General features: G+C 41.1%; 5 protein-coding genes, 1 long non-coding RNA gene, 1 other non-coding gene and 2 pseudogenes across 25 annotated transcripts; 6 read left to right on the forward strand and 3 right to left on the reverse strand.

Annotated features, from left to right (window-relative positions):
• The first annotated feature begins 500 nt into the window (after positions 1-500).
• On the forward strand, positions 501-50,724 carry ATAD5 (ATPase family AAA domain containing 5). 4 transcript variants are annotated; one of them, XM_077852115.1, is made up of 24 exons: positions 503-955; positions 3,355-3,463; positions 4,061-5,952; positions 6,594-6,702; positions 10,021-10,185; positions 12,342-12,468; positions 13,097-13,178; positions 19,385-19,614; positions 21,464-21,621; positions 22,227-22,386; positions 22,818-23,132; positions 26,023-26,119; positions 27,838-27,917; positions 28,072-28,214; positions 28,315-28,465; positions 33,369-33,542; positions 33,824-33,957; positions 35,443-35,536; positions 37,073-37,137; positions 42,328-42,508; positions 44,772-44,950; positions 45,814-46,670; positions 47,283-47,441; positions 47,545-50,724. In XM_077852115.1, exons 2-24 carry the CDS (start codon positions 3,458-3,460, stop codon positions 47,621-47,623), a joined length of 5,637 nt encoding a protein of 1,878 aa, XP_077708241.1. In that variant the 5' UTR covers positions 503-955; positions 3,355-3,457; the 3' UTR covers positions 47,624-50,724. The 4 variants fall into 4 exon arrangements, with proteins under 4 accessions (XP_077708239.1, XP_077708238.1, XP_077708241.1 ...); XM_077852113.1 differs by lacking the exon at positions 3,355-3,463 and having other exon boundaries at positions 501-955; positions 47,286-47,441; XM_077852112.1 differs by lacking the exon at positions 3,355-3,463 and having other exon boundaries at positions 502-955.
• TEFM (transcription elongation factor, mitochondrial) lies at positions 50,520-57,880 on the reverse strand. 2 transcript variants are annotated; one of them, XM_077852116.1, is made up of 4 exons: positions 57,722-57,880; positions 56,151-56,614; positions 52,477-52,626; positions 50,520-51,158 (listed from the first exon to the last, which is right to left on the reverse strand). In XM_077852116.1, exons 1-4 carry the CDS (start codon positions 57,750-57,752, stop codon positions 50,721-50,723), a joined length of 1,083 nt encoding a protein of 360 aa, XP_077708242.1. In that variant the 5' UTR covers positions 57,753-57,880; the 3' UTR covers positions 50,520-50,720. The 2 variants fall into 2 exon arrangements, with proteins under 2 accessions (XP_077708242.1, XP_077708243.1); XM_077852117.1 differs by lacking the exon at positions 52,477-52,626.
• On the reverse strand, positions 54,191-54,354 carry LOC144287301 (U1 spliceosomal RNA). Its single transcript, XR_013355135.1, has one exon. It is a non-coding gene; the product is annotated as a U1 spliceosomal RNA (small nuclear RNA).
• A 13,360-nt stretch (positions 57,881-71,240) lies between the features above and the next one.
• Positions 71,241-76,213, reverse strand: LOC144286086 (uncharacterized). The gene is made up of 3 exons (XR_013354182.1): positions 75,797-76,213; positions 75,586-75,668; positions 71,241-72,843 (listed from the first exon to the last, which is right to left on the reverse strand). It is a non-coding gene; the product is annotated as an uncharacterized LOC144286086 (long non-coding RNA).
• Positions 73,226-108,509, forward strand: ADAP2 (ArfGAP with dual PH domains 2). Of its 6 annotated transcripts, none has more exons than XM_077852121.1 (11): positions 73,229-73,434; positions 74,306-74,436; positions 76,090-76,181; positions 79,472-79,551; positions 80,497-80,609; positions 87,483-87,629; positions 92,480-92,563; positions 95,505-95,567; positions 97,071-97,148; positions 97,829-98,057; positions 108,273-108,509. In XM_077852121.1, exons 1-11 carry the CDS (start codon positions 73,341-73,343, stop codon positions 108,335-108,337), a joined length of 1,176 nt encoding a protein of 391 aa, XP_077708247.1. In that variant the 5' UTR covers positions 73,229-73,340; the 3' UTR covers positions 108,338-108,509. The 6 variants fall into 6 exon arrangements, with proteins under 6 accessions (XP_077708250.1, XP_077708249.1, XP_077708247.1 ...); XM_077852120.1 differs by lacking the exon at positions 108,273-108,509 and adding an exon at positions 98,921-104,282; XM_077852122.1 differs by lacking the exon at positions 108,273-108,509 and adding an exon at positions 98,972-104,282 and having other exon boundaries at positions 73,232-73,434.
• Positions 108,510-109,155: 646 nt separating this feature from the next.
• RNF135 (ring finger protein 135) lies at positions 109,156-122,941 on the forward strand. The gene is made up of 5 exons (XM_077852118.1): positions 109,156-109,955; positions 116,685-116,834; positions 119,349-119,511; positions 121,254-121,343; positions 121,892-122,941. The coding sequence occupies exons 1-5, from the start codon at positions 109,680-109,682 to the stop codon at positions 122,419-122,421; spliced, it is 1,209 nt and encodes a 402-aa protein (XP_077708244.1). The 5' UTR covers positions 109,156-109,679; the 3' UTR covers positions 122,422-122,941.
• On the forward strand, positions 114,985-115,114 carry LOC144287260 (U4 spliceosomal RNA; annotated as a pseudogene).
• Positions 122,942-127,815: 4,874 nt separating the features above from the next.
• LOC144286087 (mitochondrial glutathione transporter SLC25A39 pseudogene) lies at positions 127,816-132,844 on the forward strand (annotated as a pseudogene).
• Positions 132,845-138,558: 5,714 nt separating this feature from the next.
• Positions 138,559-202,221, forward strand: RHOT1 (ras homolog family member T1). Of its 10 annotated transcripts, none has more exons than XM_077852126.1 (22): positions 138,559-138,794; positions 156,838-156,896; positions 158,642-158,723; positions 161,392-161,435; positions 161,939-161,992; positions 162,150-162,202; positions 167,178-167,286; positions 167,582-167,683; positions 174,419-174,517; positions 175,035-175,143; positions 175,899-176,019; positions 178,414-178,498; positions 178,896-179,041; positions 179,992-180,092; positions 182,191-182,321; positions 183,217-183,300; positions 185,082-185,201; positions 187,190-187,392; positions 188,442-188,537; positions 190,198-190,320; positions 199,497-199,640; positions 201,113-202,221. In XM_077852126.1, exons 1-22 carry the CDS (start codon positions 138,719-138,721, stop codon positions 201,228-201,230), a joined length of 2,259 nt encoding a protein of 752 aa, XP_077708252.1. In that variant the 5' UTR covers positions 138,559-138,718; the 3' UTR covers positions 201,231-202,221. The 10 variants fall into 10 exon arrangements, 6 of the variants coding, with proteins under 6 accessions (XP_077708252.1, XP_077708254.1, XP_077708253.1 ...); XR_013354184.1 differs by lacking the exon at positions 199,497-199,640 and adding an exon at positions 191,747-191,860 and having other exon boundaries at positions 138,560-138,794; XR_013354183.1 differs by having other exon boundaries at positions 138,560-138,794; positions 199,567-199,640.
• The last annotated feature ends 33,643 nt before the right edge of the window (positions 202,222-235,864 follow it).

Consider the following 235,864-nt stretch of genomic DNA (forward strand, 5'->3'; position numbering starts at 1 on the left):
GCGACAGATGGAGAACACTCCCAACTAGCTGAGACCCCTGTTGGGCTCCTAACTGCCTGCGGGGGACGAAGTCCAAGAGAAGAAATGCCTCTTTAGCTCAACTAAGGGTTCAAAATCACAATCTCGGATCCCAAATGGGAGCATCTCGAGGTGGGGGACGCTTGCCTAAATAACATCCCGTCTGGGAGGAATGTAATGCATTATTTCCTTTTTCTGTATTTTTCGAATTTCCGTTTTTAAAAAGAGAAAAAGAGGCTAGCCCGGGGCGTCAAAAGTCTAGCGTTTTAACTCTGCCACCAACGGACTTGAGTGCAATCACGTCTTCACCCCCGACGCCGGGCGCGAGCAGTTCGAAGCTCCGACGGACCTGCTAGCGTTCGAAGTCCCGCTGGGAGACGGATCGCGCCCGCCGCAGCTTCGCCCCAGAAGCGTTTTGGCCCTCTCCGGGCGCCGTCCGCGCAGCCTCCAGAAGCAAGCCTAAGCTCCGCCCCCTGCGCTCCGGACGGCGCGAAAACCCAATTGACAAGAACTCCGTCCGGAGCCCGCGGGTCCGCTCCGCGTTCGGCCTGCTCTGCCGGCCGGGGTCGAAGTCCCGGGCGCTCAGCCTGGGGCCCCCCCGCGTCGAGGCGCCCCCGCGCCGGCCGGCCGCGCCCCGGGCTCCTCGCAGCCCGCGCTTTCTTGCCGCCGTTTCCCGCGTCCGACTCGGCGGAGCTGGTGAGCTGGGCCCGGCCTCCGCGACCGCTCCGGCCGGGTGGGCGCGGGGCAGAGGGAGACGGCCCCCGCGGCCCGGCTGCTCCCTGTGCGGGAGCCGGCCGCCTCCATGGCCCCCGGGCTGAGGGGGCCCGGCCGCGCAGCGCCCTAGGAGCCGGCGTTCCGGGAAGCTGGGAGCATGGTGGGGGTCCTGGCCATGGCGGCGGCAGCTGCTCCCCCTCCGGTGAAGGACTACGAGATTGAGGTGAGCTAGCGCGTCTCTGGCCGGAGGAGGCGGGTGGACGGTGATCCCGACCCCGGGTCCCGGAGGGGAGACGAGGGAGCTGGCTGTGACCTTGCGTGCCGCGACTGCTCGAGCCTGTCGCTTCCCGAGTCGCGAAGGGGCCGACAGCCGTGGAGACCGTGAGACGAGTGCGGGCCCGCGGAGTCAGGGCTTCGAAGGACACCGCGCGACCCCGTTCCCAGGTCCTAAAAAGTGTTGGCGGAACCTGGCGTTTTGGCCTTGTGAGAGGTCTCAGAGGCCCCCGGGATCAAGTCTGGGCTCATCGTAAGGAATCAGAACTTTAGCTTGAAGTTCAACTCGTCTGTCTGTTCTCATGGCCCTCGAGCCTAAGCTGCTGCGGTTAGGAGACCCAGCAGGGAACGCTGCTGTTCTTACGTATTCGCCGAGTTTCAGTGAAAGGCACTGAGCAGTCGGTGTGAGGATACTCCAAAGCCGTGAAGTGCTGGAGTAGCAGCAGCTCAAGGTGATGGCTGCTGTAGTTTTACACCTTTTCGTCTCAAGCTAGCATTCTAACTGAAAGACGCATACGGGTGCCCTTGAAAGGAGCCAAGATGTACGCTCATTTATTTAACTGGGACTCTTTTTTTTTTTTTTTTAATCATTGAATAACTTTTGTCAACTTGCCAATTGTTAGGCTGATACTTGTTTGCGAAATCAAGGCAGTTGCTCAGCTTTCCTGGGTGTGAAGAAGGACTTGATGGTACTTGAATTAGACAGTTCTTGATTTTTGTATGGTCAGTTTTTATCAAGCTTTCCTTACAGTTTCTCCTTTTGGTGCCCTGCTTGTCTTATTTCATAATAATGATGCTTACCTTTTAGTATTGCAAGGGTCGGAGTCTTGTACACATTATTTTGCTTAATATCAACCCTGTCATGAGTTCTCATTATCTGTATGATCCATATGAATGGATGAGGGAAGAAGGTTAAAAAATATTAAAAGTGGGGCACCTGGGTGGCTCAGTCAGTGAAGCATCTGCCTTTGGCCCAGGTCATGATCCCGGGGCCCTGGGATTGAGCCCCAAGTTGGGCTCTCTGCTCAGTGGAGAGTCTGCTTCTTCTTCTCCCTCTGTACCCCCATGCTCTCTCTCTCTCATATAAAAATTTTTTTAAAGTAATTAAAAGTAAGTTAAGTTAGAAAAATTAGAAAGTTAAAGAGGTTGCCTGGGTGACTCAGTTGTCCAAGTGTCTGACTCTTTATTTTAAAGATTTTATTTATTCATCAGGAACACACACACACACACACACCACACACACACACACACACAGAGACAGAGAGAGAGAGAGAGAGAGAGAGAGAGAGGGGCAGAGGGAGAAGCAGGTTCCACGCAGGAATCCTGATGTGGGACTCGATCCCGGGACTCCAGGATCAAGCCTTAAGCCAAAGGCAGGCACTAAGCCACTGAGTCACCCAGGGATCCCTTAAGTGTCTGATTCTTGAACTCAGCTGAGGTCTTGATCTCAGGGTTGTAAGTATAAGCCCTGTGTTGGGCTCCACACTATGGAGTCTACTTTAAAAACTTAAAAAAGTTGAGACGCCTGGGTGGCTCAGCGATTGAGTGTCTGCCTTCAGCCCAGGGAGTGATCCTGGAGTCCCGGGATCGAGTCCCACATTGGGCTCCCTGCATGGAGCTGCTTCTCTCTCTGCCTATGTCTCTGCCTCTCTCTCTCTCTGCGTGTCTCTCGTGAATAAATTTTAAAAAATCTTTTTTTAAAGATTTTTTATTTATTTATGATAGTCACGCAGAGAGAGAGAGAGAGAGAGAGAGGCAGAGACATAGGCAGAGGGAGAAGCAGGCTCCATGCACCGGGAGTCAACGTGGGATTCGATCCCGGGTCTCCAGGATTGCGCCCTGGGTCAAAGGCAGGCGCCAAACCGCTGCGCCACCCAGGGATCTCAAATTTTTAAAAATCTTAAGAAAAAAAAAAAAAAACTTAAAAAAGTCAAAAGTAAATGCTTAAGGTACCATGCTAGTAGACGTCAGAGCCAGCACTTAAATTGTATCTGCCTGACTCCAGAGCCTATGGTATCATGCCTTTGATACCATCTCAGGGTAATAATAATACTAATAGCTCATTAGCATTTTATTCTAATGCATTTACTATTTCATTTCAACATATAACATTTTAATCTCTAATTTATTTTGCCTCCTATTTATCCAGCTGGTTAGAAATTTGTCCCCCACCACCACAAAAAAAAAAGAAATTTGTCCCAATACCATTTATTAACTACTTACTTGCTCACTAACTTATTTGCTCCTGCTCTCATATACCAAGTTCTTAAATATATACTTATTTCTTTTTCTGGTTTTCTAACTCATTCCATTATGTTGGCTACCTTATGCTTTTTCTTTTTTTTAAAGTAATTTCTACACTCAGTGTGGGCCTCAAATTCATAACCCTAAGATCAAGAGTCGCACGCTCTCCTGACTGAGCTGGCCAGGTGCCTCCAGTATTTTGTTTTAAATGATGGTAGGTTTTTTTTTTTAATTTTTAAAAGATTTTATTTTCTTATTTATTCGAGAGAGAGAGAGAAAGAGAGAGAGAGTCAGAGACACAGGCAGAGGGAGAAGCAGGCTCCATGCAGGCAGCCCAATGTGGGACTCGATCCCGGGACTCCAGGATCACACCCTGGGCCGAAGGTGGCGCTAAACCGCTGAGCCACCGCTGAGCCACCCGGGCTGCCCGATTTCACATATTTTTATGCAGTGTATTTGTTACAAATGTTGTGGGGTGGGTGTTACGTGGGTATTACTACTCAAAGGTTGTAAACAGAGACCAACAGAAATGAACACCTTTGTGCATTTGTGTAGTAGCCTTGAAACTTTTTATTGAAGCATATATAAAGTAAAATACATGAGTTATAAGTGTATGACTTGATGTGATATTGAGATTTGAATGTAGGTTTAATTTTAAAGCTCTTTTTTCCTAATATATCAGGTTCATTACCTAAGGGAGCCTTCCTTTTTTAAATCAATTTAGGTAAAATATTAGATCCATGTTTACAATTTATGTTTTGTGTTACTTTGCTTGAAATAAGCGCTTTTTTTTTTCCTCTTAAACTGATAGGCATGCAAAAAACGAAGGAAAGATGATGAGAGATCTTCCTGCAAAACAATTACAAAATATTTATCACCAGTTGGGAAGACTGGAGAGAGTGTTTTCTCTCCACCAAAATCCAGCAATATTCTGGATTATTTTAGAAAGACTTCTCCCACAAATGAAAAGACACAATCAGCAAAAGAGTGCAAGAAAAAGTCCTCAGCACCATTGTCTGCTGACAGTGGCAAAGACTGTAAAACACCTTTGGAAATGTTTTCAAACATAGAATTTAAGAAGAGAGGAAAGAGAGTTAATTTATCTCATCAACTAAATAATATTAAAACTGAAAATGAATCTCCGGTTAAAATTAGTAGTGATGATAGCAAAGAAGATTCTAGTCTAAATAATGATTTTGTAGAAAGTAGTACTTCTGCTTTACTCTACAAGAAACTTGCACAAAGTATTCAAGATATCAAAAAGCAGTCAAGTACTATGACCTCCATAAAAAGCTCTAAGAAAGTGAATCCTAAACAAGGGATCACAAAAAATGATTGCAAAAAAATGAGAAAAAGGAAGCACAGAGATATAATAGATCTATCTGAAAGCTTACCATTGGCAGAGGAACTAAATCTTCAAAAAGATGGTAAAGATGGGAAACAGATCATGCCTTCCCTAACTAATGAGATCAAGAGTACTGCAAATGATGCAGACTCTAGAGGTGATATAACTAAAACAGCCCACTTAAATGATAATACAATTACTGTCTCATATGAGGAATTTCTAAAAAGTCACAAGGAAAACACAGTAGAACACATACCAGACTCTACAGTGTCAATTTGTATTCCTTCTGAAACTGTTGAAGAGATGGTCAAAAGTGGTTGTATAAGTGACCCAGAAACCTGTGAAATTTCCCAACATGTACGCTATAAGACAGTTACTGTTCTTGCACAGGTTCATCCTGTTCCCCCCAGAAAGACAAGGAAAATACCCTCAATTTTCTTGAAACAAAAGCAGTTGGAAATGGAAAATAGTCTGTCCGATCCTGAGAGTGAGCAGACTGTTCAGAAAAGAAAATCTAATGTTGTTATACAGGAAGAAGAATTAGAATTGGCGGTGTTGGAAACTGGAAATTCTGAAGCTGTGAAACCAAAATGCACTCTAGAGGAAAGACAGCAGTTTATGAAAGCATTTAGACAGCCAGCATCAGATGTTCTTAAAAATGGAGTCAGAAAGTCTTCTGATAAGCAGAAAGAGCTCAATGAAAAATCTGTAAATGAGGAAGGAAGAGACAATAATTCTAAAAAAATCATGGAAAATCCTAATATTCAAGTGGTTTCAAATTCACAGTCACATACTGATAAAGGAAGTTTTCCTAAGGAGAAAAGTAAAAAGCTGAAGAAAAGGGGTAAGAAAATGTTGGATACTGGTACTATTCCAGGTGAAAATAGACAGGGAAATACTCAGAAGAAAGCAACAACTTTTTCCTTAAAAGATAAACAGAATCAAAATAGGCTTAGAATGAGTTTAAGACAAAAGAAAACAGAAATTTTCAAAAACAGTATATTATTGAACTGTGAAAGTCTTACTTACAAAGATTTAGCAAATGATGACCATCTAAAGATTTCCTCTCTGTGTAACAAGAAGTCTTCAAGAAAAATCAGCATACCAGTTAAGGATATGGTTATACATTCTAAAGTTGAAGCTGAAGACAGTTTGGTAAATGTTTCCACACCCAAGTCAACCAGAAGATCTGTAAGAACCAGCAGTACACCTACAGCAATAGTCATTAGTGGTACTGATTCTGAAGATGGTAGTCCAGCAAAGACCTCCACTCCAAAAGCAGCCAACTTGCCAGAAAAGCATAGCTTATATACAGCAGAATTAATAACAGTACCATCTGACTCAGAGAGCCCTATTAGGTAAAGTTTTGTTTTTGTTCTGAAGTTCTCAGTATCTGCATACATTATTAGCTGGGAAGGAAAATACGTAAAGCATTGGAGAGTATTATTTTTTCTAGAACACAGCAGATTTATAAGAAACAAAACAGTTTAAAAAATGCTGTTTATTTTCCACATTTAATTTAAAGTCAAGCATGATTTCAGAAGAAATCTAGATGTATTTTACATGATTTCAAACTATTACAACAGTTACTAATTCCCTAGGGAAATATTTTTCAAAAAGGAATTTTGTGCATCTAACAAACTTAAGATTAAAAATAAGTCAGAGTTTTATTTCTTGGGTAAACTGAGCCGTGTACTATGAGGTATATACTTTCATGCTGGTTTTGGCCAGTGGAAGAATGATCTTAGGAGGTAATTTTCTGTAAAGTTTATGATTTCTAAAAGGAAACATTTTATATTTTAGCTTTGAGTTTAGCTTTGAGTTTGGCTTACTTTTCATTAGTACTCCTTATTAGAAACTAATAAGGAGTATTTTTGTTTTTAAGAAATGTTTTTAAGAAATGTCCAGAAATTTGAGCCCTAGTTGGTTCTTTTCTGTATTTAATTGAAATTCTGACACATAATCATGAGAATGTTTCCGAAAATCTTTTTTCCCCCAGAATGAAATTCACCAGAATTAGTACTCCCAAAAAATCTAAGAGAAAATCTAAGAAAAGATGCGAGAAATCTGAAGCAACTGATGGAGATTTTACTTCTCAGACTAGAAAGGTAATTGAAATATTAGAGGGTCCTGTAAGTGGTATTCTGTTTCCTAAAACGACTACTAGTAGAAGTAATATGCTCAAAGAAGAGTCACACATTTTATAGGTTGGTTATGTTGACTACAGCTGCATATTATTATTCACTATTTTTCTATTCCTTTGGCTAGTTTTTTAAGCAGTCAGCATATCTTATTGTGAGATGAAAACGGTTGATAAGGACAGTATAATTAGAAAAAGTTTTCTTGGAATGCCAAATGTCTAACCCTTAGCTTAGCTCAGGTCATGATCTCAGTATTATGATACTGAACCTTGAGTCAGGCTCTGAGTCCTGAGCCTGCTTGTCTCTCTCTTCCTGCCCCTCCCTGCACTTGTGCACTCTTTCACCCCCTCTCATTCTGTTTCTCTAAAATAAATAAGTAAAATCTTTAAAAAGTTTTCTTGGTAGAAATTACATCTAATAATTTTCCTTAAGACTGCTTATAGGTTGTGATTGAGTTTTTGTTTATTTCTATAGATCAAAGGCCAAAAAGTAGAGTCTGTAACTCTGGTACAGGTCTAAAAACCCTGGTACTGTTGACATTTTGGCTGGATAATTCTTTGTTACAGGGGACTGCTTGTGTATTGTAGGATGTTTAGCAATAATCCAGGCCTCTACCCATGAGATGCCAGTAGTTCTCCAGCTACCCTGGTTATGACAACCACACAATGTCACCACACATTACAAATATCCCCGAGAAGGAAACAAATCCACCCCCTGCCCCATTGAAAACCATTTCCCTAAAGGAAAAGGTAGGATATTTAAGAATAATTTAGCTGCTTTTACAGACTAATCTGCTTATTTCTACCATGAGAGAATTGGATTCTCTTTAGGGTAAGTAGGTACAGGTATGTGTGTGTTGAAAAGCTCCCAAGGTGATTGTGACATAATCCTTAGGTGAATACCACTGCTACAGAAGATTGGTGTCTCTTTTGTTGTTATTTAACAGCTATCATGTTTTTTGACTGCTTATCAAATTCCAGGCACTAGGCTTAGTACTCATCATTAATCTCATAAAGTAAATATTTAACCCTTTTTTGAAGTACAGTGGAGCCAAAAGAAGTGAGAACATTTTTAAGAGTAGTTGAAATGGTATACAGTGCAATCCAAGCTGGGTGGATGGAGTAGAGACTGACAAACAGGGAGAAGATAGTAAGTGCTATCAAGAGACAAGTTTCTGATGTAGTCAGGAGTAACCAAGTAAGGCTGGGAGAATGAATGGCTAGGTCAGAAATTAGGATGTTGGAAATGACTATTTTTGAGGTGATAGGATTATGGTTGGTTTTAATTTTCTTTATTTTTCTGTTTTCTGTTTATTTTTTTTAAGATTTTTATGTATTTATTCATGAGAGACACAGAGGCAGAGATACAGGCAGAGGGGAGAAGCAGGCTTCCCACAGGGAGCCTGATGTGGGACTCGATCCCAAGACCCTGGGATCACCACCTGAGCCGAAGGCAGACACTCAACCACTGAGCCACCCAGGTGCCCCTGTTTTCTGTTTTTTTTAATAAACATGAACTTTTAAAAACTTTTATCAGAAAAAAATAACTGGGACACCTGGGTGGCTCAGTCAGTTAAGCATCCAACTCTTGGTTTCTGCTCAGGTCATGATCTCAGGGTTGAGAGATTAAGCCCCAGGTGGGGCTCTGTGCTAAGTGAGAAGTCAGCTGGAAATTCTCTCTCCCTCTCCTTCCCCCCCCCCCACCTCAAATAAATAAATAAATAAAGCCTTTTTTAAAAAAGAAAAAAATAACTTAAAAAAGACTTTAAGCAGGATTACTTGCCAAATGCTTATGTGTGTTTTTTTCCTTCCACACATTCATTAAAACATCTTTTTGTGTAACAGTTTGTTTCAGTAGTTGAGTTGTTAATTTAAATTTAGGAAAATTATTTTGAATATGAATTTATAAGGTTTCATCAGGCTGCCAAAAATTTTGGTAGCAGAACAACAGAAATCTATTGCTCTACTGTACAGAAGTAAATCTTTGTTTTCCTAACCTTACATGTATTTTGAATATCCATCCCTGCGCTTTTCTGTGGTTTTTTAAAAACTTCTTAAGGTTTTAAAAAACAGCAAGCACTTGTATAAAATTAAAGGTGAAAATGTTTCATTTCCTACTCTGGGAGTAACCCACTTCTTTTTTTTTTTTTTTTTAAGATTTTATTTATGTATTTGAGAGAGAGAGAGAGAGTGAGCGGGGGGGGGGGGGGGGGGAAGAGGGACAAGCACAAACTCCAAGCTGATTGCAGAGCCTGACTCAGGACTCGATCTCAGGACCCTGAGATCATGATCTGAGCTGAAATCAAGAGTCCAATGCTTAACCTGCTGAGCCACCCAGGTGCCCCTGGATGTTTTTAACCTAAACAAAAAAGCCTGTAGAACTCAGAATATGGAAAGCACATTGTCCGGAAGATAATATTTAAATGCACAAAGTCACTTAGTACATCAGTGACAAAGTCAGTCGTAAAGGCTAGACTTTATTCTTGTCTAGTGTTGTTTTCCGTGCTCAATACCTTTTCAGCCTTTCTCCAATGGATTCACCTTAAAGGCGACTAAAAGAAAGATGTCATGAAGATGATGGGAAAATAACCAACAATTCTAATCCATACAGACATCTAATAACAGACATCTCTCTGGGTGTTTTCCACAAATGTAATTATATTTATCTGAATAAATTTCTAGTTAGAAATTAAGTCAAACTAAGTATAACTGGACACATTGTAATTTAACTTCCTTGCTAAGATTTGAGTAACTTTGTCTTTTATTTAATATGATTTGTGATTGTAGTTTTATATATATATATATATATATATATATATATATATATTTTAAATGGATTTTATTTTTTAGAACAATTTTAGGTTCACAGCAAAACTGAATGGAAGATACCAAGATTTCCCATATATCTCCTGTATCCACACTGCATAGCCTCCCACATTATTAATACCAGAATAATACATTTGTTACAATTGATAAACCTGCATTAGCAGATCATTGTTACCCAGAGTCTGTAGTTTACATTAGGGTTCACTCTTAGTGTTATATATTCTCTGGGATTAGATGTATCATGACGTGTATCCACCATTATAGTATCATATATATAGTATGATATCACTCCCTTAAAAATCCTCTATGCTTTGTCTGTTCATCCCTTTCTCCTCACTTTACTCCTGGCAACCACCGATCTTTTTTACTCTCCAAAGTTTTGCCTTTTAAAAAAATTTTTTATTGTTAAATCTAAAATATTTGCCACTGACCTAAACTAATATTTCAAATTTTTGTTTAGGTAAGCAGTGCTTCAAAAAATCTATCAAAAGCAAAACAATTGGTTGAAAAAGCAAAAGCTTTACACATTAGTAGGTCAAAAGCTACTGAAGAAATAGTGACACCCTTGAGACGTTCATCTAGACATCAGACACTTCCTGAAAGGACAGAATTGTCAGAAACAGAAGTAAGTATTAAAAATATTAATTGGTATGAATTCTGTTCTATTCTGCTTGGAGTGGGAGAAGGAAGTCATTATAAAGTTATAGGGTAGATTTGTAAGAAACCCTTGAGGTGGTAGAAAGAATATCATTTTCAGTTCTGTTTTAGAAGCTTTTGGCTCTTTGCCTGCAGAATACAGTCTGAATGCTTATCAAGTCATTCAAGATCCTTTATAGGCTGAATTAGCTCTTCCCTTTCCTCAAAACAACCCCCTTCCTCATATAAACAGTATTTGCTCTAGTCACACTAAATTATTCATTCCTCCCCAAATGGTGTAATTTTTTACTTTTTTCCATTTTGTAGTCTCAGCTTGAAATGCACATTCCAAATATTCTTTTCTACATAAAGCATTGCTACTCAAACATTAAGTCCTACTAAATGCTAACACCTCTTTTTTAAAAATCCAGCTTTATTATAGAGATATAAATCACATACCATACAATCCACTATTTAAAGTGTATAATTCATTGGCTTTTAATATATTTAGAGTAGTACATCCATTACCACAATTTTAGAACATTTTATTACCTCAAAAAGAGCCCTCATTCCTCTTAGCCGTCACTTTCCAATCTCTCTTCCCCCAGCTGTAGCCAATCAATCTACTTCCTATCTCTTTTTTTTTTTTTTTTTTTGTTAGATGCTTGGGACGCCTAGGTGGCTCCCTTTATTTTTTATTTTCTTTTAATTATTATTATTATTATTATTTTTTAAAGATTTTATTTATTTATTCATGATAGTCACACAGAGGGAGACAGAGAGGCAGAGACACAGGCAGAGGGAGAAGCAGGCTCCATGCACCGGGAGCCCGACGTGGGATTCGATCCCGGGTCTCCAGGATCATGCCCCGGGCCAAAGGCAGGCGCCAAACCGCTGTGCCACCCAGGGATCCCTTAATTATTTTTTTAACTTGTATTTATATATGATAGTCACACACACACACACACACACGCAGAGAGAGAGAGAGAGAGGCAGAGACATAGGCAGAGGGAGAAGCAGGCTCCATGCACTGGGAGCCCGACGTGGGATTCAATCCCGGGTCTCCAGGATCGCGCCCTGGGCCAAAGGCAGGCGCTAAACTGCTGCGCCACCCAGGGATCCCTCCACTTCCTATCTCTAGAGATTTGCCTACTCTGAACATTTCATATAAATGGTAACATACATACCATATATGGTCCTTTGTGTTTGGTTTCTTTCACTCATAATGTTCTCAAGGTTCATCCATGTTGTAGCATCAATGTTTCTTATTTATTTATTTATTTATTTATTTATTTATTTATTTATTTATATTGCCAAATAATACCCCATTGTATGGATATATTACATTTTATTTACTGATTCATCAGTTCATGGAGATTTGGGTTGCTTCCACTTTTTGGCTATTAATAATGACTCCTCTTGAAAGCTTTGCTGATGCCTACAAGACAGGTAGTTTCCTCCCCTATATATACTTCTATGTTTTTTTTGTATTTTGGTTAGTATTGCTCTCACCATACTGTTGCTTTTTTTTATTTTTTATTTTTTTATTTATGATAGTCACACAGAGAGAGGCAGAGACACAGGCAGAGGGAGAAGCAGGCTCCATGCACCGGGAGCCTGACGTGGGATTCGATCCCAGGTCTCCAGGATCGCGCTCTGGGCCAAAGGCAGGCGCCAAACCGCTGCGCCACCCAGGGATCCCTGGTTGCTTTTTTTAAAAAGAAGACCCATGATCATAATAAATCTACTCTTCAGTATGTGAATCTATGTGATGTCACTTGGGTTGATGTCACTTATATGTTCCCCGTATCAGTCAGGTAATGTCTGATGGAGAGGTATTTGCAGCTGCTGCTAATGTCATTGTCTTACCTATGGCTACTAGCACCATAATCCTTTTGAAATTTTTTTTTTTTTTTTTATGATAGTCACACAGAGAGAGAGAGAGGCAGAGACATAGGCAGAGGGAGAAGCAGGCTCCACGCACTGGGAGCCCGATGTGGGATTCGGTCCCGGGTCTCCAGGATTGCGCCCTGGGCCAAAGGCAGGCGCTAAACCGCTGCACCACCCAGGGATCCCCTCCTTTTGAAATTTTAAAACATCAAGTATATGACGTATTTTTAAAATGGTTTTCTTATTCTGTCCTAGGATTCTTTAATAATAATCGATTCAGATCATACTTCTTTAAAGCAACCTGAGAAAAATCAGAAGAAGCTTCAGTGTCTGAATGATGTGCTAGGAAAAAAACTAAACAAGATTCCTAAAAATGTACCTGGTAATCAAACTTGATAATGCTTATGATGAACATTAGAATGTTTCAGAGGGATTATATTGCTCTGAATGCTGTCATTTTAATTTAATTCCTTGTCTTATATGGTATAAACTTTATTAAGTATTTTTATTTAATAAGTAAAATTATAGTGTAGTGTAGAGTTTTATAAAGGTGATTTTGTACATTTAGGTTCTTGAATTTCTATTTAGCCTCATTAAGTTAGAGGTTCCTATATCTGACAGACCATCAAAATCATCAGAATAAATTAAAAAGTCCTTAAATCTTTAGGTCCTTCCCTAGGCATATTGACTGAGAATCTCTTTAGGTGGGTGTGGGAATCTGTAGTTAAAAAAAGATTTCCAGGAAATTCTGATAATGATATTGGGAGACCAGATCATTATATAGAAATTTTTAAAATTTAAAAGGTATTTTTTTAAGTTAAAAAAAGTAGAGTTATTTTTTTTATATAGAAATTTTTAAAATTAAAAAGTTTTTTAAGTTAAAAGTAAAGGGTTATTTATTTATTTATTTATTTTTTAAGTTTAAGAAAGTAGAGCTATAATTTGAAAGTAGCTGGAGGTAAGTAGAGATGATAAACATTGGCACTAACCTAAGTATTTATTTTTCTAAGGGAAAATGAAAGTTGCTCCGTTATTTCTTACCAGAAAGACTCAGAAAACAGCTGATCCTGTTATTGGTTTTGATGAAAACAGGTCAGTCCAATACAAATTTTTAAATGCTGAAATATCTTGCGGAATGTTTTCTGTATTTTTGCTTTACTTTGATGAGAAAGCGTGTACGTTCATTTTTATTTTTATTTATTTTTTCAAAAGATTTTTATTTATTCACGAGAGACACAGAGAGAGTGGCAGAGACATAGGCAGAGGGAGAAGCAGGTTCACCACAGGGAGCCCAATGTGGGACTCGATCCCGGACCTTGGGATCAGGCCCTGAGCCAAAGGTATACACAGTCAACCGCTGAGCCACCCAAGCATCTCTAACAAGTTCATTTTTAAAGGTGACAATATTGACAGTGCTGCAGCTACAACTTGAAGATCTAACATTTTGTGGCCATCTCTAGATGAAACACTGGGAAAATAAACCAAAAGCATCAGAGAGCTGATTATGAACTTATTCAATAAATATTTAAATACCTGGTACAGGGGTGCCTGGCTGGCTCAGTGGAAAGAGTGTGAAACTCTTGATGTCGAGGTCATGAGTTTGAGCCCCACACTAGGAATAGAGATTATATTTTTAAAAAAATAAAATCTTTAAATACATGCTATGTATGAAGCACTGTATTTGGTACAGGAATATTATGGAGAACAAAACAAGACACATTCTCTGTCCTCATGAGGTTTATACTCTGGAAGAAAGATAATCTATGATTAAACATCAGTTGGACCAACAAATGAAAAATTGCAGTTGTGCTAAGAAGGAGAGGTATCAAGTTCTTTTACGTTTCTATTAAGTGGATTTGGTCTGGTCAAGCAAGGAAGGCTTTGCTAAAGAAATGTCACCTGAACTGAAGTATTAGCAGGAGTTCATCAGGAGGAACAGTGTTTTAGCCAGAGGGAACAGTCTGCAGAGTCCCTGTAGCTGGAGAAAGCATGGAAAATAGTAAAGGTTGAAAGAATGCCAGTGTGGATTGAGCACAGAGAGCAGAAGTGAGAGGAATGTGGGATTAAGCTGGAGAGGTGGGTGCCAGTCCATGTAGCACCTTTAGACCATGTGAAAGAATTGTGTCATTATACCAAGGGCAATAAGAATTAGGTAATAGGAAGTGTCCATACTTAAACACAAGTATGAACATAACCATTTTGAATTTTGGAAAGTTTATTCTGACTACTGGATCAGTTTGCTGGATTAAAATCCATAATGATTAATTATATCTGGAGGTTAGGGGTAGGAGAAAGGAAGGTGTAAAGATGATAAGTTCTAGTATCCTGATGCAAGTGGATGGCATGATGAAAGAAGACCAGGTTTGGGACATCATGGTTCAGGTTATTTTTTCCTCTTTCACTTTTATTGAGGTATAATTACATATTATTAAATGCACAAATCTTTTTTGTATTTAAGTACAATTGACATACAATATCCTGTTAGTTTGAGATGTACATGATAGTGATTCAATATTTTTATACATTACAAAAAGATCCCCATAAGTCTAGTTACCATTTGTCATTGTATAGAAAGTTACTACCGTTGATTGATTATGCTCCCTATGCTGTACATTTCATCCCACAACTCAACTATTTTATGACTAGAAGTTTGTACCTGTTAATTCTCTTCCTCTATTTTATCTGCCTCCACCCCTTCCCTATTCTGGTAGCCAACACTTTGTTTCCTGTGTCATGAGTCCATTTCTGTTTTATTTGTTTGTTTTGTTAAATGCATAATCCTTAAACATAACAGTTTTGATAAGTACTTTAAATCAAGATTTAACATATTTCTTTTACTCCTGAAAGGTTATTCTTTTTCTATTATTGTCCCTACCACAACAAAAAGTTACCACTATTCTGATTTCATCACAGTTGATTAGTTTGATTTCTGTTACCATGGATTTGTTTTGCCAGTATCTAATTGCTTTTGCTCAGTACACATGCTTTTTAAAAATCAGCTTTATTCAGGTATAATGTACAATCATATGTACACAATGTCAAGTAAATAGTTCGAGTTTTTTTTTTTTTTGAAATTTTTATTTATTTATTCATGAGAGACACACACAGAGAGAGAGAGAGAGAGAGAGAGAGAGGCAGAGACACAGGCAGAGGGAGAAGCAGGCTCCATGCAGGTAGCCTGACGTAGGACTCGATCCAAGGTCTCCAAGATCACACCCTGGGCTGAAGGCAGCACTAAACAGCTGAGCCACCCGAGCTGCCCATAGTTTGAGTTTTAACAAATGTACACATCTGTGTAATCATCATAACAATAGAGAACATTTTCTTCACACTCAAAAAAGTTCCTTTATGCCCCTTTGCAGTTAATCCCTGCCCCCTGGTCCCAATCCCATGCAATTTCTGGTCTGTTTTCTGTTGATATAGATTGTTTTGCCTTTTCTAGAATTTCATAGAAATAAAATCATACAGGGTACACTTTTGTCTCTGGCTTCTTTCAGTCAATGTAATGTATCAGTAGCCTATTCTTTTTTATTGCTGAATAGTATTCCTTATATGAATAAGGATACACAGTTTGTTTATCCATTCTTTTATTGATGGCCATTTGGGTTGTTTCCAATATTTGGCGATTATTAATTAGGCTGCTGTGAACATTCCATACACATGTGTAGACAGTGTTCTCATTTCTCTTGAGTAAATACCTAGAAATGGAATTGTTCTGTCACTGGGTAGGTATACGTTTAACAGTATACAAATCTGCCAAACTTTTCCCAAGTGGTGGTTCTATTTTCCACTCCCACTGGCAATATAGGAGAGTTCCAGTTGCTAACACTTGGCATTATCAGACTTTTTAAATTTTAGCCATTTTAATAGGTTTCCAGTGATATATTACTATTTTTTATTCTTTTATGTATTATTTTTAATCAATTATTTTTTTAATTTTTAAAAATTATTTATTCATGAGAGACACAGAGAGAAAGGCAGAGACATAGGCAGAGGAGAAGCAGGCTTCCCCCAGGGAGTGTGATGTGGGACTTGATCCCAGGACCCCACAATCACGCCCTGAGCCAAAGGCAGATGCTCAACCACTGAGCCACCCAGGCATCCCAATTAGTTACATTTTAAACCTTGTTGAGGTATAATTTACAAATAGTCACCTGTATTTAAAGTGTATAACTTACTTGGTGACCTTTGTCAGTTGTGTGAAAGCACCATCACTGCCATACAGATACTGGTTTATATCCATTGTCCTCTAGAAGACTCCTTATGCCCTTCTGCAGTTCTTCTAGTCCCAGCTCAGACAAGTGCCAATCTTTTTCTATATGTTAATTTGCATTTTCTAGAAATCTTTACTAATGAAATCATATATACTTTTTTTTACCTGGCCTCTTTAAGTGTCCTGATTTTGAGATTTATTCATGTTATCAAACACAGTTGACTCCTGAACAACATGGCTTGAATTATGTAGGCCCGCTTACATGGATGTTTTACATTACGGTGCTGTAAAAATCTATTTTCCTTATGATTTTCTTAATATTTTTGTCTCTAGCTTTATTGTAAAGAATATAGCATATAATACAAACAACATAGACTATATGTTAATCACCTGTTAGTGTTAGTCACTAAGGCTTCCAGTCCACAATAAGCTTTTATTAGTAGGTAAGATTTTGGGGAGTCAAACATTACACATGCATTTTTGACTACACATGGGGTCAGCATTCATAACTCCCATATTGTTCAAGAGCCAATCAGTAGTTCATTATTATAATATTTTTGCTGAATAGTATTCCATTGTTTGGTACACCACTTTTTGTCTGTCTCCTCACCTGTTGGTGGACATTTGGGTTTCCAGTTTTAAGCTATTGTGAATAAAGATGTCGAAAACATTTGTGTAGAAGTCTGCTGGGATTTTGCTGATGATTGTATTAAATTGTGAGAGAATTGATTTAACAGTATTAAGTCTTCTGATCTAAGAACATGGTATATATTTCTATTTGAGTTTTTAATTTCTTTCATCAGTGTTCTGTGGTTCAGTGTAGGGGTTTTATACATGTGTTAAATTTATCTCTAGTTATTTCATGTATTTATTATTATTGTAAATGGTACTGTTTTCCAATTGCTGATTTCTAGTATATAGAAATAAAATTGATTTTTTTTTTTAATCTGTAGATCCCACAGTTACCATTTCACCTAATGCTATTATCTTAGATGCATTTGCTTTAGCCAGTAGAATTGTTTGAAGGAAGAAATTTGCTGGTTTTGGACTACTTAAATTTCTTAAAATTAATATGTTCCTTAATTGGTGCACTATGAAAGAATTTTAAAAATAATTGATGTTGAAATAACTTTAAGAAAAGTTACTAGAATACTATAAAGAACTCCATATCCCTTTACCAGGATTTTCCATTTCTGCAACTGTTTTTATTGAAGTGTGCAGACCATATGTGTTGTAGGATGACTCTCAACTCACCACTCAAAGATAGATAGCCTCTGTTAACATTTTGGTGGATGTCCTTCAAATCATTTTTCTTTATGTATTTATTTTTATGGAATTTCTTAAAACTGATAGTCCCTCATTATGAGACTCAAGTTCTACATTTCTGTCAGAATTACCACAGAAAACAGTTTCCACTTGGATTAACCACACTGTGATCATTGTCAGATGGTGATGAGCTGTTGCTCATTGTCCTTGGTCGTTCTTTTTCTATTTGTTGGCTGCTATGAGAAAGTGCTTTTACATCTCTCATTTACATATTTATTCATGGTTTCCTATTTTTTTCATGGAGTTTTAATCCATCAATTTTTATTTTGATATTTAGGTTATTTCTAATTAGCTAGTAGGAAGTTTTCAGCATGGTTTCTGTGTCCCTTTGACACATCCCTGTCATTTATTTGGCATTCCTTACTTTGTGGAACAGGAAGATATTCCAGGTTCATCTTTGATATGCCCTGCCCCAGCTCTGTGTATAGCCTTTTTTCCACAGAGCCTTGTTTCTTTTTATTGTAGGATGGTATTTAGAAGTCAAGATCTAAGTGCTTATTTTACTCATTGCTCCTGAGGTATCAGAGCTTCTGGGCTTCTTAGCAGATAAAGCTAGGAAATATGCACACACACAAATATATGCATACACATATACACACACATCCAAACTATTTATAATTGCATATAATACATATTGTATCACATATATATAACGTGTATATTTTACAGCACTACCTTGTACCCTTCTCCTGAAAGTTTACCTTCTGCTATAGGCAGGTACTCTTTTTTTTTTAATATTTTAAGTACTTTACACCCAACATGGGGCTCAAGCTTACAACCCTGAGATCAAGAGTTGCATGCTGAGCCAGCCAGGTACCCTGGGCACATACTCATTTAGCTACCACTTCACCCATCTTTTCCTCCATCCCTCCAACTAACACTAAAAAAAAGTATACCTCCACTTTTCTTTTTTTTTTTTTTTTAATTTTATTTATTTATGATAGTCACAGAGAGAGAGAGAGAGAGAGAGAGAGAGAGAGGCAGAGGGAGAAGCAGGCTCCATGCACCGGGAGCCCGATGTGGGATTCGATCCCGGGTCTCCAGGATCACGCCCTGAGCCAAAGGCAGGCGCCAAACCGCTGCACCACCCAGGGATCCCTACCTCCACTTTTCTAAGATTAATTCCTCCACACTGGCTTTGGATCTCATCTTTCCCTCATTTCTCTCAAAAAGTAAAGAAATGGAAGTTCTTGTTGCCTCTTTTTAATTACTGATCCAAATTTCTGTTTGTAGAGAATATGACAGTTCTCATTCTGTATGTAACAAGCTAGGAAGGGCAGATAAGCTGTGATACCAGTCTCCCCACTCCACTATTCCAGCATCCCATCCTCCTCTACCTCCTCATTTCCCTCCCAGGGAAGTCAAGACTCTTACATTTAGCAAGATGGAGATAACCCAGGTAAAACCCAGGTGTCAGTAATAAAGGCCCTAATGTTCTCGCTTATTATTTGGGAAACATTACCTTAGAAATTCCTAAATTAACTTTTTGAAATATAACACATTGTTTTCAGATTATAATATAAAGGCTTGCTTCTTAAAAAAGAAGACAGAAGACACAGGGAAAAAACTCACCATTCAAAGATAGCTTCTGTTAACATTTTGGTGGATGTCCTTCAAATCATTTTTCTCTATGTATTTTTACGTAATTTCTTAAAACTGATAGACTTTTTATGATAAGCAAAAATGAATTTGACCAGCTAACATCTCAAGTAGTTGATTTTTATCAATTAAAAAGTGTTCTATGGTTTATTTTTTTAAGTGTTTATAACCTTAGGTTTCCTTTTTCACTTCGTTTTCTTAAAAGTCAAGATACATGTGAAAAGTCTCAGGATTGCGATGTGCAGTTTAAAGCAAAGCGTGACTTTCTAATGAGTGGTTTGCCAGAATTGCTGAAACGACAGATTGCAAAGAAAGCTGCTGCATTAGATGTGTACAATGCATTGAGTACCAGTTTCCAGAGAGTTGTCCACGTACAACAAAAAGATGATGGTGAGTTTGTTATAATGAAATATTTTTAAATGATAGAAGGAATGTGAAACTGTAAGTTGACTTAAAATGAGGCAAAGGTTTAAAGATATTTCTTAAAGGGATTTTTAGTGGGAACTTGAAGAATGTGTTTCATTCTCTCTTCCTCAATCTTGGACTCACTTTACTGAGGATGGGGAGCTTGGGGCAGGAGAACCAGCAGCATCCTCAGCCCTCAACCCTCACTCCATGTGCTAATAGAGAGTAGGCACGTGGGTGGGTCCTTCAGTGCTTTTGTTCTGAGAGGCACTGTGTTCTAAAAAAGGCAGTGCTCTTCACACGTAGCCTATGTATAACAGGTCATCTTTAAGACTTTCTCAGAGGAGCTCCAGCTCTGTCCTTTCCAATGGGCTACTGAATGTTCAAGGGAAATCTGGTTGCCTCCTTTCCAGAACAGCTTTTTCTCTCTCATCCCATATAAATATCTGCTAGAATAGGTAACAAACAAGTAGCAGCGTTACGTGCTCCATCTCACCCTTTCCTCACACACACCATGCACATGGGTGAGTTGTTTGCACAAGCCACTTGCACAATTGTCTTAGCTTGATCAGAAGTGGATTCTATTTGGATTCAAATGCTATAGTAACCACAGTCTTATTTTACTTATATAGTTTTTAATTACCAAAAGTGTACAAAGCTTTATATCATCCTCGTCATTGTTCCTGCCTGTAGGTTTTTTTGTCAGTACAAAAGCAATTGTATTCTTCTCAGCTGGCTTTGTGGTTTGGTTTAATGCACTCCCTCTACTCAATGAAATATCTACATTCTTTTTCTTTCTCTTTTCCTTTTGTGTTTCTGACCTTAATAGTTTTTGAGTTTTGTTCAGCCTCCCATTTAGATTTGATTTTATTATTTTATTTTATTGAATTTTTTGAGAGGGAAAGAAGAGCACGAGCAGGGAGAGACAGAGAGGGACAGCACACTCCCCTGCTGACCAGGGAGCCCAACACAAGGCTGTATCCCAGGACCCTGAGATCATGACCTGAGCCTAAGTCAGATGCTCAACTGACAGCCACCCAGGTGCCCCTCAGCCTCCCATTTATACAGGGAAATTCCCAACCAGACTTCTTTCCCTTTCTTCCCTGGCTCTGCCATTCGCCATTCAGTTGATGAAACTTGTCTTGTTACTTTCACCAGTTAATTTTATACAGCATTTGTATTACTATATTCAACTATAGAAATTAATTACACTCTTCTTCCCTGGTATTGATAAACACATTTTCACCAGAGCGCTGCTGTCAAACTTAGCATATATATTTGTAAATGAGATGAGGGAAGCCCAGAGAGAATCTCTCTCTTAGAACCTTAAGAGTTATTACATACTGATTTGCTAGTATCTGGCATATGTGTGCATAAGTAGTTTAATCTCCATATCCACTCTAGGAGGTTTTGATTATTATAGTTGTCACCTCTGCTTTACAGATGAAAAAGCTAAGGTTTAGGATCTTGCTCATGCTCACCTAGCTAGCAAGTGGCACAGTTTGGATTTGAACCCAGGTCTGACTTCAGAGTTTAAACTTTAGAGCAGGATGCTAACTGCCCCTGAAATCTTTACCCTGAATAGCAAGGTTGATTAAAAAAGAAAAGAAAGTTTGCTATTACTTGGTTATTTTAAACAATTGGAACAGAAGATTCACTAATTTTTTATTAATTGTATTTATTGGAAGTGAGGATGGGTTCCCTGTGTAGTCATTTGAGTTTTGGTATCTTTGTGTTAACTGTGTAGTTGTCAGGTCTTTGCATGTTTGCATATTTGGCATTGAATGTATATGAAGGAAAGTAATTAAGATACTTATTTTCTGTTTTTCTTTAGGATGCCACTTGTGGCATTTGAAACCACCTACTTGCCCTCTCTTAACCAAACTTAAAGAACTGAATACTAGAGTAATAGATCTCTCAAAATGTGTTCTTGCTCTTGGTGAATTTTCAACATTGAATTCAAATTCCAAAATTACTAATTCTACGGTTGTGGTAAGTATAGAGAGCTCATCCTTTGTAGGGTGTTTCCTTCACATCTCTCAGAGGGGAAAAAAAAAATGGATATCGACTATTGTCATCTAAAGTTCATTTTTTTTCCCCTAGAGTCCAATTTAAAAAAATAAATCCCAGTTGAGGTAGACATCTCTTTTAAATATTCCTACAGCTTTGGAAACATTTTAAGAATTAATGGTAGCCAATTTCAAAAGAATATTAGGTTATATATAGCACATTTAGGTATTGTATATGTCAGCATTCTAATCTGATAAATGTATAACTTACAGTTAGTTGAAAAAGGAAACAATAAAAATATGAATGAAATCCTTCAAAAGCTATGCAAATGCAGCTTTGCTGTCAATGTTGTATTTAGTCACTAAAAGTACTCCTACATTAATACTGACTTATTAGAAAGTGGTTGGTGACTAATATTAATAGATCATGTAGGGGTCACCTGGCTGGCTCAGTCAGTGGAGCAGACAACTCTTGGTCTCAGGGTTGTGAGTTTGAGCCCCATATTGGGCATAGAGATTACTTTAAAAAAAAAAATCTTAAAACAGTTAATGTAGGTCTGTCGTTGAGCATTTTATTCTTTATTGCAGTTTGTGGACAGAAGGAAAGATATGACTGAAGAAATAAGAAATCTTTTGCTAGAGGAAATTAGGTGGTCAAATCCTGAGTTTTCTTTGAGGACATATTTTTCTTTGCTTCTAAAAAAACGAAGTGAGCACCAAGTACTTTCTGAATGTCATCGTAAACAAGGTTAGTGACAGTTATCATTTACGTTAACATTTTGCTTTTGAAAACATTAAGACTTGGTCATTGACTCTTGGAAGTCCAGAGAGAATATTGCTGATGATCAGCTGTTCAACTGGAATAAAGCATCTTGGTGAGTGCAGTGTTGGCCCCTACCATGCAAACCCAAAGACAGATTTTATTAGGTTAAAACATTAATAGTTCATTTAAGGAAAGCCTTAGGTGAGATCATTTGAATTTACATACTTTGTGTAAAAGGCAGTCTATAGAACAAGATGTCCTGATTGCATTCATTGTGCCACATTTGATCCTTACCTCTTTATCTTGGAGTAATAAAATTATTGGATATTTTGAAGTGATATATATAGATGACTGGATATTAAAATTGGTTTTTGGTTGAATAGTAAGCACATGCACTTCTGTAATTTCTGAAATAGAAAGTCCACAACTAGAGCCTGATGTCAATCAAAAGGAAACCAAAAGGAAACGAGTGGAAACAGACATTCATAAGTCAAAAAGAAAGAAACCAAATGAGTCTTCACCAAGTCCAAAAAAGATAAATGAGAAACCAGAAGAACTTGACAAGAGAAACAACTCCAATAGGATAAAGCAAGGCCTTTCTAAAACATCCAGGAAGAAACAAACTACTTTGAGTATAGCGTGTAAAGTAGAAACAGAAGCAGTTGAAGATCCTGATGTTCTGATAATAGATGATGGCAAAGAGTCTCCCTCAGAAAGATCTCCTATTCCTGGTAAATCAGACCTTCTTTCTCTGCTCCTACAACACTTTTGTTTATTTAACCCTTCATTTTCTCTTTTTAATACATGTTCATTGCAACATTCAAGCTATATATGTATATAAAACAAAAAGTGGAAGCCTTATTAATTACACACTGACACAGTGACACATTTAATAGATTGGTGTTTGGTCTTTGATTTTTCTGTGCTTTTGTAAATATGTGTTTTTTTAAAAACCTGGAATTGTACTATACAATTTTTATGTATTTATCATTATTATTTTTTAATGCTATACAATTTATAGCTATTTCACGTGTCTCTGACATGTTCCCGTTTGGGTTATCTAGCTTTTTCAAAAATTTTTTTTTTTTTTAATTTTTATTTATTTATGATAGTCACAGAGAGAGAGAGAGAGAGAGGCAGAGACACAGGCAGAGGGAGAAGCAGGCTCCATGCACCGGGAGCCCGATGTGGGATTCAATCCCGGGTCTCCAGGATCGCGCCCTGGGCCAAAGGCAGGCGCCAAACCGCTGCGCCACCCAGGGATCCCATCAAAATATTTTTTTAAATTAATTAAGTCATCCAGTTATATAGCTTTAAAGTGTGTTTTGATATTTATACAGCAAATTTCCTATCATTTTTTAAAACTATGTTTATGTAGCTGTACTGCTGAAAGACCTACAGATTCTCCTACCCCCACAAATCCCCTTAGGTTTTGATTTTGCATTAGTGTATAGATTAATTTGGAATGAATTGGCATCTTTACAACATTCCGTCTTCTCAAATGGGAGTAGCACATCTCCATTTACCCAAGTTGACTTAGTAGGTCGTTTTAATTTTTTTTTTCCAGGAGTCAAAGGAAATTGCACTAAAATTATACTGCCTTTGCTTTTTTTTTTTTTTTTTTTTTTAAGATTTTATTTATTTATTCATAGAGATGCAGAGAGAGAGAGAGGCAGAGACACAGGCAGAGGGAGAAGCAGGCTCCCTACAGAGAGCCTGACATGGGACTTGATCCAGGGTCTCCAGGATCATGCCCTGGGCTGCAGGCGGTGCTAAACCGCTGCGCCACCAGAGCTGCCCTGCCTTTCTTTGCTCTTTAGATTATTTCTTACAGTATACATTATTTTTCATGTTTCATTTTTAGTGATTATAAAGTTTTAAATATGTGCTAATATTTATCTTTTTAATATTAAAATTTTTTTAAGATTTTATTTATTTATTCATGAGAGACTCAGAGAGAGAGAGGCAGAAACACAGGCAGAGGGAGAAGGAGGCTCCATGCAGGGACCCCGACGTGGGATTCGATCCCGGGTCTCTAGGATCACACCCTGGGCCGAAGGCAGGCGCTAAACCGCTGAGCCACCCAGGGATCCCCTAAAAAAATTTTTTTAAGGAATCTCTACCCTCAACATGGGGCTTGAACTCATGATCCCAAGATCAAGAGTCACATGCTCTACCCACAGAGCCAGCCAAGCGCTTCTAAATGTGTACTTTTTTTTTCTTTTTTAAGATTTATTTATTTATTAATGAGAGACACAGAGAGAGAGAGAGCATGGCAGAGACACAGGCAGAGGAAGAAGCAGACTCCATGCAGGGAGCCCGACATGGGACTGGATCCAGGGTCTCCAGGATCATACCCTGGGCTGAAGGCGGTGCTAAACCGCAGCCACCGGGCTGCCCTACTTTTTTTTTTTTTTTTTTTTTTTAAGATTTTATTTATTTATTCATGAGTGACACAGAGAGAGAGAGAGAGGGGTAGAGATACAGGCAAAGGGAGAAGCAGGCTCCATGCAGGGAGCCTGACGTGGGACTTGATCCCAGGTATCCAGGATCACGCCCTGGGCTGAAGGCAGTGCTAAACCACTGAGCCACCTGGGCTGCCCTAAATATATACTTTACTGTCATGAGACTTTATGGTGGTTAGCTTTCTATTATTATTTTTTTTAATGATATATTTATTTGAAAGTGTGCACGGAAGGGGAGGATGGAGGTTCGGCAGAGGGCAAAGGGAGAGGAGCTGACTCTGCTGGGTGCAGAGCCAGACATCTTACAATCCTGAGATCAAGACCTGAGCCAAAATCAAAGAGTTGGCTGCTTAACTAACTGGAGCCACCTAGGTGCCCCTCCCCCCCCTTTTTAAGTAGGCTCCGTGTCCATCATGTAACCCATTGTGGGGCCCAGTGTGGGGCTTGAACTCACAACCCTGAAATCAAGACCTGACCTGAGATCAAGACTTGGACACTTACCTGACTGAGTCACCCACTTGGCCCAGTGGTGGTTAGCTTCTACGGGGGAAGGTTTTTTTTTTTTTCAGAGATTTTATTTATTTATTCATAGAGATGCAGAGAGAGAGAGAGAGAGAGAGGCAGAGACACAGGCAGAGGGAGAAGCAGGCTCCATGCAGAGAGCCTGACGTGGAACCCGATCCAGGGTCTCCAGGTCTTTAGCCCTGGGCCGCAGGCGGCGCTAAACCGCTGGGCCACCGGGGCTGCCCGGGGGAAGGGTTTTGATAACGAAGAATTTCAAATATGGGGTACCTGGGTGGCCCAGGCACTTAAGTGTCTGACTTCCCCTCAGGTCATGCTCTCAGGGTTCTGAGATCAAGCCCTGCGTTGGGCTCTATAGTCAGTGGCAAGTCTGCTTCTCTCTCTGTCCCTCCACCTACTCATGTTCTCTTTCCCTCTCCCTCTCCCTCTCTCTCTCCCTCAAATAAAAATATTAAAAATTAAAAAAAAAAACTTTTTTTTTTAATTTTAAAAAAAGAACTTTGCCCCTTTTGGCATTTTGTAGATATAAATACTTGTATAAATATGTATTATTTACATGAAACGATACTGTAAATGTCTAAGAATATATACTTATGTCAAGGAGCAATATTTTAATGCATATTTTTTGCTTTAGATTCTGAAACTGAAGACATGCTTTGGACAGAAAAGTATCAACCTCAGAACTCCAGTGAACTCATAGGCAATGAACTGGCTATAAAAAAGTTACATAGGTTGGTAAAACTTGTAAAAGAATTGAGAAATTGTTTATGAATCTAGTTTTACTACTTTATTTATACTAAAATCTAGAAATTATAAAGTAATACATTATATGATAAAATCTTTAAAAAAAAGATAATTAGGAAAAATGTGAAAAGTAAATATTCCTTTTTTCTTCCATTTCTACTCTCCAGAGGTCAACCATTAAAGATTTTTTGTAAAACCTTCCAGAAAAAAAATTTATGCATTTATTGGCTCCTTTCTTCCTAACAAATAGGATCATATTACTATTAATTCAGGTCCATAATCTTTTTTTTTAAGATTTTATTTATTTATTCAGAGAGAGAGGCAGAGACACAGGCAGAGGGAGAAGCAGGCTCCATGCAGGGAGCCCGATGAGGGACCCGATCCTGGGACTCCAGGATCACGCCTTGGGCCAAAGGCAGGCGCTAAACCGCTGAGCCACCCAGGGATCCCTCAGGTCCATAATCTTTTGTTTATGATTCCCATATCCAAGAAGTTCTGAAAACCGAAAGTTACTAATTTTATCATATATTATGAGTTTTAGGAATCTTACTTAATAGGAGTTCATGTATTTTTTATTTATTATTATTTTTTAAATCTTTCCAGGGATTTTTTTTTTTTTTTTTAAATTTATGATAGTCACACAGAGAGAGAGAGAGAGAGAGGCAGAGACACAGGCAGAGGGAGAAGCAGGCTCCATACACCGGGAGCCCGACGTGGGACTCGATCCTGGGTCTCTAGGATCGTGCCCTGGGCCAAAGGCAGGCGCCAAACCGCTGTGCCACCCAGGGATCCCCCAGGGATTTTTTTTTAAAGATTTTATTTATTTATTCATGATAGAGAGAGAGAGAGGCAGAGACACAGGCAGAGGGAGGAGCAGGCTCCATGCAGGGAGTCTGACGTGGGACTCGATCCTGGGACTCCAGGATTACGCCCTGGGCGGAAGGCAGGTGCTTAAACCACTGAGCCACCCAGGCTGCCCAGGAGTTCATATATTTTTTAAAATAGAAATATTAAGTAATTGTAGATGTAACGCTACAGACCCCATTAGAGGTATTGTGGTATATATGGTATATGTGCCAAATTACTTTTCTAATACCTGAAAATTTTTGAATTCTAAAACTCACTTGTCCAAATGATTTCATATAAGAAATAGGGGCCCATAATAATAGTTAACACTTTAGCTCAGTACTGTTCTAAATATTTTCATTGTTCTTAGCTCATTTAGTCCTTAAAACTGTACCATGAGGGTAGATACTATTGTCCTTATCTCATAGATGAGGAATGGGCCTACGGGGTTGAATTATTTGTCCAGAGTCACACAGCTCGAAAGTGCTGGAGCTGAAACTCAGACTTGGGCAGTCTAGAACTTAATCTTTCTACTTATGCTTAGTACCATGTATTAGGCATCTTTCATGTCATCACATGGTCTCCTCAGTTCTTTACGGTTGTTCTGTACTGGTTTCTTAGGTAACTCTACTGTATGTATCTTTTTTTCCTACTGAGATACTTAGGTTTTTCCCTTTGGAAGCTAGTATAAACAATGTTGCAGTGAATAACTTTGCACATAGAGTCTTGTGTATTTTGGTAAAATTACTTCATTTAAAAATATTCATGCCCATGTAAAGATATTTTACTATATATAGTTGGTTCAAAGAGATCTCTATTCTGTGAATTATTTTTATTAACATACATTTTCTCATGGCAGCTGGTTGAAAGACTGGAAGAAAAGAGCTGAATTGGAAGAAAGACAAAATTTGAAGGGAAAAAAAGATGAGAAACAGGAAGGTATTTTGAGTCATTTGATTATCTAGTTTTTATAAATTAATTTTCCAGCATTTATTGGCAAGAAGTTTGTAAGGTGTGATCATTGCATTTTGTGAGATAGAATTGCTGCCCAAGCAATTATCAATTCATAATTTGCATTTGAATAATTTTTCAGATCTGTTGGATAGCATAGATTTTAAAGGCAGTTCAGATGACGAAGAAGAGACTCGCCTTTGCAATACTGTTCTTATAACAGGGCCAACAGGAGTGGGGAAAACTGCTGCAGTGTATGCTTGTGCTCAGGAGCTTGGATTCAAGGTTAGTAAGAGCTACACTGGGAGAATGTTAATGTAGTAGTTACACTTGGATTAAAGGAAAACCAACCATTCTGCCTTGCTTTCGTATATTCTTCTTTTAGATATTTGAAGTCAATGCATCTTCTCAGCGCAGTGGTAGACAAATTCTATCTCAACTGAAGGAAGCTACTCAGTCCCATCAAGTGGACAAGCAAGGTGTAAACTCTCAAAAACCTTGTTTTTTTAATAGTTACAACCTAGGCAAGTCACCAAGTAAGTAAATTATTTTCCTTAGGTCATAACCTTTGAAAAAATAAAATCTACAAAAAGAATTTTAGTAATCAGCATTTTGCCATTCGTTTTTTTATATTTTCCTACACACACACACACGCACATACCTTTAAAATTATTATTTTTTCCTGGACAATTTTTTTTTTAAGATTTTATTTATTTATTCATGAGAAACACACACAGAGGGATCCCTGGGTGGCGCAGCGGTTTGGTGCCTGCCTTTGGCCCAGGGCGCGATCCTGGAGACCCGGGATCGAATCCCACGTCGGGCTCCCGGTGCATGGAGCCTGCTTCTCCTTCTGCCTATGTCTCTGCCTCTCTCTCTCTCTCTCTCTGTGTGACTATCATAAATAAATAAAAATTTAAAAAAAAAAAAAAAAAAAAAAAAGAAACACACACAGAGAGAGGCAGAGACACAGGGAGAAGGAGAAGCAGGCTCCATGCAGGGAGCCTGACGTGGGACTCAATCCCGAGACTCCAGGATCACACCCTGGGCCTAAGGCAGGCACTAAACCACTGAGCCACCCAAGGATCCTTTGATAAGGACTTTAAAAGAAAAAAAATTTTTTAAATATTTTATTTATTTATTCATGAGAGACACAGAGAGAGGCAGACACATAGGCAAAGGGGGAGAAGCAGGCTCCATGCAGGAGCCTAGTGCAGAACTCGATCCCAAAACTCCAGGGTCACGTCCTGAGCCAAAGACAGATGCTCAACCACTGAGCTACCCAGGCGGCCCTTAATAAGGACTTTATTTATTTATTATTATTATTATTTTAAGATTTTATTTATTTATTCATGAGAGACACAGAGAGAGACAGAGGCAGAGACACAGGTGGAGGGAAAAGCAGGCTCCATGCAGGGAGCCCCACGTGGGACTCGATTCCGGATCTCCAGGATCACACCCCCGGCTGACGGCAGCGCTAAATTGTCGGGCAACCAAGGGCTGCCCAATAAGGACTTTCTAAAAAGTAGTATAACCACAGTATCATAATTAGACCTTGAAATTAACTTTATACCTTAATTTGGTCTAATACATACTCTTATTTTAGCTTTCTGTTTCAAATGATTTGTGCAAACATGGTTTACATCTTTTTTTTTTTTTTTTAAGATTTTATTTATTCATGAAAGACCAGAAAGAGAGGAGAGACACAGGCAAAAGGGAGAAGCAGGCTCATCACAGGGAGCCTAATATCTCCAGACCTGGGATCACGCCCTGAGTGAAAGGCAGACGCTCAACTGCTGAGCCACACAGGCGTCCCCTACATCTTACATTTGATTGATGTCTTTTAAATTTCTTTCAGTCTCCCTAATAATTACCTCATCCTGGTGCGCCTGAGTGGTTTGGTTGAGTTCTGCCTTTGGTTCAGGTCATGATTCCGGGGTCCTGGGATCGAGCACACATCAGGCTCCCTGGTCAGCAGGGAGCCTGATTCTTCTTCTCCCTCTGCTGCTCCCCCTCCTTGTGCTCTCTCCCTCTCAAGTAAATAAATAAAATCTGGGATCCCTGGGTGGCACAGCGGTTTGGCGCCTGCCTTTGGCCCAGGGCCCGATCCTGGAGACCCGGGATCGAATCCCACGTCGGGCTCCCGGTACATGGAGCCTGCTTCTCCCTTTGCCTATGTCTCTGCCTCTCTCTCTCTCTCTCTGTGACTATCATAAATAAATAAAAATTTTAAAAAATTTTTTTAAATAAATAAAATCTTTAAAAATAATAATAATAATTACCTCATCCTTTATCATTTATTTGTTGAAGAACATAAGTCATTTTTCATAAAATTACTCATGTTTTTGATTTGGCTTATTGTATCTTCATGGTATCAGTTAATATATTCCTCTTCCCTTTTTTCTTATAAGCTGGAAGTTAGATCTGTGGGTTTGGTTAGATTCAGGTTCTGTTTCAGGGCCGGCATACATGCTTAGGCAATGCTGTATACTTCCTATGACATCAGAGCCAAAGATACAATTGTGGTATTAACATGGATTGGTGAGTTCAGTTTTCAGGTTGATCCACCCACTATAAAGTTCTGCCATCACTCTCTTAACTAAAAGTATTTTGTAGTCATCAATAATCTTTATCTCGCTTGATTATTTAATTAATTGATTAACTTGATTATTTAATTAAACTTGATTATTGATTATCTAACTTGATTATTAATTAAAATAATTAATCCTTAATTTTTAAATTAAGGATTTTTAAGATGAGTGATTTTATAATTCACTTAGCCTTTCTGAATTTATTAGTTATACATCTAAGAAGCACTTCTCTCATCCGTTTAGACACTGATACACAGTTTGTACAGGAAAGGCACAGGAAATGCTTCATTCTTCCCTTTTATTTATCAATTCTTAGCGTATTGGTGTCCTAATAATCTCTGAAGTTGTCCAATGACGTTTGGGGTAGTTTGTTTGTTTATTTTAGTATTATGATGAACTCATGGATTTGTATATATTTAATGTGTTTTAGTCCTTTGTATTCATTATTCTGGTTGCTTTTAAGATTTTCTCTTTGTCACTAGTTATAAGAGACTATGATTTTGATGTGCATGGGTATTTTCTTCATGTAGTTGGGTTTTACTGAGCTTCTTGTATGAATGAGTTTATATTTTCATCAAATTTGGAAGACTTGAGGGGGACCCTCTGCAAATTTCTGAAACACTCTGTGTAACTCTCTTCTCTTCACTCTTCTGCCCTATGACTTTCTACCCTGACATCTCCAGACTCCTGTTGAGTCTCCTCAGTTCAGGAAACCTCTGGACTGGCTTCCCCTTCTTTACAATGTGGCCTAGATACTGTCTCACAAGGCAGGAATCTAGGCAATTCCTGGGGTTCACCTTGTATATCACTGTCCTTTTTTGCATGATGTCCAAAGTCTTGAAAAGCATTGTTTCATCTATTACGTTTGGGGTTTTTTTGTGTTAATTCAGATATATGGGTAAATCCAATGTATGTCTTTGTCAGAAACAACCTTTTAGGGGCACCTGAGTGGCTCAGTGGTTGAGTGTGCCTTTGGCTCAGGTTGTGATCCCGGGGTCCTGGGATCAAGTCCCGCATCGGGTTCCAGAACCCTCAGGGAGCCTTCTTCTCCCTCTGCCTATGTCTCTGCCTCTCTGTGTCTCTCATGAATAAATAGATAAAATCTTTAAAAAAAAAAAAAAAAAGGGGGATCCCTGGGTGGCGCAGCGGTTTGGCGCTTGCCCTTGGCCCAGGGCGCAATCCTGGAGACCTGGGATTGAATCCCACATCGGGCTCCCGGTGCATGGAGCCTGCTTCTACCTCTGCCTGTGTCTCTGCCTCTCTCTCTCTGTGTGTATAACTATCATAACTAACTAACTAAATAAATAAATAAATAAATAAATAAGGCAGCAGAAACCTTTTTTCTTTTTGTGCTCATATAATCTGCTCTTTGACTAGTGGTAATGCAACTTAATTGGCTTGTATCCTTTTGATGTAGCCCCAGTAATCTTGATATTTATTTTTTTCTGGCTTATTAAGATGTCTTAGACCTAGAAGTAGTACTCTCTCCATGGAGCTGATTGCTTTTGTGGAAAATCCTTGAAAAAGAATATATCAATAAAATTTAGCCAAGCACTTACTAAGTATCTGTAAGTAAAAATTGGCATGTATTTTCTAATAACAGTTTGGAGTGATGCCAGTCCATGATCAAGCAATCCTTGTACTATGTCAAAATTAGAAAAATAAGGAAAAAATGGTAATTTTTTAGTAAATTGAAATCTATTCCATATAAAGGAATATTTTTTATTTTAAGATTATGTGCCTGTTACCTTGTGTTGAAATGCCCTATTTTTATAACATATATGTTATTTTTATAACATATAACATGATAGTGACATCTAGGATAATTTTTCAAACTCAAAATTTTCTTTTTTAAATTTAAATTGTAGGTAGTTAATATACAGTCAATATTGGTTTTTGGAATAAAATTCAGTGATTTATAACATGTAGCACCCAACACTTACCACAAAAATACCTTCCTTAATCCCCATCAGGCATCTAGTCATTCCCTACGCACATCACTCCATCAACTCTCAGTTTGTTCTTTATCCTTAAGAGTCTCTTACGGCTTGTTTCCCTCTCCTTTTTTTCTTTTTCCCCTTCCCATATAGTTCATCTGTTTTCTTAAATTCCACATATGAGTGAGATCATATGGAATTTATCTTTGTTTTTTTCACTTAAGCATAATATACTCTAGCTCTATCCATGTCATTGCACATAGTAAACTCAAAATTTTCAGTAAGTTTTCAAGCACCTATAATATGCAAAGGATATGAGAAGATCTGTGGAAGTGGGGTATATTAAAAAATAATTTGAATGTGTGAGGACTCAATCAGAGCACTTAGAGGGGAGAAAAGGACATGCTCCAGAATAAATGCTTGGCACCATAGGACTTCTAGAGGGTCGAGATCAGTCATTTATTTTTAAACTTTGTATCTATCCTCCACAGTATCACTAGAAAAACATATTGTTTTCTTTGCAGTATCCATTTACTACAGGGCTAAAGTGAAGTTGGATAACAATGTTCTGTAATGTGCTTAGAATGTACCATTATCACTTTTCCTCTAGCCTCTTCTGAACTCCAGCAGATGTAAAGAAAGTGAATGGAGGGATTATGAACATTCTTTGCCTCAAGGATATACATTTCTTTAGAAAAGAGTGTCTTCCAAATGACTGGTTTTACCTTCTCTGATGATAGAATAACTGTAATAATATAGTACTATTGGTACATAGTATTTGAATGTAAGAATGAAAGAAAATATATCAATTTTTAAGTGGTAAGAGGAGAAATATAGACTGTGGATAATTCAATCTTACCATCCGGTTAACTTTTAGAATACTTATCATTAGTTAAATTTGTTTTTGGCAGAAAAATTAAACTCCCCTAAGAAAGTTGTTACATCACCAAGGAAACTTCCTCCACCGTCACCACAAACTAGTGTACCTAAGCGAACACTTCCACCTAAAACTTTGGCAAATTATTTTAAAGTGTCTTCCAAGCCAAAAAATAATGAAGAAATAGTACTTCTGGAAAATAATAAAGGTAAGACATTAAATGGACATAATATATATGACATTTTTTAATACTAATGACCCTGATATATAAAAATATCATATTTCCTGAGTTCCTATTGCTATTTATTAAACCTCAGCTAGATTGACGGTCCTACATATAGGAGTTTTGATTTTTTGCTCAATTATTTTTTCTTCACCCCTTGTTTCACTTTTGATAGGGGGGTTTCTATTTGAGTTTATTCTGCAGAAACATCCAGTGTTCTATTAAAACTTGATTATATCTAAAATACTAATATTTTATTTATGCAGGAATAAAAACTTCTTGTGAACAAAAACCAGTTATTCAGACTAAATCTACAAACACAATTAAATCAAATGTCAAAGAATTTGGAGCTGAGGAACCCAGCAGGAAAAATGCAACATCTCTCATTCTTTTTGAGGAGGTAGGCTTATGGGCATATGTTCATGATATCTCATAGTAAGAACTTAACTGTAGAAGAGATGAATACCCACCATTTGCTTCAATATCGACGGAACCAGAGGGTATTATGCGGAGTGAAAGAAGTCATTCGGAGAAGGACAATCATCATATGGTTTCACTTATACGTGGAATATAAGAAATAGTGAAAGGGATTATAAGGGAAAGGAAGGGAACTGAGTGGGAAAAATTAGAGAGGGAGACAAACCGTGAGATAGTCCTAACTTTGAGAAACAAAGGGTTGTGAAAGGGGAGGTGTGTGGGGGGTTAGGGTAATTGGGTGATGGGCAATGAGGAGGGCAATTGATGGGATGAGCACTGGTGTTATAGGTTGGGAAATTGAATTTAAATTAAAAAAATGTAAAAAAAAATTTTTTAAGTTATTCTAAAAGGTTACTGTATGTGTTTCTATAAAGTATTATAAAACCACCAAGAAAGTCAGGAATACTTGTATCCTTGTATCCTTGTATTGTTTTGAATTTTTTTTTTTTTTAAGATTTGTATATTTAAAGAGAGTACGCGGGATCCCTGGGTGGCGGAACGGTTTAGCGCCTGCCTTTGGCCCAGGGCGCGATCCTGGAGACCCGGGATCGAATCCCACATCGGGCTCCCGGTGCATGGAGCCTGCTTCTCCCTCTGCCTGTGTCTCTGCCTCTCTCTCTCTCTCTCTGTGACTATCATAAATAAATAAAAATTTAAAAAAATTAAAAAAAAAAAAAAAAGAGAGTACGCATGTGTGCATGAGTCGGGAGAGGGGCAGAGGGAGAGAGAAAATCTTAAGCAGACTTCATGCTGAGTGTGGTGCCTGACGTGGGCTCGATCTCAGGACCTTGAGATCATGATGAGCTAAATCAAGAGTTGGATGCTTAACTAACTGAGCCACCTGGGCACCCCATTGTATCTCTTTGAATTTAAAGTGAATGAAACTGTCAACTGTAGAAGAATTTTTCAGAAAGATGATTAATGCAGTTCAGGATTATTCATTATTGTTCAGTGATTATAGAAATTATTCTGACTCATACTTGTCCAGTTACAGGTAACTAGATTTTTTTGGTTTAATATTTGATAACTTTTTACTTTTATTTTATTTTTTAATTATTTATTTATTTATTAGAGTCACACAGAGAGAGAGAGAGAGGCAGAGACCTAGGCAGAGGGAGAAGCAGGCTCCATGCACCGGGAGCCCGACGTGGGATTCAATCCCAGGTCTCCAGGATCGCGCCCTGGGCCAAAGGCAGGCGCTAAACCGCTGCGCCACCCAGGCATCCCAGCTTTTTACTTTTAATAGTGTAAAACATTTTATGCTTTCAGTGTGGACTGAATTCATACTGTTCATAAATTCATAAATTTTATTTCTAACAGACATATAGTATATCTAGTATGTATACGTAACCTATCCAGTAAATGTTTTGTTACTCAATACAATATTATTCTCACAAATGGCTCTTAGGTTGATGTCATTTTTGAAGAAGATGCTGGGTTTCTGAATGCAATCAAAACATTCATGGCAACAACTAAAAGACCTGTAATCCTTACTACTAGTGGTAGGTAACAATGATTTTACAACTAATTACATTTGGTTAAAATATTTTGAGAAAGCATCTCATTTTAGTTAGAAATGTTCCTTTATAGTAAATTAAGTCATTTTTTTCTAAAATCTGGAGGCTCCTGGATCATTTTTTAAATGAAGAATTATTCAAATTTGCTATCAATTCACAGCCTTGAGTAATTATAAAATTCATATATTACCCTGCAAATTGCGGTGGTTTGGAAATTGGATACTACTTTGAATCATTGTGTTGAGTATTAGATATTGCAACAGCCTAGAATGCAGGTAAAGAGATTTATGGACTAGCCAGTAAATGGATTTTGATAGGGGCGATAATAGATCCTTCTTTTTGCCTCTTCCTGATACTTATAATTAGATCACTAAATGTCACTTGCTGGTCAGAATTGTTTATGAAGTCCAACTTTTCTGTAGTATCTTAATATCGAATTTAATCATTCCTTATCTCCTGAGAACACTTCCATGTGGATTATTGCATATTTTAGTTAAAGTAAGCCACCAGCCTAATGGAATTAGTCCACCTTCCTTTTTTTTTTCCACCTTCCTTTTTATTTGTTTGTTTGTTTGTTTATTTTTAAAGATTTATTTATTTATTTATTCATTCATTCATTCATTCATGAGAGAGAGGCAGAGACACAGACAGAGGGAGAAGCAGACCCTATGCAGGGAGCCCGATGTGAAACTCAATCCCTGGACCGGGATCATGTCCTGAGCCAAAGGCAGATGCTCTACCACTGAGCCACCCAGGTGTCCCACACTTCCCTTTTTTAAAAAAAGATTTTATTTTTAAATAATCTCTATACCACCCAATATAGGACTTAAACCCACAGCCCTGAGATCGAGAGTCACATGCTCCACTGATTGAGCCAGCTAGGTGCCCCTGGAATTGGTCCAACTTCCTAATAATTTGCATTCAGTGTTCAATTTTAAAACACAGTTGTTTTGGTTTTTTTCATTATAAACACTGAATTATAACATTGTTTTCTAATTATTTTTCATTGCACATATTCAGCAGCATATCTCTGCTATGGATTTCTATAGGAAAATGTGTTTAGATTCCACTTACAAATTAATGGTTCATTTGACCGTTAGTGATTGTACTCTAAAAATAGTGATAAAAATCATATTACTCAAAGGTTACATGAGATTTTTTTTTTAAGATTATTTATTTATTTATTCATGAGAGACAAAGAGAGAGGGGCAGAGACACAGGCAGAAGCAGGCTTCATGCAGGGAGCCCGATGTGGGACTCGATCCTAGGACTCCAGGATCACGCCCTGGGCTAAAGGCAGGTGCTACACCACTGAGCCACCCAGGTGTCCCGGTTACATGAGAATTTAATTAAAAGATCAAAAAATTACTTTAGGTCAAGAAAAACTCAGTTCCTTAATGATTTTTAATTTACATGATATTTTCATTTCCGATAAAATAGAGAATATTTTCATAGAAAAAGTAACTGGAAAAATTAATTTAATAGTCTTAATAGTTTTTAAAAATGTTTTTTTTCCTATAGATCCAACATTTAGTTTAATGTTTGATGGCTGCTTTGAAGAAATTAATTTCAGTACTCCTTCGCTTGTAAGTTTTAATTTTGATCATATGTCACAATTCTATAAAAGGTGATTTATTATGATAATGGCAGTGTATCTTCAGTATACTGTTGAGTAGGAATTGAGAGTGAACATCTCTGCCTGTTTCTGAATTTGGGGCTAAAGTAGACATTCTTTTACCATTAAGTGTGATCTCAGCTATATATTTTCATAAATGCACTTCATCAGTTACCTGTGTTTTTATTGTGAATGGTAGTTAAATTTTGTCACATACTTTCTATTTTTTGAGGCAATCATATGTTTATCTTTTTTAATTCTATTAATATGGTGAACGATGTTGGTTGATTTTTGAATGTCAGATCAGTCTTGTATATGATCATGATGTGTGTTACATCTTTTCTAAAGTTCTGGATTTGTTCATATATTATGGGCTTTCATGTCTACATTTATGAAGGATGATGGTGGATGGTTTCTAGGCCATTTGAAATAGATTAGGACATATATTTTAGTAGCTACTTTTTTTTTTTTTTTTAAGATTTTATTAACTTATTCATGTGAGACACACGGGCGGGGGCGGGGGGCAGAGACACAGGCAGAGGAACAAGCAGTCTCCATGCAGGGAGCCCGATGTGGGACTCGATCCCGGGTCTCCAGGATCAAGCCCTGGGCTAAAGGCAGCGCTAAATCACTGAGCCACCCGGGCTGCTCTAGTAGTTTCTTTAGAAATAGTATGCATTCTTAGTTTTCATAGTATGTGATATATATATATTTTTTTAAGATTTTATTTATTCATTTGAGCACGAGCGGTGGTGAGGACAGAGAGGCAGAGGGAGAAGGAGCAGCAGACCCCTCACTGAGCAGGGAGCCCAACGCAGGGCTCAATCCCAGGATCCTGAGATCGTGACCCGAGCCAAAGGCAGATACCCAACTGGCTAAGCCACCCAGGCACCCTAGTTTTTCAGTGTATTTAGTGTTAGTATTATACTAATTTATGGAGAATCTAACAACCTTGCAAAGATAGAAGTCCATTTACCATCCCTCTATCTTATATGTTTTCAAATGTTTTACGTTTACTTATTATAAACTTCCAATATAATGCTCAGCTTTTTTGCTTTAGCCAGCTGTGTATATTTGAAAGAAATTAGGAGGAGAATAAAGCATTGACTTTTATTTTTTAATTTTTATTTATTTATGATAGTCACACAGAGAGAGAGAGAGAGAGAGAGGCAGAGACATAGGCAGAGGGAGAAGCAGGCTCCATGTACCGGGAGCCTGACGTGGGATTCGATCCCGGGTCTCCAGGATCGCGCCCTGGGCCAAAGGCAGGCGCTAAACCGCTGCGCCACCCAGGGATCCCTAAAGCGTTGACTTTTATGTTCTCCTATATACTTGTAATTTCTAATATACTTCATTCCTTCCTGAAGATCTTTTTCTTTGATTTTTCTCTTCAGCCTATAGAATTTCATTAACAATTTTTATAGAGCTAGTCTGCCGGCAATGGATTATATTAGGTTTCATTTACTTGAAAATGTCTTTATTTTTACTTCATTCTCAAAGAATATTTTCCCTTGGTATAGAAATCTGGGTTCTCAGTTTTTCCCATCAGTACTTTTTTTTTTTTTAAGTAGGCTCCACACCCAATATGGGCCTTGAACTCACCACCCAGAAATTAAGAGTCACATACTCTACCAACTGAGCCAGCCAGGTCCCCCTGCATCAGTACCTTAAAGATATCATAGCATTGTCTTTTGGTCACTGCTATTTCTTTCTTTTTTTAATTAATTAATTAATTAATTTTATTGGTCACTGCTATTTCTGATTATAAGTCACTTTTTCCTTTTTGCCTCCTATGTAATATGTCATTTTTTTCTGGATGCCTTCAAGATATTCCTTTTTTTTTTTTTAAGTTTTTTTTAATGTATTTTTTTATTGGAGTTTGATTTGCCAATATATAGTGTAACACCCAGTGCTCATCCCATCAAGTGCTCCCCTCAGTACCTGTCACCCAGTCACCCCATCCCCCCACCTACCTCTCCTTCAATTACCCCTTGTTTGTTTCCCAGAGTTTGGAGTCTTTGAGATACTCTTTTTTTTATTTTCAACAATTTGCCTATGATGTGCCTAGGAGTTATTTTTCTTCATATCTATCATGCTTATGGTTCTTGGATATCTACAATCCATAAATATATGTCATTCCTCCAATGAAGGACTTTTTTCTTTTAATATTTTATTTATTTATTTGACAGAAAAACAGAGCACAGCAGGGGGAGGGCAGAGCGAGAGGGAGAAACAGGCTCCCAGCCGAGGAGGGTGCCTCATGCGGAGCTTGATCTCAGGGTCCTGGGATCATGACCTGAGAGGAAGGCAGATGCTTAACCAACTGAATCACCCAGGCGCCCCCTAAGGGACATACTTGAACTTATTTTTCAAATTTATTTCATGCCCATTTTCCTTTTCCTTCTTGGGAATTTAATTACAGGTATGTTAAACATTTTACATTGTCCACATGCCACTACAGTATGCTGTTCTCCTCCCCCTCCAACTTTTTTTTGTTTGTACTTTTGATCCTTTATATTGATTTGTCTTTAAATTTACTGACACTTTTTTTTTTTCTGTCATCTCCATTCTTCTGTGAGGCCCATCCAGTGAAATTTTTATTCTGATATTATGGTTTTTAGTTTTATAATTTGTTTGCTTTTTTTTATGGCTTCTATTTTTCTTCTGGGATTTCTTATGTTTGTTGATTATGAGCAGGTTTTCTTTAAGCATAGAATTTTGCTAGCTGTTTTAAAATTCTAATTCCAGCATCTTTATCATCTTGTGATTAAGTCTACTGATTGTCTTGCCTCTGAGGAATTACTGTTTCTTTGTGTAGTAGTTTTAGATTTTTATCTTGTACTTTGCAAGTGATATGTTGTAGATACTCTGGATTCTGTTATGTTCCTCTAAACAAATATTCTCCTGTAGTAGGTAGCAGCTAAAGTTTCTGTTCAGGTCTTTTATTTTTATTTTATTTTTATTTATTTTATTTTTTTTGTTCAGGTCTTTTAGTTTTAGCTGGGCTGCTTTGAGACCGGCCCACACATGTGAAGTTCAGGCATCAACCAGGGATTTGCATTCTTCTTTAGAATTTCTGTTTCACTACTTTCACAGACCTTCCCTCTCACTTTCCAGCTACTGCCATCATCCCAAACTCTGTCCTCTGATTCAAGCCAGTAACACTGTGAGTTTCTGTCTGAGTTTTAGCCACCACTGCTGCATTCTTTCCTCAGTCAGAAATCAATATAAAGGAGGGATTTCACCCAGGGCCTTTTTTTTTTTTTTTTTTTTGGTCCAAGTATTGATTTCCCTTCAGTAATCTTCTGCATTTAGTTACTCTCTTGTGCCTTCAAATAATGTGTTTTTTAATATTTATTTGTGTCTTTTTAAATTTATTATTTATTTATGATAGTCACACACAGAGAGAGAGAGAGGCAGAGACATAGGCAGAAGGAGAAGCAGGCTCCATGCACCGGGAGCCCGACATGGGATTCGATCCTGGGTCTCCAGGATCGTGTCCTGGGCCAAAGGCAGGCGCCAAACCGCTGCGCCACCCAGGGATCCCTATTTGTGTTTTTTTTTAAGAATTATTTATTTATTCATAGAGACAGAGAGAGAGAGAGAGGCAGAGGGAGAAGCAGGCATCATACAGAGAGCCTCACGTGGGACTCTATCCGGGTCTCCAGGATCATGCCCTGGGCTGCAGGTGGCGCTAAACCGCTGCGCCACCGGGGCTGCCCTTAATATTTATTTGTAGTTGATTATAGAGTTTATTGTTATTACTGATGGCAAGGTTTGTCTGAGAGTAGGTACTTCATTATTGAAAGCAGAATTCCTAGTTTGTGGGAAGCAGAAGTTCCAGAAGTGTGCAAGAGTAGTGTATGTGTATAGAATAAAGTCTCAGATTTAATAGGGGAAATCTTTTTGTTAATTCTCTTATTTATTTTAAGGTAAAATGCTAGTGGTCTTGTAAAGTCTGCAGAATGTAAATATAATTTTGTTTTTAGCTTCTCAAGGTAAAAAGCTTTCCATAAACAGGGGGAAGAGAATAGTATGTATTTTGTTTTATTATTATTATTTTTAAAGATTTTATTTATTTATTCATGAGAGACATAGAGAGAGAGAGGCAGAGACACAGGCAGAGGGAGAAGCAAGCTCCATGCAGGGAGCCTGACGTGGGACTCGATCCCGGGTCTCCAGGATCAGGCCCTGGGCCGAAGGCGGCGCTAAACCGCTGAGGCACCTGGGCTGCCCTATTTTGTTGTTTTACAAATAATATTATAGCAATATTGATGGATCACTAAATAAAATGAAAATTTTTATGTGGTCCATATTGTTTTTTAGATTTTATTTATTTATTTGTTTGTTTATTTATTTATTTGAGAGAGAGAGCATAAATGGTAGGGAAGGGCAGAGGGAGAGGGAGAAGCAGACTCTCCACTGAGAGCCTCCAATGCAGGGCTCAATCCCAGGACTCTGAGATCATGACCTAAGCCGAAGGCAGACATTTAACCAACTAAGCCACCCAGGCATCCCTTGGTCCATTTATTCTTAGGAAATCACATGGGGGAACACCTGGGCTCAGTGGTTGAGCATCTGCCTTCAGCTCAAGGCGTGATCTCAGAGTCCTGGGATCAAGTCCCACATCGGGCTCCCTGTATGGAGCCTGTTCTCTCTCTGCCTGTGTCTCTCCCTCTCTGTCTCTGTGTCTCTCAAGAATAAATACATAAAATCTTAAAAAAGAAAAAAATCACATGAGGTTTGGGTTTTGGTTTGGGGGGGGGGTTGGTTTTTTGTTTTTTTCATTTTAAAATTTATATAAGTATTTTTCAGTATTATTATAGTATTCATATTTATAGTTTTAATTGCTGTAAAATATTCCATCAAGTTGTATCATTTCTCAAACTTTAATAAAATTGCCTCCAGCATTTATGGAAAATCTATAAAATTTCCTTCCTGTTTTAGACCAAATACAGTTCCTAAAATAAGTATACATAAAACATTTTTAATTTGGACATATATTCCTTTATATTTTTCTAGATTAGTTTCATTCTCAAGAGCTAAAATAATGTGAATTTTAGTTAAATTTGTCTACTTTTAGATGTCTATTACTGATGTATTTCTGTTTAACTCTGCAATTCACCAATTTTCTTTTTCTTTCTGTTTCTCTTTTTCTCAGCGTAATGTGGCCAGCTACCTACAAATGATCTGCTTGGCTGAGAACTTTAGAACTGATGTGAAAGACTTTGTAACATTGTTAACTGCAAATACTTGTGATATCAGAAAAAGTATCCTTTACTTACAATTCTGGATTAGAAGTGGAGGTGGATTTTTAGAAGAAAGGCCATTATCCTTTTGTCGTAAGTTGATCTAAGAAAAATTTCTACAGTGAGGCCCTATGTTAAAGTACATGCTATACCAAATTATCTGAGATTTTTAAAAATTTTGAGCATCCATGTATCACGTTAATCTTGAAAATAAACATGTATGTCAACTTTGTTTATAAAAATTTTATAAACATTAAAAGTGGGTTAAATAGAGTTAAACTACATGGAACAAATTTTTATACATTTATAAGCATAGTTTCTTTCCCTTTTTTCCAAAGATTGATTGATAGATTTGATTGAATGATTGATTTTAGAAAGAGAGAGAGAACACGGGGTAGGTAAAGGGAGAGTCTCAAGCCAACTCTGTGCTGAGTGTGGAATCCAACCCAGGGCTCAATCTCAAGACCCTGAGATCATGAACTGAACTAAGTCAATAGTCAGACACTTAACCAACTGAGCCACTCAGGCGCCCCATAATCATAGTTTTTTATAAGCAAGTAGGATGATATTATTTAGCAATTAGCTTCCTTTTTTTACTCCTTAGAAAACATATTGGTGAATTTTCCATATATATAAGTTATTTTTATATGACTGTGAGTTCTCGGTTTCTTCCCTAGTCTATAATTCTGTTTTTCATAAGAACTTTATAATTTCAGAAATGTTTTATTTCTTATCAATCTTCAGTCATTGTTACCTAATTGAAGTCACAGACATTTATTGAGGACTTTCTCCATGCCAGGTCCTGTGTTTACATGAATAAGACATGGTTCCTTCCCTGAAGAAGTTCATAGTTTGTGGTTTTCATGCTCCATAGTCTGTTCTGTAGATACAGATCCTGCTCTGTGAAGTACACAAATATTTAAATAAAACCAAGGTGAAGTTCTGTAATATTAATCCCCTGTCAAGTTTTTTTTCTTTGATCAGTTCAAAATTTTAATGTATTAAAAAATTTTTTAATGTATTATTCTTTTTCATAATAGCAATTGTATATATTTAATTCAGTGTGAGCCTGTATCTTTAACTATTTCTTAGAAGTAAATATGATAAATAAGACAAGGAAAATATGCTCTTATAAAAAAACAAACTAGTAACTATTGCCATGCTATTGGATATAAAGTGTTATGTCAGGAATTTTAAAAGATGAAATCTTAGTATAGCATTATTTTTTTTCTTGAAGATTTTATATGCATTTTATTTGTCTTTCTTAAACACAGATACATACTCATTGGAAATTCAAACAGTGCAGAAATATATAAAGTAAAAAGTAGGGATCCCTGGGTGGCGCAGCGGTTTGGCGCCTGCCTTTGGCCCAGGGCACGATCCTGGAGACCCGGGATCGAATCCCATGTCGGGCTCCCTCTCTCTGCCTCTCTCTCTCTGTGTGACTATCATAAATAAATAAAAAGTAAAAAAAAAAAAAAAAAGTAAAAGATCTTCCCTACTTCTTAAAGTTAGTCACCATGAAAGCTTTATCTATGCATGTACAAATATTGCTGCCTACTTATTTAGCAAAGTTAACTAATACTATATATACGGTTAAACAATTTGCTGTTTTTTACTTGATAATTAGTTAGTACGTACAATTCTAGCCCTCTCTTTCACAGTTGCATCCTATTCCATAGTAGGGAATGGATATAACATAATTTAATTAACCATTATTTATTAAAGGAAATCGAAGTTATCTTCAGTTTGTTATTAAAATATGCAGTGAATATCTATACACCTCCTTGAGCTTATCTGTCAGTACTTCCGTTGGAGAGAACTCTAGAAGTATAGTTGCTGGCCCAAAGGCTAGAATACATTTTACATTCCAATAGGTATTGTCAGGTTGCCCTCCCAAATATAATTGTCCTGATTTATGTTCCCATGAATAGTTTATGATGGCTTTTTAATGTATACTTCTGAGAGAACTAGGTTACCAGTTGCTTTACTTTTGCCAGTTTAAAAGGTGAGAAGCAAATATCTTATTTTAATTTGCATTTCCATGATCAGTAGTGAAATTGCACATCTTTTTATGAGTTCATTAATTATTTGTATTTTTTCTGTGACTTGTCTGTTCATAGTCCTTGCACTTTTTTCTTTTGGATTGTTTTTAAGGCCACCACCACCACCCCTATTAACCTCCGTATGCTAGAAATGTTTGTATTATATTCTTTATGAATTAAATACATATGTGAAGAACAAAATGGGACTGTAAGTCCAAAAGGTGCCAAAAGATCTTAGATTTTAAATAATTGTTTGCTACAATTTATTAAAAATATAGATAGCTTAAGATTTTCTTTTATTAATTTTGTAGGAAATAGCAGAAACGCTCAACTTGTTTGCTCTGAGGATGGCCCTGATTCCAAAAATAAACCTAAAAGTACTAAGAGGAGTCCTACAGACCTTCCCAAATGTGACACCGGCTGTGTTGAGACCTTGTTTGGCCTTAAGAACATTTTTTCCTCATCTGAAGATTTATTTTCATTTCTAAAGGTATTTTCAATATCTAATGTGGGATATCAAATTTATATTCCTTTTCATCTTCATAACACTCATTCCCATCTTTTGAATCTTAAGGTTAATTTAAATTTACATATAATTTTTATAGGCTTTAGATTTCGGATTTTAACATACTATACCACTTTGATAAGTGTTGCATAGACAGATCTCTAAATACATATTATAGGATTTTTTTTCTAAGATTTTATTTATTCATGAGAGACATAGGCAGAGGGAGGAGAAGCAGGCTTCCATGCAGGAGCCCAGTGTGGGACTCAATCCAATAATTCCAGAGGCAAAGGCAGACGCTCAACTGCTGAGCCACACAGGCATCCCAATATTATAGGATTTAGACTAGAATTTAGAAAGATTTCAGATTAAAAAGACAGTTTCAGAAAGGTAGTTCTTAAATAAATGAGCTTCTGTTGAATTGGGGTATAAACTATTAGAAAATTTAATTCTGGGGCAGCCCAGGTGGCTCAGCGGTTTAGCACCAACTTCAGCCCAGGGTGTGATTCTGGAGTCCCAGGATCGAGTCCCACATCGGGCTCCTTGCAGGGAGCCTGCTTCTCACTCTGCCTATGACTCTCCCTCGCTCTCTGTCTCTGTGTTTCTCATGAATGAATAAATAAATATTAAAAAAAAAAGAAAATTTAATTCTTCAAATTTTAATAGTCTAAATTTAGTTTTTAGACTCAGAACTATTTTGATGAATTAAGGGAGCATACGTCAATAAAATTATGAGAGGGTAGCAACTCATTACTTTTAAGATAGAATAAGGATGCCACTATATTCATATAGGTAGGAAAACATTCAGACTATGTTCTAACACTTCTTCACTCAAAATTGTTTTTCAGCACAAAATCAGAACAAAGGAAGAATGTCATCAGTTCATCCAGCTTCTTACAGAATTCCGAATGCAGAATGTAGATTTCTTACATAGTAATCTTGAGTTCATTCTACCACTACCTGTTAATATCATTCCAGAAACAGAAAACTTCTATGGTTCATCAGTAAGTGTGGACAGCAGTACAGCAACAAAACATATGAAATGTCTTGCTAGGAAACATTCTGAAGGAGAGAAGCCATTGAAAAAGCCACAAAAAAAGAAACAAAAGAAAAAGATGGAAATTCTAGATGATAGCGACTTGTTTGACACCGAATTGGATTTCTCTAATGAATTTCTTAGCCGTTCTCCTGCATCTTCCTCAAATTCAGAAGACAGCAAAGCCAGAGACAAAGAAAGCAATCCAGATGCAAAGAAACTGAACAAATGTTTAGAGTCTAACACGGAATCTATTCCTTGTCCTAAAACACCAGCAGAAAAAAAATGTTCTGCCCTTGTTTCTCACTGTTTAAATTCTCTCACTGAGTTCATGGATAACATGTCCTTCTTAGATGCTCTTTCAGTTGATGTAAGAGAACAAAAGGAATTTGGTAAAAATGACTTTAGTTGGACAAATGTTAAAAGCGGACTTTGTGATGAATTTAGTCTCGAGACTAGTGATGGATGGACTTCTCAGAGCTCTGGAGAATTAAAGGCAGCTATAGAAGCACTCAGCTTTACTAAATGTTCATCTACTATTTCAAAAGCACTGGAAACCTCCTTGAATTCTTGCAAGAAATCAGGAAGAGATCCAACTAAAGAGCTTACTCTCTCCATTTCACAAAAGCGCAACAATGTATACTTTAGTCAGTCAGCAGCTAATTTAGAGTAAGTCATCCTTTAACTTTTGTTTTTTCAATAACAGATGATAAAGAGGAAATTATTCATTTCTTTTTACTAATTTTGAAATGCTGGGCTTTATTGATCCCAGGTTAAACATTTAATATTGGGGCGCCTGGGTGGCTCAGTGGTTGAGTGTATGCCTTTGGCTCAGGGCGTGATCCCAGGATTCCGGGATCAAGTCCCACATTAGGCTCCTATGGAGCCTGCTTCATCCTCTGCCTGTGTCTCCGCCTCTCTCTGTGTCTTGTGAATAAATAAATAAAATCTAAAAGAAACAAACACTTAATAATGTAGCTTCTAATAAGACAGGGAGACCAGCCTGATGGTTAGGAAGAAAAACGAGATATTAGAAGACTCTTGAATAACAGGGAATGGGGTTTGGATATGCTTGGGGCAGATGGTGGGTAGCCATTAAAGATTCTTTTGGTATGGGAGTGACTGTGTTGAAAATGATATAGGAAAAAAAAAATACGGGAAGTTAACCTGGAATCTGGTTAATCTAGTCTTAAGAAAGACTAGAAACTGGTTGTATTTGGGATTGCTGCATTTTTCTTGGGCATTAAAAATAAAAAGTAATGCATTACTTTTAATTTACAGCAGTGCCTGGAAGAGGATAGCAGTCATTAAAAGTGTATTTTCTAGCAGATCTCTTCTAAACCTGGGTAACAGACAAGCTAGTATAACTGAGTACTTGCCAACTCTTCGGAACATTTGTAGGACTGAGAAGCTAAAAGAACAAGGAAAAAATAAAAGAAGGTAAAGGCGCTATATAAATAACATTATATATAGCTATTTGAAGATTAATAAATATTCTCATCTGATTCTTAAAAATTGCATTTTTCCTTGTAATTTTTGACAGGTTCCTGCACTATCTTGAAGGGATTCATCTTAACATTTCGAAAGAGACTGTGAACACTCTGGCAGCTGGCTTCCCTTAACATCTACATTACCAATGCCTTGTACAGATTATTATGTGTTCCTCAAGATACATTTTTATATTGATCTTCATGGAAGAATTTATTTCTCTTAATGTACATTTAAAAAAGGACTATTTGTATATTATTAGTGTGCAAATATTTAAAGTGAAAAAATTTGAGTCACAAATTGTATTTATGATTGTGGTGATTTTTTTTTTTTTTTTTCTGAAACTTTTTGTATTGGTTTAGTGTTGTATTTTTGTGTGAGTGAGCTGTTCTGGAAGGTAGAATTCACTAAATATTTCTAAAGGTGTTGCACTGTTAATCTGTAATTTTTCTTTCCTGTTAATTTTAACCCACCTCTCTCCAGCCTGTCAGTACTCTGTCAAGTTGTATATATGAATCATCTAGGAGATAATCTAGTTTACACAATACAAAATTATGTAATACATAAAAACTTCCTAGGGAAGAAATTATGCATCATTTTTCAAAAAGTACCATCTTCCCAATAAGTTTATTTTTAGTGTATTCCTCCAGCATATTTTACCATTGAATCATTGAATATTGACAAAGTGAAAACAAGATTATGAATTGTCATTTTCATAAATCCTTTTTTAGCAACCATACATGTGATATCTTGTATATTTTGCCAACTCACATCATTTGCTTGTACATTTTTTGTATTTTTATATCAGTATTTTATTTCATAAAGATATTAATGGTGTTAATATATCTATTTTGGACAAACTGCTTATTCATTAAAATTGTAACAAAGGATTTTACTATATGAACTTTCTACATCATAGCCATTTCCACTTCAGGTTGGTTTTGGAGAAAGTGTGTTATTTTAATTACAAGATCTTTAAATCCCACATTTTACTTCAAATCATTTTTGCTATTGCATAATCAGGTATATCTGAAAATAGTTTCCTATTTTAAGTGTTTATATTTATTAGCCTAGAATTCAGTTACATTATCTGGTGAATTATATATTTACCTCAAAGGTAAGGATCCTAATTTTGTACAGATGGAAAATACTGATGTGTATACCTGTTTACAAATGTGTATGAAAGATATGTTTTACCTCTTATTTGTTCAGTCTACTTTTTCATTGATAGTATGTTGATTTAATTAAAGGTTACAGGTTTTGCTCTTGTACAAAAGAAGAGATCTGAAGTTTTGTGGGTTTTTAAGTACATGAATTTTTTTCTGTTGCATACTAGCATTCACTATTTGTAGAGGACTTACCTGTTAATTTGGTCTTACTAGAAAATTCTGGTAATTCTCAGTAACTGAGAAACAAAGTAAAAATCAAGAAATAATGGGAATATTTTTAATAGGGACACATAAGATTTTCTTTTAGGTTTGGGGGGGGAATTATGAATTTTTTTTTAAGATGTATATATTTATTTTAGAGGGAGAGAGAGCACAAGTAGGAGGAACAGGGAGAGGGAGAAAGAATTTCAAACAGACTCCACCCTTGTGGGATGCATGGGTGGCTCAGTTGGTTGGGTGTCTTATCTTTGGCTCAGGTCACGATCCCAGGGTTCTGGAATCGAGCCCCACATCAGGCTCCCTGGTCAGTAGGGAGCCTGCTCCTCCTTCTCCTTCTGCTGCTCCCCCTGCTTGTGCTCAATGTGCTCTGTCAAATAAATGTATAAAAACTTAAAAAAAAAAAAAAAAAAAAAGGCTCTACCCTGAGCAGAGTGTGGAGCCCAACATGGGGCTTGATCTCAGCATCCTGAGATCACAACCTGAGCTAAAACCAAGAATCCAACAGTTAACCAACTATACTACCCAGGCACCTTGAAAATTATGAATACTTAAAGGTGGTAAATTCCTTTAAGACTTAGATCCACTTTTGAGTTAAAGTAACTAAATTGATAGCTTTTTCAGTACTTAGCATCTTATCCTGTAAATGTCTAAAATGAACACATTTTCACTAAGCTATTTCCAGAAATATGTGGGAGGTAGAATGCCACATATCTGGCATGAACAACTGGATGGTTGGTGAAGCTATTTACCAAAGTACAGAATAATGACAAAGGAGAGGATTTGAAGGAAAAAAGGATTATTTGAGACATATAACTTGGGATACCTACAGCAGATCCAAGGTGATATTTGTATACAACCATATGTAAATGTAGAGATTTACAAGTGAATGACAAGTCCAGACTGTATCCCAGATTCCCTAGCGAGTTGGGAGATGCTAGAAGAGAGGACTTCTACTTATTTTACATGATTATTTGAATGTTCTTCTAACAAGCATTTTTCACTTTATAGATTAAAGGAGAAATGTGATGCTTTGACATTAGAGACTTGGGTTTAAGACTGGTAAGATATGAGGGCCTGAACTAATTCAAATGTAGTGGGAAATGTGAGTGAGGAAAAAAAATGCTACTCTTCTCAGATGGTTTATCTAGGAGTGCCTGAATGGTGTAGTCAGTTAAGCCCCTGACTCTTGGTTTTGACTCAGATTGTGATTTCAGAGTCCTAGGGTCAAGCCCCAAGTCAGGATCCATGCCTAACATGGAGTCTGGTTGGGATTCTCTCCCCTAATCTTTAAAAAAAAAAAAAAAAGTTGGTCTGTCCAAGTAAAATATTTCGAAGTGAAAAAAAAATGAACCTATTAGACAAAGCTTGTTTGTTCTGGGCCTGATAGAATTGATGAAAATCACCTTTTGGAAGTAGTACATAGAACCATATACTACTTAAGAATTAACAGAATTTCATAAATTGTGTTCCTGATTATATTTAGTGTTATTCCCATGATGAATTCCACCCAGAAAAGTCATTATTCCCTCCTTTAATGATGCGAATCCTTTAGTATAAGATGGAATTAGGTTTTCAGGGGGAATAACTTTCTTGTTTGGTCTGTTTAGGAGACCTCTTACTTTTAACACATAAACCCAAAAGGTTCAGAATCTCTTAAGGTATTTATTGACTTGGCTTATTCTGTGAACAATTCAACAGCCGGAAGTCTGACTTTAAACATCCAAATACAAACATGTTTTCTTCTCCATAAACATGGATGTTAAAAACAGTTGGCTTTATGGCTTTAGAGCTAATAAATATAAATTAATATAACATCAGAGTTCTTTATATTAACCTCAGCATTTTAAGGTTCGGTGTCAAAAACTGCTAATTCATAGAAGGCAACGGCTTGTAATAGGGAATCATATAACTCTTCTGCTCTCTTTTGCTCAGTAGATGAAAACATCTGTCTGTAGCGTACAATCTTCTCCTTAGGGAAGACGACCCGAGGGTCTTCCTTCAGAACAGACTCTGTGAGGAGCTGCTTCACCAGCTCTTTTCCACTAGTCCGTGTGTCCCCAATCATCAGTTCAAAGTGCTTCCCCACTCCATTTCGATTCATGCTCAGCACCCGATGCTGGCCATCCTGGGCAAACGTTTTGTTTAATAAGGCATACAGCATGGCTTCCATGATATGAAAATGTAACAGTAGGGGAAACCGAGATGTGTTCTGAATTGAAAGCCCTATTTTTTCCAGAACGTAGAAGTCAGCTGTAGGTATCTTTGAAATGACTGAAGAAATCTTTAAAAAAAAAAAAAAGAAATAAGTGAATAGAAATAATTAAGTTTTGTTGTTTGGGTTCCTTCTCCCATTTCTATTTTTAAAATACATAATGTACATTATACTATTACTGTTTTTGAAAACTGAAAAATAATTTTATGGAGAAGTCAGGACAGCCATGTTCTGCTCATGGTTCTATCTGGAATAAACTGAGCTAAGGCAAATCACTTAGTCCTCCCAAGTACTAGTTTCTTCATCTGTAAAATGGACTTCAAAATTTCTAAAATCTACTGACTTTAAGATTAGACAATTTAAAATGTTTATTAACCTTTTAAAAATATGTAGAGTAGAGCATAGGGTTAGAATAACTAGCCTCCATCAGAGGTGCCTGGGTAGCTCAGTGGGTTGAATGTTTGACTTGATCTCAGCTTGGGTCTTAACCTCAGGGTTGTGAGTTCAAGCCCTATGTTGGGTTCCACACTGGGTGTGGACCCTACTTAAGAAAAAAAATACCTAGCCTACAATCCTGTCAGATGCCCTGATTGATTATACCAGTTTTCATATATGTAATCAGGATGGTAATTACTGCCCATCTCACAAGGTTTTGAAGACTCCAATAAGACAATTAGTGAGCATTCTGAAAAATTAGCTTTGGGGCAGCTACGTGGTTCACTCAGCTAAGCGTCTTAACTCTTGATTTCAGCTCAGGTCACGATCTCAGGGTCCTGGAATTGAGCCCCACATTTGCTCTAGGATTCTCTCCCTACCCCCAACCTTGCTCTGTCTCTCTAAAGTAAATATATATTTTTTTTAAATGAAAAATAAGGGGTGCCTGGGTGGCTCAGTTGGTTGAGCATTTGCCTTCGGCTCAGGTCATGATCTCAGGGTCCTGGGATCAAGCTCCACATCGGGCTGGGCTCCCTACTCAGCAGGGGAGTCTGCTTCTCCCTCTCCCTCTGCCCTTCCTCCTGCACGCACATTCTCTCTCTCAAATGAATAAACAAAATATTTTTAAAAATTTAAAATAAGCTTTATAAATACAGTGATGAAGTCCTGTAATATTTAGGATAATGTACTTCACCACCAATTTTCTCAGTATCTGCCTTTGATATATTAAGGTATTTCATGAACTAAATGAAGAAGATTCAAATTTTAAAAATCATAGGTGACAGAAAACATGACAGGAATGGGTAATTTAAAAAAAGAAAAAAAGAATGGGTAATAATAACCCAAAGGAAATCTATCTGTAGTATTACATTAGATTCCCTTTAGGACTAGAAGGTTAAACCACACAAGGAGATATCCAGCAGGCAGAAATCTAGAGGGGCAGCTGCTTTACCTTTTGTAAATAGACAGATGATAAGTATGTTCCTTTCATCAATTGGCAACAGTCATTCTGCTGCCAGTCCAGCACTGCCAATTTACGATCCAGGTGAGCCCAAGCAATTCTTCGAGTTCCAAAAACAATGGATACTATACTAGTAACTGCCTAAAACAAAAAGGCTGGTTTAATTAAAAGTATAAACATTTTAAGAGATACAAAATTTAAACTATAAACTAATAATGCTCAATTAGGTTTTTTTTGTTTTGTTTTATTTTGTTTTAAGATTTTACTTATTTATTCATGAGAGACAGAGAGAGAGAGGCAGAGGGAGAAACAGGCTCCATGCAGGGAGCCCGACATGGGACTCGATCCTCGGTCTCCAGGATCACACCCTGGGCTGAAGGCGGCACTACACCGCTAAGCCACCGGGGCTGCCCAATGCTCAATTAGTTTATGTGATAGAAATATACTGGGGCACCTGGATGGATCAGTTGGTTCAGCATCTGACTCCTAATTTCATACTCAGGTCATGAGATCGAGCCCCTCATCAGGCTCCACATTCAGCAAGGAATATGCTGAAGACTTTTTCTCCCTCTGCCCCCCCACTCTCTTCCTAAAATAAATAAATCTTTAAAACAAAGAAAAATACTTCCAGTTTATGAACTGAATTGTTAAAGAAATGCAAGAATAACTATTATTAAAAGATAGCCAGTAGCTGTCGGTTTATAGACAAACTTTACCTAACCCAAAGCAGGCATTCAAATATTCAAATGTTCCTGGGGACTGTGCTAGATGCCAGGAAACAAGGAACATACGCATACATTATAAGAAATGCCACCACACAACAGTTAGGCTGTAGAGAGGAGACATGGTCCGGGAAGACTTCCTGAAGACTAGGAGGATGAGTAAATAGTAAACAGAAGTTATTTCACCACATGTCCACACAGATAGGCTATGTGACACCTCACACACTCAGACCCAGGCCCTGGAAATGTGCAGACGGGAAGGCAGATTTTTGCAAAAGTACCTTGCTTTATCCTGAGAGCTCCAGGAAGCCACCAAAGCATGCAACATTCAGGCACAGCATTTACATCAGAACCATCACAGACTGCTGTGTGGAAGATGGGCCATAGAAGGCTAGACTAGAGGTAGGTATCTGTAAGGTGCCTGTTATATGACAAAGCATTAAGAACAGAAGACAGTGGCCATGACAAGAAAGACCAGAGATGATGGGGGTAAATTGATATTTGGGATGGGGGAGCTTAAACCTACTTTTATTGCAGCGAATAAATGGCACCGTTAAGATGATAGGAAGCAGATCAACCTGGGTAGGTAGGGGAAGAGGAGTTTTTTGTTTTTTTTTTAAGAGGAGTTGGTTTTTAACGTACTGTATTCAGGTTGCCAGTAGGCTCAGTAGGGCTTCTAAGGGGAAATGTGTAATAGATCATTGGAAGCATGGATTTAACTCCGCCAAGTCTGGGCTGGAGTACAACGGCATCACTTCACCCGCACATAGTTCATTTAGTTATAGGGATAAATAAGTGTGTTCCACAGAAACAAAGGCAGAGAAGCGGGACCACTGTGTAATTCCATACCTATCTCCCTTTCACTGCTAAGGAATGAATATCCACTAAAGGCAGAATAGTCTGGATGCCCAGACATCTACAAAATATAGACCTTCTTTTGGTTCTTTAGCTCAATAATCCTCAAGCTTTATTTTTTTTTTTTTTAGGGGAAAGCGCGAACGCAGTCCCCCACTACCACAAATTATGCAGTCGAGTTTCCCACATTTGGGGAAATCGCAGGGGTCAGCACATCCGGAGTGCAATGGATAAGCCTCGCCCTGGGAAAACCACCTTCGTGATCATGGTATCTCCCCTGCCAGGTAAGTATCCTCAAGCTTTAGTGTACATAAGAATTACTGAACCAGGGCACCTGGTGGCTCAGTGGTTGAGCGTCTGCCTTCGGCTCAGGGCATGATCCCAGATTCCCACATGGTTCGAGTCCCACATCAGACTCCTTGCATGGAGCCTGCTTCTCCTCTTCTCTCTGCCTCTCTTTCTGTGTCTCTCGTGAATAAATAAATAAAAAGTCTTTAAAAAAAAAAAAAAAGGGTCCCACATCGGGCTCCCTGCATGGAGCCTGCTTCTCCCCCTGCCTGTGTCTCTGCCTCTGTGTCTCTCATGAATAAATAAATAAAATCTAAAAAAAAAAAAAAAAAAGTATTACTGAACCAGGTTGCACACAGCGCGTCACGGGCAACAGATTTTTTTTTTCAAGGACTACTGCATGAGGGACGCCTGGGTGGCTCAGCAGTTAAGTGCCTGCTTTAGGGTCAGGGCGTGATCCTGGAGTCCCGGGATCGGATCCCTCATCGGGCTCCCTGCATAGAGCCTACTTCTCCCTCTGCCTATGTCTCTGCCTCTCTCTGTCTCTCTCATGAATAAATTAACATCTTAAAAAAAAAAAAAAGACTACTGCATGACTTTCTCCATACAAAATGACTTTTTTGAGAAAAAAAAACTTTATTTGGAAGTCAGTACAATTTTTTGTATTAGATACAAAATGACTTTAGAACCTATCCAAGTAAGACTGCAATTCCACTATAATGAGTATAAATAGTATTTGTAGTCAAAACTCTGAAGGGAAATCCAAATCCTGAAAAATTTGGTTCAAATATGTTCTAGATCAACTGGAGGAGTTCTATCAGTGGCCCATGAATGGACTTCATGAAACCTACAAGTCCTCTGAAAGTATATGCAATATTCTACGTAAATGTGTTTTTTGTTTTCTGAAAAGAGGGTCCCTAGCTTTTATCAGGTTTTCAGAAAGTATCCATAAACTAAGACTGGTCCAGAAAAAATGTGCTTACTCTCAGTATGGGATGAGAGAATGTTTTATCACATATTGCTACACAGGACCTACGCTTCTCCTCCAAGATTTAATGTTTGACATGCCACATGATTCTAAGATTTGTTTTTTAAGAAACACTGAAAAGGATCTGCTTATAGAATGCTTTTTAAAAGGAGGAGGGAGGGACAGAAAATAAGTCAAGCTGAAAAGACCAGTATAATGTTCTGAAGTCATTCCCTGGCCATAACCCTCTTTGCATCTTAATTTCTCATTACTCTCGATATAACCCTCAGATGCAATCAGTTCCTCAATTCCTCTTAAATAAACCTCGCACAAACCTATTTCTCTACACATATTCTTTCTTCCTAGAATGCCGGCCTCCTCCAACAAGCCTCATTCTCTCTGAGATTCAGGTTTTGTTCTATCAGTCAACTTTGCCCACCAGGCACAGCCCGTGGTTTTCGGTTCTCCTCACTGCCCACTTACTCTCTCTACATCTCATTCTTCTGTACTGATCACATACCAAACTAAACTATAAGCTGTCCCACTGCCCAGAATAGTGCTTTACAAAGTAGGTTCTCAACCCATATGCCGTAGTGTAACAGACCTTAAGAAAACGATATACCAGAACGCCTGGGTGGCTCAGTGGTTGAGCATCTGCCTTCAGCTCAGGGCATAATCCTGGGGTTCCAGGATCCAGTCCTATATTGGGCTCCCCGTCAGAAGCCTGTTTCTCCCTCTGCTTATGTCTCTGCTTCTCTCTCCCTGTCTCTCATTAATGAATGAATGAATAAACAAATCCCTTAAAAAAAAAAAAGAAAAGAAAAATGATATACCTTAAGCCTCTCTCTTTCTATTTCTGGTTTGATGAGCTTTCTCAAGAGCCGGTTGTCCTGGAACTTTCTTTTTTTCCCTTCAGTCTCTGGACAAAGAATGGAGTTACAAACTTGAATAGCAGTTTTATACTGGAATAGGGGCACATTCATTAAACTCTCCAAATGCTGAAACGGCCCAAACTTCTCTCTGTGCTCGATAATATTGACGGATTTCCTTCCACGAAGCAATCTGAAAGCTTCGAGTTCTTTATTAGATGCTGTATTCAACACATGCAAGATGGAAGCCTGCTGCTCTGAAGAGAAGAGCTTGTCAAGTTCATTTCCAGAATCTTTTGTATCTTCATCACAAAAAGCAGCATTGGGAATGATCTTCTTAGGTGCAGTGCATTTCTTCCGACAGTAGGAATTAGGTATCACTTGGAACAAGGATGACCCTAACGGAACTGGAAAACATCGCCACCTTCCTAAAAGGGAAATTTAGCCAAATGTTAAGTTGGAATAACCTACTTCTTTTTGGTATTACTTGTGGCCTGACCAGAGCCTTTTCAAAGGGACAGAGACTCTCCTGTAATTTTATTTATTTATTTTTCTCCTGTAATTTTAGAACTATATACTACACTCAGAAGAGAGTTCTTGATTTCCCTGGATAAGCTCTTAAGTTTTACTACCTAGAAATCTTATTTTATACCCATCAAGAAGCATATATTTTTTTAAAACAATGACTTGGAACACCTGGGTGGCTCAGTGGATGAGCATCTGCTCAGGGTGTGATCCTGGGGTCCAGGGATCGAGTCCCACACCGGCCGCCCCGCATGGAGCCTGCTTCTCCCTCTGCCTGTGTCTCTGCCTCTCTGTGTCTCTTGTGAATAAATAAAAATATTAAAAAACAAAAACAATGACCTCAACTACTTAACCTGTTTGACATTAACTTTAGAAGGATCTTTTTGTAATTAATATCTCTTAGTATTTATTTCCACATCCATTTTCACTAGTTCCTTTCTCATGCGTTGGGACCAAATAAAATTAAATTGTATACGTTTATGAGAAATGTCTCAGCTGAGTGGCAGATGCAAGGGGCGGTTCTTATTTTCACCCGCACACTTTTCAAGATTTCTACTCGGACTGCTACCGCCAGCAGAAAAACACACCATAAAAGAAACCATCCTGGGGCAGCCCGGGTGGCCCAGCGGTTTAGCACCGCCTGCAGCCCAGGGCGTGACCCTGGAGACCCGGGATCGAGTCCCACGTGGGGCTCCCTGCATGGAGCCTGTTTTTCCCTCTGCCTGTGTCTCTGCCTCTCTCTGTCTCTCATGAATAAATAAATAAAATATTTAAGAAAGAAAGAAAAAAAGAAAGAATCCTGTAAAGTGGGGGTGGACACGGTCCCGCCCCCGGAGGTCGCCCCTGAGCCCCCGCCCCCCGTCCGCCCCCCGCTGGGGAAGGGGCCGCTCCAGAACCCCTCGCCGGGAAGCAGGGTCGGTCCGAGGCGCCGTCAGCTCAGCGAGGACACCCCGGGGCCTGCGGGAGGATCCACTCCAGGCCGAGCGGCCAAGGACAGGCGGGAACCCTACCTCCCGCCACGAGGAGACTACAGACGCTCATCCTCCCGCATCAAGCACTGCGTTCCCACGCTCCAGTCTTCCTCCACCGACTTCCGGCGCATGTCTGTGCTTCGCCCGGAAGTGCCCGGGCTCGCGGCAGAAAGGTTCCGGCCCGAGCGGCGTTCCGAGGCGGGCGGGGCGGGCGGGGCGGAAGCCGCTTTCCCGCTGCGAGGCTCCGGGGGCTGGGGTGGGGGTGGGGGAGCCCAGCCCCTGGGGGGTCCGCACCGTCCTTCCACAGCGTTCCAGAAACGTTCTCGGCCCGGCTGGCCGAATCTCTGGGAGGCAAACGCCTAGGCCCGTTTTAGTCCGTAGTTGGCAAGGTCCCTCCTCCAGGGAGCCTCCCTGGGTTTATTCCACGCGCGCGGCCCTGCCGTGGCAGCCCTGCCTGGGGAGCAGGGGGCGGAGTGTGGTGGGAGCGCGGGCCGCTGCACCAGTGACCCCCTCACTACGCGGAGAGGCAGGGGGTCAGGAAGGGCGGCCGAGGAGCCCGCGCCTCTGCCCCCGAGCCTTGCAAGTCGGAGCCGCCGTCCGCTCAGAATGGATGGGGTCGGGGTCGGGGGTGGGGGTGAGGGGTGGGGGGAATGAGTTGTTGTCAAATGAATGTTGAATAGGGTCAGACCAGAGGTGTGTTTCTGGAAAATGGGCCACCTGTACAAGTGTGAAGCCGGATTGGAGGTGAGCAGGGAAGCCAGGAGGAGGCAGGGCACTGGTGTATCTCCCCGAGGGACAGGCAACCATGAGGAATTGAACCTGGAAGGGGTACGGAGAGCGAAAAGGAAAAGATTCTTTCTGGAAGGTGGGGAGACAGACTTTAGCTAGTTACGTGAAAAGCAAGGACGTCAGGAGGCAGGTGGCCTTTGAAGGGAAAGGTGGTGGGTTTGTGCCTTTCTGAGGCGCCAGTGTCTTTGTGGATATTGTCCAGGAGGCAGTGGAGCTGTAGGGACTCCTAAGTATTCATAAGAATTACTCCTAGGAATTCTAGGAATCTTACCAAGTCCTGGAGAACTTAGGGCTATAAGAAGAAATAAACTGGGGTGCCTCAGTGGCTCAGTAGGTTAAGAATCCCCCTTCAGTTCAGGTCATGATCCTGGGGTCCTGGAATAGAGCCCAGTGTTGGGCTCCCTGCTCAGTGGGAAGCCTGCTTCTCCCTCTTCCATTCCCCCTGCTTGTGCTCTCTCTCTCAAATAAATAAAATCTTTAAAAATAATAATAATAAAATAAAATATCTTGCCTTAAAAAATGCTTTGACTATTATTTATTCGAGAGAAAGAGAGAGAAGCAGGCTCCATGCAGGGAGCCCGACGTGGGACTCCATCCCAGGTCTCTAGGATCAGGCCCTGGGCTTGAAGGCAGCGCTAAACCTCTGAGCCACCCAGGCTGCCCTTCTTCTGACTCTTGATTCCAACTCAGGTCATGATCTCAGGGTAGTGAGATCGAGCCCCAAGTCAGAACCTGTGCTCAGTGGGGATCTGCTTGAGATTCTCTCCCTCTGCTCCTCTCTCTCTTTCTCTCTTTCAAAAAAATAAAATAAATAAAATCTTAAAAGAAAAAAAAAAGATATGTTGAAGTCCTAGCCCTCAGTACCTAAGAATGGGACCTTATCTGGATACAGGGTCATTACAGATGTAATTAGGTAAAATGAGGTCATCCTGGAGTAGGGTCAAGTGACTAATTCAATATGACTGGTGCCCTTAAAAGAAGAGGGCCATACGAGAGCCATATGAGAACGGAGGCAGAAGTGGGAGTGATGTATCTATGAGCCAAAGAAGGCAAGGATCACCAGCAGGTCATCACAAACTAGGAGGAAAGTGTGCAACCGATTCACCTTTAGAAGGAACCAGCCCTGTTTACACTGTGATGCCATGCTTCTGTTCTCCAGAACTGTGAAAGGATAAATTTGTGTTGCTTTAATTGCCCAGTTCAGAGTAATGTGTTACAGGAGCTCTAGGATACTAACACAGGGGGCCATAAGGAGCCATGGTGGTTGATGCTTTCAGAGACGATGACATTCACTGGCGAGATCAAACAAATCACTCCCTAACTGCACCACCTGAGACAGTTTCTCATCCTCTCTGAACCTTGGCTTCCTCATTTGTGAAATAAAGAAAATGGCACTTGCCTCACACAAGCTGCTGAGAGGATTTCTGGTTAGAAACTGGATGCAGAGAGCCCAGCACACAATAAGGGTTCAGTAAATGTTAGTTCCCCCTTGAAAGCATTGCCACTTCCTGGGAGCTAATTATTAATGCCCTTCAGAGGAAACTCCCTCATTCCTCAGAGCATTCATTCAATATACGTTGACCTGGAGCTGGAAGTGGTAGGGAAAGAAGCAGCTCTGGTAGGTGCACGATTTACTGTAAACCAGACTCTGTTCAAAATGAAAGTTCTAACTTTCCGCAGAAACCAGCTCCTTCTCACTTCCCTGTCTGCATTGCAGAAATCCCTGGCTCCTCCCCCTCCCTTCATCATTATGTCTAGCTTGTTATCTGGTTTCTACGTGCGTTTTTTTTTTTTTTTCGATTTAATCTATTCATTTAAGAAAGAGGGAGAATGGGCAGAGGGGGAGGAAGAAGTAGACTCCCCAGTGAGCAGGGAGCCTGACATAGGGCTGATCCCAGGATCCTGAAATCATGACCCGGGCTGAAGGCAGATGCTTAACCAGTTGTGCCCCCATGTACCCCCTGGTTTCTGTTTTTAAAACTTTTTTGGCCATGACACAGGACACATAGATGTATGGTATGAAGCAAAAGCTTTATTAAAAAAACACTTGCATTATTCCGTATAATGCACCTTGATATTTTCTATTTTATTTCATTGAAAAAAAAACACTGATCCATTTTTAAGCCTGCAGGACATCAGGTGGAGATGTGTAGTAGACTGTTAGATATGTAAGTCTGCAGCTAAGGAAGAGGACTGTGTTGGGATATAGATTTAGAGGCTGTCAGCGTAGAGAGATGGCACTGTATCCACGAGAGTGCATGGGATGAGCCAGGGAGAGGGTAGTGTGAGAAACTGAGTCAAGGGAAAATGCTGGAAGCACCGGTACTGGGGGTGAGTATTCAGATTCCCACAAGGACTAAGAGGCAATGTTTAAAAAGATTTAAAAGGAAATAGGACAAAGTCAAGTTAAAGAGGCTAAAAACATACAGGATTTTGAGGAGGTAATATTTTTTTTTGAAAGCTGGGTTAGTTGGAACCACTAAGTCAATATTAATTGCATGACTCAGTACTGCATGGTAATGTGTAAATTTATAAAAACACAAATTCTATCAATGTGACCTGCAAAATGTCCTCTTTTACCTCTCCCTTGCTATGGCTACCCTAATGAGGGTCTCACTGTCTCTCATCTGGGCTCTTGCAATATCCTCCCCCCACCCCATCAATTTTCTGGCTGCCTATCAACCTAATCCCTTCCCTGTCCTTCAGACACACCCTACCTGTCCTGGCCAACAGCCCCAGGGCTGACCAAATCTCCCAATTCCTGCCCTGAGGCGGGGCCTCACCTAAATCTTCCAGCTCTTTCTCTGCTCGCCACCAGGCACATGCTGTGGCACCCAACACCCGCAGCATGGCCGCTCCTTTTGGAATCCCTGATTTTAGGTGGGAGGCAGTGTCTTCAGGGAAGGCGAACTGGTTATGGTAATCCCGTTTCCCTTTGCTAAAGATTAAGATTAAGAGTGGGTGTGGTTCAGTTTGGGAGCCTATCAGGGATAGATTTTATATCCTGATAAAGAGTGGGAGGAGCAGTGGCCCCCTTCCCTTTCTTCCTGAAGATCCAATGGGAGGCTGAGCTGAGAAGAGCAGGACAGGCAGTGCTGACAAAAACCTTGATGACATTGATCAGCTGCTGGATCATCCCTAAAACCATCCATCTGCAGACTTTTGGTTCAGTAAGGGAAAAACTGCCCTAATTGTTTCCAGCCACTTGGAGATCAGTGCTTTGTTACTTGAAGCTGATAACTTTCTGCTTCACACACCCAGTCAGGAGACAAAAGGGATAACTCAAAGACACACATCTCATGTTGTCTCACCTTTGTGCCTGCCAGTCCCTTTTGCTGAGATTCCCACCCCCTCTACAAAAAATGGTCTGAATTCTCACCTCACAAGTGCCAAGAAGGGTGCCCCCTGCCCTGCGAAGCTTCCCTGTGTGCCAAGCCAGAGCATTGTCCCTTTTGCCAACCACTGGACTTTTCTCTATCAGAATACAACCTGTGGGCTTTTTGTTTTGTTTCATTTCTGACCACACATCTTTGTCCCCTTCTTTGACTCTAGTCGGTTTCCCAAGGGGATCTGGACACTACCAACCAGAATATTTCAAAAATCCATTCCTCATGTCTCAGCATCCCTCCTGGAGACAGAGGAGCTCACTGGTTGTGCTCAGATTCTGGACTCAGTCAACCCCATGTTTTAATTCTGTGTTCCAATCCTAGCAGATCTAGCATGAACTAGGACAAGAGATGTCACCTCTCCAAGATCCTTCAAGAGTTCATGAGGAATGAAGGCCATAATTATATCTCCTGTAAAACCCAGTACATTGGCTGGCACGTATGAGGGTTCATTAATTCAGTGTTGGTTAAAAAAAAAATTAATGAATGTCACATACATAATATGTAAAAAGTTCATTTTGTTTTGGGGAAAAAAAACATAAAAAATTAATGCTCCATATAGCAATGGCCACAATTGCCAAACTATGGAAAGAACCCAAATGTCCATCAACAGATAAATGGATAAAGATGTGATACACACACACACACACACACACACACACACACAAATATTACTCAGCCAGGAAAAAGAATGAAATCTTGCCATTTGCAACAACATGGATGGAGCTAGAGGATATTATGTTAAGCAAAATAAGTCAGTCAGAGAAAGATAGTTATCATATGATTTCACTCATATGTGTAATCTAAGAAACAAAACAGATGAAAACAGGGGAAGTGGAGGAAAAATAAAATAAGAGGAAAACAGAAAGGGAGGCAAACCATAAGAGATTCTTAATTGTAGGAAACAAACTGAGGCTTGTTGGAGGGGAGGGAGGTTGTGGGGATGGGGTAACTGGGAAATGGGCAATAAGAAGGGCACATTAGGTGATGAGCACTGGGTATTATATGCAAGTGGTAAATCACTGAATTCTACTTCTGAAACTAATAATACAGTATATGTTAATTGAATTAAATTAAAGAATTTTTTTAAATTAGCGCTTAATAATTTCATGAGCTCAGTATAGGCAAACATTTCTGGAATAGGACATAAAAAGCATTAACCAGGGGCACCTGGGTGGCTCAGTCAGTTAAGTGTCTGCTTTCAGCTCTGGTCATGATCTCAGGGTCCTGGGATGAAGCTTATGCCAAGTTTCCTGCTCAGTGAGGAGCCTGCTTCTCCCTCTCCTCCCTGCTTGTCCTCTCTTGCTATCTCTGTCTCTCTCTCTCAAATAAATAAATAAAATCTTAAAAAACAAAACAAAACAAAAGTAAAAAATAAATTTAAAAACACAAAACATTAACCATAAAGGAAAAAAATAAATTGGACTTTGTTAAAGTTAAAAATATCTGTTCATTAAAAGATGCCAGGGAGAGGCTCCTGGGTAGCTCAGTAGGTTAAGCATCTGCCTTTGGCTCAAGTCGTGATCCCAGGGTCCTCGGGTTGAAGCCCCAAGTCCAGCTCCCTGCTCCACGGGGAGCCTGCTTCTGCAGCTCCATCTGCCGTTCCTCTGCTTGTGCTCTCTTTCTCTCTCTCTGTCAAATAAATAAATAAAATCTTAAAAAAAAAAAAAAAAAGACACCAGGGAAAAGGCAAGTCACAGAGTGAAAGCAGATATTTACAATACATATGACTAACAAAGAACTGGTATCCGGAATATATTTTAAAATTCCTACGGGGTGGCTGGGTGGCTCAGTTTGTTAAGTGGCCCACTCGATTTCATCTCAGGTCATGATCCCAGAGCCCTGAGATTGAGCCCCACATTGTGCTCTGTGCCCAGTGGGAAGTCTGCTTCTCCCTTTGTCTCTCCCCTTGCTTGCTCACTTTCTCTCTCTCTCAAATAAGTAAATTTTTAAATTCCTGCAAAATGAGAAAAAGGCAGGCAAACCACTGAAAAAATGGGCAGAAGACTTGAATAAGTACTTACCTAAAGAGGATGTTTAAATGACCAATTAGCAGAAAAAAGGTGTTCTTTTATTACTCATCAGGGAAATGAAAATTAAAACCCATGTTATGATACCACTACACATCCATGAGAATGGCTAAAGTGAAGAAGACAGATAATACTGATAGATCAGGGCAGCCCGGGTGGCTCAGCAGTTTAGCGCCGCCTTCAGCTCAGGGCATGATCCTGGAGACCTGGGATCAAGTCCCGCCTCAGGCTCCCTGTGTGGAGCCTGCCTCTCCCTCTACCTGTGTCTCTGCCTCTCTCTCTGTGTCTCTCATGAATAAATAAATAAAATCTTAAAAAAAATACTGATAGACCAGTAAGACCTGAGTGTTGGCAAGGGTGTGGACCTCTCTCAAACTTGCTGATGGAGCTGTGGATTGGTGGAATTACTTTGGAAAATCACTTGGCAGTATCTACAGAAGCTGAACATATGTATCTCTGATGAGCCAGTCATCCCACCCCTAGGTGTGTATTCAACAGAATACAGACATATGTGCACTAAAAGACATCGCATAGGTTGAGCTATAATATATTGCCAGTATCTGACAGTTGTTGATTTACAAAAATTGCAGTTTTCTATGGTTGAACCTAATACTGGAATGTGCTTTTTGTAGAAGCCCAAACCTGGGATACCTCAAGGGTCAAAAGATTATGTGTCTATTGAATACACTTCAACTATACCCAGCAACATGGAGGAATCTCACAAACATAATTTTTTTTTTTTAGGATTTTATTTATTTATTCATGAGAGACACAAACATAATGTTGAGTGAAAGAAGCCACACGGTTTATATAAAGTGCAAAAACAGGCAAAAGAATATATGGTGATAAAAATCAGACTACCTTTAGGGGCTAGTCACTGAAGGGGAATGGGAGCCTTTTGAAATCCTGATTTAGATGTTTTTTGTTTTTGTTCTTGTTTTTGTTTGTTTGTTTTAGCCCTGAGTACTGGTTAAACATATGCATGCACTTACTAAAAACTCATCAAATAATGCATTTATTATTTGTGCTTTTCTGTATATTTGTTACACTTCAATGAAAGTTTACTTAAAAAGTGTAATTCTCTAGCAGCCCTGGTGGCTCAGCGGTTTAGTGCCGCCTTCAGCCCAGGGCCTGACCCTGGAGACCTGGGATCGAGTTCCACGTCGGGCTCCCTGTGTGGAGCCTGCTTCTCCCTCTGCCTGTATCTCTGCCTCTCTTTGTATCTCTCATGAATAAATAAATAAAATCTTTTAAAAAAAATTTAATTCTCGGAGTGCCTGGGTGGCTCAGTCAATTAAGTGTCCAAGCCTTGATCTCAGCTCAGGTCTTGATCTCAGGGTGGTGAGTCCAAGCCCTGCATTGGGTTCTACTCTGGGTGTGGAGCCTACTTAAAAAACAAAAACAAAAATAGCAACAACAACAAAAAAACCCACAAAGTCTAATTCTCCAAGTCATTTGAAATAAGCATGCATCATATAAAGTTTATTTATTTAGTGATATGATCTACTTTATTTAGTCTTCAAAGTTGTTCCCCTCCTCAGACATAGCCAGGATTCCCATGAAAAGGCTGTTGATTCTTAGATAACTCTAGGCAAAGAGTACACAATATATCTCTTTGCTCCCCTTCCCCAGTGATATTTTATAGAGGAAAGATAATTGACCTTCCTAATCTTACTTTGGCAAAAGTTTTAGATTTCTTTTCTGCTTTTATGTTACACCGTCTTACTGTCTTTTATTTTTTTTTAATTTTTATTTATTTATGATAGTCACAGAGAGAGAGAGAGAGAGAGGCAGAGACACAGGCAGAGGGAGAAGCAGGCTCCATGCACCGGGAGCCCGACGTGGGATTCGATCCTGGGTCTCCAGGATCACGCCCCGGGGCCAAAGGCAGGCGCTAAACTGCTGCGCCACCCAGGGATCCCCCCTTACTGTCTTTTAAAAAAGTATTACACACATGGGTGCCTGGGTCACTTAGTCAATTAACTGTCTGGTCAGGTCATGATCCCAGGGTCTTAGAATCTAGCAGGGAGCCTGCTTCTCCCTCTCATTCTCCCTCTGTGTTCTCCCTCCCTCTCTTTCAAAAAAGTAAATAAAATCTTTAAAAATTAAAAAAAATTAAAAGTATCACACACAATTAAAATAATAAGGCAAATGATCAAAATAAAAAAAAAAAACAGCATTCACAATTTGAAATCCAGAATCGGAATACTTGGGCTCATGTTCCAACACTGCCTCATATATATATGTGTATTTCAGTTTACTCCTGTAAGAACAGTTTCTCTTTTGCAAAATAAAGTTCATGTACCACTCTCACAAGGTTGTTATGAAAATGAAATTATATAAATCATTGGGAAAATATAAAATGTTATACATTGGAAGCTATTTTTTTCACAATAGAAGATATTATTAATTGGACCATTGATTATATAGATTGAGATGAAAGATGTGATTGTCTAAGAAACCATCTCAAGAAGTACCTAGATGCTTTCCAAAGTAATCCTTGGGGACCCTGGCTGGCTCAGTCAGAAGAGCATGTGACTCCTGATCTTGGGATTGTGAGTTCAAGCCCCATGTTTGGTGTAGAGATCTCTTAAAAAAATAAACTCTTTTTTAAAAAATTGTATTTATTTGTTCATGAGAGACACACAGAGAGAGGCGGAGACATAGGAGAGGGAGAAGCAGGTTCCTTGCGGGGAGACCGATGCAGGACTCGATCCCAGGACCCTGGGATCACTACCTGAACCAAAGGCAGATGCTCAACCACTGAGTCACCCAGGTACCCTAAAAAATAACCTTAAAAAACTGCCTATGTGATTAATTTAGGTATAACTAAAGGTAATTGAAGTTTTAGATTTTCGAGCCCAATTTTAAAACTCTAGTTCAACAGAGTAGCACCTCAACGTTCAAATCACATTTCCAACAGATGTCACCCTAATCCCTTCAATTATAGTTGTGAGTAAAGCTCTGTGACTAACTTCTCACTCAGTGCTCCAGGTCACATTATAAAATGTAAACAATTATTGTGTGTTAATTCAGGACTTATTTTCTGGCTCTTTAGAGTTCACAACTGAGGATGCCTGGGTAGCTCAGTTGGTTAAGTGTATGCCTTGGGCTCATGTCACGTTTCTGGAGTCCTGGGGATGAGGCCCCATCCCTAACCAATGGGGAGCCTGCTTCTCCCTCTCCCTCTGCTTCTCCCCATCCCCTGTCCTTCTCATGCTCTCTGTCTCAAATAAATAAATAAAATCTTAAAAAAGGGATCCCTGGGTGGCGCAGCGGTTTGGCGCCTGCCTTTGGCCCAGGGCGCGATCCTGGAGACCAGGGATCGAATCCCACATCTGGCTCCCGGTGCATGGAGCCTGCTTCTCCCTCTGCCTGTGTCTCTGCTTCTCTCTCTCTCTCTCTGTGACTATCATAAATAAATTAAAAAAAAAATTAAATTTAAAAAAAAAATAAAATAAAATCTTAAAAAAAAAAAGCGGATTTCACAACTGGATGTTTCAACTTATTGTTGTATTTTATTCAGAATGCAAACCCACATGCTTGATTGCCTATAATAATAGGGCTCTCAACTTCACCCAATTCAACCAACATTTTTTAGGGTGTGTCTGGCAAAATTCACATAACATAAAATTCACCATTTTAACCATTTTTTCCCCTCGTAATCAAGACCTGAGCTGAGATTGAGTCAGACGCTTAACCCACTGAGCCACCCAGGCACCCCTCATTTTAACCATTTAAAGTGTACAATTCAGTGGTATTTAATACATTCACAGTGCTGTGCAGCCATCACCACTATCTAGCTCCAGAACATTTCCAACACCCTAAAAGGAAACCTTGTACATTTAGCAGTCACTCTCCTGCCTCCCTCCCCCAGTCCCTGGCAACCAGGAATCTGCTTCCTGTCTCTATGGATTCTCCTGTCCTGGACATTTCACATACATAGATCAACCAACATTTTTTGGGCCTGGTACTTGCTAGGCACCAAGAATATAAGATGAATAGGACAATCTGCTGTTAACAAGATCACTGACAACTGGGACAAGATAGATTTTAAAAAATCATAGTACAGTGTGATGATTATTATAACAGAAATATGAACATTGTGAGAAAATAGATGGAGACAGGGCAAACTGTAAGAGGTAAGATTTGAATTTGGGCAGAAGGGCAGGAGTTTGCTAGAACAGTGGGGGCTGGGTAAAAGAGGATGGGGTAGGGATCCCTGGGTGGCGCAGCAGTTTGGCGCCTGCCTTTGGCCCAGGGCACGATCCTGGAGACCGGGGATCGAATCCCACATCGGGCTCCCGGTGCATGGAGCCTGCTTCTCCCTCTGCCTCTCTCTCTCTCTCTCTCTCTCTCTGTGGCTATCATAAATAAATAAAAATTTAAAAAAATTAAAAAAAAAAGAGGATGGGGTAGAGGAGGAGGGGGCTGCAGTAATAGAGGGAAGCAGCTTGAGCAAGGCACAAGATCATAGAGTTGGGCAGCTGTGTGCTCAGAGGAGGTAGACAAAGCACATCGCAAGCATGTTGTCACCCCAGGGCCTTTGTACTTGCTGGCCCCTTTTCCTGGGACACGCTTTTCTTAGGTGCTAACTTAGCTCAAACCCTTCCTTCAGATCTTTGCTCCAGTATCACTTACTCAGAGAGGGTTTCCTTGACCTTCCTATCAAAATAGGATCTTCCATCCTTCCCTATCCTTACTTATTGTTATTTTACAGCATTTATCACCCTGATAACATATTGTATATAGGTATATTTGTTTCTCTGTTCATGTTCTGTCTCTCCCACTTGAAGGTAAGCTGAACAAAGGCAGGAACTTTTGCTTGTTTATAGCTATATATTCCCAGTGCCCATAACAGTGCCTGGCACATAGTGTATGCCCCACAAATATTTAATGAGTGAAGGAGCAAACACTTTAGTAGCATTGCAGTGGGGAGTCCTTCTGGGCTCTTAGCTGCTTCCTATAGAAGATAAAGTAATATTGAATATACAAAGAAATAGGTTAACTTGGTCAGATTCTTTGGCTTGGTTGCTTGATTTTCTGCTGTTTCATATGCCTGCCTGTAATTTCTTTCAAAGGGAAAACATGTTCATGATCCCAAGACCTCTCACTTTACTGTTTATTATTTTTTACCCACATTCATTTCTTTATTTTGCAAATATTTTTCGAATCTCCACTACACAGCAGGCAGGTACTGGGATACAGCAGAGGATACAACTGACCTGACCCTGCCCTTATGAAGCTTAGGTGAGTAAGGGAGACCAGGAAATCAATGAGCAATTACAGGAGATTCGGGTGCTTGAAAATACTAGCGTTAAAGAGGGGAGAGGTTTTGGGCACAAAGATACTCATTACAGCTAAACAGCCAGATGAAAATTTAGGAAAAGTTTAATAAGGTCTTAAGGTCTGCTGGTAAAAAAAAAAAAAAAAAAAAAAAAAAAGGGACTGCTGGTAGAGCCGCGCCTGGGTGGCTTAGTTGGTTAGGTGGTTGGTTCTTGATGTCTTGATTTTGGCTTAGGTCATGATCTCAGGATTCTAGGATCGAGCCCCATGTCAGGCTGCGCACTTTTGGTGGAGGATTCTTTCTCTCTCTTTCTCCTCTGCCCCTGCCTCTCCTTGCACATGTGCACTCTCTCTCTCAGAAATAAATAAAATAAATCTTTTTTAAAAAGACTGGTGGTAGAACAATTAAAAGATAATATTAGGTTGACCTGCATGACATTACTATTTTTGTAAGTCAGCTTCATACTATCAACCTAATATATTGATAAAAGGGGCCCAAAGCTCCAGATTATGTATCATCCAGTATACATCATATCAGTTGTGTAACCTGGGACAAATGTACTTAAATTCTCTTCCAGGGCCTCAGTTGCTTCATCTGTAAAATGGGCATAAAACTAGTTCTATGTAAGGATTGTATTTAAGATTAAATGGAATAATGCTTGACATACAACAATCCCTGAATATATGGTGGTCATAATTGTGGTATTTCTTCCTTCTTTATTGCATTTTCCAAATTTCTTGTAATTATAGTTTAAAAAAAAAAATCTAGGGATGCCTGGATGGCTCAGCAGTTGAGCTCAGGGTGTGATCCTGGAGTTCCAGGATCGAGTCCCACATCAGGCTCCCTATGAGGACCCTGCTTCTCCCTCTGCCTATGTCTCTACCTCTCTCTGTGTGTCTCTCATGAATAAATAAATAAAATCTTTTTAAAAATCTAGTAAACATAATTATTTAAAATTTCAAAGGACTCGTGATCTATTCCCCAAGGATCTTGAGCCAAGTCCAGGGCTGGGAATGTGGTTGAAAGCTTTCTTCCAGCCCCATGGTGGCTGGGCTCGGTTCAACAGACAGTGACCCTGAGAGCAGGGCTGGATGTTTGTGCTCTGAGGGATCCTGGGAGCTTTATTTACAGAGGACTCTCTGTCTAGGGCCTGAATTGCCCCCTCACCCCTGCAGCTGTTGCACTGATGGAGCCCATGAGAAGCCTGTCTCGGCCCACCCTGCCCCTCATAGCCTGGACCCTGATCCTGGTCACCATAGCCTTTGACCCAGTGCTTCTGCCTTAGGAACAGCCTCTGGTTCCTGAACACAGATCTGAACTGAATGCTGATTGTGTCCATTACCTATAAGTGGGCTATAGAGTTTCTGTTAGCGGCAATGAAAAGTTGTGCAAACGGGGCAGCTGGGCAGCTCAGGGGGTTAGGCCTCTACCTTCAGATCAGGTCAGGATTCCAGAGTCCCAGGATTGAGCCCCACATTGGCCTCCGGGCTTGGGGGTGTCTGCTTCTCCCTCTGTCCCTCCCCCTGCTCTTGCTCTCTGTCTCTCTGTCTCTCTCTCATAAATAAATAAAATCTTTTAAAAAGAAAAGAAAAAGTTGTGGAAACAGGTAGTGGTGATAGTGGCACAACATCATGCATGTAATTAATGCCACTGAATTGTACACTTAAAAATGGTTAAAAGTGCCAATTTCACATTACAGAGATTTTACCATAGTTTTTTTAAGAAGTGGGAAAAAAAAAACCCAGGAATGGGAGAGGATGAAAGAGAGGGCAGGCTTGTCCTATGGGATTTAGTGGCCACCAGGAGACCTGGATTTAGACCCTTGTTCTGCCCATTTGGCTCTTTGAACTTAGTGTAACTTAACTCCTCTGAGGATAACATGCTGCCCTCACAGAGCAGTCATGACACTCAAATGTGATCAAATGTTGTGAAACTCTCTGTAAAATAATCAATAATTTTTAATTAGCATTGTCACCCTCTCATTCCCCAGAGAAAGAAAGAAACTCATTACAAACAAAATACAATAGTATCTTTTATTTCTTAAATATTTATTTAGTCTCTGAGAATGCCTGAAATTCCACCTTGAGGCTTGGAATTCAGTAAATGGAAACCTCCAGAAATAAAACAGGAGGAGGACAAACTAAAGGAATCTCTCCATCTCTGGCTCCTCACCATGAAGGAGATCTAGTTTTGCTGGGGTTGGCTTTTGTGGGATCTCACAAAATGGTGAGACTCCTTGTGTCAGAGGAGAGCGGGACAAAAGTACATGAACTAGGAAGGCTGAGGGTTTCGCCCAGGCATTGGGCAGCAGCGAAATGATGTCCTTGCCCTGTCCCCTCATTGCCCCCTACGTCCTCCCTTCTTGCCTTCCTATCTTAAGTTGCCTTTCCCATCTGTCTCCTGGGAGATTTATTTCTGTCTCCTTTTTCATCTAAAACAGCGGAAATGAATCATCTTTCAGCCTATTTGGTAAACAAGCCCCATGCCCTCTGACCCCTCTGGGGCTCTCTCTGGTTCCTCTAGAGCTGCCTCTGGGCTAGGTCTCACCCCCCACAGTTGAGACTCTCCTGACTGATTATTTTTGGGAATGTCCCCCTCCTCCCAGGCCCAGAGGCTTAACCTCCTCCACCCTGTGGAAGATGGGAAATGACACACAGCATTCCAAATGATGATCCCACGAGCTGACCAGACGGGCAGGGAAAGGAAGGCAGCCCTGTGTTCTGAGGACTTTGTGTGCCATGCACGTCCTGGCACATCTCAACAACCCCATTAAATGGATCGTCCCTAATTCTCATTTTACAGGCGAGGAATATAAGGCTCAGAGAAGTGAAAGAATTTGCCCAAGGCCACGTAGCTAGTAAGTGGTGGAGTCAAGATTCAAAATCTGTATTCTTGGACTCATTCCATTATATCATGCTGCCCTATGTATTCACATGTACCTATGCATGCATGTTGAGTTGGGATACTGGTAGGTCAGCTTGAACTTCAACTGTAATCATCGGGATGGAAATCTAACATCCTTGTGCATAAAGCTATATGCATATGACAGATGGGTGTTTACCTACAGAGGGGAAGGCAAGTGTGTGCCATCTGTGCCTTACCAGACACCCGGAGATCCCAGAGAAAGGGGTCAAGGAGGGACAAGGATGGTGGGGGGAGACCCTAGATTCAAGACTATCAAAGCCCTGGCCACACCTGACAGTGATGGAACTTAACAGATAAAAGTGCCTGGTGAAGTCCACATTGGTGAAACGACACTTCCCCGTGAACAGTCATGCAACTGTTTATTGGACTTCTAAAAATGGGCAGGTGCTGGGTTTCTAGGGTTGTGTGGGATACAGAAATAAAGCTACTGATGTGAACTATTCAGCGTGGCCCTGTGTGTGCTGGAGGTGGGAGAGGAGTTAACATAAATATATAAATAACTGTGATGCAATGTAGATAGAAAGTGCTCGGGGCCGAAGGGAGGGACGGATCCCATAACAGGGTTCCAGCAGGACCAGAAGCCGGAGAGATTGCTCGAGGCTGGGTATCAAGGAGCGTTTCCTCGGAGTTAGCACTGGAATCTCTCTAAGTAGATGCAAGCGATACATCAGTAGAATGCTTTCACGGGTTAGAGCGTGTCTAATCTTCCAAGGAGCCCAGAGACACAGACATGTCCTTCTTCGCCTGTTACAGAGGTGGAAACCGAGGCTAGAGAAGCTGACTGGGTGGCCCGCAGTCCCGCAGCTGGCAGGTGCCTGGCAGGGGTCTGCTCCGGGCCCGGCGCTCGGCTCCCTCCCGGTGTGGCCGGCCTGGCCCGCCTGAGCCCGAGCGGAGAGGCTGGAGCCGCGGCACAGGGGCCGAGGGGGCGGGGCGGGAAGGCCGAGGGGGCGGGGCGGGAGGCCGAGGGGCGGGGCGGGAGGCCGAGGGGGCGGGGCGAGAAGGCCGAGGGGGCGGGGCGGGAGGCCGAGGGGGCGGGGCGGGAAGGCCGAGGGGGCGGGGCGTGAGGCCGAGGGGGCGGGGCGGGAGGCCCGAGGCCCGAGGGGCGGGGCTGGCAGCGGCGCGGGCGCGCGGGAGGCCGCGGAGCTGCTTCCCTCTCCACCTGCCGTGCGAGCTCCGCGCCATGGGCCGCTGCAGGCTGGGGGGCGGCGGAGCCGAGCCCCGCTGAGCCCGCCGGGCCGGCCATGGGCGACCGCGAGCGCAACAAGAAGCGGCTGCTGGAACTGCTGCAGGCGGCGGGCACCGGCAACGCGCACTGCGCCGACTGCGGAGCGGCGGGTAAGGGTGCGGCGTCCGGGAGCAGGACCCTCTGCCGGCCAACCCCCTCTCCTTCTAGACTCGGTCCCGTCCCGGGTGGCCGCTGGCTCCGGGCATGACCCCTCTGACACCTTCGCACCCGGGCCCCAGCCCACCCATACCACGAATCTCCGCCCCGCGCGCTCGGCTGCCGCGCCCCCCGCACCCAGGCCCGCTGACCTCCGCACTCTGGACCCCGACAGGGGCCCCGGACCCGGGTGCCCTGGCCATCGCGTTCACCTTCCCCGCCGGACACCCCACGCACTCGGTCCTCGGTCTCTGACATCTTTGCTCCGGACCCAGCCACCTCTCACGCCCATGTACCCAAACATCCCGCACACCCAGGGGTCCCGGACCCCGGGCGTCTGAAGGTCCAGTGGCCCCTTTCCTGCCCCCGGCGCCCCGGGGTCCTCCCAGGTTCCCGCTCCGCAGCGCGCGGACCCTGCCGCCGCCGCCGCCGCCGCCGCCCAGGGGCCCTACGGCCGACTTCTCCACCTGCCGCTCCCCGGCCGGCCGCCCCAGTGTCGGCCCCTTCCTCCGCACTCTCCTCTCGGTTCCCCGGAGTCCTGTCACTTCGCTTCGCCCTCGCCGCAGCCTCTCGGCCCCATCCCTAGACTCCTTCCAGGATCATCCCGGTGGGCTGACCATGCTGGTATCTTAGTTCACCCAAGGTGGGGGGGCCGAGAGGAAAGGGTTCCTAGCGTGGGCAGCGCTGGGCATGGCCCAGGAATCCTAAGGCCAAGCCCTGCTTCTCCCAGCACCACCACCACCACCCCCGCCCCGCAGCCAGCCCAGCCCTGGTCCCGGTGCCTAGCTCTCCATCCAACTACCCTTGCGCCCTCTCGCCCCGCAGATCCCGACTGGGCCTCCTACAAGCTGGGTATTTTCATCTGTCTCAACTGCTCCGGCGTCCACCGCAACTTCCCAGACATCAGCAAAGTTAAATCCGTGAGACTTGACTTCTGGGACGACAGTACTGTGGAGGTAGGAAGGGAGCGGGGGGGGGGGGGGTGGCGGAGGGAGGCACTGGTAGCCTTGGAACAGCAGAGCGGGGGGGTGGGGGGTGGGGTGGGGTGGGGGTGGAGTTGGGGGGTGGGATGGAGGTGGGGGGTGGAGGCGGTGGGCAGGCCCTAGGGTACCGGTGTGGGGGGGATGGAGCATTCTCCAGGGGAAGAAACAGTGAAACGGTTCCAGAGAGAAGCAGTAACTAGCAAGAGAAAGCACTGCCTTTTAGACCCCCTGCTTAGCCAGAGACGGTGAGTGCAAGGCCCTGAGCCGGTTATTTCCCTGTTTAAATGTCTGTGTTCTAAGGATACCAGTACCCCTTGACAGGGCTGCTCTAAGGATTAAATGTAAGCTCCTGCTTCCGGGTCTATAGTCCCGGTTCCAGCCCACCCCCTAGCCAGGAAGGGCACAGTTTTTCTTTCCTGACCTATAGAGATGGAGGACACTTTCAGCTTGGATGGTAATACCATTTTGGCCACAAAACCTTCAGAGAGCAAGCTGTTCTAAATTGTGCTGGTTGGCTGAGGATTTCGAGGACTATTGGAGAAGTAGACCCGTGTTTACTGAGTGCCCACTCTGTGCCTGGCACTGTGCTAGATGCTTATTTGTTGGACGCATTACTGTAAGCCTACTGTGTGCTGGGTATTAGGAAAGCACAATGAATAAGATACAGTCTCTGCCCATGTGGAGCTTACATTCTAGTGCAGGAGAAAGACAAGAAACCAGTAAACCAGCACATAGACCTGAAGATTGTAACCTTCCTTGTAACCCTCCTGTTATTATACTTTTTTCATTTTTGCAGTTCTAATCCCTGAACCTCAGGGGGTTAAGTAGTGCCCAAGGGTCACTGAGTAAGTGGCACAGCTGGAATGTCAAACCTGCTCTGTTGGGATCCAGAGCCCATTCAAATCCTGTGTCACAGTCTGGAGTCCCTGGGGATTGGGGGAGAATGGGGTTCACTCTGCTCAAAGGATGTATATTAAAAACCTGATGTTTCTTCCCACATGTGCCCTCACCCCAGATATGCCACCCGTTACTGAGTGCCAGCTGTTGGCCAAGGCCAACTTTGGCATATCTGCCTCTGGGTGTGTCAGGTGTCCCAGGGCCCCAGTGATCATCCTGACCTACCTACTCCATGGGGCCAGCTCCAACTTCTTCTGTCCTCCAGCTATGTCTATCTCCTGCACGTAGCTGCTGGTGGTCCTGGCCATCTGTGGAGAGAGAGGGTGGGAGAAAGAACATGAGCTTTGGAGTTAGGTCTGAGTTCAAGTCCCAGCTCCTCACTTGCTAGCTGTCACCTTGGGTAAGTCACCTAACCTCTCTGAGCCCATTTCCTTACCTCTAATATGGGGATGATAGTATTAAAATGGTCTAGGGAATCGAATGAATCCACTAGGGTAAAAACCATAGAGTGCTCTGCCCATGTGAGCCACGGTTGTAGTGCCTCATTGTTCCAGGCTGTGGCTTCCCAGCAGCATGTATGACCAAGCCCAATAGGATGCATCAAACTCCAGGAGCATTTCCTGACTCAGCCTAGGAGCCAATGGGAAGAGTGGCCTTCTGGGTAGACAGTGGTTTCATTTCACATTTTTTCAAGTTCTAATATTACCCCAAGTTGCTCTTGTCTTACAGTTTATGAGCCACAATGGGAACCTCCGTGTGAAGGCCAAGTATGAAGCCAGAGTCCCTGCTTTCTACTATGTCCCCCAAGCCAATGACTGCCTGTGAGTGGGTGATTTCTTGGTCTCACTTCCCTGATCCCTGCTCCATCTCTAGTACCTTTGTGTGTGGTGGTCTTTTCCATGGACCTGGTGGATCCAGGAAAACATTTGGTACTATTGTGGAGAACACAGAGACCTGGCCTCATTCCCTCTCTACCTTTATTGGTTGGTTTATCACTTCCCCTCTCTGTGACTCAGTTTCCACAGCTGTGAAATGGGGCATTTTCTCTATGATGGGCCCTTTGTCTCTGATGTTCTCATAGCCTACTCATAGTGGCTAATTTGATAGAGAAGAGGAACACTGTTTTTTGGGGGGGAGGGGGTTTGGTAGAATGGGTGTGTTTCGGCTACTTCCTACAGAATGTCTTGAACTCAGCATAGCTCCAAAGCAGCTATCTGGCCTCAGATGCCTACATAATCACCATAAAAATAATAGTAACCAGGGATCCCTGGGTGGTGCAGCGGTTTGGCGCCTGCCTTTGGCCCAGGGCGCAATCCTGGAGACCCAGGATCGAATCCCACATCGGGCTCCCGGTCCATGGAGCCTGCTTCTCCCTCTGCCTGTGTCTCTGCCTCTCTCTCTCTCTCTGTGTGTGACTATCACAAATAAATAAAAATTAAAAAAAAATAATAGTAACCACTAATATTTATTGAACTTTACCTATACACCAGGCTCTGTGCTAAATGCTTGTGTGCGGTAATTTGTTTAATTCTCTCAACGATTCTGAGATAGCACTGCCATGGTCTCTATAGTATAGTGACATACCTGAGGTTCATAGAGACAGAACTGGGACTGACTAGCCCATCTGACACCAGGGCCTGGTGTTGGGTACCAGGGCACTGGGGAAATCTAATATAAGGAGGGAAGCTGGGAAGCAGCAGGAGGTTTCATGTCCCCTGGATATGAGGGGTCAGTGTGACCCTGGTACCTAGTGACCCCAACTTTCTTAGGACTGTCTGAGCCTTAACCTTCCTCCTGGGGACTCAGCCTCACGGCCAGGGCTGTTAGATAGCATTCTGCCTCCACCCATACAAATGGGAAGAAGGTACCCTCTGGGCAGACACAGCCTCATAGCGGGTATGGCTTGCAGGAAGCAGGCTGCATTTCAGCCACCATTGTCTGCTAGCCTCAGCAGGAAGCTTTTGGACAGTGCACAAACTATACAACTCTACCTAGTACCCTGCCATTTCCCAGTAGTTAAACAACTGAGAGGCTACTGATACAGCATGGAGTAGCAGGGGAGCTGCAGCTTTCTACTCAGAAGACTCCAGTATTGTTTCCTGACTCTACCACTATTTACCTGTGAGAAGGTGGACAAGTTACCAAACTTCTCTGAATCGTGGCATCCTCATCTCTGGAAATGTAGGTAATGATGCCTATATCATGGCATGGTGGTAGAGATTAAATGAGATACTTTATGTAAAATGTCTTACAGGCCACCCAACAGGCTAGTTTTAAATCCATTTCTCAGTGTCACCTTCAGAATGCTGCCTGGTTCGTGGCCCAGGCGGAGGGATGTGCCAGGCTTAACTCGAGAGGGTCTGGCTCACCTTGCCTCACTGCTGCTACTCAGTGGTTGGCTGCAAGGAGAAAGGAATAGGAATTTGGTGAATATCTACTATGTGTTAGGCTTTCTGCCAGCACTACAGCCACTACTTGTCATGATTCCAACCACAGCCCTTATCCCCTTTTAGTGGAACACCAATGGTCTTCTCCCTATAATTCTGGAAGTCCTCTAAATTCCCCACCTCCAGGACCAGGACTGGGGCCTCAGTCTCCACTCCCTCTCCCAGCTCTGATCCTGTGGCTCAGGGTTTCACAGAAGGCTTGGTGACTCTCCGCAGTGAGCTGGGAGTGAGGGCTGTGAGAGTGAGAATTGCCTTAGGTAGGACTCCTGATTGTAAGTAACAGAAAACCAGTTTAAACCAGCTTAGGCAGGAGTGGGATTTTATTGATTCTGGGGATCAAACCGTAGGAGGGACAGAGATAGAGCCACCCTCAGGAAGGACAAGCCAGGGACTCAAATGCTATTTGGCCTCTCTCACTCTCTGTCTGGTTCTCATTCCTGCCCCTTTCTGTCGGCCAGGCTTCTTTCATACAGCTGGGAGCAAGGCTACTTCCAGGTCCCTGGCTCCAGATCACCAGCTCCAGCTCCCAGCTTGATGGTGAGAGGGCTTCCAATCCTTTGCCCTCTCAGCTTTACTCCTTTTACTCCACACAGCCTGGGGCAGAGCTCTGATTAGCGAGTTCAGGCCCAGTGCCCACTTCTGGGTCTTTCCCTGTGGGTCTGAAGTAAGGTCACGGAAATTTTGGAGCATTTACCTGGAAAAGGCAAGAGGGAACCAAACAATTGAAATAAGTTTTCTGGGCAGCCCCAGTGGCCCAGCGGTTTAGCGCCACTTGCAGCCCGGTTGTGATCCTGGAGACCCGGGATCTAGTCCCACATCAGACTCCCTACATGGAGCCTGCTTCTCCCTCTGCCTGTGTCTCTCTCTCTCTCTCTCTCTCTGTGTGTGTGTGTGTGTGTCTATGAGTAAATAAATAAAATGTTTTAAAAAAAAGAAAGAAGTTTTCTACACGGGGTCACGGATGACAATATTTGCTTCGTCTAACATTAAACTCCTACTATATGCTGATCGTGGTACTAGGCGCTTTTGTATATATTTAAACTCCACAACAACCCTGAGGGGAAGGTAGGTATAGTATTATTGAACTATTCCCCCAAGGTCAGAGGAGTTAAGGAACTTGTGTTGGTCACACAGTGGATAAATAGTAGAAGAGGACCAGGTCTCAGGTGGTTGGACCCCAAGATCATGGCTCTGTCCAGTGTAGCATGCCCAGAATTTATGGGCAAGCCACAGGAAGAGGCTCATGGACTCCCTTAGCTTCAACTTATGATCATGCAGTGGGAGGGGGACTGTAGATAGTCCAGAGGAGCTGGTTGACTTAGAGGGCTGGGCTGGGGTTGGAGTAGCCCAGTGTTTTTTATATAGCCCCTTGGGGGGAATATTTTCCCCAAGGACACCCTGGCAATATCTGAAGACATTTTGGGGTGTCATAACTAGGGAGGGGGTACTACTGGCATCTAGAGGATAGAGGCCAGAGATGCTGCTAAACATTCTTCAGAACACAGGATTCTTCCCCTCACCACAACAAAGAATTAGCCCCAGATGTAAGGTACTGAGGCTGAGCAGCCCTGGGTGGTCTGAGCAGGCAGCTGCTGTGATGTGCCACTCTGTGTGAAGAGGATGCATCAGACAGCAGTTGACCAAAGGTTCTTTCTTTTTTTTAGAGTGTTAAAGGAACAGTGGATTCGAGCTAAGTATGAAAGACAGGAATTTATGGCCGATGGGAAAACCATGTCATCCCCAGGTAAAGTTATTTCCATCATCTTGTGAAGTCTGTGTTCTAATGAATTCTAGACAATGAAGTGCCTGGCTACTGGAACAGGGCCCAGTTCAGACAGTATCTGCTGACCTCGCTCTGGCCACAGAGGCCAAGATGTGGGTTCCTCTGTGTCTGAAACAGCAACACGTCAGCTGGTAGAGTTTTATGGTCTGAGTGGTCAAAAAGCATTTTTATCTCAGGTCCCTGCAGGGCCACACATGCATGTAGAGTCTTAGTATAGAATTGCAGAAAGACTCACCCGCCAGGCAGAACCTTTAGAAAAGAGGCACCCCTGCTCTTGTAAGTATGGCTCCTGGTGTGCATAAGACTTGGCAAGGTGCATGGGGAGGATTTCAGCCTCCCTTCACACCTTTGTGTGGGGCACAAGCTCATTGCTGGCCCTTGACCTGGGGTCGTTTCTGCCCAGCTGCTCTGAGTCCAAGCTGACATTGACCCAGAGAACAAAGCATACAAAACCACCATGAGGACCAGCGGCAGCCAGAGCTCAGCGTTCTGAGCTACCCGTAGCTCACAGTATTCTTCAGCTAGCAGGTACCTAGAGGTCACTCATTAGGTCCACCCTCTGGAGAGTTTCATTAGGCTAATGTTGACATGATGTTGGGCAGACCATATGGGCATCTTTCAGAATCATCCAGTTTCTCAGGACTTAGCCTCCTTAAGAGTTTACTCTATCTTATGAAACAGCCAAAGAAGGAAGTTAGGGAGGGCCCAACTGAAATCATAAGACATTGCAAATTTGGCCCCAGACAAAGTCCGAACGTGCTGCAGCTGACATGGCAAAGTTATATTTTAGATATTTTAGCCCTGGGCGGAGCGTGCATTCTACCCTCAAGACCCTATGAGGTTTGAGAACTGCTTGTTCATATTAAGGATGTGAGTGTTCCCTCTGTCTCGTCCTTGGTGGCTAAGGTAACCGAGAAGGGTTCCTGTGGAAGCGAGGGAGGGACAATGCTCAGTTCCTGAGGAGGAAGTTTGTCCTGCTGGCAAGAGAAGGCCTCCTGAAGTACTATACGAAAGAAGAGGTAAGAGCCCCAACCAGCAAGGGGTCCCTCCCTGAGCACTGGCTCTCACCCAACTCAGGTCACATTTGAATCAGTGGTGCTGTGTCTTCTGGATAATCTTGGCCACTGAGCGTTCAGCACTGCATTGTTACTTTTCCATGGCTATGTGATCAGTCCAGTCCACAGAAAACACACCTTCTCTTCACCTAGAATCAGCTTGGATGTGTCCACAATAAAGTCTTGGATGACTCCTTGGGTTTACCGCATTTATGAATGCACTCAAGAAATTTATTCAGCACCTGCTGTATACTAGATATTCCCATAGGCACTGGAGCTACAGCAATAAATAAAACGAAGCTCCCATTCTCATGGGGCTTTCATTCTAGAGGAAGGAGACAGATGGTAACCAAAATGTACATCAAAATATGATATATGAGGTAGTAGTAAGTTCTGTGAAGAGAAATAAAAGTGGGTGAAGAGTGAGAGGATGATGGGGCTGATATCATTCAGGGCTTAGGGAAGGCCCCTCTGATGACATTGGAGCAGAGAAATGAATAAAAGTGAGCAAGTCAGGGTCACCTGCGCAGCTCAGTCGGTTAAGTGCATCTGGCTCTAGGTTTCTGCTCAGGTCATGATCTCGGGGTCATGAGATTGAGCCCCGTGTCAGGGTCCGTGCTCAGGGTGGGAGTCTGCTTGGGTTTTTCTCTCTCTCTCCCTCTGCCCCTCTCCACTTTCTCTCTTTTTTTATTATTTTTAAAATATTTTATTTATTTATTCATGAGAGACACAGAGAGAGGAAGATATATAGAGAGAAGCATCTCCCTGTGGGGAGTCCGATGTGGGACTCAATCTCAGGACCTCAGGATCACGACCTGAGCCAAAGGCAGCCACTCAACCATTGAGCCACCCAGGTGCCCTCTCTCTGTTTCTCAAATAAATAAATAAAATCTTAAAAAAAAAAAAAAGTGAGCAAGTTATGTGCGTATGTGAGGGCAGAGTAGAAGCAGTAGAGGGAACATGATGTGCATAAACCCTGAACATGGTCTTGGCACACCTGTGTGCCAGTTAGAAAATGACCCCTCTGAGATGGTGTAGCCCTGGGGCCCAGGTCAGATAAGCGGAAGCCTAGATTGCAGTTCTTGTCTCAGCCAGGGACTTTTTGTTAGTGCACAAACTATTTGCCCATAAGCCACAGCCCTGGCCTGAACTGGTTGGTGGGTCAAGGAAGCCAAAGTGACCTGTACAGAGGGAGCAAAGAAAAGGATGGAAGGAGATGAACTCACATGGGTAAGGACTTTGTAGGGCCTAAGAAGACTCAAGATTGTTGTTTTTTTTTTTAACAGTTTTATCAAGATATAAATTCACAGAGGTGCCTGGGTGGCTTAAGTGTGGGACTTGTGACCTCAGCTCAGGTCTTGATCTCAGGGTCATGGGACCAAGCCCTGTGTCCAGCCCATATTGCATCACATCAGGCTCCTCACACAATGGAAAGCCTGCTCCAGATTCTCTCCCCCTCTCTCCCTCTGTTCCTCTCCCACGTTTGCACTTTCTCTCTTTCTCTAAAATAAATAAATAAAAATTTTAAAAAAGATATAAATTCACATACCATACAATTCACCCATTTAAAGCATACAACTAATGGCTTTTAATATATTCACAGAATTGTGCAACTGTCAACACAATTTTAGAACATTTTCATAACCCCCAAAAGAAATCTCACACCCATTAGCCCTATCTTGGTGTACCCTATGGTGGGTACACCATAACCCCCAGCCCCAGGAGACCAATGATCTACTTTCTGTCTCTGTATTTATAGACACCTCAAGTATATATATGGACTATGTGGTGTTTAGTAACAGAACTCTTTCATTTCGCATGTGTGTTCAAGGTTCATTTATGTAGCATGTATTGTACTTATTTTTATTGCCAAGTATTGGTCCATTGTGTGGATATTTCATCTTTTCACTAGCTGATAGACATTTGAGTTATTTCCACTTTCTGGTAAGTATGAATAATGCTCCTATGAACATTGGTGCACAAGTTTTCATGTGGACATGTTTCCATTCTTCTTGGGGATATAGCTAGGAGTGGAATTGCTGGGTCGGGTGGTAACTGTCTTTACTCTGTCACACTTTTCCAAAGTCCCTGCACCATTTTATGTCTCCATCAGCAATGAGTGAAGGTTCCAATTGCTTCACATCTTCACCAACACTTGCTGTCATCTGTCTTTTTTTTTTAAGATTTTTATTTACTTTATTTGAGAGAGAGAGCGAGCATGAATGAGGAGAGGGGCAGAGGGAGAAGCAGACTTCCCACTGACCCCCCCCCCCCGCCCCGCCAACACAGGGGTCAATCCTAGGATCCCGGGATCATGACCTGAGCTGAAGGCAGATGCTCAACCGCTGAGCCACTCAGGCACCTCGTCATCTATCTTTTTGATTATAACCATTTAGGGGGATATGAGTTAATATCTGGTTGTGATTCTGGTTTGCATTTCCTTGATGGGTATTGATATTGAGCATTTTTTCATGTGCTTATTGGCCATTTATTTATCTTCTTTAGAAAAATGTCTGTTCAGATCCATTTCTAATGTTTTAATTAGTTTAGTTGGCTTTTTATTACTGAGTTTTTATAGTTCTTTATGTATTGTAGGTATAAGGCCATATTGGATACATGATTTACAAAAAAATGTAGGCTTTTTGGATTTTACTCTGAGGTGAGAAGCCACAGGACAGTATTGAGCAGAAAAATAATACAATTTGATTTAAGCTCTTTACATTTTGGGAATATAAGTCTTGTGATGGATGAACATTTCATGGGGACAGTTTCTTCTGTACTCTTATTCCTACTTGCATCAGGGACCATTATGATATGGCTCTTTTATTTATTTTAAAAAGATTTTACTTTTAAGTAATCTGTACACCCAACATGGGGCTCAAACCCACAAATCCAAGATCATGAGTCATGCTTTAGCAAAGCCCCGGTGGCTCAGCGGTTTAGTGCCGCCTTTGGCCCAGGGTGTGATCCTGGAGACCCAGGATCGGGTCCTGCGTCGGGCTCCCTGCATGGAGCCTGCTTCTCCCTCTGCCTGTGTGTGTCTCTCTCTCATTCTCTCTCTCTCACATGAATAAATAAATAAAATATTTTAAAAAAGAGTCATTCTTTACTGACTGAACTGGCCAAGTGTCCAATTTAAATTTTTTTTAATTTTTTTATTTTATTATTTATGATAGTCACAGAGAGAGAGAGAGAGAGAGAGAGAGGCAGAGACATAGGCAGAGGGAGAAGCAGGCTCCATGCACCAGGAACCCGATGTGGGATTCGATCCTGGGTCTCCAGGATCGTGCCCTGGGCCAAAGGCAGGCGCCAAACCGCTGCGCCACCCAGGATCCCTAAATTTTTTTTAAAGACGCACTCTGGCTGCTTCTGGGGTCAGGGTGGGGCAGAGAGGGAACAAGAGTGGAAGGAGAGAAAGCAGTTAGGAAGCCATTGCAATAATGTGAGGAATCAGGGTGCCTGAGTGGCTCAGTCAGTAGATCATATGACTCTTGATCTCAGTGTTGTGAGTTTGAACCCCACATTGGGCATAGAGTTACTTCAAAGAAATAAAAATAGTTAATTAAAAAAATAATCAATTGAGGAATAATGGTGGATTAGATGAAATGGTGGTGAAAGAGATAGTTAGAGGTGATCAGATTTTGGAAGTGGAACCCACAAGATTTACTGACAGATTGGCCATGGGATATGAGAGTAAGAAGCATCAAGGCTAGTTCCCAGCTTTTTGCCCTATGTAACTAGAAGGACAGATTTGCCATTTACTGAAAAGGCAAAAACTTAGCCCTCTGAAGGGATCAAGAGCCCTTTTTGGTTTGAGATGCTTATTAGTCATCTAGGTGGAGACACTGAGAAGGAAGTTGGATATATGAGCTTGGAGGTCTGGGGAGAGTTTGGAGGTGGAGTCCTCAGCATTGCAATGGGTTTAACGATGGGACTGGCTGGAATCGCCTGGGCAGGGAATGTGGGTAAATGAGAAAAGATTTTTTTGTTTTGTTTTGTTTGTATCCCACATGTGTTTATTGGTATAGTTTCCCACTCCTCTTTTTTCAGGGTGCTTTTAGTGATGCTTCTGTCAGAGGGAGCATCCTTCTATAAGCCTTGCCCTTCCTCCTGTAGACTGGCAAAGGACTGTGGTGCAGCCAACACACAAAACTACCTTTCGTGCATGGTTGGGATGGTGGTGATTTTTTTGTAGCATCCTGGGCACTTCTCGGCCACGAAGTAGGGGTTGGGACTCTGCACCAGGTGCTGCTTCTTGTGCTTCCTCTTCTGAGGATGGTTGGATGAGGTCCTTCACAAGGAGCATGTTCTTGTGGGGAGGTGGTCACCCAAAAAGGAGCGAAAGCAGAAATCCTAGGACTGTGTACTTTAGTTGCTTCTTGCTGAATGAGAAACCATCATAAAGCTTAGTGGCTTAAAACATCAGTTTATTATTTCTCTCAATCTTGAGGGTCAGGAATTTGGGCAGGCCTTGGCTGTTGCAATGTACTCCATGGGGCATCAGTCAGGTCATTCACCCTGCTGCATTGAGCTGGTGGTTGGGCTGGGCGAGAAGGCCCAGGAAGCTTTCATGTATATGTCTGGTGCCTTGGTTACTCCAGGTAGTCGCTGTTTGTCCACGTGGTTGTTCCTTATTCAGGAGTCTGCGTTGAGCTTCTTTGCAGTGTGGCAGTTGGCCTCCCCTAAGTAAAGGGGTAGGCTACTCAGCCTCTTAAACCCGAGGCCAGGAACTAACTTCTGTTGATCAAAGCAACTCAAGCAGCCAGCGCTGATTCAAGAGGAGGGCATATAGATGACCCTCTCCTCCCTTTGTGGGGTACAATGGTGTGTGTATACCGGGAGGGCCAGAATCAGTGAGGGCCATCTTTGGAGATTATTTACCACACTGAGTTCCAAGACATTGCAGTATTTAGAAGGCAGAAAAATGAGAAGTCTCCAGCAGAGAATGTGAAGGAGTAGCCAAAAAATCAGAAAAGGACAAGCTTTGAGCACATCAGCTATCACCTGACTCCATTTCCTATATGTAGACCTTTTTTTTTTTTTTTTTTTTTTTAATTTCCCCTGTTGGGCAATCTCCCTGACAGTCAGGAAAATGCAAATTAAAGCCATGTGAGATATACTACATACTCACCAGAATAACTGAAATTAAAAAGACTGACAATTCCATGTAAAGGGTGTGGAGAAACTGAAACTCTCATACGTTGCTGGTGGAATTGTAAAATGACACAACTACTTGGGAAAACCATTTTGCAGTTTTTAATAATGGTAGATATACACTTAACCATATAACCCAGCCATTCCACGCCTAGGTATTTACTGAAGAGGAACAAAGACAAATGTCCACAAAAATATTTGTATGCAAGTGTTCATATATGCTTTTTTAAAATTATTTATTTATTTATGATAGTCACACAGAGAGAGAGAGAGGCAGAGACACAGGCAGAGGGAGAAGCAGGCTCCATGCACCGGGAGCCCGATGTGGGATTCGATCCCGGGTCTCCAGGATCAGGCCCTGGGCCAAAGGCAGGCGCCAAACCGCTGAGCCACCCAGGGATCCCCCAAGCTGTACTTTTAAAATGAGTTTCATTTATTATTTATAAATTATACCTCAACAGGGATGCCTGGGTGGCTCAGCGGTTTGGCGCCTGCCTTTGGCCCAGGGCGCAATCCTGGAATCCCGGGATCCAGTCCCACGTTGGGCTCCCGGCATGGAGCCTGCTTCTCCCTCTGCCTGTGTCTCTGCCTCTCTCTCTCTCTCTCTCATGAATAAATAAAATCTTTAAAAAAAATTATACCTCAACAAAGTTGATTGAATGAAAATTAATAATGATATCCAATTTCATACCCATCATATTGGCAAAAAATTTAAATCTGCCAGTCAGATGTTGGTGAGGACATAGGGGAAGCGGAACTCCTCTATGATTGTGTTATTCACTTATGTTGTTTAGTATTTAGAATTGAAGTAAATATTGGTACAACCGATGTGGAGAGCCATAGAGCAGAATAATTTGCTGGCCCTCTATAGTTCTTTTTTAACCTAGGCCCCATGCCCACTGTGGGGCTTGAACTCATGACCCTAAGATTAAGAATCGCATGTTCTACCAACTGAGCCAGCCAGGCGTGCCCCAAGGAACTGAAGTTTTATTTTTATTTAATTTTAGTTTTAATTTAAAGAGCCACATGTGGTTAATGGCTGCCACAGGTCTAGAAGGTTTGTGCCATTTTTCTCTGTTATCAATTACAAAGAAAACACTCTTTTCCCTTCCTTGCTGAGTATTGGTTAGTGCTTAACCTGTGTTCCAGACCCCTGCCAACAGAAAAGAGTGCGGGAGGGAGCTCCCCAAGGGCCCCATACCTGCTTTTACCTGTTTTATTTTATTTGTTTGGCTTCCATAGATAATATACTTCAGAAAAAGTCCTGTGGCTTAAAGTTGGTTTTTTTTTTTTTTTGAAGATTTTTCTATTTTCATTCACTCATGAGAGGCACAAAGAGAGAGGCAGAGACATAGGCAGAGGGAGAAGCAGGCTCTCTGTGGGGAGCCTGATGCAGGACTTCATCCCAGGACCTCAGGATCTCACCCTGAGCCGAAGGCAGATGCTCAACCACTGAGCTACCCAGGTGCCCCTGTGGCTTAAAGTTTTGAAAAGTTCTCAGTTAAGGCCTTTCTAGGCCCCATCCCAGCTCCAAGAAGCCAATCCGCAGGAGAGCAGAATATCTGTGCATCTCGATATTACAACAGGGACGTATAAAAGCCCTGAAGAGTTAGCAGTTGGTTATTGGTTTGTATTAAGGCCTTGGTGAAGGTGGCGAGAAGTCACCTGCCTCCTCTCTTTCAGGGTAAAGGCCCCAAAGCTGTCATCAGCATCAAGGACTTGAATGCTACCTTCGAAACAGAGAAGATAGGGAACCCCCATGGTCTGCAGATCACCTACAGGAGAGAGGGCCACATCAGAAACCTCTTCGTGTACCATGAGAGTGGGAAGGTGAGATGACCAGCATGGCCACCCTGGCCCCCAGCCCGCACTCCGAGATTCTGCAGGCCTGGCTTGCTAGCTCCCTGGTTCAGCTGCTGCTTGGGATTTGCTGCTGCTGTTTGCCTCATCTCTCATCATTTTCCAATCTGAGAGAGCCATACAACATAGCAGCAGGGAGTGAGAGCAGGGAGAGAAACCTGGCAGGCACCATGGATGTGTCTGGATAGTGAGCAGCCACTAAGGGGACTCCAGTTAGCAGGAAGGGCCGTGCCCAGGGGTGACAAACCCAGGTAGGGCAGAGATTCTGAACATGGGAGCAGGGGAGAAGGGAAGATCCTGCAGCCCTGAACTCCAGGGCCTTGCTTCTCACATGTGGTCTTGTACCCACAGTATTAGGATCACCTGGGAGCTTGCTAGGAACAGTCTCAGTCAGACCCACCTGAACCTACTGAATTAGAGACTCCATTTTCACAGGATCTCCAGGTGACCATTAAGCACATTAAAGTTTAAGAAATTGGCTCTGCCAGAGAAGAGCAAGCCAATAGTATATGTCCAGGAGAATAAGCTTGGTCAGAATGTGTGGAATCTCATGACTGGACAAGGGGCATGGATGCCATGTGGAGGTGCAGAGAGGTAGAGGTGAGGGCAGACATTTAGTGAGTGCCTATTGATTCTGTGCCAGGCATTGTTCTTGGCAATCACCACACATCTTTTTTTTTTTTTTTTTTTTTTTTTTAAGATTTTATTTATTTGGGGGAGAGAGAGAGAACAAGTTGGGAAGAGGCAGAGGGAGAGGGACAAGCAGACTCCATGCTGAATGCAGAGCCCGATGTGGAGCTCAAACCCACAACCCTGGGATTATGACCTGAGCTGAAATCAGTAGTTAGATGCTTCATGGATTGAGCCACCCAGGAGCCCCATTCTATATCATTTCTTATTCCTCAAAACAGTCCAGGAGATGTTTTAACCCTATGTTACTGAGCCTTGGGCACATTACATAACTTGTTCAGGGTCACCCAGACTACGGTTCCTGAGTCCTACACCTATTTACCACCCCATGTGCCTCTGCTGGAGGGACAATCCTTGGCAGCAGGAGCCAGGAACCTGAGGCAGGGACTAGATCTTCCCAAGGGGTGCTAGCCCTGGGATGCTTTCCTCATAGTCTGGGCAGAGTTCCTGGTGGTGGAGTCTGAAGAATAGGGGTTTGGAGTCAGAAACTGGAGCCCTGGTTCTTCCACTCTGGGCTGAGTTACTTGGCCAAGTCCCTTCCCCTCCTCCATCTGCTTGGTTATGGATTTGAACACCTACCCCCCAGAGGGGTTTTGAGGGTTGAATGACCATGAACCATGAATGTCAAAGAATTTCATTACTGTGAAGTACATTTCTTTTTTTTTTTTCTTTAAGATTTTATTTATTTGAGAGAAAGATGGTGAGAAAGAGCACCACTAGGGGGGCAGAGAAGGGAGAAGCAGTATCGCCACTGAGCAGGGAGCTCGAGGCTTGGCTTGATCCCAGCACCATGGGATCATGACCTGAACTGAAGGCAGATGCTTAACCGAATGAGCCACCCACATGCCCCTACAGTGAAGTGCATTTCAAACATTAACCTCTGCTAATTATTTGCTCATGATTGTAGCAGTTGTAAAGGGTAAAATCTTATGGGCAATTTCACATCTGTATCACTTACTCATTCACTCTATTTTTTTTTTTTAAGATTTTATTTACTGGGGGGTGGGTGAGGGGCAGAGGGACAAACAGACCCACCTGTGGAATGCAGAGCCCGCCAGGGGCTGGATCACAGGACCCTGAGTTCGTGACCTGAGCTGAAATCAGACACTTAATCAACTGAGCCACGCAGGCACCCCATTCAGTGACTCTTTTGATTAATCCTTATTGTGCTTCTGCAATGTTCGAAGTACTGCCCTGAGTTCTAGAGAGTGTGATAATGAATAGTTAGAGCCATGGATGGGCCTCAAGCATCCCAGAGTCTGGGGAGGGAGTCAGAAATTGGGAAATGGGCATTGTTGATACTGTGTGATGGGGTGTCAGTCATGCTGGGGACACATAGGAGACATGTCAGTGGCCTAGTCTGGGCTGGCGTGGGTAGAGGGCAATCAGAGGAAAGACTTTCTATTTAAAAATTATGTGAATATGTTGAAAAAGTGGACACTCAAACCAGCTTAAAGGGGGTATGAATGGAAAATATACAAGTGTTTTTTTTTTTTTTTTTTTAAGAGCAACAGATATGACTGGGTCTCCTGAGAGATTAGTCAGGAACTCTGTGTGTCTGTGTGTGTGTGTATGTGTGTGAGAGAGAGAGAGAGAGAGAGAGAGAGCAGGAAAGGACTCTCACAGGAATACATTATCCTATAGCACCAGAAGTACAAGTAAATGTCATATTTATTTCTCTAAATTCAAGGACCCCCATTCCCCAAAGTGGCAAGAAATCTAATATCCATCATCTTTCTTGACTTCCTCACTTAGTTCCACCATAATCTTGGGACTGGGAGACACAGAGGAGATTCCCGGTTCTTTGTCCATGGTCCTTGGTCTTCGAACCATGGTCCATGGGTTCTCTGCTGTTGCCCTATGTCCACGTTGGATGCCAGTGGCCCCCCCCTCCATGCCAGTCGCTATATGAAGGCTTTTACTGAAGTGCCCAAGGTCTCTGATACTTAGGGTAACTGCCCCCACTTCCAGGTACCCCCCCCCCAGCTGTGGAGCATCTGACCACCTGGGTATGGCCATTCTCTTTCCCTCAATGCCCCAGCTTCTCTGTTAGATAGGCATAAACAGGGGCTGCAGACTCATGACTGCAGGGGCCAGGTAGGTCATTTGAACATGGAATGGGCAACTATAAGGCTATAAAGCAGGAAGACCTGTATGGAGGGACTGAAACAAACAAAACTTTGGAACGAAACAAATGTGTATGCAGGTTGGATTTGGCCCTAGGGTTACCAGTTAGTGACCGAAGTCTGGGTGGGTATTTTCTGGGACCTGCATAGGTTATTAATGCCCAGGACAAGAGAGCTCACAATTCTGGAATACTGGGCCAGCCTGCTTGGCTGCTGAGAAAGGGTCATTATGTTGCATTCCTGGGAAACTGTATTTGAATGAATTTTTCAATCACTGTATTACATCGAGGTGGAGCAGACCAGCTATTTGAACAAATCTTTCAGCATCCCAATTCCAAATTATTTGGGAGAAAGGCCCTGATAAGCCCAGGCTAGCCTCTTTATTGGTCCAGGCCTGACCTAGTTCCTGTGGCCAAGAAGGGGAAGATCCTAGCAGCAAATGTGGCTGCAGTTGTGGGTGAGTGGTGTGTGAGAATGGGTGGGGCGTTTCTTATAGAAGCAGGGCTTGGGATGAGCAAAAATCCACTCAAACAACTAAACTAAACTTCAGGATAAGAAGAATGTGGAGTGCCTGGGTGGCTCAGTCCGTTAAATGTCTGTCTGCATTTGGCTCAGGTCATGGTCCCAGGGTGGTGGGATCGAGCCCTGCATCAGCTCTCTGCTCAACGGGGAGCCTGCTTCTTCTGCCTGCTGCTCCCCCTGATTGCGTTCTCCCATTTTCTCACTAATAAATCAATAAAATCTTTCTTTTTATTTAAAAAAATTTTTTTAAAGATTTATTTTTATTTATTTATGATAGACATAGAGAGAGAGAGAGAGAGAGAGGCAGAGATACAGGCAGAGGGAGAAGCAGGCTCCATGTAGGGAGCCCGACGCAGGACTCAATCCCGGGACTCCAGGATCGCGTCCTGGGCCAAAGGCAGGCGCGAAACCGCTGAGCCACCCAGGGATCCTCTCCCCTTTTTTTTTTTTTAAAGGATACGTAGAATATTCTAGGTAAAAGCTATGTGTGGGGTGAGGGAAGAGAGGTGGATTAAGTAGAGTGTACAACATGAAAGGATTGCAAATGCTTTTGTGTGGAGGGAGCTCAGAGGGCGAAGTGGTCATACTAGAGACTTAGACTTTTCACCTGAGGGTAGCAAAGAGGACTCTGGGGGGGCCCTGGGTGGCTCAGTGGTTGAGCATCTGCCTTTGGCTCAGGTCATGATCCCAGGATCCTGGGATTGAGTCCCTCATCAGGCTCCTTGCAAGGAGTCTGCTTCTCCCTCTGCCTGTGTCTCTGCCTCTCTCTCTGTCTCTCATGAATAAATAAATGCAATCTTAAAAAAAAAAAAATCACTCTGGCTGCTGTGGGGAGGATCTATTGCAGAGCAGCAGAGCCAAGGCAGAGCCAGCTAGACAAGTGGTTCACCAGGTCCTTATAAGGTAACTCACACTGCTAAGGGCACACTCCCCCAGAGTGACACTAGCAAGTCCAAGCCAGCTTTGGCCCAAGTTGCACCCCAGGTGATGAGCATCCCCATTGAAGGGAATCCCCAGGTGTACTTGCCCCCACATGAGATCCAGTCTTTGACATCTGAGGGCCCTTCCTCCTCCAATTATATCCCACTGACCAGCATTGCATCACCAGAGAGCCGGTTAGGGATTCAGGATCTGAGGCCTCACCTACCTCAAACCCACTAGACCCAAATCTGCATTTTAAAGAGATCCTCAGGTGATTCTTACACACTTTGGAAAGGGCCAAGCATGGCTCAAGACCATTACCTAACTCTAGCATAGTTCTCCTTGGTCTTTCTTCATGGCTCTGGACCTCTCTGTCAGTGGCTTCCCATCTGCTCAGGTGAGCTCCCCAGGCTCTGGCATCATTCTCCCACATGCCTGTGATCAGGTCTCTAAGCAGAATTGGGGGTGTTGACACTGAAGACCCAGCTAACTTCCTGCCACCAGACTCAGCTCCCCACTACTCCATCTCACAGGATATCTATCCTCATTTTTTCTCCACAGGAGATAGTGGACTGGTTCAATGCCCTCCGTGCAGCCCGTCTGCAATACCTAAAAACGGCCTTTCCTGAGCTCCCAGAGTCTGAGGTGAGCTAAATGTGGACCCCAACTTCCTTTTTTTTAAAAAAAGATTTATTTTGAGGGAGGGAGAGAGAGAGAGAGAGAGAGAGAGAGAGAGAGAAAGCAGACTCCCTGCTGAGTGTAGAGCCTGATGCGGGGCTTGATCTCATGACCTAGGCTGAAACCAAGAATCAGATGCTTAACTGACTGAGCCACCTAGGTGCCCCATGAACCCCAGCTTCTGAGTCTCCTCTCTGCCACCTCCACTCCTTGCCTGCTGACCTCAAAAATACTCAGAGGCCCAACTAGCTTTGTTTGTGAACAAGACTTTGAGAGAAATGAAAGGCTTTCTTTAGGGGATTATGGCCTCACACATGGCATGGCAGCCTCCAAAATGTAGGTTGCCTTTTGGATGCAGAGCCACCATCCCCAGTGTCAAGGGGTTTGGGATTTGGGCATCTCTTTCTGATGCCTTCTCCCATTGAAATGTGCAAATGATCCCTCATGGGCCTTCATGCGCTTTTGAGCCCATTTTATCTTGTATTGTCTTTTATCTAGTAATCCCTTATAGCAGACAGCTAGGTGGGGTGATTGTTCCTATTTTACTGATGAAAACTGAGTCCCAGGAAGGTCAAGTGAATACCAGAGAGTGCTCTTCCCACTCTAATGTCCTCCCTTTGCCCTTTTGTGTTCTGGCCTCAGGAAGGCAATGGGATCTTCTCCATTACAGTTCTAATAGGGGCAGTCTGCCTTCTGTAGCCAAGATCACGGTGCTCCTGAGAACTTCATTTTGGTTGTCCTCAGACATGTGGGGCATCCATCTACATCTCTCAAGTGTGTGGGGCAGAGGATGCTGCCTTGAACCAGGAGGCTTGGGCTCTCATGGATGCTCTGTTGCTAACTCACTGTTTGTCACTAACATCACTTCTCGGAACATCTGCTTCGATGTCTGAAAGATGGCTGTTGGTCTGGATCATCCTCAGGGTCCCTTCCACCTCAGAGGTGCTATGGTCTGGGGTCTGCTTTAGGCTCTACTCTAGGAGGATTTTGTAAATGATGGGGGTGGAGACACTGTATTAATCCCAGGACTTTCTTGTTCCAAACTGTTACACCTTCCTTGAAAGCCTAAATGCTCCTTAATTCCAGAGTTTGCAGGGAGCTAAGTTTTGGAAACAGGCTACCCCTCCAGGCCTAGCAATGCACTGAGATGGCAGTTCTCTGCAAGTGACTCCAGCCAGGCCTGCGTCAGGACCCTCTGGTTCTGTGGAGTCAGCACCCAGTATGAGCGAGTGCACAATCCGTGGGCAGGGCTTGTGCATGCTGAGTGCTGACTGGAGACTTCGGAGGACAAAGTGCAGACTCTCAGCTTTAGCCATCTAGGCTGGCTCTTCAACTTTGTTGACCCGTGCAGAGGATATTGGTTTTTGGCCAACCCCTCAATGTCCTCTTGCCTCCCTTCATCACCATGAGTCTTCTCCCCCCATCCCCCATCTCTCTGCTGCCTTTCCTCCCCCTGTCACTAGGTATGGCCTGAGATTCTGGACTACCGCCTGGACCTCAGTTCAGGCTGAGGGATCCGGGGGCCAGACACCTGGGAGTTCCAGTGTGGGGGGTGGTCCCATACTAAGAAATGTGTGGCCTCTGAGGTCAGAGAAGCTGATGTGTTACCTGAGGCATGTCACCTCACCATTCTGAGCTTCAGTTTGCTCATCTGTCACCATGGGGACAATGCCCAGTCTCCAGGGCTATTGTGAGAATCGAACGGGCCACAGCTTCTAGGGTCCTAAAAGCAGCACTCCATCCATGTGCTCTTCCTTCTTCTGGTATCTCCTCAGGGCTAGACTAGCATTGCCCAGGCTCAGGTTCAGACTCTTGAGCAGTTTAGGACTCTTCTTTCCAAATGAAGAAATTAAGGCCTCCAGAAGGTATTTTAGGGAAAGGGGAGTGCTATACTTTCATTTTTGGCTCACAATTTTCTTCCTTTCGACTTCCCAGACTTCACTTCCCCTTTGCCCCAGGTCCGGGGCTCTGGAGCTCCAGAGGACGCCCTCTGCTCTCAGAGGCCTGAGCTGTCATTGGAAGCTCTAGACTTGTCAGTTTGACTCCCTAGAGCATAGGAGGCCACCATTAATTCCTGGAAGCTTCTCTGAGTAAGGGATGGCAAGCTGGAAGGGATCCGAGAGATCACATAATCCAGTCTCCATATTACTCGGAGGGAAGTGGGCCCAGAGAGGGACAGGGTCTTAGCAAGGTAAAACAGCTAGGTAGAGGTCAGAACAGCACCTGGAATCCAGGTCTCCTGACTCCTAGTCCAGAGCTTTCTCTATTTGCCCACCCTGCCACCATCTCCTGTGGGCCTATGTCAGAAACCCCAGCAAAGACCAGGTCTTGGCCAGGTGCCTGATCAGAGGGCTCTGGAATGTTTACACTGTAGTGTCATGGTGATAGGAATACCACTAGTGTCTGTCAGCCATAGGTGTGAATCCCACCCAGCTTTATAGCCTCCCAGCAACACGGCATAGAGAAAATTGCCAGCCACTTCTCTGAGGCCTGGTTTCTTCAGAAGTCCAATGAAGATGATAATGTCCACCTCACAGGGTGATTGAGAATTGCATCCAGAGCCTGACACATGTAGATCCTCAAAACATGCCCTCCTGGCACCAGGAGGGTTTCCTCAGAGCCCTGCCTGTCTGCCTCCTAGGGCTACTGAAGGAATTCGTAGACTAAGTCCTTAAATCACGATTCGGCTCTGCTGGTGAGCTCTGCAAGGATCTGAGATGCTGTCGTCTGACTGTTGAAATGGTAATATTGCATCCCTGCCACATTCCAAATATAACCCTGTGAACTGTGAACACACATCCTTCCCCATTCCAGACTTCCCCTTTGCTGGGGAGCCAAGTTCAGGAAGGAAACTTGAACCCTTGGCGTGTGAGTTGGTGTATGTCAGTGTATGTCTCTCTTTCCCCAGCTCGTGCCCCTCATCACCAGGAACTACCTCAAACAAGGCTTCATGGAAAAGACTGGTCCAAAGGTACATTTGGCCGCTCTCTGGGGGGGACTTACACGTGCCCCTGGTTCTAGTGGGCAGTAGGGCAGAATTTGGAAAGTGAGGAACCAGGGGTGAGAAGAGTGGGGGGAAGGGAAGTAACCCAATGTTTGTGCATTCCTGGGGCCAAAGACCAAGAGGAGACTGGTGAGCTGGTGTGTGGTCCAGCTGTGGGTGCTTCTCCTGATTCTCCTCCTCCTTTATCAACATCACCAGCAGCTTCTTTCCTCTTTTTTTTTTTTTAAGATTATATTTGTTTATCAGAGAGAGAGAGAGAATGCATGTGCATGCCAGTGCTGGAGAGGGCGAGGGGCAGAGAGAGAGCAGGGAACATACACAGCTGATCCCAGGACCCTAGGATCATGACTTGAGCCAAGGCAGACGCTTCCCTGACTGAGTCGTCCAGTTGCCCCAGCTTCCTTCCTCTTAACTCCAATCTCATTGACCCCACTCCTGTGAAAGCAGAGCTGAAAAGGGACTCTGCGTAACAGCTTTTACACTTTCCAGAACCCTTGTGTGCTCTGTGCTGGGGGCCTACCAGCACTGTCCAAGTGAGATGGGCTGGTGACTGGTCTGTGAACACACAGCTATACACGCCTGCCCGCCCGCCCGTGGGCACACCCCTTCCCAGCACACACATCCTCCCTCCAGCTGAGCCTCTGCTCTCCTTTGCTAAACCCGCCCCAACTGCCAGTGCTGCCCATTTCTACTTATCAGTGACAGAAGGGAAGACTGGCTGCTCTTGGGCCTCCCTTGGAGGTCCAGAGGGGTGGCGGCTCCTGCTGTGAGGGCATCTTGGGGGGACCCCAGCCTGAATGCGAAGAGGGGCACAGCTCCAAGTCAGAAGTCTGGCTGGAGAGGATCCTGATGATTGTGAGGGGAGGAGGTGGGGAAGGGAGGGTGAGAAGAGAAAGCAGAGGGAGCCTCCTGAAAAAACCAAAGCAGCAGCAATCCAATGCTGTTTTTTTTTTTTTTTTTTTTTTTTAACAGGATGGTTGTTAATTCTGCAGGGAAAGGTGTTAGGCAATCAGTGTGAAAGAAAGCCTCTGGGCAGCTTAAAAACTAGTCAAAGCCTTGCACATTTTTTCTGCAGATGGCACAGCCACTCCCCAGTGGTTTTTGCCAGGGGCTTTCTTTCCCCTGACCTTGGTTAGGGTTCCAGCCAGGCCAGCGCTTTCAGCATTGCTGAGCAGGAACTCTTTCTGATTTCCCCCACTTCCTTTTTCTGAGACTCCTTATCCCTAGCCTGAGAAAGAGGAGAGCCCCTCTTCCTACCCTACCCACAGCAGCACCCAGAGGCACAAGGTGCAGCTGGCAAGGTGTGAGCAGGTGGGCAGAGCCCCAGGGAGGAGCACTGGGGTGTGTGACGGCCAAGATACTGGCCAGCTCCCTCGACCCAGCCCAGCCCAGGCTGGCTCTCTGACCTCTGTGCCCCAACCCGCACCCCCGCACTCGAGTGACCCTAGTATGAGGTTCCCTCTTTTGCAGCAAAGAGAACCTTTCAAGAAAAGATGGTTTGCTCTGGATCCCCAGGAGCGGAGGCTGCTGTATTACAAGAACCCACTGGTAAGAGCCACTGCCGGCCCCTGTCCAGTGCACCCCCAGACAGGTGGGGTCTGTGCCAGCTGGGGACTGCAGGGGAATCAACAGTATTGGAACAACTTGGTGAGGGAAATGCCTCCATCTTTGCTCATCTCTCTAAATCATCTCCATGCACAGAGTTATTCTCTTCCACCGTCAGGACGTCCTCTGTGTATCCAAAATGCTGCCAATGTAGTTAAACGGGTGATTTTTCATCCTCCTGTCTCCAGGGCTCCAACCACTTGGGAGACTAGCGGTTAGCACTGTAGGCTCTAGAGCTTTCAGTCCTGCCATTTAGAGGTATGCCTTGGCCAGAGCACTTAACCCTCTGTGCCTTAGTTTCCTTCTCCAGAAGATAGTTTTAATAACAGCACCTTCCTCAGAGGCTGCCGTGAGGATTATATGAGCTACTTAAGGTAAAGCTCCCAAACAGTAAGCTGTCCATAAATGTTAAGCATCATTTTAACAGATCACGTGTGTGATTTCTTTTATGGCTTTTGTAGCCTTTCAAATTCTGGGTCTCACCAAGCAGAAATTCCCCGCAGAGACTCTCACTGCACACATATGACACCTCTTTCTAAAAGAGAGCCTAGGGGATGTCAGGGCTGCCGGCGTCCCTCTGCCCCAGCCGTGGCCTCTGGTGACCTCGTGTCCTCTGTTTCCAGGATGCCTTTGAACAGGGCCAGGTCTTCTTGGGGAGCAACGAGCAGGGGTATGGAGTCTATGAAGACCTGCCCAAGGGCATCCGGGGGAACCGCTGGAAAGCCGGCCTCACCATCATCACCCCGGAGCGGAGATTCGTCTTCACCTGCCCCAGCGAGAAAGAGCAGCGGGAGTGGCTGGAGAGTTTTCGGGATGTCCTCTCTCGCCCCTTGACGCCCCTCAACCTCCTCCGTAAGATGCACGGCCTGGGGGGGCTTATTCTTTTGGCCAAGGGCAGAAGGGGGCCTCACAAGGGGTCTCTGTGAGCCCTGAAATGGAGGTCATGGCCCCCAACTGTCCTCTTTCCATTTTTTTCTCTTCCTGCCAAAGGAAAGTACAGGTGGTACACATTACTGCCAGAAAGCCCTCGCTGTTCACGCACAGTCCTTCTGTCGTTGAGAGCTCTACGCTGTTAGCTCCCCACCCTCCACCAGTCCGTCTCATGAGAAACCCTGGCCTGTTATTATTAGCTCCAGTCTCACCCACTGGGCAACTCCCAGGGTCTCAGGTTCCTCTGAGACCCACTCAGGTTCCCACGAGGGAAGGCTATTTTTAATGCTCTTCTCCGGTCCTCCCTTCTGTCTGCTTCTCCCCTGCTCCTCCCTTTTGCCCCCGATGTTACAAGTAGGTTTCTGTCTACTGACAGTCCTGTGAAAAATAGGAAGACATTCTGAACTGGAGCAGGAAACTTCTGGCCCGGGGCCTGGTTTGAGGGTACCAGGAAGATGTTCTGTGTTTGGAAAAGAACAGAGTAGGTCACTGCCCCCGGCCCCTTAGGAGAGATGCCTGTGCCCTTAAGAGTCAGCTGATGATAAACACACACCCTTTTCACTTTCCAAAATCTTACAGCCAAAGAGCCTGAGAAGCAGAAGTTGTTAGCGAAGCATATCAGCTGCTACTTTCTTTCCCTGTGGGCCTGTATGTCTGAGTCTCTGTTTCTCGCCATGTACTCTGGTGTGTGTCCTCTCTGTCTCTCACCCCGCTTTGGTTGGTTTTTTGATTCTGGTTGTTTGTTATCATGCCCTTGTCCCCTTACTTTCCCTTCTCTCCAGTAGGATTGCATTGGCATGGTTATCACCTCAGCTCTCTTCTTGCTCCCCTGGCAGCTGCATCATCAGAGAGTGGCCACAGCAGCAGGTGACTCGTTGGCTGAGGAGCTGGCCACTGGTCACCTGGAGCTCATGGGAAGAAGGACAAGCTGTCACCTAGGCCTTCGGTGCCCAGCAGAAGTGCCCCGAGGTCAGCAGACATGGCTGGCCATGAACTCTGCCAAGACTGAAGCTTTGGCCTTTACTTACTGGCTCCCTGGGCCTTCCCACTGCCCTGAGGGTCTTGGGGATCTGGTACCTGTCATCAAGGCTCTGGAGATCTGAGATGAAGGCGCTGCAATGGAAAGCCACCCACCATGTCATGCAAGTGGCATGTTTGCTCAAAGAGAAAAAAAGGTTGATTCTGAATCTAACCATGAGGGAATAATCAGACAAATCCACATTAGGGACATTCTGTAAAACAGCTGGCCTGCACTCCTCAAGTGTCAGGATCATGAAAGATAAAGTCACGAGGAAACTTACCTAGATAAAAGAAGACGAAGGGAGGCAACAAGGTGCAATTCATGATTCTTGGTGGATCCTGGATTTTTACACTTTATTTTATTTTTTAAGATTTTTATTTTTAAGTAATCTCTACACCCAATGCAAGGCTTAAACTCATGACCCCAAGATCAAGGGTCACATGCTCCAGCAACTGAGCCAGCCAGGCAACCCTGGATTCTAGGTTTTTAAAAAACAGCTATAAAAGACCTAATTGAGATACCTGGGGCAGTTTGAATATGGATGTATATTAGCTAATCATGATGTGAGACTGATAATTATGTTATATTTGTGTAGGAGATTGCTCTTGTTCTTAATGAACACGTGCTAAAAAGTTCAGGGGTAAAATGTAATAATCTTTAGTCTACAACTGACTCTTACATGGGTCAGCAAAGAATAAGTGTGTTTGTACATGTATATATAGAAAATATATACATATATATAGTGTGTGTATGTGTATATATGGAAGACAGGAAGTATATATATATATATATATATATATATATATATATATACACACAGGGAGAGAGAGAAAGCAAGCCACAGTGCAAAATGTTAGCAACTGAAGAATCTACAGGAAGTATAGATGGGTCTTTATTGTCCTGTTGGTGCAAATTTTCTAGTGACTCAAAAGTGTTCAAACTAAAAAGTTGGAAGCTGGGGAAATTTTTAAAGAAACATCCACTCTCAGCCTTCAAAAGCAGTGTGTTTTCAATATGAATCAAGATAGTTCCTGACAGTTCATGTTAGAAGAAATGAAAACCTAGAGAATACAAAAAAAAAAACAATGTCTGAACTGATGATCGTCATACTCCGGAAAGAAAGAAGCAAGCCGAGGAGGTGGCTGTGCTGGACCCTAGGACACAGCTGTCCAATCTGCGTGTCAGCTGTGGCCCTGCCACTGACTTGAAATTGTTGAAAACCTCACTTTCCCACTGACATGCCTTGGCTTTTCTCTTTTACTTAAGGAAGTTGTGCTAACTATTGAAATTCAATGGAAGCAATAAGTATTTTTGAGCATCTCCTAGGTGCCAGGCTCTGGGCTAAGCCTTGGGAATAGGACAGGAATCACATGATCCCTGCTGTCACAGATCCCAGGCTGCTACAAGTCAACTCTTACACAGGGTGGGACGATGCCACGAGTGTTCAGAACAGGAAGTACAAGCTCCTTGGGGAGCATGCAACATAGGGTTTCCCCTAACTGAGGGTCGGGGGATAGGAAGGCCTCTGTCCTCTCCAGAAAGTGACGTTGAAATAGAAACCTTAAAGATATTTAGAGGTTACTCAAAGGGAAGAGGGTGAGGAAGACACTCGTCTCAGGGAAGTAAATGTTCAAAGGCCTTTGGATGGGAAAGAGGAACTGATAGAAATCGGGAAGGGCTGACGTGTTAGAGAAACAGATCACCGAGGTCTCTGCTCTGTGATTCTTTGTCTTTCATGTGATGTGCAGAGGAACATTTGGTGTTCTCTCTTCATTTTGGTGGAGACGGAAAGGGTTGGGAGGGTGTTTACTAGAGTTGCTGCTTTTTACAGTGTTTTCCTATGGATCCCCCCAGAGGACAAGCAATGTTATTGGAGTGTCTTTTCGGAGGCTTCTTGACAGCCCAGAGGAAGATGTGGGTGCTTCCTCTTTTGGCTCCTGAAGCACCTTGAAAATGTCTGTTTCAATACCTGCTGGGTTCAATACCTAAGGGTCAGTTGACTCACCTGCCTTTTTTACTACCCATGAGCGATGCCTAGAGAGGAAGAAAGAAGTAAACAGGCAGTAAGAAAGCTACTTGGTATTAAGAAGGAAAGTCACATGATCAGATTCCAAACTTAGGAAAAGAAGGCAGCAATGTAGAGTATGAGAAGGAAGCAGAGAGATCAGTTGGGAGGCCATTGCATAAATCACAAGCACCATCGTAATGCCTAGTTGTGGGCTTGTGTCTGAGGGCGCACACCAGCTCTATTTCCGTCTCTTCTTTCTTAAACATCCTCCTCTTGTTCAGACAGAAAAGCCATACCTCTTACCCACCTTCAACCTTACTAGAGTATATTGCTCCAAGGCATAAAAATCTTTATTTGGGATGCCAAATAAAGAGATCTTTTGAAATAAGAGTGACAAGCCTTCTTTTTAAATTTTATTTTTTATATCACTCTATAATTGACTTTTTTTTACTGTTCTGTAAGTCTTAATACAATAGGATTCATGTAATTATCACCACAATCAGAATAAAGAATGGTTACATCGCGTCAAACATTCCCTAGTGCTACCTCTTTATAGCCACACCCTTCCCCTGCTACCTGCCAATCACAAATCTGTTCTTCATCAGTCCAGATTTGTATTTTTGAAGATGTCTTATAAATGGAATCATTCAATATGTAATTTTTGAAACTGGCTTCTTTCAGTATAATGCCTTCGAGATTCATCCAAGCCACTGCATGTATCAATAATTCTTATTGCTGAGTAGTATTGCGTTATATGGATGTACCACAGTTTGTTTATCCCATGGAATAGTACTCAGCAATAAAAAGGAATGAATTATTAATACATGCAACAATATCCAGGAGTGGCACTGTTGAGTTATATGGTAGGTGTATGTTTAACTTTATAACAAACCATCAAACTGTTTTCCAGAGAGGCTGGACTATTTCGCATTTCCACTAATGATATATGAGAATCCTAGTTACTCTGCCCAGAAGTCCAGTGTACCATCCATTGTGCCACAGAGCCAGGAAGAGAGTTCCATTTACTCTGCATCATCACCAGCACTTGGTATTGTCAGTACTCTTAATTTTAACAGTCCTAATAAATGTGTAGTGGTTTTCCATGGTTTTCATTTGTATTTCTCTAGTGGCTGGTGATGCTGAACATTTTTTCATGTGCTTATCTTTGGAGAAGTGACTTTAGTTCCATGTCTCATTTTTTTAATTAATTTTTAAAAAAGATGTTATTTATTCATGTGTGAGAGAGAACACAAGCAGGAAGAAGAGCAGAGGAAAAGGGACAAGCAGACTTGCCACAATACGGGAGCACGACATGGGGCTCGATCCCAGGACTATGATATCTTGATGTGAGCTGAAGGCAGATGCTCAACTGACTAAGCCACTCAGGTGCCGGTCATTTTTTTAATTGCGTGGTTTCTTTTATTTATTGTTGAGTTTTGACAATTCTTTATATATTCTTGATATTAGTCCTTTGACAGACATGGAATGTGCAAATATTTTACCCCAATCTGTAGCTTTTTATTCTCTTAACAGTGCCAGGGAAGTTTTCTTACGGCATTGAGGTCAGGGTTTATGGCTTCCTTTGTTTTTTTGCAGATTTTTGTTGGTGATGAAGTTTGGCATGAAAAATAGGGTGTTTTGGCTTATGTTTGGATATTTTGAATTCATATAAAGTGGAGTAGGAATGAGGATGATGTTCATTTAATGTTCATTAATCATTTAATATTCATTTAATGATGTTCTTCCCCTGAAAAAAATATGCTTTGTCCCTGAAGGAATGCACTGGTAGATATTAATGGCAGTCATACCTTATTTCATCCCCCACACAAATTCAGGAATTTGTCCTTTCCCATCTAACATTAGAACCCAGTGTCACAGGGATGTGTATTGACACATTTTTAAAAAAGATTTTATTTACTTATTTTAGAGAAAGAGCATGCAAGGGGCAGGGAGGGAGGTAGAGGCAGAGGGAGAGAGAGAAACCAAAGCAGAATCCCCGCTGAGCAAGGAGCCCAAGGGAGGGCTTGCTCCCAGGACAGCAACATCATGACCTGAGCAGAAACTGAGCTGGACACTTAACCTGCTGAGCCACCCAGGTGCGCTTTAACACATCTATTTGAATTTAACAATGATGTCAGACTGACGGAAAATGAGTCTGATTTGCCTGACTGGTTTGATGTGAGAACTGGCCTTGCCAATTAGGTTATGTGGCAAGTATTTTGCATAAATTGGGTAAGCTAAATCTGCAGCCCCCAAATTTTAAAGAAAATATATTTCAAGCATATAAAAGTATCTTTCCAAAAAATATGAGATTGGCAAAGGTGTATTGAAATGATTAATATTCCAATTTTTCTAGGCCTGAGTATATCAAGTTAAACAAAGTGACTCTTGGGATCCCTGGGTGGCGCAGCGGTTTGGCGCCTGCCTTTGGCCCAGGGCCCGATCCTGGAGACCCGGGATCGAGTCCCACGTCGGGCTCCCAGGTACATGGAGCCTGCTTCTCCCTCTGCCTGTGTCTCTGCCTCTCTCTCTCTCTCTGTGACTATCATAAATAGATAAAAAACAAACAAACAAAAAAAAACAAAGTAACTCTTAAGTAATAGAGTGATTGGTTTAATTGATAGTAATTTGATAAGCCCGGGCAAAGTCTTGTTACCATACCTCCCAGAAAATGAGAAAGTGAATACTTCTTTTTTCTCTAAGTTTTTATTTATTTAATCTCTACAATCAACATGGGGCTCAGACTCATGGCCCTGAGATTGAGAGTTGCTTGCTCTTTCAACTGAGCCAGCCAGGCACCCCAAGAAAGTAAATACTTTTGACTTTTGCAACACAGGTAGCCTCAAATTCTTTGTTCTAATAAAGATTAAAGGAAAATCTGATCAAATTGTCAGCTGAGAGATTACTAAGTAATTTCTGTTGATGGATCACTGATTTTTTTTATCTCAAAGTATTCAGTAAAGTATGTGACATGGTTGTCATATATGTGAACGAGGTTTTTCAGAACTAACATAAAAACAAAAAATAGGAATATAATTTATTCCCGAATCTTGTTTAATTCTATTGCTAAGTAATGTTCATCTCTCATATAACTCAATAGCAAAAAAAAAATTAAAAACAGGCAGAAGACCTGGATACATATTTTCCAAAGAAGATGTACAAATGACCAGCAGGTACATGAAAAGGTGCTCAACAGCATAATCATCAGGGAAAAGCAAATCAAAACACCAATAAGATATCACCTTGCTGTAAGAGTAGCTATCAAAAAGACAGGAAATAACAAGTATCGGCCAGGATGTGGAGAAAAGGGAACCCCTGTGCACTGCTGGTGAGAATGTAAATTGGCGCAGCCACTGTGGAAAAGTTATGGAGGTTCCTTAAAAAATAATAATAGACCTACCATATAACCCAGTAATCTCATTTCTGGGTATATATCTGAAGGAAACAAAATCACTGTCTCAAAGAGTTATCTGCACCCAATGCAGCGTTATACACAATTGTCAAGTCATAGAAATAGCCTGTGTCTACATTAATAGATGAATGGATAAAGAAAATACACACACACCCCTTGAGGATATTATACTAAATGAAATAAATCAGAGAAAGACATTGTATGATCTCACATGTAGAATCTATAAAAGCTGAACTCAGAAACAGAGTAGAATAGTGGTTGCCAGGGACTGGGAAGTGGGAGGAAATGGGAAGATGTAGGGCAAAAAATACAAATTGCCATTTTTGGGATGAAGAAATTCTGGGAATCTATCATACAGCATGGTGACTATTGTTTACTATTTTGTATATTTTAAAGTTGCTAAGAGAGTAGATCTTAAATGTTCTCATCAGCCTCAAAAAAAGGTGAGATGATGGAGGCATTCACTAACCTTATTATGGTAATCATTTTGCAATATATATGTGCATTAAATAAATCATCTTATTGTTCATCTTAAACTTAGAGACAATGCTATGTGTCATTTGAGATAACTCAGTAAAGCTGGAGAAAAAAAGTAATATTCATCCACAGATAAATGCGTTTTTTAAATTAAAAAAAATTTTTTAAAAAGGATTTTATTTATTTATTCATGAGAGACACAGAGAGAGAGGCAGAGACAGGCAGAGGGAGAAGCAGGCTCCATACAGGGAGCCCCATGTGGGATTCTATCCTGGGACTCCAGGACCACGCCCTGGGCCAAAGGCAGTCGCTAAACCGCTGAGCCACCCAGGCGTCCCAATAAATGCATTTTTAAAAAGAAACCAGCCCATCCATCTCACTAAGAGCTGTAATTCCAATAAAATTTTGATTTTTTATTTAATACCTATTTATATAAATTTATATTTGTTTTGATTGACTGCTAATAATAATTTTTTAAAAATATTTGTTAGAGACAGAAGAGTATGAGCAGGGAGGGGTAAGGGAGAGGGAGAGAGAATCCCCAGCAGACTCCACACTGAGTGTGGAGCCTGACTCTGAGCTCAATCTCAGGACCTCGAGATCATGACCAGAGCAGAAATCAAGAGTCAGATGTTTAACTGACTGAGCCATCCAGGTGTCCTGACTGCTAATAATAACTTTTTTTATTAATTTTTTTTCTGATTTTATTTATTTATTCATGAGAGACACAGAGACATAGAGAGGCAGAGACATAAGCAGAGGGAGAAGCAGGCTCTATGCAGGGAGCCTGATGTGGGACTTGATCCCAGGACTCCAGGATCATGCCCTGAGCCGAAGGCAGAGGCTTAACTGCTGAGCCACCCAGGCATCCCTATAATTTTAATGATAAGTCAATCTAGCATAAAAATTTATTTTTTTTTTAAAGATTTAATTTATTTATTCATGAGAGACACGGAGAGAGCGAGAGGCAGAGACACAGGCAGAGGGAGAAGGAGGCTCCATGCAGGGAGCCTGATGTGGGACTCCATCTCAGGACTCCAGGATCATGCCCCAGGCCAAAGGCAGGCACTAAACCGCTGAACCACCTGGGGATCCCCCAGAAGAAAAATTTAATGAGCCTTTTTGTTATAGGAAGTAAAACAGACTTAAAATTTCAATAAATATGCATATTTCTATTGCAGAGAATTATTACAAGTTGATAAAAGTGATTACAAAGTGATAAAAGACTTTCATGCATAAAATAGATTGCTTTAGAATATCGTTCTGTGGAATTGGACAACTAAGAAGAAATGGATAAATTCCTAGAAACATATAAACTACCAAAACTGAAACAGGAAGAAATAGAAAATTTGAGCAGACATAACCAGCAAAGAAACTGAATCAGTACAAAAAAAAAAAAAAAAAAAACCCTCCCAACAAATGAAACTCCAGTGATGTGGGAAGCAAAGACAAAAGAAAAATCAAACGTCTTTACTACTTATAGGCCATTGACAAGTCCTTGAAACAGGCAGAATGACAGTCCTATAGGAACTCAGCTGCCTCGATGTTAGAGCTTTGCTAAGGGCAAAAGGCAATCTTAGCCCAACTCCAGAATCCTGTAAGTCTACTTTAACATGTAAAAATTCCTTTGAGGGGCATCTGAGTGATGTAGTCAATTAAGCGTCCAATTCTTGGGTTTAGCTCAGGTTGTGATCTCACAGTTTTGGGATTGAGCGCCAAGTCACACTCCGTGCTCAGCATGGAGTCTGCTGAGATTCTCTCTCCCTTTCCCTCTGCCCCTCCTGCTCATGCTCACCCTCTGTCTAAAATAAATAAATCTTTTAAAAAAATAAATAATTACTTTGGAAACTTCCTTTATCTTTATCCTCCCAAGATATGTGTTGGCAATCATCCTCCAAGCATATGATCCGCCAATATACATCTGGAGGGTCTCATGACTAAGGTTTTATTAGACAGCAATAAAGATTTTATTTATTTATTTATTTATTTATTTATTTATTCATTCATTCATTCATTCATTCATTCATGAGAGACAGAGAGAGAGAGGTAGAGTCACAGGCAGAGGGAGAAGCAGGCTTCCTGCAAGGAGCCCAATTCGGGCTCGATCCGGATTCTGGGATCACGCCCTGAGCCGAAGGCAGATGTTTAACTGCTGAGCCACCCAGGCGTCCCATCAGACAGTAATAAATGATCTTTTCCTAACAATAGCTAGCCCCCTCAAAGTCCTGGAAACCTTTGCTTCCAAAATTCTTTGGAGACTTATGCTCTCCCTAACCCCCTCCCAACTTGGAGGTATATAATGGGCCACTCCTCATGACCCCAGTGCAGCTCTTTCTGCCCACAGGTCCTGTCCCTGTGCTTTAATAAAAACACTTTTTTGGGCCCCTGGCTGGCTCAGTGGTTGGACATCTGCCTTTGGCTCAGGTTGTGATCCTGGCTCAGTGGTTGGACATCTGCCTTTGGCTCAAGTTGTGATCCTCTCTCTATGTATCTCATGAATAAATAAATAAAAATCTTTAAAAAATAAAAACACTTTTTTGCACTGAAGGCGTTTTAAGAATTCTTTCTTGGCTGTTGGCTCTGAACCCCAATATCTATCCTATATCACTAGGATCAAATGACTTCACAGGTGAATTTTACCAAATAGTTAAAGAAGAGTGAACATCTCTTCTTCTCAAACTATTCCAAAAAATAGAAATGGAAGAATATAGTTCTCTGGAGAAAATGGAATGGCAATACAAATTCAAAAAGATGAAACAAAGAGAAATTTTCCAATGTAAATGAAGAACTTGTTAATGTATTTTTACAGCTAGGGCTACTTCCACCCCTACCCTCTTTCTGGTAACCACTGCATGTTTTTGCATGAAACTTTCAGGAATTGTCCAAGAAAAAGTTTGCAGACCACTGGTTAATCCACTCCTTCAAGAAACTTGGGTGTCTAATAGAGAAGGGAAGGAGAGGTGGCTAGAGGGATGCTTCTATCAAAGGAGATTTTATTTTTCAAGATGGAAAGTTTGAGCATGTGTCTTTAGTATTGTGTCTATATTTCAAGAAAAGAGAGGTGTGAAGAAATAGGGTTTACCACCAATGAAGAGACTTCGGAACAAAATCCAGGTAACATATCAATCAGGATAGGCTAAATTATGCTGTAGCCACAAGCACCCACTAAGTCTCCATAAGCTTAACATGTCTTAAGTTTATTTTTCTCTTTTACTACAGGTTCCAGTGTGGGTCCCCAGGGGGTCTGCTCATCTTCACCACTCAGACACCAGGCCACCAGATGATGGCTTCATCTCCACAGTCAGGGCATTTGGCAGAAAGGGATACAATGACTTACTAGCTTTTTTAAGCTGGTGGAAAGGTGACAAGTATTCTGCATGTTTCAAGTGGGTCAGAGAAGTGCCAATCCTACCAGGTGCTGAAGAGAGCTGGAAACTTCACTGAGTAGCCTAATAGGTAGTTCTATTGACTACTACTTGTCATTTCCAGTATTGGAAATAGCCATAAATTTGTATTATCTGGTACTTACTTTGGGGCAAGGCAAGATGGGATGAAATAAAATATGAGATATTGTTAGTTCATTTCAACACATCAGAGAGATGGGGGTTCTGGTCTCTGCCACTCAATGGATGCTGTGTAAACCTGAAAGTTCCTTTGCGTCTTTGGGGCCTTCCAGCCCCAACATTTTCCTGCTGTGATGAGTCTGGGACTGGAATAAGGAGAGAGGAGGAAGCGAGCGAGCCCAACCAAGGCCAGGCTTGCTACCTCAAGAAAACAGACCTAGTGTTTTTGTCCGGTTGCCTGTTGGGTAATGTGCTTTCAGCCAGCAGAGAGCAGTACGGAGACAGTGGCATAGTTCTGCTTTGTAGTGTCGGTTTGAAACGTCTAGGGGTCCTTCAACTTTGGCCGCATATTAGAATCATCTCGAGGAGGCTTTTAAGAATATCCGTGCGGGGATCCACCCCGGAGGATGAAATCAGACTCTTTGGGAGTGAAGCCCCAGCATCATTCTTTTAAAAGAGCTATGTGCACTGGGAATTTTTTTTTTTTTAAGATTTTATTTATTTATTCATGAGAGACACAGAGAGAGGCCGAGACACAGGCACAGGGGGAAGCAGGCTACCCCCGGGGAGCCTGATGAGGACTGGATCGCTGGACCCTGGGATGAGGACCTCACCCTCTGGCTGAGGCTCAACCACTGAGCCCCCCAAGTGCCCTGCGCCGGGTTTTCTTTAATCTTTTACTACTTGTTGGAGGGGATGGATGACAGCTAGTGGGCGCAGTCTCGTAGAAAAGTTCTGGAACCGGACCGTCTCTTTCTTCTCGAGGGCTGTCGGGACCGCGTTTTAATGGGCCGGGGTCTGTGTGCAGAGGGAGGGCATCCGGCTCGCGGGTCCTTGGGACATCGGGGTGCTCCCGGCGCTGGGGCGAGCTGAGATCCCGCGCAGCTGTGACTGCGGCCCGCTCCGCCCTGGGGCGCGGCGTGCGGGGAGGGGAAGCGCAAAGGCCGCTCTCCCCGACACCGGAGACAGGAAGAAAGGCTGGGCCGAGGCGGGGAGAGGAAGGCCGAGGGAGGAGCTGGAGGCGCCGTCCGCGCCCAGGCGTCCCGTGGGGCGCCCCGTCACCATGGCGGGCCCGGACCCCGGCCCGGCCGTCCCCGTGTGGCTGGCCGAGGACGACCTGGGCTGCATCATCTGTCACGGGCTGCTCGCCTGGCCCGCCACGCTGCCCTGCGGCCACAGCTTCTGCCGCGACTGCCTCAAGGGCCTGTGGGCCGCCGGCTGCGCTGGGCCCCCGCGCTCCTGCCCCACCTGCCGCGCGAGCGCCGCGGAGCCGCGGCAGCTGCGCAAGAACACGATGCTGCAGGAGCTGGTGGACAAGTACAGCCGCGCGCTGCGCGAGGTAGGCGAGGGCCCGGCCGGCGCCGCGGGCACCTGCGCCCCCCGCCGCCCCGCGCCCCGCCCCGCGCCCCGCGCCCCCCGCCGCCGACCGCGCTTCCCGGGTGCCCTGCCTCCGCGCTTGCGCCCTTCGCCCCGCCGCCTGCCTGCCTGGCGATCTGCTCTCGCTCCGAGCACTCCCGCTCCTGGGGAAGTGGGGATGAGTGTGAGCACGCGGGGGAAAACCCAGTCCCCGACTTCCAATCAGACTGGGTGCTCTATCTACTCCTTGGCACATTTCCACTCTTGGCCAGTCTGTCTGCAGACTGTGGGCTCTTTTAACATTCTTCTATTGGGGTAACATATAGCATAGAGTCATACCAACCTTTTTTTTTTTTTTCTTTTAAAGATTCTATTTATTTATCCATGAGACACACACAGAGAGAGGCAGAGACACAGGCAGAGGGAGAAGCAGGCTCCGTGCAGGGAGCCTGACGTGGGACTCGATCCCTGGACCCCGGGATCAGGACCTGAGCTGAAGGCAGAGGCTCAACCATTAAGCCGCCTAGGTGTCCCTCCATACTTTTTTAAGTGTATAATTTAGTGGCATGAGTTATATTCACAGTGATGTGCAGCTATCACTAGTTTGTTTCCAAAAGGTCATCACCACAACAACTCTGCACCCTTTAAGCAATAACTTCTCATTCCAACGCTCTGCAGCACCCCCCCCCCTTTTTTTTTAAAGATTTTTATTTATTTATGAGAGACAGAAGGAGAAGGAGGCTCCATGCAGGAAGCCCGACGTGGGACCCAATCCCGGGGTCCAGGATCACGCCCTGGGCCAAAGGCAGGCGCTAAACCGCTGAGCCACCCAGGGATCCTATCTGCAGCCTCTTTTAACCTCTAATCTGTGTTCTGTCTTCATGACTTGCCTACTCTAGGTATTTCATCTCAGTGGAGTCGTGTAATATTTGTCTCTTTGTGTCTGGCTTCTTCCACCTACCATGTTTTCAGAGTTCATTCATGTTGTAGCATGCACCTGAATTTTATTCCTTTTTGTGGCTGAGTAATGTTCCATTGTATGTATGTACCAAATATCTGTTCATACACTAATGGAAGTTTGGATTGTTTCCACCTGCTGGTTACTGTGAGTAATGATGCAGTGAATATTGTTGTGCAAATAACCAAGTCCTTATTTTCAGTTCTTTTCGGTAAATTCTGCAGCAGCTACAACATTTTACATTCCACCAGCAAAGGAGGAGTTGCCGAATTTTCTTTTTTCTTTTTTTTTTTTCGAATTTTCCATATACTTGTCAGTACTTGTTATTCTCTCGTTTTATTTTCATTCCACCTTCTCACCACTTTGTTTTTAGTATAGCTTTCCCATTTAGGATTGAAGTGTTTTCTCACTGTGGGTTTGATCTGCATTTCCCTGACGATTGATGATGGTGACTGAACATCTTCTCATGTGTATGTGTTTTTTTAAGATTTTGTTTATTTATTTATTTATTTGAAAGAGAGAGAGATAGTAAGAGAGAGCACTAGCAGGGGGCAGAGGGAGAAGCAGGCTCCCCGCTGATCAGTGAGCCTCAATATGGGGCTCTATCCCAGGACTCTGGGATCATGACCTGAGCCAAAGGCAGACTCTTAAGGGACTGAGCCACCCAGGCACCCCTCTTTTCTTGTGCTTATTGCTCATGTATATATCTTCATTGGAGAAATGCTTATTCAGGTCCTTTGATTGTTTTAAAAGTTAGGTTCTTTTTTTTTTAGAGATTTAATTTGTTTATTTATGAGAGACACGGAGGCAGAGACATAGGAAGAGAGAGAAGCAGGCTCCCTGCAAGGAGCCCGATGTGGGACTCAATCCCAGATCCCAGATCCCAGGATCATGCCCAGAGCTGAAGGCAGACGCTCAATCGCTGAGCCACCCAGGCGTCCCTAAAAGTTAGGTTCTTTGTTTTTGTTGAGTTTTAGGAAATCTTTATAAATTGTGGATATTAAGCCCTTATCAGATAATACCACTTTCAAATATATCCCCCCCATCTTATGGGTTGTCATTTTACTTTCTTGATGGTGTCCTTTGATACACAAAAGTTTTATCTATTTCTTCTTCTCATGTCATATCTAAATGCATTGCTGAATTCTGAGTTCATGAAGATTTACCCTCATATTTTCTCCTAAGATTTTTATGGTAATAGGTCATATATTTAGGTTGCTGATCTATTTTGAGTTAATGTTTCTATGTGCATGAGGTAGGGGTCCAACTTTATTCTTTTACATGTGGAAATCTAGCTGTCCCAGCACTATCTGTCGAAGAGACTATTTTTCTCCATTGAGTGGAGTTAGCACCTTATAAAAAAATCAGTTAGGGGGTACCTTCACCTGAAACCATCTGTACAAGTGTTACTCTTGGGGCGCCTGTGTGGCTCAGTGGTTGAGCATCTGCCTTCAGCTCGGGTCTTGATCCCAGGATCCTGGGATCTAGTCCCATACTGTGCTCCCCATGGGGAGCCTGCCTATCTTTCTGTGTCTCTCATTAATAAATAAAATCTTTTAAAAAAATCAGTTGGCCTTAGATCAAGTCCCACGTCGGGCTCCCTGCATGGAGCCTGCTTCTCCCTCTGCCTCTCTCTCTGTCTGTCTGTCTATCATGAATAAATAAAATCTTAAAAAAACAAAACAAAACAAAACAATATTATGTCTTCTTGGGGCAGCCCTGGTTACCTAGCGGTTTAGCGCTGCCTTCAGCCCAGGGCCTGATACTGGAGAACCCAGATCAAGTCCCACATCGGGCTCCCTGCATGGAGCCTGCTTCTCCCTCTGCCAGTCTCTCTCTCTTTCTCTCTGTCATGAAAAAATAAATAAAATCTTTAAAAAATATATTATGTCTTCTTCCCAGAAATGTGAAATGTCTTTCCATTTATTTATTATTTATTATTTCCATTTATTTATTCCATTTATTTAGGTCTTTTTAACTATCTTTCAGTGATGTTCTGTAGGTTCCAAAAATATAAGTCCTTTCATTTCCTTAGTTAAATTTATTCCTAGGTATTTTATTCCTTTAGATGCTACTATAAATGGAATTGCTTCCTTAATTTCATTTTTGGATCATTCCCTGCAGGTGTATAAAAACACACTTCTTTTTGGGAGATGATCTTGTGCCCTGTGATTTTGCTGAATTCATTTACTAGCTTTCTTGTGGATTCTTTTTTTTTTTTTTAAGAGAGTTTTAAAAATGTATTTGACAGAAAGAGAGCAAAAGTAGGCAGAGTGGCAGGCAGAGGGAGAGGGAGAAGTAGGCTCCTTGCTGAGCAGAGAGCCCAACATGGGGCTCCATCCCAGGACCCTGATATCATGACCTGAGCCACCCAGGCCATCCTCTCTTGTGGATTCTTTAGGATAATATTTATATGGTCATATCCTATGTGAGTACAGATCATCGTACTTCTTTTCCAATTGGGATGCTTTTTATTTCTTGTCTAATTGCTCTGCCTAAATTTCCTGTACAATGTTTGGTAGCAGAGTTGAAACCAGGCATGCTTGTTTTGTTCCTGACTAGAAGCTTTTAGTCTTCTACCATGGAGTATGATGTTAGTTGTGGGTTTTTCGTAAATTTCCTTTATCATGTTGAGGAAATTCTTTTCTATTCTTGGTTTTCTCAGTATATATATATTTTTTGATCATGAAAGGGTGTTAGATTTTGTCAAATGCTTTTTCTGCATCGATTGAGATGATTGTATATCGTGTGTGTGTGTGTTTCCTTCATTCTATTAATGTGATGTATTATATTGGTTGTTTTTCTTAAGTTGAACCACCTCACATTTCTAGGATAAATTCTGCTTGGTTGTGGTGTATTATCCTCTTAATATTCTGTTGGATTTAGTTTGCTAGTTTTTGTTAAGAATTTCTACATCGATGTTCATAATAGATAATGGTCTGTAATTTTCTTGTGATGTGTTTATCTAGCTTTGGCATTAGGGTAATGCTGGTCTTACTGAGGAGTTAGGAAGTGTTTCACCATCTTCAATATTTTGGAAGAGTTTGGGAACTATTGATGTTAACTCTTTAAGTATTTGGTAGAGGGACGCCTGGGTGGCTCAGGAATTGAGTGTCTGCCTTCAGCTCAGGTCGTGTTCCTGGGATCCTGGGATCGAGTCCTGCATCGGGCTCCCTGAAGGGAGCTGCTTCTCCCTCTGCCTGTGTCTCTGCCTCTCTCTCTCTCTGTGTCTCTCATGAATAATTAAATAAAATCTTAAAAAATTTAGTGATTGATTTGAGATCTTTTTTCTTTTTAATGCAGGTCTTTCCAGTTATAAATTTCCCTCTGAGTCTTTTACAGAGTTCTGACACAATTGTTTCTGTCAGTTTCTGCTGGTTCTGTGAAGGGAACATGAGATCTTGGAGTTGCCTACTCCACCCTTTTGCTGTTCTCAGATATACATATATATAAATATATATTTATGTAAGATATATATTTATACATATATATTTAAGATTTTATTCTCAATTAATCTTTATACCCAATGTGGATGTGGGACTCAGACTCACTCCAAGATCAAGAGTCATACAGTCTACTGACCGAGCCAGCCAGGTACCCCTGTTCTCTGTAATATATATTTTTAAAGATTTATTTATTTATTTGAGGAGGGGAGGGGCTGAAGATGAGGGAGAGGGAGAATCTCAAGCTGATTCCCCACTGAGCACAGAGAATGAGGTGGGGCTCAATCTCAGGATCCATAAAATCATGACCTGAGCTGAAATAATGAGTTGGATGCTTAACCAACTGAGCCAACCAGGTGCCTCTGCAATATTTTTTAACAGAATTGAGGCCACATTGTATAACTAGGTTATATCCTCTTTTTTGAATTAATTAATAGCGTTTATTTTTTGAAGCAGTTCTATGTTTACAGAAAACTGAGCAGATATTGTGGCAAGTCCCCATATGTCCCTAATAATAGTTTGCCCTATTATTAACATCTTGCATTAGTGTGGTACATTTGTTGCAATTGATGAATCAATATTAATACATTATTTACTAAAATCCACAGTTGAGCTTGATGCAGTGGCAGTATTGTAGCCAATGAGGTTTATCCAAGGCATGATTTTGCCAATTGAAACTAAAATCCACAGTTGATATTAGGGTTCACTCTGTGTTGTACAGTTCTATTGGTTTTGACAAATGCATGATAATATGTAACTGCAGTTATGGTGTCATACAGTTTTACTGTTCTGAAAATCCCCTATACTCCACCTCTTTGTACCTTGATCCCAAACCCTGGCACTTCCTAATCTTTTTACTGTTTCTTTTTCCCAGGATGTCATATAATTAGAACCATACAATTTATATCCTTTCCAGATTGGCTTCTTTCACTAAGCAAAATGATGGTATGTGGCTTGATAGCTCATTTCTTTTTATTCCTGAATAATATTCTATTACATAGATGTACCACAATCTATCCATTCACCTTCTGATGGGAATGGTTGCTTCCTTTTTTTTCTTTTTTCTTTTGTGTGTGTGTGTGTGATTATGCTATTTTTTTTTTTTTTTTTAAGATTTTACTTATTTGGGCAGCCTGGGTGGCTCAGCGGTTTAACACTGCCTTTGGCCCCGGGCATGATCCTGGAGACCCGGGATTGAGTCCTACATCAAGCTCCATGCATGGAGCCTGCTTCTTCCTTTGCCTGTGTCTCTACCTCTTTCTCTCTGTGTCTCTCATGGATAAATAAAAATAAATAAATAAATAAATAAATAAATAAATAAATAAATATGTAGGATGTCAATAATCAAATGAAAGGAGCTGGCATCTGTGCATCACTTTAAAGTTTCCAAGATTGGGGCACCTGGATGTCTCAGTTGAGTAAACATTGAACTCTTGATTTCAGCTTAGGTCATGATCTCAGGGTCTTGAGATCAAGCCCCATGTTGAGCTCTGCATTCAATGCGGAGTCTGCTTGAGATTCTCTCTCTCTCCATTTGCCTCTCCCCCTGCTTGCACTCTCTCTCTCATTTTCTCTCTCTCTCAACTAAATAAATAAAATCTTTAAAAAAAAAAAAAAGTCGCTAAGATCCCTGCACAGTAAACAGGTAGAGTCTCTGCATTGTTGAAGAGGAGAAAGAGGGAGGGTCATTTTCACTTTGAAAGGAATGGTGAAGACACAAGATGACCCTGGTGAGTGTGGACCTTCAACCCCTCCAATTGAATGGCCTCCACAGTCCCATTCACCATGCCAGCTGCATGCACCCTGCCGGGCTCTCAGCATCTCTCTGACCTCCTCTGTTCACTTTCCTTTAGCCTCCCCTCTCATCTCTGCCCCCTGCCTGTGGATGGGCTCTGTTTCCCTGTTATGGCTATAGGATGATCAGTAGGCATGCCAAGGTATATGGGCTGTCTGCCTCCTTGTCCTCTGGACATTTTTGTCACTCTGTTGCCTGCTTCCTTTATGCAGTATTTACAGCTCCCTCTGTCTAGAGCTGCTGGGTCCTGGGTCCAGCTTTGTGTTCCACTTTGTTATTTTATTTTATTTTTTTAAAGATTCCATTTATTTATTTGACAGAAAGAGAAAATGAGCACAAGCAGGGGGAGCAGCAGAGGCAGAGGGAGAAGCAGACTCCCCACCAAGCAAGAAGCCTGATGTGGGGCTTCATCCCAGGACCCTGGGATCATGACCTGAGCCGAAGGCAGATGCTTAACTGACTGAGCCACCCAGGTGCTCCCCACCACCACCACTTTGTTCTTTTGTTCTTTTAAAGGCAGCAGCCCAGAAGAGCATCAAAGAAGTTGGACGTGAGCTGACAGAGTTGGTGGAACAGCTTGTAGGAATTGTCAGGAATCTTCAGAGTCAGAAACACCTCCCCGAATCTGGACCAGAAAATGAAAGGAGCACCCTGAGCATGGGCATGGTAGGCTCAGCGGGGAGGGGAAAGCATGTGCTGGGAGTAGGACTAGGGACAGTTTCCAGCTAGAGCCACAGAAGTACGTGAAAGATGCAAGGTCTTCATCTTTTACCACTTTCTTTTTTTTTTTTTTAATTTTTTAAAAATTTATGATAGTCACACACAGAGAGAGAGAGAGGCAGAGACATAGGCAGAGGGAGAAGCAGGCTCCATGCACTGGGAGCCCGACGTGGGATTCATTCCCGGGTCTCCAGGATTGTGCCCTGGGCCAAAGGCAGGCGCTAAACCGCTGCGCCACCCAGGGATCCCCTTTTACCACTTTCTTACTGTCACACATGGATGACTGGAAGTGCAGAATACTTGAGGTGAGGTAGGGGAGCTTCAGGTGGGCTAGGTTCCATCCTTATCTCTACACCTAACCAGCTCTGAGATACCCAGGAACCTCTATGCAAATCGTGCAGACAGTCTAGTCCTCATCTTCATTGACCTCTCAGCACCCTTTGACCACACTTCATTCTTGAAGCTTTCTTTTCCCTTACCTTCTGGGACAGGGGTCTTCTGAACTTCCCATTTCTCTGTAGCTGCTCCTTCTTTGTCTGTCTTGTGGGCTCACTCTCTTTTTCCCTCCTCAGCAGCAAAGTGCCCAAATTCCTCAAGGCTGAGGGTACATCCCTATCTTCCCCACTGCGTGGTCTTCCCCACACCATGGCTTTAATGACCACTCTGTGCACAAACATAACTCCATCCTGGACCCTTCTCTTAGCTATGGTCTGATGTCTTCCTTCTCACCTTTTCCTCTTGGATGTCTTCTTGGACATCCCACTTAAAATGTCCCAAACTGTTTCTCCTTTGGGAGTCCCCATCTCAATGACTGGCTCTGTTTTCCTAAGTGCATAAACCTGGGAATCATGTCACTCCCTCCCTTGCTGGCCTAAACATCCCTGGAACCTATTTACTACTCTTTTTTTAAAAAATATTTTTTTTATTTATTCATGAGACACACACACAGAGGCAGAGACACAGGCAGAGGGAGAAGCAGGCTCTATGCAGGGAGCTTGATGTGGGACTCGATCCTGGGACTCTAGGATCACACCCTGGGCTGAAGCCAGGTGCTAAACCGCTGAGCCAGGGACTCCCGCTATTTAGTACTCTTGAGCTCCTTGGAGACAACTCTGATCCAAGCCTCTGATCATTTCTTGCCTAGATTACTGCAAGAATGAATTACTCCACTCTATTCCCACTGGTCTGCTCTCCTCAGAGTGACCCTGTCAGACACAAATCTGATTTAAAACATCTCCAGTGACATCTACTTTTGTGGAATTAATACCTCAATCTTGGCAGTCCTCACAGAATGAACAGGGCCCTCCAGAACGCATTTCCTGTCTGCCCCTCTTGTGGCCTGCCACCCGGCCCCCCTCTTCCGCCTCTCCCCAGGTCTTTATGCTGCAGCCACTCTGGCCACTTTTGGTTCCTGCAGGGTGTCACACTTCTTCCCACCACAGGATGCACTCCATGGAATGTTCTTTCACCCTGTCACCTAGGTAACGTCTGCTCATCCTTCAGACCACAGCTAGATCTTCACTTTCCTGGAGAAACCTTCACTGATTTCCTCAAACAAGTGCCCCTGTTAGATTAGAGGCCCTTACAATTTCATGTAGCAGTTACCATAAGTTGCAACTTGACAATGATGGGTGCCATAATTTATTCATATCCATTCTCCTTCTTCCCTTGCCCTGGACTTGAAGCTTCATTATGGTAGAGACTTTGATGGCCTTTGTTCTTTTGTTCATTCTTGTAGCCCCAGGCCTAGCAAGATGCTTGCTGTACAGCAGGTGCTCAGCAAACACTCACTGAATGAGTGGAGACAGGGTCTTCAGGGCTGCAAGGTGTTGAGGGGGAGGAAAGCCTGAGAATCTGACTTTCACACTTGATCATTGCATTGGTTTGATGTGAGGATGAAAAAAAGCTCTGGTCTAAAAAAGTGCTCAGAAAAAGAAAAGTGCTCAAGTGGTAGGCAATTGCAGGACAAAAAAATTTACTGTGGTGACTGAGTTCACCATGAGTTGCAACTTCTTTGGTAAAAGGGAATAACCAACCTATGGTGGAAGGTTGTTCTACAAATTAGAAGTAAGCCAAAGAAAGTACTCCCTTTGCCTGTGTCTCTGCCTCTTTCTCTTTGTCTCTTGTGAATAAATAAATAAAATCTTAAAAAAATAGCTTATATATATATAAAAGAAATCCATATTTATTGTACAAAATACTAGAAAATACATAGCAGTTTAAAGAAATCAAACATCATCCACAACTCCACCACCCGTAAATAACCACTCTTTAATACTTTTGGCTGCACTATGTGTTCTTCCATATTGCTTTCATGTAGTTTGAGGGCCTAATTATGTTTTTAAAAATTTGTGAGGAGGCAAGTAGAAAAGTATAGATGGCAGAATTAGAATATACTAACTTGATGCATACCTTAGGAGACTTCAATTAATTAATTTATTTTTAATGATTCATCAATAGTCTTCTTCTGATGGGGCGGACCTTGCCTTGGCTTCTTCAAAGCCAGTGACTTCTGACACACCCGAGAGAAAAATGAAAGACATTCTGCATGACCTAGAAGAAATCCAGAAAAAATTACAAGAAAACTTCACATGGAAAGGGGCCCTTGAAGAACATCTGCAGGGTGAATTGATTTTATTTTGGGAAAGAGGATTAACTATGGAAGTTGGGGGAAATGACAAAGTGTTCCATGGCTTTGTTTTGGGGGCATGAGGATCCCAGAGCCCAGCTGTGGTGTTGTAAATGAGGAAGGAGTGGGCTGAGGTGTTTTTGTGGCTAGCTATGTGTTTTGGATGTAGTTGGAGGTGTGATGTAACATAAGCCTTTAAAAGATAGAAACTCATTTTCTGAGACCTATACATCCAGAATCTAGACCTGATTTTGCTGCTTGCCTGTGTTATCTACCTGGAGATTCAAAAATAGGCTGCTTTTTATGTTTAATTATTAAATGTCTTTGTTAACAAAGCATGCAACTTTGTAAATCATCCTTGATAAGTTCTATTAAACTGTCATCCCTGGTGAGTATACTAATAGTAAACAGTAACAATGCAGGAAAGAACCTCTCTGTCCTGACTTTGTAGGTTCTCTATTATAACCCTTGTCATGACTGAAGAACAATTCACACCTGCCCCTTAGACATTAGCCTGGACTCCTGCTCTGCCTCCTGCTCCACTGCCAGCTTTCTATACTTTAGAGACATGTCTCTTATAACTCTTTCTATGTTTAAATGATCTTACTCTGCTTAAAAAGTTATTTTTTATTTAGGTGGAGAAACATGATCCCTTGGGAAAAATTTCTCAAGGAAACAAGTTAGAACATACTTTATTAGCTGCTGCAAAAATTATCTGAGAAATAAGTGCCCTCTTGGCTCCTGTGTGCCCCTAAATTTAGATTGGGTTCCTTAGTGATCTTATTTACTGACACATATTTGAAATCAATATTTAGGGGCTCCTGGCTGGCTCAGTTGGTGGAGCATATGACTCTTGATCTTAGAGCTGTGAGTTCAAGCTCCATGTTGGGCCTAGGGATTACTAAAAAATAAAATCTAGAAAAAGGGAGAAAGAAATGTTTAGATTTTGAGGTTAAATTTAAAATTTTAAATTCAGAAATCAAAACAATATAACAGCATACAATGAAAATCTCTTTCCCACCCTTGTCCAATTTTCCTATTGCCCCTGTCTCAGTTAACCACTTGTATTAGTTTCTTGAGTTCCCATTCAGAATTTACTTGTGCGAGTGACAGTTTAAATCACAGACAGGGGGTCATGGGTATTCTGGGTGTTAGAATGCTGTGACCTGCTGGAACTGTAATTTATTTGATAGATATGCATCTGACACTTACTTCCTATGTAGCTGGCACTACGCTTGGTGCTTAGAACATAAAGGTGAACAAGGTCTCTACCAGCAAGAAGCTTCGAGGGAAGCTGTTACCAGGGAAACGGGCAGTAAAAAAAAAAGGTCCATGGTGAGAACATGGGGCTGAACATACCTGAGCTGGATGTTCTGCCTTGATCCAAGTCTGACACTAAAAAAATCCACTAAAGAAACGTGATGAAGCAGGGCAGCCCCGGTGGCGCAGCGGTTTAGTGCCGTCTGCAGCCTGGGGTGTGATCCTGGAGATCCAGGATCGAGTCCCACATTGAGCTTCCTGCATGGAGCCCGCTTCTCCCTCTGTCTGTGTCTCTGCCTCTCTCTTCACTCTCTCTGAATGAATAAATAAATAAATCTTTAAAAAAAAAAAAAGAAATGTGATGAAGCAGACAAGCCATATGCCCTGATCATGATGTTTGGATACCTTCTATTTGCCTTTTTTTTTTTTTTTAATGAGACTTTCTTTTCTTCCTCCCAATTTTTTGAAATCCTTAGTGGAACTCCAGGAAGCTCCATCTTCTTCTTCACACCCATTGCCTGACCACAGCTGCCTAGCCCCCAGGAGGGCCTTCCAGTTTGCTCAGTGTAAGTATGTGGTCTCCTTAACACCTGGGTTTGGCCTGCCACGTCCACCCTCTGCCGCTGAGTCTGTTCCTGGGCTCACAAGGCCGTCTGATTACAAAGGCAAAAGGGAGAGGCACCTGGGTGGCTCAGCTGTTGAGCATCTGTCTGCTTTTAGCTCAGGTTGTAATCCTGGGGTCCTGGGATCCAGTTTCACATCAGGCTCCCCGCAGGGAGCCTGCTTCTCCCTCTGCCTGTCTCTGCCTCTCTCTGTGTGTCTCTCATGAATAAATACATAAAATCTTAAAAAAAAAAAAAAACCCACAAAAGCAAAAGAGATTGAAGACTCTCAAATTCCAAGCTATGCTAGGTGGGATTCAGATACAGCTTCTGAAAGAGGCTTAATGGGGAAGTAAAAATTAAGATAGAAAAAGGGGTATTGTTATTAGAACAACACTGGGGATATGTACAGAAAACTGCAATTTGATAAACTAATTTTAATGCCAGTGTGAGTAAAACTTTATCACACCCAAAGACACAGAGATGCTTTCTGCCCTTACTTTTTTCCTCAGGGGCCATCAGCCCAACCTTTGACCTTCGCAGCCACTCCTGTAGCTTGGAGGTGTCCGAGGATTGCCGGGTGGTGACTGTATCTCACTGGCCACAGACCCATCTCTGGAATCATGAGAGGTTTGTGACCTGCCAGGTCTTATGTTCCCAGGCCTTCTCTTCTGGGCAGCAGTACTGGGAAGTGGACACTCAGCATTGCAGCCACTGGGCAGTTGGGGTAGCTTCCTGGGGGATGAGGCGTACCCAGATCCTGGGAAGGACCAAGGACTCTTACTGTGTAGAGTGGAAGGGGAATAGCCAACTCTCTGCATGGCACATGGTCCAGGAAACGGTCCTTGGCTCAGACAGACCTAAAGTGGTGGGCATCTGGCTGGACCTGGAGGAGGGAAAACTCGCCTTCTATTCAGTGGCTGACCAGGAGACGCTGCTGTATGAGTGCCCAGTCTCTGCCTCCTCTCCTCTGCACCCCGCCTTCTGGCTCTATGGCTTAAATCCTGGAAACTCTCTGACTATACGGCCAGTAAATGTGTAAAGGTTCCCTGGGTGTTAAAACATGGTGGTGGTGTCCTGGTCTCCCCCTCTGGTTCCAAGCCAGTGGCAACTTGACAAGAATCCTACTTCGAGTTAACGGGTGTGCAGTAAAGGGCTAACTGCAGGCTTGGGATGTTCAACGGCACATTCCGAGAGCATGGGTCCCTGACTGGCTCCTGGGAGGCAGCCTCTAAGTGCTTGGCATATCCTGCCTGATAAGAGTATTTTGGTTTACCTGAGGGCCTTGGGCCAGAAGGTATCAGCTTGACCTCTGGAGGGGCTGGAGACAAAGGCCTGCCTATGTGACCGACACCAGGGCACCAAGGCTTGGGTAAGCCACCCTGGTTGATAGTCCTCCTTGTATATTGTCACATGCTGTTGCATGGGGAATTAACATTGTCCTTGTGACTCTGTGGGGAAGGAGACTTGGGGTCTCTTAGCCTGTTTCCTATGTGCCTTTTTCTACTGCTGATTTTAATCTGTATCCTTCCACTGTTAATAAATTGTAACCAAGACTATAATCACTTCTTTGAGTTCTCTGAGTTCTTCTAGCGAATCACTGAATCTGAGAGAGGTTTAGGGACTCCCAAGCACAGGGGCAGGTTATCAATTGCTGTGTAATAATTGTAATAATTGCTGTATAATAATAACTACCATGAATGCAATGGTTTCGAACAATGCACAGTTATTATCTCAGTTTCTGTACACCAGGCTTCAGGGCACAGTTTGACAACGCCTCTGCTTCGTAGCATCACCAGGTGCAGTCAAGGGGTGATATGGAGCCATGATGGCATCTGAAGCTCAACTGGAGAAGGATCTCCTTCCAAACTCATGTGATCTTCAGCGCATTCAGTTCCCTGTGGGTTGTCAGACTAAGGGCTTTAGTTTCTTGCTGGCTATTGGCTATGGGCCACCCTCAGTTCCTTACCCCACAGGCCTCTGCACTGTAGCTACTTACATCCTCAAAGCCAATGAGGAAGAGGAGTTCTTCTAGCCAAATGGACATTAGATCTTATATAATGTAATCACACTAACATAATCACATACATCCTGTTGCCTTTGCCTTATTCTATTGTTTAGAAACAAGCCACAGATCTTGCCCAGGCTCGATGGGAAGGGATTATGCAAGAGCAGGAATACCAGGAGGTGGAAGGTCATGGGGGCCACCTGACAGTCTGGCCAGCATTGGATGTCATTTCATATTTGATTTCCCCTGTTTTTAAAAACCATTTTATTACATAATAAGACAGAAAACTCTATACAACATATTGGAATATAATGAATTATTACAGAGTAAACACCCTTAGTAACTACCCTTCCAGTCAAGAAAGAGAAGTTTCCTAACTGCCCCCCCCACCCCCACCCCCTGCCAGAAACTCCTTCATGTGCCTTATCTCAATCACAGGACCCTGCTTCTACCTGAAAGGAATCTGACTTTTACAGTAATCATTTCGTTGAATCTCTTTAGAGTTTTAGCACCAAATATGCACACCTAGTCACAAGAGGCTTACCCATGTAAAAAAAAAAAAAAAGGATATGTCTTTTTCTTAACTGCTTTGTTGAGATATAATTACATTTTATAAAATTCACCTATTTAAAGTATACAGATGGCGGGGTAGGGGGGCAGGGAGTGGGGTGCCTGGGTTGTTTAGTCATATGAGGGACTGACTCTTGGTTTTGGCACCAGGGTCCTGAGAGCCAGCCCCACATGGGGCTCCTTGCTCTGCAGAGAGTCTGCTTAAAGACCCTCTCTCTGGGGGATCCCTGGATGGCTCAGTGGTTTAGTGCCTGCCTTCGGCCCAGGGTGTGGTCCTGGAGTCCGGGATCGAGTCCCACATCAGGCTCCCTGCATGGAGCCTGCTTCTCCCTCTGCCTGTGTCTCTGCCTCTCTGCCTCTCTCTGTGTCTCTCGTGAATAAATAAATAAAATCTTTAAAAAAAAAAAAAAAAAAAGACCCTCTCTCCGAGAGGCACCTGGGTGGCTCAGTGGTTGAATGTCTGCCTTTGGTTCAGGTTGTGATCCCGGGGTCCTGGGATCGAGTGTTACATTGCGCTCCCGGAGTGAGCCTGCTTCTCCCTCTGCCTATGTCTCTGCCTCTCTCTGTGTCTCTCATGAATAAATAAATAAATCATCTTACAAAAAAAAAAAAAAAAAAGGGAAGCTTGGGTGGCCCAGCCGTTGAGCATCTGCCTTCGGCTCAGGGCATAATCCCAGAGTTCCAGGATCGAGTCCCAGGACCAAGTCCCAGATTGGGCTCCTTGTGTGGAGCCTGCTTCTCTCTCCGCCTGTGTCTCTGCCTCTCTGTGTCTGCCATGAATAAATATATCTTTTTAAAAAATAAAATAAAGTATACAGATTGGGCACCTGGCTGTCTCAATCTGTAGAACATGCAACTCGATCTTGGGGGGTCGTGGTTTGAGCTCCACAGTGGGTATAGAGATTACTTAAATAAATAAATTTTTAAAAAGATTTTATTTATTTATTCATGAGAGACACACACAGAGAGAGGCAGAGACACAGGCAGAGGGAGAAGCAGGCTCCCCTCAGGGAGCCCGATGTGGGACTCAATCCCTGAACTCCAGGATCACGCCCTGAGCGGAAAGCAGAGAGCAAACGCTGAGCCATCCAGGTGTCCCAATGAATAAATCTTTAAAAACATAAAAACTAAAGTATACAAATCAATGTTTAGTATGGAGTTATGAAACCGTCACAGTATTCTAATTTTAGAATATTTTCATCACCCCAGAAAGACCCTTCATACCTATTAGCTCCCAATGTGTCTTGTAGGTCACCCAGTCTACACATCTTCTTCTCCCTCTCCTTTCCTTGCAATTCAACTGTAGGACCCCAGGCTGTAGCACCCAGTTTGAAGATGTGGAAATTCACATTTGGGCTGTTGCATTGGTTTGAGCAGAAAGCCTTGCAACACAACCCAGCCAGGCAACCCTTGGCAGCACATTTCACCTCTTTGCCCTGTAAGATGGAAATAATTATTATTTGCCCTTCCTTACCTTCCTCAAGGGGTTGCTGAAAGAATTAAAGTAATAGGTCAGGAAACTGGGAAAATGCCATGGTGATTATAACCACAGCAACAATAACAGAGTTATGTCGGCCTCCAATGCACCTTGGCCTCTAACATCTTGAGATCCTGGATCTTGAGATCTTGAGATCCTTGAGATCTTGAGACTTGTGTCTCATTTACATATATATCCTTGAAAACAGGGCCAAGCCAATTCTTCCACATGTTCTACTAACTTGCTTTCTGGCCTCACAACCACTATATATGATGTTAACACACCAGAAAGTGGAGGCCCAGACAGCGTTGGTGGTTTGTCTGAGACTGGTTAGCTGATAGAGCAGTGACCAGGCCCAGTTCCTCTCTCTCAAGTCTCTAACTTTAATACCCTCTGTTAAGGTCCTGTGCTGAACCAGGACCTGGCCTTCCACTCTGATGGGACACAACTAGCCCTAGAGCCACAAGGTACTCTTTTTTTCTGGTTGTTGTTGGTGGTGGTGCTCAGTTAGTATAGTGGCCTTGGTTGAGCAAGGGCAGGCCCTCTCTTTGTGCTGGTTGACCGCTAAAGGGCTCTCTGTTTTCACTTCCTGCATTATGGAGCTTTTATCTTCTCACCCAGAGTCACCTTGATATTTGCCCTTTAAAAGTACCAAGATGGAGAATTCAGAGGCCAGGGTTTTTAGCATCTTGAGGTCCTTTGGTTAAATACCATCCTGCCTGGTGGTTTGGATAATGGGGCCTCTGTGAGCATGGATATTTTATTGCCTGGCCACATGATTTCCCCAAACTGAAGCTGAAGCATAAGAACCAAAAAGGTAGAGAATGGGGCACCTGGGTGGCTCAGTCAGTTAAGCGTCTACCTTCAGCTCAGGTCATGATCTCAGGGCCCAGGGGATCAAATCATTCATCAGGTTCCCTGCTACGTGGGGAGCCTGCTCTTCTCTCTCCCTTTGCCTGCTGCTCCCCCTGCTTGTGCTCTCTTTCTCCTTCTCTGTCAAATAAATAAAGAAAATCTTAAAAACAAAAACAAAAACAAAAACCTGAGACAATGAAGTTTAGCACTCTGCTTCTTTGCTTTTGTCTCAAGTTTTCTGTCAGCATCTGCTTTCCAGGACACTGTGAAAAGTGGTACCCTTTTCTGAAAACAAAACAAAACAAAACAAAAATCCTCCAGAACAGAAATAATGAAGCTGAAATGCCAGTGGCTGAAGGGCCTCTCACTGGGATCTACAGTGTGGGGGAAGGAATCATCCACCCACGCATCAAGCTGGAAAGACATCTCATGGGGGTGCAAAGGCTCATGGGGAGAGTGCCAGGGACTCCTGGGCTGCTTCTCACCCCCCACCCCCCGCAGATGTTTCTCTCAAAAATTTATATTTTCTTGTAGGCTTGTCTCTGTGAAATGCTTTTTTTCTGGGGGTCAGGAAAAAGGGAGTAATGTCAGTGACAATGGCCACTCCTCTCTCTCCCTCTCTCTTCCCCTCCGCCTCAGACACACTCTTCACCCGATGGGGAGGGTGCTCCCACTGGAAGGCATGGTTGTGCCATTATTGGGGCCCAGGGCTTTGTGTTCCTGGAAGAACCCTCTACCAAGCGGAAGCCACCATCTTCTTAGGCTCACGACAGTTATATCTGATACAATTTTATCTGTCCTCCCTCAAATACATTTTTTTTTCTGGAAAAGTTAATTTGAAGACTTTATTTCCCAGCTGATTGCAGAAACAAGCCACAAAATGCAACAATGCTGCTCTTTGGAGATACCTCAGGCCCCTGTGCTGTGGTTGAAGGAAAAATCCCTTCCCTAGCAGCATTTGGGGCTTTTGACAGGAAGGGAGAATTTTCTTTGGTATATGCTCTGTTCCATCATCCCCCATTCCTGCCTGAGCCCTCAGCCCCAAACCCAAATTCATCCTCATTGTAATTGTTGAGAACCCTAATCACTGCAAGGGGCACCTGGCTGGCTCAGTCAGTGGAGCATGTGACTCGATCTCGGGTTTGTGGGTTCGAGCCCCACGTGGGGTGTAGACATTGCTTAAAAATAAAATATTAAAAAAAAAAAACAACCCCAAACCCTAGTCCCTGCATGACTTTTTGTCCTTCCAGAGGAGTGCAGTCTTCTTTTTTAATTACAGTTAGGCTTATGTCAAAGATTTGTTTTGATTTGGGGTTTACGGGATCCCTGGGTGGCGCAGCAGTTTGGCGCCTGCCTTTGGCCCAGGGCGCGATCCTGGAGACCTGGGATCGAATCCCACATCAGGCTCCCGGTGCATGGAGCCTGCTTTTCCCTCTGCCTATGTCTCTGCCTCTCTCTCTCTCTCTCTCTCTCTGTGACTATCATAAATAAATAAAAATTAAAAAAAAAAAAAAAGAATCTTGGATTTGGGGTTTACCTTCCTAACTAGCCACAGGCTTTCTCAGGACATGGTTTCCCAAGCTTCAACCCTTTGTGTGCCACGATTCTTGTCACATTTGCACCATTTTTTACTTACCTAATATTTTTCCCTAAAAAAATAAAAAGTTTTTTCCTAAACCAACTCAATAACTCCCCGCAGGTATATTCATTTCAAAAGGAAACTTAGGGGACTTAAGGGAAACTTAAGGGTGGCTCAGTCAGTTGAGCATCTGCCTTGGCTAAGGTTGTGGTCCCAGGGTCCTGGGATTGAGCCCCACATCAGGCTTCCTGCTCAGTGGGGAGTCTGCTTTTCCTTCTCCCTTTACCCCTCCCCCTGCTCATACTCTCTGTCAAATAAATAGATAAAGTCCTTAAAAACTAATTTAGGGACGCCTGAGTGGCTCAGTGGTTGAACGCCTCCCTTCGGCCCAGGGTGTGATCCTGGAGTCCCCAGATAGACTCCCACATCGGGCTCCCTGCATGGAGCCTGCTTCTCCCTCTGCCTGTGTCTCTGCTTCTCTTTGTGTCTCTCATGAATAATAAATAAAATCTTAAAAAAATAACACTTAAAAAAGTAAAACTATGTAAATGGAAATCAGAATCACGTGTCTTAAATAACAAGGAAAACCCTAAATATGTTTCACGGAAAACACAATGTGACTAGCTTGGCTCTATCCTATAAGGCTCTGAACCCAAGGCTTGCTCTGGAGCTCGCTTGCTTGAGTTTTCTCTCTCTCAAAAGGAGATTATCAGGTGTTATAGATTTACTGAGGCTTTCACCTTGACTTAATTAGGATGGAAACATAATAGAAAAGGAAAGAACCTTCTGGCCACAGGGGTCACTATGTCCAATGTCCCCACACCATCTACAATTATCTTGTTCCATCACTTCCACTTAGGATAATTTGGCCTAAGATTTGGCCAAGATATAATTTGGCCAAGAGATTGGCCTGCTGCAGTATGGAAGACTGTGTCTTCCTTCTTGGCTCAGTGAAGTCTTTTCACCTTTATTTTTCAAAATTAATATGCCCTGGGAAGAAAGCCTTACACCTTTGCTCAGGACACAGTGTCTTGGAGTCACAGACAATCTTTTCTTCACCACTTTCTGCACAATTAGTTACCAAGTTGTGACACTGGATTTCTGCCTTCTCAAATCATCCCAACTACGGCTTCCCTCTGCACCTGTTCTGGTTTAGACTCTAATCACTTCTCTACTGGATTATTTTGACTTAAGCCCCTCTGTCTCTAGTCAGAACCCCCTTCCATCTGTTCCCGATTGCTCCTAGTATTAGTACGTCTTCTATTTTTTTTTTTTGGATTAAAAAAATGTTATTTATTTGAGAGAGAGAGAGAAAGAGTGACTGAGTGTGAGACAGAGCACACGAGCAGAGGGGAGGGGTCATAAAGGGAGGGGTCAAGGGAGAAGCAGACTCCCCACTGGGCAGGGAGCTGGATGGGAGACTCCATTCCAGGGCCCCAGGATCATGACCTGAGTGGAAGGCAGATTCTTAACCGACTGAGCCATTCAGTTTTCCCCCTTCCCATCTGTTCTCATTCTGTTAATGTGAGCTTCCCTGAACACAAATCAGGTATCACTCTTCCACTTAGAACTCCTCAATGTTCCTCAGTGCCTCCAGCAGAAGGTTCCACTTGCTACCTCTATCTTCCCTATCTCTAGCCCCATTTCCTGTCATCCTCCCACACATAGGTTCCACCCCAGCCACCTTGCTTTGTGTCATGTCATGTACTTTTGTGTATCCAGTCTACTTTGCCTGTAATATCCTCCCCCTTGTCTAGAGGGAAATCTCCGTTGAAAATGGTGCACAATGTGTTTAAATGGGATCAAAGCAGATGTACTAATACTAGGAACATTCAGGAAGGCCACTCAGGCTAAAACCATGGCATTTTTCCTAAGAGTTCTCTGGAGATATTGGCATTTTTGCTGGGTTAAGGCATGGCGTTGCCTGGGGGTCATCTGTTAACACAGCCCAGTAGGAAGAGGGGACTACCAGAGGAATGGGACACAGCCACATAGGTCTTGCTGGTTTGGGCTAGGGAAGGTAAAGATTTAGATTATGAGGTGCCACTTTTTATGGAAGGTTTTTGAAAGGTTTGGGTACATGGAGAATGATTGGGAGGATTCTGGTGAGAAGAAAGATGAATTGTTTTGTCCACAGCTTGCTTCCCATAACAAATCTGTGTTGTTCATTTCTGTGTCCCTAGCACCTAGCACAGAGCCTCACACATGGTGGAGACAATAAATACTTGTTAAATGACTTAATAAACATGATATTCTACATTAGTATCTCAAAGCATTGAGATACTATTCTTCTAAATATATTTTTTTAAAGATTTTATTTATTTGAGAGAGCAAGAGAGTGAACAAGCATATGCAGGGGGAGGGGCAGAGGGAGAAACAAACTCCCTGCTGAGCAGGGAACCTGATGCGGGGGGGCTTGATCCCAAGACCTTGAGATCACGACCTGAGCTGAAGGCAGACAGACGCTTAACCAAATGAGCCACCCAGGCACCCCTCTTCTAAATAGTTCTATTAATTTTATTTAAAAAATTAAATTAACTTGACATGTTACAAAAGACAGTTGTACTAAAAATTCACAATCTTTAATACATTTTTCCTTTCTTTATACTCTCATCTAATATTTATGTACATCCGTTAGTTTTTAATTACCCGATGAACACATGTGCATACTTGTAAAGCTTCAAAGCTACAAAAGTATAGAGGGTAAATGTTGCATAAATGTATATCATACTTGATTTTTATATAACTGTAATTATGTGGTTTTATATTTCTATTTTTTCACTTATTTTGTAAATACTTTTCCATATCTATTAAGATTTTATTTATTTGAGAGAGAGAGAGAGAGTGGTGGGAAGGGCTGAGGGAGAGGGACAAACAGACTCTCCACTGAGCTGAGCTCCACACATGGGGCTCTATCATTGGATCCTGAGATCATGCTCCAAGCTGAAGGCAGATGCTTAACTGACTAAGCCACCCAGGTGCCCCCTCCATATCTTTAATAGTCGTTAGTTTTAATGACTGCAAAGATTCTCCAATTTATTTATTTATTTTTAAAGTAATCTCTGCACCCAATGTGGGGCTTGAACTCATGACCCTGAGATCAAGAGTCATGTGTTCTACTGACTGAGCCTGTCAGGTGCCCCATAATGACTGCAAAAGTTGGCAGAGGCGGCCTTGGTGCTGGGTGAGCGGCCCGGACTATACAGCTGCCGCCGAAGGGCCATGGGCCCGCTGGGCCCGGGGCGCCCGCCTAGAGCCAGAATTGAAGCTGCAAGATGCCTGACCAGGACCCTGGGGCTATTAGCCCCCTCCAACAAACGGTGGCCTCAGGAACTGGGGCTGTGGTCACCTCCCTCTTCATGACACCCCTGGACGTGGTGAAAGTACGCCTGCAGTCTCAGCGCCCCTCGACGGCCAGTGAGCTGATGCCTCCCTCCAGACTCTGGAGCCTCCCCTACGCCAAATCGCCCTCCTCTCCGATCCACAGGGAAGTGCCTCCTATACTGCAGTGGTGTTCTGGAACCCCTGTACTTGTGTCCAAATGGTGCCCGCTGTGCCACCTGGTTTCAGGACCCTACCCGCTTCACGGGCACCATGGACGCTTTTGTGAAGATCGTGAGGCACGAGGGACCAGGACCCTGTGGAGTGGCCTCCCAGCCACCTTGGTGATGACTGTGCCGGCCACTGATGACCAACCCAGGACCTTCCTTTGTGGTCGAGCCCTGACTTCTGACCTCTACGCACCCATGGTGGCTGCTGCCCTAGCCCGCTTGGGCACCGTGACCGTGATCGGCCCCTCGGAGCTGGTGCGGACAAAGCTGCAGGCCCAGCATGTGTCCTACCGGGAGCTGGGCTGCGCGCCTGTGTCCGAGCAGCGGTGGCTCAGGGTGGCCGGCGCTCGCTATGGCTGGGCTGGGGCCCCACTGCCCTTCGGGGTGTGCCCTTTTCAGCCCTGTACTGGTTCAACTATGAGCTGGTGAAGAGCTGGTTGAGTGGGCTCAGGCCAAAAGGCAAAAGACCAGACATCCGTGGGCATGAGCTTTGTGGCTGGCGGCATCTCAGGGACGGTGGCGACCATCCTGACTCTACCCTTCGGCGTGGTGAAGACTCAATGCCAGGTCGCGCTGGGGGCGGTGGAGGCTGTGAGAGGGACGCCCCCACGAGCCGAGTCCACCTGGCTGCTGCTGCGGAGGATCAGGGCTGAGTCAGGCACCAGGGGCTCCTTGCAGGCTTTCTCCCAAGGATCATCAAGGCCGTCCCTTCCTGTGCCATCATGATCAGCACGTTTGAGTTCGGCAAAAGCTTCTTCCAGCGGCTCAACAGAGAACAGCCTCTGGGCCCTTAGAAGGAGATGGGACAAGGACTCCATCTTTTCCATGGATTGGGACGGGTGGTGGGCGGAAGGAGACTGAGCCAAGTGCCTTGTCTTCAGCACTGAGGGAAGGGGCCTCATTTCCCTTCCCCCTCAACTCTGAGCCCCAGGGGTAGGGGGCTCCCCCTCTAGGCCTGCTCAGGCCCCCCCAAAACAGCTTTCTTCCTGCCATTTTTCATTCCCAAGCCCCAAGGATAATCACTATTCCACCACCTCCCCCACCCCAAGTTGAAGACCAAATCTAACTGACCCCTCCCTCCCTTCCCACTGTTTTCCTGTGTGTTTGCTGTAGCTGGGTCTGCTCCCAGGAGCCACAAAGCCCTGGGCCTGGTGTAGTCTGCACCCATCCCAGTTAATTCCTGGAATCTAAATATGATGAACTTCTTTCCAGTAAAAAAAAAAAAAAAGACTGCAAAAGTTCTAATAATTTTATGTCATACTAATTTATTCCCTTATAATTGTATGCTTTTCCATTTTTAACTGTTGTGTAATGTTCCTCTAAATAGAATATGTATATGTATATATATTTTTCTTCTTTGAATTATTTTCTTGGACTATATTTAATTGTAATGACCTCTTTGCAGAAATAAACAGAAATTCTAAATTTACTGTTCTGTGGAATTTTTTGTTTTGCAGAAATAGCCTGTGGCCTAAAAATTTCTGAGAATAAGTGGTTGATATCTATAATAAGTCAGCAAAAGTTTAATGTCTTTACAGTGATTAAAAGTTATATTAAATGCATTTTTGCCTTTCAGAGTTTACAATTTGAGTGGGGAGGCTAATCAATTTGCCCTTGGAAAGATAATGTATGTCAGCAAAAGAATTCCAAATAAAAAAAATGCAGCAAATGGTGATAAAATGTATACTGATTATACATTAAGCAATGTGATAAATGTTTTATCTTGATTTTATTTAATTTTCAAAAGGGTCCTATGAGAGCTCCATTTTGCAGATGAGGTTTATGTTTTCAGAGAGGTTCTGTAACTTGCCCAATGTTGTACAGGTAGCAGAGTGTTGGAGATAAACTGTAGGCTCCAGCGCCCATGGTCTTACCCATTCCCTACGGGAATTCAGACCACTTGTGGGGAGGATGGATCTGAGAGGCTTCTCAATGTCAAGCATCTCTTAATTGAGGGTTCTTGTTTTACAACCTATATTTGAAAGGAGCTTAAGAAAATTAAAAAGAAAACTGGATGCAACCTCATCAATGTGAGGGTTTTTCTTTTTTGTTTTTTTTGTGGGTTTTTTTTTTTGTTGTTTTGTTTTTTTCTTTTTTGGACAAAAATCATCCTTTACTGTCGTGTTGAGTGTTATGAAAAGTATCTAGTACTTCAAGACCTAAAATGCCCATGCTTTTTTCAAAAACTAAAGAGAATTCATAAAATAAAGCATTTGTACCCTGCTGAGTGCATTTTCTTTCTTTCTTTCCTTCTTTCTTTCTTTCTTTCTTTCTTTCTTTCTTTCTTCCTTCCTTCCTTCCTTCCTTCCTTCCTTCCTTCCTTCCTTCCTTCCTTCCTTTCTTTCTTTCTCTCTCTCTCTCTTTCCTTCTTTCTTTCTTTCTTTCTTTCTTTCTTTCTTTCTTTCTTTCTTTCTTTTTTGAGTATAGTTGAGACACAATGTTACAAAAGTTTCAGGAATAGTGATTCCACAACTCTGTAAATTATGCTGTGTTAACAGATGAGGATCCGATGTGGAAAAATTTCCTTTCAACATGGTTAGTTATCAAATGCCTTTTAATAAGTAGTGCTGAGTAACATACCTTCCAGCCTAATCACGCAAACAGAATCCGTGTCCTCTAGGGACCCATCCATGTGACTATGTAGAAGACATGGATATTTGAACAGTTAACCAAGAATAAGTGCATTAAAAGGCAAGATAAAATATTCACTCTGTATCAAAGCATTGGACTTTTCTGCTCCACCAGAGCAGGCTTGACAGGAAAAGGAAGACGTCTTCCAGGAAGGAATGGGAGACAAAAGTGAAGAATGAGTGGATGATGAATGATACTTCGGGTTTAACTTGAAGACCAAAGATGAGGGCGCCTGGGTGGCTCAGTGGTTGAGTGTCTGCCTTCTGCTCCAGTAATGATCCCGGGGTCCAGTCCCCGCATCAGGCTCCCCATGGGGAGCCTGCTTCTCCCTCTGCCGGTGTCTCTGCCTCTCTCTCTCTCTCTCTGTGTGTGTCTCTCATGAATAAATAAATACAATCTTACAAAAGAAAGAAAGAAAGAAAAAGAAAGAAGAAGAAAGAAAGAAAGAAGGAAAGAAAGAAAGAAGGAAGGAAAGAAAGAAAGAGAAAGAAAGAAAGAAAGAAAGAAAGAAAGAAAGAAAGAAAGAAAGAAAGAAAAGAAAAGAAAGAAAGACCAAAGATAGAAGGATCTGAGGAGCAGGACCAATGCCAGCCCAAGTCTTACTTGGCCTCTTGCCCAGGACTGTGTCTAACTCACCAATCAGAGGCCAACCTCTTGTTCCATCCAATGTCAGTCATCTTCTACCCACTGGCCCTGGGTGTTCCACTATCCTGGGATGCAAAGAGAGGCTGTGTGGCAAGCTCCTCCTTTGACAGACATAAAAGATGGATCCTGTTATCTCCTGGCAGAAGTACTTTGTTTAGACCTCCCCATGTCTCCTGCAGAGTTGAAGAGGGAAGAAGTTTGTCTTGTGATAGTAGAGCTTCTTCTTAGCAATATTTTGGAGGAATATTCCATCAGTGCCTTCTAGATTCCAATCTGTCCTCTTGGCTTTATCCAATATACTTAATATACAGTAATCAATCTGTAATACCTCAATAGTAAACTCTACTGCCAACAACTCCATTCCCTGGCTTATTTTTGCTGCAGTGTGTCATCATGTGGCTCTATGCTTAGGCACAGAGAGATGTACAGAAGTCACTTTCTTCACAATTTACTTTATTTATTTAACATTAGTAATCACTGACCACGTACCATGCACTATTCTGTTTTCCTGGTCTATCAACTCACTTAATCTTCATTACAATTCCATGAGGTGTACTTACCATTTAGCAGAAGGGACACAGAGAAGTTAAACAATTTCCTTGATGGTGCACAGCTAGTAACTGGCAAAGCTGAGGTTCAGACCTAGGCAGGCAGACTCCAGAGTCCCTGCTCTTAACCCCTGAACTCTGCTGTCTCTAGAACTTCAGAGTGACCCTTGATGGGTGCCTGTTAAGATCATGAGAAGGGCATATCATGGGAGTGCGGGGGTCCGAAGCTCTAAAAGTATAGCTGACCAGGAGATGGAGAGGGGCTGTAAGAAGAAACTTACATTTTCCAGGAGGCCCAGACACTCTCTCCCACACTTTAACAACTGCTGGTCTCCATTAGTTGTTGCCTGTCGAAAGTGGTTGCTGGCTGTCCCTTTACTGCAGCCTTGAGTTTGGATTTTTAAGTAGGTTTTATTTACAAAGGAGTTCCCAGTATTAACTCTGTGATATTCCCCTACCAAATAAACTCTTCTGAGTCCCCTGCCTTCCAGATGTTTAAATTAATAGAAATGCCAAAGCTGTTGCCGAGCACACATGTACAACACTATGAAGATCTTATCTCTTCTCATGCTCCTGGAGAAGTCCCTCAGAATTAACACTGTCATCGGCTGACAGTGCTGTTGCAGGGCTCCTGGAGTCAAGATTCTTCACAAAGGGTTGCTTAGAACAGGCAGTGCCCTAAAGAATTTGCCCCCTCCCTCATAAAGGGCATTTGTTCTTTGTTTAATATTTGTGTAATTTATGTTTCTTTTTAAGAAAAGAGTTTTTTCACATATATTATTTCATGGGATCCTCCAAACAATTCCATGAGGTAGAGGAGTGGGAAGAGATGATAGTCTTCATCTGGTAGAGAGGAAACCGAGGCAACAGGTGATGTGACTTGTCCAGAGTCACATACTAAGGATGGCAGAGCCAGGCTCGGTCTCAGCTATATTGCCTTCGGCAAGTCATGGTACCTCTCTGGGTCTTGCTTTTTTTTACCTATAGAGTAATGAGATTGAAATAGGTGCTCTGTAGGGTCTTTTCAACTCAACCATTGTGTAATCCTAAAATTCAGAAGAATTCTTTTCCCTGAAAGATCTGGCTAGCAAGACTCCTGAATTTCACATTTCCATCCATCTTATTTGCATCCATCCTGGAATATGACTTCATTACGTTTCAGCAAGCAGGGAGTGTCTCTCACCTCTCTCCCTGCTTATATAATAGTGTTTTTTGGAAGCGCTTCCTCTCCTATGCTCTTTAGGGACATCTTTATTTTATTTTTTTATTTTTAAAAAATATTTTATTTTTTTATTCATGAGAGACACAGAGAGAGAGAGAGGAGACAGACAGAGACAGACAAACAGGCAGAGGAAGAAGCAGGCTCCATGCCGGGAGCCCGATGTGGGACTCGATTCCAGGTCTCCAGGATCAGGCCCTGGGCTGAAGGCGGCGCTAAACCAGAGCCACTCGGGCTGCTCCTAGGGACATCTTTATACTAAGAGGCAAAGATGATAGCTGAAATCAATAGAGTGGGATCCCTGGGTGGCGCAGTGGTTTAGCGCCTGCCTTTGGCCCAGGGCGCGATCCTGGAGACCTGGGATTGAATCCCACGTCGGGCTCCCAGTGCATGGAGCCTGCTTCTCTCTCGGCCTCCTCTCTCTCTCTCTCTCTGTGACTATCATAAATTAAAAAAAAAAAAAAATGAAATCAATAGAGCAAGTACCACGAGTCTGGCACTATACCAAATGTTTAACCTGTATTATTTTACTTATTCTTCAAAACTACCTGAAGAGGTAAGTGTTATTATCACTATCGCTCTGTTACTGAATGGACAGGTTGGAGACGTAAAAGAACTTACTTGGGACACCTGGGTGGCTCAGTGGCCGAGGGCCTACCTTTTTGCTCAGGGGGTGATCCTTGGATCCTGGAATCAAATCTTGCATCAGGCTCCCAACAGGGAGCCTGCTTCTCCCTCTGCCTGTGTCTCTGCCTCTCTCTCTGTATCCCTCATGAATAAATAAATAAAATCTTAAAAAAATATATAAAATAACTTACTCAGGGTTACATACTTAATTAGGTAATGGACTCTAGATTCAATCCCATGCAATTTGTCAGCAGCTCTTAACTAGTACACCAACACCCAGGGCTTCTCCTAGGAAAAAGGAGGGTTGTATTATGCCCACTTCATTTCTCTAAAAATGTATTATGTAATTTTTTAAAAAGATTTTATTTATTTATTCATGAGAGACACAGAGACAGGCAGAGACATAGGCAGAGGGAGAAACAGGCTCCCTGCGGGCAGCATGATGCGGGACTAGAGTCCAGGATCATGCCCTGAGGCTAAGGCAGACGCTCAACCACTCTGCCACCCAGGTGCCCTCTATTAAGTAATATTTAAGATGAAAAAAACCGCACATTATGTAGATTGTATTTCCTCATTAATTCTAAATATCCGTCTATTTACCTACTCTCTCTCCCACTGTGTGCCAAGCACTGTTCTAGCATTCGGGATGTAGCAACAAATTCCTCCAGATAGAGAGAGCCAGGAGGAAATAAGGCAATATTAGGAAAATCACTAATAGTTCACTATCGAGTGTCACCCATGTGTCCAGCGCTAGGCTCGGCAAGCTTAACTAAAGATAAGTATCAGAAGACCTAGCTCAAAGAAAACCGCAGAAAGTGACTTAATTTGGCTTAGAAACTAAGTTTGGCTTAGAGCAAAGTCATTTCGTTGGCTACAAAGAAATGAATCTGTTTACAAGGACAATGTTAAAAAGAATGTCATTATTATTATTTTTTTGAATGTCATTATTTTGATTTTTTTGTTGTTTTTGTTTTTGAATGTCATTATTTTGAACTGCTTTTTGTAAGCCTCACCGGCCAAAAGCAGCTGATGGTGGCTCTGGGTAGTGGAAAAGGCTGTATCCTGGCCGCCAGGGACCCTTTCAACAATCAAGCATTTTCCGAGGGCTTTGTCCAGTAAGGTATGGATGCTACTGAAAACCAGGTAGACTGGCTCCTGGAAACTACAGTCCGCTACGAATATTCCCGTCCTGAGTCACCGCCAACCTCTAGCTCTGTGACCTTGGATAAGTACCCTCGCCTGCCCCAATTCTGCAAAATGAACGGGGTCAGACTAGCGGATCTGCCCCTCCAAGTCGCAGGCGCATCCCGCCCGGAGAAGGGCATCCCGGAGAAGGGCGGGCGAGGCGTCCAGGCCCTGCGCTGCGGCTAGCCAGACGCGGGGGGCGCCGCTCGAGCCCGGGCAGCGTTCGCGTTCCGAACGCGCTTGTCCCTCGCGGCGCCCCGTCGGCCCCGCCGCCGCCGCCGCGCCCGCGGAGCCGGAGGAGGCGGAGCTGGAGCTGTCCCGGCTCCCGAGCGGGGAAGCAGCCGAAGGGGCGGCGCGGCGGCGGGGGAGGCTAGCAGGCGGTGCCTGCAGCGCCGGGAGAGCGGCGCCGTGGGGTGGGCGCTCCCGGCGAGAGGTGTCCGCTCCATGCGTGCTGGCCCAGCCCGGCCCCTGCGAGCCGCAGACATGAAGAAAGACGTGCGGATCCTGCTGGTGGGAGAACGTGAGTCCGCGCGCCGCGGCCGCCGCAGCCCGTGCTTCCCGGGCCTGCTCGCGCCTCTCCGCCCCCGCCAGCCGCAGGCGGGCCTCGGCCTCTCTCACCTGGGCCCCCCGCCCCTCCCGGCCCTGCCCCGGGCGTCCCCGTGAGCCTCTGGCCGCCGGCCTCAGCCCTCCCAAGGTCCTCTCTTCCTTTTCCGCCCGGAATCCTTCCTTTCTGGGCCTCAAAGCGTTTCCGAGGCCGCTTCCTTTTCAGACCCTCTTGTCTTGCGTGGAGATTCCCTTGTCACCGCCTGGCAGGTGCTTGGAACAGGCCGATTGACCAATTGGGATGGCGTGGACCGGCTCTGGGGAAGCTAGGGGGAGGGGTGCAGAATTGTTCGACTTGCGGCAAGGTCAGGGTTCTGCTGCCTTTTTTTTTTTTTTTTTTCTTTTTTTTTTTCCCTTTGGTGCTCGCAGTGCTCTCTAGACACTGATTCCAAGGTATGGAGCGTTTTTTGGCGATACTTCGCTTTGCATTGGAATAACTGCTGGTAGACTCGGTATTTCCTCAAAAATTCATTTTCCACTTCACGTTAGACAAGTTAATACAGGTGCTCGATGAATGAATAACCATCTGGGGAGGGTCCTTTAGTTGAAAGAATTATTGTCAACCAAAAGGCCTAACCCCCCCCCCCCCACATTATGTATTCCATAGCTACTTGGTAATTAATTTATAAATAACAGGCACACAGGAGATCCAAACAGACACATGCGCCTAAGACCCCCTAGAAATTCTTAGATTTCACCCTTTGAAGATATAATGAAGGAGAAATGCCTTCTGATCACCGACTTGTTATCACAGGGACTTCTTGATATCATTTGACTAGTTACATGACTCATTTGGTAGGACTAAAATAAGAAAGTGGGCTGGGAGGACTGAATTGTTTGTACATTAGTTAATGCTCTGCCATTGATGTTTCGAAGCATTCTGTTTCAAACTCCATTTCATCCTACTAGAGTAGCCCCTTCAGGTCACTGTGATGCACTCTCAACGAGGAAAGCTAACACATTTTTACCCTCTTCTGTAGTGTTCTTTGATATTCATTGAAATCTCTGTTCATCTGCTCTTTGGAGAAGTCTTTAGCATCAGAATTTGGAAGTAAGCCTGCCCTGACACAGTTTACCTTTTGTTTGCAGTTGTGAATTTTAGGCTTTATTTACAACAATATCTTAATCTGTATTTTGCATGGATTCCCTTGACAAAATTCAAGAAGGTGTTATTTAACATATATTTCATAGCTTATGCATCTGGAATCATGTAGAGAAAGTGAGTAGATAGCCATTTAAAAAGCTGATCCTGGGGCAGCCCGGGTGGTGGCTCAGCGGTTTAGTGCCGCCTTCAGCCCAGGGCATGATCCTGGGGTCCTGGGATGGAGTCCCATGTCAGGCTCCCTGCATGGAGCCTGCTTCTCCCTCCTGCCTGTGTCTCTGCCTCTCTGTGTCTCTCATAAATAAATAAATAAAGTCTTTAAAAAAAATAAAAAAATAAAAAGCTGATCCTTAACTGTCATAAAATAGTTTTATAGTACAGTAATTGTAATACTAATTTTCTAGAAGCAAAATTCCTATGTTTTGGTTTTGAATATAGGAAGCAATTACATATAATTAGTCTGTAAAACATCTAAATAGAAATGCTATACATATGTAAGATACGTTGTCAGCCTTAGGGCATTTAAATTAAAATGTTAACAGTGTTACTTAGAAGTACATAAAAGAACCCAAAATTTGTTAGAAAAATTGAAAGTCATTTTCTGCAGATATGAAAACAAATAGAGATGAGAAAAGTGTGCATGTATGAGTTTTTTGATCACAGGGAGAACCTGACATAAAAAAAGCCTTAATTTTTAAGGAAAACAGTTTTCTTGAAAAGGTTTGTACCAAAAGTTTTAGGCCAGTTACCATATATATCATTTTTTTTCACATTTAGAAATATTAGAATTATACTTAATGTGAAATATGTAATTTTATTTTATTATTTTTTAAAGATTTTTTTTTATTTATGAGAGACAGAAGGAGAGAGGCAGTGACACAGGCAGAAGGAGAAGCAGGCTTCCTATGGGTAGCCGGATGTGGTACTGGATCCTAGGACCCTGGGATCATGCCCTGAGCTGAAGGCAGGTGCTCAACCACTGAGCCACCCAGGCGTCCCAAAATATGTAATTTTAATTTGTTAAATTAAAAGCAGGTATTTTGGAGGGGAAATGTTTGAAGCATTATCTTTTGAGATTTAGTGTAAATATTTGACAGCTGTTAACCTAAGTGTACCATTTTACTTTTTTTTTTTTTTAAGATTTTATTTATTTATTTGACAGAGGGAGTGCGTACAAGTAGGGGGAACAGCAGGCAGAGGAAGAAGAGAAGCAGGCTCCCTGCTGAGCAGAGAGCCTTGTGGGTCTTGGTCCCAGGACTCTGGGATCACGACCTAAATGGAAGGCAGAAGCTTAATCCACTGACCCACCCAGGCATCCCTAGCTTTACCGCTTTAAATGCTGGGTAAACATAAATGTGACCAAACCTATTTTAATAAATAAAAAAATAAAAAACTGGCCTAACACATGGATTTATTAGGTAAACCACTTTTTTAGGTAAAAGTGGTGGTAATTTAGTTGTCATTTTAAGACAGTTAAGAGGAATGGGGAAAAAAAAAGCATCATCTTTGGTATTTTTAAAAAATATTTTAATTTATTCATGAGACTTCATTTAGCCTATATTTAGTATACTATATTTTATAAAAGATTTTATTTATTTATTCATGAGATACACAGAAAGAGAGAGAGAGAGAGGGGCAGAGACACAGGCAGAGGGAGAAGCAGGCCCCATGCAGGGAGCCCGATGTGGGACTCGATCCCAGGTCCCCAGGATCAGGCCCTGGGCTGAAGGCGGTACTAAACCGCTAAGCCACCCAGGCTGCACTCATCTCTGGTATTGTTGTAAAGTCTGTTCCTTCTCTATCACTTCAGTACAGTTTACTGCTGTTAGTGTCTGGCCCTGAACCACAGAGCAGCAGCTTCATTCACTGAAGCTCCCAAATAGTTGTGAATGGTTTCAACATTCTGTTGGCTAAACCTATGCTGTACTCTGGAGGTGGAATGGATCTTTTCTTGGCCCATCCAGAATCTGGATTCTGATCCATCCAGGCTTAAATGCTAACCAGTTGCTTATTGTCTATTAAGTTCTGAGATCGAAGAAGTTAGATTGTCTATAAATTTTAAAATATTTATTTGCAGAGAAAGCCAAAGTGTTTTAAGTATCATCTGCTCCTTAATAATATTGAACATAATGAGGACCATTCAGACCACGGTAAAAGTCAGTTGCCATTCTTTAAACGGAACGTATTTTTTTAGATTATTAAGAATGCAGCCACATAAAACTTAGTTCTTCAGGTTATTGTTTTTCATGGTCAGATTCTTTGGCCAGAATTTATATTTAAGTAGATTTGCATTACTATGCTTAACAAATGTCCTTGTTGCAATAAAATTAGCATGAACCTTACTGGCCTTTTATCTAAATCATGTAGCCATCGTTAATAGTACACAAGATTTAGTGAAGTCTTGTTTTTAAGTTGAGATATGTTTGTCCTTACTGGTCAAAATCATTAAGTGGAACTGCTAACCTCTTTTTATTTTTATTTTTTTAAGATTTTATTTATTTATTCATGAGAGACAGAGAGAGAAAGGCACAGGCACAGGCAGAGGGAGAAGCAGGCTCCATGCAGGGAGCCTGGTCTCCAGGATCACACCCTGGGCTGAAGGCAGTGCTAAACCGCTGAGCCACCCCGGCCACCCAGCTTCTTTTTAAATGAATCTGGTCGTTCTTACTCAATATGTCTGATTAGTTTTTCATTAAAAAAAATATTTTATTTATTTATTCATGAGAGACACAGAAAGAGAGAGGCAGAGACACAGGCAGAGGGAGAAGCAGGCTCCATGCTGGGAGCCCAATGCAGGACTCCATCCCGGGACCCCAGGATCACGCCCTGAGCCAAAGGCAGACACCCAACCGCCCAGCCACCCAGGCGTCCCTGATTAGTTTATCACTGAAACTCATTCAAGCCAAACTAGTTCAGGCTTCGATTGGCTCTGGCCTAGGCTTTTGTAATATCTCTCCTTAACTGGTCTTCCGGCTTCTAATTTTGTCTATTCTCTACGTAGCAGGTAGAGTCATCTTTAAAAAATATCTCAGATCCTGTTACCCATTTTTGAAATTCTTTCATGATTTCTCTTTTCATTTAGGATAAAGTCCAAACTTTTTAATGCAGACGTGTGAAGTCTATTAGAATCTGGTCCCTGCTTCGCTCTTATCCTGTTCTCTACTGCTTTCTCAACAAGAGGGCCCTGACTCAGGCAATTCTTCCATGTGTATTTGTTCACTTGTTTTTTGGGCTAGAAAGTAAGCTTCATGAGGGCAGAGGATTTATCTTGTTCATTGTTATATCCCCAGTGCCTGGAGTAGGCCTGGCACAAAGTAGGTGCTCAAATACAGTTGAGCTTTGAGCAACATGGGTCTGAACTATGTGGGTCCATTTATATGGGGATATTTTACAGTACAGTACTGTAAATGTATTTTCCTTATGATTTTTCTTAATAACGTCTTTCCTTTAGCTTACTTTATTGTAGAATATATATATAACATACAAAAATATGTGTTAATAGACTGCTTATGTTATTAGTAAGGCTTCCGGTCAACAATAATTATTAGCAGTAATGTTTTTGGGGAGTCAGAAGTTACCAGGGGATTTTGGACTGCTGGGGGTATGGGGAGTAGGTTGATGCCTCTATCCTCTGCATTGTTCAAAGATCATCTGTAGTTTTTGGTTTTTTTAGAGAGTATGCAAGCTAGCTGGGGGGAGGGGTGCAGAGGGAGAAGGAGAGAGAGAATCACAAGCAGTCTCCATGCTCAGCACAGAGCTGGACTTGGGGCTTGATCTCAAAACCCTGAGATCTTGACCTGAGACGAAATCCAGAGTGAGATGCTTAACCCACTGAGCCACTGGGGGTGGAGGGGGCAGGTCATCCGTAGTTTTTGAAAGAATGAATGAGTTCAAGTTCCATTTATTTAGCCTTTCTTTGTTTTCCAAACTAAACATAAACATTTATGTCTTAGTCATAAACATTTGACCATTGTCCTTTCTTAAATCCAGTCTGCTGTGTGGTTATTAGCATTTGAAGGCAACATTCCTCCAGTCTCCTGCTCCAGGTCCTTAGCTTTATTTTGCCTTGGAGATTCCTGTGTTCTGACAGTAAAACAGACCAGTGACTTTTAATGACAGTGTCATGTCTTGGCTGCCAACAGTTACTACATTCCTTGCCAAAAGAGGTCAGCTTCTCCTTGAAACACCAGAGGTCATTTTAGTAGGATTGGGGAAAAGACTCTTCAGGCATAAGATAGGTATAAGAATCAAAGAAACTTTAGTAATAAGCTAGCATTTATGTTAAGAAAAAAGCTTTCTACAATCCCTTTAAGCCATATTGCTTTCCATTCTGGTCTTTGTTAAATGATATTTGAAGATTAAACTGCTCCAGTTTCAATTATACTGTGTTTAGTACTTTGGGTGATAGGCTGTAGTCAGGTGTGATAGTCTGTGTTCAAGCATAGTCTAGTCTCTTCTGTTCATATAAGGTCTTTTCTCTGTCATTCTCATGTATATATTAAGATCTGTCTTTTTGTTCCTCTGGCACCAGTTGGGCACTACTGTTGATCTAGTTCAAAGGAGAGGGATAGACCATAACATTTGTTCTTCTGCAGTCCAAATAGTCTGCATATGGTCACTGAAATTTCCCTTTAGAACAGTACTCAGCTGTTGCCCCAGGTGCTAAAGCTTCCCAGTTAAAAATGAACACAGTCATCCTCCTCATCCCTGTATAATTACATAATTTAGTAAGAGCCAACAAGTCTTCGTAAGAAGAAGCAGATAAAAATGAGTAGATCCCTTTACTACTTGAAGCACAGGGTGTTTGTTGTCAAGAAAAATAGCCAATATGGCTGGTAGGATGGTAATTGGAACCAGAAAATGTTATTGCCACTTCATGAATATTAGGAATTTGCTGTCATTTAGAACTAGATGTTCAAAAGATGTGATGAAAAGACAAAGAAATTTTTAGCCTGGATAAATCTAGATAATTTGTTCTATAGTGATGAATTATGTTTCCCATGAATGACCTACTTAGAAGCATGGAGTCTCAGACAGCATTGTGGCATGTTGTGTTGAACTGATCAGAAAGCTTTCTGTCTTTGGGAATAATTGTGACCATGCCTTTTGTTTTTATACATCACTTCAGGGTTTCTCAGGCAAAATAGAGGAAGCAGAGACCATTAGATGACTGTCTAACAATAATGTTTTGTCCTCCATATTAATATTTTAAGTATTTTTTATGTATTTTATTTTTAAGTACTTAATTGTATTTTTACATATTCTATTTTATTAAATTCATTTATACTTATTTGTTATAGAATTATGTAATATTATATATTGTATTTTGTATTAAATATAAAATTTAATTGGTACAATAATTAGAGAAGTTTGTTCCTTTATGGAAATTATTTTTTGGAGCAGTTAAAAATATATTCCTGCCTGCCATTGTCGAGGGGCCTTTTGGATTGTAGGCTTATTTAAATAGTTTTTAAATTTAATATTTTAAAATGTTTTGTTTTTAAGATACTCATTTCTCAATTAAAAGGCTAAAATTAGTGACCTATTGTAATTTTAAACCTGCTGCTTCCCTATTTTGATAGTCTCACTCAGGGTTAGGTGAGTAGGCCTTAAGGGAAGCAAAAGCTCTAGTTTAGATTCACTGAAGCATTTCTTAACTAAATCCCCTTTGTCTAATCTTTTATTAAAGTAACTATCATCTTACTATTCTTCCAAAAGGAAACCCAAAATGATACCAATGAAAATGTACTCATTCTTTCCCAATAATAATCTGTATAATCTGTCTCTCTTGGTCTGATTTTGAACCTTTTTTTTTTAAGACTTTATCCACTTATTTGAGAGAGAGCACCAGTAGACTGGGTAGGGGGAGGAACAGAAGGAGAGGCAGAAGCAGACTCCCCATCGAGTGGGAGCTTTTCTTGGGGTGATGTGGGGCTCTCCCCGGATCATGACCTGAGCCAAAGGCAAATGCTTAACTGACTGAGCCACCAAGGCACCCTGAACTTTTTAAAAGACAAAATCAGGAACGCCTGGGTGGCTCAGCGGTTAAGTGTCCGCCTTCAGCCTAGGGTGTGATCCTGGAGTCCCGGGATCGAGTCCCACGTGGGGCTCCCTGCATGGAGCCTGCTTCTCTCTCTCTCTCATGAGTAAATAAATAAAATCTTTAAAAAAAAAAAGACAAAATCACTCTTGAAATTTTGCACAGAAGAGGTTCATTTTCTTTGATTTTTAAAAAGCCTACTATACTGATTACTTCAAAAACTAGATGGAATTGTTTTTATTGCAGTGAGTACTAAGCCACCTCAGCTTCTATAACAGCTGAGGCAGAATATGAGTGAATAAATAAATAGAAGTGCCACACTGTAAGTGATAGTATCCATATATATATAATTTAAATTGAATGCTTCCCACTTTTTGGTATCACTGTCTTTCTGTCTTGTATGATCAAGCATAAGTAAAACTCTTAAATTGTTGTGGTGCTTTCAGTGCCCTTTCTCCTGCTAAGGAGTTTCCTTCTGGGTCACCGAGGCCTGCCCTGTTGGAATAGACTTGGTGGCAAGTTTGTGCTTTGACAGGAGCCTGCTGCTGCAGCGGTGGCCAGAACTGCCATGTTGAGCTGAGTTGTGAAGAAATCTGGATTTCCTCAGAATGTTGGTCTTTCCCTTCGGAAAATATCACTGGGAACGTAGTAGAGGGTCCATGGGTCCATGGAAAAAGCAGAAAGGGACAATGGCCAGTAAAGGGGTGTTCTCATGAGGTTTTTTTTTTTTTCCCATGAGTTTTAAGCAGAGAGATAAGGAAGAATGGATGACGTTTAAGGGTTATGGTGAGGGAGGGGACTTTAGTGGTAACATGGAACACCTACCTGTTGAAGGCCTGAGTGGTTGTGATTAAGGAGCAGTAAGTCTTAACTAACTTACTTTCTTTCTTTCTTTCTTTCTTTCTTTCTTTCTTTCTTTCTTTCTTTCTTTCTTTTTTCTTCTTTCTTTCTCTCTTTTCTTTTCTTTTCTTTTCTTTTCTTTTCTTTTCTTTTCTTCTTTTCTTTTCTTTCAAGATTTTATTTATTTATTCATGAGAGACACAGGCAGAGGGAGAAGCAGGCTCCATGCAGGGAGCCCAATGCGGGACTCAATCCCAGGTCTCCAGGATCATGCCCTGGGCTGAAGGCGGCGCTAACCTGCTGAGCCACCCAGGCTGCTCGAAACTAATAAGTCTTTTAATGTTGGTGTTTGACTTAATTTTGATCATTTTTGTATGTTTCAAGGTGTGAACTAAAAGGTAGGTTTCTTCTGAAACTGGTGAGGGCTTTGGAGTGGTGGGATTCAAGAAAAATTTTAAAAAGGTAATCCTAAAAAGGGGTTATGAGAGAAATCAAGGTCTTAAGGGTATTAAGGCAGGCAAATTTCTCCAGGACCAAGCAAGAGTGAGACTTGTTTTCCTTTTGGGTACCAGGAGCATTTGAGTTATTGAGCATCTGATTCATTTTTCCCATTCTTAACATAGTTGGTCAAGGATAAGAATGTAGAGATGTGTAAGACATCCAGGAGAATTCTGCAGAAGTGAAACAGTTTCTGGGAACATATCTGCTGGTGGTAGTTGTGGAATTTTGGAGACACTAGGGGAAAAAAGACATGTCTAGTTGGGTGAGAAAGACCCAGAAGTTCAAAGGTCACAGGACTTGTACAAGCTTTGGATCTTCTCAAAGGTTTGTTGTTTTAAGCACCTGGGAGTCTTATTTAATTTTTTTTTTTTTTAGAGTTGACTTTTGTACTTCTTTTTTTTTTTTAAAAAGATTTTATTTATTTATTCATGAGAGACGCAGAGAGAGAGAGAGAGAGAGAGGCAGAGACACAGGAAGAGGGAGAAGCAGGCTCCATGCAGGGAGCCCAGTGTGGGACTCAATCCCAGGATTTCAGGATTCCAGAATCACACCCTGAGCTGAAGGCAAACGCTTAACCACTGAGCCGCCCAAGCACCTGGGGGTTTTACTGCTTACTAAAATAATGTATAGGGCAGCCCAGATGGCTCAGCGGTTTAGTGCCTGCCTTTGGCCCAGGGTGTGATCCTGGAGACCCGGGATCGAGTCCCATGTCAGGCTCCCTGCATGGAGCCTGCTTCTCCTTCTGCCTGTGTCTCTGCCTCTCTGTGTGTGTGTGTCTCTCATGAACAAATAAATAATAAAAATCTTAAAATACAATAATGTGTAGGAAAAGCCTATACAAGTCCTAGTGGACTTGGTTGGACTTCACAGCAGAGGCATCCTCCTGTCAGGTGACCCACAGGTAGCTCTGCTTTGTGTTGTCTTTAATCAGATACCACTCTTTGCAAGGAACTTTATTTGGGCTCTTTCCCAAATGCATTTTTCTTGATCTGCTGCAGCCTCAGTTGCCAAGAGTAAAAAATGGGCAGGAGGTCCAAGTTCTAGGTTTTCTGATGCTGAACTAAGAGAGCAGTGGCTTAATTTATTTTAAAATAACTATTTTGCCTCCATTTTGCGTAATCAGGTGGAATTAGAGTGGACTGCTGTGAATTTCGATATGAATACTACCTTGAGCTAGCTACCTTTGGGATTTCTGGGACCTTAAATAAGGCCATGATGGAAGGAATTATTTAAGGAAAAAAGTTATGAAATGCTCACTATAAGCCCACAAGTTCTAGAAATTTCTGGACCCCATATTGCCATGGTGAGACCCATTTTGTTCTTATAGATAGATGAATGTTCCTGACAAGTCACTTTCCCATACACATTTTAACATGTGTTAAAATAGTTAACACATCCAGTTTGGGGATCTGTCTACCATTGCTAGGGTGCTGTAAGGGACGTTACTGTACATTACATGTAATATGCACCTTTTCATCTGTTACAGGCCAATCTTTTAGGTGTACTACATGATAGTGTGCTTTAATCAGAGAGTATAAGCATTGATAACTCTAGCCCTTTTTTTTTTTTTTTTTTTTTTAACTGATGAGAAAATTGAGGCCCAGGGAGTCAGTGACAACTCAAGATTATACTGCTAATTAGAAAGCTGATTCCCAAATCCAAATTTTCTGGCCCATTTTAGTGCTCAATCAACTCCTTTATTTTTTTTTTTAAGATTTTATTTATTTATTCATAGACACACACACACAGAGAGGCAGAGAGAGAAGCAGGCTCCACGCAGAGAGTCTGATGTGGGACTCCATCCAGGGTCTCCGTGGGCTGCAGGCAGCGCTAAACCGCTGTGCCATCAGGGCTGCCCTCAATCAACTCCTTTATTTTTTAAATTTTTATTTATTTATGATAGTCACACACAGAAAAAGAGAGAGAGAGAGGCAGAGACACAGGTGGAGGGAGAAGCAGGCTCCATGCACCGGGAGCCCGACGTGGGATTCGATCCCAGGTCTCCAGGATCGCGCCCTGGGCCAAAGGCAGGCGCCAAACCGCTGCGCCGCCCAGGGATCCCTCAACTCCTTTAATTTAAACTGTGAGCATCATCATTACGACAACTACCATACGTGTACTTAATGTTTGCCAGGTATTGTGCTAGGCATTATGTATCTGCCATCTTAATTAATCCTCTTACTGATTTAATTTAGCTGCAGCTGTTCAGCATTCTGTAGATGAATAAACTGAGGCTTCATGACTTGCCTGAGGAAACACAGCTAGTAAGCACTGGGATTAAGATTTCAGTTCAGGGATCCCTGGGTGGCTCAGTGGTTGAGTGTCTGCCTTCAGCCCAGGGCATGATCCTGGAGCCCTGGGATAGAGTCCCACATCGGGCTCCCTGCATGGAGCCTGCTTCTCCCTCTGCCTATGTCTCTGCTTCTCTCTCTTTCTTTCTCTGTCTCTCATGAATAAACAAATAAAATCTAAAAAAAAAAAAAAAAAAAGATTTCAGTCCAATCTTAGTCTTGGCTTATTCCAAAGCCTGTATTATGCCCCTCGCTTTTTGGGAAATATTTATATCAAAGCTATAAAGAATAATATAACAAATACCCATCACCTAGGTTAATAAAACATTACTATCAGTTGAATGGTAATCACTTCCTTTTTTTTCCCTCAAAAGTAACCAACCACTTTCCTAAATTTCAAATGTATACTCTTAACCACTAAACCATAAGCTGCATTTACCAAGAGTATTTGCTAGGAACTCAATATTTCTAAAACTAGTATTTGCTAGGAATTCAATAGTGAGCAAGAAAGACACATTCTCTGCCCTTATGGAATTTCCTGTGGGTGATAATGAAATTCTTATTCCTTAGTGTTTCCAGAGACAATCAGTAGCTGGCAGGAAAAGTAAAGTTTTCATCAAGGAGGGGTAGGAAGTCCTTTAGGAGACCATTGGTAGTATGCTACATGTTTCCCTAGGTGTTACATATGCACAGTACTCTTTTTTTTTTTTAATTTATTTATGATAGTCACAGAGAGAGAGAGAGAGAGAGAGGCAGAGACATAGGCAGAGGGAGAAGCAGGCTCCATGCACCAGGAGCCCGACATGGGATTCGATCAGGGGTCTCCAGGATCGCGCCCTCGGCCAAAGGCAGGTGCTACACCACTGCGCCACCCAGGGATCCCTGCACAGTACTCTTAAGAGTTTTCTTGTCTTAACTGATTATTCAGTTTTTCTTCCTTGAAACCAAACTATAAGCTGCTTTTATGAACTTTTCAATTTTCTGCTATGTTTAGAGACTTCTGGGAAAAGTAAATGTCCCATTCTTTTCCCATCCTTCCTTGCCCCCTTTCCCTTTTTTGCAAGAGTGATTGAGCATAGCACTTAAGCCATACTTCTTTTGTAGCAATTTTATCTATTTTGTTTAATACATTTTCCATAGTATCCCCACAGAGTATGTAAGATAAAACTTTGTGCTTGGAAGACAATCAGGTAAATACTTAGCAAATGAATTAATAGTAGGAGTCTACACAAGAAAGATGAGTCATGTAAAAGCATACGTTAATACTCTCTGTGTGCTCTTCTAGTGTTTTCTCTATGTTGGTCTAGGCATGGGCAAATATGCCACAATGGAACTTATACTCTTGGATAGAAGGTCAGTTACAATGTTTCTCAGTTTTTTGAGCCATCATTACTTTTTTTTTTTTTTTAAGATTTTGTTTATTTATTTGAGAGAGAGATAGTGAGAGAGAGCACAAGCTGTGGAGAGGGAAAAGCAGGCTCCCTGCTGAGCAGGGAGCCCAACGCAGGGCTCCATTCCAGATGACCTGAGCCATAGACAGACACCTTAACCGACCAAGCCACCCAGGCACCCCATCACTACTTTTTATAAATACAAAACTGTTGTGCCCTCTTCATTCTGACAGTTTTCTGACACTGGGTGTTCTACAGTTCAGTTCAGTTTTGACACTAACAACCCTGAGTTAGCATCAGATCCTTCAAGTTAAAGTGTAAGGTCCCCAACAAGATTGCCCTTACTTTACACACCAACTGCAAATGGGGTCCCAGACTATCCATACTTCCTCCTGGCTAACTACAAGTTTGGGGCTTCCCACCACCCCCTTAGGTTTGATAATTTGCTAGAACAATTCACAGAACTCAGGAAAATGCTATACTTACGGATACACAAATGAACAACCAGATTAAGAGGTACTTAGGGCAAAGTCTTGAAGGGTCCTGAGCCTTGGAGTCAGGAGTGCCACATTCCTGGTTCATCATTATGTTCATCAGCCAGGAAGCTCCCCTGAGTTTTGATGTCCAGAGTTTTGCTGTGGAGCTTCATTATGTAGGCCCGATTGATTAAATCATTAACCATATGATTGAACTCAATCTGTGTGCTTGCTGTGGCCTTCTGCCTGCCAGCCACTAGGTTTTGAGGTGGGGGCTGAAAATTCCAATCTGCCAATACATGGTTAGTTTTTCTAGCAACCAGTCCCCATCCTGAAGCTATCTAGGCCCTCCCTTCTCCCTAATAGGTCATCTCATTAGGATAAACTCAAGTATGATTGAAAGAGACTATAACAAAAGACACTCCTAATCATACAGAACTTCTGAGGGATTTTTTTTTTTTTTTAAAGATTTTATTCATTTGAGAGAGAGTGCTCACAAGCAAAGGCTGAAGGAGAGGGAGAAGCAGGCTCCCTACTGAGCAGGGGGCCTGATGCAGGGCTCCATCCTAGGACATGATCTAAGCTGAAGGCAGAAACTTGCCCAACTGAGCCACTCATGCACTCTAATTCCAAGGGATTTTTAAACTCTGTGCTAGGAACTGGGTGGGGATGAAGACCAGATGGATTCTTTATTATATCACACCCTCCTTTAATATTATTGGAAATTCCAGCATTAATTATTTTCTATTAAAGACAAATTGAACGAGTAATTTTAGGATTTATTTTCCCCCTTAGAAGTTACCTACTGTTCACAGCTTTTCAGATGCCGTTAAGAAAAGCTTTGAATGGGATAGTTCCAGAAACTCTATGAGGTGGAACTTAATTTCCTAAGTGGCAGTGTGTGTGCATGGGAAAGGTGAAAGCAATTCAGTCTGTCTGATGTACTAGAGGTCTTTTTCCCACTCATAAAATTAGAAGATTCAGTTTATTAAATATTTGATTATTATGTTAATGTAGACGCATACATGTTAAGTATGCACCTTATATTCATAATAGTTTGATGTAAGTTATGTGGCACAGAGTAGTTCAAAGAAGGAAGGGGGGGAGCTGCAGTAGCCCTGGGCTATCTATAGGGATGAGGTAGATTTTGAGCTGTCCTTGAGAGATGGTTAACATTTGAAAAAGCAGAGGAGAGAGAATGAATGATGTTTCAGGTGAAGAAAACTATGTGAGGAGGCAAAATTCATCATAACTTGTTTGTGCTTACACAGAGCAGAACTGCCTTATTTGAGCAAATTGTGTATGTGGGTGTAGTGGGAAATGAGATTAGGTAGATGAGGTGGGGTCAAATTATGCATGGTTTTCAAAGGCCAGCAGAATGTTTCACCTTGATGTGGTAGGTAATTGAGAGTCAAGGCTTTTGATCAGATGAGTTAGAAAATGAAAAGATGTCTTAGAGAGATGGGTTGACATTTGTATTGCTGATGGATTTTAATAAGAGGAGAGATTAGAGGAGGGGGTAGAAAGTTGGGAGTGGGAAGTGTTTCAGTAAAAGTAATTACAGGAGTGCCTGGGTGGCTCAGTCAGTTTAGCGTCTGTCTTTGGCTCAGGTCCTGGGATCCAGCCCTGCATCTGACTCCCTGCTCAGCAGGGAGTCTGCCTCTCTCTCTCTCTCTCTCTCTCTCTTTCTCTTTCTCTTTCTCTCTCTGCTGCTACCCTTGCTTGTACTCTGGGGGAGTCTCTCTCTGTATTTCAAATCAATAAATAAAATCTTTTTTAAAAAGTACCATAATTACAGAAAGGTGGGAACATAAAGGAAGGAATGAATATTAAAAATTTCAAAGGAAGGGACACCTGGGTGGCTCGGTGATTGAGTGTCTGCCCCCGGATCAGGACATGATCCCACGGTCTGGGGATCGAATCCCACATTGGGCTCCCTGCATGGGGCCTGCTTCTCCCTCTGACTATGTCTCTGCCTCTCTCTCTTTTTGTGTCTCTCATGAATAAGTAAATAAAATCTTTAAAAAAATTTTTTTCAAAGGAAAATTTGGCAGAGCTTGAATGGTCATTTACAGAGAAAGGGTAAATCAAGGATGGCCAGTTTTTGAATTTTTCCTTTTTGTCCTGATGTGTAGAGTGTTCTTTATTGGTGAAAACCTCATAAATCTGTTGGAATATAATCTCTCTGAATGTAAAAATAGGGAAGACCAAGTGCCTTGATCAGCACATGGAATAGTGCCTGGTATATAGAAGTGCTCAAGAAATATTTGTTGAAAGGATGAAAGAATGCATTTAACATGTCAACCTTTAGGTAAATTTTAGTTGTCACCTGTAAAAAAAATTTTTTTTTTTAAGTAAGCTCCATGCCCATTGTGGAACCCAGTGTGGGCCTTGAACTTACCACTGTGAAATTAAGACCTGAACTGAGATCAAGAGTTGGACACTTATCCAGCTGAGCTACCCAGATACCCTTGCCATCTGTAAATTTAGAATATACCAATTTTTACTACCAAAACGTGACTTTTAAAATAATACTTGTTGGGATCCCTGGGTGGCTCAGCGGTTTAGCACCTGCCTTTGGCCCAGGGCACAATCCTGGAGACCCAGGATCGAGTGCCACGTTGGGCTCCCAGCATGGAGCCTGCTTCTCCCTCTGCCTGTGTCTCTGCCTCTCTCTCTCTCTAGGTCTATGATGAATAAATAAAATCTTTAAAAAAATGCTTGTTAACATTTTCCAGTAGCAAAAATTGTATATATTTGTTGTAGAAAATTGGGGAAATGTGCAAAAGTACAAAAGCATAAATAAAGTTACAGTTACATTTGCTTCAGAGATGACTGCTGTTGGTGTATAGATCCTTCTGGGTTTTTTTTTTTTTTCGCAGTTGAATACATATGTATTTATAAAATGGGATCATATAAGTAATGCTGATTTTTACCTACATAAATGTCATTTTTCAAGTAAAATGGAACAATTTGAGCTTCCAAGTAATGATAATAATGGGTTTAACATGTAGAATAATGTAGGAATCCGTGAGATCATGTTGATATGAATCAGAAATGAGTTTTTCCTTAAAGTAGAATGCAAAGTAATGTAGAAGGAGTGATAGAAATAGAAATATCATCATCACCATCTAGCAGCCAACTATAGCAACACAAGACAAATCATGAATGACTGCGAAAACCGGGAGGCAAAGGTTTGGTGAGAAACAGAGTGTTTGCATGGTCTGAACTTACTTTCTCACAAGATACTTACCAATTACAAAGGGAAAGAGAATAACTTGCAGACACCACCTTCCAGCTGATGATAGTTAACTTCACCAATAATGGGACAAATTGACATCATCTCCCTTCAGTTGTGATACACTGAGGGATACAGTATCATTTCTGGGGCATTCCTCTCAGAGTGCAAAACCTGAAATTAATCATGAGGTGATATCATACAAACCCAATTGAGAGAGAGTCTACAAATTAAATGACTTGTATTTTTTTCAAAAATGTTGAAGCTATGAAAGATAAAAACCACTAAAGAATTCTTCCAGACTAGAGACTAAAGAGATGTGATGACCAAATGCAATATTTGACCTGGCGAGAAAGATTTTTCTCTTCTATGAAAGATGGTAATGGGACAAATGATGAGATGTGAAGTCAGGTCAACAGTAGATAATAGCATTGTGTTAATTTCCTGATCTTGACACTACACCATGGTTATAGAAGAGAATGATCTTGTTTTTAGGAAATACATACAAGGCGCTTAAGGGTAAAGGGGCATCAGGTCTATAAGTTACTCTTAAGTGGTTTAAAAATACATGGAGTCGGGGGAGGGAGAGGAAAGGAATGATAATGCAGATATGGTATAATGTTAACATTTGAGGATTTTGGTTAAAGAATAGACATGACTCCTTTGTACTAGTTTTGCAATTTTTCTGTAAGTCTGATACTTTCTCACAGTGAGTTAAAAAACAAAAACAAAAAACTGGACCCAGAGCTCCTGGATTAGTCACTAGTGAATCATTGAATATTTCAATTAATTTATATAGAATTTGTGTATGTAGTGTTTGCTGACCATAGGGGCCATCATTCCCTCTCTGTATTATTGTTTTAACAATATTTTCTTAAAGTGTGTCATAAGAAAGAGAACACTGGCTTAGAAGATGGGTTTTCATCTTAAATCTGCAGCTAATCTTTAGTGAGATCTTGAGAAAATCACTGTTTCTGGATCCCAGGTTCTCCATCTGAAAATTTTTGCTGGATAAGCTGACATTGATAACCAGAGTCCAGCAGTTCTGTGATGATGGGCTCTGATTCACTGACATGGTCAGAATTCAGGGAAATGTTATCTTATAGTCAGCTACTTGAAAAGTAAGCTGAAAAGATCCCCAGAAACTGGAGCCAGAATCAGGTCATGATCTCAGGGTCCCAAGATCGAGTCCTGCAGGAAGCCTGCTTCTCCCTCAGTCTATGTCTCTGCCTCTCTCTGTGTCTTTCATGAATAATTAAATAAAATCTTTAAAAAAAAACTGGAACCAGGAGATACCTGTCAAACCATCCACTCTGTCCTTTTACTAGTGGCATTCTACTTGTTTGCAGCATACCCTCTAAGTTGTTTTGACCAGTACTCTTTTTTCCAGCCATTTGTTGTTTTTCCAGAGACTGACTTGTGTTTTTAGTCACTGCTTTCTTTCAGTCATTTAAAAAAAAAATGGATTTCTCTTTGCTATTTTTTAAATTGTGATAAAATATATAAGACATATGATTTGACATTTTAATCATTTTTAAGAGTATGGTTAAGGGACATTAAATACATTCACAGTGTTGTGTAATCAACAGCACTTTTTCTATCTAAAACTCTTTCATCATCCCCAATAAAAGGTTTGTGTCCATTACATAATAACTGTCCCTTTACCCTTCCCAGGAGATTTTTACATACAGACATGGAATACTGCCCAAGGACATAATTAAATGATAATGGAAGATTGTAAAGTAATATGAATACCAGGATTCTATTATTGAACTATGTGGTGAATTATTATAATATGTTAATATAAGTAAAAAAAATCTGGGAGACTACATGTATTAAACTGGTAAAGAGGAATTTGGGGGAAGATTTTTACTTTTATTTATTTTGGTAATTTTTTTTTGTTTTCAACAAGGAGCTTTAAGCAGAAAAGGATATACTTTAAGCATTGTGCTAAAACTTGGTGATTTGGATGCCTCTGATTTTGGCTAATGGGTGACAGACTCTGCTGTGTTGTTGCTGAATTTGAGCTTATGTAGTACCCAAACATTTTATTATTAAAATAATGATGTTTGTTTTCACAGCTAGAGTTGGGAAGACATCACTGATTATGTCTCTGGTCAGTGAAGAATTCCCAGAAGAGGTAAATATTTTTATTTCTTTTCTGTATCTAAAGTCTTTTAAATTTATCAAAAATGAGCCTAAAGTGAAATAAATTCTGCTTTTTTTTTTTTTAATTGGCATGTGTTTCCTTTCTGACAGTTGTGACTTTAAAAGGGCTCATACTAGTTTATACAAAACATCCCTGCAATGTACTGCAGGAGCTAGAATCAAACTAGATCTGAGTTTACCTAATTGTTTGCTCTTCCTCCTTTTGATCTTAGCTAGGACATTTGTCATCTCTGTGCCTTAGTTATCTCATTTGTAAAATGGGAGCTGGAAGGGATATTAGAGATCATGTAAGCTATTAATCCTTTCTTAAAAATAATATGTTATTCATAAGCCCAAAATATAAAACAGGTGAATATTCCTTTAGTTGAAATAAAGATGAAATATTTGGCTGGCTGCCCACCTGCCTTCCATCTGACACTCCCCAGTGTTTGAGACATCAGAACCTCTAGGATTTTAACTCACATATTTGAGAACCTTTAATTTTTGCATCATTTTACAGTCATTTTACATTTTATAAATGAAGAAACTAATTCACCCCACCTCTGTCTACCTCAAATGATTATAATGTGTCTCAAATGAGATAAGCTTCATAATAGTAGAGTAACACCAAAAGCAAGGTGGTTTTATGATTACTGGCAATCTATTTGTGTTCAAAATGAGGGAGCATTGGCTAAGGCCCTATGTAAAGTTAGAATTTTGTTTGGGGAATAGGATGGGTGCAAATGGGATGAACGTTGTTTCTCTTTATCCTATTCATAAAACTGGTATTATAGCCTCACAGTTTGCATTTCCCCTGTCTTTACTCTTGTTTAGTTAGAGTATCTGTATAATTTCATTGTGCAGACAGGAATTTGATATATTATATGGTAGTGTTTTCAACAATTACAAGTGCCACATGAACCATTCATTGTTTCTTTTGCTTTTTTTTTCCTCTTAAATAAGTAATTACTTAATTTGGGAAATGAAGTGTATCATCATGTGATCACTTGGAGTATAATACTTAAAAATTTTCTGTGATAGTTTGAGTTTAGATTTGTCATTTTAGCATAGACTTCTTGGGTGTGGATAAGAGGTTTTTAATTGGTTAAAAAAAATCATATAGTCTTTCTAGAAAATGCAGTCATTAAGCAAGGCTTATGTAGCCAATCAGTTATCTTCTAGAAGATAATAATTTTGATAATTTATTGTTTTATTTGAAGATTGCTTTGGATTAACTTCATTTGTCATTTGTAGAATATCTTTAGCATTCAACAAAATAGAATGAAAACAGCAGTTCAAAAATCAAATATTTGAAATACCAATTAATTTAAATATTATGGTAGGCTGTGTTAGATCTGAAGTATTCTTAATATATCCTATGCCCATGCAGGTAGAAATATGCATGCTTTTTAATTTTTTAATTTTTTTTATTTTTTATTTTTTATTTTATTTATTTATTTTTTTGTACATGCTTTTTTAAAAGAAGTGTTTATTGGGACACCTGCGTGGTTCAGTCGGTTGAGCTTTCAACTCTTGAGCTCAGCTCAGGTCTTGATCTCAGGCTCATGGGTTCAAGCACAAAAATAAGCATTGGCAAAAGTGTAAAAAATCTTGTAAGGACAGGTATGGGTGGAAGGGGCTAATATATAGACAAATTTACATGATCTGTTAACAAGTTTGATTCATAATATCCAAAGGTTTTTTTTTTTTTTTTTCTATATTTGTTTGCAAATGAAGGTTCCTCCCCGGGCAGAAGAAATTACCATTCCAGCTGATGTCACCCCTGAGAGAGTTCCAACACACATCGTAGATTACTCAGGTAATGAATATTCTCTTGTGGGTGAAGCTGTAGGATTAATTTAATAGTCCTCAAGAAAGGTATATATACTGAGCTTTAAAAAATATTCTAGGATAGGTGTTTTTTTCTTTGGCAGTAAATAATCATTTACTATTCTTGTTTCATTTATATCTCCCTGCCAACCCCTACCCGATACCCCCTATAAAGCCTCCATCTTGCAGTTCTCAGTCCCATATTTGCTAAGTTGGGTTCCATAATAATGAAAAGGAAAGAGAGATGATAAAAAACTAGTAGGGCAGCCCTGGTGGCATAGCGGTTTAGTGCTGCCTGCAGCCCAGGGTGTGATCTTGGAGTCCCGGGATTGAGTCCCACGTCAGGCTCCCTGCATGGAGCCTGCTTCTCCCTCTGCCTGTGTCTCTGCCTCTCTCTCTCTCTCTCTCTCTCTGTATGTCTCTCATGAATAAATAAATAAAATCTTAAAAAAAAAAAAAAAGACAAGTAGTAGATAAATCATTACCCTCCTTGACTTGGCATATTTGCAGAGATAAGTTTTGGATTAATTTTGTTACCAGGCATTCAGGAATGCTCTGATGATGCAGAAAGAGTTCTGAATTTCAGAATTTGTTGAGTTCTAAATTTGTTTTTTAATTTATCAGCCTTTGTCTCCTACCCAAATAATAGTTAAAACAGTTGTAAGCTTGCTTACATTATATGGTAACAGAAGCACATTTGTATTGCTTTTAATAATTTAAAATTTTTCTACCCACTAGTACTGACTTTTTAATCATTAAAGTATTTTGCTTTGTTCTGGGACTTCTTTTTTTTTTTTTTTTAAAGGAATGTCTGGCTGGATCATGCAACTCTTGATCTTGGGGTTGTGAGTTCGAGCCTCATGTTGGGAGTCAGTTGTAACAGATATTCCACTCTGATGAGGGATGTTCATAATGCAGGAGGCTATGTGGGGCAGGAATTATATGGGAAATCTCTGTACTTTCTACTCAGTTTTGCTGTGCATTTACAACTGCTTTAGAAAATAAAATCTGTAAGAAAGGTATAACTATATTGGTAATACTTTGTTTTCCTAAGTTGGTATTCCACATGTTCTAAAAGTGAAATTCCTACCTAGGACTGTAGGACTGCCCAGTCCAATACATTATGACTATTGCATGCTTAAAATGCTTAAAACTAGGCTAGTCTAAATTGAAATGTGCTGTAAGTATAAAATGCAGGTGGAATTAGAAGACTTGGTATGAGAAAAAGAATGTAAATCTCAATAATTCTTTCATTGAGTATATGTTGAAATTTTAATATTTTTGATATCTTAGGTAAAATAAAAATGTACTTTTACCTGTTCCTTTTTAATTTTTTAAAGGAGGAGGGGCAGAGGGAGAGGTGGAGAGATGGTCTTAAGCAGGCTCTATGCCCAGGTGGAACCCAACATGGGGCTCAGTCTCACAACCCTGAGATCATGACCTGAGCCGAAATCAAGAGTCAGATGCTTGAGCCACCCAGGCACCCCATCCTGTTAGTTTTTTTTTTTTTAATGTGACTAATAGAACATTAAAAATGACATACGTGGCTTGCATGTCTGGCTACTAGATTGCACTATACCCAAAGCTGAGGGGGTTGGATGCTCTCTGCTGCAGTTAGCCTTATAACCTGCTTCATTTACAGAATTATTCTTTTTCAGCATTGGAATTGGAGCCATAACCCATTGATTACTCAACATATGAAAAGATATTTAAGATATGGCCAGTTATTTAGCATAAATTAAAATTCTGTTGCATTCATTTATGGTATTAGTTTGTATGTCAGAAATAACAGGCATTTTTTGGGGAAAATATTTAACATAAGGTAATCCAAATTAATGTCAGTTATTGCTTTCCTCTTCATTTGTATGCTTTTTTCTTTTTTTTAAAGATTGATTGATTGATTGATTGATTGATTGATTTATTAGAGAGAGTGCAAGCACAAGCTGGAGAGGCAGAGGGAAAGGGAGAGAATCTCAAGCAGACTCTCCACTGAGTGCAGAGCCCGATGCAGGGCTTGATCTCCTGACCCTGAGATCATGACCTGAGCCAAAATCAAGACTATTCATTTGTATGCTTTTTCATCATAGCTGTGATCATGCATATCTCCTGCACTGTAGGGTTATATGCACATCTACCATTTGAGACCCATTCCAGCCAGAGATAAGCGCTAGCAAGGGAATTCTTGACTCTTCACTATCATGCTTTGGTTTTGCTTCTGGGGCTTGCTCTCTCAAGATACAAGCTCTTAGCTTGTATTGTCCAGATTCTCACCTGGCCTTCTGACCCTGTGTGTATGGACTCTTTGTCTGGGCTTCTGACTGCAGCACCTAGTCCTCTAGCTTGGGTTTCTGATCCCTTTGGCCTGACCCTTCTCAATTTTGGATCAGATGCTGGCCTAGATTTATCACACAATGCCTTCTGCTCTTCTGTGCCTGAGTTATCCTTGTCTTCCAGGGCCAGTCAGCTTCCTTATCATAGTCCAGCTCTTTCTTTTTGCTGGCTTGCCCTTGTCTTTGCCACCTCATCTGGCACTACACTATATAAATGACATAAGAGATGAGGGATGTTGGATGTATGCCATGTAGAAGTTAGCTTGGCCATTAGTTTTTATGAAAATTTTTAAAATAATGGACTTTTTTTGACTTTGTCATTTGTAGAAGCAGAACAGAGTGATGAACAGCTTCATCAAGAGATATCACAGGTGAGTTAAAGAAAATAGCTGTTGGGTTTTTTTTGTGGGAAAATTGTGATGATTTTGTGAGACTACTTTTTTCATTCTCTGACTTAGGTCTTTTCAATTCTTTGTTGTTACTGCTGACTTTGAGTATGTATTTCTGCAATAAGTCCTTAGGAACTTTTTCCTCTTTGAGGCATGCAAAGTTTGGGGGTTTTTTTAGGTTTCAAATTTTATTCTTTCTTTGGCCCAAATATATTAACTAGTTGGCAATTAAATGCTAATGTTTACATTTATTTTGTTTAAAAATACCATTAGGGCAGCCCGGGTGGCTCAGCGGTTTAGCGCCATCTTCAACCCAGGGCATGATCCTGGAGACCTGGGATCGAGTCCCATGTTGGGCTTCCTGCATGGAGCTTGGTTCTCCCTCTGTCTGTGTCTCTACCTCATTGTCTCTGTTTCTCATGAGTAAAAAAATAAAATCTTAAAAAAAAACCCAAAAACATTAATTTCTTATTTTTTTCTTGTAGGCTAATGTCATCTGCATAGTTTATGCAGTTAACAACAAACATTCTATTGATAAGGTATGGACGTGTGACTTTTTTTTACTATATTTAGTTAAATTTCAATGGGGGCACTTTTAAAATTGATCCTCAGTTTAGAATTTTAGCGGTCCCAGGGCAGAGTATTTTTCAGAGAAGATCCTCATTGTGGCTTAGCTCTTACTAATTTTCTTTTTAGGTAACAAGTCGATGGATTCCTCTCATAAATGAAAGAACGGACAAAGACAGCAGGTATTTTTTTTTTCCTTCTGAACTTTGTATAATGAAAAATTTCAAACTTAGAGAAAAGTTGCAAGAAATAGTACAATGAATACCTGTAAACCCTTCACTTAAATACACTAGTTAACATTTTACCACATTTACTTTACCTATAGATCTTTATTTATACACACACACTGATTTCAGGAGGAATTATTTGAGGCAGCACATAAATTTGGAAGCAAAGCATAAAATAGAGTTCTGGTACTATAATGATTTACAACTTCAGACATTAACTATTCTGGTAATTATATTATTTCTCTTTCTCAAACCCACTGCTTAAGAAGTTTCCACTTTAGAATTCCTCTTCACTTGTATAGGTTGTACCTTCTCTGTGGAAATGCCACTTGGGTGAGGAATGGCTTCACCTTGTCACTGATTGCTCACAAGGTGGTGTGTATGATGTCATGGGACTGGGAGGAAAACAAGTGCTCTTTGAGATCTGACATATCCATTTGACTTGACTGAGCCTTACTTCCTCGTCTGTAGTGGAGAAGACACTAATGCCTGTCTTGGCTGCATGTGGTAATTTTGAGAAGGCAGTGAAATAACACACGTGTACGTGCTTTATAAGTTCTCTAGAGATCACTAGAGATCTTTAGGAATGCAGAGAGGGAAATTTCTTTGAAATTCTTTGGAAGGTATATATGTGATGGGAAGAAGTAAGAGAACACATCTTCTATGTTTTTCTGAGCAGGGTGATAGTTCTGGATATAAACGTTTCAAGTTTTAAGTCAAAATGTAAACTAAAAATTTTTCTTGCAATATTATTTAATGGAACGTGTTATTAGGCATTTTTAAACATTAGGGAAGTCAGATTAATAACTGTGTATTGTACACATTTGGTCCTTTATTTAATTTTTTAGATTTCTCTCTCTCTCTCTTTTTTTTTTAAAGATTTTATTTATTTATTCATGAGACACACACACACACACAGAGGCAGAGACACAGGCAGAGGGAGAAGCAGACTCCATGCAGGGAGCCTGATGGCAGCACTCGATCCGGGACTCCAGGATCACACCCTGGGCTGAAGGTGGCGCTAAACTGCTGAACCACCCAGGCTGCCCTAGATTTCTCTTTTGATTGGACATTTTTGTGCCTTGAAACTGTAAAGATCTGGTGCTTAACAGTTGAACATGGTCATTGGCCCTGCCTCATGTATTTATGGAGGGAGACTTTGTGACTGAGATGGCATTTTATATGCTATGTCTCAAGCTCTTAAGGCTCTTCTTTGTCATAGTTTTAAACTTTGATGTGACTTCCTGACAAGGTAAAAAGGAGACAGTGACCTGAGAAGTTGTGCTGTCCACTGTAGTAGACTCTAATTAGTTGTGGCGATTTAACTTCAAATTAAGTAAAATTAAATCCAACTAAAATTTCAATTCCTAGGAATAGCCACGTTTCAGGCGCTCACTAGCTACTTGTGGCTAATGGTTACAGTAATGGGCAGTACAGATAGAGATCATTTCCATCACACAGAAGGGAGTATCAGATAGGCTGCCTTGGAGGAGTTCACAGCTATATGCTCCTGACACTTGCTCTTCTTGCTGAACACTGGAGCTGTTTTCAGAAGGGACTTTTCAGAGAAGGCAGTTTTTCTGGGATCTATCAAGCATCAGATTGGACTCCTGAATTAAATAAGTTTCACTATGATAGCTTCCTAAAATTCTGTGGTGAATTCTGTGGCCTTTTTGGTATCATCTGAAGGTAGCTTTTGACATTCAAAGATCAAGTTGAGCTTTCTTAGGTGTAGCTGTTTTTTTTCCCTCTTTGAATCATATAAACATAATTATTTTTCTTGTGGTTGACTTGTCCCAAGAGGGGCTGTTTCTTTCTTTTTTTTAAATCTTTTTTTAAGGATTTGAATTTATTTGAGAGAGAGTGAGTGAGAGAGAGAGAGCACGAGTGGGAGGAGGGAGAAGCATACTTAACTGCTGAGCAGGGAGCCTGATGTGGGGCTTGGTCCCAGGACCCTGGGATCATGACCTGAGCTGAAGGCAGATGCTTAACTGACTGAACCACCCAGGCACCCTGTTTCTTTACTATATGGACCTTACACTTTCCCAATAACTTCTTTCCTGAGCCTCATAAGTTTATATTTGTTGCACAAATATTTTTCCTTAGGACTTCCTTGGACTGGTAGCATAGTGGTTCTTATTCAGGTGTGCCCATTAGTGTCACCTCAGGTATTTTCAAAGAATGTAGATGCCTTTGCCCCACCCCACCCCTGGAGTTTTAGAATCTGTACGTTTGGAGTAGGGCTTGGACATGTGTATTTTTTTAAGCTCTGTTAATTATTTTGTGCACACCTTTAGTTGCAAACCACTACATTTTTGGAGAGACCCTCCTGGCTTTTTTAGGAATCTATATTTGGGTTATATAGATGTGGATTATATAGATACAGACTATATATATAGTCCCTTTATGCATAATCATTGTAAGGGGTAAATAAATGCAAGAATTTCTTTTGCTATCTGGAGTTTCAGCAAGATGATTTGCTTTCTCTCCAAGCTCTCTGTAGGTCATACAAATAACAGTTCCCTACTAGACTAGCTCTCTTTGATAATCCCCATTTAGATTTCTCATAGGACTGTCAGATTTAATCTGTTTAAAACAAAATCTTTAATTCCCTGCCTGCTCCCCACTACTCCCCCCCCACCCCCCAATGAATCTTTTCTATCTCAGGAGGCCTACTCATTTTGTCCAGCCAGAAACCTATGTGTTTTTCTTGATTTCTGCCTTGCCCTCAACCTCCATATGTAATCTACCAGTTGTTCCTATTAGTTCTACTTCTTTTTTTTTTTTTTAAGATTTTATTTATTTATTCATAGAGACACACAGAGAGAGAGAGGCAGAGACACAAGCAGAGGGAGAAACAGGCTCCACGCAGGGAGCCCGACGTGGGACTCGATTCTGGGTCTCGAGGATCATGCCCTGGATTGAAGGCGGCGCTAAACTGTTGAGCCACCCAGGCTGCCCTATTAGTTCTACTTCTAAAATATATCTCAAATTTGAATACTTTCTCTCCATCTTTACTGCTATAATCCAGGCCAGCACATTTTTTTTTAAGATTTTGTTTATTTATTCATGAGAGAGAGAGAGAAAGGCAGAGACCCAGGCAGAGGGAGAAGCAGGCTCCATGCAGGGAGCCCAATGTGGGACTCGATCCCAGGTCTCCAGGATCACGCCTTGGGCCAAAGGCAGGCACTAAACCGCTGAGCCACCCAGGGATCCCCCAGGCCAGCACATTTTAAAAAGCTTTTTATTATTGAAAAAAAATCAGACACATTCAGAAGTAAAGAGGATCATCTTTCTCTATCATCTGTATATCTTTCACCAGCCTCAATTCATGGCCAGTATTTGTTTTGTTTTGTTTTGTTTTGAGTATGTGTTAAAATATTTCTTGATCATTGCCCATTTTTCTACTTGATAATTTTACTTTTATTACTTGTATTTTTTTCTTTTTAGTATCTATTTAGTATGTTTTATACATTTTTAATACAAGAATTGAGAAAATGGGAAATAATATACTGAAACACAAATTTAGAGATATTTCTCTAGGTGGATATCCACACATTAATCAAAAATGTCTGTCACTATCATGGCCAGTCTTATTTCATTTATTACCCCTCCCATTGGATCATTCTGAACAAATCATACTGTAAATATTTCAATATGTATCTCTGAAAGACACCATATGACTCATTTTAAAATGTTGATCCTAGCTCAGTGGTTGAGTGTCTGCCTTTTGCTCAGGGCATGATCCTGGGGTCCTGAGATTGAGTCCCACATCTGGCTCCCTGCATGGAGCCTGCTTCTCCCTCTGCCTATGCCTCTGCCTTTCTCTCTGTGTGTGTCTCTCATGAGTAAATAAATAAAATCTTAAAAAATATTGACCCAGTCATGTTGTACCCCTCTCTTAATTCTTCAGTGGCTTCCTGTTTTATACTTATAATAAAATGCATACTCCTTACCACAGCTTATGTGTCTGACCTTTGCTCCTCCTTCCAACCCCTTTACACACCTCTTCCCCTTTGTTTAGTACTCCAGCCACTCTGACATTTTTCTGTTCTTTGGACTCACCAGAATGTTTTTTCAGTTTGAGCCCTTTGTACACACTGTCCCTTCTTCCTCCACAGCTCTTTTCTGGCTCTTCACAGTGCATATTCCGTTTCAGCCTTCACTCTTTGACCCAAATGCCACCTTGTCAGGAAGATTTCCCTCTGATTCCTGTATAATTAGCCCTCCCATTACTCTGCTGCATATCCCCTTATTTACTTTCTTTATTGCACTTACAGAATTGGAAAGTGTATTGTTTATTTACTTTTGTTCATTTTCTGATTTTCAGTTTAGCATGAGTAGGGACCTTGTCTGTCTTGTATCCTTAATGCTTAGAACAGTACCTGGCTTATAAGAAGTACTCAGTAGGGATGTCTGACTGGCTCAATCAGAAGAGCATGCAACTCTTAACCTCAGGATCTTGAGTTCAAGTCCCATGTTGGGCATAGAGATTACTGAAGAACATAAATTAACTTTAAAAAAATTTTTAAGGGACACCTGGGTGGCTCAGTGGTTGAGCGTCTGCCTTCACTCACAACGTGATCCTGGGGTCTGGGATTGAGTCCTGCATTGGGCTTCTTGCATGAAGCCTGCTTCTCCTCCCTCTGCTTATGTCTCTGCCTCACTCTCTGTCTCTGTCTCTCATGAATAAATAATAAAATCTTTCAAAAATAAAAAATAATTTAAAAAATTTTAAAAATTTAAGAAGTACTCAGTAAATATTTGTTGAATATGAACATACCATCTAGGAGACTAGAACTGACTACAGTAGAGGGTTCATGTTGGGGGGATTAAGTAAAGCTAATTAGAATGGGTTATTGTGTACTTTAAAATATTTAAGATCTTCTGCAAACTTCCTTATTATTGCAATGTATCCTTTTTATTTCAGGTTGCCTTTGATACTGGTTGGGAACAAATCTGATCTAGTGGAATATAGTAGTATGGAGACCATCCTTCCCATTATGAACCAGTACACAGAAATAGAAACCTGTGTGGAGGTATGACCATGTGATTGCTGCTGGTGAATTCTCACTAAACCAAGGTTTGAAATAGGATGTGGGAAGGAGTGGGATGGAGTAAATTTCCTGCTGTTTGTGAAGTCATGTAAACCAAATACAGCAAAAGACTTGGAATTACCTCTGAGTTCTTTGTAGACATTGTGATAGCAACAAAGAAAAATGTATTTTTCAGTTTCTTTAAGCAACCTTATTACCTTATATTGATAGTTTAAAATTTGTTTTTAGTGCCCATAATTGCTTTCAGAATATAAAATTTTGAACTTTTTTTTTCCAGTGTTCAGCAAAAAACCTGAAGAACATATCAGAGCTCTTTTATTATGCACAGAAAGCTGTTCTTCATCCTACTGGGCCCCTGTACTGCCCAGAGGAGAAGGAGGTAATCCCTGGCCCCCCAGGGTGTGTTAGTAGGGGCTGGAATATGTAGGGAGTAACCTTAGTATTGATTTTTAGTAACTCTTGAGTACTCTTCTAAACTGCTGAAATTTAAATTTATTGTTTATTAAATAATTACATTTTCTAGGCACTTCAAAGACATTCATGTTAATACTATGAATAGTATTCCAGATCAAATAATTTTTCAGGAAATGTCATTAAACAAACAGAAGAATTGGCAAAAATAAGTTTGAAGACTTACCTAGTGGTCTACTTACTCTCTTAGTATAGAGTTCACAAACTTAAAAACACATTACAAATGAAAACCTTGTGTAATGATTGACACAGGAACAACATGTAACACAATTCGAATACTCTTTTTTGTTTCATAGTTAAACACAATAATATCTAAATTTAACAATATTTGCCATAGACTTTTTTCTTTTTTTAAAAAAGAATATGTATTTGTTTTTTAATTCCAGTATAATTAACATACAGTGATGTGTTAATTTCAGATATACAATATAGTGATTCAGCAGTTCTCTATATTACTCAGTGCTCATTGTGATAAATGTACCCTTAATCCCCTTCACCTGTTTGCCATAGACCTTTTTTTAAGATTTATTATTTTATTTGAGAAGGAAGGAGAGAGAGGGAGAGACTGAAAGAGCGAGTGATTGAGAGAGAGAGAGAGAGACAGTGTGCATGCACTGGAGAAGGGGCAGAGGGAGAGAGAAGGAGAATCCTCAACCAGACTCCATGCTGAGCTCAGAGCCTGATGCAGGACTCGATCCCAGAACCCTGAGATCATGACCTGAGCTGAAACCAAGAGTCGGCCGCTCAACTGACTGGGCCACCCAGGCTCCCCTACCATAGAGTTTAAAAGTTAACTTTTACTGAGATATAACACATATCGCAAAATTCATCCTTTTAAAGTATACAGTTTAGTGATTGCTAGCTAGTATATTCACAAACTTACACATCTGCCACCACCCCAAATGTCTAATTGCAGGACATTTTACCACCCCAGGAAAGAAACCTTGAACCCATAAGCAGTCACTTCATTCTCCTTTCCCCAGCCCGTGGCAACCACTAATCTACTTTCTGTCTATGAATTTGCCAATTCTGAACATTTCATATAAATGCAATCATTCAATAGGCAGTCTTTTCTTTTTCTGTCTGGCCTCTTTCACTTCACATAATGTTTTCATCATACATCTGTGTTGTAGCATGGATCAGCATTTCATGTCTTTTTATGGATAAATAATACTTCCTTGTATGGATATACCACATGTCATATTTTTATTCATTCATCTGTTGATTGACATGTGGATTGTTTCCATTTTTTTAATTGTGAATAGAGCTGCTTTTAACATTCATATGAAAGTTTGAATACCTGTTTTCATTTCTTTTGAGTGTATATTGAGGAGTGGAATTGCTAAGTCACATGATAGTTCTGTTTAATTTATTGAGGAACCACCAAACTAAACGGCAGGTTCTGATTTCTGCATATATTTGCTGTGCCAATACTTGTTATTTTCCTGTATGTGTGTGTGTGTGTGGTTTATTATAGTCATCCTGGTGGTGACAGTGGTTTTGATTTGGATTTCCCTGATGCCTAATGATGTTGAACATCTTTTTCACGTGCTTATTGGCTATTTGTATATAGAGAAATGTTTATTTAAGTCATTGTTCACGTCTTAATTGAGTTACCTTTTTATTGTTGAGTTTTTTTTTTTAATGGAATTTTTTTAACTTTATTTTTTTTAATTTTTATTTATTTATGATAGTCACACAGAGAGAGAGAGGCAGAGACACAGGCAGAGGGAGAAGCAGGCTCCATGCACCGGGAGCCCGATGTGGGATTCGATCCCGGGTCTCCAGGATCACGCCCTGGGCCAAAGGCAGGCGCTAAACCGCTGCGCCACCCAGGGATCCCATATTGTTGAGTTTTTAAGAAATAAAAAGTTGCAGATTTTTCCAGGAAAAGTTTATAGTATCAGTGGTTGGCAGACTTTGACCTGTGGGCCAAATTGGCCTGTCACCTGTTCTTGTATAGCCTGTGAGCTAAGAATTAATATATTATACATTTTTCAATGATTGAAAAAAAATCCTAAGAAATAACATTTTGTTATACAGGAAAATTATATGACTTTCAAATATCATCATTTATAAATAAAATTTTATTGCAACACAGCCACACTTGTTCATTTATGTTTATCTGTGACTGCTTTCATGCTGCAAAGGCAGAGTTGAGTAGCTGCAATAGCCTGTGTGTGCTACTCTCACTTCTCACTGCTGCTCGAGGCACTGCTGATTGCACTGACACAGTTATAACTTAATAGTGTGAGTACTGGTGCCACAGCGCCATAGAATTTTATCATTTTATTATCATGCTATTACATAGCATGTCAAAACAAGAAAAGAAATCTGTGACAAAGCAGATATATCTTCTGAGCTCAAACTCCAGTTCCAGCATTGTTTTTGGGAGGACTTTGGTGCAAATGCAAAGTAAATTTCCATATTTCATAATCCACTTAACTGTGCACTTGAGGAGCTTCCACCTAACCTTCAATTGGGAGTTGATCAATCTGTAGTATAATGACATGCTGATGGGAAAATATCAAGAATCTGATTTTATAAATGTCTTCCAAGCAGTTAATATGCTCAATTAAAATTACATATTTATGGATATGTGTCAGTATTGGCCATATGTATCTACAGAATGATTTTCAGAAATGAAATATGTAACATCTCATTGCAGACCAGCATTAACAGGTGAACATTTTCAGTCTTCATGATAGAGAACACTAATGTTGAACCCTAACTAAACCAAATGGTATTCCTCCCAAAAGAATCCCATTTTTCTTATTAGTAAACCTGTATAGCAAATTTATATTATTACTATAATAATATCACATTTTGAATTCTGTCAATAAAAACTTTATGGAATTTTGACTCTCTCTTGCTATATAAGTACCTTCATAATACTCTTGATTTTGCTTGTTGGCCCCCAAAGTCTAAAATATTTGCTGGGTGGCTCTTCACAGAAAAAGTGCTGACCACTGGTATATGTAATTAATCTAAATTATCCCTTAATCTGACCCTGATATACTCTTCCTTAATCTTGGTTTACTGTTCCATAATTGGAACAGCTTCTTTTTAATTTATTCTTAGTCCACTATTTCCCTAATTTGCCTCATAATAGTTACTAGGCACACTTATTAAAAACACCAGTTCCATTCTGATTCACTCAGGTACCATATTTTATGATCAAGGAAATTTGGGAAAGTTGTACTGTAGAGATTTACCTGAGGCCTTGGCCTAGTGGTGCATTAAATCCCCTCTATTATAATAGACTATGCAGTGCTTTAATTGCTACTTTTTTCCTAGGCTTATTATTAGTCCTAATCTGCTTATCACCTCTGCCCCTCCCCCAGTCCCAGAGAGTAAAACATCTACCACCATCTGTTACTTATTTCTTAGGGGGACTTGTCTGAGATAAAGTGTGTAACTTTTTAAAGATTAAACCTTGCTTTAGACAAGTATAAGCTTTGAGTCTAAGCTTATACCAGAACCGTTTATTTAGACAATAATAAACTTTTTTTCTAAGTAAGCTCTACACCCAGCATGGGGCTGGAAATCAGGACCCCGAGATCAAGAACTGTACCCTCTACCAACTGAGCCAGCCAGGTGCCCCAACAATAATGAACTTTTAACAGAGAGGGGGTGCCTGGGTGACTCAGTACATTGAACTCTTGATTTCAGATCAGGTCATGATCTCAGGGTTGTGAGATCCAGCCCTGGTCCGGCTCCAGGCTCAGTGCAGAGCCTTAAGATTCTCTCCTTCTGCCCCTCCACCCCAGTTAATGGGCACATGCACGCACGCGCTCTACGCGCTCTCTCTCTCTCTCTCTTCCCTCCCTCAAAAATAAATAAGCTTACAAAAAATAAACTTTTACCATAGATTTGAGGTGTAATCATAAAAAAAAGTAATATTTGAGATTGAAGGCTGATGACTAATTCAAAATTAATTTGTGATGATGGACTCTGTATGGCCCATGGAGTCCTCTGCTTACCCAATAATGAAAAAGATGTGACTTGTATAATGTTTATTCTGTGAGGATTTCAATTACTCATATGCAAAATGAATTTTTTATTACTGTAAAAATTTTTTACAGCTTTATTGAAATATATTTTTAATACCTTTTAAACATAGTCATATTTTGGTGTTATATTTTAAGGTAGTTACTATTTAGATACTGTATTGAGGCAGTACCTTAGACCACTTTAGCTTCTGATGCATTTCAAGCTTTAATGAAAAATGCATCATTTTATTTTTCTCCAAATTACCTGTTGTTTAATGTAGCTTTTTATGATATGAGGAAAACCACTTATACAAAATAAAGTTATTTTTAGATTCTGTTTTTTACATCATTCAGCTCTTGCTACTTTTTGAAACATTTAGGTTATATAACAGGTTTTTAAAAGGAGAATCAAAACAATCTCATCTTTATTAATTTTGAATATCTAATGTTAGGATCACATTTATAGAAGTTATATCTTACCATTCTTTAAGAAATCACCCATGATTGTAGACTTTCTAGCTTCTAACCTATTTAATAACTCTTTTTACAGAGAAAGCCATATCAAATGGTTTCTTTTTTACTTAACTTTTTTCAATTCTTTACAGTCTCTTTATATCATAGGTTTTATCTTTGTCTCATTAGATCAAATTGCTCTCCTAGAGACCTTATTTAAAACAAAATAAGAGATTGTGTGTATGTGTTTGAGAAGATAAGTGTTCCCAATTTTTAGGGAATTTCTGGGTGGCTCAGTCAGTTAGATGTCTGCCTTCGGCTCAGGTCATAATCCCAGGGTCCTGGGTTCGGGCCCTGCCTTGGGTTCCCTGCTCAGTGGAGAGTTTGCTTCTCCCTCTCCTCTTCCCCTCTCCACCTCCCACTTGTGCTCTCTCTAGCTTGCTCTTTCTCAAGTAAATAAATAAAATCTAAAAAAAAAAAGAATTTCTGAATTTAGTTTGATAGCATGATAAAAACTCATCATTGCTATTTACTCTAGATAGTGGTACAGTTCACAGGTACACATTTCCTTACTTTGCCATCTTTATTTCTCTGATTCAGAATGTCCATAAGAGATCTCCTCCTAGATTTATACTGTTTAGAGACCTTCCTGAAAGTTTTATTTTCTCAAAATAGTTGACAGTGGTTATCCTATAGTAATTATATAAATCAGAAGCATGTAGGCCTTATTTTTAAATAGTAAAATATGCATTCTGTTACATATCCTAAGACAAAATTAAGGAAGTTGACAAAATATATTTCCAGCAGCATTACTTAGAAAAGTTTTAGAGTCACAAAAAGCAAGATTCTTTTTTAAATGCAAGTAATTCTTAAAGTAAGTTAATAAAAGGCTTTTTATACTTTTGCCACATGTTTGTGAATAAACACATTTAATTCCTGACTTTGACACACACACACACGAGACCAAAACATTTAGTCTCATTCTTCTACCAGAAGGTTGGTCAAAAATCAGAAGTTGGTTATACATCAGTAAAGTTGGGGGCAGGGGGGTTCAGAAATTGGGAAGGAAAAAGCCCTTAGTAGTTTTATAGACAGTTCAAATTCTTTATAGGATGAAGGAGAACATAAATACTTTCTGGAATGCCTGGGTGGCTCAGCGGTTGGGCATCTGCCTTTGGTTAAGGGTGTGATCCCAGAATCCCTGGATTGAATCCCGCATCAGGCTCCCTACATGGAGCCTGCTTCTCCCTCCTGCCTGTGTCTCTGCCTCTTTCTCTCTGTGTCTCTCATGAATAAATAAAATCTTTAAAAAAATACTTATTTTCTATATGACTGGAAGAACAGATCTTCTCTCTAATGATGAACTTCTTTTTTGCTTGTTCTCAGGGAATTTATGATCACCAGGGGCAGAATTTGACCGTTTTATATATTGGTCCAAGTAAATAGTACCTCTTTACTTAAAAAGACTTTGAGTATAAAAGTAAATGGCTTTACTTTAGTTCATTTTTCATGCTGTATTTGATGTTATGTACTTAATAGTGGAAAACAATCAGCATTATTCTTTTTAAGATTTTGAGAGTGAGAGAAAGTATAAGCTCTGGGGGGAGGGGCAGAGGGAGGGGGAGAAGCAGGGTCTCAGGAAGCCTGACTTGGGGCTCCATTTTAGGACCCGAGGACCATGACCTGCGCCGAAGGCAGGTTCATGACCAATTGAGACACGCAGACACCCCTGATCAGAATTATTCTTAACATTACTTATGAAAGGGACCCCTGGGTGGCGCAGCAGTTTAGCGCCTGCCTTTGGCCCAGGGCGCGATCCTGGAGACCTGGGATCGAATCCCACGTCGGGCTCCCGGTGCATGGAGCCTGCTTCTCCATCTGCCTATGTCTCTGCCTCTCTCTCTCTCTCTCTTTCTCTGTGACTATCATAAATAAATAAAAATTTTAAAAAATTACTTATGAAAGTCACATTTTGGGGCACCTGGGTGGCTCAAGCAGTTGAGCGTCTGCCTTTGGCTCAGGTCGTGATCCTGGGGTCTGCATCAGGCTCCCTAAAGTGAGCTTGCTTCTCCCTCTGCCTATATCTTTGCCTCTCTCTCTGTCTCTCATGAATAAATAAATAAAATCATAAAAAGTTATATTTTGAAATTCCAATTGTCTTAATTAACATAATTGTTTCTTTTCTTGATGATGTATAGATGAAACCAGCCTGTATAAAAGCCCTCACTCGTATATTTAAAATATCTGATCAAGATAATGATGGCACTCTCAATGATGCTGAACTCAACTTCTTTCAGGTAGCCCTCTTCTTTAGGCATTTCTGTGTCTTGGGGAGTTTCTTGCCGAGAAAAGCTATAAAAATATTATTAGTTTAAACAGTGTTATGTTGATAAGCATGTCTCTTTCATAGAAAAATGTTTCCCATCTAGCTATTTAAGTCTTCACCTGGGGTATAAAAAACTCTCCTATGGATAGGAATTGAGGAGACGGTGTCATTTCATGGTAAACAATGTGTGTATTAAATATGACTTGAAGGTGAATTCTGAATTATTTTTTTTCTTGGTTTTGTATAACATGGGTACACAAAGAGAGCTATGGTTTTACAAATGCAATGAAGAGAGTAGAGAAAGATTCTTTCTTTTGACCTATGACGTGTTTTAAATAAATAATGCAAAGCAGAAATTATCCTAATTTAGAATTTGGGTTTTTTTTTTAGTTACAACTGATTTAATGTTGTTTTATAGATTAATGTTTTATATTATTTGTGGTTTTAATGCTATTTTGTTTTTAAATTTATTTTTATGTTTTTGCTAGAGAATTTGTTTCAATACTCCATTAGCTCCCCAAGCTCTGGAAGATGTCAAGAATGTAGTCCGGAAACATATAAGTGATGGTGTGGCTGACAGTGGATTGACATTGAAAGGTGAGTGAATGGTGTCTTACCCCGTTTTAAACTTCATATTTTCAAACATTGGCAGAAGGTGAAGGTCTTTATAGCATTATGTATACTTTAAGGAAATGTTAATATTTACTGATAGGCCTAAGATCTAACTTCGTTATTAAGAGACAGGCCATTGATGGAGATAATTTACCTTACTGTCAGCATAAATTAGAGGTGGGGAAATTGCTCAGATGTTAGGAATGCAGAGGTCCATCTGAGGGGCAGAGATTTCTGGGACAAATTTATCTTAAAATTCTTACTACTTAAAAGCATCCTTTAAAGAGAAATTATTTTTAGGACAGACATTTTGCCTACCAGTCACATTTACCAAGTACAAAATGTTTCTTGTAGAATATATTATTGAGCCACAGTGAAATGAGAAATGAAATTGAAAACCACAGTTTTCCATTATAGAAATAAGTTCAAAGATCTATAAAATGATTTCATTTATTTTTATCATATAACTTTGTGAATGTTGGTGTTTTCCTTGGGATGCATTTTTGGCCCTTTTATCCATTGCCATCTCTCCTGACCTGGGTGTATATGTGAAATGATTCTGAAGTCAGCTCTTTTTCATTGAGAAACTTGTGAACCTTGTTTTGATTTGACCTTGGACATGTGAAATCATATGCATATGTTCATGATTCTAGCTCTTACCATTACATGTTATGTTTTTCTCCCTTGTTACGTAGTACCCTACTCACATCAACTGTACTTACTGATTTATTTTATTTCAGGTTTTCTATTTTTACACACACTTTTTATCCAGAGAGGGAGACACGAAACTACTTGGACTGTGCTTCGACGATTTGGTTATGATGATGATCTGGATTTGACACCCGAGTATTTATTCCCTTTGTATGTACCTTTGGCTTTCTAATTGATTTTGCTTGCCAAGTATTTTAAAGTGTTCTTTAAATGCATAGTTTAGGTAGGCTTTGAGCTATTCAGAACTAATTTAGATTTCTAGAGAAGTTTATAGCAGAGTTTATCAACCCTGGCACCATTGACATTTTAGACCAGACAATTCTTTGTTGTAGAGTCTGACCTATGTATTATAGGATGTTTAGCACTTCCTTAGTTGCCAGTAATACCTCCTCCCCCCAGCTGTGACAACTGAAAATGTCCAAAGTCTCTAGAAAGTGTCAAATATTCCTTCAGGAGTGAAATCATCCCCATTTGAGAGCCCCTGATTTATACATGGCATAAATTTTTCCTCCTCATGGAGAGTAAGAGTATCTTTTTTTATTCATCTTACTGAGGAAGGAGATCTAGATGCTGGACAAACTTGCATTTGGAACCAAGAAGTCAGAGTATATTGGTTCACTTCTTTTCATTAGTTTTTCTCTGTAAGTTTTATGGCCTTTTCTTAGCTCAGGATAAAATAAGTATTTTTCCTAAAAAGCCAGTCTGTTTGTAGTTATTTTCCTCTGATACTACTATATGTAAGTTGTGTTTGTTTAAAACGGACCCAATGTCACCTGAAACAGGAGACTGCCTTGCTATGTGTTGCCCCTCCTGTAACCCAGGGAGGTAGGATTTTCAGGCAAGTGACATCCCAAGATCTGGCCTTTTGGGTCTTCAGCCTTTCTTCTTTACTTTTTCCTTGGTGCATTGTCTTCATATTGTCCCTTTTTATTTTAGCATAGCACCCCTGGCTATCTGTGTAGGGGTTCAGAAAGACTCCTGGTTTTTTCATTTATCATCATCAAGAAAGCAGTTTTTTCAGGCTGGATTCCTGGCCTATTAATCAGGTCTAAGTTGGAATTGTTCTTGTCAAAGTTACTAAGTCTTGGCTCAAGTAATTTCCCAGATTTTTCAGTAAAACTATAGTGGATGAATGAATTTGTCCCAAGACCTTTGTCAAGTTTTCTTTTCTGTGCCATTAACATGGGTAGGTAAATTCTACAGGAAATGGCTTATTACTTTCTTAAGCAGGACAGTAAGAAAACTCCGTTGCTTGTGGATTTGTGGGTCACACTGATATCTCTCAATATCCTTATGCTGTCTACCTTTCGTTTTCTATAGAATAGCTTCATAGAGCTACCATTTGAATCTTGCTAGCCTTCTTATTAACTGTCTCCTTCTGTCCTTCATACTACTACTAGATTAGTAGATGTATAAATATAGATTTGCCCATGTCACTTCCCTTCGAGCCAGGATAAAGCTCAGGCTTCTTAACATGTTATACAAGGTCGTTCATGATCTGCTCTGCTCATGCTTCACTCCCTGCCTTCATTCTAGAAGTAAGTACTAATACTAAACTATTTATAGTCTACCAATCATCTGTTGTTTTGCGCTCCAGGCTTTTGCGTAGGGATTCTCACTTTCTCCCTCTCTCTCCCCCACCCTAATTACTGCCTCTTATCCTTCAAGTCTCCAAGTCAGTGTTAGTGTCTCTTAACAGGGCTAATACCTTCCCACTCTCAGGCCAGAGATGTCCCCTTTTGCGTGGGCTCCCGTGGCATCATTGGTTCACTCATATCCACCATTCACCTCATTCTGCTGCAATAATGAGATTGTTTGTAGTCTGTCTCCCATTTGAATAGCACATTCCCTAGAGGTAGGGAGCCTGTCTTGGGTTTGTGTGCCTAGTACCTAGCTCGGTGCCTTTGATTGAACTGAGCTTAGGGTGCATCAAAAAGTCAAATCAGGGGCAGCTCGGGTGGCTCAGCGGTTTAGCGCCACCTTCAGCCCAGGGCTTGAGCCTGGAGACCCAGGATCGAGTCCCACGTCGGGCTCCCTGCATGGAGCCTGCTTCTCCCTCTGCCTGTGTTTCTGCCTTTCTCTCTCTCTCTCTCTTTCTCTCTCTCTCTCTTCTCTGTGTCTCTCGTTAATAAATAAAATCTTTTTTAAAAAAAAAGGTCAAATCAGGCAGAAATAACCTCTTCACATCATTTTCAACTCATTATAATGTTGACATAAGCAATAGTTGCAACTTATAATTTGTTTAGAAGAATAACAAACCCATTACAGTATAATTGGTGTTACTTGTAAAATTTTTATTTCAACCTGCCCTTCAGAAATTTAAGAAAACTTCATATGTCAGCTCACAATGAATGTTAGCTATAGCTCTTCTGAGGATTGCCATTCCACTCTATTGACTTTCCCTGGGAAAGTCTAAATGGCTTCAAAGATACTTTATAAATGGCATCATCCCCAAAAAAAGACTTGTTGCGGTTTTATATTCGTTCTTAAATTTTAATATTTGGTTAATGATTTATTTTACTCTTAAATTTTTTTTGTCAATAGGTTAAAAATACCTCCTGATTGCACTACTGAATTAAATCATCATGCGTATTTGTTTCTCCAGAGCACCTTTGACAAACATGATTTGGTAAGCTTCTAGCTGCACTTTTTGGTGATATGTAATAAAATATTTTTCTGTAAATGATTCAACCTTGCTTCCTTACCTATGGGAGGTTCATGTCACATAGCCAAAAATTGCTTAAACTTAAGTTACACTAGCAAAAATACTTTCTTTAATTTATTTACTTCTATTATTTTCTCAAGTTGAAAAAGTCTACTTTCTGATAGATTCTTACATAGGTTTTCTTATATACATGAGAGAATTTTCTTGATAAAATGTAAAACTTTATTTATTTATTTATTTATTTATTTATTTATTTTAAACTTTGTTTTTAGAAGCATAGCTTTACTAGACTGGGGGCTCTTATGTTTGGGAATTATTATCTTAGATATCTAAACATTTTGTATACTTTGTGTGTCCTCAGGATAGAGACTGTGCTTTGTCACCTGATGAGCTTAAAGATTTGTTTAAAGTTTTTCCTTACATACCTTGGGGACCAGATGTGAATAACACAGTTTGTACAAATGAAAGAGGCTGGATAACTTACCAGGGATTTCTTTCCCAGTGGACGTGAGTACAGAGCTCACCTGTTTCCTTTAGAGTCACAGCTAGTTTAAAATTATGATACATCACATTCATCATTTTATAAGTTTGTCAGGTCTTATAAAAATACTTAAATCATAACTGCCTATGAGCAGGATTTATAGTGCTGCTGCTATATCTAAGATGAACTTTAGATATTCTATTAATTTATCAGGAAGGTTGTGTTTGCTTTTGGATGATGTATAAAGTAACAGTGATAAGTCTTACATCAAAACTGAACTAGATTTTAGTACTTTTTTTATTATGGGAATTGAAAACCTCATTGCTGTTACAGTTCTTATACTTCCAGAATATGGAGAGAGTGTGTTTTACTTGACACTGAAGACTTATTTTGTTTTTTTGTTGTTGTTTGTTTTTAGTGCAGGTTTTAGTGATGGTTTTACTACAGTCTACTTGCAGTGCAGTTGACATTGTATCTAGGGCGCTTAGGACATCCTGTGGTCTACACATGATGACATTATTACTTTAGCCTTGGTGAGACTAACTTTCTCAACACCAAGACCTGTTCTGTTTTTAGACAAGAAGGGCTAATTCCAAGTACTTTTCAGTTATTTTTGCACCTCTTGGAAACCTTTTCAAATTTAATTATCAAGTCCTCAACCAGCCGATATATGCAGTCAACTGTGTGTAACTTGGGAAGCAGATACTGTAAGATATCCTTACCCTGGATTTTATCAGCATCTCGCTGCTCATCTGCGTGTAGGTTTAGGAATCCTACTCTACCCCTGCCAGTCTTGCATCCCCTCCCTGTCTTCTCTTCCTTAAGAATGGCGATGTAGGGAAACCTCTGGTTGGGCACATGGGAACTTAAAGCAGTCTGACAGAAATTATCTGGGTCTGGTGGTAAGGTTATTTGAGCTGTTGGGATTTTTTTTCTATAAATGTTCATTTAGGGACTTTTCCACCTCTTCTCCTAGGCTCACGACCTACTTAGACGTCCAGCGATGCCTAGAGTATTTGGGCTATCTAGGCTATTCTATATTGACTGAGCAAGAGTCTCAAGCTTCAGCCATTACAGGTGAGTATCTAAATAGTACTCAGTTCATGCTCAGAAACATTTTTATTTTTTCAAAAACATTTTTTAATATTCCAGTTTCAGGTGTAAAAAGAGCGAAAATAAATTCCTCTTCATTAGTCTTCCACATCTACACTCTATTTCTTCTCCTGGCCACTTGGTAATTTCTTTTGAGTATCAGAGGCTTGATTTTATTGTTTATCAAAAAATAAAGAGTAGTAGAAGTTTTACTTCTAGCCTACCCCTGTGGACGCTCCACTGATGAAATCAGGGAGAGCTGTGGGCATTAAATGTATTGTAATGTGCCAGATTATCTTCTTTTCATTTTCTTTAGACATTGGAAACAATACCTATCAGCATATGATGTCAATACTGAACTAATTGTGTATCTCTTGGTTTTGTTACCATTTTCTACATTAGAAAATCTTTCCCAGACTTTGTAATTCTTACTAAGCAGTGTGCTCCATTTAAAGAATACCATAGGTAAAGGCATGCCTCAGTGGGTCAGTGGATTAAGCATCCAACTTCGGCTCAGGTCATGATCTCAGGGCGCTAGGATCGAGCCGCACGTTGGGCTCCCAGCTGAGCCGGGATTGTTCCTCTGCCCCTTCCTCTGCTTGTATTCTTTCTTTCTCTCCCTCTCTCTGTCCCTCCACTAAATAAAATAAAGTCTTTAAAAAAAAATACCATAGGTATGGAAATAACAAATTAGGGAACTGATTGTTTCAAGATTTTCTTATATCCTCATCAGTAGAGGGTAATGCCGTATCTTACAGGACGTCCTGACACAAGAAGACAACCAATCTTAAATTGACAGGGCAAGTACCCTTTAAAGTAGTTAACCAAGTAGACAGTATTGAATTCAGCACCAAAGAGCAAGGAATGAATTGTTAGCTAACATGAGGTTCTTTCACTCAGCAAAATACTGTGGACGTCTTGCTATATCAATAAGTTAGTGTGTCGGGCAGCCTGGGTGGCTCAGCAGTTTAGCGCTGCCTTCAGCCCAGGGTGTGATCCTTGAGACCCGGAGTCTAGTCCCACGTCGGGCTCCCTGCATGGAGCCTGCTTCTCCCTCTGCCTGTGTTTGTGTCTCTGCCCCCTCCCCCCCGTATCTCTCATGAATATATAAATAAAATCTTAAAAACAAAATAAAGTTAGTGTGTCATCATATAGATGTTGTATAACTTATTTAACTATCCTATGATTGCTGTGTGTGTGTGTGTGTGTGTGTGTGTGTGTGTGTTTTATCATTTTCAGCTTTTGGCTACTATAAATAGTGCCTCTGGTGAACTTTTTGTAGTTGAATTTGGGGATTACAGCTTAAAGAGTTCTCTTTACCTCTGGGAGAGATGTACCATTGCTCTGCTTTTCTGGCCTGCTTCTTTTTTTTTTTTTTTTTCTGGCCTGCTTCTTTTACAGATTTACATTTGAAAGCCAGTTAACCCCAGCTTGCATATCCCTTTCCCATTTATAAATTCAAGAGTGTGCAGATTGGAGATAGCATCCTTTAATTTGTAATTTGTTATGGCAATTATTTAATACAGAAGAAAATAGATGGGATATAATGGTGGCTATATTCATTATAATTGTCATTTTTAGGATGTAATTTTCCTTATGAAAATGTGCTACTTATTTTTTTGATGAAATAAATGTCATTTGGTTACCAGAAGTTAACTTACAGCCAGCTTTCAGAAATGTGACTTTTCCGGGGCACCTGGGTGACTCAGTCAGTTAAGCGTCTTCTTCGGCTCAGGTCATGATCCCCAGGTCCTGGGACTGAGCCCTGCATTGGGCTCCCTGCTCGATGGGGAGCCTGCTTCTCCCTCTCCCTCTGCTGCTCCTATTGCTTGTGCTCACTCTCTTTTTCTGTCAAAAAAAAAACTTAAAAAAAAAAGAAAGAAAGAAAACAAATGCATCTTTTTCCACTAATGAAGCCCTGTGGTATATTTAGTGCTTGGTTAAACATACAGCTTGGCTGTATTACAGTATGTCTGTTTATTAATCACATACTTCATAAAAATGAAAAATCACGATACCCTGTTTTGCAGAAGATGAAATGGAGGCTCAATGAGTCTAAATGGTACATTTTTTTTCTTTTTAGTAACAAGAGATAAAAAGATAGACCTTCAGAAAAAACAGACTCAAAGAAATGTATTCAGATGTAATGTGATTGGAATGAAAAACTCTGGGAAAAGTGGAGTCCTTCAGGCTCTTCTTGGAAGAAACTTAATGGTGAGAGTTCTCAAATAATAGAGTTTTATCTAACAAATTTTTGTAGTTATGAGTTTATATGATTTTTTCACAGCCATTAACTTTTTTAGGTGATAACTAGAGCTCAGTGGCCTGTGTATATTAGTAAAGGACAATCTAAGAGTAACAACAATCCTGTTGAACTGTCTTTATCTTTGTTTCATTGGTGTTAGCTATCATTTGTCTTCTTTTTCCTCAATAGTATTTAGGTCGGAATTAAATGAATACATATGTGAAAGCACCTGACATAGGTGCTTGGCATGAAATAAATGTATAGTGGGGATCCCTGGGTGGCTCAGCGGTTCGGCGCCTGCCTTTGGCCCAGGGCGCGATCCTGGAGTCCCAAAATTGAGTCCCGCATCGGGCTCCCAGCATGGAGCCTGCTTCTCCCTCTGCCTGTGTCTCTGCCTCTCTCTCTCTATCTGTGTCTATCATAAATAAATAAATCTTAAAAAAAAAGAAAGAAAGAAAGAAATGTATAGTAAATATTTAAAATTGAATACTTTATCTAATTCTGGCTACAGCCTTGTGAAAGGAGATGGATGTGTTTCCAGATGAGTCTCGTGTCAGACCAAATTATAATACAAGGAAAATTGCTGGCAAGTAGCTCTGCAGTACTTTCAGTAATTAGTTTATTTACTTTTCAGCTGCTGCTTTTCTTTATGCAGAACACATGCATCTTTTGTCTTAGACCTTAACTTGAGAACAAAGAAACATAAAATCAATGTCCTCTTTGTACTGATAAATAACACATAGTGAAGGGAAGAATGCCCTTTTATTTATGACGTACCCATACATACATGCAGAGTGTGTGTTGATGAAAACTAGGTACTGTAATTTCTTAACTGTAAATATTGAGACTTTTGGTTGTTTTCAGAGACAGAAGAAAATTCGTGATGATCATAAATCCTACTATGCGATTAACACTGTTTATGTATATGGACAAGAGAAATACTTGTTGGTAAGAAATTCTCTGGCATATAAAGATTACTGATTATTGGGCATATTTTTATATGATTCTTTGAAAACATAATCGGATTTAATTTAATGGCTATGTGTAGAACTTTTGTAATTTTTTTTTCCTTTCACCTGGTTTAGTCATTGGAATTAATTTTAATTCCCTTGATGTATGTGGTGATTACATGAGTGTAGATATAAGTGAAAATTAATCTATTCATGTGCTTAATTGTATGTTATACACAATAGAAAGTAAAAACAACAATAAAAAATAACTTCTCTTTCTTCTTTCTCCCACTTTTCTTTAAAAAATTTTGTTTTCCCCTTCTGTTGACCAGAAATTAATAGGAAAACCTTAACGCAGGTGATTGGTAGTTTGTCTATACTCTGCATTGAGTTTTATCTATTTAGCAGAGAGGTGTATGGTTACCAAATGTGTTAGTCTAAAAGAACGAATTAAAGAATTGTATGGCTGGGATCCCTGGGTGGTGCAGCGGTTTGGCGCCTGCCTTTGGCCCAGGGCACGATCCTGGAGACCCGGGATCGAATCCCACGTCGGGCTCCTGGTACATGGAGCCTGCTTCTCCCTCTGCCTATGTCTCTGCCTCTCTCTCTGTGTGACTATCATAAATAAAAAATAAAAATAAAAAAAATAAAAAGAATTGTATGGCTAAAAAGATAATATGAAGTCCAGTAGAAAGAGATTATTACATGTTCTTCTTGGATCCATTCACAGTTTGGTTTGAACCCTGATCCCCCATTGATTAACTGTGTGACCTCAGGCAAGTGTCTTATTCCCTCTAAGCCTGACTTCCTTAAATTAGCTAACATGAGGAGCTCCTAACAAATAATAGGTACCAGAAATGCTCATTTCCTTTCCTTTTCTTTTTGGGAATAGTTTATTCTGCTACACAGATGATCACATTGAATTTTATACAGTTTTTCCTCCTTGTGATAAAAGTTTTTTTGTCAACTTCTTATTAAACCTTGTTTAACTCCCAATCTTCTCTTGTAAGTATAGTTCTATTTACTGGGTACTCAGTAAATATAGCTGACTGTTAATTTTCCTGTTTTTATTTTTATACTATTCTTTGCAAATTGATGTCTTTCATGTCTCCAAATATCCATGCTGGAATAGTGTTTTATTTGGAATATACTGAATCACTTCTGACTCTGTACTTCCCCTTTCTTCTCAGCATAGGTACACTATCTTACATAACTTTGTAGTACTGAGTTTTACTGTTGTTGGGTCATTGTCATATTATAGGTGGGCTATTTCTTTGGAGGTCTTATAGTCAACATTGGAAAAAAGTAGGCAGTGAAGCAGAACAAAATGACCTTAGTGTAAATAGTCTTTTTCTCTGTTTTGTTTTTTTAATTGGTGAGAAGACAAGGTGGTCTGATAGAAAGAAAACAGACTTGAAATCATATTTGAGTTCAAATTTTGGTCTGTTGACTTGCTAGATATGTGTTATCTTAGGCAGTTGACTTAATCTCTTTAGCCTGTCATCTTATCTATGTAGAGAATGCATGTAGAGGGCCTGCCGGGCACACGTTAGTCACTGACTAAATGTTTGCTCCTGTAAAACCTTAATTACCAAATTTTCAGTCCACAGAATCAGAAGCTACTGGTTTAGCTACACTTCCCACCTCTAAAAATAGCCTGAAAAGTTATGCTTAACTAGTACTTTATTTGGAAGTCAAGCAGTAATAACACATCATGACTTTAATTAAACATCAATATTATGATATTAATGTTTCTTATTATCTTTTTCTTTTTACAAGTTGCATGATATCTCAGAGTCGGAATTTCTAACTGAGGCTGAGATCATTTGTGATGTTGTGTGCCTGGTATATGACGTCAGTAATTCCAAATCCTTTGAATACTGTGCTAGGATTTTTAAGGTTTGTTGTTCTTTTGGTCTGTAACTTTATATGGAATTAAATGGAATTGTATAATGTGATGTTTTCTAACCAAAGGGATTCAAGAAAATCACTTGCAAAAAAAAAAAAAAAAGAAAGAAAATCACTTGCAGAGCTTTTAAAAAATACATATGTTTGTTCCCATCCCTAAAGGTTACAGTTTCATTCTGAGGTGGTAAAGTCCAATTAAAATTAAAGTGAAGTTCGATTTAAACATTTTAAAAACACTTTTTCCAAAAATAAATAAATACATACATACATACAAAAAAAACCCACATTTTTTTTTACACATGTGACTCTGATGTATGCATTTAGAGATAAGAACCTCTACATTAATGGAAGGTCTTCTTGGCCATTAGTAATGTTTGTGGAGAGGTGCCTGATGGGCTCAGTTAGTGGAGCGCACGACTCTTAATCTTGGAGTTGTGAATTCAGGCCCCACATTGGGTGAGAAATTACTTAAAATCTTAAAAAAAAAAAAAAAAAGAAAGATGTGCACATGGATTATATATTGCCATTTACACAAATAATAATAATAATAATAGAGCAAGGGGAAAAACCAGAGGCTTGAAAAGCCCTCATTTGCTTTGAGATTATCACCAAGACCCAATAGGAGTAAAAAACTTTACAAAAACTTTACAAAACTTTACAAAATTTGTTGCAAAGGAATTTATTCTAGCATTATTTTTAATTAAAGAACTAGAAATAATTTGGATATCTAACAATAGGAAGATGATTTACTAAATTAAGTTAAAAACAATAACAGTGGAATATTAAGCAGCCATTAAAAGTAATGATTTTGGGGGCACCTGGATGGCTCAGTTGGTTAAGCATCTGCCTTCGGCTCAGGTCTTGATCCCTGAATCCTCAGATCCTGAGATCGAGCCCTTGATCGAACCCTCGAGAGGGAGTCTGCTTCTCCCTCTCCCACTGCCCTCACCCTGCTCTTGCTCTCTATCAAATGAATTTAAAAATCTTTTTAAAAATAATGATTTTAGGGCAGTCCCGGTGGTGCAGCGGTTTAGCACTGCCTGCAGCCCAAGGTGTGATCCTGGAGACCTGGGATCGAGTCCCACACCAGGCTCCCTGCATGGGGACTGCTTCTCCCTCTGCCTGTGTCTCTGCATCTGTGTGTGTGTGTGTGTGTGTCTCTCATGAATTTAAAAAAAAAAAAGTTAAAAAGTAAAAATAATGATTTTAAATTCTGAAAACATGGTAAATTGAGTACTCTATTTTTAAATGGCTATGTCCAGGGATCCCTGGGTGGCGCAGCGGTTTAGCGCCTGCCTTTGGCCCAGGGCACGATCCTGGAGACCCGGGATCGAATCACACGTCGGGCTCCCGGTGCATGGAGCCTGCTTCTCCCTCTGCCTGTGTCTCTGCCTCTCTCTCTCTCTCACTGTGTGCCTATCATAAAATAAATAAATAAATTAATTAATTAATTAATTAATAAAATAATAAAATAAATGGCTATGTCCAGCATGACTGCAACTATAGAAACATATATAATTGCATATATATATGATTTTTATATATACATATATATACATAAATATATAATGATTTTTATCATTATATAAAGACTAACGATAAGAAAAATGAAAATAGTGAAAAAATAATATAATTGTGAAACAGGTTTTAAAAATGAAAATAATGTGCTTTAGGATAGAGGAATTTAGATGGATTTCTTTTTACTACAAAATATGGTATTTTTTTAATAAAAAAAGATGTATTTTTTTCAAATTGTAGTGAATCTGAAGAGTTGTAGGTTTGTATGGTTGAGAGCGTTAGAAAATTGGCCCCGGTCTTATGAGACTTCCCTGGTCCACTGTCAATCATTGTTTCTTAGTTTACTTTTGCCTTGAAGCTATGTTTTGCCCTGCAAGAGATAATTTTTAGTACACATGTAATTAAATTTAATAATTTTTTTAACTTGTCTTCAGATTTTGATTTTAGTTTTTATTCCATAGCAACACTTCATGGACAGCAGAATACCTTGCTTAATCATAGCTGCAAAATCAGACCTACATGAAGTTAAACAAGACTATAGTATTTCACCTGCTGATTTCTGCAGGAAACACAAAATGCCTCCACCACAAGCCTTCACTTGCAATACTGCTGATGCACCCAGTAAAGATATCTTTGTTAAATTGACAACAATGGCCATGTACCCGTAAGTACTTGCTCTGCCATCATTTTCATGTTGCATGGTTCATAATATCGTTGCATGCCATCAGTCACAAGGGTGGAACCTTTGTCACGTAGAAGTTGTTCAGCAACAGAAAGAGACTTTGTAACGAGAAGGAACAAATTTGACTAAATGCGAGTTTGGTTTGGGTGCCATAATAAAATTACATAAACAGTGCTTCTGACAGTATTTGTATATTTGTAAGCAGGCTGTAACTATCTTCATAGGATAGTACAATAAAACTCAACCCCCGACACAGCATTTAAAAAAAATTGTCTTATTTCAATAAAACGGGGTTGGCATCATGTTACTCTATACTTTTAAGACATTTCCATATGAACAAAAAATTCATCTTAGTATTTTTCTGTTTATTGACCTTGAGTATGTGGAAGATTCTAAAATACTTTATGAATTTATGTTTAAATTATAGGTATGTTTGAGTTGAGAATATAATGTCTTTTTTAAGTGCTGTAAACAGTAGTTGTAATTGGAATTCCTACTATATAAATGTTTTACATTAAGTGTTGTGAGCCATGAATTTTATGTACATTTATTGTATATCTATACATGCATATACATAAGCACATAACTGTGGACATTTTCATAGCTTACTAACTGCTTTAGAATTGCATGGTTCTTAATGGCATTCTCCTCAAGTACTGTGTGTATATAACTCTGTTTTGTAACAAGATAGTTTTTCAGGCAGTGCGTTTCTCAGGACTTTAGCTTAATCTCTTTATTATTAATTAAGTCTCTAAATTATTTTTCTTCTTATGAAAACTGGTATAAAATAGAGTAATAACCAAACATGGCTACAAACTGAAGTCTTTCAGAAAGGTGTTAATTTGCGCAGATTCTTTAAATCAGAGTTAACTTTACTGCTATTCTGTTAACTAATACTTTTTTTAAAAAGGCAGCAAACCCTTGAAATTCTATTTGTATTGGAAGACAAGTCATTCCTATTACTATAAGATAAACAAAACCTTATTTGTGTTTTACCTTTGCTTTAAAAGTCTCATGTATGTTATCTACAGAGAGGATCATTACAGAGACAGACTCTCCCGAGACATGGGCAACACTGATAGAATAGAGAATTTGAGAAAAATCTGGGTCTTTCTAAAAACTGCTTTGTAAGTTACTTTTTCTTTATGGCTTCTGTGGGATTTTGTTGGCATTTTCTTATAGATGACCAGATCTCCTTTCTTGCCATAATTAACATTTAGTAATTATCCAGAAACGCACTGCTTGGTCAGGCTTACTGCCTAACTGTATATTACAGTGGTTTTTTGTTTTTGTGTTTTTAGGTTTTTTTATTTTTTATTTTTTACTGTGTAAATGCACTATTTTAATCTTATAGATAATCGTAACTGTGTTTTCAGATCTGCATCTTTAAGACATTTTACTGCAATTTGTGTGTGTATGTGTGTGTATATGATAAATGTACATACAGGGACACTTGCTTATATGGTTAATCCCAAACTACTTCTCATGAAGCATCTCCCTGTTGCTAAGCATACTTTGCATCTCTCCTTTTTGGTGGGTGGAGCCTGTGTATGTTGAAGAGTCAGGTTGAATTGATAAAATAACAGATGGATTCCAGTATGACAGCTGGCAGCAACTTAGTAGCATTGGTATGTTCATCATCACAAATCAAGTTTTAAAAAGGAATGTCTTGAGTCTATGAGAGTTTAAAAAATTAATTCTCATTTTTCTTCATGTTGAGAATTAGGCATTATTGGGATGCTGCTAATCTCCACAACCATGCCACCGTGTGATGTGGTCTCATCAGATCTCACAAGCTAAGCTAAGTCAGATTGGGCCAGTCCTTTGACTGAGAAGCCTTTAAAAAATGTTCAGGTGTTACAAGAAGTGATGGCATTGATTCATCAGGTGGCGCTCTTCTGAATGGGTTCTGCGCCAGTACTTCTTCAGGGTGGTGTGATGGCTTTGTATGTCTGAGTGGCTCTGACCACTGACCAGTCACTGGAGACCTCCCTATTTTGGTTGTTAGGATGGAGGTGAAATAGATTGCCCCATGTGCCTGTACCAACTAGTACAACTCCACTCAACCAGAAAGGAGTCAGAAAGCCTCCTAAATTTCATATCTAATATTAATTGGACCCATTGTTGATTTTTATATCCTTACCCAGAGTTTCATACTGTCGTACTTAGCTGCTGTGTTTTAGTAGCAGATGAAATCAACCCTATATTTCGTTCAAGTGGAAATTTATGAAGCACTTTGATTTCCTTTGGGAGCCTGGGTGCTTGATGAATTAAAGACGATGTTGTTCATATCTCCTCAGGGTTGAATATACTCGTCTTTTGGCTCTTTTGTGTATTTGTCACTCTTCTCCTTCCTGGTTTTCAGGCATGTGTGTATGCTGAGGGAGGAGGGAATGGTTATTTAAATGCTAGCAAACTTTGTCCTTTGGTGGGTGCTCTGGCTTACTCAGTTTTTCTTTTTATTAATTTACATGAGGGTGCCATCTATTGCTGTGCATACTTATTCCACTAAAGCTCTTGTAATAATAATTCCATCCCCCCTCCAAAAAAAGCAAGAGTATTAGTTAATTTTCCTTAGGTTTTCTATAGGGAGGGAGGAGGGAGCTATTACTGTTTATTATATTTTTGGTAAATGTGGAATTCTGCACAACTTTAGCATGCCCCACACTGTCCTTTTTTCCTTAGTGTTGCTTATGCCTAAATCTTTTTTTTTAAGTTGGCACACCCTAACTTGTGCCATATTTGCAAGTAAGAACTCAACTCCTGTCCTTCTGTGTGTTTTCGCAGCCATGCCCGGTTACGCTGTATGTGCACCTGCAACAGGTGTACATTTTGCATCTGTCAGAACTTCCTCAACTCAGACTTGCTGCAATCTGTAAAGAACAAAATCTTCACTGCAGTTCTTAACAGGTTCTTAACTTTATTTACTGGGTACCAGGCATTCTGTTAAAATACCAAAGAAAAAAGTGGATAACTATTTATTATACAGATACTACAAAGACCACAAACCAACTGATGCCCAACTAACTTCTACTAAAATTCTCACCATGGTGACGATGTTTTTAGGGGACTATAAAATAAGATTTTGGATTTCTTTTTCATGAAGGAAGCTAAAGTATTGTTCATATTACAGGATAGTTTGTGTAGGGAGATTAACATCTTTTGGTTGAGAGTTATAGAAATAGACTAGGACTTTTGTAGTAAGGAAAAGGCACATTGATCCCAAATGTTAAACTGTACTCAGCTTACATTCAACTAATATACTTAACTAAAACCATACTAATGCCAGCAGTATCTTAGGTTTGAAAAATTTCTGTATTGTCAGTACAGAAATTTGAAGAGCATGACTTCTGGAAATGAGAATCACAGCCAACTTTGAGGATTCAAAGGAATGTGGGAAAGAAAAGATCTGTAGTACTAATTTTTGAGGTCTTTATAATCAAGCCCAAAACATGAAATATGCTTAGAAAGTAATACGGTTTTTAGAAAGGGAAGAAAAATAAACAAAAAGTAGGATATTTACATTCCCTCAAAGCAAAGAACTTGGAAGGTTATATTCTTATTCTGGTCATGCTTACATTATTCAGATTTACATTTTGTGAGCATTTAAGAGCCTATGTACTATTAATTTGTATCTACTGTAAATTGTGTCTAAAGATGAATGAGTGTTTTGAAATTAACATTCAGATGTCATTGGGAGCTGGGCTTGATTAAGACAGATCTTCAAGCTTAATCAATTTTGGTTAGAAATGGGTCCATTTTTGCTTACCATTGGACTCTCACTGAAGGCAAGGCTCCAACGGTACCAAATAAAAGGATAGTTTGTGTCCACCAGGAAGAGTAGTAGTTGTGGCTATGAAACAGTGAGACTTTATTTAATGTGGGTCAAAAACTGATTTTGAAGGCATTCTAAAAAGAGATTTGATGACGTTTTGAGCACTAGCAGCTCTGGAATAAGAATGCAGCCATCTCAGGTGACTGCTTTGAAGGGACTGCCACACTAATTTGGTGGTAAAGTTCTGCCTCTGTCCTTTGAACGGCACCTTACAAAGTAGTAACACAGATTTGCTCATGATGACTATCTGGGAAAATGCAAGGCTAGTTCAAACCAAACAACATTCAAGAGCTCCAGTGTTAGAAATGGTAGAGTTGGAAGAGATTCCAGAATGCATCTGGCCTAACCTCCCATTAGAATGCCTTCCTAAAAGCCTTCCTGTGGAGAGTACTGTTTACCTGCTGATGGCTTTCCTCATTGGAGAGGGTTTTTGCTTTTACCTTTGCTCTTTATTTTTATTTTTTAACTAAAATGATTTCCCTATAACTTTCTCTCCTTTAGTTTTAGTTCTGCCCTTTAGAACAACATACGACTATTCTACTCCCTCTTCAACATAGCAATCCATCAGACATTTGAAGACGGCCATCATGTCTCCCCTAATTTTCTCTTCTCCAGGTAGAACATCCCCATTTCTTTCAGCCTTTTCTTAAATTAGATGGTTTAGTGACCTCACCAGTCCTGATTGTCCGCACCTGTGAAAGCCCTTTTGGTTTTCAGAGTTCCTCTTAAAAGAGGTGCCACTGAGAATGGAGAGCAGTGCTCTAGGTGTGATGGGGCTAGTCCAGAACAGTGGGTAGTCATGTTCCACAGTTAGGACAGCACCTGTCTGCTGCATGAATTAACTTTTTTAGCAGCCCATCCCACTGTTGATGCATATGAATCTTGGGGCTCATTGAAATCAGATCTTTTTTCATATGAAGTACTATTAAGGCAGTGTCCCCTCCTCTCTAATTGTGTACTTGACATTTTTAGTTGACTCTTTGAATATAAACACAGATACATATGTATCTCTATTAAATGTCATATTCTTCTTTTTGATCCATTTGTTCTAGCTCAGTCATTTCAAACATTATTTCTGTCATTTGTCCCATTATATATCTCTCTTGGCATTGTGTTACTTGCAAACTTGGTAGATATGTCTTCTTTATCTTTCAAGATATTGATAAAAAATAATGTTGAATACCCAAAGATTGGAGAGAGAGGGGGAGCCAAAGCCAGCAAGCCCTAAAGTATTCCATTGGAGAACTCTTTTCCCAATGACACATGTTTAAAATTCTTGGGGAAAGATTATTCTGTAAATTAAGAATATTATTATCCAGTCCATATTTTATATCTTATTATCTTACAAGATATTTCATAGAGGGCTTTTTTGAAATCAATATGTATTTTCTAACACAGTCCTCTGATCTACCAATGCAGTAATTTTATCTAAATAGGAAGTGACATCTATTTGGTGTCTTATTCTTGGTGAACCCACCTTGGTTCCTAATAATTGCTAATCAAAAAACATCTATTTTATTTGTTCTCGAAGATCTTCAGTGTCCGTAATTGCAGACTGAATTCATTGTCTGGATCTTAGTGACAATTTTATTCTTAGGTTGATTTAATCTGCTTCCAAATGAAAAAGGTTGGGTGTGTATTAATGGATGAGCTTGCTCATAATAAAGTACTCTACAATGATCTTTGAAGGGAAATCAGTATATTTTGTCATATCTATTTATAAACTAGAACTAATTTGATGGTAATGTTAGCATACATCCCTGACATCTAGTAATCAAGAATGGGATGAATAAAAAAGAGAAGGAGGGAAACCAACATACCTTTCAAAGAATTCCTTCTTGATTTCTTGTAGTGTTTCAAAATTTTATAGAAGCACAGTGGAAATTTAGGAGTTCTGTATTGAAGTTTCTCCTTGTTTATAAAAGGTTGTTGGTAAGGTAGGTGGGGGTAGAGCCCCAAATCTTAAGTACCTAAGGGTCCGAGTAGTTAATGTAAATGAAGAAGGTGGCCCAAGTATGAGAAGTAAGAGACTGTCGGGACTATGATAGGCCATATCCAAAAGATGCAGCCACAGCTCAGCCCTGGCCTTTTGTTGTTGTCCAGGCTGAGTGTTGCCAGGTCTTCTGATTCTATGAGGCACTAGAAATCAAGATTTTTTTTTTTTTTTTAAATCTGGATTTTTATGTGAAATTTCCTGCTATTCAAATAATGGCAAGTAAATTTAAATCTTTAAAAGTACTCTTCAGAACAAAACATGTTTACAGACCACCAGGTTGCAACCTCAGTCTTAAGATATGGCCTAGAGTTGTGAAATTGCAGGCAAAAAAAAGAAAAACATACACCTAAGGAATGAAAATGTCTTTTTTCCCCCTCCTACCAACCAAATTCTACTCCCTTTTTCATGAAGAATCTGAAAAGGTTGTGGGGTGATGGGGTCACCTCCTTTCTCTACTATCTCTCAGGTTGTGGCAGCCTTTGGTGGTGGGTCACTCTTGGTTCGCCACGCCAGAGATATCTTAATGTTATAAAGCAGAAAAAGGACTGATTAATTGGGTGAAAGTCATTTAGGAATTTTTCACTGTAATTCACTAGGGAGGAGTCTCCCACTCAACAGTAAGCCTTAAGTCTTTGGTTTTAGAAGCTTGCCACGTCTCGTGTTTGACTTAGAACTGTAAAAGAGTAGTTTTAAAATTTTTATTTAAGCAAAATGTTCATTAAACACCTGCAAAGAAATTAATAGGCAGATATTGGTGCATACATCTTGGTCTCAAATTTAGTGCCTTCTTTAGTGTGCTTGTAATAAACATGTTGGTTGTTGAAGCAAATCACTTCCAGAGATAGTACATGTTTGAGACAATGGTCTCCCTATACCTCCCCCTGCCCCTGTGATTTATTCATTTGAATCCTTAAGTTCCTGCTTTAGATAGGATCTGCTGTGACCTGGGGCAGAATCTGAAGATGAAGAAGATTTGAACCTGCCTTTAAATACTATGTTTTCAGTAACCTTAGTCCCTCAGGCTACAAAAGGAAGTGTAATAACCTGATCATGAGAGGATTTAAGCCTAATTATATTTAGGCAGTTCCCACAGATTCATTTCTGAAATTAACCGTTTTTTCCCTAGCTGTCTGTCTTTGACCAGTAAACATTGCCCCCCCCTTTTTGAGCTTATTTACTGACACTACATATTTTAAGTAGAGAGTAGTAATAAAGTTTTTTCTTTTTAATGTAATTGAATATATATTTCAAGATGTGAAATCAGTGTTAAATTATGTATCTGATATGGAACTTTAGTAATTATGATCTCACCCTTGTGATCTGGACAGATTTATGTTTTTCTTTAGAATAATTTATGAATAACGAATTATTGGAATTTAAATACATTTGGAAGATGATTAATGTGGTCAGAATGATTTTAATCTGTGGCAATGCTTTCATTTCAAATAGTGTAAATTATGGTACTGGGAAAATATGCCTTCTGATTTTATTTTAATTTTAATTACCTTTTGAATCTGAAAGTTAAAATGATTATGTAAGAGTGAGCTGGATTGTTGGTTTGAACTACCCAGGATTTTAGTTATCAAGTATTTATTATTCCAACTTCAGAAGACTCCTACTTTGCATGAGGATGTTACTGTACTGCAATGTGCTGTGGACTTTAATTTGTCCTTTCCTTTAGGTGTTCATTTTAATTTGTATGTCTGTGTCACTTAGTCATTATTTTTTAACTTCTCTCAGTCCCTATCCCAGCTAATTTCTGTGTGTAATCCTCCCACTTTTCCTAACCTATAATTTAATCAGAATTACTTTATAATTTCTTATTTTGGTGTGATTTTCTTTGGTACGTATTTTGGTTTTAGGATTTCTCTCATCCCATTTTATTATTTGTATCGGCCATATAAATTATTTGTTCTTAAGTTTAGTAGCAGCATTTTACTTTAGCGACCAACTGCATAGTTCACAGTGAGTATTTACAGTGACCCAGAGGTATGATGGACAGTCATTATTCTCAGTGAATTCTTTAATTTTTTAATGCATTTTTTAAATTGCATGTATGTAGCATTTATTTTAAGCCATTTATTAGTGACATTTGCCCATATTGCTTTAATAATTACCTAAGTTGCTCCTTCATGGACTTTAAAACTGTGTTACTTAATAAGAACCCGTTTTTTGAAGAAAGATTTTATTGTCACACTGAAATGAACTGCCTTTTCATAGGTTTGCCTTAAGAAGAGGATAAGTACCTAGAAATCTTAATGTAACACAGTCTTCTGGCAATGTTAAGAGTTCTTAGAATATTATGGTAAACTGTTGTATCCAAAAAAGTCTGTCCTGTGTTTTAGTTTCATATGAAACTTCTCTGTTCCCTTGTATCAAAGTCCTTACAAGGTTTTTCTTTTAATTAGGATACATAGTCTTATGTTTAAAATTATAGAAGAGTTTATATTATAGATTCTCCTTAAGTAAGCTGCTGCTTGCTTATACATTTTAAATTTTTGCCATTTGTTAGAGTATTAAAGGTTGCCACAAGGTGGAGTTTACCTGCTCTGATCTTTAAGTATCAGTAGGTTACATATAAATATTATGTGTTTCCCATATATCTAGGATCATTTATAATTTTGGTTCTTCTAATGCTTGGTGAAACATTTCTTGACATTGATGTACACTTACACCCTTTTCCAAAGTATGTTACTATTTAGGCATGCTCAGTTAACATGATTTCATATGATTTGTGTTGTAATTTATCTTTGTTGAATACTATATTTTGACTTCTTAATCTATTTTGAGAACTATCTTATTAAGAGATTTCATGCCTGCTAGTTCAATTAGAACTGTCATTATTAAAATTATTATTAAGAATAGTGGCATCATTATTAGAAATGAATGTATAAGATACTTCACCAGGCAAAAACAAACCACCAAGAAAACATTGAGAGGAATAACAGCAGGGAGACCCAGAAGACTTTTAAAAAGCAAGTGAAATACTTAAAAACAGAACACTTAACTATAGTTTTGGTGACCTCGGTATAATTTTCCACTTGAGCTATGAAATTTCAACGAGGAAAAAGCTGTGTGTGCTATCTATGAGCCCTAGTAACTAGGTTACACGCATTATAGTTACATAGGCAGTTGCAAAGTATTAACTTAAAAATTCATACTTGAAATACATATGTGGATAGAAAGAACATTCATGTTCCTACATTTGTGTACCTCTGATTTGGGTTTGGTAAGATGAGAAGAATGCAATCTAAGAAATTCACATTTATTTCTGAAAAGTTGTACAGGACGGCTGGTAAAAGTGCCTGGGTGGAACTGCTCTTTCTGCTCTTGAGTCTGCTCCACTGAACTTTTCTTTCTTCCTCATCATAGTCTGCAACTGATATCTGGACCTTTCTGAATGTTCCCCCCTCCTTAAATTGTAATTTTTGCAGATATTTAGGTCTCTGCAATATAGTTTTTATACCCCAGACCTAAAGTCCTGGGACACGTTATAAAAAACAATATTAAAAATGCTCTATTTGGGAATAGCTTAATTCCACTGAGCCCTTTAGAATTTGATTATTTTGTTTCTAAATATTGCAACTGATACCATTCCTCCTATTATTGCTCAAATACATTGAACCAACAAAAATTTTAACTCCTATTTTTATATATATCATAAATAACAGAGTGAATCAAAAGTATCTTGTATGCCTTCTTTAAGGCATTCTGTGTAAAGGTACATAGGAATTATGGTCACTCTGTTACATGCCTTGTGTGATTGTTTACACAAACACTTCTTAATTTAGGTCTTTATTGCCTGAAGTTTGAAACCTTTCCTTCCCTCTGCCGTATTAAGTAGCAGCATAGCAGCCGACTGGCTGGCTGAATTGGTAGAGCATGTGCCTGTTGATCTCCAGGTTGTGAGTTCAAGCCCCACATTGGGCATGGAGCCTACTTTAAAAAAAAAAAAAAAAAAAAAGGTGCTTGTTATCTGATAGATGTATGGGTCCTTAGCACTTCTAAGCAGAAAACCAGCATCCGATATGGAAGAATTTTCCACCTAAGAGCTCAGAAGCTCTGCAAAGCTTTACATGATTAATTAAGGAATATATTCCAGTATGTAGGCATTATTTCTTATGTTCTAAAAAGAGATACTGCTGAACTAAATTATTGTACATAGAGAAGGAAAATGTGATTCTGGTATATCAATAGATTTTTTTTAAAAGATTTTCTATACACACATGCACACACATTTTTGACCTTTAATACTCAGTTTTCGGAAGTCTTTTAAGGAAACTATACTAAATACAGAGAGAAATCTTCTGTAGAAGGATATTCACCACTTATAGTGACCAGTAAATGGAGACAGTCACCTACAGAGGAATGAGATATAATAAAGCTGTTTAAAATGATGTTTCTGGGGGTGCCTGGGTGGCTCAGCCACTTAAGCATCTGCCTTTGGTCCAGGTCATAATCCAGGGTCCTGAGATCAAGCCCCACATTGGGCTCCCTGCGCAGTGGGGAGTCTGCTTCTCCCACTGCCCCTCTACCTGCTCGTGCTTGCTCTCTCTCTCAAATAAATCTTTTAATAAAATAAAATGATGTTTCTGTAATTTATGAAAAAATCCTTACATAATAGTAAATTTTTTAAAGGATATAAAATTATATAAATTATACATATTGTGTTTGCAGCTATGTAAGAAGCACATAGAAAAAGTCTAAAAAGAAATACCCAAAGTTTTAATTAGTTGCCTTAGGTGATAGGACTCTAGGTGATTTTTCTTCTTCCCACTTTTATTTTCCTTGTATCTTATAATGAGCCTATATTACCTTTCTGACAGTAAAAAATAATAATAATAAACTAAAAAAATATGCCATAAGATAATTTATTCTAAGAAGATATGTTAGTCATTTTTAAAGAATTATACTTTTGAATTGCAGAATTTCTTTTTGCTTGAGTTTAGAAATGAACTAGAAAGCAGCTTTATGAAAAGCTCTGTTTGAGCTTGAGACTTGAAATGACAAACATGACTCAGTTCTTATAGTTATGGAATACAATTAAGATCATCACGTTGTTCTCTATTCAGGTGTTGTCAGTCAGCTAAGCAGTGACAAATGTGCCATCCATTTGCTTTCTCATATAGAGAGAGCCTGATTAGTGCAGCTTGTAAATGCACGCGCTAACGGTATGAAATAGGTCTCTAAGTCGCTTTCCGTGTCTACCAGTGTCTTAAATAACCATTATATCATTGATGGAGTCATTGAAGTATATCTTAGGAGTTAAAGTTGCCTTAAGATTTAAACTAGCTGTATCTTGACTATGTATCTATATTGTTTCTCATATATGAATATGAACTGCTGTTCTGCCTATTGAAGGCTGTACTGTAGCTTGGGGAAAACCGTAATCACTATCTTGAAATGTAAAGGTAAACTAAGCAATAAAGTCAGAATATATTCATGAATGGTAATACTTTCTTAAAATACAACAAAGGGAGCTGTGTGAAACTGATTCCCATACTTGAAAAATATTTATGAGAAATCATTTTGACTGATTTTAATGTGATGACAGCTAGTTTTAATCATAACCCCTTCCCTAAATTAAAGCATAAATGTAAAAAAATCTTTTAAAAGTCCTTCACCAGTAAAGATGCATAAAAATCAGAGAGACCAAAGCTGAAGCAAAAGCTCTAATGCCCTTTTAGCCTATGTTCTCACTTTAAATTCTATGCATCTTTATTGATGTGGAGTTATAAACTTTGAAACTCTCATCATAGATCTATGATAGTCCCTGAGTTTGGGGCATTGGGCTCAATTTTTTTATAGATATATGTTTGCAGTTATTGGTAGTCTGCAATTAGAAGCATCAATAAATGTCATAACTAATAGTTGTTAGCTTCATTTTTAATGAATATTTGTGGTCACCACATACTGTGAGGTACTGCTTAGGTACTGGTTTCAAGGGCTTCATTTAGTGTTTCAGATCCACCAGGACTAGCCTCTAAGGGATATATAGAGAATGTATATAACAGCCGTAGGTTTTCTTGTCTGGTATGGGAGTGTTTTTAAAAAGTACACATAGATTTTTTTTTTTTGAAGTTTGGCAGTTTGTTACAGAATACATTTATTTTAAATATAGAAAGCATGAGATGCATCATATTAGGGTGGCAACTCAATTTATGTGTGGGATGTTTAATTGAGAGATGTTATTTTCAGTCCCCTTCTTTTGTGAGCTCTGCTGTGAACTGCAAACTGTGTGCATGTGTATAAAAGGTTAAGAGCCCGGGTAGCTGAGTGGGGTGCCATGCTGTTAGCAGACGACGAAAGCAGTATTACCCACCAGGTGCACGCCGTCAGCTGTGTAGAAGATTCCATCTTCATGGAGTCATCTCACGGTCCACTTTTTCTTGAAGCCAGGTAACATTTCCCACAACCAGTGGGTTGGCCTTTGAGTTTTTCCAACTGGAAAAACCGAAACCTAAGAATTTTCTTCCCTAACTTTAAATAAATAAATAAATAAAACATTGCCTGTTGGAGGAACTAACTCACAAGGTGGAATGGACCTGTGTTTTTATCACTTCGCTTTATAAAATAATACTTACGTCAGGAGTGATTTTTTTATTTTTTATTTTTTTTAGGAACTGGGGAGAATAAGATATTGGAGCGCTGTGTGTTGTTTTGCCATGGTGATAAGCATGGAGCACTCTGGCTTGTATTATAGACTTGTTTCTAGGATGTGCAGATTGCATTTTGTGATAACTAATCTGATCATCACTCTTAGACTATTACTGAGGCAAAGTCATTGCTTACAATTGATGTTCTTGGCTCTTAACTCTTGCATATGTCAGCATCTTGGTCTTTTAATGATGTCTGACTTTTGCTTCAGATCTGTGTGTTTTTTAGCTGCAAAATAACCTGAACTAGAAAGTCTCCTTAAGCTCTTAATTCTATAAGTTTTCTACATTTCCTCAATTATGTTCCTTTAACTAAAACTTCAGGGACACTTGAATAAAATATTCCAACTTTTGCTTTAAAGTGTTATCCTCTCTATGGTAAGCTGTCATACTTGAGACTCTTGAGGGTGCTTAGCAGTGTCATTAACTGAGCATGCTCACAAACTCAGTTTGTGGTACAGGCTGTCCCTGTTCTTGTCATACATTGTATGGCTTCTTTTCTGTCATTTACCTTTCGGTCCATCATGTTACATTATGTCCTTTAGTTGGTACCATTGTCACTGCCTGTCTGACTAATACCAGGGTTGGTTTTTGTTTTGTTTGTTTTTAATATTATTTCTTTAATCATCAGTAACCCAATTAATGCAAACTGGTAAATTTTCCCCATCCTCTTTGGGATTTAAAAAAATATTTTTGGTAAATTTTTAAGGGGGTCAGTGTTTCCAAAGTTGACTTTAAGCATTGCTCTTAGAAAAGTATGGTCACTTGTCACTTAACTGCTTACAAGATAGCTTTCAATCCCTGGGGACAAGAAATTGCATATTAAGTTCCATGAAATTAACTCTCAGAATTGTGAGATCTCAGTTTCACCTCTCATGTTGAAGACTGTGGTGGGATTAAAAAGTAGTAGGTTGATTTGTCTACATTCTCTACATTCCATGTGAAGAAAATGTCTAAAATTTTAGAGCTGTTATCTCCCAAGTAGTAGCTAATTGTAAAGACATTCATCTTTATTAATGCCTACATTATGTCTTAAGATAATGATTATCTAAGCAATGTACATGTGGCTATATTGATAAATGTTTTTGGTAAGCGTTATTGTATGCAATTAGCTTGACAAGTGTGCTAATACTTCCCTAAAAGTAGACTATTAATGTAATTGGCATTTTTCATACTAATCATGTTTCAAACATTAATTATATTTTCTGACTACAGGCACGTGACACAAGCTGACCTCAAGAGCTCCACGTTTTGGCTTCGAGCAAGTTTTGGTGCTACTGTTTTTGCAGTTTTGGGTTTTGCTATGTACAAAGCATTGTTGAAACAGCGATGATTAAAAAAAAAAAATACTGGCCCTACCAAAAACAAATACTTTTATGTATTTATGTATGCTTTAAATTCTGCTAGAAATATTGAGATATTTATACATGCAGAGTTACTTTATTAATATTTGTAATTCATGCATAAGAGTATTTTAATGATAGTTATAACTGCAGTATTGGCTAGCATATGGAAAGAAAGAGCTTATCAGCCAAACTAAAATGGCTAAATCTCAGAGGCCAAAAGGGAATATTTTGTAAATAATGTACATATTCAGGCAAGATATGGTCTCCCAAACTGAATTCTAGAAATGATGTTTCTAGATGTTTCTACATGGTATTGTTAGTGTTTGGTTGGCTCACTCTCCTGGGTCTAAGTCAGCTCAGAGATTGTATTTACTCATGAATCAGTTATTTATTTCACATTTTACTCAGAACGATCCTTTGGGTTCTTTAAAGAACATGAGACCCAATTTGCCATTTTCTCTCCGTTTTTTAGAAACCGATGAGTCATGGTCAGCTCACACCTCTCTTTCAGTCACTCGTGGTAGGCCAGCCTTGAAGCTGTTGTGCAATCTAGGAAGTTGCATAGCTGAGTGAAGTGCTTCTTTAAGGAAGGAGTGAGTTAAAGGCAGGTAGCTGGGGCGTTACCTAAATGATTATGTTGCTTCCTTTGTCTGTATGTGGATTTTATAGCCCTTTCAATCAAATGAGAAAAAAGATTTGTATATTATCAATGTTTTTAGTTTAAATAAACAGTCACCATTACTACTATTGAATTTCCTCCCCCAGTGTACATCATTCTATAACGGCCGTGTCTATTATAGTGTGTTACCGTAGCTGCATGTGTCATAAAGTGTTCTATATCTGGCTAGGATAACCCGGAGGCAGCACTTTTTTAAATAGTAAAATAAATCAAATGACTATAAACTCTCATGATAAACCTATTTTTTTCCATCATCAACCTTTTCGAGTATTTAAATAAATAACTGCTGTGTACCGTGATCTTGAGTTTTTTGTCTTATGAAGTAAATATTTCTGTACGAATGTGAATGAAATCCTCTGGTTTCTATCTTTCTTACCTCAAAAATTATTTTTTGTTCAAGATAATACTCATTAGGAAAGAAGATAGTATGATTTGTATATATAAGAGGGAAGTCTTTTTTTTTGTTTTTTGTTTTTTAAAGATTTTATTTATTTATTCATGAGAGGTAGAGAGAGAGGCAGAGACACGGGCAGAGGAAGAAGTAGGCTCCATGCAGAGAGCCCGATATGGTACTCGATCCCAGGACTCCAGGATCACGCCCTGAGCTGAAGGCAGGCGCTAAACTGCTGAGCCACCCAGGGATCCCTGGAAGTCTGTTTTTTAAAGTTGTGGGCAAACCTGTTCTTCAAGAAGGCCAGTTGTTTTCTCCTGCATGTACCTAACACGTGTGGTTTCTGCTGGGACTTACATGCTTATCTGCTCCTCTAACATGGATTTTTTTTTCCTTTTCACTGTTCTGATGGATGTCTAAAGATCACAGTCCCTGAGCAGCTGGTAACAGCATAATTTACAAGCTATACACTTGTGAAATAATCTATGCCATATTTAACTGCATACTTCCTTGTCCCCCCACCCCATTTCCATTCTAAATTTGAGGAAAGGGAAAACTAAGCAAAAATCTCATGACTCCTTATTTTCATTTTCTTCGAGTCTCCTGTTTACCAAATATATTTGTCAGTTACACAGCTTCAAAGGACAATTACTTCTTTCTTTCCAGGTTCTTCCCTGTTCAGACTCAAATATTATTTTTTTTAAGATTTTATTTATTCACGAGAGACACAGAGAGAGGCAGAGACACACAGGCAGAAGGAGAGGCAGGCTGCTCACTGGGAGCCCAATATGGGACTTGATCCCAGGACTCTGGGATCATGCCCTGAGCTGAAGGCAGATGCTCAACTGCTGAGCCATCCAGGCGTCCCTCAAATATTATTTTAAATGGGTACGCCTCATAGATTGATATGTTTATGAGAAACAGAGGAAAGAAGGTAGTTTGCTAAGATGTGAAAAGTGACGTTTGTATATTTATTAGACTTTTCTCTCTTAATCTTTTCATTTGAAGCATGTGTGATTGACAAGAAAGCCGGCAGTCGCCCCTTCTCACCTGTTCTTGACCTGCATCCCCTGCTACGCTTAGCAGCCTTCCTGTACTGGCAGCAAGTGCAGGTGGGGTAGGTTTGCGGAGGGAATACTCCTCCCTGCTTTCTCCTCTGTAACCTACAGGTTTACACATATATTTTCTTCATTTCACATTCACTTTAGGGATCAGTTAATGTGGGGAAATATGTGAATAAATATAATTTTCTGCTGGCTTTTACAGTTTACTCTCAGAAGATACAAGCAGTGAGCACTAAGAAAAATGAGGGAAGTAGGAACTTGAAGATTAAAAGACAATCTTTGACTTTGCGTCAATTGCATTATCTCTTAGAAATTGAGAGGTTGGGATCCCTGGGTGGCGCAGCGGTTTGGCGCCTGCCTTTGGCCCAGGGCGCGACCCTGGAGACCCAGGATCGAATCCCACATCAGGCTCCCGGTGCATGGAGCCTGCTTCTCCCTCTGCCTATGTCTCTGCCTCTCTCTCTCTCTCTCTCTGTGACTATCATTCATAAATAAATAAATAAATAAATAAATAAATAAATAAATAAAAAAGAAAAAAAAAGAAATTGAGAGGTTGCACTATCTCTTAGTTATTATAGCTGCTTGCTATAATATGTTTTTTGAAGATTTATTTACTTATTTACTGGGAGGGAGAGGCAGAGAGAGAGAAGGAGAGAGAATCTCAAGCAGACTCCCCTCTGAGCATGAGCCCAACAGCACAGGGCTCAAACTCATGACCTGAGCTGAAATCAAAAGCTGGACGCTTAACCAACTGAGCCACCCGGGTGCCCCTGCTTGCTACAGTATTTTAATGAATAGTGAGGCAGTCATGTGCAGGAACATCACTTGGAAGGTTTGTAGTCCTATGGCATAATGTAGTAATTTAGCCTTATCTAGCACATTAAGGATCTGTTGCATCTTGCCATTCATATGTCTTTCTCTTTCACATTTGACTAAAAAATGAGTAATGTCTCACACTGCTAGAACTTATAAATGCTATAGTAGGAGTGGGCTCTGGTGGGAGGCACATAACCATTCTGAAAGGACCTGTGAAAGAAGCAGTGGGAGGGCTGTGGGTATCTATGTATATCTGTACATCACCCATCAGGGGAAAGCACCAAAGAGGAGACACTGATGAGCCAGTCCTGGATGAAATGAGAGTTTTTCTGACCTGAGGGAAGGCAACTGAATAATGAATAGGAAAGGGAAAAACAGAGGTAAGTGCTCAAACTCTGTGGAGAGTATAAATCTTTCCTGGGGGATCCCTGCGTGGCTCACCGGTTTGGCACCTGCCTTCGGCCCAGGACATGACCCTGGAGTCCCGGGATCAAGTCCCGCATCGGGCTCCCTGCATGGAGCCTGCTTCTCCCTCAGCCTGTGTCTCTGCCTCTCTCTATCTGTGTCTCTCATGAATAAATAAATAAAATCTTAAAAAAAAAAAATCTTTCCTAAAGGCCCTGAGAATTCAACTGGTATTAGCCTTGGTGCCCCTTTTGTCTGAGTTGTACTAGTAAAAGTTAACATGAAAGTATCTTTAAAGTACATGTAAAAAAAAAACAAAAACAAAAACAAAAAAAAATAAAGTACATGTACAAGGGGCACCTGGGCTCAGTGGTTGAGCATCTGCCTTCGGCTCAGGGCGTGATCCCGGGGTCCTGGAATAGAGTCCTGCATCGGGCTCCCTGCAGTGAGCCTGCTTCTCCCTCAGCCTATGTCTCTGCCTCTCTGTCTCTCATGAATAAATAAATAAAATCTTTAATATATATACATCTATCTTAAAAATGAGTATGTGACCAAGTTGTCATTTTTATTTGGCATCATCCTTTAAATTTTAATAGTCCATGTGCTTTTCGGAAGCTGACTTGGGACTAGGTACTTTTTGGAAAATAGGACGTCAAGATGCTAAATTTATTTAATGTTTATGACATGAGACTGCTCCACACAGATAGCCTGACTGTTCTAAAAACCCTGATCTCCAGATTTCACAGCCCCAGTAACCCACTTGTTAAAAACTCTAAGCTTGCAAGAGATTCTTGTCTTTTTAAACTCTGTTTATCAAAAGTCCATCTGTGAGAATGAATGTGTGTTAACTTGTTTGAATCTCAGCTGTGTGGAAGTCTCTGACCTGTGAGGATCACAGTTACAATTCTGACATCCCTTTAGTGAATCCCAAATTCAAAAACTCCTGTGGCATACTCAAACGATTCAGAACACTTTTCCTAGTTATTTTTGGTTCAGAAGTTATGGACACCTTTACCAGAAAGCAAGATTTTGACATCATTAGGAAACACTTACTAACTCCATTACGCCTTTCCAGTTCCTGGATGTATTTTCCAGTGATAGTGTTTTTGCTCTGTAGATTTTATCTTTTCCTTTAGCACAGACAGTTGGAAAAGTCAGTGAAATTGAGAGGTTGCCATTTGTTCTAGGACTGAAAGCTGAATGTCAGATGTATACTCATAAGGAGGCATTGCCAGTATTACCTTTGTACATATGCATGGTAAAAATCCAGATTCCATAAGATCACTTTTTCCTCTTTCAGGATTTTCCTATTCATGGTTTATATTTAAGTCTTTTATAATCAGGTACTCCTTGGAAGTTTTTATTTTTAATTAATTAAAAGATTTAATTTATTTAGGGAGGCCTGGGTGGCTTGGCAGTTGAGCGTCTGCCTTTGGCTCTGGCTGTGATCCTGCCTATGTCTCTGCCTCTCTCCCTCTGTCTCTCAAGAATAAATAAATAAAATCTTAAAAAAAAAAAAAAGGCAAAGGCAGACGCTTAACCACTGAGCCACCCAGGTGCCCCTGGAAGTTTTTATTAGAATGATGTGGGTATATATGGGGTAGAGTAACATGGGTCACAAACTTTTTCTGTAAAGTGGCAGATAGTAAACGTTTGAGATTTTGCTGCTCCTCTATCATAACAGGAAAGCAGCCACAGAAAACAAATGGGCATGACTGCATCTTTTTCTTTAAAAATTTTATTTTAGAGAGTATATGCATGTGAGCAGGGGGCGGGGAAGAGGAAGAGGAGAAGAGAATCTCAAGTAGACTGTGCCAAGCAAGGAGCCAGATATGGGGCTTGATCTCACAACCCTGAGATCATGACCTGAGCTGAGAGTCAGGCACCCCACCATGACTGCATTCTAATGAAACTTTATAGGTACTGAAATTTGAATTTCATATCATTTTCATTTGTCACAAAATAATTTTTGTTCTTAACTTTTAACCACTTAAAAATGTAGAACCTATCTTAGTTCAAGGGCTGTACAAAAACAGACCTTGGGCCAGATTTGAACAACACTTCGTGTAACTGATGAAAGTATAGAAATAGTGCATAGCAGCTTTTACTGGTAGTTAAAAAAATTTACCTGATTGTTTTGAAATTTGAAAAGATAGACTAGGAAGAACTTGAAAGTATTGTAGTCATGTTTTATTTGTAGGGAAACTGAGATTGGATCTGTAGGAGGTGTTTGATTTGTTTCACTTTCGCCGATGGTATTGTATTGTTCATCAGAACATAGTGCTCCAGCTGGGCAGGGGCTTACCTTCAAGGCAGTGTAGCCTAAGCACGTAAAGAGGACATCTGTTTCCCTTCCTCTGAGCACTCACCTGGAGCTATTTTTTTGGTACGTTATCCATGTTTGTTTTCCACTTGTGCAATTGTATAATTGCATACCTGAAAGGTAAAAGAATCCCACAAGAGAGGGGTGCCTGGGTAGCTCAGTCACTTAAGCATCTGCCTTCAGTTCAGGTCATGATCTCAGGGTCCTGAGATCACCTGTGCCAGGCCCCCTGCTCAGCAGGCAGTCTGCTTCTCCCACTCCCTCTGTCCACCACTCCCTCCCTCACTTGTGCACCCATTCTCTCAATAAATAAAATCTTTAGGAGAAAAAAAAATCCCACAAGAGTGTTTACTTTGACCTCTAGTTTCCTGGGTGATCGATCCCCTTGTGTGCATGACAGTGTGATAATACTTCTTATTTCTTTAGATGTTAGAGGCAAAATTTCAGAGCTAAAATAGACCAAGATATCATCCGTCCAACACTATACTTTTATAGAATCAACTGAGCACAAAGAGTAGGAGCAACTTATTCAGAGCCCCTCTATTAGTCTATGCCTGAGCTAGGTCTGGAACCCAGGTCCTGACTGACTCCCAGTCAGCTCTCCTTCCACGGTAAGAGCCAGCCCTTGACAACTCGACTTGATTTTGTACCGTTAGTAAATTTGCAGTATGTTCAGTTTTAAAAGTCAGGCCTAAGAAGAAAGAAAAAACCAATAGCGTTTTGACATTTCTGTTAGTAAGAAGGGTTAAAGTTGGCAAAGCAAATTTTCTGGAAGACTTTCAGTTCCTCAGGCATATTGCCTTCGCTTCTGGTAGCTGTCAGTAGGTAATTGATGGTGTCTATTTAGAGGAGTGCCGGTTTGGCGGTTAGGTTTATTTCAGGGATAGATTACTGAGGGAAGTAGGGCTGTAACCACTCTTTTAAAAGAACTGTGTATGATTTTTGTTTAATTGTTCTTGTTGATTTTGAAAAAAAAATGCTTTCTCTTTTTATTTATAAGTAGAGAAGTACCTTGGAACAGAGGCTTTACTAGGATAACATTTTGTCACTCACTTAACTCTTTTGGCCTCTACTACTCTGATCTGCCTCTGGGACCTCTGTGATTCCAGCCTCCTGCATCCCAGCCACTTTTGAGTACCATCTAGACCCGAAGTGGCTGAGTACACACATCCAGTTACTCTTTTTTTTTTTTTTTTTTAAGATTTTATTTATTTATTCATGAGAGACATAGAAAGAGAGACAGAGACACAGGCAGAGGGAGAAGCAGGCTCCATGCAGGGAGCCTGACATGGGACTTGATCCCAGGTCTCCAGGATCAGGCCCTGGGCTGAAGGCGGCACTAAACCACTGAGCCACCTCAGTGGGCACTGGGCTGCCCTCCAGTTACTCTTTTTACCGCTTCCCTCTCTGATCTCTTACTTTCCCTCCCAGATTCTTGAAGTGTGGTCACAGGGCTTGGGAACTTGTAAGGAATAATTTTCAGGCCCCATCCCAGACCTACTGACTCAGAAACTTGGAAGGTGGGGTCCAGCAAAATGAGTGCTCACAAACACGCCCCCACATACACACCCTGCCCAGATTCTGATGCATGCTGAAGTCTGAGAACTGCTCACTGGGTCTGGAGGCAGTCCAGGTAGTTCAGCACACAGTCTTTCCCTTCACAGAGGTTACAGCACACTTGGATAACTAAGTTAATGGTGGTTAAAATTATTTTCCAGTAAAATCGTTAAAAGTGGGGGACACCTGGGTGTCTCAGTCAGTTGAGCACCTGCCTTCAGCTCAGGTCATGATCCCAGGGTCCTGACATCAAGCCCTGCATTGGGCTAACTGCTCAGTGGGGAACCTGCTTCTCCTTCTCCCCGTGCTCATACTCTCTTTCTCTCTCTCAAATAAATAACATCTTAAAAAAATAATTATTTTCCAACAGAGTAATTAAATCATGTGTACATTAAAAAGGTTAGCAAACCTATGCCATTCTTTCCCATTCATGATAACATTCAAATCTGAAAGTGGTTGACAAGGCCCTACAGACCTGACCCAAGGCCCTACAGGGCAAATTTGCACTCTCACATCTGACTACACTCCAGAGATTCCTCTGTTCTACCAATGCACCTCACTCACTCTCCATTGGACACTCTGCAGATGCTCCCTCTAAAACCCTGTCTTCCAGCTCTTGTCCTGCAGGTCTCAGGAGGATCGAGGCCAGGCTGCCAATGTCCCGGATCTGTTCACTCCATCCCCCTGCTCGCAGTATGGCTTCCCAGCCCTCACCTATGTTTTTTCCAGAGACTGTCTCTTTACCCTCTCTAGAGGCTCCATTAAAGGGTGTAAGCAGGGAAGGGAAGTATTTGGCAGGTGTCTGCAAATTGCGCTTTCCTCGACCGCCAAGGAACTGAACCTGGAACAGCTGACCCGTGTCCTTCCTGCCTGGCTCTGCCCTGCTGACCGTGCACCAAGCTCAGATCTTTGCCCCACGTGCCTCACACCTGCCTACTTTTAACTTAGATTACCCAGGAGGATATGTGTCCATTTCCTGTGCTTTTTTTTTTTTTTTAAGATTTTATTTATATATTCATGAGAGACACAGAGAAGCAGAGACATAGGCAGAGGGAGAAGCAGGCTCCCTGAGGGGGATTTGGGACTTGATCCCAGGACCCTGGGATCACCACCTGAGCCAAAGGCAGATGCTCAACCACTGAGCCACCCACCTCACCCCATCTCTTGTGTCTCACTGAATTTTCTTGAATTACACAATCCTTTCTGGAGAAGCAGCTGTATTCAGTCACCACTGCCCTTGTGGAGGTACTGACTAGCAGCTCTAGAATCTAAACAGTCTCTTTGTGGTATTGGGCATTCACTAGGTTGCAAGTGCAAGAGTAAAAAGCATGGACTTAAGAGGTAGGGCCTGAGTTTGAACCTCAACTTTGCCATGTTCATTGTGCAAATTGCTTGACTTTTCTGGTTCTGTCCCCCTTCCTATTGGGATTATTGTGCACATTCACTGAGATCCGTCCCTGATTTTTTCTTTTTTAAAGATTTTATTTATTTATTTATTTATTTATTTATTTATTTATTTATTTGAGAGAGAACAGAGGAAGTGGGGGAGGGAGAAACAGACTCTTCACTGAGCAGGGAGCTTGATGCAGGGCTCCATCTCAGGACTCCAGGATCATGACCTGAGCCAAAGGCAGATGCCTAACTGACTGAGCCACCCAGGCACCCTGTCCCTGTTTTTTTTCCACCTTCCTCCTTCCCCAAGAGAATAGGAGCTCTGTGTCCCCCACAGCAAGCACCACTGAGTGGCAAGGCTCTGCTCCTCCTACATGTGAGCAGAGCTCAACTATTGCATCTGGGAGAGCTGGAGAGGCCTGGGTGACAGCCACATTTTTTCCCTGTGTATATATGAGAAATATTTTGACTAAGTTGTCTTGAGTATAAAATGTCCCTTAGCCCCCTATTGCCTTGGCAAGTGGCACAAATAGCTGAATTTCCTATCTTGCTGGCTATTTCCGCTTTTTTCTGTCTCTTGCTGGCTGTTGGACCTCTGCTGAACCTCTAACGTATTAGTATAACCCAACGTTCCATCCTGAGTTTTCTTTTTTAAATTTACTTACTTACTTGTTTGTTTATTTATTTATTTATTTATTTATTTATTTATTTATTTATTTATTTATTTGAAATAGCACAAACAGGGCAGAGAGGCAGAGGGAGAGGGAGAAGCAGCAGGGAGCCTGACACATTGCTCCATCCAAGGACCCCAAGATTACCACCCAAGCCAAAGGCAGATGCTTAACCCACTGAGCCACCCAGGTGCCCCTGTCCTGAGTTTTCTTATCTTATATATACTCTGTCTCTAGGTGATCTCCTTGAGCTCTTTGACTATATTTTTTTAACTTTTTATTTCAAAATAATGTGAAATATTTTAGAAGTTACAAAAATAATAATAGAGTTTGTTCTGGGCATTTCAAATAAGTGCAGTCATACAATACGTGGTCTTTTGTGACTGTCTCTTTCATATAGCATGATGTTTTGAAGGTCCATCTACACTGTGACACATATCAGTACTTCATTCCCTTTTTTGGCTGAATAATATTTCATTTCATAGATATACCACATTTTGTTTATGTTATCAGTTGAAATACTTAGATTATTTTTACTTTTTTTTTAAAAGCAATTGTTATTATTATTTTTTAAGTAGACTCTATATCCAGCATGGAGCTTGAACTCATGATTCCCAAATCAACAATTGCATGTTCTGACTGAGCCAGCCAGGTTCCCCTTTACTTTTTGACTAGTATGAGTAATGCTCCTATGAACATTTGTGTACAGTTTTTGTGAGCAGATATGTTTTCACATTCCCTTGGGTATATACCTGGGAGTGGAATTGCTGGGCCATCTGTAACTCTGTGTTAATATTTGACAAATGGTCTTCCAAAGTGGCTGCACCATTTTACATCCTCAATAGCAATATAGGAGTGTTCTAGTTTCAGCACAGCCTTGCCAACACTTGTTATCTGTTTTTTTATTGTAAACATTCTAGTGAGTGTGGAGTGGTATCTCACTATGATAGTGACTGATACTGGTCCACTGGTATTACTGTGATACTTGCCACATTTTCTACTTCTTTCATTTCTTCTATGTTTATTAATTAGAATTATACTGTAATAATTATTTTTATTTTTATTTATTTATTTTTAAGTAGAGGCTAGAACTCACACCCCTGAGGTCACAACCTGAGCTGAGATCAAGAGTTAGATGTTTAACCAACTAGCCACCCAGGTGCTCCCAGTTTCATTATTTTTTTTTTATGGCTGAATAGTATTGTGTGTGTGTGTGTGTGTGTGTGTGTGTGTGTACATCTTCTTTATCAGTTCATCCTTTTGACACCTAGGTTGTTTCCTTATCTTGGCTATTGCAAATAATGCTGCAATGAACATGAGGGAGAGTGTATCTTTTTAACTTAGTGTTTTAATTTTCTTCAGATAAATATGCAGAAGGAGAATTGCTGGATCATATAGTAGTTCCATTTTAAATTTTCTGAGGAAACTCTGTACTGTTTTCCATAGTGGCTGCACCAAAATTTTTAATGGGCACCTGGGTGGCTCAGTCAGTTGAGTGCCTTCAGCCCAGGTCATGATCCCACGTGGGGCTCCCTGCTCAATGGGGAGTCTGCTTCTCCCTCTCTCTCTCTCTGCCCTTTCCCCCTGCTCATGTTCTCTCTCTCTCTCTCAAATAAAAAACAAATATATTTTTAAACATTTTATTTTTCAGTAATCTCTACACCCAGTGTGGGGCTTGAACTCACAACCCTGAGTTCACACACTCTATTGACTGAGCCAGCCAGGCACCCCTGTTGCTGTACCAACTTAAATTCCTACCAACAATGCATAAGGATTCTCTTTTTTCCTCATCCTCACCAATGCTTATTTCTTGTCTTGTTGATAATAGCGCCTCTAACAGGTATGAAGTGATACCTCATTTTGGTTTTGACTTACATTTCCCTGATGATGAGGGATGTTGAGCATCTTTTCATGTGCCTGCTGGCCAACTGAATTTTTGTCTTTGCTGGAAAAATGTCTATTCAGATCTTCTGCCCATTTTTTAACTGGATGGTTTGTGGGGTTTTTTGCCATTGAGTTATATGAGCTCTTTGTATATTTTGGAAGTGAACCCGTAATCAGATACATAACTTGCAAATATTTTCTCCCATTCTGTAGGTTGCCTTTTCATTTCATTGATGGTTGCTTTTGCAAATCCAGAAGCTTTTTAGTTTGATGTAGTCCCGTTGTTCATTTTTGCTTTTGCTGCCATTACTTTTGGAGTCAGATTCTAAAAATCATTGCCAAGACCAATGTCAGGGTGTCTTAAATCATCACTGTGTTATTCAGGGACTAGAACAATAGTTGGCACATAATCAGTGCTCAATAAATACGGTTTGAATGTACAAGTGAACAGGCAAATAAACAAACTAGGCTATTTCCCTTAAAACTGTGGAAGTCAGTGCAACATATTGGCTGGGTGAGGAAATAAAAACTAAAGGGAAACCTAAATACTTCCTGCTGAAATGGGCTCTGACAACTGAGTTGTGGGGAGGGGCCCCAGCAAAATCAACTACAGAATGACAGGGACTCATATACTTTGGATCCAGTAGGCCATGGGCCTCAGAATTGGGGTTTGGGCTTTTCTTCAAGTCATCTGATCAACGAGGCTCCTTAGCCTGAGCTCAGGCATCTCTCTCCTACTGCTACACTTAGTGTTATCAGGAGGGATTTCATCCTGCTTGGTCATTCATTCATTCACTCAGAAACCTATTTGGAAGCTCCTGTGTATAAAATGCTGGGCTGGCATTTAAGACATGGGCAAAAGACATGAATAGACATTTCTCCAAAGAAGACATCCAGATGGCCAACAGACATATGAAAAGATGCTCACAATACAAATCAAAACTACAATGAGATACCACCTCATTCTAGTCAGAATGGCCAAAATCAATGACACAGGAAACAACAGATGTTGGTGAAGATGCAGAGGAAAGGGGAACCCTCTTACACTGCTGGTGGGAATCCAAACTGGTGCAGCCACTGTGGAAAACAGTATGGTTTCCTCAAGAAGTTAAAAATAGAACTACCCTACGACCCAGCAATTGTACCACTAGGTTCTTACCCAAAGGATACAAAAATAGTGATTCGAAGGGGAACATGCACTGAGATGTTTATAGCAGCATTATCAACAATAGCCAAATTATGGAAAGAACTCAAATGTCCATCAACTGAGGAATGGATAAAGATGTGGGAGTACCTGATTGGGTCAGTTGGTAAAGCAAACGACTCTTGATCTCAGGGTTCTAAGTTTGAGCCCCATGTTGTAGAGATTACTTAAAAATAAAATCTTTAAACCAAGTGCAGCCCAAGTGGTTTAGCGCCACCTACAGCCCAGAGCCTGATCCTGGGCTCCCTGCATGGAGCTTGTGTCTCCCTCTGCCTGTGTCTCTCATGAATAAATAAATAAAATTAAAAAAAAATCTTTAAACAAAAAAAAAGAAGACGTGATACACACACACACACACACACACACACACACACATACAGGGGGTGAAAAAGAGGGAGGCAAACCATAAGAGATTTTTTTTTTTAAGATTTTATTTAAGAGAGAGGATCCCTGGGTGGCGCAGCGGTTTAGCGCCTGCCTTTGGCCCAGGGCGCGATCCTGGAGACCTGGGATCGAATCCCACGTCGGGCTCCCGGTGCATGGAGCCTGCTTCTCCCTCTGCCTGTGTCTCTGCCTCTCTCTCTCTCTCTCTCTGTGACTATCATAAATAAAAAAATTTAAAAAAATAAGAAAAGATTTTATTTAAGAGAGAGAGCAAGCATGAGCAGTAGGGAGAGGCAGAAGCAGGCTCCCTACTGAGCAGGGAGCCCATGTGGGGCTCGATCCCAGGACCCCCTAAGATCGTGACCCAAGCCAAAGGCAGACACTCAACTGACTGAGCCACTCAGGCTTTCCCTATAAGCGACTCTTAACTGTAGAGAACAAACTAAGCGGTGATGATGAAGGGATGTGTGAGTGGGGAATGGGCTAAATGGGGGCTGGGGATTAAGGAGGGCACTTGTGGTGATGAGCACCGGGTGTTATCTGTAAGTGACATTAAATTCCACTCCTGAAACCTCCGTTTCACTATATGTTAACTAACTAGAATTTAAATAAAAGCTTGAAACAAAAACAAATAAATACAAATAAAGTGCGGGGGGGGGGGCGAGTGTGTGAGAGATAAAGATGAAAGAGTTACAGTGGGGGGAGGTGCTCTATTGGAAGATTTTTATCTTTAAAGAGGTCATGTGTAAATAAGTGTCTCCTGTAGGTAGAAGAGTAGTAACTATAGGAAGTAAAATCCAGTGCAATGGGAATTCAAACAGCAGGGGGATTTTCTCAAGTTGAGGATCTTCCCAAAAGTTTTATGAAGGAAATCACATTCAACTTGACCTTGAACAATGTATACATAAAAAGTATTTATTTATTTATTTATTTATTTATTTATTTATTTATTTATAAAAAACCTTTTCATTTAAAGTACTTAATTTCACTTGGGCTGAAAGAATTCCAGTGCCTGTGTGCCTCATACTTCCGGGGCTGGAGATCAGCCATCATCTCTTCAAACGGATTTTCTCTAGCATGGTATATAAAAACGTAGACACACACTTCTATTAAAAATGTCAAGGGACCAACTGAAATTGAAAAATATGCACTTTAATAACGCACTTGCCACGGAATAGGTGTTTATCTAAGCAGCATGAAAGCTGTGTTAATTTGTTAGGAGTAAGTGGCAGCTGAAAGTTGTACCAGATTATAATCCAGTGCATCTCACATTGCAGTCAGGATTCTGCCACAAACCTAGGTCTGGGAGAATTGACAGACAAGGATTTAGGTGAATAGGCAGTCCATTATCATCCTGCTTCACCTTAGGTCAGCTCACCCGTGCAGGGGTGCTTGTCACCGTGCAGGGGTGCAGGAATCCACTTATTTCCTCTTCGTGTGATATTTTAAGAGGCGCTTACATTAAGAGAGTACCCAATCTGCATATCTTTACCCACTAATCGAAATGAGTTAAGTTCCCAGCCAGCAGCTTGGATTCCCATTTACTCTGAAGGCAGGATAGCTCTATTGAGGGGTGCCCCTTCTCAAAAAGTGAAACAAAAAAGGTAAAAAATGTGTGGGATTATAGCAGACCAGGGTAAAATGCCTACCACAAAATATAACCTATTTTGCTCATCAATGAGCCATCTGTCCTTTGACTTCTCTGGTCCTGGAGAAACAGAGGAGTCCAGCTGGCAGTAAACTGGGGCAGAGTAGAGGGACCCTTAGTGCTTTAAGCAGTAGGTAGTTTAGGGTGAGCGACAAGGTAGCACACTGTCCCCTCTTGCTTAGGAAATGGATTTCTGAGCCCTTGTAGGAGGCAGTACAGCATAGGAAATTCTGGGCTGCAAGATAGAACATGCCTATGCCAGCGTGCGTCTGCCCTCAGGCTAGTCTGGGGTCCTGAGGATGGAGGGATTCCCCAAGCACTTTGACCTCCTGCCAGGAGAGAAATGGGGAAGTGTTTAGAAGCATCTGAGTTTTTCAATCCCACCTCCCTGCCCCACAGACAGATGGAAAGAGCAATTTAGCTCCCTTACCAGCAATACTCAGAATTGTCCCCACACCTCATCGCAGATCACCCACCTCCAGCCCATAGGGGAACTCTGGTCTTTGGAGAAGAACTCCTGACCTGTGAAATCACCCCACCTGACCGTGCCCCATTCTCCTAGAATGCATCCAGGGCAGAGTTTTGACTGAACTAATGGATCTTTTCTCTGGGACGTATTCTTCCAGCTTCGTTTTCCTTCCCCTGCTGCCTTTATTTCTAGAATTCTGGGAGCTATACTGATCATTGTTTCTACCCATCATTATTAAGAGAGAGATAGGGAAACATTCCCATGGTAACAGTTTCATCTCAAAATATCTGAATGCTATTAGCTGCTTTCCCCTCCAGGGAAGAGACTAGATTCTTTTTTTTTTTTTTCTTTCTTTTTTCATCTTCATCCTCAGAGTACAGATGACAGGTCCTGTCTACACTGCTGGGAGGCCTGCCCAGGTCAGGAGCAGAGAGAAAAAAGTCCAGAGAACCAGATTTGTTTCTTAGCTGACTTCACTTTCTGAACAAAGTAAAAACATTAAAAAAAAAAAAAAACTAAACTAAACTTAAAATTTATATGGCTTTCACATTGATCCAGAGAATTGCTGGTGGAAACACAGATGAAAATGTCAACTTCTCCTGGGGAAGTCATCCCCTGAGAACACACGAGATAGGCCAGCACAAACATGGTTCAAAGCCCCACATGCCACACTTACTGCAGAGCAACGTGGTTTGAGCGAATTCAGATGTATGTGCTGATGAACATTGGAGAGGCATAGGACAAGAAAGCACTGTACTTTATATTCGTGACATAGTTTATGGCTGGCAAGGGACTTTTCATATATATTTCTTTTCTTTTCTTTTCTTTTGAGAGAGAGAATGCTAGCAGGAAGTGGAGCCCGGCAGAGGGAGAGGGAGAGAGATTCCAAGCAGGCTCCACACCCAGTGCAGCACCCCATGTGGGGCCCTGGGACTTTTCACATTCAAATGGGATGATAAAGGAGATAGAACACATTTGTTTTAAACATGTATAATGGTGGGGCGCCTGGGTGGCTCAGTTTGTCAAACATCCAACTCTTGATTTTGGCTCAGGTCATGATCTGACCTGATCACGGGTTGTGGAATCAGGCTCCGTGCTCAGCGAAGAGTCTCCTTGAGATTCCCTCCCCCTCTGCCTCTTGCCCTCCCTTACTCTCTCTTTCTCAAATAAATAAATAAATAAATAAAATCTTTTAAAAAAAAAAAAAACATGTATAATTGTTATCTCACAGTTTTGGTGGGTCAGACATTTGGGAGCAGGTTAGTTCGGTGGTTCTAGTTCAGGGTCTCTGCCAGCTAGGGCTGCAATCATCTGAGGGCTTGGGTAAGACCTCAGAATCCCTTTCTAAAGTGGCTCACTCATATGGCTGTGGGCAGGAAGCCTTAGTTCCTCACAGCATCGTGCCATCGCTCCATGTGGCTGCTTGAGTGTCATGGCAGCTCCCTTTATCCCAGGGCAAGTGATCCAAGAGGTGGAGACCCAGGAGGAAGCTGCATTGTCTTTTATGACCTAGTCTCAGAGGACACACATTGGTTCTGCCATATTTAGTTCATTAGAAGTGAGTCACAAAGTCCAGCCCACACTTAGGAATCAAGTTCCACCTCTTGAAGGAAGGAATATCAAAGACTTTGTGAACATATTTTAAAATTGTCATATCATAGTAGTTATGAAAAAGAATGAGTCAGTGCTATATGTACTGATATGAAACAAACCTCAAGATACATATTCAGTGAAAACAGCAAGATGCAGAACAGTAAGTTTGGATACCATTTGCCGTTTTTAAAAGCGATGAGGGAAATATATGCAAATATACATGCATTTGCTTTCATATACATAGATTATCTCTTGGAGGGTATACAGTAAACTGGCCTTAAGGAGGAGGACTGGGGACAGAGGTAGGAGAGTGATTTGCTTTCTGTACCTTTTGAATTTTATATGTGCAAGAATTACTCTTTAATAATAAAATAAAATTTAATTTTAAACATTTATTAAAGGGGCACCTGGGTGGCTCAGTGGGTTAAGTGTCTGCCTTTAGCTCAGGTTATGATCCCAGGGTTCTGGGATTAAGTCCCACATCAGGCTCCCTGCTCAGCAGGGAGAGTCTGCTACTCCCTCCTCTTCTGCCCCTCCCCCTGCTCATGCTTGCTCTCTCTCAAATAAATAAAATCGTTTTAAAAAATAAAATAAAAATTGATTAAAATAAATAAATAACATTGTTGAAAGAACTCAGAGCAAAAGAATGATCAGCTTGGGGTAGAACTAGTTTCTAGAAGTTACTAGGTGGGGGGGGTGGTTAGTAATGTGCTTGCTTGATTGTTTATTTTCTTTGAAGACAGTTTGCTTTCTTTGAAGGTATGTGTTGAGACAGGAGGCTATAAGCAAGAAATTCAAGGAAAATAGACTGAGCTTTCTGAAGGAGGGCACTTGTAAGAGAACTTCCTGGAGCTCCCACACCATCTATATCCACCTACCTGCATTTGTATGTATCTGTGGTCCTCTTTCCCCGTGACTACAGATAAACTGTCCACAAGGCAGTCGGTTACTTCAGCGCTGGATTCCAGCCCCTCCCTCTTATCTGCTCCAACAATTATCTCCCCTCACCTCTCTCCCCTCTCACCTCCTCCCTCCTTCATTATCAACTTTTTTTCCTCCTGGATCTTTCTATACAATCATATTGTTTTTCTGTGACCTGAAAACATTGTCTTCTTGTCCCTATTCTTCTGTTCCTCTTTATTGCTTGAAAGTTTCTCCCATGTCTCCTCCATTCTCTTTTTAGAACTTGAGACCAGCGCTTGGGTGGCTCAGTGGGTTGAGCATCTGACTCTTTTTTTTTTTTTTCAATATTTTATTTATTTACTCATGAGAGACAGAGAGAGAGGCAGAGACACAGGTAGAGGGAGAAGCAGGCTCCATGCAGGGAGCCTGATGTGGGACTCGATCCAGGGTCTCCAGGATCATACCCTGGGCCGAAGGCGGCGCTAAACCAGTGAGCCACCCGGGCTGCCCGCATCTGTCTCTTGATTTCAGCTCAGATCATGGTCTCAGGGTTGGGGGATCGAGCCCCATGTCGGGCTCCGTGCTCAATGCGGAGCACTGCTTGCCTGCTTGTCCCTCTTACTTGCTCCTACCCTGCTCATGCACTCTCTCCCTCTCTCTCAAATAAACAAATACAATCTTAAAAAAAACCTTGAGATATAATTCACACACTGTAAAATTCACCTGCTTATTTTTTTTAGATTTTATTTATTCATGAGAGACACACAGAGAGAGGCGAGACACAGGCAGAGAGAGAAGCAGGCTCCATGCAGGGAGCGCAATGTGGGACTCCATCCCTAAACCCCGGATCATGCCCTGGGCCAAAGGCAGACACTCAACCACTGAGCCACCCAGGCATCCCAAATTCACCTGTTTAAAGTATACAATCCTAATATATATCAGTAGTGTCTATTATAGTGACAAAATTGTAAAACTATCATTGTGATCTAATATGAGAGCATTTCATCACCCCAAAAAGAATTCCCATATGCATTAGCAGTCACTGCCCCCCAGCCCCTGATAAATGCTACCTACTTTCTGTTTGCATGAATTTGCCTATTCTGGATCTTTCATATAGATGGAATCATACAATATGTGACCTTCTATATCTAGCTTCTTTCACTTAGAGTGTTTTCAAGATATATCCACATTACAGTATGTATCAGTATTTCATTCCTTTTTATGGCCAAATAATATTCCATTGCATGGTTATACCACATTTTGTCCATTCATCAATTGATGGATTTGGGTTTTTTCCCCACCTTTTGGTTATTACGAATAATGCTACTATAAACATTTGTATACAAGTTTTTGGGGAGACATATGTTTTCAATGTTCTTGAGTATAAATCTAAGATTGGAATCGCTGGGTCATGCTTTAACTCGTTTAATATTCCGAGTAACTGCCAGACTGTTTTCCAAAGTGGCTGCAACATTTTACATTCCCACCATTCTTTCCCACTGTTAATACTTGTGATTGTCCATCTTTTTTATCATAGCCATCCCTGTAAAGTATAAAGTGGAAAAAAAAAAAGTATAAAGTGGTATGTCATTGTGGTTTTTATTTTCATTTCCCTAGTGACTAGTGATGTTAAGTTTCTTTTCAGGTGCTTATTGGTCTTTTGTATGTCCTCATTAGAGACTTGTCCATTTGAATCCTTTGTCTATTTAAAAATTATCTTTTTATTAAGTTGTGTTTGTTACATATTCTGAACACTAGTCCTTTATCACATATATGATTTTCAAGTATTCTCTCCCATTCTGTGAATTGTCTTTTCATTTTCTTGATAGTAACCTTTGAAGCATATAAGTTTCTTTTTTAAGTAATCTCTATGTCTGGGGCACCTGGGTGGCTCAGTTGGTTAAGCCTCTGGCTTCTGCTTAGGTCATGATCTCAGAGTCCCGAGATGGAGCCCCATATCAGGCTCTCTGCTCAGCAGGAGTCTGTTTGTTCCTCTCCCTCTGCCCATCCCTACTCATTGTCTCTCTCTCAAATAAATAAAATATTTTTAAAACAAGTAATCTCTACGTTCAATGTGGGGCTCAAACTCAAGACCTTGAGACCAAGAGTCACATGCTCTACTGACTGAGCCACCCAGGTGCCCCAGCATATAAGTTTTTTATCAATGTTTTTCTGTTGTTGCTTGTGCTTTCGGTATCATTGAAGTAACTATTGCATAACTCAAAGTCACCGAGATTTACACCTGAGTTTCTTTTTCTATGAGTTTTAGCTCTTTCATTTAGTCTTTGGTCCATTTTGAGTTAATTTTATTAGTTATATGAGCCAAGGGGCCAACTATATTCTTTTGCATGTAGCTATTCAGTTGTCCCAGCACCATTTGTTGAAAAGACTATTCTCCTACTGAATAGTTTTGGTACCCTTGTCAAAAATCAGTTGGCCATAAATCTAAGAGTTTATTTCTCAATTATATTTTATTAATCTATATGTTTTCCTTATGCTAGTACTACACAGTCTTTATTACTGTAGCATTACAGTATGTTTTGAAATCTGGAAGTTGTGAGTCCTCCAACTGTTCTTTTTTTTTTTTTTTCTCAAGATTGTTTTGGCTATCCTGGGTCATGTGCATTTCCATATGAATTTGCGTTTTCTCTATGATCAGCTTGTCAGTTTCTTTTTTTTTTTAATTTTTTATTTATTTATGATAGTCACACACAGAGAGAGAGAGAGAGAGAGAGAGGCAGAGACACAGGCAGAGGGAGAAGCAGGCTCCATGCACCGGGAGCCCGACGTGGGATTCAATCCTGGGTCTCCAGGATCGTGCCCTGGGCCAAAGGCAGGTGCTAAACCGCTGCGCCACCCAGGGATCCCAGCTTGTCAGTTTCTGGGGGGAAACGCCAGCTGAGATTTTGTGGAGGTTGCATTGAATATGTTTATCAACTTGGGAGTATTGCCATCTCAATAATACCAAGTCTTGTAATCAGTGAATATGGAATGTCTTTCCATTTATTTAGGTCTTTAGTTTCTTTAACAATGTTTTGTAGTTTTTAGTGTATAAGTCTTTTACCTCCTTGGTTAAATGTATTCTTAAGTATTTTATTCTTTTTGATGCTATTGTAAATGGAATTATTTTCTTATTTTATTTTAAGTAAATTCTACACTCAACGTGGGGCTTGAACTCATAACCTGAGATCAAGAGTTGCAGCCAGGTACCCTTGGAATTGTTTTCTTAATTTCATTTTTTTAAAGATTTTATTTATTTATTCATGAGAGACACAGAGAGGGAGAGAGAGAGAGAGAGAGAGAGGGGCAGAGACATAGGCAGAGGGAGAAGCAGGCTCCATGCAGGGAGCCCGATGTGGGACTCGATCCCGGGTCTCCAGGATCACGCCCTGGGCTAAAGGCGGCACTAAACCACTGAGCCACCTGGGCTGCCCTTTAATTTCATTTCTGACCATTCACTGCTAGTTTATAGACATGAAATTGATTTTTGTATATTAATCTTATATCCTCCAACTATTAGCTCTAATAGTTTCTGTGTGCGCATATTCCTTAAGATCCTCTACATATAAGATCATGTCATCTATTTATAGAGTTTTACTTCTTCCTTCTCAACCTAGATTCCTTCCATTTATTTTTCTTTCTTTTTTTTTTTATTTATTTATTTTTTTATTTTTTATTTATGATAGGCACACAGTGAGAGAGAGAGGCAGAGACATAGGCAGAGGGAGAAGCAGGCTCCATGCACCGGGAGCCCGACGTGGGATTCGATCCCGGGTCTCCAGGACCGCGCCCTGGGCCAAAGGCAGGCGCCAAACCGCTGCGCCACCCAGGGATCCCCCATTTATTTTTCTTTCTTAATTGCCCTGGCTAGACCCCAGTACAATATTAAATAAAAGTGATGAGAGTGGACATCTCTGTCTTATTCCTGGTCTTGGGAAAATATTCCATCCTTTCATCATTAAGTAAGTTGTTAGCTGTGGCTTCTTTATAGATGTACTTTATCAAAATAAGTGAATTCCCTTCTAAGTTTGTTGAGTGTTTTCATTATGAAAGGGTGTTGAGTTTTGTCAAGTGCTTCTTCTTATCTGTTAAATGATCTTTTGGGGTTTTATCTTTTATTCTATTAATATGATGTATCACATTGCTTTTGTAGGTAGAACAAGTCTTGCAATTCTGGGATAAATCCCACTTCTGGTGGGATTTGTATATAAAAAGAGCTTTAGGATGGATTTAGCTTGCTAGTATTTTCTTGAGGGTGTTTGTATCTATAGCATAAAGCATATTGATCAGTAGTTTTCTTGTGATATCTTTGTCTGGTTTTAGTATCAGAGTAATTCTGATGTCATATAATAATTTGAGAAGTGTTCCCTCCTCTATTGTTTTTTGGAACAGTTTGTGAAGGATTGGTTTCCTATTTTGTCTTGAACCCACTCTCATCAGGCTTTTTGCCTGCGCTATTGTGCTGAAACTGCTCTTGTCAAGACTTCCAATGACCTCCATGCTGCAATTCAGTGGTCCATTCTCAGCCATCATCTTACACTCATCAGCAGCGTTTGATACATTTTCTTCCTTCTTGAAATACTCACTTTTCTTGGCTTCCACACTTCCCTGGTTTTCTTTCGCTTCAATGAACACTCTTTGTGAATCTCCTTTGCTGGATTCTCTCCCTTTATCATATATTTTCATAAAAGGACCACAGGCCTTGACAATTTTTTCTATATTTTCTCAGACTTTTGGTGATTTCATCTGCTCTTCTGAATTTAAACACCAATTACATGCTGAAGACTCCCAAATTTAGAGCCCATATGTGATATCTCTCTGTCTCTGGATTTATATGTCTACTGCCTAGTCGACATCTTAATGTGGATTTTGAAGGTACATCTCAAACTTACCACGTCCAAAATAAAACTTTTGATTTGTGCCATCAAATCCACCAGGTCCCACCATCTTCTCCATCACTATTAACTGCAACTTCATCCTCCCAAATGCTCAGACCAAAAATCTCAGAGTCATCCTTCTTGGCTCCTTTCTTTCTCTCACTCCCTACCCATTGCATTAGTAAATCCTGTTTGGACTACCTTCATATTAACCAGAGTGACCATCTTTGTGATTAGATTATCACCCTGGTATTTCTCCAGTTGGGATTGTTGTAATACCCTTCTAAATGGTCTCCCTGTTTCTTCCTTTGCTCACCTTCAGTCTGTTCTCAACATAGACACCACATAAGAGTTTTTATCATGAATAGATGTTGAATTCAGATGTCAGATGATTTTCTGCATCTATTGAAATTATCATGTTATGGTTATTTGGGTTTTTTGTTTTGTTTTGTTTTGGGGTTTTTGTTTTGTTTTTGTTTTGTTTGGGGGTCTGTTACGTGATAAATTACATTGATTTTCAAATGTTAAATCAACTCTGCATTCCTAGAATTAATCCCATTTAGTCATGGCCTATATTTTTTTTAAGATTTATTTATTTATTCATGAGAGACATGGGGAGAAAGAGGCAGAGACACAGGCAGAGGGAGAAGCAGGTTCCATGTAGGGAGCCTGATGTGAGACTTGATCCCAGGATTCCAGCACCACACCCTGGACTGAAGGCAGGCACTAAACCGCTGAGCCACCTAGGGATCCCCAACCTATTTTTTATTTAAAATAAGTTCCTTTATAGATATTATATAGTTAGATTGTGATTTTTTTAAATCCAATTTAGCAATTACTCTTTATTTTAGTGCTTGCTTTAGGATTTATAATATATATCTTTAGCTTATATCCATCTACCTTCAAGTGATACTATACCACTTTACATACTACATTAAAATCTTGTGGATGAGGGCAACCCCCATGGCCCAGCGGTTTGGCTCCGCCTATATGGAGCCTGCTTCTCCTCCTCTCCCTCTGCCTATGTCTCTGCTTCTCTCTCTCTCTCTCTGTCATGAATAAATAAATAAAATCTTTTAAAAAATCTTGTGGATGAAATAGATAAAGGATATTAGGAGGTACAAACTTCCAGGTATAAAGTAAAGGAGTCATGGTGAGGACAAATACAGCATAGGGAATATAGTCAAAAAGATCATAAAAACGGGGTAGCCCCGGTGGCGCAGCGGTTTAGCGCCGCCTGCAGCCCAGGGCGTGATCCTGGATCAAGTCCCACGTAGGGCTCTCTGCATGGAGCCTGCTTCTCCCTCTGCCTGTATCTCTGCCTCTCTCTCTCTCTGTGTCTCTATGAATAATAATAAAAAAAAAGATCATAAAAACGTTGTATGGCGACAGATGATGATTGCACTTACCATGGCGAGCACTGAGTAATGCATAGAACTGTTTTTTTTTTTTTTAATTTTTATTTATTTATGATAGTCACACAGAGAGAGAGAGGCAGAGACACAGGCAGAGGGAGAAGCAGGCTCCATGCACCGGGAGCCCGATGTGGGATTCGATCCCGGGTCTCCAGGATCGCGCCCTGGGCCAAAGGCAGGCGCTAAACCGCTGCGCCACCCAGGGATCCCTGCATAGAACTGTTGAATTGTTATGTTGTACACTGGAGACTAATAGAACATTTTATGTTAATTATACTTCAATACTAAAACAACAACAACAACAATTAAAACCTTGTAAGTGTATACTTTCATTTCCCATCCTGGCCTTAGAGCTATATATTGTTGTCATATATTTTATTTTCACGTATGTTAGAAGCCCCATGATTCAGTACGATATTTTTGCTTTAAGAAATTGATTACCGGGGCACCTGAATGGCTCAGTCAGTTAAATGGCTGCCTTTGGCTCAGGTCATGATCCTGAGGTCCTGGGATCAAGCCCCATCTTGGGCTCCCCACTCAATGGCAAGTCTTCTCCCTCTCCCTTTGCCCCTCTCCCTGCTCATGCTCTCATGTTCTCTCTCCCTCCCTCAAGTAAATAAATAAAATATTTTTAAAAAAGAGGAAGTTGATTATCTCTGGGGCACCTGGGTGGTGCAGTTGATTGGGCTTTGGACTCTTGGTTTTGGCTCAGGTTGTGATCCGGGTTCGTGAGATGGAGCCCCATGTTGGGCTCCACGTTCAACATGGAGTCTCCTGAGGCTTCTCTCTCACCCTCCCCCACCCCTCCCCACTTCTCTCTCTTTCAAATCAATGAATAAATCTTTTTTTTTTAAAGAAATGGGTTATCTCTTAAAGACACTTATTTTTTTAAATATTTTATTTAAAAAAATATTTAAATTCCATGTGCCAACAAATTTATTTTTAATTTTTTTATTTTAAAATAAGCTCTACACCCAATGTGAAGCCTGAACTCACAACCCAGAGACCAAGAGTCACATGCTCCACCAACTGAGCCAACCAAGTGCCCCTCTTAAAGACATTTAAATAAAAAAAAAAGACGCATACTTAAGTACCCATCTATTTTTTCTGGTGTTCTTTGTTCCTCTGTATAGAGCCAGATTTCTATTTGATATCTTTTCCTTCTGCCTGAAGGTCTTCTTTTAACATATCCTATAGTGCAAGTCTGCTGGTGGTGAATTCTTTCAGCTTTTATATGTCTGAAAAGTCTTTATTTCACTTTCATTTTTAAAAGACATTTTCCCCAGATAAAGAATTCCAGGGTCACAGTATTTTTCTTTCAGCATTTTAAAGATCTCACTCTACTTGTGTTATGGGTGGCGATAAATATGCTGTCATCTTATCTTTGTTTCCATATGTATTATGTATCTTTCCCCTCAGGCTGCTTTTATGATTTTTCGCTTTATCACTGGCTTTAATCAATTAGATTAGGAAGTGCTTTTGCATATTTTTCTTCATATTTCATGTACTTGGGGTTCATGGAGTTTCTTGTTATCTGTGCATTTATAGATTTCACCAAATCTAGAAAGTTTTTGACCATGATTTCTTCAAATATATATATATATATTTTGCTCCTTACTTTTTCTGGGACTTCAAACATACATAAATATATTAGGCTGGTTGATGTTGTCCCATGGCTCACTGATACTCCATTAATTTTTTACTCTTTTTCTCTCTCTTTATTTCATTTTAGTAGCTTCTGTTACTGTGTCTTCAAGTTCACTAATCTTTTCTTTTCCTTCTGTTAATCTTTCTAGGGTATTGCTCATCAAGACATGCATGGGATTTTTTTTTTTAATCTCTACACATTTGATTTTGGTCTTTTTTGTATTTTCTTTTTTTTTTTTTCTTTTTTGTATTTTCACAGCTTCCCAGCTTCTTCCTTTGCCTATCTTCAGGCTTTTGTCAGCATGTTAAAATGTAACATGCTACACCTTGGCTCAGAACTTTCCAGTGCCTTCTCGTCTTATTCAGATAAAAAGTCATAGTTTTAAAAATGATCAACAAGACTCTATTACCTTGACTTCATCCATTACCTCTCTGACTTTAAGTCCTTCTCCTACTCCTCTCCATCTACTCTGACATCATTCTATTCCTGGAATATATGGGCCATACTTCTATCCCAGGGGTTTTGCACTTGCTTCTAACTCTGCCAGAAATGCTTATGTCCCATCCGTCCACATGCTTTATCCCTCACCTCTTTCGGGGTCTTATTAAAATGTCACCTCAGTAAGATCTTCCCTTCCACCCCATTTTTAAAACTTCAGTGTCTACTTGTATAGGCATTTCCCGAATCCTTGCTTTATTCTTCTCTATAGCTCTTATCATCATCTTACATCCTGTACCCTTTTATATAATTAATTTTGCTGGTTGTTAGTCTGCCCAACACTGTTAGCTCTGAGAGGGCAGAATTTTCCTCTATTTTGTTCACTGCTTTGCTCTCAGCTCCTAGCACAGTAGTACCAGGCACATAGCAAACACTCAAATATTTGTTAAGTGAATGAGATGGATGAGATTTTTTAAGTGAATAAATGAGAGCCTGTTGGCACATGGGGTAGAGGGAGAGTTTAATAAAAAAGGGGGGGGGGATTAGCACATATTATGGAGCTGTTTCCAAAATAATTTTTCTTTTTTTATCAAAATATTTTTCCAGGGCAGCCCCGGTGGCACAGCGGTTTAGCGCCGCCTGCAGCCCAGGGCATGATCCTGGAGACCCGGGATCGAGTCCCACGTCAGACTCTCTGTATGGTGCCTGCTTCTCCCTCTGCCTGTGTCTCTGCCTCTCTCTTTCTCTCTCTGTCTCTATGAATAAATAAAATAAAATCTTAAAATATATATATATTTTTTTCCATATGACTTAATTCTCATCACCAAGAGACTTAGTCTCCATTATAAATATAACAAAACTCCACTAAAGGAGTTTTTTTTTTTCTTTTTAAGATTTTATTCATTTAATCATGAGAGACACACAGAGAAAGGCAGAGACACAGGCAGAGGGAGAAGCCGGCTCCCTGCAGGGAGCCTGATGTGGGACTCGATTCCAGGACCCCAGGATCATGACCTGAGCAGAAGGCAGACCCTGAACCACTGAGCCACCCAGGTGTCCCACCACTAAAGGAATTTGAAGCACCAGTCTTGGACCAGCTAAGTAGCAGCACTGGGACTTGGACTAGCACCCTCTGTCAGATGCCATGATTGCGGTTAATATCCAGTTAGCAACAGCCTTAAGGGACAGGTCTTAGGCTCCTTTCAACTTTGATAGTGTTTGTGACCATTTCCCCAAAGAAGAAGCAGAACTTCTACCACAGACTTGATATAAGCAATTCCCTGTTTCTGAGTTACAGCAACCTAGGAAAACTCCAGCATGGCAGAGTGAGCACACCACCTGCGGATACCCTTGAGAGCCTGGGACTTATTTTTAGCCTGAATAGGAAAAGTGCCGAAAATCTTTTAGGAGAGTTGGCAGCTGGCGGGCTGCTGATACAGCTGTGTTTATGTAAGCTGATGGCAGAGGAGAGTATGAGGATTAGCAAGGAGGCAGGAGGTGCTGGGTCCACCTGTACCCTTTCTGATGCTCTGACAGCCAATGCCTTTTGTTGGAAAGTTATGGATAAAAAGCTATTGTTAAGGAGAGAGGGACATGCGGATCATTTGGAGCTTGCAGAGAGTATGGGAGCACCTGGCTGCCCCGAGTCAGAGAACTGGTTGAAGTGGTCCCTTGGATCTGTCCGCTGGTTCATGGCCTCTTCCTACTTTTATTCAGGAGTAAATAAAAGAACAGAGATGCATTCACATGATGCATCTAGAAAGTTTACCAGTACATTGGATTTGGAACATATTTCTCAGACATGCCAGGTGAAAGCAATCTCTAAAACCTCATTATATAGAAAGTTGTCAAATAATGGGCTCCTGTTCTCTCATAGAGGCAGCAGAATAAAAAAGTCATCTGTGGACTCTCCTGAAGAAAATCAAGGCTGAAACTTTTTCTAGTAGAGATTTTTTTTTTTTACATTTAGTTATAAAATTTTTCAAATATAAGCAAAAGTAAAGCAAATAGTAATACTGAACCCTTAGGTATCCTTCACTCAGCTTTAACAGGTAGCATAGCAGCTTTGTTTCATCTGTTCCCCCACCCACCCTGAAATTATTTTCAACAAATCCCAGACAGCACATCATTTTATCTGAGAATATTTCAGTATGTACCTCTAAAATATAGAGAATTGGGATCCCTGGGTGGCTCAGTGGTTTGGCACCTGCCTTTGGCCCAGGGCGTGATCCTGGAGTCCCCGGATCGAGTCCCACATGGGGCTCCCTGTGTGGAGCCTGCTTCTCCCTCTGCCTGTGTCTCTGCCTCTCTCTCTCTCTCTCTGTCTCTCATAAATAAATGAATAGAATCTTTGAAAAATAAAATAAAATATAGAGAATCTATAAAAAATAAACAACCATGATACTATCTTCACATTTTAAAAACAATGAACAATTTTGTTTTTTTTTAAAGATTTTATTTATTTATTCATGAGAGACACACACACAGAGAGAGAGGCAGAGACACAGGCAGAGAGAGAAGCAGGCTCCATGCAGGGAGCCCGATGTGGGACTCAATCCCGGGTCTCCAGGATCACACCCTGGGCCAAAGGCAGGCACTAAACTGCTGAGCCACCCGGGGATCCCTACAGCGAACATTTTCTTAAGATCAACTATACAGTGTTCAGATATCCCGGTTTGTCTAAACAAGCTTTTTTTTTTTTTTTTTAACCTTCACTGTGTTTATTTTTTTAATTTATTTTTATTTATTTATGATAGACATAGAGAGAGAGAGGCAGAGACACAGGCAGAGGAGAGGGAGAAGCAGGCTCCATGCTGGGAGCCCGACGCGGTACTCGATCCCGGGTCTCCAGGATCGGGCCCGGGGCCAAAGGCAGGCGCGAAACCGCTGAGCCATCCAGGGATCCCCCCTTCACTGTGTTTAAATCAAGATCTCAAAAAAGATTCACCTCTTTTCCTCTTTGCAATTTATTGCTGAAGAAAGCAGGTCATTTTTCCTGTAGAGTTTTCCACAGTCTGGATTTTTCCAATCACATTCCCCATGGTGCTGTTCAACATATTCCTCTGTAAATGTATTAATTTGTTAGCTGCCAATTTGTTTCCTATAAATTGGAGGTTAGATCTAGATATTTGATCAGGCTGAGGTTCAATTATTTTTTCTTTTCCTTTTTTTTTAGAGAGAGAGCCCACGCACGTGAGCAGTGGGGGAGGGACAGGCAGAGACAGAATCTCAAGCAGATTCCTTGCTGAGCACAGAGTCTAACACCAGGCTTGATCGCACGACCCTGAGATCATGACGTGACCTGAAATCAAGAGTTGGATGCTTAACCGACTGAGCCACCCAGGCACCCTGGCACAGGTTCAACTCTGTGGCAAAAAATATTATCTACCAACTGGCTGGCTCAGTTGGTAGAGCATGCAACTCTTGATCTTAGGATTGTGAGTTTGAGCAATACTTTGGGTGTAGAGATTACTTTAAAAAATACGTCATAGGTAATGCTATGTACTTCCACCAGAGGCAGAAAATGTTTGGTTTCATTTGTGGTGTTAGCAGTCTAGAATCATTGCCTGGACTCCATTAATTGACGCCTAATGAGTTTTAAGGAATAAATGTGGCTGTGATGGCTGTCTCTGGGCAATGCATTCGGAAGAGCATTTCCTGGAGAATGTGTTGTTTGTTATTTCTGAGTCATGAAAACAGCCCTGGAAGCCTGCCCTGGTGGCTGCACTGCGGGGCTGATCCTGGGCACTTTAGGGAACCTTGGGCTTGGTATGTCCGGTCAGCTGTGTGGGGTGTTATGACGGTCTTCCCCACTAGAGGACACTGTGGCTCCAGGTCTTCACGTGGCTCCCAGTCAGTCCTGCAACTGAGAGGCCTCTCAGAAGGCCAAACCTTTGGTGTGCATTTATTAGGCACCAACTGTGTGCCTCTTGTATCAAAAAGAGCGATGAAAAGAGGTCAAACACAAAGTCCTGTGGAATCGTTTCCCAAGGTAGTTTCATTGTATTTTTCTTTAAGGATAAAGAGAGGTATTTCTACATCTGTTAGAAACCACTTTAGCCCCCCACAGGGATGGCTGCTTCCAGCTGTAAACCACAAATTTGGTTATGTGGTGTTGGATTTAAAAAACAAAACAAAACTGTGATATATGGGCTTTTTGGAATATGAATGTATCCAAGAAAGATGCCAAAGTGTATTCATCTCTGAAATAATTTATTCATCTATTCAACACCATGTATTGAGTATCCAGGGGGAAAAGGGAGGGAGAAATGATGTTACAGAGAGCTACTCTGTGCCAGGCACTGCCCCATCCTTTTTATCTACATCCTCGAAAGATGTGTCATAGCAGTTTCATTTAAGTTAAAGGAAACTGAGTTCCATTGAGCCTAAGTGAACTAACTGGGTGAAGCTTATCCTGCCAGATGCAAATGGAGGTCTGTAAATAAAGATGTTTGTTTCCACTAACCCCCTAGACGCCACACTGAGAGCATGATACTGGAGAACAGAAAAAGTGTGGCAATGACAAAGGCATCCTGTCCTTATGGAGGTCATGATGTAACACAGATGTTACAACAGACACATGATCACAGGTCCCCTAATACGCGGGCACCCTCACCACCCCCTGCTATGGTACTATCCTTCTACAGGGGAGAGCCCACTGACCGCCAGCCCAGGCATCACCGGGGCTCTGCAGGACTAACTGCCAACTCACCCTCACCCCATCTGCCCTGTGACCCAGGCTTTTGGGGGCATCTGCATGACTCAGACCATGACCACCAACCCACCTGGAATATGTAGCAAAACCAAGATAGAGATGGCTTCGTCGGCTCACAATCTGTAGTTTCATGGAGGAAGACAGGCAGACACATGCATGATCAAGCAAAAGCAATGAGTTCTTGAAGATTCTGTGCAAGGGGCACCTGGGTGGCTCAGTCGGTTAGGCATCTGCCTTCAGCTCACGTCATGATCCCTGGGTCCTGGGATCGAACTCCATGTCTGGCTCCCTGCTTTGTGGGGAGTCTGCTTCTCTGCCCCTTCCACCTGCTCTTAAACTCTCTCTGTCTCAAGTAGATAAATAAAATCTTTTTAAAAATTCTGTGCAAATAATTTAAGATGCCCTTCCAGTTATTCATATTTTCGAGCCCACTTAACCATTCCCCCAGCCTTGTCCCTGTTGCCTCGTAGTTCAGCCCTGGCAGCACCGCTGAACTCACATCATAAGAGTCCAAGCTGTGTAATTGACTAAATGCAGTCAGATACATTAAGGAGAGAGAGTGACAGCTGGCAGCTGGGAAAATGAACTAACTGGCTTAAGCTAGGAAAGAAGATACAGGTGGCAGGTGTCTAAAGAAACACAGTTAGGAGCGCTTGGAGAGGCTCAATCCCGAACGCCACTACAACCTCAGGCAATCACAGCTGCAAGGTTCTGAGATGAGGACAAGCGTGGGTGTGCTTTAAGCCAGCACCCTCTTCCAAACCAGCCCTAGGATAATGAATGAGCCATCAGCCAGCGCCTTTGCTCTCCGAGGAAAGGACCTCCCTCTGCAGACGATCCCTCTGCAAACACAATTGTGCCTTGGGAACCATCTGGCAAATGTGCCCGTTCCTTCAGCGGTTCTGGTATTTCCCTGACTTGCAGCCCCTTTTTCTTGGATATAAATTGTTGCAGCAAGCCAAACCAGCAGAATGCTTACAGTGCTTCATAGGCTTTCCCCGAGCCTGGTTAACCCCATGATTCGCAGCCTATGAGGCTGCTCACAGCTAATGGATATCTTGGATGCAGGCATTCTCTGTGCTGTTCTTATGTATTTTGGAGTATGCAGAGCAGGCATGAGAGCTGCAGACCATAGCTGCAGCAATCAGATTGAGCGCATTTCTGTTGCAGGACGTCCTTCACGGAGAAGGGACAGGTTAACTCCATCTCTCTGCAGAGGACTCAGACAGCTCCCCAAGGAGCCACAACAGGCTGCCACAGCTGTAGGACAAATCACGTGCTCTGGCCACACACAGGAGGATGCCCAGCAACCCTGACTGCCAGCCGCTGGGCCCCATTTTGCAGAGAGCCATGTTCCTCTTCTGACCTGGCCTGATGGCTTGCGAGGCTGGAAAATTGTGGGTCACCTTGAGGCCACTTCAGCCATCCCATTTCCAGCCTGCTTCACTGATTCTAGTTCAGAGAACAGATAAAGGCAGGAGATGGAAGGGGAGAGTCTTGTTAGTCTCTCATATCCCTGGTGATGTGTTTCATGGACCAGGAGGGCAAGCTGAGCCATCAATCATAAGCCCCCTTACCCCCATCCGGGGAGTACTGGATTGTTCCAGAGGGGTAGAAGAGAAAGTAGTCAATGCAAAGACTCCCAGAATGTCCCCATCACCTAACAACAAGTAGGCAGTTTCTATGCAAATTTACACCTTCTTGCCTCAGTACATGCAGCTCCCTCTGTCTTGAATGCATCAAGCCTTCATCCACCTGGCAAACTCCTACTTAGTCTTTTAAGATCCAGCTCCAGCATCACCTCTTTGGACCCCCTTTCTGCCACCACATACTTTGCATACATCTCTACTCAGCATCAGTAGCATCGTACCTGAAGGATTTTGTAGCGTGTCTTTTCTATCTGTACTAGAGCTCACTGTGGGCAGAGACTATGTCTCATTTATCTCTGTGTCCGGAGCCTCAGTCTGCAAAGATGTTTACAGGCACTGTTTTGGAATGGCAAGTCGGAGATCATGGGATTTTGAGATGGATTCTTCTCGCAATCATAAGAGTCCAAAGAGTGGCTCTATGGCTAAAGAGTGACAGAGCTTGGACAAGAACCCAGGTCTGCTGACTCCTGATCCTGCTTGCAAGTACTAAGGAATTACATCCTGATCTGTATTTCCCCCATCCAGCCGGGGTGGAAGGGGTAATGGGAAGTGAACAAGCTACTGGGCAAGTGGCAGGAGGCAGAAGGATCCAAGTGACCCAGTCGTATTTCAGGGCTGGGGAGAGGTCACAGCTCATCTAGTTTGACCTCTGCATTTACAGATGAGAAAATGGAGGCCTACAGAGTTGAGGTGCTTTGGTCAAGGTCATACAGCAAGCTGATGGCAAAGCAAGGAGAATGCAGGCCTCCTGATCCCCAGGAGAGCTGAGAGTTATCCTCCCACCCAAGAGAGATGAGAGAGAGGATGGCCAAGCCCTCCTGACCAGCTGCTATCCGAGGGGCAGGTCCCTGGAGTCCTCCATTCTTCTGGGCTTTTCTTTCCCTCTCCTGGTGGCACAGCACTTAAGTAGGGTGCGTTCTGCATAAATAATAAAGAACACTTTCCTTCCAGGGAGGAAGGCCGTGTCTGGGCAGGCGGTATGACAGATGGTATTTACAATGTGCGCGGAGAAGTTCTCACACAGCCTCACTTGGGCCCTGTGGCTGAGAGAGGGAGGAAGCAGATCTGAGTGCCCACCGTCTCACTCCCCTGCTTAGTGTTCCCAGGTGGCTGCTGCTGCTGTGTCCCCATCCTCAGAAAGCCTGCCTCATGGGCCCCAAGGCATTCTTCACTGCGGCCCCTCACTGGAGGAGGTGCAGGATCAATGATGTTCTTTCCCAGGGTAGGCCCAGAAAGTCCTCTGAGGCCAGATGCTGGGTAGATTTCTTGGGAATTCTGACCTCTGGGATGCCTTCCTTTGGCCTGGAGAAGTTAAATAGGACAGGTCTATTCATTGAGCAAATATGTTTTGAGGGCTTTCTATGTGCCCCAAATTGTTCTAGGGAGTCATGGACACTGCCATAAGTATATAAAACCAAATCTTTGCCCTCATGGAGCGCACACTCAGTGGAAAGGCTTACCCTGGGCCTCGTGGCTGCACAGCTGGTTGAACACCCTCATCTGAGCCTGGCACTGTGCAGTGGTGAATGAAAGCAAACCGTCCCCCTCCTTCTGGGAGGATATTGCACAGGTAGCTGAAGAGAAACAAAGCAGAGAAACAGACCAGTGGCTTTTTCCCTAAAGCCAAAGACATCCCCTGACGCACACCAGCCTGCACCTTGACAAGCCGCACTTGGACACCCGGATTTAACCCCGTCTGGTCGCCCTGGGAGAAGATTGGTAGTTGGGGCCAAGGACACTCATCAGGTTTTTCTCCCCCCATTCACTCTTAAAATAAGAAATTTGGTGAGAGGAATGGAGACTCATACCTCCTCTGGGCCCAAGTGTCCCTATTTGTAAAATGGAGGTAATTGTACCTATTCTGCTTACCTCAAGAAGGCCAGCTTTTGGGGGATGAAATGGAATGACAAACGTAGAAGTGCTTTGACATAAAGGCAGCAGGCATACAATGGTATTTTTATTATGCAGAAGAATCTTTCCTCCATAACATAAAACTCATTCCTCATTGGGGGCTGAGAATAATAACTATGTAATTAGACTTCATGTCATATCAACAGACAAGCTCTGTTTCTCATTAAACAGACATTTGTTTGACTCCTATGGTGTGCACTGTCGCATATTGTGATGGATGCAAAATTGAACAGGCCATAACCTCTCTTTTAAGGAACTTACATTCTTGGATAAAGAAGATAAAACTTAGAGGGAGGCGTGGTCCTTTTGGGCTGGAGGGTTAAGGAAAGGCTTTAGGAAGGAGGGGCATGCAACAGAGAGGTGCACTTGATTGAACAGGCTGCTTCTCAAGGAGACTCGACCTACCTCTCCCATAACCAAAGGTCCCACATTGTGTCAGAGGCCCAACCACAGTCCAGAAGTGGCCCCCTGGGGAGCCAAGCTCTGAGGAGATGCCAGAGAAGGACACCGAGAGCCAGCAAAGCAGCTGATCCTCTCCCTGAACATGTGGTTGGCTACATTTTGGAACTGGGAGAGTTTCCTCTGT

This window comes from Canis aureus, chromosome 16 (assembly GCF_053574225.1).
Source record: "Canis aureus isolate CA01 chromosome 16, VMU_Caureus_v.1.0, whole genome shotgun sequence".
In the NCBI taxonomy this organism is placed as follows: domain Eukaryota; kingdom Metazoa; phylum Chordata; class Mammalia; order Carnivora; family Canidae; genus Canis; species Canis aureus.

Bases quoted from the DNA above. Each gene is read 5' to 3' on its own strand.
- ATAD5 (XM_077852112.1), top strand. From the start codon at position 890: ATGGTGGGGGTCCTGGCCATGGCGGCGGCAGCTGCTCCCCCTCCGGTG. The intron at 27,918-28,071 runs GTATTTTGAGTC...ATAATTTTTCAG, and splicing joins AAAAGATGAGAAACAGGAAG to ATCTGTTGGATAGCATAGAT. The intron at 33,958-35,442 runs GTAGGCTTATGG...AATGGCTCTTAG, and splicing joins CTCTCATTCTTTTTGAGGAG to GTTGATGTCATTTTTGAAGA.
- TEFM (XM_077852116.1), bottom strand. From the start codon at position 57,752: ATGAGCGTCTGTAGTCTCCTCGTGGCGGGAG. The intron at 56,615-57,721 runs GTAGGGTTCCCG...TTTCCCTTTTAG, and splicing joins TAGTCTCCTCGTGGCGGGAG to GAAGGTGGCGATGTTTTCCA. The intron at 52,627-56,150 runs GTATATCATTTT...TTTTTGTTTTAG, and splicing joins TAGAAAGAGAGAGGCTTAAG to GCAGTTACTAGTATAGTATC.
- ADAP2 (XM_077852120.1), top strand. From the start codon at position 73,341: ATGGGCGACCGCGAGCGCAACAAGAAGCGGCTGCTGGAACTGCTGCAG. The intron at 73,435-74,305 runs GTAAGGGTGCGG...CTCGCCCCGCAG, and splicing joins CGCCGACTGCGGAGCGGCGG to ATCCCGACTGGGCCTCCTAC. The intron at 97,149-97,828 runs GTAAGAGCCACT...CTCTGTTTCCAG, and splicing joins TGTATTACAAGAACCCACTG to GATGCCTTTGAACAGGGCCA.
- RNF135 (XM_077852118.1), top strand. From the start codon at position 109,680: ATGGCGGGCCCGGACCCCGGCCCGGCCGTCCCCGTGTGGCTGGCCGAG. The intron at 116,835-119,348 runs GTAGGCTCAGCG...ATTCATCAATAG, and splicing joins GCACCCTGAGCATGGGCATG to TCTTCTTCTGATGGGGCGGA. The intron at 121,344-121,891 runs GTAAGTATGTGG...TTTTTTCCTCAG, and splicing joins GGCCTTCCAGTTTGCTCAGT to GGGCCATCAGCCCAACCTTT.
- RHOT1 (XM_077852126.1), top strand. From the start codon at position 138,719: ATGCGTGCTGGCCCAGCCCGGCCCCTGCGAGCCGCAGACATGAAGAAA. The intron at 174,518-175,034 runs GTAGCCCTCTTC...TGTTTTTGCTAG, and splicing joins CTGAACTCAACTTCTTTCAG to AGAATTTGTTTCAATACTCC. The intron at 175,144-175,898 runs GTGAGTGAATGG...ATTTTATTTCAG, and splicing joins CAGTGGATTGACATTGAAAG to GTTTTCTATTTTTACACACA.